Source organism: Heterocephalus glaber, unplaced genomic scaffold, assembly GCF_053883595.1.
Source record: "Heterocephalus glaber isolate CG9 unplaced genomic scaffold, H.glaber_assembly_v1.0 deba00001428, whole genome shotgun sequence".
NCBI classification, from domain to species: Eukaryota; Metazoa; Chordata; class Mammalia; order Rodentia; family Bathyergidae; genus Heterocephalus; species Heterocephalus glaber.
Window position 1 is genome coordinate 26,192,156 of NW_028258293.1, and position 237,770 is coordinate 26,429,925.

Below are 237,770 nucleotides of genomic sequence, written 5' to 3' on the forward strand. Positions count from 1 at the left end.
TTTGAAGTTTATCCTGATGGAAATAGGAGCCCTGTGAGATTTTTAAGCAGGGCCACGACCCATTTGCTTTTAGAGTTCATGGACAGTAGCAGAGTCAGGGTCAGCAATAAGAGAGATGTTGCCTTGTGAGAGTGAGATGGAGTTGGTGACTGGCCATGGATGGTAAGAAGCTGTAAGAGTCCTAATATACAAGGTTGACACAAACTGATCTTTGTGAAATCTTATCTGTGGCAGCCTTTCTCTAAATCCTGTCACAGTTTTTCACTGGTTCCTGCCTTCCAGATGCCGCCAAGCTCCCTGTGAAGTAACTGCAAGTTATTGGTCACAGATGACTACACCATCAAGATATCCCCAAAACAGGGCTATCAGATTTAGGAAATAAAACTGTGTCCCAAACATTGCATAAGACATAATTAATGTAAAAAGTTATTGTTTACATGAAATTCCAACTTAACTACCCATCCTGCATTTTATTAGGTAACTACCAGGATAACTTCTGGGTATGTGCATTAAACGTTTTGTTTTCCCTTGGAAGACGTAGAATAGTCTTCTTCTTCCTGTCTGTTAAACCACAGAGAACACAATGAAAGTCAAAGCCAGCAAAATTAAAATCTCCTACATGCTTTATTGGACTTCAAAGAGTCTTATGAAATAACACAGAAAACCCCATGTGAGGGTGTCCAGAGGGTACAAGGCAGTCTGCAGCCTAGCACCCTCCTAAGACCAACCCCTGGCCCAAGATAGGATCCCAGGGTAAAGGCATGGCAGAATGGAGCACTGGGAAAATACCTTTACAGCCATAGCAAAAACAGGTGAGAGAGAGAGTTGTGTAGAGGATGGGCGGGGGGGGGGGGGGGAGTGGTCACACAGCAGACTTCTCATATACCATCTTCCTTCACCACCCCCTTCCCCAAAACGATTCTGTCCTTTTTTAAGCCTTTGGCCCAGGCAATGCAGTAATATGAAAATGGAGTCCGACGCGGGAAATATGCTGTGCAGGCACTTGGGAAATTCAGGAGATTTCTTTTTTCACTTTTAAACTGCTTTGTCTTTTGGTTCAAATAAAACAACATTCTTACCCAACGACTCCAGGACTCCACAAGAGCCCTATATCACAACTACAGCTCCCTTAGCCAGGGGAGCCGACTGTCCTGAGCCCTAGGAGTACTGATACTTGGGAGCTTTGGGGCAGCACCTCTAAGAGACAGATACTCCTGCAGTATGGGGGAGCAAGGGTAAGAAGGAGGCAGATGTGGGCAGGACAAGAGAGAAAAGGGGACTGCCTTATAGCCTATGGCTCTGGCATCCACTCAATGTCCAACTAAGAGAGGTCTCTCCTGATCCATCCCAAGCGTGGCCTCTCTTCAGAACTCTGGTGGCTTGCTCTCTGGGAATTGGTTTCACTGTCTCGTGGGACTACGGAGGCCTGAGTGAGCTCTAGGATGAGGTTCTTTCCACCCCATCACACTCCCAAAGAACAAACCCCAAAGATTAGGCCTGTGGCCCCAGTCTGGGGCAAACAGAACCACTGTGGGTGGAGTGAAGAGAACCTGAGGCACAAGTGTCAGAAGTTATTCCTCCTATCTTCCCACAACTGCTAGGGGAAGCTGGAGAGTGTAGGAGGGAAGAGCCTGAAACCAGGAGACAGAGAGAAACAGAAAACCAAACTTCGAAACTGGGACAGCAGAGACAGAAGCTGGACCTCAGAGGTGGAGCTGGGAGCTGAGGGAACAGCAACTAGGACATGCACTGAAGTGGAGGCGGAGTGACAGCGGCAGCCCATGGTTGGGAGGAAAGCAGGGCAGGCAGGCCATGGTGATCAGTTAATAAATTAACAATGAAGGACCCAAGGATGAGGGGGGCAGGTATGTACAGTGCCCAGACCCTGGGCTAGCCCCTACATTCCCCCCTCTAGGGGCCAGATACCTTAAAGGTGGTAAGGGAAGGGGAGGCAAAAGACCCAAGGAAGGACAAGTTGTCTCACCACTGCCACTCCTGTTCTGCCTATTTCTTAAGAGGCTTTTTAAAGATTTTGAGGGGAAATTTCTTCCTGCCTGGGCTAGAGTCTGTCTCCTCACCAACAGAACCATTATCATCCTCAGCCATGACCTTCTTGCCAGCCAAGTGAGGAATGCGTGTGTTTCGGCTGGCCTGCAGGGCTCGGCTGTCCCCAACTGGAGATGGTGTGTCTGGGTCTGGGGGACTGGGGCTATGAGAACGGGAAGAATCCAAAGTTGGGGAGCCACCAGGTGGGGCTGAAGGGCTCAGCTCCACCAGGCTGTGGGCCTTGTCCAGCCCATGGTTCAGCGCCAGTAATGCCTTCTTGGCCAGGGCAGGGCTGTCAGGCAGTTTCTCCACCAGAGATCCTGGGTGGACCCCCTCAATCAGCCGGTGGCTGCCATTGGAAGGCATGGCATTGAGAGCCTCATCTGCAGCTCGGCCCATCTGAGGAGGCTTGGGGGCCATACGCTGACGGTCACTCGTATGGAGGGAAGAGTCCGAATCGGAATGGGTCAAATCCCTGCAAGACATAGGACAGAGAGGAAGAAAAGGACATATACAGGATAGGGAGATGGAAAAAGGTAAAGAGGAGAAAGGGACATAAGACAGTGAGAAAGGGTAAGAAAATGAGGACAGAGAGAGGCAGGAGAGAAATAGAATGAATAAGCAGGTGAGAAGGAGAAGAATGAGTAAGGAAGTTGAAAAGCCATCAGTACAGCATAAGAGAGGAGGCAGGAATAGGGAATGGGGAAAAATTGGAGAAGAGATGGGGAGTGGAGAGTAGAATTGTAGAAGAAAAACAAAAAGAGAAGAAGGACCAGGGAGAAAAGGAAAAGTGATGGAAATAGAAGAAATGGGCAAAAAGAAACAAAAACAAATGTCATTATACTATCATCTGTCAGGCAAAGGGCTCTGCAATGCCTGGACCCCATTCCTGCTGAACACAATGGCCTTAAATTGGTACAATCATAGGCTTAAATTCTATAGGCATCCTCCTCAATTAAAATTTCTGCCTTCCCATAGCTGGCCAGATTTCTTAGGACTCAATCCTAAGCTGACATAGAATTTATATGCTGCTTTGAGTCACCATTTTCCACATCTTCCTCCCCCACTTACTCCTGTCTCACCCTACGATACTTCTGGACTTGGCCAGGCCCCAAGGAACAGGGCACATGCAGTTGGTGGGCCTGACCCAGGCTGGGAGAAGGTTAGAACAGCCTTGCAAACAATCCCTCACCCACTCCCAGAAGGCCAAGATGCTGCCTCTTTCTACCCTCCTAAAGACTTAAAGACAGTCATAATAGAGAAGTGTTGCAGAGTTCAGACTGAAGTCTACCATGGCAGCAGAAAGGGTGGGATCTATTTCAGAACTCTGCTGACAGGGAGAATGTAGGGAGCCACAGAAAGACAAGCTATTTGCCTTTAAAGGAGGAGTCAGAAAACCTCTGGACTCTTCTATGTGATCTTGGACAAGTCACCTAATCTTGCTGGTCCTCAGTTTTGGCCCAATGAAGATAGTAACAGCTCAATTATCTGACAAGACTATATGGAGAATCAAAAATGTTGGCAAAGCAATCAGAAGTGTATAAAGTATGGTAATGATGACAAGGCCGGCCAAGCTAGGAGGCCCATGTGGGGGCCAGTCACAATAGGCTTTCTTTGCAAGGCTGAGTTATGGGGACATGCCACTGCACACCAGACATGCACACACGGAGGCTAGTCCAGGAATTTAAGACCCTTTCAGGGACTGGCTGTTCCTAAGACCTTGAACTAATTCCGATGCCACTGTTCTTGCCTCCACAGACAAACTGATACAGATATGATCCTCTACCAATCCTGAACCCTTCTTCTGCTTTCCCAAAGGCTTGAGAACCCACTGCACAGGAAAAGGAGATAGCTAAAGGAAATGTGTAAATATCTGAGATAGGAATCAAAAGAAACTCTCTCATGAGTGGCAGAGGAGAACATCACAGGACCCAGAAAGAAGGAGACCAAGGTCAGAAGTTATGGAGAGTACCATCCCCTTACAAAAGTATAGGCAGTTTAGCTCATAACTATCATAGGGTTGATTTTCAGAGAATAACTCACTAAGCAGCTACCTCATGAGCCAGTACCTTCCTGGGAAGCAAAAAACAATTCCAGCTTCCATGCTACAAAAACTGTTTCAGCCACAGAATCTAGTGTTTACAAATATTCAGTCTCACAGTTGGTTTCATATGTCTGACACTGGTCCTAACTTCTATTTAAATCTGTCCTTGTTTCTCTAAGCTCCATAATGACTCTTCATATCCTTTCTTCTCTATGTACATACAAACTACTGAGCAAGGTACCAAGGAAGTCCTGGGGAGCAAGCACACTGAGAAAAAGAGCCCTCTAAGCTGAGAAGGTAAGGATCCTAGGAGCCTACCTTTCTAACACCAAGGAAAAGAGGTCAAAAGGTTGGGGCCCTCCCAGCCTCACTTCTCCTGACCCACAGTCCCATTTGGTCTTCATTTCCATCTTTCTATGACTCTGTCATCAACCAACAACTGAGAATGCTAAAGAAAGGTAAGAATCTGGGAGGATATCTGGGTGGATTAAAGAAGAGAAAGGCCCACTGAGGCAGGCCCACCTCCCCTCCCAGAATCTCTGAAGCCCTACAAGCCAGAAGTGTCCCTCCCCAAAGGCTAGGCTGCCTTGGATTCCCATCCCAAGTTACTAACCTTACTAGAGAGCCTGTTTGCCTTTAGAGATGATCCTCTGGTGCGTGGGGCAAAAGAAAATTAAGTAGTGAACAGGCCAGGTGGATGCAGGTAGCTCCCCACCCTGCCTCCCCACTGCCCTCAGCTTAGGCCTTGAAGCACGAAATTCACATCATCCCTAGTTCCCCAATCCAATTCAGTCCTCTCCATCTGTACTGGGAGGAGGAGTTTCCCTAGGCATCCAGATGAAAATGAGGATGAGTGAAGATATGCAGCTCTGCTGAGTAACAATCCTAGCAAGGGCAGTCCCTTTGTGGAAGAGAAAGGAATGGCCCTCCAGGATAATTATTCAGAGGTTCAAGGGGCACAGCTAGAGAGATGAGCACCCAAAGTAAGGCAGGACCAAAGGAAAACTACAGGGTAAGTGTGCTGCAGCCCAGCAGCCAGGACTGGGTTATGGTCACAACTAAAAAGCTAAAAGGCAATTCTAGACTAGAGAGAGAGACTTTTTAAGAGTCTTCTAAATTTGTTCGAGGCAAGGTCAAGCTTTGACCTTAGCCTGTCATCTTGAGGTATTAGCAGGGAAAATCCCTACAGCTGCTAGACCAGGCTGGGGAATAAAGCCTTTCACTAATTGTTTTCCAATTCACTTATTGAGACCTTGTGGAAGGACAAAAAACATTCACCAGAGTGTCCTGAATGGAAAGCCAAGTTCTGGTCAGCATTCTGCTCCTAAGTAGCTGTGGGTCTTGGGGGAAATTACTTAACCTTTTAAAACCTTATCTTCCTACCTTCAAAATGAGTATTTTAATACATGCTCAACTTTTCTTATGCCAAATTCCCAAACTTATGTTCTCTCTTCTGTACTCTAATTCCATGAATGATACTATGCCCATTTAGTTACTCAAGCTAAAAACCAAGGTGTCATGCTAGATTCTTCTCTTTATTAAACATATCTTCGACCACCTAAGACCTCATCACTGCGTCTAGTGGTCTACTACAATGACTTCCAAATTCCTGGAGTCTTTGCTATCCTTACTGCATATAGGCCATTATAATGTTATTTCTAAAGTCCAAATCTGACCACTTCACTCTCTTTTAGAAACCTTTTTGCAATTCCCCACCTCCTAAAGGATAAAGGCCAGAGCTCTTAGCCTTTCCAAACCTTCCATCATTCTAGCCTCATATACTTCTTTCTAACAACAAATAACCAGTATTTTAATAACAAATAGATATCTTGCACTTCCATGTCTCTGATTATAATGTTTTCTTTGCCTAGAATACTTTCTCCTTTCCTTGCACACAAGGTGTTAGTAAAGGTCTCTTCTCTCTTGTGAAGCATTCCACCCAGGTACACACTATTAATCATTCCTCCTTTCTCAACATGCCCATAGCACTTAGCAGACTGTTCCACAATTACTTATTTACCTCTCCCAGACCACACTGTAGTTCATGATGACCAAAATTGTAACTTATCATCTGTGAATCCCCATGCCCAGTAGAATCTGGCACAGAGTAGATATCAATAAGTATTTTGTTGAAGGAGTAAAAGAAGTAGGGGCCCACTAAAACAATTGATGTAAAAGTGCATAGTTTAGGCAAAAGTGCTATAGGATCATGAAGAAAGAAGGTTGTTACTCATTTTTAGAGTCAGCAAATCCTAAACAGAGAAGGAAGGAAGGTGTGGGAAATTAGGCTGGCCTTAAAAAGGAGCCTCGAGACAGGAAAGGACAGGACAAAGGGGAAGATTCTCCACAGCACGCACCTCCAGAGTTGACCAAGCAGCAGCCAGCAGGCAGAGGCCAAAGTCAAAGCAACAGAAAGGGAAGGAGGAAAGAGAAGAAAGACAGCTAATACCCCAAGCTCTCTGAATGCCCAGGCATCACAGCGGAGCTGCCAGAAGGGGGCGGGTCAGGGTGGGGATCCGTCTGGAGGAAATAGGAAGTGCTGTGGTGGTAATAAACAGGGTAGACATGGACGGTGGTGGTGGTGGCGGTGGCGGTGGTGGTGGTGGTAGTGGTGGTGGTGGTGGTGGTGGAGGTGGTGGTGGTAGTGGAGGTGGTGGTGGAAGAAGAGCAGGAAGAAGCAGAGGCAGATGGAGGGCTGGTCCCGTGGCCTTCAGAACTGAAAGACTGTCCAGATGAAAGACTGCGCATTCGCCGCAGAGATACCCGGCTTGTCAAGAAGTGGCCAGCCTCGCCCTCTACCAACCTCTGAGATCCCAGGCCATGCTGTGGCTCCATCAGGCGCTGCCGGACACTGCTCTGCAGACTGGGGGCTGCAAGAATGAAGAAAGAATGAGGAAGGGTCAATCCACTTTGGGTGGCAGACAAGCAGGTGCCCATAGACAACTGTCTACTGGAAACCATTCTGAGCCTCTGATACTTAATCTGGTGAATGGAACACCACCTCCCAGAAACCTCCCACCAGGGGTCCTGAAAGGATGGGCAATTGAAGATGAGGTGCCCAGGTCAGTTTTAGTGACAACTCCAAAGGAAGGAGACCTAAGGCCAACGTCTCTATAAAGGGAAGTGGCAAGGCAGTTAGTGGGAGGACACAGGCAGGGCAGGGGGGGATAAGGACTTGGGGCAAGGTCCGGGAGAGCACTAAGAACCAGCCTTTTCAGAAAGCCAAACTCAGGAAATAATTCACAGTTTAGACAAGGAACTATATAAAAACCTGTTCATCAGGTCATTATTAATAATTGTGTGAAAGTAAATATAAAGGTGGAACAATGGTAATATACCCACTTGCTAGAAGACTATAGAGATGAAAAGCGATGCTTATAGAAAGATTTTAAGAACACAGAAAACCTACTGAAGTGCTCAGGGGAAAGATATAAATTATATTAATAATCCTTGAGCATCAGAATATAAAACACAAGTTTGAAAGTAGGCCTTTCACTTCTAGCTATGACCTTAAGCAACTTAAATCTTCATCTTAATTTATAATTAGTAGCCTTCAGGCTGTTCTGAGACTTCAAGATAATATCTTTAAAGTATCTGTCACAGGTCATGACACTCAATAAATGGTAGTAGTTTTCATTATCTTCACTACATTAAGGAGTTTGTCACAGACAAAAGATTGAAATAACAAGTGTTCAACTGTGGTAAGACTAGGGGTGCTTTTTTATGCTACTATTTACTCTTTTTTTACTTCCCAAATTTCCTCTAATAAGCATAGAAACAATAATGATCCAGTTCTTGGATGAGGCTCTTGGAAGACAATAACCACCAGGCCTGGTGAAGGGGTACCTGGGCCCCAGGTAACTCAGGAATGTATCACAGCATCCCCTTGGGCTCTATCTAGGCCCCAGCTGAAAAGAGGCACAGACCTTTGTCTCCTCCCTTCTACCATGATAGATGGACCATCCTCCTTTCCTCCTTAAAGATGCAAGAAAGAACCAGGTTATAAGGGAGGACAGAATCCTTATAAAGGCCACCAAGGAGAGAATACAGTTCCATAGTAATGAAGAGTTGGGAGGCAGGGCTTCTACAGTTGGTGAAGAGGAAGTCTATAATAGTTAGGGAAAGAGGGAGTAAGAAGGTAGAAACACTGAGGAAAGGGGAGAAACATGAAAAGAGAAAAGAAAGGGTTAGCCTTTCCTTTCCTTTCCTTTCCTTTCCTTCCCCTTTCCCTCTCAGCCCAGCTAGAAGGCCACCAGGACATTTGGGTAGCTGGGCTGAAGAGAGAAGCCTCCCATTGCTCTCAGCTGAGCAGGCTGATTCTTCTCACCCCCGAACCTCTCCCTGCAGTTAGTAGGGCCAGTGCTGAGGGTATAGAGGGAGTGTGAGGCAGGCAGGAGAAGGTGCCCATGGGGTAGCAGTGTTGGTTTAGTGCCGAAAGTTGGAAAAACAAAAGCCCCAAGGGGCTCCTCAAACCCGGATATTTCCAGAGGGACTGATCATCCGAGCCGGTGGATGCAGAGCAGAGAGAGCGGTCACTGAACCTACGCCCCATCAGCCAGGCAGCATCTAGGGTCAATAGCCAGGCCAAAAGGAGAAGAGAATCTGATTTATGGAGGGCTTCAGCCTGCCCCTCATTAGGATCTAGGAAGGGCAGAGGAGGGGCGGGCATCTCCACGCTAGTGAAGGTCCCTCCCAACCTGGAGAATACAGAAACTTTTAGATCAGTGAGTCAGGATCCAGCTCTACCTGTCACTGATCCAAACTTTATTAGGCCATGACTAATATATCCTAACAACATATCAGAGCAGGGAGATAAAGAGGCTTGGCCAGGGGTGAAGTATCATTGGAGAATTTATAAAATAAATTTTTTCTGGAGTGGGTGATGAAGGAATCTGGCCCTCTGAAAGTAAGCTACTAAACCAGCCCTAGCTTTCAGCCATCCCTTCTGCTCTGATGGGATATGGGCCTACGATAACACCTGACCATAAGGCCTATTCCATTTACCTAAAATAACCTCTCATCCATAGAAAAATTCAACTGTGGGCCAGTAAAGGGAAAATCCCCTCATTCACTAAAGAATTTCCACTTTGAGCCTAACCTGGGCAACTTGGTGAGAACTTGTCTCAAAACAAAAAATAAAAAATGAGAATTAGCTCAGGGATAGAGTGCCCCTGGATTTGATCCTCAGTATTGAAAAAGAAAAGAAAAAAATCCCACTCAATGTTGTCCTTTCAGCCCTGTTCTACTCTGCTCTCATCACTTGTAGGGGACAGAAGAAAGAGGAAAGACCCAGGATAGAGGATGGGGAGGTCCAAGAGCTCAGGTGGAGAGCCAGACATGCTTGTGCAGGAGCTCCCTCCTAGGCAAGGATGCCTTCCAGCTTGGAGCCTTTAGGGATGGAGCACTGGAAGGGACTGTTGCTACATGGGCCTCATACAAAAGAGAGAGAGAATGAGACATCAGTCCATTCATCCACCTTAGCAATTAAGAATAAAAACCATGAAATGAAAACAAATAAGTGCAATAAATAGTCAGAATGAATGCCATTTTTACATTGTGGATCAAAGTCTCTAAAGGAGATTATTTTTTATAAAGTAGACAGTAAGAGGGAAAGGGGAAAATAAACAAAGAAACAAGGAGTAAAGGGAGACACACTTAACACAGTGGACCTACAAGGACAGACAGAGCTTATAGCAAGGAAGATCCACCAAAAGGACAACTATAAAGAGATATCCTGATGCGATTGTGCTTTATTAACCAACGTCATGAGGTAAACCATTTTCCTGGTTTTCTGTCCCTTGCACTGTTTAAGCCAAGCAGAGGCCACAGACTTCTCAACTTTTGTATCAAAGTCTCCTTCCCTATCCACCCACCAAAAAGGCCACCTACACTGCATGGACAAGGGTGATACAATCTCCTCATCCATGTCATCCACATCGTCTGTCATGATGAAATGGGCAGGGTTGGGGCGCGTGCTGCCCATCCAACTGGGGTCTATGTTGAGAGCAGTCACCAGCGAGTGGATGCCAGGGTTGTTGACAATCTGGAAGCCACAGAGGATCTCAATCTGCTGCCAGCGGTGGAGGCGTTCCCTGAGTGCTGCTGTCACCTCACTTAGTGCTTGCCTGAAGACAGACGAAAGAGAACTGCAGGCATGGACTGTGTAGAAGACCAGTAACAATGAGGCTCCTTCCCCAAGGAAGAAGTTGGGAGATCAAGGTGGGAGTTGGATAAGGTCAGGCAGGAGATCAGAGCTTTTATTCCATTAGTAAGAAAATGGAATTGGGGTTAGAGGACCCATATACCTTCAAATTCTAAAGATGGTATGGACATTGTCAGAATTGATAACTGGTGCTACTTACTTGGCCGTTAGAATTTTATGATCCACATCATCCAGGGAAGAGCTGTGGGCCACATGGAAGGTACCAAAGAGTGTGTTTCTCTTCTTTTTTATTTTCTCAGCCTGCAAAAATGAGGCCCTCAGTTTAAAGAGGGCAGGGATTAGTGGGTGGAAGAAATGAAAAGGGCCTTCCTGTGGCTGGATGCCCCTCTCAAGCTGTACAAGGAAAAGGAAGAAAAATAGGGAAAGGGAAAAGGAATGGAAGGGGAAGAGAAGGAAAGAGAAAACAAGAGAAGCAAAAGGTTCCCCTGTCGTGCTTTAGCCCCAGGAGGACCTCTTTCCCCATGGCAGTGTGGGGCTGGCCGAGCTTCATCTTTCCCAGAAGTCAGGAGGGAGTAGCCCTACACCCTCATTCCCTCCTCCAGAGGTTTGAGGACATTATCAGGAGCTGTACATTAGGAAAAGAAACAGAACCCACCACCAGGACATCTTTTTGCCCAAAGAAAGGGATAGAATGAGGCTGAAAAGAGGAAGACGGGCAGGTAAAAGGGAGGAGGACAGGGAGGAGAAAAGAGGGAAAAAGGAGGGCCACAGGAGGGCAGGTCTCACCCCCTCTTTGGCCACCAGCAGCTGCTTCTCAGCATTTTGCTTCTTGATGTTGTAGTACTGCACCTCCACCTCATGTGTCAGCTGCAGCCACTTCTGCAGGGCCTCTGGAGCATACCACGAGCTGTGTGATTCCAGCTCCTTCTCTGCTTTCCTCAAGGCCTCCCGAACCTATGCAGCCAACAGGATGTGACTCTGTTTACTAATTCTAGGATCTTCTCCAACACTTCTGTGTAATGCTTCAGAATTCAGAGCTCTTAAATGCTTTAAAACTCTTGCAGGAGGGAGAAAGGCAAGGATTGTTCTCTGTATTTCATATACAAGGAAGCAAGCTCAGGGAAGGAGAGAAGCCCACTCAAGGTCAAGTGTCAGCTAGAACTCAAGTGAGAGGTTTATGCTCTAGGGCACTCTTTCTATCACTTTCTATCTCTTTCTATCCCCTGACTGTCCTGGTCATGCAGCCAGAAATCTTCCCTAATCTCTTCAGAAACAGACCAACTAATGAATCATCTTCCTGAGAGTTTGCTTGGACCTCAGAATATTAAAGAAAAGACATTTAGTTGTAAATCTGGTTCTGGTCCCTGAACTTGCTGTATGACTCTGTGCTTCCTATAGCAGATCTTAATTCAGTGTGGACTAGAACATCCTCCAGTGCAAATCCAAACTATCAGTAAAATGATATCAGTACATGGATATCTCAGGAGAGATATCCCTATCATGGAAAGTATGTGAAAAAAAAATCTTGTCAAAGAAGCCTTGAAAACAATGCCTACTCCAGAAAGCCATTGGCCTGAATGTTCTTCAAAGTATTCTCTAGCCCAGATACTGTGTCTATGATTCTCTCAGTGAAGAGAACAGGTAGGCTTTGGAAATTACTGTCTAAAGATGGAAGACAATGAGTATGTCCACACCTAACACAATCATTCCCAACAGAGACTGAGAAAGGAAAAAGGACCAATGCATAGGCAGAAATCTCCTCCTGACTTTCTCTGTGAGGAACACAGAGTAAAGGAGATAGTCGTGAAGCACTCAAGCATGAAAGTGCTGAAAGTACAGACACATTATATACCCTGGATTCCTTGCTATCTCATCCAGGCTACCAGATAAGTGTCCCAAACACCGTCATCTGAACAATGAACTTCAGCTGGTCAAAATCCCAGAGAACAAGGATTGAGAGCACTCTCATTATCCCCAGCTTCAGTCACTGAGGCATGTATCCCATGGTATGCCTGAGGCTCTGCACAGCTTAGGCTAGACCAGGAGGGCCTTAGCTAGAGACATAATACCTTTCTTCCTTTGAAAGCCAGTGAAAGTACCAATCTTCACCTGCTTTATGTTCCTTGAAAAAGAAACTATAAAATGGCCCACTCCTCATTTTATAGATTTAAAATAAAGACCAAATGCCTTAGAGATTAATATACCAAATCTGAAAATTTATGATCAACTTCTACATTAAAAGCAGTTAAAGCAATGAGATAAGCTTAGGAGGGAAGAATGAAAGAAGAGAAAGGGGGTAAATGGAAGTATGATAGTAGAGGACACACACAAAGGCTCACCAGGCTCAAAAACTAATGAGAAAAGAAATTACAAAACAGGGACTAGGGGAGATCAGAGGCAGAGCGAGAGAGAGAGACAGACATGGCTTGCCACACATACGTAACAAATGCCTGAAGGAAAAGAAGGAACTAGATGGGCAGGTCAGAGTTCACTAGTCCCATTCTTTTACTCTATGTGTGTAGTGCTGAAATCTTATCACATACTGGAATCACATGGGAGAATTTTTTTCCCTATATAAAACATTTTTTATTGGTAAAATGAAAATTATCACACATGTGAAAATTTTTAAATACTGATATCTGGACCTCAATTCAGAAATTCTGATTTCATTGATCTGGAATACTGACCTGGGCATCAAAAGTTTTTATTTTTATTTTTAGAAAAAAAAAATTTTTTTTTGGTACTGGGGATCGAACTCAGGTCCTTGTGCTTGCGAGGCAGGCGGCGGAACCACTGAGCTAAATCCCCAGCCCTGTTTTGTTTTATTTTTATTTTTTCACAAAAGCTTTTAAAAGCTCAAGTCACAGCCACATGTGGTGGCACATGCATGTAATCCTAGCATTCGGTAGGCTGAGGCAGGAGGATCACCAGGAGTTCAAGGCCAGCCTGGGCTACATAATGAGACCCTGTCTCAAAACAAAACAAAAACAAAAACAAAAATTCCACAAGTCATTCATTCTATTATGCAGCCAAAGTTCATAACCACTGATACATGTTTATAAATGTATGACTTCTACTTCCCAGTAGGAGGCTACTAGTACGTCATAGTATAGACATAATTCTGATCTAACACAACATGCACAAAAGCTCTGGAAATTATGCAAATTATGAAAATTGAGTTTTCAAATAATTAGAGAGTTGTAGACACAAGTAGGGCTAGGTTTGCAGTTCTCTAAGAGTGATCCAGGGCTTCCTAGGTATCTCCCAAGACTTTCCAGAGCATCTATGAGGTCAAAACTATTTTCGTAATAATACTAAGCCACTACCTTTCTCACCCCTTTTCTCTCACAACTAGACTGTGAAGTTCTCCAAAGGATACATGATATGTGAAATCACAACAGTTTGAATACAAACTCTAATATAAGAATCTAGCTGTCTACTAAGCTATATATATTGTAAAAAGATTTGCAAAGTTATAAAAAATTATTTTTTTCATTAAATTGTTTTTATTTTGAAAAACTTAATAGTTTTTAATAAAATATGCTATTTGTGTTAACAGATAAGGCATTTAATATAGTTCTTTTAAATTAAATTAACAAGGGCTGGGGATTTAGCTCAGTGGTTTCACCGCCTGCTGTGCAAGTGCAAGGACCCGAGTTCGATCCCTGGTACCAAAAAAAAAAAATTAAATTAATAAATATTTTTGCCATTCCCCATCCTTCGTGGAATAAATAATTTTTTTAAAAAACAGGGTCTAGAAAAATAAATATTTTAAATTTTCTCAGTTCTACTTCCTAATGATAAATATCAACAGCAATGCCTCTATTAAAAATGCTAAAAGTAAAAGGGTCCTAAGATCAAAACATTTGAGAACCACTAGACTAGATGAATAAAAACCAAGAGAAGGGGCCGGGAATTTAGTTCAGTGGTTTCACCGCCTGCTGCGCAAGCACAAGGACCAGAGTTTGATCCCCGGTACCAAAAAAAAAAAAAACCAAGAGAAGGAAAAGTCTTTCTAAGTTGAACTGATAATTGTCAGTCATCATTTCCTGGAGGAATCTTATGATTCTATGAGGAGTCTAGAATTGGACTTGGCCCATGCCCAAGAGACATACATATGCAGTAAGGTTCATAACAGTGTTATTCATAAAAGCCAAAAAATCATAAACAATCCAAAAGTCCACCAAAATCAGAATTAACAAATAAATTATAGTGTACTTACACAATGAATTATTACTCAGGATCAGAAATAAACCAGCTATCACTACATACATGAATGACTCTCACAGACATAATATTGAGGGAAAGAAACCAAACAAAAAAGATTATATATGTATAATTTTTTTTTTTTGAGACAGGGTCTTTCTGTGTAGTTCAGTCTGGCTTTGAACTCACTGTGCAGCTCAGGCTGGCCTCCAACTCATGGCAATCCTCTGGCCTCAGCCTCCCAAGTGCTGTGATTACAGATGAATGCCACCATTCCTAGCTAATGTCATTTTTGTGAAGTTCAAAATGAGAAAAAAACTAATCTGGTTTAGAGGTTGTGGCTGTCATTACATTTAGATGAAATATTGACTATAGGGGCAAAAGTGAGCTTTGTAGGATATGAAGAGTTTCTTTATCTTGATCTGGGTGGTGTTTACACAGGTACATGCAGATGCAAAAGTTTACCAGTTACATACTTATGATTTGTACACTTTATGTAAATACCTCTATAAAAAGAAAAAGCAATATAACTCCTACCTCTTGTTTTTTGGGGGATTTTTTTTGGTACTGGGGATCGAACTCAGGACCTTGCACTTGCAAGGCAGGCGACGGAACCACTGAGCTAAATCCCCGGCCCTAGCCCTTGTTGTTTAAAATCATGGCAACCATCTTTTGCAGCTTCCCCACTACTTTTATTGGGAAAAACCCAGTGACTCTAGAAGATAGACTTGGAGCCATATTTCTAAGTCCTCACACATGAAACTTTCCAGCCAGACCCTCAGCCCCTACCCTTTACCCACCACTTGGTGAGTCCAGGAATTTGTAGATTCTCCTACCTGCTCCAATTCTTCCTCAGCATATTTTTGGCGACTCCGCTCATTCTCAGTACCCTCCCGCAGTTCCTTCAATCGCTGAGCTTCCTGCTTAGCAACGTTGATCTCATCGCGCAGCTTCTTCTCCAAATGGACCTTCTCCACTTCCACTGTGCGGTGCTCCTCCTGGGCTTTGTGCAGCCTGGAGGTGGGGGGGGGGGGGTCGTAGGGAGCTGGAGAAGCCCAGGCAAGGATGTGGCAGCCAGTAGGCCATGAATCATGGCAGCGAGAAGGAAAACGAGACACCCTCTCTCAACATATACAGTATTCTCCCTACTCTGCTGACTGTCTAGCTCTGAGCTAGCTCAGGGCAAACAGAAACCACAGTCATTACTATAATTCTCATATTGGCCATCATTTTACTGCTAGTAATCAAGGTTGTAAAGCCAGTTTCCCAGGCATCTGAATCCCTCCTCTAAAATATACACATACTAAAATCCTAACAACTACCAGTTTATAAGAGATTTCACATTAGTCTTCCTGGCAGATAATGATATACAGTTAACATTATCAGCCCGGGACAGATGTGAATACAAAGACTTGAAAGAGGGACAATAACTTGCAGGAGGAACTGAGGATGGAATTAAAATCTTTGTAACTTCAAATTCCATAATTATTCCTCTTATATTTTGATATCTAGAAGGTTCCATAAATGTAGACTATCTTGCAAATAATGCAAAATCCAGGGAAAATGTACTGGATAAGACATGACTGAGGTGGTAACAGGAGGAAGGCTTAAGGAAGATGAGTAAGAAATTATTGAGCTATATCTCCTAGATTCCTGAATTCTTTTTTTTTTTTCTTTTTCTTTTTTTTTTTTGGTATTGGAGATCTCTTGCACTTGCGAGGCAGGCAGCAGGACCACTGAGCTAAATCCCCGGCAAATTCCTAAGTGTCAGTTCCCAGAGGAACAGAAAAATTAAATTCATGCCAAAGGCAGTGGGAGGGTGCTGAGAAAGCCCCTGCTCTCCTAAGATCTGAGTTCCTTTCCTAAGGATCTTACACAATGAGTAAGATCTCAAGGGTATCAGCTATAATAATCTACTCTTGCACCCACCCACACATCCTTCTGTTCACTGCCAAAAACCTTCCATCTAACCTTCTTCCTTCCTCTCTTCTTTTGTCCACATGACTATGTTAATTCATCTATCCATCTACCAGTCCATTCACTCACCAAATTCTATCCAGTTCCTACTAAATAGCAAGCCCTTGATAAACCTAAATATATGTAGATAAATCAGAAAACTTTCTTCAACTGAGCTCATGACCTAGTCTAACAAAGACAAGTAGATTGATAACTGTCTACAGTATGGTAAGTTCTGCAATAAAGAGATATTCCTGGTGTTGTGTGAGCCCAAAGGGTGGAGTAATTAACTCTACCTGAAAGGAGTCAGAGAAGGGAAGACCTGTTCTAGACCCATAAAAAAGAGTAAGAATTTATTAATCCCTTTGAAAAAGGAAAGGATTTGGCTACTGTCTGGTCTTACTACCTTAGTAGGAGCTACCAGGTTACTAAAGGACTAGGATAAAAGGGTAAAAGGATGACAAGGAAGAGAAGAGATATGAGTTAGAATTGAGGTATAGAAAAGTAAAGATATACTATATAACAAGAAGGACCCACAGAGAAAAGCCCTGACCATTGAGTTAATTAAGAATATGAATCAGAAGAGGCAAATCAACCTTTTAAAAATCACCAAGTCCACAGGTGTCAGTGGCTGAGGCCTCAAAACATGTAGTGGAATAAGAAAGCAGGGAAGAGGAAGAAATGTTGGCTACAAGCTTCCTGCTGACAACTGTACTCTTACCTACTTTGGCCCTGGAGTAAAGAGAGTTGAACCTCCTCAGATGTACACCAGATGGCACTATGTGCAAGCTAAAAAAAAAAAAAAAACCCCAGGTGGCACCTTTCCCCACCCCCAAATCTTTCCTGTTGAGTATCCTCCTTTATTGTACTCTTCCTCCTTTAATGTACTCTTCTGTGACCCAGTGACAAGAAATTACACCAAGATGGATTTGGTTCTTCACTGAAATATTGTCCTCTCTGAAAGCAGCCTCTTCAGAAAAGCCAATACTATATGATATGTCCTCTTTCCAACAGGACTCTTAAAGTAGAACTGAGCCTGACCCACTTTCATACTCCCAATAGGGTCTAGAGGAGAGAGATCAATAAATACCATTGGGTACAGAAATGATACAAATACGTGTACAATCAGACTCTGCCTCACTCCAAGGCAACAATCAATCAGCATTATGAAGCAGAAAATTAAGTAGCCTGATTACCTGGTTCTAAAGTCCTGGATCTAATAAGTTATATATCTGTGGACAAGTTTTCCTATTTCTTTGTAGCGAAATGGGAATCAAAATTCTTGCCTGCCTCAAAGAATTATTTTGAAACCCAGTAAAATCCTAACTGGAACGTACACATAGCATTACATTTACTCACAAAATATCCGGAACTCTGAAAAAAAAAAGAAAAAATAAAAAGAACTCTGCAAAATAAAGCTCTGTGGTGTCTGGCAGTACAGGTCTATTAAAGTAAGGAGTGACAAGGTCACACGTGGGCTTGGGGCGCTGTCAGAGGAAGGTATGTGTGCGCATGTGTGCAAGTGGGGATGGGGTGGGAGTGGGGGTGCCACAGTAGTCATTAAGATCAGGAGGCCTCAGGGAGCAGCCAGGGCTAGGAGTTTAGTTTTAGCGCCAAACTTGGAATGCCTCCTGCCTAGATTCTTTTGTCTTTGGAATGAAAACAGTACATATTTTTCAGACAAATGAAGTATGAGGATTGCTCAGAGTGCAACATTTATCCCTAGTTAGCAGAGAGGTCCTAGGCACAAGGGCCCCAGCAGAGTAACCAGGAATCAGGTTAGAGATCAGACCTTCTTGCCTCCCTAGAAACCCATGGAAACAAATCTGGTATCAAAATTCCCAGCCTACTACTACTGATATGTGACCCTCATCAAAGTATTTACTCTTTCTGAACCTTTATTTCCTCAACTCTAAAATAAGGATAATAAGGATAATAATACCTAACTTCAAAGGTCATAGTGACTAAAAAGCAACAGTGCATTTCATCACTTTAAAAATGTCTGGCTCATAAGAAATCCTTTCCCCATCCCTCCAAAGAAAATACTATCTGTCATTTAAAAATAACAGAAAGGATCGGATTTTATTTCCTTTCACAAAGATTTCTGCAAAGACTTCCCAACTGGAGTCTCTAGGCTACAAGAGTCATTTTCTAAGACAGTCCTGAAGTGGGCCTCTTTTTCTCTAAGACAAAACACCAAAAACCTGTATTGACTCTCTATTGCATCCTACAAAACCTCTTCATGTTCTTCATGTGTTCTCAAGGTCCCAGGGATCTGGCCCCACCTTAAACACAACCTGTACTCTAAGGACCTCCCTATCCATCTTTCAAGTCCACTTCCTTAGTCTCACATCCACTGAGCTCCTGAATCTGTCTTTCCAGTCCTTAGGGTTCTTTTCCTGTGAGCTGGCAATGAGTCTGCTTAAAGGGCACCCTCATTACTCCTTCTCATGTGTGGGCTTAGCTTTCGAAATGCCAGTGAATTCCTTACAATTTCCAGAACAGACTTGGTTTCTGGGTGTCAGTAAGTATAAGAATTGACTGAATGACTGGCTTTCTCTTTTTTCAGCTCAATCTTCTGACACAGTTTTTAACTGATGTTTTGTTCAACATAATCCCAGACTATTAGAGCTAGCAGTGTTCTCCTAGAAGATACTACAGTTCTCCTAGTTCAAGCCTTTTTTTTTTCTTTTTCTTTTTCAAGCCTTTCTTACTGATGAAGAAATATGCCAGAAGGGAAAGGATTTACCCAAAGATATACAGGTCATATTTATGAGATTTAGACTGTCCATAAAAAAGAACTAAGGGCAGAAGGAAAAGACGTCTGTGAGGTTTCCTTGGGGAGCAGTGAAGAACAGTTCATTTTATCTTCTTACATGGGATGAGAAGGGAAGCAACCCAAAGGCAGGAAGAAAGGTAGTATGACCTCTAAAAGACCATCCAACCAGAGAACTCAAAACCACTGACAGGTACACATTTCTCCCTCTGAATAAAGGGAGAATCAAGCTTTTCCCCAGGAGGAGTAATTGCCCAGGGAACTGGAAAGGCAGGAAGCTAGACTCCCAGTGCAGTTCTGGAAGGACAGCTCAGCCTGGATAGGCATGTCAGTATGGTCTCAGAGGCCAGGTATCACACACTCAGTTGGAAACAGGAAGCTCCCAAGATCTGGAAGCACCGGGGCTGTGGGAAAGGAGCAAGGCCTTACCTTTCCTGAAGGTCATGTAGACTCTGCTCAGCTCGGTGTAACCCTTCCAAATCCTTCATCATCTTCTTCATGTGCTCTTTGGAGTAACGGTTCTGGATATAGGCAAACCAGCAGCCACCCACACCAATAACAATAGACACCACCAGCATGAAGTCCTTGAGGTGATTGTGGCGGGTCACTGCCAGAGAGGGGAGGACACGGTGAGTCAGAGCATCAACAGTACACTTGGCCTTGCAAATTCCCTGCACCCCCTTCTCCCTGACACCTCCATTTTTCCATTACTCATCATTTTTCCTTTCCCTCTTTCCTTTCCCCTGCCCCTTCCACTACCTCTACCCCTTTGCTCCTTTTCTTCCTATTTCACATTATCTATTATACATTTTAGTACTTATTTACACTTTCACTTTCTCACACTAGAGAAACCATTTGGTATTTACATGTGTGTCCTATTTATTTCACTTAAGAGTATTGCCTCAATGTGCATCCACTTAGCTATAAATGTCTCTAATTTCTCATTTTTTATGGCTGAGTAGTACTCCATTTTATTTTTTAAAAACCACATTTTCTTTATCCAGTCTCCAGTTAAAGGGCATTTGGGCTGTTTCCAAGCTTTAGCTATTATAAATTGTGCTGCTATGAACATGGGTGCACATATATCACTGTGGTATGATTCTTTTAATTCTTTGGAGAAGATACCCAGCAAGGGAATAGCGGGGTCAAATGGGACTTCCAGTCCTAGTTCTTTGAGGTATCTCCATACTGATTTCCACAGTGCTTGCACCAGTCTACACTCCCACCAGCAGTGGACCAGGGTTCCTCTTTCCCCACAGCCCCACCAGCATTTGTTATTGGTTGATTTCATGATAGCAGCCATTCTTTCTGGAGTGAGGTGGAATCTCAGCGTTGTTTTCATTTGCATCTCTCGAATGACCAGTGATGTTGAACATTTTTTCATGTATTTATTTGCTATTTCTACTTCTTTGTGTGAGAAATGTCTGTTCATTTCAGATGCCCATTTTTGGGTTGGGTCTTTAAATTTGGGAGGTCTGATCTTTTTAAATTCTTTATAGATTTGAGATAGTAGACCTTTGTCTGAGGAAAAGCAGGTGAAGATTTTTTCCCACATTGTGGGTTGTCTCTTCACACTGCTGGTGGTTTCTCTTGCTGTGCAGAAGCTTTTCAATAAGAAGAGATCCCACTTGTTGATTGTTTGTGCTAGTTCACGGGCAACTGAGGTTTTGTTCATAAATCTTTTCCTACATCGCTGTCTTCAAGAGTTCTACCTAACCTCTGTTCCAACTGGTTCAGTGTTTCTATTTTAATATTTAGATCTTTAATCCATTTCGATTTTAGTTTAGTGCAGGGCGAGAGATATAGGTCTAGTTTTAATCTTTGGGAAGTTGAAACCCAATTTTTCCAGCACCACTTATTAAAGAGGCTATCTTGCCTCCAGTGAGGGTGTTTGGCTCCTTTACTGAAGGTAAGATGGCTGAGTGTGTCTGGCGTTGTTTCTGCATCTTCTAATCTGTTCCACTGGTCCTCAGGTCTGTTTCTTTGCCAGTACCATGCTGTTTTTATCACAGTAGCTTTGTAGTATAGTTGCAAGGTGGGGACTGTGATACCCCCTACCATGTTTCTGTTACCTAGAATTGCTTTTGCTATTCTGGGTCTCTTCTTGTTCCAAATGAATTTTTGGATTGTCTTCTCAAGGTCTGTGAAGTACGCTGCTGAGATCTCAATTGGAATTGCACTGAATCTATATGGCAGTTTTAGAAGTATGGCTATTTTCACTGTATTGATCCTTCCTACCCAGAAGCAGGGGATGTCTGTCCATTTTCTGATATCATCTTCAATCTCGCTTTTCAGAGTGCTATAGTTTTCAGAGAAGAGGTCTTTGATTTCTTTCCTTAGGTTGATTCCTAGGTATTTCAGTTTATTGGATGCTATTGTGAAAGGAATTATTCGCCCTATTTCTCTCTCAGTGAGTCTGTTGTTCATGTAGAGGAAAGCTATTGATTTTTGTGTGTTGACCTTGTATCCAGCTACTCTACTGAATTTGGTTATTAAGTCTAGAAGACTTCTGGTGGAGTTCTTGGGGTCTTCTATATAGAGTATCATGTCATCTGCAAATAATGACAATCTGACTTCTTCTTTTCCCATCTTTATTCCTTTTATTTCTTTCTCTTGTCTAATTGCCACGGCTAATGTTTCCAAAACTATACTGAACAAGAGTGGTGATAGTGGACATCCTTGTCTTGGTCCTGATTTTAGTGTGAAGAATTTCAGGTTTTGACCATTTAGTATGATATTGGCTGTTGGTTTTTCATAGATAGCTTTTATCAGTTTGAGGTAAAGACCATCTATTCCAATTTTTTGTAGGGTTTTTATCATAAATGCATGTTGGATTTTGTCAAATGTTTTTTCTGTGTCTATGGAGATAATCATATGGTTTTTGCCCTTGGCTCTATTGATATAGTGTATTACATTGATTGATTTGTGTATGTTGAACCATCCCTGCATCCCTGGGATGAATCCCACTTGATCAGGGTGTATGATCTTCTTGATGATCTTCTGCATTCTATTTGCCAGTATCTTATTAAGGATTTTTGCATCTGTGTTCATTAGTGAGAATGGCCTATAGTTCTCCTTTTCAGTTGGGTCTTTCTCTGTTTTGGGGATCAAGGTGATGCTTGCTTCCAGGAATGAATTTGGGAGGATTGCTTCCTTTTCAATTTCATTGAAGAGTTTAACCAGTAGTGGCAGTAGTTCCTCTCTAAATGTCTTGTAGAATTCAGCAGTGAAGCCATCAGGGCCTGGGCTTTTCTTAGTTGATAAGTTTTTAATTACATTTTCAATTTCATTGGTTGATATTGGGTTGTTTAGAATTTTTAGGTCATCTTTGTTCAACTTTGGTAATTCATTATGTATCTAGGAATCTGTCCATTTCTTCTGTGTTTTCCATCTTATTGGCGTATAGGTTCTGGAAGTAGGTATTGATGATCCTCTGGATTTCTTCTGGGTCTGTTGTAATTTCACCCTTTCCATTCCTAATTGCATGGATTTGGGCCTTTTCTTTCCTTTCTCTGATAAGGTTCGCTAAGGGTTTGTCAATTTTGTTGATTCTTTCGAAGAACCAACTCTTGGCTTCATTGATTTTTTGTATCATTCTTAGTCTCCATTGCATTGATTTCTCCTCTGGTCTTTATAATTTCCTCCCTTGTATGAGCTTTGGGGTTGTCCTGCTCTTCTTTTTCTAGAAGCTTGAGGTTCAGCATCAGGTTGTTTAATTGGGTTCATTCTGTTTTCCTAATATGCGTATTCACTGCTATGAATTTCCCTCGTAAGACTGCTTTCATTGTGTCCCATAGACTCTGATATGTTGTACTGTCATTGTCATTTAATTGAAGGAACTGATTTCTTCTTTAATTTCCTCTGTGACCCATTGGTTATTCAGAAGTGTGTTGTTCAATTTCCACATGTTTATGAAAGTTTTCCAGTTTCTTTTGCTATGGATCTACAATTTCATCGCAGTATTGTCTGATAATATACAGGGGATAACTTCAATTCCTTTGCACTTAAACATGTTCTATGCATGAGTATGTGGTCTATTTTGGAGAATGACCCATGTGCAGCTGAGAAGAATGTGTATTCTGATTTTGTGGGGTGGAAGACTCTGTAAACATCTGTTAAGTTCATTTATTCAAGAGTTCAATTGAGTTCTAGTATTTCATTACTTATTTTTTGTCTAGTTGATCTATCTATTTGTGATAGTGGGGTATTGAGGTCCCCCACTACAACTGTATTAGTGCATATATGACTTTTCATGTCTGTTAGTATTTGTTTTATGTAGTTGGGCACAGTAGTGTTTGGTGCATAGATATCTATGACTGCCATCTCTTCCTGTTGGATTGTTCCCTTTACAAGGATATATTGTCCTTCTTCGTCTCTCTTAATCAGTGTTGGTTTGGAATCTACTTGATCTGCCAAGAGGATAGCTACTCCTGCTTTTTTTCGGGTTCCTATCACATGGAGTATTGTTTTCTACCCTTTAAAACTTTCAGTCTATGAGTTTCCTTTTGAATTAAGTGTGTTTCTTGTATGCAGCATATTGTTGGATTTTGCTTCTTGACCCATTCTGCCAGTCTATTTCTTTTGATTGGTGAATTGAGACCATTAATATTGATGGTTATAACTGAAACGTATTGAATTATCATTGCCATGGCTTTTTCTTTTTGTTGGGTCCTCCCCCTTTATATTTAATTTTTGTCGCGCCAGATGGGTTCATTCTGCTTTGCTTCCTGGGGTTGTGATCCTCATTGTCTGTTCCTAGGATATTGTGTAAAATTTTTTGGAGCCATGGTTTGGTATTCATGAAGTTCCTAAGGTGCTCTTTGTCATGAAAGTATCTTATTTCTTCATCAATTTTGAAAGATAGTTTTGCAGGGTACATCAATCTGGGTTGGAGGCTGTTTTCTTTTAGGGCTTGGAATATGTCACTCCAAGCTCTTCTTGCCTTGATGGTTTGTGTTGAGAAGTCTGCTATGATTCTGATGGGCTTTCCTTTGTATGTGATTTGTTTCTTTTCTCTCACTGCTTGTAGAACTTTGTTCTTCTGTTGAGTTTCTGGAATCTTAATAATTGTATGCCCATGTGTAGATTTTTTTTTTATTAAGGCTATTTGGAGTCCTATATGCCTCACTTATCTGTATGTCAAGTTCTTTTCCCCTGCTTGGGAAGTTTTCTGCCATTACTTCTGTGAAGAGTTTTTTTATGTCATCTGCACTCTCTCCTGTTTCTTCTTTGACTTCAATCAGTCTTGTGTTATTCTTCTTTGCATTGTCTAGCAGCTGCTGGATTGATTTCTCATGTCCCCTTACAATTTTGAAGCAATTTTTCTTTTCCTGGTCACTAATTGCAATCTTATCTTCTATATCTGAAATTCTGTCCTCACATTGGCTCATTCTGCTGTGTAGACTTTCAGTGGAGTTTTTCATCTCCTGGAAATCTATTTGCATCTGTTTCATGGATTCCATTTGTTTCCTATGTTGGGATTCCATCATGTTCCTCAGCTCCTCTCTAGATTTATTAATCATGTCTTGCACTAGGAGCACAATCTCTGCTGTTATCTGAGAAATTATTTCTGATTTCATTTTTTCCAGATCCTCTTTTGTTGCCAATTCAAGGGGTCCAGGTGGTTGAGTATCAGAGTGTTCCATCTCATTTCCCTTTAGGGTTGCTGTAGGTGATCTGAAGTCTGGTTTTGAGACTTATTTGTCTTCTCATTTTGACATGGGGAGGTTGCTGTTGGCGCCTGCATGGCTCACCTCCTCTGAGCTGGGAGAGGTGGGACAGCAGCTCAGAAACCCCTTCCTCTGGGCCGGGAATGGCAGGATGGATGGCGCCCCAGAAGCCCCTTCCTCTTATCTGGGAGCAGTGGGACGGTGGCTCAGAAGCCCCTTCCTCTGGGCCGGGAGCAGTGGGAAGGCGGCTCAGAAGCCCCTTCCTCTGGCCCAGGAGCGGTGGGATGGATGGTGGCCCAGAAGCCCCTTCCTCTTATCCAGGAGCAGTGGGACGGTGGCTCAGAAGCCCCTTCCTCTGGGCCAGGAGCAGTGGGACAGCAGCTCAGAAGCCCCTTCCTCTGGGCCAGGAGCAGTGGGACAGCAGCTCAGAAGCCCCTACCTCTGGGCTGGGAGCAGTGGGACAGACAGCGGCCCGGACGCCCCTTCCTCTGGGCTGGAAGTGGTGGGACGGATGGTGGCCAGCAAGCCCCTTCCTCTAGGCCAGGAGTGGTGGGACAGTGGCTCAGAAGCCCCTGCCTCTGGGCCGGTAGCAGCGGGATGAATGGTGGCCCAGAAGACCCTTCCCTACTACCACTTGTTAAAGAGACTATCTTTCCTCCAGTGAAGGTGTTTGGTCTCAAAGGTGGACAACAGGCTGGGTGTCACAGGGAGGGGCCCATAAAGGACTAGAGCTTGCCCTAGGATAGCTGCAGGGGCCGGTGGATACATATACAGGGCATCCGTTGGAAGCTCTATGCCTCTTCTTTATATTCTTAACAAAAGTCCAAGGTTCCCTTTTTCAAACAAGATTCAATGAAATGACAACCTTCCTCCTATTATTCCCCAAACTACAAAATTCGCAAGGTGCCAGGCAGATTGGGCCTAGATATTTCATTCAGACTCTAATGCTATCTTATTCAGATTGATATGGAACCAAATTCTATTATTTTGACCAACTTTATATTCTCATCCAAGTCATGAAACTAGTGAATGACCAGGGCCAACAAAAAAATCTAACAGTCTCCTTCCAACCCCACTGCTTCTAAAGTAATACTGTTTGATCTTTCAGCATCCTCTGGATTCCTCCAATCAGCTCTGACTCCATTTAAATGTATAAGCACCTATTCTATCCACTCCCTGCCTTGTCAAATGCACAGCTGAAGCCCAGGTATACTGTCTTCCACATCCCATGAGCTACTAAGCTTGGCTGACTTACTCATGGTTCCTAGTGATCATCACTTGTATGTATGCCTGTGCCCAGCACATCAACCACCACACAGAAGGTGCTCAATAAATCTTTGTGAAATTGAATCTTTACTGATAAGCCTCAAGTGTGATACTATCTCACTCCTCTTAATCCACATTAGAAAAAGGAAGAGAATAGAGAAAAAATAAAATGCATCAGGCAATGATAGTCATATTTTCTAATCCTCACACCTACTCTATAAGAAAGGGTACTAGAACTCATAACCTATAAACTAGGAATCTGAATTTCCATAAGAGACACTGACTTGCTGGAGCTCACAAAAAAATGACAGCCGTATTTAAATCCATATTTACCTGGCTACATTGTCTTTCCTCTACACATTTTCTCACCGCAACTTTCATATTCATGAAGTGAGTTTTATTTCTGCTTAGTTACATGCAAACGTCTCTCACCATGGAATTATCTATGTTATCCTGATCTAACTTGAGTGAGTTGATAAGCACCAAGGGCTGACTTGCCATAAGCAACATCCTGGGAGATGACCATGTTACTGTATTAGAGCAGTGAAAATCCAAAGACCAAATGGCCAGTCCTTTAAATAAAAACAGCATGAAATACAGAAATTTTTATGACATTATACCAAGAATCCTGTACTAAGTGTTAGGAAGTCTGGGCTCTATGCTAGCCTCTGCCCCATTTTATTATGAAACTCACTTCTATCTGGAATTCAGCTCCCTCGACTACAAAAAGTATTATCATAGAATTATTGAAGAGACAGAATATATAAGTATATGCAAAGTGCTTTGAGGTGTCTTGGAAATATTCAGATGGACCTATCCAGGAAGTAGTAAAGAATGTGGATGTGGAGTTTAAAGAAGGTGAAGGAGCTGGAGAAGCAGATGTAGAAATTGTCAGGTCCCTTCATAGGAGCCTGAGCTGAACCCCAAGCTCCTAGGAAATACATGAATCCTGGTTTAGAAAAAGAGGAGAAAACAAGCAAATCAAGAGTCTGGTTGTATCTTATCCCATTATAATTCCTTTCCATTGTTCAATTCTTACACCTTTCTGCCCTACTAGTAGTCCACAGAGTACCTCCATTCCTGCTCCCCCAGTCTAGGATTCCCCAGGTAAACTTGGATGGTGTCTTGCTATCTCAGGGACTACCTTGAGTATTTTTCAACTTTTTTTCTGGGAAGTACAAGGGATTGAACCTAGGGCCTTCACAATGAGTTACATCCCTAGCTCTCCCCACCCCCTTTTTTTCCTTCCCTTTTTTCAGAGACAGGCCCTTGCTAAGTTACTAAATTACCCAGGCTAGGCTCAAACTTGCAATCCTCCTGCTTCAGCCTCCCAGAGTATTGAGATTACAGGTGTGTGTCACCATGCCTGGCTGTGTTTCATCTTTCATGTCAGTCATTTTCTGATAGTCTGTGAGTTCCTTATTTATCTCAATAACCCTATTCTTAGTATAGCATTTGACCAGGGCAGTTATTCAGCAAAGGTGAAAAGTAAACAAAAAGGGAAGAATGGAGGAAGGTCTTAGCAGAAAAGGGTAGTACAATACAAAGTACATATGGAGGAAAAAAATACCAGCTTCAGGCCGGGGATTTAGCTCAGTGGTGCTGCCGCCTGCCCCGCAAGTGCAAGGACCTGAATTAGATCCCCAGTACCAAAAAAAATACCAGCTTCTAAGGACAGAAGTGTATGTCCAGCTATAACCCACAGCCCCTACACAAACCCAGTTCTCAGAATCTACCTCACACTCACTCAACACCAGCAAGGCAGTGTGGCAGTGACCACATTTTGGAAAGCAGATGTAGCCTGCTAGGTGAAACAGGTTGGGACCTGGAGTATGTCAAGATGGCAGAATTACCAGTCTAAATGCTGCAAAACATTTTAGCAAAATGAGGTCAACTGTTAACACCACCAGACCTGAGGAGGAGATGAAGGGTGTAAATAAAAGAGATACGGACAACACATTAACAGAGTCGAAGGCAATGATGAGAATTTTCAGGGTACCAGTTAAGATTGAAAAAGTGGGCCTTCAAATATTATCACCTTCTAGAATCCTCTCTCCCAATCAATTCTCTCCACTCTCTCTACTCCCCACAGTACACTGAGAGATACAAATATGCATCCCGGCCTGCCTTCGGTCTGCCTAAATACATGCTACAAATGTCTTTTGTCATTTACACAGCCTTCTGTGTGGGGGTGGGGTGGGGGGGTGTCTGTTTAACTTGTAAGACCTACTCCTGGGCACTCCTCCCTTCCAGTTACAACCCAACAAATGCTTTAGCTGCCTTAACTATTCATAGGCACTCTATAAGTAGCAATTCTCCCCAAAACCAAACTGGGCCAGATTCCTCTCCCAAGTTCCCTCTTTTATGTAGTCTGGAGAGGTGTGGCCTCCTTCTGTATAACTTTTATACACATCTCCTGGTACCTACTATTCTTTGCTGAGTCTTAAGATGAAAGCTGAGGACAGATGAACAGCACTGTACCTATGCTCAAAGAGCCAGTAAAGGGTGAAAGCCAAGGAAACAGATTGTTTAAGAAACAAAAATAGCAGGTAAAGAGGGTTGTAGGTTTCCAGAGGAAAGGATGGAGCCTGAATAGAGAATAGAAAAACCATCTTGGATAACGTTTAAAAGGAGGGAGAGAGAGAGAGACAGAGAGAGAGAGAGAAATGCAGCAAGAGAGACCAACACAAACTCTGCCGTCACTCCTGCTCACTAGGAACTTTCTGCTATTATCTGAGTCACTGAAGAAGATAATTACTCCCCAGGTCTCTTGCTCTCTTGGTGCCTATCTGTCTTTTTTCTTCTCTCTTTTTTTCTCTCTTCTCCCTCTGTCCTCCCTTCTCAGTTTCCTGCTAAAAATAAAAAAGACATATTTGCCTCTACCCTAGGACAAAGTATACAGCAGGCATACCATAGAAATAGTAGCTAATATTTATTTAGGAGAAAATGAGGCACAATGAACCTTAGGAATGTGCCCCAAATCACAAAGCTACTTAGTGATAAAGTTTCAAGACTAGAATTCTCTTTTTTCTTTTCTTTTTTTTTTTTTTTTTTTGTTACCAGAGATTGAACTCTGGTCCTTGCACCTGCACAGTAGGTGGTGAAACCACTGAGCTAAATCCCTGGCTAGAATTCTTTATGTATTATTTCCTCCAACAGAAATAGAAGGTGGATAATACAATAGAAAAGAGCATTGAAATGTAAGTTAAAGGTGTGGGTTTGCTCATGGCTCTTACACTTAAAAGATGAATGGCCTCTAAAAACATACCCCATCTTCCTGAGCTTCAATTTTTCTGAGAAATTATCTACAGAAAGTATAAAGTCTCTTCAATGGATGATTTGCTACCACAGTGAGACGTCAGCTTAGGTCTCAAACTGGACACTGTCCTTCCATGAAGACTTTGTTTCTCTAAACACGCCTAACTCCTGACAGCTATCACTGTTCAGAGAGCCCCAATGGGGCTATGTGCTGCTCTGCGGTCACATGGGGAGGACTGAGTATGCCTTCGACTTTGAGATGAAGCCAGTCTGATCCCTCTTCCCCTTCCCAAGCTGAGGCTGCTGTATGCAGATGATGCCTGCTCCCTCAGCAGGCCCTCTACTGCATAACAAAAACTTTTTTTTTCCAGTACCTGGGGTCAAACTCGGACCTTGCGCTTGTGAGGCAGGCGACAGCACCAGACCCAAATCCCCAGGCCTGCATAACAAACTTTTGATCAGAGATTTCTCAAGCCTCAGAGCAATGACAGGATTTTCATCAAGGCTGAGCAAGGTGACCATGGGTGGCAGCCATAACTGGTCTAGTTTTTTAGGGGTGACTGCTACATGACTTATAGTAGGGCCTGAGTGTCTGTGGTCTCTCAGCTTAGGTTTAGAGCTCAGGTCAGCGCCAGTGCAGACCTCACTCTAAGTCCTGTATGGTGTTGAAACGAGAAAGAGGGGTGATAGTCTGTGCCCAGGAAGGAAAGCAGGGCCCAAGAGGCATGAATCCAAGGATTCTCTGCAGGCACCCATCAGGCAGAGGCCCACTCTTGCAGAAGTCTCCTGCCAAACAGTTTCCCTGTATTTTTCTCAGGCTCCAGCTGGCAATTTTCCTTTAACAAGTATAAGTAGGACATGTGGGCTGGGGATTTGGCTCAGTGGTTCTGGCGCCTGCCTCGCAAGCGCAAGGTTCCAAGTTCGATCCCCGGTACCAAAACAAACAAACAAACAAACAAACAAAAAGGACATGTAAAAACAATATTTGCCATCAGGACAGCTGTTAGCTTCCAAAATCCTAGCTTTCAAGAGTACATCCAACTCTCAGAATCCTTGAATGAGAGATCTAGTAAGAGCCTTTAAGTCCACTTCACACATGAAGAAACCTTAGTTAAGGCAGAATGAAAATGTCAGGTTACTTGATAAGGCAAGTTCTAAGTACAGTATAGAATTCCCAGAATTACAGGATGTAGACCCCCAAGAAGAAAGAGACCTCCTGTCTTTTCCACAGATCCTTATCAAGCAAGAGGTTTCTCCCCCAAATCATGGAATGTCATAGCTAATGGAACAATAAGGATCCTTTAGCCCAATTCCTCATGACTCAAATCATAAAATACACCCTGAGAAAAGTGACCTACCCAAGGTCAAACAGTGGCAATTTTCAAAAGAGTCTAAGGGCTCCTCACTGTCTGTTCAGGGTTCTTTCCTCAAGTCCCCAAACTCTGTACTGGAAATTGAACTCAAGACCTTGCGCTTGCCCACCAGGCCCAGCACCACAGAGCTACAGCCCAAGCCCTCCTAAAGTTTATAAAGAAGTTCTCAGGATGAAAGTCTAGGAATTACAAATTCAAACTGTATTATTTTACTATAGAGATATAGAGACTTTAAAATCCTAAAATTATCTCCTTTAAAATATACAAATCAGCCAGGAGGCTGAGATAGAAGGATTGCAAGTTGGAGCCCAGCTTGGGGAACTTAGTGAGGCCCTATCTCAAAATAAAAAATAAAAAAGGGTGGTGGCTGCAGCTCAGTGCAAAGGCCATGAAATCAGTACCCATTACCAAAAATGTTTTTTGTAAAATTTTAAAATAAAAAGGGCTGAGGATGTAGCAGAGTGCAAAGGACCAAGTTCAATCCCCAGTACCACAAAAATAAACAAACAATTCAATGGTTTTAGTATACTCACAAGGTTGTACATCATATGCTTGATTAATGTTAGAACATGATTAGCCCCCCAAAAAATCTCATATGCATTAGCAGTCATATTCCATTTCCCATGCTCCCTAACTCTGGAAAGCACTAATTTATTTTCTGTCTCCATGGATTTGACTATTCTGGATATGTGAAATCATAAAACCTTAGACTATGTGACCTGTTGTGATTAGCTTCATTCAGTTAGGACAAAGTTTTCAGATTCATCCATGTCTATAGCCTGTATAGTTCTCCATTCCTTTTTATGACCAATGATTATTATTCCACTGTATGCATATACCACATTTATTTTTCCATTTATCAGTTAATAGACATTTGGGGTGCTTCTACTTTTCTGACTATTATTCTAATTTCCACACATTCTTACAACACTTGTTATTATTATGTATCTTTTCTGGAGGGGGCAGTTTTTCTGTTTTTGTTCTATTATTGTGTATGGGGGGGGGCAGAGGATTGAACCCATGGCGTCACGCATTCTACACAAGTGCCCTACCACTGCAGAGCAGCTACATCCCTAGTCCCCTCTCTTTTCTTTCTTTCTTTCTTTTTTTTTTGGTACCAGGGATTGAACTCAGGACCTTGTGCTTGCAAGGCAGGCGATGGCACCACTGAACTAAATCCCTGGCCCTTCTAATTTTAATTTTTGAGAGAGGGTTTCACTAAGTTGCCCAGTCTGGCCCCAAATTGATGATCTTCCTGCCTTAGCCTTCCAAGTAGCTGAGGTTATAAGTTTATGCCACTGCACCTGGATATTACCTATTTTTTTATTACAGTCAACTTAGAAGGTGAGCTGTAAGACCCCATTCTGGTTGGGTTTGCACATTTGCATTTCCCTGAAGATGAATGATGTTGACCATCATGTAAGGTACATATTGGTTGTTATGGCTTGTGTCTAGATGTCCCCCTAAAGCCTCATGTGAATGAGATGGGGGGCTATTTTGGAGGTGTCTGAATCTAGATTGTGTTGATTCATGGTGCAATGCTAGGCCCAAGAGCACTAGAATTAAGGGTGTGAGTACTACCTGCCCTAAGTAGTCCGAATAAGATTAAAGGGGTAGGAAGACACTGTTAAGGTCTGTTGTTGTTTTTGATGTCTTCCGCCACTATGAACTGTTGCCCTTCTGCCTCCCTGCCAGCTGATTATGGACTGAAACCTCTACAAACTGAAAGCCAAATAAGCCTTTCCCCCTTTAACCTTGGGTGTCAGGTATTTTGACTCAGCAATGACAAAAAGTAACTAAGACATTGGTCATGGAGAAATATATGTTTAAATTCTTCATCCATTTTTTCACTGGGTTTTATTTTTATTGAGTTTTAGAAATCCTTTTAAATTCTGGACAGTAGAGATTTGTCAGAAAAATAATTGTAAATATTTTCTCCATTCTGTGGATTATCTTCACTTTCTTGATGTATTCTTTGTTTTTTCTTTTCTCTCTTTTTTTTTTTTCTGGGCTCAAATTCACAATGAGCCTCCTGCCTCAGCCTTCTTTGGTTTTTTTGATGTTTTCTTTGAAGCACAAAACTTTTTTAATTTTGATGAAGTGCAATTTATTTACTTTTTGTTTTGCTTAGATTCTTTTTTTCTTTTTTTTTTTTGGTACCGGAGATCGAACTCAGGACCTTGTGCTTTCGAGGCAGGTGGCAGAACCACTGAGCTAAATCCCTGGCCCTTGATTAGATTTTTTTAAAAAATAATTTATTGAGGCAAAAGTTCCATAACATAGAATTAACTATTTTAAAGTGAGGGAGGGGAGAGGAAGAAGGCATAAAAAGAATTAAGATGTATCATGTCTCTGGGTTTGGAGGCACATGCCTGTAACCCCAGCACTCAGGAGGCTGAGGCAGGAGAATCACAGGAAGTTCACGGCCAGCACATGCTACACAGTGAGTTCAAGCCTGTACTACATGGTGAGACCCTGTCTCAAAATAACAACAAAACAAACAAACAAAAGATATATCATGTAAATGTAGCAATTCCCCATGATGAATGTAATCAGTATGTACTAGTAAAAATAAAAATTAAAAAAATAAACAATTGGGGGCATACAGTACATTCACAATGTTATGCAATCACCACCTCTATCTAGTTCTAAAACATGTCTATTCCTCCAAAGTAAAATTTCTTACACATTAAGTAGCTTCTCCCCACTCCCTCCTTTCTCCAGCCTCTGTCAACCAGAAATCTGCATTTTGTCTTTATGGATTTATCTAATCTAGATGTTTTATAAAGTAGAAACATACAATATGTGGTCATCTGTGTCTTTCCATTGTCCCCCCATCCTTTGCAATACTAGGCATTTTTTATATTTCTTCTGTTTAAAGTTCGTTTTGTTTTGAGACAGGGTCTCATTATGTTGCCCAGGCTGAACTCAAACTCGTGATCCTCCTGGCTCAGCCTCCCGAGTAGCTGGGATTACAGACTGTGTCTGTCATTTACTTAGCATAATATTTTCCAAGTTTATCCACAGTTAGCACGTATCAGAACTTCATTCCATTTTATGGCTGAATAATACTCCATTACATCTATACTGTATAACAAAATCTACCCCTTTATCCATTAATTGACATTTGGGCTACTTCTACCTGTTGGTTCTTGTGATTGGTGCTGTGAACCTGTGTGTACATGTACTTGCTTGAGTACCTGTTTCAATTATCTGGATACACACCTAGGTGTACAATTGCTGGGTTATGTGGTGATGATTCTATGTTTACTCTTTGAGGCACCACCAGACTGTTTTTCACAGTAAGTGAATCATTTTGCATTCTCACCAGCCAAGGTAAAAGGGTTTAAATTTTTCATGTTCTCACCAACATTAGTTATTTTCCAATTTTTAAAAACTAGTATTATTTTTATCATTATAGCTATCCTAGCTTGTATGAAATATGTACTTAGCTTTTGGTGGAGATGTGGTTTGGTTTGTTTGGTTTGTTTTTTTGAGACAGGGTCTCGCTATATAGTTCAGGCTGGCCTTGAACTCACTATTAGCCTAGGTTTGCTTTGAATTTGCAGTGATCCTCCTGCCTCAGCCTCCTGAGTGCTGGGATTACAGGTGTGCACCACCATGGCTGACCATTATACTTAGCTTTAACATCTCTGTTCTGTCTATCTCAGGAACAGAGTAATCTTCTCATCTCTGATCTCCCTTTGTTTAGAGAATGCATAGTACACAGGCTGCATGAAATGGGCCTAAAAGAAAAATACCCATGACCTAGCATCAGTCTAATCTGCTCCACTAGGGCCCCCACCTCACAGACTCTGATCTCCTGGATCCAGTATCATGGAGACAGGATTTTGGTAAGCATGCTAGCTGACTTTTCCAGAAAGAATCCTGCCTTTTGACCAGAAGTATCTAAAGTACCCTTTCAGACTGTAAATCCCTGCTTTGACATAGAACACACATGACCTGATAATGTATCTTAGAAGACTTGCAGGCTGCTTGAGGCATCCCCTTGGTGGATGGCAGAGAAGAGCCTTTGCAAAAGTGGCCCAACTTTTACTGCTGGGTATAATTCTTCTGGAGTAAGTGTTTTTGGTGGTATAAAAAAAGAGGGGTGCATGCTGATAATGGTTAGTTTAATAAGGCTACTTCCCATCTTTCAAATCTCAGTTCAAGAATTACATTTTCCATAAAGCTTCCTGAACTCCAATAGGAAATCCCTCCCTATTTTGTACCCTCAACTAAACTCTGCAAAGACTTATACAATAGCTATAACATTTACTATATTTGTTGACCATTGACTGTATTGTTGACATGTACAGGTGCTCAACAAATGTTAATGAATGGAAGGCCATTGATCAGTACAGAGGGTAGGCCTCACATAAAAAGTACAGCCATTCATTGTGTCATTTACTCAACATCTGTCAATGACTGGTGAGGAAATGTATCCTAAAACTCCACTGAAAAAGGAACAAAGCAGGTGGAGGAACAGTCTTCTTCCAGGTTATTCTATCTATCTCACACTTTCAAAAAGCATAGACCCACCTGTATTGAGAGATCAGCTTGGGCACGTACCAAGTCACACCCATGGACAGGGAACTGTATTGCCTCTGATCTGCCTGCCAGTTACTTCTCTGGACTAGATCCTGTCTCTACAGCATTCTGGCACCCTCCACTAAAGCCAGCAGCTCCCAAAGGGCAGAGAGTGGGTCCTAAGAATCTGTGTGGTCAAGCTAATTTCCTAAGAAATCTTACCACTCTGTTCACTTAAAATAAGAAAAAGGATGGCAGGGATGTCCATTCCTACTATGTACATTGCAAGAGACTAAAAAATACTTAATGTTCTCAATTAGGACCTGGCTGAAGAGACTAACCTTTCTTAGGCCTGAGTATGTCTCTACTGCTCCAGGAAAGCCCATTAGTCTTCACTGGTCATTCAAGAACACAAAGATATCCAGCCATCAGCTTCTTTACTCTTCATGGGTATGGTAAGAACAGGTAAGAACTAAATGACATTCACCCTCTTATGGGTTACTTAACACCCCTGAGCAACTAAGCACACCTTTCCTTCCTTTCCTTTTTTTTTTTTTTTTTTTTTTTTGTACTCTTGTTCAGGTTGTTTCTTCCATCTAGAATGGCCTCTTCTGGTACATCCATGGAATAAAGCTCTGTCTGTCCTTAAAGACAGAGGTCATATACCACCTCTTTTATGGGATGCCTTCTCTATACTTCCTCTGGGCCTCAAAAACATTACCAGGGATGTAGCTCAGTGGTTTTGCTGCCTGCTGGGCAAGCGCAAGGACCCAAGTTCGATAACCGGCACCACCAAAAAAAAAAAAAAAAAGCATTGTCTGTGCACCTGTCTAGAAAACACTTTTTTTTTTGGTACTGGGGATCAAACTTGGGACCTTGCGCTTGCACAGCAGGGGACGAAACCACTGAGCTAAATCCCCAGTCCTAGAAAACACTTTTTTAATATGTGGTGCTGGGGACTGAACCTAGGATTTCACACTTACTAGGCAAGCACTCTATCACTGAGCTACCTCCTCAGCCCTAGAATGCTCATTTTATCCCTTAAAGAAGATTGTGATTCATCCAGGTCTTCCAAAAGCAGAAAGTAGGGGGTTTTTTTGTTTGTTTGTTTGGTTGGGTTTTGAGACAGAGTCTCCCTATGTAGTTTGGCCTGGCCTTGAACTCACTATGTAGCCCATGTTGGCCTTGAACTTAAGAACAGTCTTCCTGCCTCAGCTTCCCAAGTGCTGGGATTACTTGTATGCACCACCACACCCCACAGACACAGTATTTCCTTAAAGTATTTAAAGAACGGAAGTTGATATCTGGCTGGCCTAAAATAGAAGACTGCTTCATTATCTCATTGCCAGTGGAAATAGTGAAGGAGTTGCCTTGCAGGTGTGCTTAGGAGACCCAGGGTTTCAGCTCACATACTCCAGCAGTTTTGGGTTCCATAGCACAGCAGTACTTAACACAGGACTCACAGAGAGGAGGTCCAAAAAGCACTGTGTCCAAGGCCTTCAGCTGCAACTTCTGCCGATGGCTCCGGTCTGTCATCTTCAGCACAGTCCCTGTCATAGTGGTGTTGGTTACAGCTAGCCTGTTGGGGCAAAGAGCAGGGGTCAGTTCCTGACAGCAAAGGCAAGAAGTTTTTCAGTAGGATTTCCCATCTCATCCAGAACACTTTCAGCTCTTGCTGATTGCTCCCCTCTGAACTTCAGAACAGAGTCTCAACAGAAATACGGAAAGGCACACAACATTTACTAAGAATTTGTTCACTCTCCCCATATCCTAAGAACCCTACCCTCAAAGGATTGCCCATCTGTGATAATTCCTACATCCATCTATAAATTTTCTGTTGGACTTCTCCTTCCTGGGATTTTCCTATATATAATCTATGTCCACTTCCCAGTACTTATAAATGCACTTTCCTGTACAGCCCAGGTCAAAATGTCATGCCAGATGACCCAGTGATTCTGGGGACTTGTGAATAATTCTAATCTTAACCTAGTATCATTATATATATAAACCTGCTGATAATAAAAATTGAGTTAGTCCTGTTAGCATGTATTTGAGTCACTGCAATACAATTTACTTCCAGTAAGGTTACTGTAATTTGCTATGACCTTCGACTACACTGTCAATGATAACTTTAATGAGACAGAGTCTGTAAACAAGAAAAGGACCTAGGAAAAACTGGACATTATTTCTCTTGCTGGAACACAGTGAGTATAGAAGGAAGGGATATAAGATATGAAAGGCTAAAAAACCATTCATCTGGGTCTCATAAGTGAATAGTTAACCCTAAACCACACTGTAAGGTTGGTGCTCTTTTCTGATATATAGCTTTATTTCTCCAGGCAGAAGAAAAATTTGTGATATCACAATGTGTAGTTCACACTCCTATCTCAGCAAACCAGAGCAGCTACTTCCTCCTCTGGCCTTAAAAAGCCCACCTACAAGACAGGAAATGAGTCACTGTGATCAGGAGTTCAGGAAAGGCTTCAGTTCTACCAGTGACTCCCCTGTCTGATCATAAGCTGCTTGGTTTCTCCCTAGGAACTACCTCAGTTTCCTTCTTTGTAAAATCAGATGTTTGCTATAAACCTAGGAGTTTTTAGGGCTCTCTTTTAGATCACTTCTACTAGTTGTGCTAGACTTTGTCTGACTAATCAAAATAAACATTAGCATATTTTCTACTGTCTATTTACTGATGAGCAATCTACTTACACCTATGAACTGGAATGCCATCTACTTCTAAGCAATGAGTGAAAAGAGAAAGGAACTAGCATTTACTAAGGAACTGTGTACTGTTATCTGGTACTGTTCTGACATTTTACATACAATATCTCATTTAGTCCTCACAACAACCTTAAGAAATCATTGTATTACTAGCTCCCATCTGTATATAAGAAAACTGAGACAGAGTTGAGTAACTTGCCCAAAGTCATACGCAAGTGGAAAACCAAGAGAATGAATACAAATCTACTAGATTGTTCCTGTTATACATGCTAGCTAGTAATGGGCCTGGAACCACCCCTACTCTACCCTAGGGACTGAAAACTCCACGCTTCCTGCTGTAACTAAGGTGTCACAGCTTGCCATCTTCTTCTACTCCTGTGCCAAGCCTGGCTGAACCTGGTCTTGGCTCTAATCCTAGCCACAGGAGGATTAAGTGAATTCATGACCTGAGAACGTTTTATCCTATGTTTTATAGTTTTAATCCAAGTCATAGCTATTTCTTCTAAAGAAATGGTTCAGGGATACACAAGGCAATACTGCTACTTTTGGGAGTAGCAAGAAAGAAACCTACATCCTAGAGTTTTATGGTCAATCACCTATTCCTTTGTCTGACTCTTGTAATAAATATGGAGTCTCTCAAGTCAGGAGTCAGGTCTGGTACTTTTTGTTTTCAAGAACTAGCAGAAAGCATGGCAAGTATGTGTATCTTTGGCGAAGTTTTATCAACTAGAACTAAACTGAATATTGCAAGGAAGACTACCTTGAATCACAGGGCACAGGATGAAGATGCAGTGAAAAAAGCAGGGCGTTTAGAACCAGGAAGATCTGGGTTCAAATCCTAGCTCTGCCATTTACCAGCCTGGATAAATTATAAAATTCTAGAGTTCAATTTGCTCACCCAAAAGATGAAGTAATAGATTCCACCACTCCCAGGGCAGAGAAGGTGAGCCAATCCCAGTGCCCAGGAGGAGGCTCCCCAGTCACCATTCTACCACTCCCAAGGCAGAGGAGGTGAGCTGCACGAGTGATAGCAGCACCTCCCCACATTGAAATGAGAAGAAACGTAAACAAGCCTCAAAAAACGACTTCCAAATCACCTACAGCAACCCCAAAGGGAAATGAGATGGAACAATCTGATACTAAACCACCTGGACTCCCTGAACTGGCAAAAAAAGAGGATCTGGAAAAAATGAAATCAGAAATAATTTCTCAGATAACAGCAGAGATTGTGCCTATAGTGCCAGACATGATTAATAAATCTAAAGAGTACACAGATAAAAAAATAGAGGAGCTGAGGAACATAATGGAATCCCAACATAGGAAATAAATGGAATCCATAAAACAGATTCAACAGATTTCTGGGAGATTAAAAACTCCATTAAAAGTCTACACAGCAGAATGAACCAATGTGAGGACAGAATTTCAGATATAGAAGATAAGATTGCAATTAGTGACCAGGAAAAGAAAAATTGCTTTAAAATTATAAGGGATCACAAGAAATCAATCCAGCAGCTGCTAGACGATACAAGGAAGAATAACATAAGACTGATCGGAGTCAATGAAGAAACAGGAGAGAGTGTAGATGATATAAAAAAAACTGTTCACAGAAGTGATAGCAGAAAACTTCCCAAGGAGGGGAAAAGAACTTGACATACAGATAAGTGAGGCATATAGGACTCCAAATAGCCTTGATCAAAAAAAAATCTACACATAGGCATATAATAGTTAGGATTCCAGAAATCCAACAGAAGAACAAAATTCTACAAGCACTGAGAGGAAAGAAACAAATCACATACAAAGGAAAGCCCATCAGAATCACAGCAGACTTCTCAATGCAAACCCTCAAGGCAAGAAGAGCTTGGAGTGATATATTTCAAGCCCTAAAGGAAAACAGCCTCCAACCCAGACTGATGTATCCTGCAAAACTATCTTTCAAAATTGATGGAGAAATAAGATACTTTCATGATAAAGAGCACCTCAGGAACTTCACGAATACCAAACCGGCACTCCAAAAAATTTTAGACAATACGCTAGGAAAAGACAATGAGGACCACAACCCCAGGAAACCCAGCAGAATGAATCCATTGGGTGTGACCAATTAAACGCAAAGGGGGAGAATCCAACAAAAAGAAAAAGTCATGATGAGGCTTTTAAAACTTTGAACTTCATCTCCCTAATGAGTGTATAATTCAATCTTGTTATTGTACTGATTAGTATTTTTCTGATTCTAGAGTTGCAAACTTTTCCTTGTGCTGTACTGGCTATTTATCATCTTATGTCTATTTTTTAATTGGGTTGTCTATTAATGAGCTCTAAGAATTCTTCATATATTCTGGTCATAGGTTATATGCATTGTAAATATGGTCTGACTACTTTCCATTTTAATGATGTCATTTAAAGTTCTAAATTTTGATGGAATCTCATTTATCACTTTTTTTCTTTTATACAGCATTTCTTTTGTATACTAGGTAGTTCTTGCCTACCCTGACTTCATAAACATTTTCCCTTATAATTTCTTCTTAAAGTTTTATACTTTTAGACTTTCATATTTAGGTTCATAGATCCCTTCAAGTTATTTTCATGTATGGAAATAAAGGGTTGAGGTTAATTTTTTATATACGGATACCAGGTGTTCTAGTGCCATTTGCTGAAAACACTATCTCTTCCTTGGCTCTTGAATTAAGTTTATATTCTATAAAATGCTAATGTTAAATAATCTTTCAAAACTCAGTGGACCATATATGTGTGGTTCTATTTCTAGATTCTCTGTCTTATTCCAATGATCTGTATGTCTTTCCTTACACCAACACTGCCTTGATTACTGTAGCTTTAGAAGAAGTCTTAAAATTAGGTACTAAACGTCTTCCAACACTGTTTTTGTTTTTTGGGTTTTTTTAACTTTTCTAGGTCCTTTGTATTCCTACATAACTTTTAAATTTCAATATCCAATTCTTCATTTATAGCAAGTATGCATACACCTGAATTTTTATATATACCTTGTGTTTTCTAATCCTGCTAAATTCAAATAAAAGTTCTAGGGGCTCCTAGAGATTTCTTAGTATTTTCTCTGTAGATGATCATTTCATCTACATATAAAGATTTTCCTTCTGCCATGCCACCATGCCAATCCTATCCTAATTGTGTCATTTTATTGCCAGACTATTTTGGTGGGGACTAGGTTTCAAAGTTTAATGGACAGATAAAGAGTAAGCATATCTGCCTTTGTTCCCCACCTTAAGGAGAAAGCATTGTATCTTCTCCATTCATATAAAGCGTTCTCACTGGAAGTATGGAGTACATGTCTTTATAATCTGTTGAGAAGGTTCTGTTCTACTTCTAGTCTCCTGATAGCTTTTACCATGAACAGCTGTAGAATTTAGTCCAATACTTTTTCTCCAACTAGTGACAGGATCATATGGCTTTTTCCTTTCCTCTGTTTAAATGATGACTTTTGGGGGTGGATCTTCCAATGCTGAACCAACACTGCCATCCCTATAACAAAACCACTTTCTACATACTGCCAGATCTCACTTCTAATAGTTTGTTTTGTTAAACAAATTTCTATCTATGTTCATACCTTTTTCTTCTATTATCTTTATCCAGTTTTAGGATTAGCACAATGTTGAGTTCCTAAAATGAGGGGAGAAGTGTTCCTTTTTTCTGCTTTAATTGTTTGGTATAATTTATCAGTTAAAATGTATATGAGCCTGCTGTTGTCATATAGGTAGGTTTTCAAGCTAGGAATATACTTTCTTCAATAGGTGCTATTCAAATTTTATATTTCCTCTAGAGTTAGTTTCATTAATTTGTCTTCCAAGTTACTTCTTAGAAGTTGTCAAATTTATTTCAAAACAGATTTTTGTAATATGCTTTCTATATCCTTTTAAATTCTGTAAAATCTGTGGTAATGTTTCCTAGATCTTGATATTGTAATTTTAAAAATGTATAATTGATATTGTGTAACAGGAAGAAAAGATCTAAAGGTGCAGGGGAAGTGGGAGGGGTAGGGGAAAGGGAAAAAGGGAAAAGAAAAAATATGAGAAAAGGAAAAAAAATGGAAACAAAATCTTTGCAAATAGGGAAGGGTGGAGGGGGTGAAGGGAGGGCAGGGGAAGGGGAAAAAAATAAGAACCAAGATACTCATTTAAGGGTACAAGATCCTAATTATGAATGTAACTGTATTTTATACCTAAAATGTACCAATAAACTTAATGGGAAAAAAAGATGAAATAATAATTCCTTCCTCCCAGAATTGTGAAAATTGAAATAATAGGTAGGATAAGCATGTGATTATATTAAGGTGGTGGTAGAGGGAAGATAATCTTGATTCCACTGGGAATCTTAGGTTTTCGTAAATTTATTGGGAAAACAGTTTTTCCTGTACTGCTGAAGTTTCTTTTTGGTAAACAGTATCTTTCTAAAAGAAAAAACATGAAGGAGAAATTGAGGTGTATATACAGTATGTCCTCAAATGACCAGCATTGTATTCATGAATATTGTGTATCTTGCAATGAACAGTGTGGAAACTGTTCATTTTTCAATCTAAAGTAAAATACTTTCAAGAAAATAAAAAGAAATAGTAGGTAGGAAAGTACTCTACAAAGGAGGTACAAATATTAAGGTTATTACTCTCTCCAGAGTAGGGAAAATCTGTGAAGAGGTTGTCGGCAGCAGAGGAGAGAACAGCCAACTCAGCTAGGCCTGGACAACAGTGCCTGGTAGCTCTGTGGCTGAAGACTGCAATGAGTGGGCAATCCAACAGCTTCACCTTCCCCTTTCCCCTTTGATGAACCTCATAACCAGACATACCTACATAATAAGATGACAGATTATAATCAGCAATTACCAGACAGTAAGCCCTTTGAGGGCAAAGGCAGGTTGTTGTCAACTTTATCCCCAGCACCCAAGAGCCTGGCAGGTACCTGGTAAATATTCATTGAATGAATAAGTAGATGAATTAATGACTGAATGACATATGACACTACTTTGATATAAAAAGAAGTCCAAGCAGTACTCTATCCTTTCCCACTCCCAGCCCAAACCCTAGCATATTGTGCCTATAAAAGAGGCAAAGTTAAGAAACAACAGCTGTTGGAGAACTCATTCCAGAAATAAGAGGGACAATGACAGCCAGCCCTACTTCTGCACTATTTTTGTTAGAGCAGATAAATTGTGTGTCAATAACCCAGGGGAGGCTAAAAGGGCCCCAAAGCTCCTGGGTGATAAAAGAGCAGCTAGTGGGGGGACAGCAAAAGAAAACAGAAACACCACAGACTTTGAATCTAGATCTACCACAGATCTAAATTCAAATCACATTTTTGCCTCTAACTAGCCATGTTTGTGACCTTGGAAAAGTTACTTAACCAGTTTCATCATCTATATGCAATAATACCTACCTTACAGAATTAATATAAGAATTAAATGAGATACTGTATATAAAGTGTTGAGTAGAATGCCTGGCTTATACTAAGCACTCAATAAATGGCAGGTGTCATACTATTCCCAGGATCAATAAGAACGTTACATGAGAATGGATGCTAAGGCCCATCATGCTTAGCAAGCACACAACAGATGTGAGAAGATCTGTCTATAGACTCTGTCATCACAGGGATGAAGCCTCATTTAATTGACCAGAGCAACCTGAAGGGAGAGCCACCCTATCCATTCCTCACACCCTTAAGTGAGAAAAACCAAATCTTCTCCTGACCTTGGCATGGCATGGCCACTGAGCTGCAGCTTCCGGAAGGTCTCCTCATACTGTGGCAGCTCCACATACGTAATCAGCCACTGTACCACCTCATCCACAGTCCAGTTGTACACTATGGAAAGAGACAGGTAAAACCATTATTCCAAAATTGACAAGCACTGCTTGCACTTACTGTTATGGTCATGTTGACCTTAACATTTACCACATGTATTTGTGTGTTTAACATCTCTCTTGCTTATAACATCCTAAGTAGGAAAGAGAAGTACATGTTACATGGATCTGTCTTAGTTCCTTCTCTCATTGCTGGGACAAAATATCCAATACCTAAAGTTAAAGGAGGAAAGGTTATTTTGTCTCACAGTTTGTGGAGGTTTCAGTCCATAATCAGCTGTCTCCAAGGCAGGCTGGCATGGCAGAGGGGCATCACAGAGGAGGCAGGAGGCAGCAAAAGACAAGAAGCAGCAGCAGTAAGCAAAAACAGCAGCCCTCTATCTGTCCCTAATATTCTATCTAGGCTATATGCCCTTAGGGCAAGTAGCACTCACACCTAGGGTGGGCCTTCCCATTATCCACACCTAGACTTATGCCAAACCAATCAGTGGACTAATTTAGTAATCACACACTCTTAATCCCAGTATCACTTAGTCTAGATCCAGGCACCTCTGAAAAGCCCCACCTATGACAGCTTGAGGTTTGGGGGGACATCTAGACACAAGTCATAACATTGACACAAGCCATAACAGCATCTATTTGTGTGATACCCTAAAACAACAAATCTACAGCAACAGAAAGCAGATTAATAATTGGATGGAGCCAGAATTGACTGGGAAGGAGTACAAATATTTAGGGATAATGAAAATATTCTGTATCTTGAATGTGGTTGTAGTTACACAAATGATAACATCCATCAAAATTCATCAAACTGTATATTTAAAATACGTGTGTCTTGTGTAAGTTCTATATCAGTAACAGTGATTTTAAAATACTTAATCTTTTTAATTTAAAATTTTTTTTAAAGACTTTAATGGGCATTTCAAAGAACAAGCTATAAAAAATAGTTGATAAGCACATGAAAGGATGTTCAACATTATTAGTCATCAGAGAAATATTCTTATTACAATCACAGTGAAATTTCACATCTAAAAATTTTGATTTTGCAATTTTTTTTTTTTTGGTACCAGGGATCGAACTTGGAACCTTGTGCTTGCAAGGCAGGCGCCAGAACCACTGAGCTAAATCCCCAGCCCTGATTTTACAATATTTTTTAAATTGTAAATGTAACCAGGGTTGAGAACCATTCTTCCATCCATCCAACTACCTAATTAACCATTCATAAAAAGCCCACTTCGTGTTAAACCTGCAGGAAGTTAGTTCCTAACCCAGTGGAAGAGATAAAAAACTAAATAGCATCAGTTGAAGCATGGACTCTGACAAAAAAATATACAGCAAGCACAGAGAAGAAAGGGAATAACTGCCAGGGCTTCAGGGACAGCCTCAGAGAAGATTATGAATTACAACATAAAAGACAATAAGAGATCAGCTGAAGTACTTCATGGGTGTGTGGGAAAAGACACTTGTTATAGAATGAAGGCAGGTACAAAGAAAATATGTGAAATTTAATGTGTCTATAATATAAAATTGTGGAATGTAGTGGCAGAAGAAATTTGAAGCTATGTCAATGGTCTTGATGGCCATGCTTATTAGCATTGTCCTAGGATATACCGGTTGCTCTGGTCAGTTAAGTAAGGTTCCACCCTTTTCAGGCCAGAAAGTATAGATCCCTCCACTTCCCACATCTATTGTGTCCTTACTATGGAGCATGTTAGGCACTTTGCCTCTATTCTCTTAATTGATGTTGCTACCAGTAGCCACAAGTAGCTATTTAAATGTAAATTCATTAAAATTTGATTAAATTAAAATTCACTTTCTCAGTGCCACTAGCAACCCATCAAGGGCTCAATAGCTAAAAGTGACTAGTGCTACCATACTGGACAACACAAATTATGCATTTCCATATTACAGAATGTTCTGTTAGACAACACTGATCAGGATAATTTACTATGAGAAGGCTTCAATTTCATATTTTTATTTTGAAGGTAACCTAAAAGTAAAAAACAAAAATATAATTTGGATCATTTAGGGAGTGAAGGGAAAAGGAAAGAAAGAGGCAAAGGAAGGAAAAAAGTAAGAAAAGTGAGGGAAGGAGAGAGGGAGGTAAAGAAGGTAGAAGGAAGGGAAGAAAGACAAATCTAAATTCCAGGATTTTTGTTTGACCCATAGAGTACAGATTTCCTCTCCCATTATACTGGTGTCTGGATGAAATGCTCCTAAACTATAGTATTAATAATGTTATTATTTGAAGGAGCCATCACTTATATAGCATTCCCTATATGTTTTAAATATTTAAAATATATTATTCTAAGTACTTCAGATACATTAACTCACTAATCTTTACTACTACCATGTAAAGTAGACAAACCATTTTATTTTCATTTTAAAGATGATGAAACTGAGACATGGAAAGATTATATAAAGTTTTCAAAGCTACTCAACTAGGAACTAGTAAAGCCATTTTTGTCTCAGGCAGACTGGCTCCACAGCCTAGGTTCTAAGGCTAAAAACCTTTGTACAGAAGCAAAACTGAGGTGAGAGGCAAATCCAGATGACATCATTTAGGTCGTGGTCAGAACATGCATATAAATAGCCCTACTCATAGATATTTCAGCTTTGTGCAACAAGTAAATTTCTCTCTTTTGTTTACAGCAGATTGTGAGGATATTCTGTCATAACAGAAGCCAATTCTAACTGAAACAATTATTGAGTGATCATTTACAGCGTGGCAAATCACATCATTACCTTACCTGGAGCACTATAGGTAATCATCCTTCAATAATATACTGTGATTATTTAATGGATAACCATAAAATTATCCTTTAAAATAATTTTAGTAGAATATATAAAATAATTTAGTAGAATATATAAAATAATTTTATCTAGAATATATAAAGAACTGAAAAAAATCAGAACACCCCACATTCAAAGACCCAATTCAAAAACGGGCATCTGAAATGAGCAGACATTTCTCAGACAAAGAAGTAAAAGCAGCAAATAAACATATGAAAAAATGTTCAACATCACTGGTCATTCGAGAGACGCAGATGAAAACAACACTGAGATTCCACCTCACCCCAGAAAGAATGGCTGCTATCAAGAAATCAACCAATAACAAATGCTGGCAGGGGTGTGGGGAGAAAGGAACCCATCTCCATTGTTGGTAGGAGTGCAGACTGGTGCAACCACTGTGGAAATCAGTACGGAGATACCTCAAAGAACTATGGCTAAAAAAATAAAAAAAAAAAAAAGAACTAGGGCTAGAGGTCCCATTTGACCCAGCTATTCCCCTGCCGTTTATCTTCCCAAAAGAATTAAAAGAATCATACCACAGCAATATATGTGCACCCATGTTTATAGCGGCACAGTTTGTAATAGCTAAAGCTTGGAAACAGCCCAAGTGCTCATCAACTGGAAACTGGATAAAGAAGATGTGGTTTTTTTATAAAATGGAGTAGTACTCAGCCATAAAGAATGAGAAACTAAAGACATTTATAGCTAAATGGATGCAAATTGAGGCCATCTTCTTAAGTGAAATAAATAGGACACACGTGTAAATACCGAATAGTTTCTCTAGTGTGAGAAACTGAAAGTGTAATTAAGAATTAAAAGGTTTAAAATGAATAATTGATAATTTGAAATAGGAAGAAAAGGTCCAAAGGGGTAGGGGTGGCAGGAGGGGAAGGGGAAAGGAAAGAAGGGAAAGGAAAAATTATGAGAAAAGAAAAAAATGGAAACGAAGTCTTTGTAAATAGGGAAGGGTGGAGGGGGTGAAGGGTACACAGGTAATGGGGAAAAAATAAGAACCAAGATACATCATGTACAGGTACAAGCAACCAATGCTAAATGTAAATGTATTGTATACCTAAAATGTACCAATAAAAGAATTTAAGGGAAAAAAATAAAATAATTTTAGTATTTGTGTATTTTTATTTATTTTGGGTTTCTTTTACTTTTTTTTTTTAATTTTGGTTTTTTGAGACATGGTCTCACTATGTACTTCAGGCTGGTCTTGAACTCACTGTGTAGACCAGGCTGGCCTTGCACTAGAAGCAATTCTCCTGCCTCAGCCTCTGGAGACTAAGATTACAGGCATGTGCTACCACATCCAGCTATTTCTGTGTATTAAACATATGGAAAGCAAATTAATCTCTATACTTTGTCAAAAGTTAATTACTATGGGCCGGGGATTTAGCTCAGTGGTTCCACTGCCTGCCTTGCAAGTGCAAGGTCCCAAGTTCAATCCCCAGTACCAAAAAAAAGTTAATTACTGTATAAAAGAATAGCCACAGACTTAATACACAAGGAACACATTCAGACCAAGTGAAGGTCAAATGAAATCATAATGTATTATATAAGTCAAAATGTATAGTAGTTAAATAGCGAAAAATGGTGGGAGAAATGAGAAATGAGTCATCAGATTGCACCTAAGTATACAGACATATTGAATTTAAGAGAGCCTGGGGGCAACTGAGTTACAGCAAAAGACTGAATTTGAAGTTTATTTTTACTTGAAGTATAAATCTGTTTTTGTTTACATTTGTATACAAATTGCAGATAGCAACTTTAAACTTATCATGCTTGCATATATTTAAGTAACATAATAAAAATAAGTCAGCACTCCAGATTCAAGATAATTCATTTTTTTCCTAAAATGAGTCTGTGCATTCCTCAAGTTTGAAAACTACTGCTCTGAGCAGCAAGAAGCTAAGAAAGTTTTAAGGCAGAATGTTATGATGAGAGTCATCACCATCCTCTTAAAATCCATATCTTTACCAAAAACTACCTATCATTGAATGGTATCTAATTTCCCTTTAATAGTTAGGAAACACTGAAGGTACAGACTACATCCTATTCCTATTTGCCAACTACTGTTTCTAAAATAGAATTTACTCAAAGAATAACTGCCCTAAGTTATTGGAGTTGCAGAAATGTCCTGAATGTGGACCTCCAAACAACAACAAAACTGTCTTTAAAAATATTCAGATAACCTGGCCAAAGCTGTACATTCTTACAATCCTAGCTACTTGGGAGGCTGAGGCAGGAGGATCACAAGTTCAAACCCAGTCTGGGCAACTTAGCTATTCCTTGTCTCAAAAAAGAACTGGGATAGTGCTCACTTCGGCAGCACATACACTAAAAAAAAAAAAAGAAAGAAAGAAAGAATTGGGATATAGTTCAGTGTGAGGCCCTGAGTTTAATCCCCAGGACCCCCCACCCCCCAAAAAAGACTACTATCTCCTGTGGATACAACATAATTTCTGAAATGCTAATCAAAAAACAGCTATTCTTCTTATAGGCAAATCTCATATCTTAAGTTGTTTCTATCACTTTTGCATAAGCTACAGAAGTTTGAAAATTGGGACCTAACCTTTCATTTTCCTATTTCCATCACAGTGGAGTTCAGCACATAATGCAAAGCTGACAGCCAGAAAGACATATCAAATGAAACAAAGTTAAAGGCAAAAATGCTCCAATCCCAATGCCCTCAAGGACTGCTGCTGAGTGGCTTTGGAGGCAGATGTGCCTTTCTGCAGAGACATGGGAGCTGAGAAGGGAAAAGTGCTAGAAAGAGGAAATGAGCTGGGTATGCTCTGCTCAAAGATTACATCATAGAATACAAAAGACTAGAGGTTTAAGTAAATAACAATTAGTCACTGCTTGGTTAAATTTCTAGCTCCCTGACTAGAATATACGGGAAGGAAAAGAGAACTTAATTTCTAAGAGACACATTCAAATCATAGGGTTTGGAAAAAGAAGGATGACAGAGTTAGGGTTAAAGAAGTGTTGAGGAAAGTAGAATGCACTAACTCTTATTCCTGAAAATGAAAATATATCCTCACACATTACAAATATGATCATTAACTACAGTCTGGGGTGTCAGGTAATGAAGGCACAAGACAATGACACACACATATATGATGCAGACAGACAAGTGCTAGCCTGTAAAGTACAGAGAACAACACACTCCTGCCACAGATGCCAAGAGAGCTTGGCATCACCCAACACAAAGGGCCCTGTCTGCTTGGCACAGAGTGGAAAGAAAGACACTTTTTTTGTTGCTAGAAAGGCCCAAGGCCTTTTGTCTACTGGGAGGGCCTTTTGTCTACTGGGAGGATGTCTTAATACAAGCCTGAGCATAGACTCTTGGCATGTAAGAACTCTTCTGTCAGCACCCTACAGCACCCTGCAGTAGAGGCAGGAGACCCTCTCAACTTTGATTTCTCGGCCTCTGTACCAATGGCACTCTGAATGAGGTAATCATTGCCGTGTGGCTTTTCTATTCATCATAGCAAGGTATTTAACATCCCTGGCATGTGCCCACTAGATGCCAGTAACATACTGCCGGTCATAACAATAAAGAATGTCTCCAGATACTGCTGAATGTCCCCTGGAAGGCAAAATTGTCCCAAGCTGAAAACCACTGCTTAAGCACTGCACTGAAGCAGAGGGTTTCTAAGGGGATCCCTGTACTCCAACGAAAATGGATTCTGACTAATCAGGTCCTATATAGCCAAGTGCAGGAAAAGGGGATAATGGTTTCACTGTGTCAGGCCAAACCTCAAGGCAGTTTTTTGTTTGTTTTTAGCTCTGTATATCACTCTGTTACCTAGGCAGCAGCCTTATCTGGGTAGGGCTTGGCAGCATGTTGTCATCCACCCAGAGTCATTGCAATCTGAACAAAATAAGTCATGATGATCTGAATCCTGAATAACATCTGTATCTCAGACAGCAACTCTGAGTCCCAACATGATCGCACTCAGCAGTCCAGTTGAGATATCAGGTCCTCTTGTCTCTAAGATTCAAGTACCTAAAAGTTAAAATTCTGCTCTCTCACTCCAGCAGAGAAAATGGGAACAAATCCCTGAGCTGAAATGAAGAGCCAACAGCAAATTCAGAGAGCCCACTATCAATGAAAAGCTACAGAACAGATGGGAAGAACTTATGGGAGAGGACAGGTACAGACTCCTGATGACTCACATGTCCAATCCCAGGAGGAAAAGCAGGCAAGTGGCTGTGCCCCTAATTCATAAGTCTCCCTAAACCTATGCATGTGGCCCCTAGACAGTTCAAAGACTATAATTCTGGGCAAAATGGTGAACAATGCTACACAAAATCAGAGAAGGCTATCTAGAGTTTCAAACAAACAGAGAAATGTACAAGGTGACTAACCAGGCAGTCTCCAATCTTATTAATGATATAATCTATGTTTTAAAAAATTAAAAGTGCCAGGTATGGTGGCTGACACCTATAATCCTGGCACTCTGGGAGATGGAGGCAGGAGGATGGCAAACTCAAGCCCACCCCGAGCAATAAACATAGTTGACCTAACAAGACCCTGGCTCAAAACTGAATAAAAATAAATAAATAAAACTTTGAGCATATATTCCCAATACATGTATATCTGCTTGTACATTTCATTCACATACTAATATTAGATGCACTGTAAGATATATATATAAAAATTAAAGAATGAAATAATTTATTAAATATTGTCCAATCCCTGAGGACTTTAGAACATAGGATTTTTACTGTATTGTAGAAAAAGCTCTAAAATTAAAGCTAGAAGACTTTGATTTTTATCCTATCTGCCATGGACCAGCTTAAGCAAATCATTTAACCATTATAAACCTCAATTTCCCTTTCTGCAAAATATTGGTCCTGTCATCTATCAAACATTTTTTGTACTATTCCATGCCAGGCATGAGAAACAGAGAAGTGATCAAGAAAGAGGTCTCTACCTCCATGTAGCTTATAATCTATCAATAGCTATCTGCCAGAATTGTTGAATAAATGAATTCATAAAAATGAATTTGAAAATGCCTAGGATTTAATACAAATTCAGTAGTAGTTGTTTTTTTCATACACTCATTCATTCAAAAAAGGAGTAAATGTTAAAAACTGGACAAGATCTGGGTAGACAGAGATGTAGGTCTGCCAGAGGAAGGAACACAAGCTATAAAATGTAGAGCTATAAAGTGTCTGAAGCCCAAAGGTCATGTTTACGGACAAGGCCAAGGGGACATTTATTAAGCACCTACTAATTTCGAGGCAGCACTTTAAGAGCTAGAGATACAACAGCACACAAAACAAAGTCACAGATCCCATGGTGCTTACGTTCTCAGGGACAGAAAGAAAGAAAAATGCTATAAGCAAATAAGTATATATCATGTGGTGATAAGTATATTTAGAAAAATTAAGAAATAAGTGGGTAGACGTATAAAGAACAGTGCTTTTAGGGAAGGGAAGGCCTTTTTGATGAGGTGATATTTGAGCAGAAAATGAAAGTGTGAGCCATGTGGAAACTTGGGGTAATGGCATGCAGCAGTAGGAAGAGTAAGTATTACTCTCTAGCACTTGAGCTATACTGATACCTCAGGGATGTGCCAAGGCAGACACTGGGCCTTGGCCAATATTTTCTTTTGCCAAGGAGAGACTAGCCAATAAGGGCTCCTGAATCAGTATCTCTTTCCCATAATGGACCTGTGGCACCTCCAGATGAAAGCCTTTACCTATTTTTATGGTTTCAAATTCACATCCCAAGTGAACTATGTTTGGTAAGCAAGTCTCTAGTATCTTTTTGTGTCTCTTTCACACAGCTATTAGTCAATTAGTTGGTCACTTGGTCAGCTTTTGGTCAGCCATTTGGTCAGCTAGTCAAATATGCACAGCAGTTGAAAGCAGGCTTTGACACCAGGTGCCTTGGACTGAATCTGGGATCTGCCAATTACTAAATTTAAGATCAGGAGCAAGTTTTACTACACTTTTGTCTGCCTCATTTTTTTCACCAATAAAATGGTGATAATCAGAAATCTCATAAGACCAGTGATGATATAGGACAGTGATGGCAAACCTTTTAGAGCTTTCAATGATACCAGTCAGCTATGGCATGCATGCCATAGGTTTGCTACCACTGATATAGGAAGTTGCAAGGATATAGTAAGTGCTAAAGAATTAGCTATTTTTATTATTATCACCATTCATTTTTATTCTTTCATCTACCAAGTTTTTACTGGTTTCTGCTCTAGAAAGGTGAGTTACCAGCACAGAGACGAATCTGCATCATCTCCATTGCAAGGGCTCTCTTCTAGAGAGGGAGATATATGAGGAAATAAATGAGTATAATAGAGTGGAGTAAGTGCTTGGTTACATACAGATATAAGATGATGTGAGGGCACAGAGAAAGGAGCGACTGACTGAGTCAGAAAAGGCATCACAAAGCCTAGCTACTTACTTGGCCACTCTGGATAAGAACACTTCAAGGCAGCTATAGTACAATCCTCCCAAAGTGGCTCTTCCTAAAGATAGTGTATCACTTGGAACTGTGGTTTATCTCTGAGCAATTTGCTTCTGGCTCTCACTAGCAGCCTTTCATCTTGTTTTGTTTTGTGTTTTTTTTGTTTGTTTGTTTGTTTAAATACAATTTTAGTTTCAAGCCTTGACCCATCACTGTAAAACCAATCTGGGCCTTAGGCCTAGGCCTCATGTGATTGGCCAACTAGGTTACTGAACAAAAACTAAGGCTCTCAGGGCCTACCAAGACATACTATTAAAGACTATGGATCATTTCTTCTCGGCCTTTTGGCTAAGATCAACTGTAGTGTCTGTTCTTATCAGTTTAAAGACTATGGATAGAGCAACAAGAATCTAGGAGAAACCCAAATCAGAGAAAACTGACAGCATGGCAGAAGAGTAGAAAGAGAACCTAGGCACTTTGGAATCTTGAATGGCCCAAACAAGTTTAAAATCACATAATGGTAGAGCTAAGGACAAACTTTGTCTCCTGAATCCCTATTCTGAACTAGGCCCTACATTAAGTGTTAGGAAATGGAATCTATAAATGGCTACCCTCAAGTTGATAGAAAAACATGCAGGGGGACTGATCACTGCAATTAATGTGCTAAGTGCTATGACAAAATAAGCATAAAAGTCTGGAAGCACAGAAGACATCCAATTAGCCTGTGGCTTTCAGGAAAAATTTCCTTAAAAAAGAAAATATTTAAATTGAGTCTTAATTGTCATGTAGGGTTTAACCAGATCAACAAAAAGAAAGAAGAACAGAGGGAACAACAAATATGAAAACATCAAGAGATAAAATAGGATTATCCTAGGTCAAGGAACTGCCAGTAAGTCAGGTGGTAGAAAATAAGAAAATACATGGAGCCAGGTGTGGTGGTGCATCCTTGTAATTCCAGCACTCAGGAGGCTGAGGCAGGAGGATTCTTGCAAGTTTGAGGCCAGCCTGGACTACATAGTGAGTTCAAGGCTAATCTGAACTACAGACTCTGTCTCAAAAAAAAGAGAAAGAAATGGATAAAATAAAGAAGCACAGGCCTAATACGCTAAACTCATCTAACACAATGCCTGGTAATATAGACGGTACTCAGCTTCAAAAATATTAATACAGGAATGTTGGCACAAATTATAAGAGAGAAATAGAACCCTCTGGAGTCAATACTAGAGTGAGATAAGGACTGGCATAGAACTACAGCATTAGAATATAAAGAAATTCTCAGAACATAAAGCAAGATAGTCAGAATTTTGTTTCTATAGACATATTAATCTTTTTTCCCAAGTGAAGTAATTCATTTTGAGATTATGGGTAAGCATTTGATTTCAATGATTGGCTGACATCTTATAGATAAACACAAAAAAAATTGACATAGTCTAAAATAATTTAAGCACAATTACTGAGCTTTCAGTACCTTATTTTCTTGAGCCTCAAATGAGATCCAGTGGTGATCTAAGCTTATCACTACTTCTACACAAACTCAAGTGTTAACTCATCAATAAGACAACCAACATTTACTCCGCCAAAATAACATATAATTACTATATATGATTATATAGAAATTTACTTTTAACATTTTTAGCAGTATCTTTATTTCTTTAGGTTTTATTTAAGATATTATTTCCACCCAGAAATGTGGTGTTCTAGCATGTTTGTTTGATTATTAAAAGGGTTGGGGGGAAAGCCAGGTATAGTGACACACACCTTTAACCCCAGCACTCAGGAGGCTGAAGCAGAGAGGCAGGAGGATCACAAGTTTGAGACCAGCCTGAGCTATATAGTGAGTTCAAGGCTAGGCATAGACTAAATGGCAAAATGCTATCTCAAAAAACAAAGCAAAACAAAATGAAAAGAAAAGAACAAAGGGCTGGGGGTGTAACTCAGGGGCGAGTGTGTGTTTAGCATGCTCAAGGCCCTAGGCTCAATCCTCAGCACTACAACACACACACACACACACACACACACACACACACACACACACCAGATGTGGTGGCACCGGCTACATACCAATAGTGCCAGGGCCGGGGATTTAGCTCAGTGGTTCCGGTGCCTGCCTCGCAAGTGCAAGGTCCTGAGTTTGATCCCCGGTATCACAAAAAAAATAATAATAATAATAATTCCAGATTATTGGGAGGCTAAGGCAAGTAACTGGCGAGTTTAAGGCCAATCTGAGCAACTTAGACTGTCTCAAAATAAAAGCTAAAACAGATTGGGGGTGTAAGTTGGTCCTCCCTAGGTTAAATCACCAGTACTGCCACAAAAAAAGGGGAGCCACTGAAAAATGTAAGCAGAGACCGGGTGGTCAAAAAATGAGTTTAGAAAGATCTCTCTAGAACTACCTGAAGGCCATACTACAGTAGAGCTAGGCTGGATCCAGAAGAACAGTACAAAGTACAACACTCCAGGTAAAAGATAATTATACCAAGGCTTCTACTTCAGGTCAAGATGAAGTATTAGGGATGAACTTTATCCTCTCTATTGAAATTACTGTGTTATTCCTCATCAATGAAAAGGTAACATATGTGAAACATGTATAAAACAATAGTTTCTAAGATTTCAAGATAAAACAGAGTGATCCTTAAGAAACAGGAAACATCTGAGCCACAGGTGGCAGGAGCCTCTGGGGCCTGGGCACTCCTGGGGCTAAGCATCTGTGTTGCCTCCTCTTCCACGTGGCTCAGACTCAGGGGAGGTAGGTGGCAACTTCCTCGCCAGCTTTCTGGTCTTTCAGTTGAGTGATATTTTCAGATTTTTGTTTTCACATCTGAGGGTCCATTCAGTTGTGTAAGGAAGAATTGGGTGGCCTAATTCTGGGGGCTGGTGATACCAGTACCTAGGGGCAGACTGACCAAAAGTGGTCGTCCCTGTGCATCCTTTGATTACTCTCATGCTACACTTACTGCTTACATTTGTTTTATTGTACATAGGTTTGTAAACATTATTGCCTAAGATATTTGTACATAACTTGGGCTTTGTAGCTTTTATTCATTCAGAACTCATATGGCATGTTAATGACTTATGATGGTGTCCTACTCCGGGCAGCTGTATAGGATCATCATGTGGTTAAAAAAAATACTTCCCCTCCTCCCCCCAAAATCTTTTAATGTGGAAACAATAAATTTCAGCAAAAAAAGAAATAGGAAACAAATGAGGCAAGTCACAGAACTGCCCCAGCATGTGGCCTTAAGAGAGTTTCCAGGGCCGAGGATTTAGCTCAGTGGTTCTACCACCTGTCTCGAAAGCACAAGGACCCAAGTTCGATCCCCGGTACCAAAAAAAACAAAAAACAAGAGAGTTTCCAGACATGACACAGGGACTGGAATCTAAGGTTGAGAGACAGAAAGAAAGAGAGAGAGGAAAAGGAAGCACACCATTATAAGGTTCTTATATTATATGTGATAAGGCATACTATAATGATAAATTAAAGATGCATATCTTAGCTCCTAAAGCAACCAATAAAATAACAAAGCAAAGTTAGAGCTAATAGGCCAACAAAGAAAAAATAATCCAAAAGACGGCAGAAAAGACAGAAAAAAAAGAGGACAAACAGAAAACAAATAGTAAGATAATGGACTCAAACTTCACCACATTAACAATCACATTAAATACACATGGTCTAAACACTCCAAAAGGTAGAGATTATTAGATAACAAAATAATAATAACAATAATACCCAATTATATGCTCCCTATAAGAAATAGATTTTTGGCCAGTGGTTTATGCCTATAAATCCAGCTACTCAAGAGGCTGAGGAGAAAAAAAACCCAAGTTTGGGGTCAGCCTGGGCAACTTAGTAAGATCTTTGGGGGGGGGCAGTTTGAATGTAGTTCAGTGGTAGAGCAATTGTCTAGAATACATGAAATTCCTTAGTACCATTTTAAAAGTGCATTGTAGCCACGCATGGTGGTACATGCCTGTAATCCCAATACTTTAGGAGAATGAGGCAGGAGGATCACAAATTCAAGCCTAGCCTAACCAATTTAGTGACTTAGCAAGACCCTTTTCCAAAAATTTAAAGAGGGGGTCAGAGGACTGGTGTTGGGGATATAGTTTAGTGCAAATGCCCTGGTTTCAATCCCCAATACACACACACACACACACACACACACACACACAAAGCATTTTAAATATAAAAACAAAAAAATCAATGAAAAGAAATGGAAAAAGATGCCAAACTCACAATAGTCAAAAAAGAGCTATATTAACACCAAAACAAGACTTCAGAGCAAAGAACACTACTTGGAACAAAGAATGCCATTTTATAATGACACAGACCAGTTAATCAAGATGAAATAATCCTAAATCTTCATCTGCCTAAGAACACAGCCTCAAAATAACATGAAGCAAAAACTGCAAGGAGAAATAGACAAAGCTACACTTATAGCTGGATGTTTAAATAGTGCTCCTCTCTAAATAATTATTAAACCAAGTACCCAGAAAATCAATAAGGATATAGTAGACTTAAACACCACTATCAATCCACATGACCTGGTTGACATTTATAGAATATCCCAACCAACAGAATATTTACTCATATCCAAATGCAAAAATTTAAAAGAAAAATTTGCCAAATCTAATCCAGCACTAAAGTAAAAGGATAATATGTCATGACCAAATGGGCTTATCTCAAGAATGAAAGGTAGGTTTAACACTCAAAAATCAATTACTATACTGGGCCTGGTGACACATGACTGTAATCTCAGCACTCTAGGAGGCTAAGGCAGTAAGACCACAAATTCAGTTACAATCTGGGCAACTCAGCTTAGCAAAACCCTGTCTCAAAACAAAAATTTAAAAAAGGGCTGGGGACACAATTCAGTGTGAAGATCCTGGGTTCGATCCCTAGTTCAAAAATAAATTATTAACAAGGTGCAGTGGTGTATACCTATAATCCCAGCTACTCAGTAGCCAGAGGCAGGAGGATCACAAATTTGAGCCCAGCATGGGTAATTCTGCAAGATCCACCCCCGCTTTCTTTTGGTTTTGGTGTTTCATGACAGGGTCTCGCTATTCAGGCTGGCCTTGAACTTCAGTGATTGTCCTGCCTCAGCCTCCCAAGTGCTGGGATTATAGGTGTGCACCACCAGGCCTGGCTCAATCCTCAGTATTTAAAAAAAAAAATCAAATTAATGACTAGCAGGGTATGTGTGGTAGTACATGCCTGTAACCTCAACTACTCAGGAAGCTGAGGAGGATCATAAGTGTAAGGGCATCCTGGGGAGAAAGAGACAGAGAGAGAGAGAGAGAGAGAGAGAAGACAGAAGAGAGGAGAGAGAGAAGAAAGGAGAGAGAAAGATCAGTTACTATAATATACCATATTAATAAACTGAATCAAAAAATTATGTAATCATCTCAATAGACAAAATTCATTTGATACAGCGTTCATTCCTGGTAAGATCTCTTAGTAAACTGGGAATGGAAAGGAACTTCCTTAACCTGATAAAAAAACTTCTGCAAAATGTTAATAGCCAATATCACAGTGAAAGACTGAATTTTTCCCTGTAAAATCAGAAATAAGACGTGGATGCCTACTTTCTCCACTTCTCTTCACCCCTGAACTGGAGATACTATCCAGGGTAATCTGGCAAAAAAGAAAAAAAAAGGAAAAGGAAGGAAGGAAGGAAGGAAGGAAAGAAAGGAAAGGAAGAAGAGAGAGGAAAGAAAAGAAAAGAAAATCAGTTGGAAAAGAAGTAAGACTTTTTATTAGCCAACAACATGATTGAGGAGAAAAATGTGATGAACTCTACTAGAGAGTAAATTTAGCAAAGTTGCAGAATACAAGATTAATGTGTAAAAATTACTTTTATTTCTATATATATGCAACAAACAAAATTAATTTAACTACTTTGTTATATGTACTTTATCATAAATTTTAAAATACTATTTATAATAGCATCAAAAACTACAACATATTTAAGAATAAATCTAAGAAAAGATGTGAAAGACCTGTATACTGAAAACTATAAAATATTGTCAACAGCAAATCTATCTTTTAAATAGAGAGAGATGTACTTTGTTTATAAATTTAATGCAACCCCATTCAAAATCCCAGAAGGCTTTTTTTTTTTTTTTAAGAAATCAACAAGCTGGTTCAAGCATCTAAAATAGTGAAAACAACTTTGAAAAAGAACAAAATTAGAGGGCTAATGCTGTCTGATCAAAATAATTAATTATTATAAGACTACTGCAATCAAAATAGCATTGGTGCTCCCCCGTCCAAAAAAAATAGTATTGGTGTCATCATAAAGATAGACAAATAGGTCAGTGGATCAGAATACAGAATACAGAAATAAATCTACACTTAAATGGACAACTAATTTTTAACAAAAAATGAGATGTAAATGCAGTAGAGAAAGCATAACATTTTCAACAGATGGTTGTAGTACAATTGAGACATCTATAAGTACAAAAAAGAACTATGGTCAATACTTGAAATGATACACAAAAACAAAAGCACAAAACCAGTCATATACCTAAATTTAAAACTCTGTGGCATAATCAACCTCAGATTTGACATGCAGCTAAAGGGTCTAGAAAAATGGGAGAAAGCTGGGCATGGTGGTGCACACCTGTAATCCCAGCACTCAAGAGGCTAACACAGGAGGATTGCCTCAAGTTTGAGCCCAACCTGGACTACATAGTGAGTTCAAGACCAGCTGAACTACATAGTGAGACTCTTTAAAAAAAACCACAAAGAAATGGAATTAATATGACAAAATGAAAAAATGGAAACAAAGTCTTTGTAAATGGGGAAGGGTAGAGGGTTTGAAGGGAGGGCAGGGGATACAAATCTCCAATGATGAATGTCACTATATTGTATACCTAAAATGTACCAATTAAATTAATTTTTTAAGAAAAAGAAAAGAAAAATGGCAGAATAATCTGCTCTCCTCCTGTCAGTTGGTTTCACCGCACTGACAACCTGAGCTGGTATCATGGACCAAGAAGAATAAGATGAAAACACACAGGAGGGGAAATTCTGGGATTCTTTTTCTAGGGGTGTATTACATACATACAAATAAAATGCCTCAATGGAAAAATTTTTAAAATACATATTCTTTCTCACTCCAAAAACAAAATAAAACAATATAACTTAAAATAATAAAACCTCTAGAAGGAAACAGAGAACAAAATCTTTGTGTAATCTAGTATTAGGCAAACATTCCTAGATCCAACAGCAAAGCATGATGTATACATGAACAAATAAATTAGACTTCATCAGAATTAAAATGTTCTGTTCTTCAACAGCTATTGTTAAATTAATAATAAGAGAGTCATAGACTGGGAGAAAAATCTCTGCAAGCATATAGTTATCCCCAATATCAGAGGGAGATTAGTTCCAGGACCTCTTCTCCCACAAACTACCAAAATCTGCAGATACTCAAATTCTTCATACAAAATGGTGCAGTATTTACACACTTAAGGGCCAAGGATTTAGCTCAGTGGTTCTGCTGCCTGCCTCGAAAACACAAGGTCGTGAATTCAAGCCCTGGTACCAAAAAACAAATACAAAAAAAACCCATACTTAAACACATCCTCCTATCTACTTTAGACTATCTCTAGATTATTTACAATACCTAAGACAATGTAAGCACCACATAAATAGTAGTTGTACTGTATTGTTAAGGGGATACTCAATGACAAGAAAACATTCATACATGTTCAGTATAGATGCAACCTCTAGGTCTAACTACACAGTACATGAACAAGATACAAGGTGAAGAATGCTCAAATGAATACTGGTGAGAGATAGAGGATCTGTGAAATGGTTGGAGGCTACAGCAGGGAGTGTCTACATATCACTTCATTTGCATGGCTTTGGCATGGTGCTCAGTTAAAAACAAATCAAAGGTATTTGTTTTGGAATTTTCTGGGTTATTTTGAATATTTTCAGTCAAAGGTTGGTTGAATTGGGGATGTGGAGCCTGCAGATAATAGAAGGTGACTGTGGGCCCGGGATGTGGCTCAGTGGTTCTGCCGCCTCCCTCGCAAATGTAAGGTCCCGAGTTCGATCCCGGGTACCAAAAAAAAAAAAAAAAATAGAAGGTGACTGTATCACATAAAGAACTTATATCCAGAATACATAAATAACTCTCAAAACTCAATTTTAAAAAAACAATAAAATATAGACAAAAGATTTAACAGGCATTTTACCAAAGAAGATATATGAATGGCAACTTACATAGATGAAAAGATACCCAATATCATTAGGCAAATGCAAAATAAAACCATAATGATATACTATTACACTATGGCTAAAATTTAAAAGACTGACCATACCAAGTGTTGACAAAGACATGGAGGAACTCAAAGTCTCATCCACTGCTGGTGGAAACATAAAATGGTACAACTATGTACTTTGAAAAACAGTTTTGAGAGTTCTTAAAAATATACAAAGTTATACAGTATATACAAATATGCTGTATGGGTTAAATTTAACTGTATCAACTTGACTGACTTGGGAGCTGCTGGAGAGACTAGGAAGGCACACTTCTGGGTCTGTCTGGGTGGGTCATGGATGTATAACCCTGGGTACAATATCTGATCCCTCCTTTCTTCCTCTCTGGCACTGATCCCCTGCTCTTCTTCCCAACATCCATGAACTGAATATCTTTACTCTGTCACGCCCTCCCACCATGATGTTTCTGTCTTGGAGCCAGTTTACCAGGGACTGAATCCCCTAAAACTGTGAGTCTAAAGGGAGGGCTGGGCAAGGGTGAAAAATAAGAACCAAGAGAGATTATGTAAAAGTGCAAATTTCCAATGATGAATGTCATTATGTTGTATACCTAAAATGTACCAATGATTAGAATGAATAATCGATAGTGGAACATAGGAAGAAAAGGTCCAAAGGGGCAGGGGTAGTGGGAGGGGCAGGGGAAAGGAAAGAAGGAAAAGGAAAAATGATGAGAAATGAAAAAAATGGAAATAAAGTCTTTGTAAATAGGGAAGGGTGGAGGGGGTGAAGGGAGGGCTAGGAATGGGGAAAAAATAAGAACCAAGATGCATCATGTAAAGGTACAAGTTCCCAGTGAGAAATGTAAATGTGTTGTATACCTAAAATGTACCAATAAAAGAATTTAAGAAAAAAAAAAACCTGTGAGTCTAATTAAACTTCACTTCCTTTAAATTATAGGTATTGGGTATTGTGCTCCACTGAAAGGAAAGTTGACTAATACATGGACTATATGATCTAGTCATTCCACTCCTAAGTAATTACCTAAGAGAAAAGAAATTATGTCTATACACTTGTATGTGAATGTTCACAGCAGTTTCATTTGTAATAGCCAAAAATTGAAAGCAGCTCAAATGTCTACCAATAGATGAATAAATAAATAAATTGTGATGTATCACTATAAGGGAATAATATTCAGCAATAAAAAGCATATAAAATATAATGAATTTAAAATATGTGAAATACACTAGATATTTAAAAATATTTACTATATAATTCATTTATATACAACTCTAGAAAATGCATACTAATTTGTAGCAGAAGTAGGTCAGTGGTTATCTGGGGAGAAGGAAAGATTACGAACAGTTATGAGAAAAAATCATTTGTTTGTTTGAGACAAGGTCTTATTATATAGTTCGGGCTAGCCTTGAGCTCACCATGCATTCTAGGCTAGCCTCAAACTCACTGTGATCCTCCCACCTCAGCCTTCTAAGTGGTAAGATTGCAGGCAAATGCCACTACACCCAGCTTGAGTAAATCTTTAGGACGGATGAATATAGTCACTATCTTTACTGCAGTTATGGTTTCATAGTTGTATACATATGCTGAAACTTAGGAAATAATACACTTTAAATACTGACACTTTTTTGTATGTCAATTACAACTCAATAAATCTCATTAAAAGATAATGAAGTTGAAGCCAGACCTGGTAGTACACACCTATAATCCCAGCACTCTGAGAGGCTAAAACAGGAGACTCACAGGTTCAAATGCAGCCAGGGCAATTAAGTGACTTAGGAAGACCCTGTCTCAAAATTAAAAAATTAAAAGGGCTAGCTCAGTAAAATGGCACTGAGTTCAAAACACAGTCCCACCGGGGGGAAAAAAAAAAAAGATGAAGTTGAGCTAAGGCAGTATCACAAAAGGTACATGTAAGATAATTGTTTAAAATTTTTTAATTAAAATAAAAAAGGGGTGGAGATATAGGTTGGTGCAAAGGCCCTGAGCTCAATCCCCAGGACCAAAGATGCGGAGGAGCCATCTGATTAAGGCAGTATAATCCTCAAGACAGAAGTAGATGAGAGGCATTCCGTTTCCTTATATATTAAATGGGTATACAAGTAAGACCTTCATCCTCAAGTGTCTACTAAAAATAAACAGGAAATAACTGTGATAAATGTTAAATCACTGTATAGATGGCAGCTATCTTCATTATCAGAAAGAAAAATTATGTGGGGGGCTAGGAAGCACAGAGGAAGAGTATTTATAGCGTAGTATTCATGAAGTTCCATTCTCAGCACTAAAATAATTATCTGAAAATAATGTAAGGGAAAGAAAAGGTCAACTGTGTCTTTCTCCCAAAAAATTCAGCAACAACTAATGGCTGAGGTTGTTAACTAAGTGATTTGAAGATTCTCTTAGTAAATCAATTTTTAAACCCCTAAAAGAAAAGAATAAATGTATCTCTTGTTGAGTTTATGTAAATACAATAGGAGAATGCAATTCTTTCATACTGACCTGACTTTTGAAATGGATTAGATAGATCCCTGGTGCTACCTGGCCTTTCTGTGTTTTAGTGACAGAGAAATGCCAGTTCTGCTGAGCTTTCTCTCTAATAGCCATCTGATTCTCTATTATTGCTCCACTGCTTCCTGCAAAAAGATCCTTTCCTACAAAGAGTAGCACAGAAAGAAATGGTGATCTCTGTATAAGCTTATTTCATTGTTTCTAAAAGCCTAGTAGAAAATAAACAAATTTTCACAACAAAGTCCATACACACACTAGAATACCATATTCTTTTGCTTTTAGATAGAAGTATATTACTTAGTTAAAATCAAAGATTGCTAGTTAAGATGCTTTTGACTCATAAAAATGAGGAAAGAAATTATTACTTAAAAATATTCTTTGGCCAGGTATGGTGATGCATGCCTCTAATTCCAGTACTCAGCAGGCTGAGGCAAAAGGATCACCATGAGTTCGAGGCCAGCCTGGACTACTTAGCAAGTTCAAGGCCAGCCTGAACAACAATGAGACCCTGTCTCAAAAAAACCAAAACAAAAAAAAAAGACGGAGAAACTAATGAAGACTTCTTGAAGGATTATAAGAGTGGTTAAGTAGAAGAAATAATCCCAGCTGAAAGAAGTTCATTATGTATAAGTGAAGCAGGATGCAATAATAATATTTGTTTTAGAAAAAAGGAACTGGAAGTAGTTTGGAAGGATTAAAAGGTGAGAAAGAAACTGAAGAGGTGGGATTTTAAGAAATGGGATTGTTCTACAATGATACACGCTTCAGGATGAAGACCAAAAAGAAATTGGATGAGAATTACCAGGGCTATGGCAAATAAGAGACCTCCAGGAGTGCTTTGCTTATAGAATCACAAGTGATTTTCACTCATTTTCCCAATGTCAACACTCAGACTACCCACTTCTAAACAGGCTGCCGTGGTATATACCTCTCACTTCCAGGATGAGTTTCAATCATTCTTGGAGGGTGAGGCTGGAAGATCACAAGTTAAAGACCAGTCTGGGAAAACTAAAGATGTGGAGAAAATGTACCTTAACTGAAATTTTCACCATCCAGATTATACAAAGATCTGAGGACTACAAACAATGAGCAACTGAGTGGGAAAGCTGATCCTGAATCTCAGCTGGACCTCCTGTTGTTGGCAGATCTAAATGCAACCTGAATTAACCTCTGGAAAAAAAGCCTGAACCAGAATCACTCAGCTGGGCCACTCCAAGGTTTCAGAAGATGAGAAACCACATGACAGAATAAATATTTGCTGTTTTATTGCTTAAAAAAGAAAAAAACTATATTATATATATAATATATATTTATATATATATATTTATATATATATATTTATATTTATATATATATTTATATATATTTATATTTATATATATATATATATGCAGATATCATTACTTAAAATCTAGTCCCCAGGGAAGAAAAAGACAAAGAGTAATGGTACACTTTGTTTAGAAGAAATGAAAGCCATACTTTAAAGGAGAATTCTCTTAAGTCAGTGCCTCTCACTCCTTCTCATTGCAAAGGATACGGATGGTGTTTCTACTATCTTCAAACAACAATTTTATTTCTCAAATATTCTACAAAATCTACTTAGTATTTCTTCCTTTAAAGAACTTCCATGTCGCTCTACCTCACATGGTCCTAGAGGGACAGAAAATTTCAGTACTCCTCAAACCCCTTCCCACATCCCATTTTTCACCACCCATATAAACCTGTAATCCAGACTATGCCAGTCTGATTCATCTCCACTCCCACCCCCACCATACCTGATTCTTTAAAAAAAAAAATTCAAGATAGGGTATTGTTATGTATCCCAGGCTGACCTCAAACTTATGATCCTCCTGCCTCAGCCACCAGAGTGCTGAGATTACAGGTGTGCACCACCACCTCTGAACAAGAAGACACTTGGGGATAAAAAATGATGAGTTATCTGAGAGCAGCCACTTAGAAGAGGCCAATCCCTCAGTCTCTGCTGCTGGTATCCCAGGAATTCTACTTGTTTTCCGTTGTTTCTCAGGCCAACTTGTCCAGGTCTTCCTTACTTAATTTTTTAATGTTGTTGAACTAAGAATTTGGCTGATCTTTGTCCTACATTCCTGGGATGTAATAATTCTTAGAATTCCTTCAATGATAGGAGTATCTTTCTTATACGTGGTCAGCCCCTTGGATCAGAGTTGAATTCATGCTAATGAGATAGCTCAGGTTGGGAGACAGTCACCAGAAAGACCATGAGACTAGAGAGCTGGGGCTCTGGGCCAGTAATACCAGCCCAAACCTGTGGTTGAAAAGGAAGCTAGAGACTGGGTTCAGTCATGTGGCCAATAATGCAAGCCATCATGCCCATGTAATGAAACCTTAATAAAAATAGTAGACACCAAGTTAGCTTGAGCTTTCTGATTGGTAAACACATTGACGTGTTGGGAAGGTGATGTGCCCTGATTCCAGCAGGAGAGGACACAGAAGTACCACATTCAAGATCTTCCCAGATTTCAGCCTCTGGGTCTCTTTTTTTGGTTAGTCCTAATTTGTATCCTCTACAGCAGTGATGGAAAAACTTTTAGAGCTTTCAATGATAACAAACAGCTGGCTGCGGCATGCATGCCATAGGTTCACCACCACTGCTTTTGAGTAAGTAAGTAATCATAAGTGTAGGGCCTTCCTGACTTCCATGAATAGTTTAGGAAAATTATGGAACCTAAAAGGATTGTGGGAACTCCCATATTTGCAGTCAGTTGCAGCAGAAGTAGACGTAGCCTGGGAATTCCCAGAGCTTATGGTTGGTGTCTGAAGAAAGGGCAAACTTACTGGGGACTATCCCTTAATTGGGAAGTCTGAAGTAACTCTGGGTAGTTAATGACAAACACATTATTATTGTTTCAATTAATCTCTTTGTCTCATTTTCCTCATTTGTAAATGGAGATAATGAATCTATTGTTTGTAAGATTTTGTAAGAAACAAATGAGTTACCATATGTAAAACACTTACAATAGTGCCTAGCACATATTAAATATTATATAAATGTCAGGGTCATTTTTGAGTTGCTGTTTTTATTATTAAAGTCCAGAGTTGGTCGATACAGAGATCAGCAGCCTTTTCTGCTCAGATTAAAGTGACAGAGAGAAAAGATTGGCTTCCAATATTAGTCAGAAAATATTAACTGCATTAATCACAGAGATGAGACTGACATTAGCCAGCTAATGTTCTAAACACAAATGACCACTGCTGATATCTACACCATTTAGCTAAACTCAGGCCAGCCAGTTTGAGCTAGGGCCAGATTATGATGTGCTTTTTGCAGCTCTGGAAATTGTTGCCCTAGAGAGACTAGGGCCCTGCTCTGAATAATGAGGCAAATTATTGGTAAAAATAGAGACAAGAAGAATTTTACTTTCAGTTTGTCAAACCACTGAATATAACACATGGTTAGTCGATCCTTTAAAAATATATATACATATATATCTTCTCCTGTCTTAGCTATGAGCTACATTACTGTGAATTAAAATGCTTTTCTCTCCTCAAGACTAATGAGAACCCTCTCCTCCAAAAAACTCAATGCATTGTCTTCCATTTTTCTGTAATTCAGAATATACTGGAAGTGTTCCAAATAGTTGCTGAGTCCAAAAATAAAGTTCTTACCAGAAAACTGCCGGGAGCTGTTTTCTAGTATTATGATTTAATCCCTCTATTTCTGCCTTCTCTTGGTCACTTTCTCTTCCCAAATACTTCCTGTGAGCTTTTAGAAAAGGCTAGGAATGCTCACCCTGCATCTTTCATTCTAAGTTCCTACTTATAAAACCGACTCTTAAAAAGCAAGTGCCTTGTCCTTATGTTATTAGAGAAGAAACCCAGAATTAAATGGTACTGATGGTAGATTTTTTCCTGGAAATTCTGGTATAGTTCCAAAGTTCATGATAGTGCTTCATCTCTCATCAGTAGACAGTCTGAGTTGCTCAGGAGCTATTAAAACAACAACCAAAACCCCACAAAGAACTCAGCTTCTAAAGATTTCCAGTAAGCTCTCTCTTACAGCTTCCTTATTCTTATTCTAATCTGATAAAATATTTTAAAAGTTTAAAAAATTAAAAAAACAAATTGATAAAATAGAGTTAACAAGAAGCATCAGCTGATCCATCCCAGAACTAGGATCAGACTAAGGTCTTCCTGCATCAAATCCAATGCTCTCTATATCTACATTATAGATGATCCCTTCCAGATCTAAAATTCTAGTCTCCTCTAGCACCGTAACAGTGCTTTCAACCAAGATGGTAAGGAAAAGTACCAGCCTAGAGATCAGAGGCCTAAGTCTAAGTTCTGGCTCTATTAAATGCATAACAATGAACAAGTGGCTGATGGAAAAGGCCAGAAACGAACAGGAGCACATAGAGTGCCAGGAACTGTTGGACTGCCAGGTGGAGTTCGGGATCCCTGAGGAAGAGAAGGAGGAGGACACGGACCTGGTGGTGAAGGCGGAGGCAGGGGCTGCAGGGTGGATGCTGGATTTCCTCTGCCTCTCCCTCTGCTGGGCATTCTGTGACGGCCACTCCAAGGACTTCCACAGCATCCACAACAGTGCCGAGGCTATTACTCATGGACTACATAGTCTTACAACTGATCAGTTGAGAACTGTATACATATGTCAGTTTTTGACAAGAATTGCAGCAGGAAAATCTCTTGATGCACAGTTTGAAAGTGATGAGCGAATTACACCCTGGGAATCGGCCCTGATGATTTGGGCTTCAGTTGAAAAACAACATGGCAAACTTCATGAAGAAATACAGAATTTAATTAAAATTCAGACCTTGGAAAGGAAATTACTTACGATAATCTCTCAGAAAGATCCATATCACTCCTTTTTTTCAACACTTCAGCTACAATCACATGATGGAGAAAGTTAGAAATTACGTGAATTGTGTGCTAAGTGAAAAATCATCAACTTTCCTAATGAAGGCAGCAGCAAAAGTAGTGGAAAATGAGAAAACAAGAATAATAACTTCTCAAGATAAACCTAGTGGTAATGATGATGAAACAGAAACTGATATTAATTTGGATAAAGAAAAAAGGTGGAAGAAAGGAAAACAGAAGAGATACTAAAAGACCTGCTTCAACAAACCAACCAGTAACTCACAAAATACAGTGACACAGGAAAAACCAGCCATGGCTTTGGGAAGAGGACAAGAATTTGAAATCTGGTGTGAGAAAATATGGACAGGGAAACTGGATCAAAATACTGTTACGTTACAAATTCAACAACGGAACAAGTGTCATCTTAAAAGACAGATGGCGGACCATGAAGAAACTAAAGTTGATTTGCTCAGACAATGAAGACTGAATGTGTTTGTCAAAGTTTGATAAAAGCAAAGTTAAATAGTTTGATTACTACATTATATTTGAAACTTGCTGGTCATTGATGCATGTTAAAACTGTTGTTTAAAGCATTATTTTTGTCAGTTTAAATAATAAGGATGTGTACTGTAAAATTATATGCCATCAGCTTATTTCTCAAGAATCTGTTTGATAAAATATAAATACACCCTACCCGAATCCAATACCCAACTCCTAAATTCTGTTTCAATAAAAAATTTAAAACTTTATAAAGGGGAAAAAATGGTTCTGTTTACCCACTGTAGGCCAGCCTCAGCCTCATAAGACACAGCATAAAAATGATTTTCTAGATAATTGAGTAATAATAGTCCTTTGAGATGAGATGATGATTTATGGCTTTAATGTACTATTTAATTCCTAAGACATTTGTTAATAGAATGATAAATACACAGAGTAGTTATGAGTTTTGATAAGCTTAAGTTTTTCTTTCAAAGTTTTATTTTAAGGAAAAGAGTTGCAAACAATAATGACTATAGGACAGTATTTATACTCTTAGCAAGAATAGCTTTGTGTTTCAGTTAGGAATGATTTCACATATATTTCTTTGAGTATTAAAACTTTAGTAAAGATGGTTTTCAATAAAGCTTTATAACTTGATAATGTGTTCTCTGATATTTTGAGTTAATAAATCAGTATCGGGCATAAATAATATTCTGTAAAGGCTTAATTTTGTATTAATCATGATCATCTTGACATCTATAAGTAATACAAGGTCAGAGCTTACTAACAACTTTGAGTTTTCAGCAACAATTTATTCTTTAGAAGTTTTAGTCAAAGACTAACAATTATTTAGCATTTTGAGTTATAAGTACTTTATTTAGCAAGTGTTTGAAAAATATTAAAACATTCAAGTATCTGTATAAAAATCATATAGTGATATTATATTTTATAATCTCTTCCTTTTCTATTAGTTTTATACATTCCTTTCCCACTGTTCCTGAATTTTTGTTGTCTTGTGTATATAGTAAACAAAAACGTGAATGATTAAAAAAAAAAAAACAATGAACAAGTAACTTCATAAGCCAAGGTCTAAAGTTCCTCATCTAAAAACCAGGAATGCTGGTAATCACTTACGTTTAACCCTTCTTAGCATGAGGACATACACTAAGAGAAGAGATTGATTCCAATCTGGATAGTATCAAAGGAAGCTTTAGCCACAGATATGAATGGAAAGGAAGCTAAAGCCCTGTTTTCCCTTTTCCTGTCATAATCTCACATAATTAGGCATGCTCTTTTTTTTTTTTCTTAAATTCTTTTATTGGTACATTGTAGGTATACAACACATTTACATTTCTCATTGGGAACTTGTACCTTTACATGATGCATCTTCGTTCTTATTTTTTCCCCATTCCTAGCCCTCCCTTCACCCCCTCCACCCTTCCCTATTTACAAAGACTTTATTTCCATTTTTTCCATTTCTCAGCATTTTTCCTTTCCCTTCTTTCCTTTCCCCTGCCCCTCCCACTATCCCTACCCCTTTGGACCTTTTCTTCCTATTTTGCATTATCGATTATTCATTCTAATCATTGGTACATTTTAGGTATACAACATAATGACATTCATCATTGGAAATTTGCACTTTTACACAGTCTCTCTTGGTTCTTATTTTTTCACCCTTGCCCAGTCCTCCCTTCGACCCCTCCACTCCTCCCTGTTTACAAAGATTTTGTTCCTATTTTTCCATTTTCTCAATATATTAATTCCATTTTCTTTCCTTTCCACTACTCCTCCCACTTCCTTCCTCTTTGCCCCTTTTCTTCCTATTTCACATTATCTATTATACATTTTAGTACTTATTTACACTTTCACTTTCTCACACCAGAGAAACCATTTGGTATTTACATGTGTGTCCTATTTATTTCACTTAAGAGTATTGCCTCAATGTGCATCCACTTAGCTATAAATGTCTCTAATTTCTCATTTTTTATGGCTGAGTAGTACTCCATTTTATTTTTTAAAAACCACATTTTCTTTATCCAGTCTCCAGTTAAAGGGCATTTGGGCTGTTTCCAAGCTTTAGCTATTATAAATTGTGCTGCTATGAACATGGGTGCACATATATCACTGTGGTATGATTCTTTTAATTCTTTGGAGAAGATACCCAGCAAGGGAATAGCGGGGTCAAATGGGACTTCCAGTCCTAGTTCTTTGAGGTATCTCCATACTGATTTCCACAGTGCTTGCACCAGTCTACACTCCCACCAGCAGTGGACCAGGGTTCCTCTTTCCCCACAGCCCCACCAGCATTTGTTATTGGTTGATTTCATGATAGCAGCCATTCTTTCTGGAGTGAGGTGGAATCTCAGCGTTGTTTTCATTTGCATCTCTCGAATGACCAGTGATGTTGAACATTTTTTCATGTATTTATTTGCTATTTCTACTTCTTTGTGTGAGAAATGTCTGTTCATTTCAGATGCCCATTTTTGGGTTGGGTCTTTAAATTTGGGAGGTCTGATCTTTTTAAATTCTTTATAGATTTGAGATAGTAGACCTTTGTCTGAGGAAAAGCAGGTGAAGATTTTTTCCCACATTGTGGGTTGTCTCTTCACACTGCTGGTGGTTTCTCTTGCTGTGCAGAAGCTTTTCAATAAGAAGAGATCCCACTTGTTGATTGTTTGTGCTAGTTCACGGGCAACTGAGGTTTTGTTCATAAATCTTTTCCTACATCGCTGTCTTCAAGAGTTCTACCTAACCTCTGTTCCAACTGGTTCAGTGTTTCTATTTTAATATTAGATCTTTAATCCATTTCGATTTTAGTTTAGTGCAGGGCGAGAGATATAGGTCTAGTTTTAATCTTTGGGAAGTTGAAACCCAATTTTTCCAGCACCACTTATTAAAGAGGCTATCTTGCCTCCAGTGAGGGTGTTTGGCTCCTTTACTGAAGGTAAGATGGCTGAGTGTGTCTGGCGTTGTTTCTGCATCTTCTAATCTGTTCCACTGGTCCTCAGGTCTGTTTCTTTGCCAGTACCATGCTGTTTTTATCACAGTAGCTTTGTAGTATAATTGCAGGTTGGGGATTGTGATACCCCCTGCCATGTCTCTGTTACCTAGAATTGCTTTTGCTATTCTGGGTCTCTTCTTGTTCCAAATGAATTTTTGGATTGTTTTCTCAAGGTCCATGAAGTATGCTGCTGGGATCTCAATTGGAATTGCATTAAATCTATATAGCAGTTTTGGAAGTATGGCCATTTTCACTATATTGATCCTTCCTACCCAGGAGCAGGGGATGTCTGTCCATTTTCTGATATCATCTTCAATCTCGCTTTTCAGAGTGCTATAGTTTTCAGAGAAGAGGTCTTTGATTTCTTTCCTTAGGTTGATTCCTAGGTATTTCAGTTTATTGGATGCTATTGTGAAAGGAATTATTCGCCCTATTTCTCTCTCAGTGAGTCTGTCATTGGTGTAGAGGAAAGCTATTGATTTTTGTGTGTTGACCTTGTAACCAGCTACTTGACTGAATTTGGTTATTAAGTCTAGAAGACTTTTGGTGGAGTTCTTGGGGTCTTCTATATAGAGTATCATGTCATCTGCAAATAATGACAATTTGACTTCTTCTTTTCCTATCTTTATTCCTTTTATTTCTTTCTCTTGTCTAATTGCCACGGCTAATGTTTCCAAAACTATACTGAACAAGAGTGGTGATAGTGGACATCCTTGTCTTGGTCCTGATTTTAGTGTGAAGAATTTCAGGTTTTGACCATTTAGTATGATATTGGCTGTTGGTTTTTCATAGATAGCTTTTATCAGTTTGAGGTAAAGACCATCTATTCCAATTTTTTGTAGGGTTTTTATCATAAATGCATGTTGGATTTTGTCAAATGTTTTTTCTGTGTCTATGGAGATAATCATATGGTTTTTGTCCTTGGCTCTATTGATATAGTGTATTACATTGATTGATTTGTGTATGTTGAACCATCCCTGCATCCCTGGGATGAATCCCACTTGATCAGGGTGTATGATCTTCTTGATGATCTTCTGCATTCTATTTGCCAGTATCTTATTAAGGATTTTTGCATCTGTGTTCATTAGTGAGATTGGCCTATAGTTCTCCTTTTCAGTTGGGTCTTTCTCTGCTTTGGGGATCAAGGTGATGCTTGCTTCCAGGAGTGAATTTGGGAGGATTGCTTCCCTTTCAATTTCATTGAAGAGTTTAACCAGTAGTGGCAGTAGTTCCTCTCTAAATGTCTTGTAGAATTCAGCAGTGAAGCCATCAGGGCCCGGGCTTTTCTTAGTTGATAAGTTTTTAATTACATTTTCAATTTCATTGGTTGATATTGGGTTGTTTAGAATTTTTAGGTCTTTTTCGTTCAACTTTGGTAATTCATTATGTATCTAGGAATCTGTCCATTTCTTCTGTGTTGTCCATCTTATTGGCGTATAGGTTCTGGAAGTAGGTATTGATGATCCTCTGGATTTCTTCTGGGTCTGTTGTAGTTTCACCCTTTTCATTCCTAATTGCATGGATTTGGGCCTTTTCTTTCCTTTCTCTGATAAGGTTCGCTAAGGGTTTGTCAATTTTGTTGATTCTTTCGAAGAACCAACTCTTGGCTTCATTGATTTTTTGTACCATTCTTAGTCTCCATTGCATTGATTTCTCCTCTGGTCTTCATAATTTCCTCCTTTGTATGAGCTTTGGGGTTGTCCTGCTCTTCTTTTTCTAGAAGCTTGAGGTTCAGCATCAGGTTGTTTAATTGGGCTCGTTCTGTTTTCCTAATATGCGTATTCACTGCTATGAATTTCCCTCGTAAGACTGCTTTCATTGTGTCCCATAGACTCTGATATGTTGTACTGTCATTGTCATTTAATTGAAGGAACTGATTTCTTCTTTAATTTCCTCTGTGACCCATTGGTTATTCAGAAGTGTGTTGTTCAATTTCCACATGTTTATGAAAGTTTTCCAGTTTCTTTTGCTATGGATCTACAATTTCATCACAGTATTGTCTGATAATATACAGGGGATAACTTCAATTCCTTTGCACTTAAACATGTTCTATGCATGAGTATGTGGTCTATTTTGGAGAATGACCCATGTGCAGCTGAGAAGAATGTGTATTCTGATTTTGTGGGGTGGAAGACTCTGTAAACATCTGTTAAGTTCATTTATTCAAGAGTTCAATTGAGTTCTAGTATTTCATTACTTATTTTTTGTCTAGTTGATCTATCTATTTGTGATAGTGGGGTATTGAGGTCCCCCACTACAACTGTATTAGTGCATATATGACTTTTCATGTCTGTTAGTATTTGTTTTATGTAGTTGGGCACAGTAGTGTTTGGTGCATAGATATCTATGATTGCCATCTCTTCCTGTTGGATTGTTCCCTTTACAAGGATATATTGTCCTTCTTCGTCTCTCTTAATCAGTGTTGGTTTGGAATCTACTTGATCTGCCAAGAGGATAGCTACTCCTGCTTTTTTTCGGGTTCCCATCACATGGAGTATTGTTTTCTACCCTTTAACTTTCAGTCTATGAGTTTCCTTTTGAATTAAGTGTGTTTCTTGTACGCAGAATATTGTTGGATTTTGCTTCTTGACCCATTCTGCCAGTCTATTTCTTTTGATTGGTGAACTGAGACTATTAACATTGATGGTTATAACTGAAACATATTGACTTGTCATTGCCATGACTTTTTCTTTTTGTTGGGTCCTCCCCCTTTACATTTAATTTTTGTCGCGCCAGATGGGTTCATTCTGCTTTGCTTCCTGGGGTTGTGATCCTCATTGTCTGTTCCTAGGATATTGTGTAAAATTTTTTGGAGCCATGGTTTGGTATTCATGAAGTTCCTCAGGTGCTCTTTGTCATGAAAGTATCTTATTTCTCCATCAATTTTGAAAGATAGTTTGGCAGGGTACATCAATCTGGGTTGGAGGCTGTTTTCCTCTAGGGCTTGAAATACATCACTCCAAGCTCTTCTTGCCTTGATGGTTTGTGTTGAGAAGTCTGCTATGATTCTGATGGGCTTTCCTTTGTATGTGATTTGTTTCTTTTCTCTCACTGCTTGTAGAACTTTGTTCTTCTGTTGAGTTTCTGGAATCTTAATAATTATATGCCCATGTGTAGATTTTTTTTGATTAAGGCTATTTGGAGTCCTATATGCCTCACTTATCTGTATGTCAAGTTCTTTTCCCCTGCTTGGGAAGTTTTCTGCCATTACTTCTGTGAAGAGTTTTTTTATGTCATCTGCACTCTCTCCTGTTTCTTCATTGACTCCGATCAGTCTTATGTTATTCTTCTTTGCATCGTCTAGCAGCTGCTGGATTGATTTCTCGTGGTCCCTTATAATTTTGAAGCAATTTTTCTTTTCCTGGTCACTAATTGCAATCTTATCTTCTATATCTGAAATTCTGTCCTCACACTGGCTCATTCTGCTGTGTAGACTTTCAGTGGAGTTCTTCATCTCCTGGAAATCTATTGGCATCTGTTTTATGGATTCCATTTGTTTCCTATGTTGGGATTCCATCATGTTCCTCAGCTCCTCTCTAGATTTATTAATCATGTCTTGCACTAGGAGCACAATTTCTCCTGTTATCTGAGAAATTATTTCTGATTTCATTTTTTCCAGATCCCCTTTTGTTGCCAGTTCAGTGGATCCAGGGGGTTGAGTATCAGAGTGTTCCATCTCTTCCCTTTGGGGTTGCTGTAGATGATCTGAAAGTCTGGTTTTGAGGCTTATTTACATGTTTTCTCATTTCGACTGGGGGGGCAGGGGGGATGCTGTTGGGGCCCGCGTGGCTCACCTCCTCTGAGCTGGGAGAGGTGGGACAGGGGCTGGGAGCAGCGGTAGGGATGGTGGTCCAGCAGTCCCTTCCTCTGGGCTGGGAGTGGTGGGAGGGATGGTGACTGGGAAGCCCCTTCCTCTGGACCAGGAGCAGTGGGACTGCAGCTCAGAAGCTCCTACCTCTGGGCCGGGAGCAGCGGGATGGATGGCGGCCCGGAAGCCCCTTCCTCTGGGCCGGGAGTGGCAGGATGGACAGTGGTCCAAAAGCCCTTTCCTCTGGGCTGGGAGCGGCGGGAGGGATGGTAGCTGGGAAGCCCCTTCCTCTGTACCAGGAGCAGTGGGACAGTGGCTCAGAAGCCCCTACCACTGGACTGGGACCTGTGGAAAAGACGGAGGCCCAAAAACCCTTTCCTCTGGGCTGGGAGTGGCGGGATCAATTAGGCATGCTCTTTAACTTGAACTCTGAAGAAAATGCTCCAGGAAAAAAAAATGCTAGTCATGGTTTAGCAGTTTTATACTCACATATGAAAAAGATCTAAATTTTTCATTAATAAATCAATATGAGTCAGTAGAACAATATGACTACTGAAGACACCAGTATCTAAACAGGTTACATTAACAGATGCACAAGGTCCAGAACCAAGAAGTCACCTCTGTGAGGATAAAACTACATTTGGGAGTTTGTGTCCAATTCCAGAGATCTAAGAAACATTCTAATAAAAATGTTAGAAACCAAGATGTGGAGAAGGCTGAGAAAATGTTTTCTTCAAAGACTAGGGCTATTTAACTTGGGAAAGCAAAGGCTCAGGAGAGAGCTCATCTGTACTTCTATCCAATGTTTGAACCATCTGGGACTCAGCAGAACTGGGACTAAGTGGTGAGCTACAGAAGAAAAGGGCTGCCTCAAGAGACCAGTAAGCTCCTTATCTGTGGGGATGATGCAGCAGAAACTGATTCCTATGTCAGGGTGGTGTGAGAAGAGAAGTAGAGATAGGCTGCAATTCAAAAAACATTCTGAAAAAAGACAACACTAATTCTTGTTGGAGAATGTTCCCCTTTCCCAGCACAGTGACTATATTCAGTCTTATTCAGTGACTGTATACAGAATCATTTCAATAATTTGGTTTTTATGTTCATGTCCTTTTAAGGCCAAGATGCTATCCATCTTCTTTCTCCTCTAAACTTTCTAATAACGAGGACTCACAAGCAAGCTTGCCTATTACCTTCTGAGGATTTCCATGCCTTCCACAGGTCCTCCACACTGATAAGCTTATCCTCACCATGGAAGGTGCTGTGTTTCACTGTTGGATCATGGTAATTGAGGTCTTCCCTTAGGAACTGCAAGAGAAAAGCACACAAGTCACAAGACATGCCACAGAGCCAGTCCAACAAGATCTTCACAGAGGGTACTTCTAGCTATCCATAGCTTATTCCATTTACCCAATGCATAATTGTACCACATCACTCATGTATCATGTCCATATGTCTTAGTTGCCATTGAAACTACCTTTCTTTGTTCTGTTTCACTTGAAAAATAAATATGAATCAGAAATTATTTTCTTATACTTAAAAAAAAATTAAATTTCATTAGTACATATTTGCTGGCCTGGGATTTAGCTCAGTGGTTCCAGCGCCTGCCTCACAAGCACAAGGTCCCACATTCGATCCCCAGTACCAAAAAAAAAAAAAAAAAGAAAAGTACATATTTGCAGTGCATAATAATTACATTCAATATGGGAAGTTGGTCCACCTACTTAACACATCTTAATTCTTTTTACATCCCCTATACCGTTTTTTAAATTATGGAAATACAATAAATGACAATTAACTGGAATTCAATAAGCTAGAAAAGGGAAGAAAGAAAGCAAAGAAGAATTCGCAATTTTTGAATACTTCTTTATACACTAAGAAATATTCCAAGAACTTTCACAATGTTCTCTCACCTAATTTTCACAACCAATGAATTATCACACCTATTTTACAAATAAGAATAGTAATACTCTCAAAAGTGATGTAATTTGACCCAAATAAAATTAGATTTAGAGGTTAAATTACTTGCTGTTATGACTTTAAAACATGTCCACAAATTCTTTGACAATCTTCCCTTTAAAGATGAATTCCGTTCCCCTTGAATATAGGCTAGCATTTGCAATTCATTGCTATGGCTTAGATAAGTGTCCTCAAAAGGCCCATGTGTTAAAAGCTTGGTCCTCAGGGTGCCACTGCCAGGAGGTGGTGAAACTTGAGTGGTGGGGCCTTGTGAGAAGTCTTTGTGTCACTGGGGGCATGCCATAGAAGGGGACTGAACAACTCCAGCCTCTTTTTCTTTTCCTTTGCTTCCTGGCTCACCACATAAATTGTTTTCTCCATTATATACTTCCACCATGACGTACCACCCTCACTTGCCAAAGACTCCAAGAAATTAGGACACTGAATTTTGGTATAGAGACTCCAGTACTGTGAATCAAAATAAATCTTTTCTCTTTATAAGTTAATTGCCTCAGGTATTATATTATGGTGATGGAAAGCTGACAAATACACTCATCTTCTAACAAAGTGAATGTGGCAGCAGTGATGCTGTATGATTCCAAAGGCTAGTTTAGAAAAGGCAATATGGATTCCACCTGGTTCTCCTTCTTTTAAAACACATATTTGGGGACCCCTGAGCCAATATATAAGAAGCACCTGAAGGTTCCCCTGAAGTCACCATGCTGGAGAGATCATATGAAAAACTATAAAGAGGGATATCTGAGCAGTTTCAACTGTTTAAGTCTTCCAGCCTAGACGACAGACATATGATTGACACTTCAGGAGATTCCAGCCCCCAGCTTTTGAATCTGATACTTAGTGGACACAGATAACCTATCTCTACTGAGCCATGCCCAGAATGTAATACATGAGCAAAATAAATGCCATGATAAGCCACTGAGTTTGGGGAAGGTTTGTAATACAGCATTAGATAGCTAAAACACTTGTTCATGGTTATAGCTGATAAGTGATGGAATTAGTACTCTAACCCATGATGCCTGACTTTAAGGTCCAAATATTTCCCTGGCATTGCATATGTCATCTCTTAATTATCCAGAATTTTTTCCATAATATACTTTTATAAGAAAGGAGAAAAATGAAGGAAATCAACACTTTTAGAAATTGTATATTATCTGTGATTACACAGAATCATTCAGCTTGATCCTTAACTCTTTATATGCTAGGCAGTGATCACTGCTATATATATATATATATATATATATATATATATATATATATGCGCACACACATACATATACACACTATTTTGATTACTAGTCTACTAGTCTCAAAGGAACACATTATAGTAGGATTTTCAGGAAATCAGGAAATGTTTCTTATTCATTTTTCTTTATCCCTGGGGTCCAGTGTGTGTTTGTTTGTTTGTTTGTTTTTTAAGATGTCCAGGCTGGCCCCCAACTTCCTGGGCTCAAGCAGTTCTCCCACCTCAGCTCCTGGGGTAGGTAGGACTTCAATGTGTTCTTAATATTTCCAAAAAAATGAAAAATAAAATAAATAAAGATTTCCATGTCAGGTATAGTTTCAGGTATGAGAGATGTATGTGTAAAACAGAAAAAATCTTTGTCTTCACTGATCTATCAACAAGTATCACAGGCAGGTCTTAAGAACAGAAATGCTAAAATCTCCAAGGAAGGAGATTTTCTATTACTAGATAACTCCAGGAAACCATCTGATAAGAGATGCTAGCTGCTTATAGAGAACCAACATGAAGTAGACTGCTTTTTATAGGAAAGTCTGATCATGAGGTATGTGGACAGCAGAAAAGTTCATGGAAAGAAAGTGGAAAGTATCTGCTTGGGGATTCACAGACCCTATTGGTGCCACAAAAGCATGCAAAGGAGTGGAGTCAGAAAAGAAGGCCAGCACAAAGACAATGCCAAATGGTGAAAATGGCAGACAGATGCTCTATGTGAAGGAAGGGTCTGAATCTGAATGGAACCTCTTCCAGAGAACAACGAAGTGAGGCTGCAACAGTCAGGCCTTTAAATTCAGAAAGGCACTATACTATACAGTATACTTTAGAACCTGTACAAATAGGCCACTTATTTCCTGTGTGGCTCTAGGCAAGCTATTCAGCATCTCTTAGCTTATTATCCCCTCACATTGAGGGCTAATCATCCCTCTTATTTGAGTGTGATAAGAATTAAATGAGACATGTTTACAGAAGTCATAAACTGCCTTTGTATTATTGGCCTGCAAAGCATATTGTACAGTTGGACTTACGTCCAGCTTTTCAGCCTAGCTTTTAAAAAACAAAATAGTTAAGGGCTATAATTTGATTGGAAAGTTAGGGTAGTGGCTAAAGGACTTGTCATGAGATTGTGTTTGCACAGCAAACACACTACTTTTCTCCAGAGTGTTCACTGTAAATTAATTGTCAAATGCAACATTTTATGAATATGTTTTGCTTTGTGTTTTACCTAAAATTGAGAAAAATATCAATTGTTTGTATCAAAATGGGGGAGAGCAGCTTGGAGCTGGTGCTAAGGGAGATAATGAAGTTCTCGATTTTGTCTTCATTGAGCTATCAACAGGTATCACAAGCAGCTCTTTGACACCACTCCTGGATTCACATACCTATGTGGCAATAGTCTGCCAGAGCTGAGCAGCAGCTGCCTCCTTCTGAAGAAGCATGTGCTCTCTAGTTTGCCATTGCTCCTGCCATCACAGATTATACACTTAGTAGTTATGATACCCGCAGTCTTTGGAGGCATTGAATTTGACTTCTAGTATATACAAAATCACTCTGTAAGTTTAACAAAATGGGTTGTTTTATGCTTCCACAGCTCTTGCGCATACCTTTATCAGCCTCGTTCTGTGTCTACCCTGTAAAACCACATACTCCGACAGAAGCTTCCAGTTACTCGATAATAAATGTAGCATATCAAAATGTTATACTGAGCCAGGCGCAGTGGCACAAGCCTGTAGTAATCCCAAGGACTCTGTGAGGCAGAGGCAAGATCATAGATTGGAGACCAGCCTGGGCAATTTAGCAATTTAGCAAGACCCTCTCTCAAAAGTTAAAAAAATATATATATATTACAGGGGTTGGAGATGTAGCTCATTGTGAAGGCCCTGGGTTCAATCCCCAATACCACAAACTGAAGTTATATTGAACTACAACTCTGATGTTCAATATATTTGAGGTAAGCATTATCACATCTTACTCTAAATACTGGCCCCCCGTGCTGCTAAAAGTTAAAACCTGACTTAAGACAAAATTTACAGGCAACAACAAGCAAAGGCAGCTTTATAGGCAGCTTTTGCCTCTTGGCTCCCCCAACAAGGATTTACTGTTTTAGACTCAGAACAAGGAGCCCCTCCCTCAAGAAGGTCCAAAGAGGATCCCTAAAAGTCTTGCCTTACGATGAGGAAAGCAGTATTGGCTAAAACTGCAGCTCAATAGCTCGCCTAAGCACCAAGGCACCAGCTGTCACTAGGTATATTTAGCTCTGTGAGCTCAGAAAAGTGATCTCTCAAGAAGTAGCATAAGGCAAGCAACCCCATCCTAAGTGTGAGGAAGTAGTGAACCAGTGTAGGTGGGAGCAGCAAAGAGGTGAGACATCTCTCTAGAATTCCCACAATGCGGGCCCACTCAGCACTTCAGGCAACAGAATTCACTAACAAAAGGCCAAAGGAGGGCGGGAATTTAGCTCAGTGGTTCTGCCGCCTGCCTCCCTTGAAGGCACAAGGTCCCCAGTTCGATCCCCAGTTTTAAAAAAGAAAAAAAAGGCCAAAGGAAAACCAGCACAACTTTGGGTGCAGGAATCTGGGAAGTTCCCCTGGGTCCTACCTTAGAACCAATTACTCCCCTCCCTTATCTAACTTTGTGCCTCATTACTTTCCTTCCATGCCTCCCAAGCCAAACTGTACCTCTACTCCCACTTACCCTGCAACCCACCACCTCCTTAGTAAACAGCACGTCATGTGCTCCATACCTCCCAACTCTTTTTTTCATACTCTTCAACTCTTGTTCACCTCCTAAACATCCAGCAAGGACCCACATTTTAGCTACAGTAGCACTAAATGCCATTTACATGGAGTGCTAGGACATGAATGTTTCAGGGATGAAATACCTGTCCCAAATAACATCAGAAGCTATTTGTTGACGGTAGGGAGAAGTCAGACCGTTCTCTCTCATCTTTGTATATCTAAGTCTCCTCTTTATCAAATTAAACACTAGAATGGCCTTTATGAAGCACAAATTAGACCAACTCACCTACTTAAAATATCATGGCTCTTCATAACCTAAAAGAAAAGGTCCTAATTTCTCAGCCTGGCATTTGAGGCCTTTTACAATGTGGCTCACAGACTTACTTCCCAGTCACCCTCCTGGCCACTCTCCCTTCCTACTAGACCTAAAACTCCAGACCAGGGGTCAGGAAACTATGGCCAATGGCCAAATCCAGTTCGGTGCTTATTTTTGTAAATGAGATCTTACTGGAACACAGCCAAACACTTTCGCTGATGTATTGTCTAATTTTATGCTACAAAGGCAGAACTGAGTAGTTGTTACAGAGACTATGGCCAGCAAGGGCTAATATACTTACTGTCTGACTCTTTATAGAAAAAGTCACTAACCCTTGCTCTAGACATATCAAGCTACTTCATGCTCCTTGAACAAACCATGGTCTTTTAGATCCCAATTCTTTGCACAAGGCACTCTATATAATACATTTTCTTCCACTTTTTTCTTGTTACAGATAAAGTCACTGTAGGGCCAGGGATTTAGCTCAATGGTGCTGCACCTACCTTGCAAGTGCAAGGTCCTGAGTTCGATTCTCAGTACCAAAAAAAAAAAGATAAGGTCATTGTCTCTGTGAAGTTTCCCAGACTGCTCCCAGGTGAATTAGTTGCCCCTTAGTTATTTGTTTCCTTAGTTCTGAGAGTATACATCTATGGTAGTACTTACCCATTGTACTATAATTACTATTTAATTATCCCATTTTACTCTCCCTAAGCAACTCAAAACAGAGACCATATTTTATTTATCATTTATATCTTCCTACAGTATCATATAAATTCTTTGGTACACCTAAATGAATAGTTGATTTAGCTCCACAAAACCCACATCCAAACATAAGGCCTGGCACAGAGCAAGGCTTATGGTTGTTACATAAATGCATGAGTGCCCCTTCCTTGAGTTTGCCCCACAATATGTAGTACAATGCTTAGCTTAAAATAGTCAATGCATACTATGTAAACCAAATAGAAGAAAGAAAAAGGTCTCCAAATTGTCACCCAATCTAAAACAAAGGTATTTAGCCAGAGACCAGAAGGTTACACTAGCTTAAAGTCAATGTAGCATGACAATTTAGACTTGATTCTAAAGCCAGGCTACCTGGGTTTGAATCTTGGTTTTTACCACTTACTTTCAATGTATCATGCACATGATTTGTAAAATGGAGATAATAGTTGTATAAAACTTTCTATTCTTTCATTTGGAGGGCATTATAAGTGAGTTAATTCACATAAAGAGCTTAGAATACTGCCTGTTGTGTTCACACACACACACACACACACACACACATATCTCTGTGTAAAATATATTTTAAGGAGAATATGAAGATACTAAGAATGTACAATCCAGGGGCTCACTATCACAGTGATGAAGAACCCTCATATATAAGGGAGACCCAAAGAGGAGGTAGAAGATATATCTTTCCTAAGTGCTTATCTAAAGTCAATGTCGGGCTGGGGATTTAGCTCAGTGGTCCCGCCGCCTGCCTCAAAAGCGCAAGGTCCTAAGATCCCTAGTAAAGAAAGAAAGAAAAGAAAGAAAAGAAAAGACAATGTGCCAGGATATCCACAAAGGAGATAATTAAGATAAGGTGCTGTAGTCTACTGGTACTAACTTCAAAAGTCCTACTTTTCCTACTTTGAAAGTTTTAACTCCATCTAAAGTCAAAACTTTCTAGCCTTATACAAGACCCTCTATGGACTGGCCCTTATTTGCTGTTTTCATTGATCAAGTGCTACTTCCCACCATTCTCTATGGTAATTAATTCCTTAATATTCTCTAAAATTACAAGGTTTTTCACCAGACCAGTGTTTTTGCCATGCTATTCTCACACCTAAAACAGTGTCCTGTTGATCACACATAGTCATCTGTTCAAACCCAGAATACACGTCAGTGACTCTGGATGAGGGCAAGGTGACTGAGCTCCTCCCCTGCTGTGACTCTATCACAGTGTTCACTTAATATACTATAGCATCCTTAGCTGTTTTATGGCTATCTCTACCATCAGGAAACTTCCTCCAAAGCAGCAACTTTATCTTTCCTTTCACTGCTTCATTTCAACCACCTGGTACCAATGAAGATACAGAGAATCCCTCTCAGGTTGATGATGAAGTTCAGTCACTCTCATGGAATCTCAGAGGCTTTACCATGACACTAGTACATGACACAGGTCAAGTCCTAGAGGCAGCATCTAAGGTTAAAGCTTACCAGCTACCTGGCCAGAATGGCAAAGACTGAGATAATCAAACATCTCCAATCTTGGAACTACACACATAAGGACCGAAATATCTAAACCAGCTAAGTATTACTGGCTGGAAACTTTTGTCTTCTGGCAGCAGGACAGAAATAATCACTAATTTGAAAAGGTTTTTTGCAGAAAGAAGAGATGCCTTCTTAATTGACGTTAATAGTGCCACATTTACATGGGATGAATACATAGCATTGGATAGAATACATAAGAAAGGACATTTACAAAAGCTTGATGTGTTAGAGAAGACTTCTGATGTAACAGCATGAAAAACTCCATGTATTTGGTCTCCAGTGAAACTGGGGAAAATTATTTTTCAAAAACAACCATTAGAAGTCTCTATAAACGGTCTTGAGGGTATATAGCAAATAAAGAAACATATGCTCAATAAAATTTACTAAAGCTTGATTAGAGCAAGAATCTATAATATTTGAAAAAAGGCCTGCTCCAAAGCTTGATAAGAGCAAGAATCTATAATATTTGAAAGAAGACCTGCTCCAACCACACACCCTCCTCAATGAGACAGAAACTCTGCTCCAGAATGGTGCAGAACACCAAGCTCCCACTGGGAGGGTTAACTCCCTGGGAGGGATAGGATATCAACATTTCTCATCCTGCCCCTAGCTACTTGTTGCTAGAGTTTAATTCCAGGAGAGTATGACCAAGAGGTAGGCCTGCCTTTTTCTGCTCATCCCTCATTCATAGGACAGAAGCTTTACCATGGATACGGCACCAGTAGGGATACTGGGGCCCCAACTGTCATTGCCCTGGCTCACAAGATGACAATTATAATCTAGGAGAGGCAATCAAGAAGACCTGAAGCTACTACTACCCCTCCAGCAAATGCTCAGCTCCTAAAGTGAGGGTGTTATTCGGAGAGAAGGATGTCACTGTCCCTACTCACAGCTCTAGAACCATGACTCAAATACATTGCCTAGAGGACAAGACATCTTCAAATCTCTTCCAAAGGAAATGGCTACATCTTAGAAGTGTGAAGAAGTAAGGATGTTCTCAAAAAATAATGATAGTGAAAGGCATTTGGGAAAAGATTAGTAGATTCATTAGTGGTACAGTCATCCCCCTATTCATGGGAAGTGCCTACCCCCAGTGAATACCTGAAGCTGTGGATAGTACTGAACTGAACCCACTCTACTGCATTTTCTCCTATACACACATACATATCAATGATAAATGTAATGTCTTTTCCATCTTGAGTATTTACCATGCACTTGACCATAACTTTTACAATTTTAGGTGTGACACCAAAACTAACACAAATTTCTTTTTCCTTTTTTATAGTTTCACAGATAGAAGATTCATTTTACCATTTATCTTAGCAACTAAGCATACTTTTTTATTTTTGGACCGGGGATCAAATTCAGGACCTTGCAAGGCAGGCGGCGGAACCACTGAGCTAAATCCCTGGGCCCTAAGCATACATTTTTATCTTTTTCATTGAGTCAAAAATATTCACTTTTTCACTTGAAGGAATCATTACCTCATGACCTCTTTTCGGCATTTCCAAATCGCCAGCATTGCTACACTTGCACTTTGGAATCATTAATTTAAACATGCCCCTGCGATACCATGACAGTAGATCTTATAACTTAAATAGCTACTAAGTGAATGATAGGACAGATAGCATATACAATGAGCATACTCTGGATAAAGGGCTGATTCACATCTGGGATGGAATAGAGAGAGAAGGTGTGAGATTTCATGCTACTCAGATGAATGTACAATTTTAAATTAACAGGGGCTGGGGTTGTAGCTCAATGGTAGAATATTTGCATAGCATGTGTGAGTACCTAGACTCAAAGATATCACTGTTAATAACAAGAGAGCAATTAGATGGCAATTAATGGAACTTAAAAGCTACATGTGGCCAGAGCAAATGCCAAAGGGAGCCTTGCCAAAACCACTATCATCCAAGAGAGACTGCACACTCAAGAATGTACTCACTGACGAGCAACATCACACTGTGGAGAAAGGGGAGAGAAAGACCACTAAAATAATATAGTCAGTGATTAAGAAATAAACAAGTGGGCCAGGGACGTAGCTCAGTGGTGCTGCTGCCTGCCTCACAAGCGCAAGGTCCTGAGTTCAATCCCCAATACCAAAAAAAAAGAAAGAAAGAAAAAGAAATAAGCAAATAACCATAAGCCTTAGAGAGGTTGGAGTAGTACTCAAAATTGCTACAGTACATTATCAAAAATATCTAGTTTCAAGCCGGGGATTTAGCTCAGAGGTTTCGTCGCCTGCTGCACAAGCGCAAGGACTCAAGTTCGATCTCCAGTACCAAATAAATAAATACATATATACATAAATAAATAAAAATATCTAGTTTCAAAAAAAGATTACAAGACATACAATAAACAAGAAGTATGGTCTATACAACAGAAAGAAGGCAAGCATCAGAAACTCTGTAAGAGTGACCAGATGTCAGATTTAACAGAAAAGACCACAAAGTAGCCATGTATAAAATATGTCCATAAGGGCTAGAGATACAGCTCCAATGGTAGAGAAAGCACTTACCTAATCTGCTCTTTAAAAATAAAAAATAAAAAAAGCAAAGACTAGAGGAAACCATGACTAAAAAAGTAAAGGAATGAGTGATGACAATGTTGCATCAAGAATTTAATAAACATACAGAAATCATAAAATTTTTGAAAAACAGGCTAGAAATGTAGCTCTGTAGTAGAGTGCTTGCCTAGCATGGACCATAAAAAATTTTTAAAAAGGGGGGCTGGGGATTTAGCTCAGTGGTTCTGCCACCTGCCTCGCAAGCACAAGGACCCGAGTTTGATCCCCAGTACCCGCCCCCCCAAAAATGAAGAACTAAATGGATGTTCTGGAATCAAAAATTACAATAACAGAAATGAGAAATTTAGGAGAGGGGCTCCACAGTAGGATCTGAACCATCAGAATAAAGCATTAGTGAACCTGAACAGATATTGGTAGAGCGTACACAATCTTAAAATAAACAAAAATGAACAGTATCATAGAAATGTGCAGCACCATTTAGCACACCAATATATGTATAATGAGTGCAAGAAGGAAATGGTTAAGAGAAAGGAGAAGAAAAAATATTCAAAGAAATAATGACTGGAAACTTCCCAAGTGCTTTGTTTTGTTTGCAGTACTGAGGATTGAACTCACACAGCACTGAGCTACATCCTAGCCATTTTTTAAAATTTCTTTTATTCTGAGACAGGGTCTCTCTAATGATCAGGCTGACCCTGAACTTGTGATCTGCCTGCCTCAGCTTTCCAAGAAGCTGGGATTACAATCATGCACCACTTGCCAAACTTTTTCAAAAACATTAATATATCCATTAAGAAGTTCCAACAAACTACAAATAGTGTATATGCAAAGAATCTTATTTTGACAAGGGTCGGGGTGGGATGGGGTGGGGTGCAGAGACAGGGTTTCACTGGATTGCCTACGTTGGCCTCAAACTCACAATCATCTGCCTCAGCTGCCCAAGTAGATGGCACTACAGGCATGTGGCACCACACCCAAATGTCAATCAAGAATTTTATATTCAACAAAAGCCTCTTGGGAAAAAATGAAGGCAAAATACTTTTCTAGATAATAAACATGAAGAACATTTACCAGTAGTAGACATGTTCTGAGGTAAGTGACTCCAGATAGCAATCTGAATTCAGGTGAAAAAAACAAATCTTTTCCTTTCAAGATATTCATTCACTTGCTGAACAATATTTATTGAGTACCAATACTAAGCCATCGCAGTGAACAAAACAGAGCCTTTCCCCTTACAGAGATTATATTGTAGACAATAAATGATAAATGATTCAATGATAGAATCCAAAAGATGATAGGTTAAATTTTTTACATTTTTATTAGTACATGTTTACAGTCCATAATGATTATGTTCATCATGGAGAGTTGGTACATGTACACAATCCATCTTAATTCTTTTTATATCTTTGTTCCCTCCCCTTCCAGCCCAAGTTCTTGAAATTTTTATTAAAAATTTTAAACTTAAAAAAAAAGATGCACTGTGAGCCCCTGAGTGCCAGGAGTGGCAAAAGGTATGAATTCCATTATTGAACATGGTGCCCTGCGAAAGTTCTCATCAATAAGGTGAAGTATGAGAATTAACAAAGTACTTGTGATATGAGGGGCTTAGCAAATGAATCTAGGAGAAGAATATCCCAAGTTGGGGTAAGAAGTAGAACCAAGGCCCTAAAGCAAGAACAAGGAATACATGAAGAACAGCAAGGAGCATGGTTAGAGTCGCCAAGGGGGATACAAGTAAGAGAGAGGATCACAAGACCTTGTTGACTCTGTAGGGACTCAGGCTTTCACACTGAATAAAACATGAAGCTACTTCAGGGTTTTGAGCAGAGAAGTAAAAGGAAAGAAGGAGGGAAAGAGAGAGACAGAGGAAGGAAAGAAGGAAAGAAGGAAAGAAGGAAGGAAGGAAGGAAGGAAGGAAGGAAGGAAGGAAGGATTAGAGATAAATATATAGTTTTTTTTTAAGTTCTCTGGCCGCTACATTGAGAATAGAATATTGGTTGTGTTATCTATTAGGAGGCAAGGCTACTGAGCTTTGGTCCCTGCAATAAAGAAGTAAAAAATGATTACATTTTGGATTTATCTTGAAGATAAAACACACAGGATTTACCAATGGTTCTGGAGTATGAAAGCAATTACAGATAATTTTGGGCCTAGGCTGAAATTGAAACAATGAAGATAACTTCAACAGAGAAGACTGTGGGTAAAACATGTTTTGGGTGAAGTGGTAGTTAGAATTCAGTTTGATGCATGTTAAACTTCAGAAGCCTTTAAAATCTTGGAAGAAACACAGGAGTTTGTCATCATGCCCTTGGATTTGGCAATGAATTATTGGATTTGGCAATGGTTGTGGCAATGGTCTTATATATAACATCAAAAACATGAACAGCAACAACAGCAAAAATAAACTGGACTTCATTAAAACTACAAAATTTTTATGCTTCAAAGGAAATTACCATGAAAGCAAAAAAACAACCAATAGTATAAGAAAATATTTACAAATCATATATCTAATAAGATGTTTCCATTTAGAATATATAAAGAACTTTAACAACTCAATACTAAAAAGACAGTTAACCCAAATAAAAAATGAGCAAAGGAGCCAGGCATGGTAGTGTATGCCTGTAATCCTAGCACTGAGGAGGCTTAGGCAAGAGGAGCGCCACAAAATTGAGGCCAGCCTGTGCTACAAAGTGAGACCTTATCTCAAAAAAACAAACAAAAACTCTGAAAAAACATTTCTACAAAGAAGATATACAAATGATCAATAGCACTAGCACATGAAAATATGTTCAACAACATTGGACATTAGGGAAATATAACTCAAAACCATAATGAAATACTATTTCACAGACTTCTGGGAAGACGGTGGAGTGGTGAACAGCAGCAAAACAGCCTCTCCAAGATTTGGTGTTCAGACACTGGAATATAGCAAAATGAGGAAGAGAAGAAGGAAGAAAGTGGGTCCTGGGACACAGCAAGGATCTGAAGTGAGAACTGAAGCCTATCGGGAGAGTGAAGAGAGAGCTCTCAACACAGAAGAGGGAGGTGACAAGCGGTGCTTTCTCCTTGAGCCCTGGTTTGCTGCGTGGAGGGGGTGGCTCGAATCTGCAGACACATGGTGACTACTGGTAACCCAAAAGCCTCTGCAGAGAAACGCACCAGTGGAGCAGAGCAGTGGACGTGGCAGACTGTGGTCACTGGTGAGTTATTCCAATTTGGATATCCCCCAGGAGAGGGTTATTGGCCGGTAGCCATCTCGGAGAGAAGCCAACTAAGCTCAGAACTCAGAGAAGCTTTGGGTTGGCTCCATCTAGTAGCTTCCAGGGGTGAAGCAGAACCAAGTTCAAGTTGGCAGGAGGTCAAGAACCTGAGTTCAAACCAGCAGCAAGCCAAGTTTAGGCTGGCAGGAGGCACACAGAGTGCTGCAGGCTGAACAAACCGGGTTCCAACCTCACAGCCAGAAATGAGCCTAAACTTCAGTGAAACTAAAGGTGCAGACTTACTGGGATTATCTACTATTCTGCTGTAAAATCTACAACTGGCTTGCTGGGATTAATCAACACAGATCTGGGCTCCATCTGCCCTCTCTATCAACTACTGACAGCAGAGACACACCCTGAAATGGACATTTTTTTCATTCTTTTCTTCTTTTTTTCTTGACTGTTCTTATTTTTACATTAGTGTGAACATTATTACTAGTTTTTTTTGTTGTTGTTCTGTTCTGTTCTTGTTTTTATTTCTTCCTTCTCTCTTTCCCTCCTACCTTCTTCACCAATTTCCCAAAGTTTGCATAATCTTCCTTTGCCCTCCAGCCTTGCTTCTAATCTCTTCCTCTTCTGTTTCTCTATACTTTCCCCCAGCTCCTTTTAAATTTTCTCCCCTGAGGGTAAAATCACCATATTTTGGGCATATTTACTATAGACAATTTTCTGGTTTGTTTTAAATTTTGTTATATAATCTCAAATATAGTTCATATGTTAAAGGTGGCAAATTATAGTTACCACAGTCTGTCATGTTTTAGGCTGTGTTTGATGCTATTGTTATTGCTGATTCTACTACTTTAGCTAACATGATATAATTGTTCTAATCAGTTTTTCTTCCTAGTATGCCAAGACAGATTGTCTAAGGGTCACAAACAAACTATAGGCCAGTGCCAAAGAACCAGGGGCTAGGCCAAACAGGCAGCAACTTCTCATCCTCAATAAATTAAAGGACCTTGCAACATACTCAAAACCCAAAAAAAGAAGAAACCTACATCAAGAAGACGTCTGAGAAGTAGTCATTTCCTAAGGTTTCTAAATACTAGCAATAAAGCTACCTGCCATAAACAATTTATAAGCATCAACCCAAGAATTAAACCAAAAAAAAAAACAGAAAATAAGAAGATACTTAAGCAAGACACAACCCCAGACTTCCAGCTCACCAAAGGCAAACCCAGGGGACAATGAGGTGGTAAAATCCAAAAGCCACCCACCTGAACTCTCTGAAGTGGTAACACTGGAAGTAGCAAAGCAGATGAATGAGGCTCTAGAAAAAAATCAAATCGGAAATAATCTCTCTGATAACTACAGAGATGGTGACCATAATGAAAGACATGGTTAGGGACTCTAAAACAAATATAAATTTTTTTTAAAAATAGAGGAGCTTAGGAAAATGATGGAAATCATGAACGCCCAACATAGGAAAGTAATGGAATTCATGAAACAGATTCAAACAGATATCCAGGAAATTAAAAATTCCACTGAAAGTATACACAGCAGAATGAGCCAATGTGAGGACAAAATATCAGATATAGAAGACAGGACTGTGGTTAGTGCGCATGAAAAGAAAGATTTCTTAAAAATAGCAAGGGACCACAAAAAATCAATCCAACAGCTGCTGGATGATGCAAAGAAGAATAACACAAGATTGATCAGAGTCAATGAAAAAACAGGAGATAGTGCAAATGAAATTTTTTTTTTAAATAACCTGTTCACAGAAGTAATGGCAGAAAACTTCCCAAGCATGGAAAAAGAATTTGACATACGGGTAAGTGAGGCATATGAAGTACTATTTCACACCTACTAGAAGGTAATAAAAAGTCAGATGGTGAGGATAAAAAAAATCTTCTCTTAGGATATTACAGTACAATGAGAGAAGGCAGAAAGGAATAATACAGATATTAGGGGTCCAAGAAACTTTTACTAAGAACCATTTATTCATTCATTTGCCTAACCAGTATTTACAGAGAAATTACTCTGTAACTAGTTCTGTGCTAGGATCTGTGGATAGACAGATTAATCAGATACACTGGAAGAAACTACCTGAGACAAATATATACAGATATATGCAGGACAGGAACAGTGTGGGGAAAAAAATTCTACCATTGGGCCGGGGATTTAGCTCAGCGGTTTTGCTGTTTGCTGCGCAAGCACAAGGACCCAAGTTTGACCCCCGGTTCCCGCCCACCCCCCCAAAAAAATTCTATCATTAAATTCCAAAAAGAGCCCAGCAACTCTCTCCAACTCTTCCATCTCTATATTGTCTGAGATCTCATAGTTTTCTACTCTCAACTAATCAGGGAATTTGTTTGTCACTCGGAGATATTAGAAAACTTATGAAATGTCATTCAGGAAAAATAATCTCACAGATACAAATTCAAATCCCATCTCTGAAGCTGACCACTATGTTTTCTTGAGCATGCAAAATGCAGACTATGTCAGAGTTACAAAACAGATAAAATTAGATAATTTAAGGTACAGTCCTTCACAGTGCCTATATGCAGGTGATACTTTATAAATATTTGACTATGCTGAACCTGGGTCCCTGGACAAGAGGGCTCACACTCTCTATCTTGGCTTATTCTAGCCAAACCAACACTTAGCCTGAGTCCCAGGAAGGTCTCATTGTTGCTGTACCTCCATAACATGCCAAGTGGCACGATGAAACAGGGCATGGCTCTCACCCACTCAGTGGTGAATTTCTGTGGTGCATGTCTACAAGGACTTGCACATGGGAGGGCCTAACACTCTCGAGCACAGAAAGAAAATTAGAAAAAAATAGTTCACACTACTACTGAAATTTGTGCACAGCTCTGGGGTTTGCAAAGGATTTTTTACATCTTTTATCTTTTTTGACCTTCACACCACTTATTGAAGGTATATATTACGGATGTCTCTATATTATGGATGAGGAAACTATTCTCCCTGGATGTCCTATTTTTTTACCTCATAACTTTACTCATGAAGTTTCCTTTTTCTGGAATGCTCTGCTTCCTTTATTTATCTGGTAAACTTCAGCTCTTCTTTTAAAATGAAGCATAGTAAGTATATTTGGAGAAGAGAGAGAAGAAGGGAGGAGGTAGGGAAAGAACAACACAAGAACGTATACTAAGAGGTTCATTAATCCTCAAGTGAACCAGACACTGCATTGGAAACCAAGTCTTTCTAATGCCATGAAGTATACTGGATGTGATGTGAATACAGATACAAACTTGCACAGAAAGACAAATACACAGAGAAACCAACAGTTGGGCATCAGCTGTCAATTCCTCCTTAGACAGGAAGAGTCAGAATCTTAATGCCTGACACAGGGGTTTTCCCTTTCTGCTGGCTTCACTATTCCTGGCTACCAAATGACCTCTACACTCTGCCTCCAACTTTGTAGGGCTCTGATCTTGCCTAGACTAACAGCATCTTTGGGCTCCTGATTACATTTCTGGCTCTGCTTTCGTCTCTAGGTCCTGAATACTACACTGTAGGCCCAAGCCTTTGCCCATAACCTTTCCCTTTGATCCCTGACTTGGTGTATAGGATTTTACTCAGTCCCTACTTCCTTGGTTCAGTACTCCTCCCCTTCCTCCACTTTTTGTTATATATACAAACACATCTAACTAAGAAAGACACACACCCACACAAGCACAAAATGATGTATATATACACACAAAGAAACACAAACACAAAGGCACAGATAGCATAGATCTGCACATAAACAGAGAAGCCCTACAAATATAACTAGTCCTGTCATCAACAGAATTGCCATCCAGAATAGATAAAGCAGACTCTACAACAAAGAGAGGAGGAAAGAAAACAACAGCCTGCTTAGTGAGAAAGAATTTCCCTGTCTGTCAAAGCAAGCTACCGTCTGGGTTTTCCTGGAAACATGAGGAATACCATCTGGGGGAGCTGCTGCCTCATCCTGTATCTGGCTAAGGCACTGGGACAGATTGTAAACCATGCCTACTCTCCCTGATGTGTAGCTCAGCTTGTCTGGAACCTGGTCCCCTTGCCGGAGTGCTAGCTGACAATGTATCTCCTGCTATACAGCACATAGTAGATCAACACAACCTGACTCTTCTTCAAAGTTCCATGGTCCCCTGTGAATACTATAACCCTTTGAATGTGGTACTCTCATTGTTTATGTAACTGTCTTTCTCACTAGCCTGAAGACTTGCTGATAACAAAGAGTATCTTATTTTCCTCTCAGTTTTGAGGAGAATGAGGCTCCAAACTAGTTGGCCTTATAGCTAGTAAACTGCAAAGCTTAGATCTAAATTCACATCAGAATCCAAAGCTCATGCCTAGATGCTTCTCAAGCCACCCACCACCCACAGGTACTGAAATCCAGGGGCATTCTACCACTGCACTATCTCCCTAACCTTTTTTTTTTTTTGAGACAAGATCTTACTAAATTGCCCTAGTGGAACTGAATGCTGAGATCCTCCAGCCTCAATCTCCCTCAGAAGTGGGATTATGGGCATGTATCACCCACCATGCCCAGCTTCAAGCCTAGACATTTAAAAAGTCAAAGTCCAGGGCCAGGAATGTAGCTCAGTGGCACCAGCTTGTCTGGCAAGCTCAAGGTCCTGAGTTCAATTTCCAGTACCAGAAAAAAAAAAGTCAATGTCCAAGATGGGCTTGGTGGTTCATCCCTGTCAGTTCTAGGTACCCAAAATGCTAAGGCAGAAGACCACTGAAGCCCAGTTCAGGGCCAGTCTGAACAACATAGCAAGAATCCTCTATTAAAATATAAATAAATAAATAAATAAATAAATAAATAAATAAATAAAAAGTCAGGCAGGCATGGTAGTACAAGCCTGCAGTCCCAGCTACTTATGAGGCTGAGGCAGGAGGACAGCAACTTCAGGTAGAGCCTGGACCACTCAGCAGACCCTGTCTCAAATTATAGAAAAAGCTGGAGATGTAGCTTAGTGGTAGAGTGCCCATGAGTTTCATTCACAGTATAAACAGTCAGTGTCCAAACAGTTTATTCTAAGAAACACAAAAATTTAGCTGAATGAACTAGCAGGACTATAGAACGTGAACTCAATGGAAATTGAAGCCTATAAACTTGACTAGGAACCATTCCTGGTAGGTGAATCCTACAGCTCCCCTATAATTAAATATTTAAAAGAAAGAATGGGGATAGAAGACACTTCTTTAGCATAAAGGGCAGGTTTCACCTGAAGGATGATGTCATTATACTATTGGCCATTGCTGTTCTATCCAAGACCTGAATAAACTTTACTCTATTCTTCACCTGGATTAAGAGCAGGCTGGAAGACAAGATGGTGATTTCATCAGGATACAAGCAGGAAGCTGGAAAGCAAAAAATAAGAGAGATGCCTCTAAACTAAGCCCAAAGAAAAATTACTGCAGCATCAGAAACTATGATGAGGTTAATTTCCAAACAGTAAAATTTTAAAAGAAGGCTGAAAGTTATATACAGGGGAAACCAAAAAAAAAAAAAATCTATGTTCAGAATCAAGTCTAGGGACAAAAGGGACAGTTCTGCTTCCCAGGGGCTAGTGCACAGCCCCTGGGAGTGATTTTGCAGCAGTGCAAATCAGAGGGAGACCCTGAGCACAAAGGAGAATCCAGGAAAAATAAAACCAAGGCTACTTGGCCAGCTGGCTTTAACAACTCTCCACATGGTATTCCACAAGGTAAGGGCCAAGAAATTGATTCAGGGCTCTGGTATGTGGGTAAGAAGGAACTACCACAAGGATTCTCACAGCTTCTTTGACATCTTAGTTTCTCCAGAAGCAATGCCAACTAGAAAAAGCAGGGAAGGAGGGAGGGAGGAAGGAAGGGAGGGAGGGAGGGAGGGAGGGAGGGAGGGAGGGAGGAAGGAAGGAAATTCTTTCAAAGTCTGGTGTCCTCAAAAGCCACAGATACCCTCCCCAAAACAGAGGCAGCCTCACTATCAACTAAGGATCTCTGACTCAAGGAATCGAGGTACTTCAGACTTGGAAGCACCATGAGATCTCTGTCCAAATTTGGAGTAAGAGACATGGAAATAGAAATCACCATGACTTCAAAATGTTCCTGGCCCTATTGATTCTTACATTGGGCTCCAGAAAGGCAAGTGAGGGGTGACTACCATGTCAATCAAAGCAGTGACATGTTTATTTTTAAACATTTTTATGAGATATAAATCACATAACAATTACAAAATACAACTCAGTGATTTTTAGGATATTCACAGAGGTACACAACCACCACTAGAATCCTAGTTTAGAACACTGTCATCAGCCAGATGTAGATCTGAATTTCAGTAACTCAAAAAATGGATAACCAAGAGCTAATTCAGTCTGTTTCTTTATTAGTTATATAAAAATATTAATAACTGCCTCACAAGTTTCTTGTAAACATTGCATGAGAGAGTAGAGGATATAACAGCACTACAAAAAAAAAAAAAAAACTTTTGCAGAGCAGAGTGGCACATGCCTACAATCCCTGCTACTTGGATGGCTAAGGCAGTTTAAGGAGACCCTGTCTTAAAATGTACAAGGCCCTGGGTTCAATCCCCAGCATCAGAAGGGAGGAAGGCAAGAAGGGAAGGAGGGAGGAAGAAATGGAAGAAGAGAAAAGGAAAAGGAAAACGACTGCATGAGAAAAATGTGTATAATAGTACCCAGCATAGAACTATCAAATTACAGCATTGATAATAGGAATAGGAATAGAAATAGTAGTAATACTGCAACTATAAACTAGATCACAAGCTGTTCACTTTATATACATAATTTCATTTCATCTTCGCCATAATCCTTTCAGGTAGAAATTACTGTCCCCATTTACTGTGAGAAATGAAAGCTCACAGAGTTTCAGAAATTTTCCAAGGCCATATAACCAATAATTGAGGAAAGTACACCTATGTGTTTCTTGCTCCAAAAGTGTACATTTTTGCTCTTCTACACAGAGTTTCAGCTTTCTTTCTTTTCCCCTTCCTTTTCTTCTCTTTACCTGTGCCTCTCTAGTATGTGTTTTTCTCTAAATCTTTCCTATTATTTCAACTTAAGCAATTTAGCTTCCGTCCAGATTCTACACACAAGTCATACTGTTAGGTAGAGGGGTAGTGAAAAGCAGACCTGTAAGCCACATATTAATGTGTATGGAGTCCAAACGAGCAACTCCAGAGAAACCCAACACTGATTTAGCCTCTATCCTTGGGAAGAAATCAGAAGTCCAAATCTCACAAGCCCTATCCCCACCCCAATGACCAACCAACTATATATTTTCTTGATCTGCCCTTGGGAAACAATTTAACAGATTTTTGCTTTCAAATTTAAAATTCAAAAAATCTTAACTGATAATTTTTTGTGTAAGTCCCTGCACCAAGCACAGTGGAAGAAACTGGGATGAGTAAGACCCGGTTCCTGCCCCCTAGAGGAACTCAAGCCAGTAGAAGAGATAAGGATGGACCCAACTAATCACTGAGCAGAGTAAAATGCCAAATGTGAGGTTCATTCCAAGTACAGTGGACCCTCAATTTATGACCAGCCTGACATTCAAACAACTTTGGTTAATTAGGTTAATGGAAGATTCATCTGCCTCTTGTTATCTATAGCATGTACCCAGGTAAACATCCAGATCTCAGCTGCACTGACTTAGTTACAACCAACCCTCGGGAACCAATCAAGTTCATAAATCAAGGGTGCACTGTACTTGGAGCATGCAAGAGGAAGTATTACTTTCCAGTACAGGTAAACAAACAAGATTTCTTCAAGGAAACCTTTAATCTAGACCAATAGTTCTCTACTGGGGGCAATTTTGTTCTCCAGGGAAACTGACTTTTGTAACTGACAATATTTCTGGTTGTCACAAATGGAGTTAAGAGGGAGGTTTTCTACCAGCACACAATGTGTAAAGGCTAAGATGCTACTAACCATGCTACAATGCATAGAATAGGTCCCCACAACAAAGAATTACCTGGCCCAAAATACCAATAATGCTGAGGTTGAGAAACCTGATTGGGGCCTTGGTGGACAAGAGAAATTTTTGTGGGCAAAACTGAGGCAAAGAGATGTCAGGATAAATATTTATGTGGAGCAATGGCACAGTGGTGGGACATGAAAAGCATGTTTGGGATGGCTGTAGCAGAAAGTAAGGGAATAAATGCAGCATAACTTGAGCTAAGGCCAGATTATGAGAGCATTAAAGGGCAGGTTAGAATTCAGATTAACTAAATAAACAAAGGCAAACTACTCAGAGTTTCATCGCCTCTAAAATGGATATATCATCAGCTGGTACAAGACTTGGTGCATGGTAAGGATGTTCCCACTCCTCTTATAAGGTAGGAGTAATCTAATGAGTTGTGCTTTATTGATTCCAGTATTAGTACAGAAAAACAAACTTAAAACAACACAATCCAAATCATTAAGGCACAAAGCAAGACAATTTCTAATTAAGTGCGAAATTGAATGATACAAATTATGTGCTGTAGGTATTCGTACTACTTCCTGGCTGCCATGGAGTGAACAACTGTCCTTTACCGCACACGTCTACCATGACATTTCTGCCTTGCAGCTGGCCAACCATGGATTAAACCCACTAAAACTGTGAGCCAAATAAACCTTTCCTCCAATAAGTTGCAGGAGTCAGGGATTTTGTCCCAGTGATGGGAAAGCTAACTAATACAGGTGGGTAGGGGAAAATTAGGTCATGCCTAGATCTTTTTTAAAAAGCCATACCTTTTTTAAAGTACACAAGCAAAGGTAGGAAGCTGAGTGTGCTTCCAGAGAAGGTATAATCCTGTAAATTTGCAACCTTACTCTACCATGCCCCCTTCTTAACATCAGCTACTCAAGCTAGGACAGAAAAAACATCATGCAGTATCTTGGCTCCAGTCAAGTCAGCCACACTGCTGTTGTAGATTCCATGGCTGACTGCTGCGGTGCCATGGGCTAATGAGAGAGCTAACTGGGAATTCTTGCTATACAGGGCAGCCCTCACTAACTGCACTATCACACTATGAAAAGAGAGAAAAAAACATGGATTTAGCACCTGTCCTGTGCAAGGCACTGTGCTTGAGACTCTGCATATATTAAATTCTCACAACAATCCTGTGAATAACAATTCTCAAATAGCTAAAAATAAAATCAAGGCCCAGAAAGGTGAAGTTACTTCCCTAAGGTTATATGGCCAGTAAATAACAAAGTCAAGCTTTGAACACAGGCCTGTCAGCATCAAAACAATAATAATAACTATAAACACTAATTTTATTGAGCCTCTTCAATGTGCCAGGCATTATATTAAGTACTTTATATGCATTACACATTTAATCTTCATAAAAACTTTACATGATACCTACAATTATCACTCCAATTGTGTTGGTCAGGGTTCTTTAAAGGAACAGAATCAAAAAAAAAATATATATATATATATATATAATTATTAAAGGGGATTTATTTATTAGGTTGGCTTACAGGCTCAGCAGCTGGATACTCCCACAGTGCTTGCCTGCATATTACAGAATCACAGAAACCAGTAGTTGTTCACCTCATGGCAGACAGGAAGCACAGAAAGAAAGGAAAAGCCAGCAAAGGGACCAGGGACAAAATACACCCTTCAAAGCCACACCTCTAGTCCTAATAAGCCCATTGAGCTATAAACTCATCCACTAATGAGGTTAGCATCCTCATGATCTCACCATTTCCCAAAACCCTATCAGCTGGCCTTTGGGAAACATTTCTTTTTAAGAAGAGGATTTTTATTTTGGCTCACATGAGTGATACTCTAGAATCAGGCCATAACAAATCGCTAATAAAAAAAGCTGCTAGTGAAAAAACAGGCTGATAAAGACCTGTAATTTCTCCAAGTTTCCACAACTAGTACAAGGCAGACTCGGGTCTATGTGGCTCCAGAGCACAAGGTCTTAACCCTGTGCTATATCCCTCTACATTAGACATCACAGATAACACAATCATAAATAGATCTGGCAGCTTCCTGGGCTCATACTAATACCTACCCATACCCACCTTCAAAATGTATAAATACAGGCTTGCTCAGAACTCCCATCTCAGCTTGATATCATGTTACTATAGTAACATTGGTAGTCATTCAACACATTTATTAAGTACATATTCTGTTACAGGCTCTTCTACCCACTGGGGGAAAGAGACAAATCAGATAAGTCAGTTTCTGCTCTGAAGAAGCTCATAACTTGGTCAAACACATCAATCAGATAATTATTAAAAAGACAACTGTCAGATCCAAGTCACTTTCCTAGAAATATAGAGGAAAACGGAAAGTAACTTGTATCCACTGAGCTTGAATGCTGGGAACTTATTTTTTTAGTTAGCATGTGATGAAATTAGTTTTTGTGTGTATAGTTCTAGGAGTTTTAATACATATGTAGATTCACGTAATGGTCTCACAATCTGCATAGACACTGAACAACTCTATTACTCAGAAAAACTCCCTCATGCTGACCCTCTGCAGCCAAACCTTCCCCACATTCCTAACCCCTGTTAACCAAGGATCTAGCTCCCATCCCTATAGTTCTGCCTTTTTCAGAATGTCATATATAGAATCATATAGTATATAATTTTTTGGGACAGGTTTATTTCACTCAGCATAATATCTCTGTCGTTCATCTATGTTGTGTGCAACAATAGTTCATTCCTTTTTACTACTAAATGATTTTCCATAGGTTGTTTACTCTTTGACAGACTGAAGGACAATTGGGCTGTACCACTTTTTGGAGATTGTAAATAAAGTTGCTTTAACAGTCACATACAGATTTTGTGTGAATATAAATTTCAACTTATCTATAGGGGTAAATACATAGAAGAAGAATTTCTGGGACATACAGTACATTATGTTTAACTTTATAAGAAACTGTCAAATGTTTCCAGAATGATTCTATCATCTTGCATTCCCATCAGCAAGAGTTCTAGTGCCTCTTATTCTTCATCTTGCTCTTTTTTTTTGAGGATTTTTTTGGTACTGGGGATTGAACTCAAGATCTTCCACTTACAAGGCAGGCACAGCGCCACTGAGCTAAATCCCCGGCCTTCACCTTACTCTTGGTATTGTCCACTGAAAATTTTTTAAATTTTAGCCTAACAAACAGTGGAATCTCACTGTGATCTTAATTTGCATTTCCCTAATGGCTGATAATATTGAGCATCTTTTTATATGTTTATCTGCCATCCATATATCTTTCTTGGAAAAATCTCTGTTCAAATTTTTTCCTATTTTTTTTTAATTGAGCTGCTTGTTTTCTATTGCTGATTTTCAGAATTCTTTATTTGTACTGGATTTTTTTTTTTAGACAGGGTCTTGCTAAAGTCACCGAGTTGCCCAGGCTGGACTCAAACTTTCAATCCTCCTGCTTCACCCCCTCAAAAGTGCTAGGATTACAAGTATGCACTACCCTGCCCAGCTATGCTGGGAACATTTAACAGTACTTTCTCATTTAATCCTGATAATGCTCCAAGGGCACGAATCATTACCACTATTTTATCCTGAGAAAACAAAAAGGGAAGTCACTAAATTACTATAATCTGATCATTCTCTAATTTCAGTTTTGTTATTTAATCACTGTGACATACAGATCACAGACTCCATAAAACTAAACACTATAACTGTTTTCTTCATTGCAGAATCCTCAGCTCTTAATCGGTGCCTAGCATATAATAGATATTCAATAAGAATTTGTGGGTTTTTTTAAAGATTTGTTTAATGGTCAATAAATGCCTTAATTTCCATGTATGCTGCACAACAGAAAATAGCACTGACTTCAAATACTTGGGTCATCTAGCCAAAGGACAGTATTCTTAGGCAGGCCCCTGTCCGCCCATCTCATACTATCAAGTCGACCTGACAGTACCATCCTGCCACACCAAAACTTTTGCCCATAGGCCGTGCAATGTCCCCATTAGAGGTACGAATAGAACACAGGTCATGAATCCCCACACTCCCAGCTTGGCAAAACTTCTTATTAGCTTTGCAAAAATGGCACCATCACCAATAGTGTATCTTGTTTATGTGAAAGGCTTATATATACAGCCTCTGCTATCTAGAACAGACACAAGCAAAAAAAAAAAAAATGCATTTTAGCAGCAAATGAGCTGCCCCACACAAATGATTACATGTTTTCTATAAAATGCCTGCTGAGTCTCAGTTTACTGTAAGCCTAATTTTTTTTTACTGTAAGCCTAATTTCATAGCAGAGTAGATGTAGCATTTAGCCAATGACAATGAATCAAAGATAAGACAGAAAACTATAAGGAGCAAGCACAACAATATAGGAGTGTATTGGGGAATGTATTGTACTGTGCAAGAGGCCTGAAGACATGCTTTGATTCATGCAAAGAAAGTTAACACTCTGGTCACAATCTGTTACAAAGATTTACTTAAAAATGGCTAAAGGGGAATGGAAAAAAAGTATTGAGATATATTATGTACAGGTACAAATTCCCATGATGAATGTGATCGTTATGTGTGGCAAACATGTACTAATAAAAAATAAATTGGGGCTGGGGATTTAGCTCAGTGGTTCCAGCGCCTGCCTTGCAAGCGCAAGGTCCTGAGATCAATCCCCAGTACCAAAACTTAATTAATTAATTAATTTTTAAAAATTTTTAATTTAAAAAATAACATAAATAAAGATAAAAAAAATCATTAAACTATGATACATATCATAGAATATGCCCATACTATGCAGCAATCAAAGAATAAAATGGAAAAAAATCTTTAAGACAAATTATTAAATAAAACAGCAACCTATAGGAAAATAAAGTATAAACTAGTGGCATAAAAAAATGGCTAAATTTTTTTAAAGATTTAGCACTGATGTAGATATTTCAGTTCACTTTAGTTATCAGAAAAACTTAGCAATTGGAGGCAGAATAAATGAAGTATTAATAGAGCTTCCCTTCAGACATCTATTAAGGTTCTTAGTTAATGAGTAATGTTTTTGGATGGGTCATAAAAATCTCAGGTCCTTGACTGCCACCACAAGCAGAGTTAATCCATGGTGCCTCATCTTCCATCATCCAATATTCAATTTCTTTTTTTTTTTTGAGACAGGATCTCGCTATGTAGTTCAGCCTCGCCCTGAACTCACTATGTAGCCCACGCTGGCCTCAAACTCACTGCAATCCTCCTGCCTCAGCCTCCTGAGTGTTGGGATTACAACCATATGTTACCATACCCAGCCCCATCACCCAGTATTCTAAGCCCTGATCTATCTGCCCAATTTTCTGGTTAGACCTAAATCCCAAGCTTGTCTCCTATATGTTTAAACTGCCTTAAGCACACACATTTACTACTCTCTTTTAAGGACAGTAGCTTATAATTGTGAACACTCAAGCTAGCAGGCCTCTTCTAAGTACAAGAGGCCTGAAGTTGCAGTGAGAACAGAGGAAGCCAAGGCAAGGCAGAAGCTATGCTGAAAAAGAACAGCTCACTACTGGTGCAGAGAAGAGCAGGGTGATAGCTTTTGTGTAATTTTGGAACAGTTTGTGCTGTTGAGCTTTTTGTTGTGGTAACATTCCTCTAAAAACATTTTCTCCCTTCCCTCATTGACAAAGCAGTTCAGCAGAATGGAAAAAAAGGAGGAGCACATGACAAAAATAATCAGGAATTTGTAGATCTTGGATTGTATCACCTTGTAAATTGTCCATTCCCCAGTCCCGAGGCAATGTCCTAGGACAATGATCAGGATACTTCATTCACTACCAGGAACATGCCCCTATCCTTGGCAGAGAGAAATAAAATTTTGGTCCTGTGACACTTCTGGATATGCCAAAAATTCAGATACTTTGATCACAGTTGTAATCCTTGCTCAATAACGACAATTGCCTGGTTCAACAAATATACATAACTCAGCCTGGTACCTAGGCACCCCTCTCCTTTTCAATTTTTTGTTTAGTGATTTTCTACCACAGTCCTTCTGTCTAACCAAACCAACCCATCATCTTCTTACTGCCTTCACACCTTTGCTCACACTGGTTTTCCACTAATCAGGTAACCCTAACCTATCCATTCTATCCAAATTCTACATTTCCTCTAGGAGGTCTATTTTTCTCTTCCTTGAATTCAGTGGACATTACCTATTTCTTCCTAACAGAAAAATCCCCTCTGCTGACTAGTTAGTGGAGTGCTGTGTTCCCTATATTCAGCAACAAGGGGTTCACTACTTAACAAGGAAAACTGCTGGGCATGGTGACACACTCCCTTAATTCCAGCTACTTGAGAGGCTGAGGAAGGAGAGCTACAAGTTCAAGGCCAGCCTAGGCAATTTAGCAATAATCTGCCTCAAAACAAAGGGGGTTGGTGGAGCTGGGCATGTAGCTCAATAGTAGAAAGCTTGTCTAGCATGCAAAAAGTCCTGGTTTCGGGCCAGGGATTTAGCTCAGTGGTGCTGCCGCCTGCCTCCCAAGCGCAAGGTCCTGAGTTCAATCCCTGATACCAAAAAAAAAAGTCCTGGGTTCAACCCCCAGTACAAGAGGGAGAAGGAGGAGGAAGAGAGGGGGAGAGGGAAAGACAGGCAATTCTTTTATGCTAAAGGATATATCTATTTTTTATTTTCCCCACGTTGGTCGTGGCTCACCCCTTAGAATAAGGGAAACAATATAGCAGAACTTAAGAGCATGGATTTTGAAATCAGATCTGAGTTCATATCCAGTATGTCCTTAAACAAAACGCTAACCTCTCTAAGGTTCTGGCCCATGTTAATAACACCAATTTTAAAAAGCTGTTAAGAAAATTTAAAAAGTGTCAGGCAGGATGACACATGCCTGTAATCCCAGCACTCAGGAGACTGAGGCAGGAGGATTGCTGTGAGTTTAAAGCCAGTCTGAATCGCAGAGTGAGACCCTGTCTCAAAAAAAAAAAAAAAAAGAGAAAAGAAAGAAAATTAAACAAGTAACTGCAAAGAGCTCAACAGTGCCTTCCATAGAAGAGAAGTTCAATAAATGACAGCTAGTACTGTGGTACTCATTGTTACTGTTGTTTTTAAAATCTGACTTTTCCACTTCTTACATATTTGAAGACAGAAATTATATTACATGAATCTCCTCTTTTCCATGCTAAAGCATCTTCACTAGACTATACATTATTTGAAGAGAGAATATATCTGCCTCATTGCCTCATTTATAATCCCATCTCTATACCTAGCACAATGAAGGGCATATACTTAACTCTTATTCTTCATTTTTGTTTTTTATTGTTGTTGTTTTTCTTTTTTCATTATGGGGGAAAGGTTTATTTGGCTTATAGTTTGTTGAGGTTTCAGTCCATAATCAGCTGGCTCCAAGGCTGGCAGAAGGACAACAGGTCACGGCAGACAGACAGTAGAGGAGCAACAAGAGGAGTTGTTGTTTTTCAGTACTGAGAATTGAACCTAGGGGATGCTAAACTACATCCCCAGCCTTTTTTATTGTTTACATTGAGACAAGGTCTTACTAATTTTCTCAGGCTGGCCTTGAACTTGTTATCTTACTGCCTCAGCCTCCACAATAGCAGGTATTACAGACTGTGTTGAATGCTCTTGATTTCATACTTTCCATACTCTTCATCATTCTTGTCATTTTTGTCTGTATAGTTTCTTTCTGTTCTAAGTCCTCTGATGTTGTGAGATCCAAAATTAAATTCAAAACTTAAAGGCAGACTAACTAGCAGGGAAGAGAGACTAGGCTTATCTGCTCTCTTAAAGTGTACAGACATGGGGCTGGGGATGTAACTCAGTGGTGCCACGCCTGCCTGGCAAATGCAAGGTCATGAGTTCAATTCCCCATTCTGCAAAAAAAAAAAAAAAAAAATCAAAAAAATATACAGACACTCCTTGTTTAAAAACTGAATTACATTCCTGTGACTAGATCATTAAATGAACTGGTCACTAAACGAGGAATTGTATACAGTATGTACAAGATTCAAAACAAACAAATGGTCAAAGAAAATTCCAATTTGTTGACTTTGCTTTTATTTACACAACTCTTACATGCAGTACTGTAATGTATAACAAAACATAAAAGTGCAGTATAGTACTGTACAATATATCAGCAAAATTTACAGTACTGTATAAACAAGGTGTACCAAAAAAAGACATTGAGGATCTATAAACAAGATATACAGAACTGTACAAAAACAAAAAACAAAAACGATGGGTCATAAGTCTGAACAGTCATTAAACAGAGAGGTCATTAAATGAGGAATATCAGTATACTACATCACTACTGAAGATCTGGCATGATTTGGTAGTTTCACCAAACTATCAAACTATTTCATGTTGAGCTTAAAATCAAGAAACTTTAAATCTTTTCATACATGATAACCTTAAACTTTGAGCTCTACTGAGTTGGAATTGTAGTGATGCTAAAAGATAAAAACAACAACAAAAACAGAAAAAAAATTGGGAAAACATTTAGAATTTTCTCTAGTTCATACTATCTGAACCACTCAACTGGCTCCCAACAATTGCAGCTTAGAATTTAGGATGATTTTCTAGGACTTGTTTCTTCCTCCCAAATAGAGTATAAACTCCCACAAGGCAGGATCTGACTATTTTGGTTTCTCTCCCACATTCCAAATAGGTAGAGCTGAGTACAGATTGATGCCCTTTATCTATGAAAGGATTACATTAAAGATCCAGAGAAACTGTAGAGATAAGATCAGGAATCCCTTTCCTCCCAAACAGCACATCTTAGTCAGTGTTAGGCTACTGGCCAGTGGGCAGGTGCCTACCACTCAGGCAGATGAAGGCATAAAGCCTGCACAAAGCCAGGCTGGTTCCTAGAGGACTCTTCTGCCGAGAGCCACCTCCCCTGATGTGGCTCAGTTCCTAGAGAACAAAAAGTCACCAAAGAACCCATTTTAAAAAAAAAAGTCACCAAAGAACATCTCTTCCTAGTGAACAGTTTGCCTAGGCAGATTTTGAGCACTGTTTCACATCAGAAAAGAAGAGAGGTGAGGCAGCGTGAGAAAGCTCACCTCATCACTTTCTTCTACATCCACATCACCATTGGCATCATCATCCATCAGCTTGTGGATGTTGCGGACTGCCTCAAAGCTGAGCTTCTCATCCTCACTGTGGCACAGGGGCTTGTCAATCCGGCAAAACTCTGTACAAGAAAAGCAAGAGATGTTACTCAGAACTGCTGCTCCGCCTCTATCACCCACCTATGTCAGCATCCTTAGCTTCTAGCATCTGACTCACATAGGCACTTAAACATCTATGCAGTGATATAAACCTACCACCTAGCCTTTTAAGTCCTGGAGAACATGCTGAGCTCTCCCATATAGGAGTAATGCTTTACCATCCTAATAGTTCCCTGGTAGTAAAGGTTAGTATAAGACGAGGAATGCACTTGGAACTAGACAAGAACAAGAAAAGGTCACAAGTGACAGAAAATACAAATAGCCAATTACTATGGTTTAGATATGGAATGTCTCCCAGAAGTTCATGTGTTAAAGGCCTAGTCTCCAGCAGATGGCCCTCCTAGGAGGGAGGTGGTAAGACTTTCAGGAGATGGGACCTAAGTGGAGGGTGAAGGTCATGGTGGGTGTGGCCTTACTGGGACACTAGTGTGTGTGTGTGTGTGTGTGTGTGTCTTCCTCTCCCTCTCCCTCTCTTTCTTTCTCCTCCCTCTCTCCTTCCTTTCATGTATGTCTCTCTGATTCCTGGCTGCCACGAGGTAAGCAGCTTTGCTCTGCCACATGTTCCCACCTCCACACAGTAATGGAACCAGCCAACTACGGACTGACACCTAGGAAACTATGAACAAAGATAAATCTTTCCTCCTTTAAATTGTTTTTCTCAGGTCACAGCAACAGAAAGCTAACTAACACATCAATGAGCACAAGAAAAAAGCTTAGACTTATTAGTAATTTTAAAAATACATTCAAGGGCCGGGGATTTAGCTCAGTGGTTCTGCCACCTGCCTCGAAAGCGCAAGGACCCGAGTTTGATCCCTGGTACCAAATAAATAAATAAATAAATAAATACATTCAAATGAGATACCACTTTTTGTCAAATAAACAAATGTAAATCAATACAATATTTCTGGAAATAGAACAACCAACAATTAATCCCAGTGTCTAAATAATGTATAGTTTTCCTTTTTGTTTACTTTATCTCTGCTGGTATATACAATGCCAGATACAGGCTGACTGGGGAAACTGCTCACATCTTTAGCCTTCCCATGGGCAGATCCAGCAAAGTATCTATTAGATATCTAAAGGTCCTGAGCTCAACTGATAAAACAGGCCCAGAGATCTGGAATGAAGTTTCCGATGCTCACCATCATACCACAAACCAGCACAAGTGCTTAGACCCACATTAGCTCTTTCCATGACAACTAATAATCCCTCATAAACCTGGAAAACATCTATCCTAAAGAATACACACAGAGGGCCGGGGATTTAGCTCAGTGGTTTTGCCACCTACTGCGCAAGCACAAGGACCCAAGTTTGAGCCCCGCTACTAATAAAAAAAAATTTTTTTAAAGAATATACACAGAACAAAGAGCCTGGAATCTAGGCTTAGCTCTACTATGTAACAAGAAAGATCAGCTCTCTTCCCCAAGCCTCTAGGTCATTTGAAAAAGGCATTTTGACTAAATTTCTAGTATATTTCTTCTAATTCCTAGGTTCTAAAATTCCTCTTTCCTTTTGATTTGGATCTTTTTCCCCCCAGTACTGGGGACTGAAGCCAGGGCCTTGTGCATGCTAGGTAACACCAGCACTGAAGTACATCCCCAGCACTTTTTCTTTGATTTTAATACAGGGTCTTGTTAAATTGCCCAGGCAAGGCTCAAATTCAGATCTGCCTACCTCAGCCACTAGAGTGCTGGGATTCCAGGCATGTGCTACCATACACAGCTAAAAGCAATGCTCTATAAAAGAAAAGAAAAAATATAAGATGAATAGCATGCATACAAAAGATATATCTGTATGGAACTGTTAGTTTCTCTACATGTGTTCTGCCCAATTGGATTGGGAGTAGCATGGAGAGATGGTAGGTTCTGAGAGATAGGGTAAAATACAGACAAAGACTGTTTCTCAGTTTCCTCACCAACAAGAAGTCCTGGCATGACTGTTTCATTCTTGGAACCCATTTCCAGAAAAACCATTCCCTCAAATTGCATGACTAATTCATAAATAAAGCACAGAGAGCTTAAATTACCTTAATCAATATTAACTTCTTCCCCTCAGTGTCATTTTTATAGAGCTCGGGGGGGGGGGGGCGCGGGAATTGAGCCAAGGGAGCATTGAGGTATATCCCCAATCCTTTTTTTTTTTTTTTGGTACCAGGGATCGAACTCGGGTCCTTGCGCTTTCGAGGCAGGCAGTGGAACCACTGAGCTAAATCCCCGGCCCCTCAATCCTTTTTATTTGTGACAGTGGCTTGCTAATTTGCCTAGGCTGTCCTTGAATTTGTGATCCTCCTGCCTTAGCCTCTCATGTAGCTGGGATTACAGGCCTGTGCAACCACGCCTGGCTGCCATCAGAGCTTTTCAGCTAGCACCTAATACACCCATTTAAACAACATTTATTGGGCACTGTTCATATTTAAAGCCCTATGATCAGCACCTGGCATAAAGGTATGAATCACATCTTATTTTTGTTCCCAGGAGCTCAATTACTAAAGTATGAGCAACAGACAAAACACTATGTGCTAAGAGTCACAACAGAGAAAAAGGGGGGTCAACAAACTTCTTCTGTAAAGGGCCACCTAGTAAACAATTAAAGATTTAGTTCCTGCTGCAATCTTTTTTTTTTTTTTGATACCAGGGATCAAACTCAGGACCTTGAGCTTGCAAGGCAGGCACGGTGCCACTGAGCTAAACCCCCAGCCTCTCTGCTGCAATTCTTTTTTTTTTTGGTACCGGAGATCGAACTTGGGTCCTTGCGCTTGTGCAGCAGGCAACAAAACCACTGAGCTAAATCCCCGGCCCTCTGCTGCAATTCTTAATTGCCATTGCAGGGCTAAAACATCCACAGACAAAATATAGATAAATGAGTTTGTGTTAAAAAAAAAAAAAAACTTTTTCACAAAAACAGGTGGTGCATTGAATTTAACTCACAGGCTATGTATGTTCTAGAAGATTACAGGTAACATACATAAATCACATTAGATTGACAACATTCTAACCCAAAGAATCCAGTCTTTTTATTAGCCTGCATCTATACGAGGCTTACCTAAGTACAGCACAGTTCCTAGCAGGTTTTTAAAATAATGGAAATAGTTTACCAAGCTCTAGGGAATAGGGGCCTCCAGGTTGGATTCTAGTGGCCTAAGGTCAGCCAGGACCTTTCCCAAAGTCTTATGGCAGGTCCAAGAAGTTTGTGCTTCAAACACCAAACTCTGCTTTGTAATCTGATCAGACAGGTGACCTCTGCTGCTGGCATCATCTGGCACACAGAAGGATTAGAAGAACTGAAGATAAAGAAGTACAAAAGCTTAAAGCACCATATGGCTAAAGAATCATGTCAGCCAAACTCACAAATAACTCCTTCAAGTAAGCATTTCCTAAGCTGTTTCCTCATCCCTCTGGAGACTTCTTCTATCTTTCCATCCAGGCAAGGTTTCCCTTGGTCATGTGGAAGTATCTTTGAAAAGCCACCCATTTAGCAGTGCATTAGTACTACAATGAGAGTCCTGAACTTATGGTCAGAACACATATATTAAAATCCCCCCTTCACCAGTTATAAATTGTACAATACTGAACAAATTGTTTAACTTCTTTGAGCCTCCAATTTCCCATTTGCAAAATGAGGGTAGTAATCTCCTACATAGGATTTTTGTGAGAATTAAGTAAAACTGCATTTGTTAAAACATCCAGAATAGGGCATGGCATAAAGCTGACATTCAATACATTTGCAGCACCCTTCTTTCCTCCCAGAGCAGCAAATGAACAGTTCTCATCTTCTGCTAATTTTACCCACTTTCCCTGTCATGCTATGAAGAATCAAATATAGGAGGTTCAGTCCAATCAAACTGACCAGTCATATGTCCTAGGTGAGTGGATAAATGGCTATAGCAAGACATTCACAATAGCCCGGATTCCCACAATAACTATGTGCTGTCGCTGGTAACATTTTTCATGCAGTCTTACAATTATCTGTTTAATATGTCATCTCCACCAGACTGTTATTTCCACAAAATAGGATAAGAACCATGAAGCCAGCAGCGTGCAAAGAGCCAGGTTCTCATTAAAATGTTCTGTAATTTTAAAAAATTAATACATAAATATTAACTCCACAATTATAAGTATGATTTCCTAGGGAGAAAAGAAAAGAATTCTGGACAAAAAGAAGAGCATAGGCTCAGGTTTTTAGTGTCAGGACCCCTTTATACACTTAAAAATTTTAAATCCTAGAGAAATGTTTGATATTTACCACACTAGAAATTAAACAAAGCCAGGCATGGTGGTACACGCCTGTAATCCCAGCACTTGGAGGCTGAAGTAGGGGGATCACCATGAGTTCAAGGCCAGCCTGAGCTACATAGTGAGTTCAAGGCCAGCCTGAACTAATACAGAGACCCTGCCTCAAAATAAATTTTAAAATTTTATATTTTGTTATTCATTTTAAAACAATAATAAATCTCTAACAAATTAATATAAAATAGTATTTTATGAAAAATAATTGTTTTCTGAACAAATTCATGAGAAGGGTGGGACTGTTTCAAATTTTTGCAAATCCTTTTGTTGCTGTTTTGAGACAGGTTTCCCTGTGTAGCCCAGGCTGGCTTCAGACTTACTTGGTGACCCTCCTGCCTCAGCCTCCTGAGTGCTGGGATTACAGGTGTATGCCACCATGCCCAGCTCTGCAAATCTTTTTAATATCTGGCTTAACTTAAATTGTAGCCTTATATCCACTTTCACATTCATTCTGTTGTGATGTATTGTTTTGACTAATACTAAAACGTAGATCAAGGGCCAGGGATTTAGCTCAGTGGCGCAGTTGCCCACTTCACAACTGCAAGGTCCTGAGTTTGATCACCAGTACCAAAAACAAAAAACAAAAAACAAAAAAACATAGATACACAGTTGGAGAAGGTAGGCACATTTCAACAGTCTTTTCAGGTACTTATGGTTATTCTTCTCTGATACTACACTCAAAACTGACAGCGGTCAAAGGTTACATTAACAAGAGGTTACTTGAAGTGTGAAATCTGAAACTATATAGATGAACTTTCTGTGCTCTGTAACATTAAAATCCATTGTTCTATCTTTTTAGAATATGTGCTGCCGAAGCAAGCACTGTTCTTTTTATACTTTGAATGGATCTTCTTACATACATGATTTTATAACATGATGCACCCATCATTTGGAAACTATGGCTTCACTGAATTATGCAGAGCTTCCAAATGTATACACATTTTTAGACAATATCAAAATAATCACAATTATTAATTCACCAGATTTCACCAGAAAAGTTTTAATACAGGGAAGCTGTCAAACTCACAGCAACAGAAATTTTCCAAAATCTAATTTTCACTTACAAGTTGGAATTGGCAACAAATACTATCAGTTGTTTTCTCAAAAGTGAACCATTTGTCTTATTCACTTTCAAGAAAATGTCTGCCAAATATCTAAGTCTGAATAACCACAGTTTGTCAGTTGTTCTTTCAAGTAAAAATAGTGTTTCCAGGAAAAAGGAGGTAGTTCAGTTTACAATTCAATCACACAAGTGCTTTTTCTTGAGATAACCATCAAACTTCCACATGAGCAATGTTTTAGGTGTACTTCCTATTTCATCACACAGACTACTAAAAGGCATGTATTAATAAGGTATAATTTAATAAAATGAATAATTTTTATTTGTAATATTAGAAAATATACATATGGTCTTTATTCTCATTACCTGGCATACCGCTCCTGAAATCCACAGAATCTTCAAAATGACAAGTCTCTCTTTGTATATTAATGTACTGGCTGATGGCTGGCAGCCCTTAGGTAGCTTAGGATGAAGGCTGGTCTCCAGAAAGACCAAGGCAAGATTAGAGGGTTGAAGCTTTCAGCCCCATCCCTCAACATTCAGGGTGGCTAAAGGTTAAGCTGACCAATCCATCATGTCTATGTAATAAAGCCTCCATAAAAATGCAAAAGGACAGCAGGATCTGGAGAACTTCCAGAAAGCTGAACATGTAGAGTTACTGGAGAGGGGTGTACCTGGAGAAGACACATAAGCTCCAGGCCATTCTCCCATACCTCTTCCTATGCATCTCTTCATCTGTATGCTTTGTAATAGCCAGCAAATGTAAATAAGTGTCTCCCTGCATTCTGTGATGTAATCAAGATGTAGCTCAGAAGATACAGACTTACAGCTGGTAGGTCAGACGCACAGAAAACACAACCCAGGGCTTGCAACTGGCAACTGAGCTGAGGTGGGAAAGCTGGGCCAATAGTGGCAACGGAGCCCTCAGCCTGAGGGATCTGACATCATCTCTATGTCGTCTCCAGGCAGATGGTGTTTGAATACAGTTGAATTAGAGGACATCCAGGTTAGTGTATGGAGAAAACTCTCAATCTGGTGTCAGAAGCAGGTTCTTGAGTGTTGAAGAATGACTGAGTTTTTAGTTTTTCTCTGTACCATTAGATTATTTTTGTATCAACAACTTTTTTAAATGAGAATGTGTGGAGGTGAAGAATACAGTGATTATTAGTACTATTTGGTCCTTTTCTTTAATTTGTGCTAAGGTACAAGCAGTTTTACCACTGCTTATGCAGTATCAGCACAAAGGTATACACAATGAAACACAACAAATAACATCTTAGCATTATTATTTTGATAGACAAACCACAAAACCCTTTATTTTCCTAGTGTCCAAATCTTTCTACCTCCCCAGAAGAGCCAGTCACTCACTGTTCACTCGTCTGTTTCAAAGCAGACAAAAAAAATTTTCGAGACAGTGTTTCACTATGTAGCTCAGGCCGGCCTTGAACTCACCATGTAGCCAAGGTGGCCTCAAACTCATGGCACTCCTCCTCCCTCAGCCTCCCAAGTGCTGGGATTACAGGTGTGCCCCATCACACCCAGAAACAAGGGTAAAAACAATTGTTGCATGAGACCTAGAATGAGGATGGGGCAGAGGAGGAGAAGCAGATAGTCCCTCTAAACCAGTGATAATGAATCTTTTAGAGCTTTCAGTGATACAAACAATCCACGTGCCATAGGTTCACCACCACTGCTTTAGACAAAAATGTAACGATGGAGAAGGGGAACTGGTTCAGGACTTGGTATTGGCAGTAAAGGTGCCCAGTGAAATACCTCAACTCAGCTATGCCACATACCAGGATTATCCAGGAGGGAAAAGTCATATCTGGGCTGGGTAAACCCAGCAGATCTGAAAGATGTCTTTGTGTCTGCTACAATGTCATGTCCTTGGATCCAAGAGAAGGCCCAGCTCTTCTCAGCAGGGACAAGGATTCAGAAGAGCTCTACTGCAGGACAAACCTGGTTTCTGCTGCCCAAGCAGCACTGACACAGTGACCTAACATATGAAGCTCTGACTTCTGACTTACTTCTCCCCTCAGGGTCATTCATCAAAAAGTAATCCACAGAGCTGGGCATGATCTTGTGAGGCTGAGGCAGGACCACTAGTTCCAGGATAAAAAAATCAAAATTAAAAATCCTGAAGGAAAGAGCCTCTTTCAAATATTACTGGGAAAACTGCAGAAGATTGAGGCCCATATCTCTCACCATGTACTCAACTAAAATCAAAATGAATCAAAGAGCTAAATATTAAAACAGAAATAATCTTCTAGAAGATAAATTAGGTAAAATTCATGGAAAAAATGGGTGTAGGCAAGGACTTTCTGAACAGAACTTCAGTTACACAAGAAATAACATTAATAATCAACAAGTAGGCTGCCTGGAAGGCCACCGCCACGGTTATTTTCCTTCAAGGATTGAGAGACACTGGGCATGGATGGGCAGAAGCATTTGCAGGTATCAGAAGTTCACATCTCAAATATATCTGCCCACATGTGCCAGTTATGCCTGTAACGTTAAATATGAACATGGCTATGCCTTCTTGGTTTGATATCATTGGACTTTCACAAGATTCTCAAGAGGATGAACCTGGAATGAAACGGGCAGCAGAAAATGTAAAAGCTTTAACAGAGCAAGAGGTGAAGAATGGCATTCCTTCTAACAGAATTATTTTGGGAGGATTTTCTCAGGGAGGAGCTTTATCTTTATACATTGCTCTAACCACACAGCAGAAACTGGCGGGTGTCACTGCACTTAGTTGCTGGCTTCCACCTCAGCCTTCATTTCCATGACTGATGACACTAAGAGGCTTTGTGTAGAAGTACACCGGCAGCACTGTAGTAGAGTATAAACTTTTTCCCATGCCCAATCTTAAAACTTCTAATGTTTGCAGTGTTGAAATGTTTTGCAGGGCTGGGGATTTAGCTCAGTGGTTTCGCCGCCTGCTGCACAAGCACAAGGACCCGAGTTCAATCCCTGGTACCAAAAACAAAACAAAAAAATGTTTTGCAAATACACATCAATGATATATAATAAATAATGTTTCCTTGTGGAAAATTTATGATCTTTTAAATTTCTATACATGTATTTGTAATAATGTGATCCAGAATATACCAGTATTAAAATAGGTGAGGCAGCTAGGTTCTTTTTCTCAAATATAATTCAGCAAAATAATAAAATACTGCAATAAGATTTTTTTATTACATCATTTGAAAATTACCAGTATGCTAATGATAATTTGTTCAGGTAAAATGAACAGTTTAGGTATAAATGATTTATACATGCTGTGATTTAGTCTATGGATTTATTCCTAAATTGCTTAGTCATCATGCATAGGTCTGTATTTTTCTATATGTTCATTATACATAATGATTATGATACATAAGAATTAGATGTTATTATATTATTCTTGATAATAGGGATAATGCTTTTGTCAGTAAAGAGTAACATGGCTCTCTTCATTTAATGGCCCCTTTATTTGGGGGATCAGTTTTTTTTTCCCTTGATGGTATTTCTTTTTAATATTTTCTTTTCTCAAGAAAAAAAGGTTTTCTTTTGTGATTATCCTTTATAACAGAACAAATACATTGCCTCCCTGCCATAAACATCTACTGTCAATACAGTCTATAATTTAACATTCTGAATTACAGACACGTGGTATTTGAAATCTATATAACTTTAAAAGAAACCAAACATTACTTAAACTTCTTATATTATATATTTCAAATAATTATACGTTAGTTCAAATTTAGACTTATTTAGTTATTTAGAATTCAGATAATAAAATCTTATTTTTTCTGTAAGCAGTTGAATGATTAGATCATATTCTGGCTGTACAGAAATATTTAAGACTGATTTTAAAAGCTAATTTCTTACTGAGTCCCCTTGCCGCATTACTTTTCTGTACATATGTTTGAAACCAACTACTGTAGAAAACAATCCATTAGAAAAAATTGCTAGAGGGCCGGGGATTTAGCTCAGTGGTTCTGCCACCTGCCTCACAAGTGCAAGGACCCGAGTTCGATCCCTGGTACCAAAGAAAAAATTGCTAGGGGCTGGGAATTTAGCTTAGTAGTTCCACCACCTGTCTCAAAAGTGCAAGGGCCCGAGTTTGATCCCTGGTACCAAAAAAAAAAAAAAAAAAAAAAAAAAATTGCTTTATTTTTATCTTCCAATGGTCTTACTTGAAATTTTCACTTCAAATTATTTTTAAAAATTAGTGTTTTGTGCAAACATAAAAACAAATCATTTGATTTTAAATAGTCAAAATTTCCAGATTAATAGTAAAAATTATTTGAAAGCAAATTTTGGGGTAATAAAGGTTAATCAGAACCCTATAAATGTGGAAGTTACCATACAGTTTAAAATGTAGCAAAAATATATACTTAATATTTCTGAACTATGTTAATTTTCTGCTGTATTTCAACTTACCAAAACAATGTTAAGAATGCATCTTTATGGTGCTAATCATTGAAATAATCTGGTAATGGACTACATAGGATGTTTATAATGAAGCCATATGTTTATTTGGATTTAAAATTTTTAAACAATCATTTACTATGTAATTCTGCTTTACCTTGAAGAACTCTAGACTTATTTCAGTTATACAAATCAGTAAGAACTTATTTATAGCAAGAAATATCCCATTGAAATGTTGTGCTATAATGTGGGACAATGTAAATGTTTTTCCTGCTTTCTATCAATGTGAAATAAAATATAATTCTGAAAAAAATAATTAACAAATAGGATCATATCAAATTAAAAAGCTTCTGCACAGCAATGGAAACAACCAACAGAGTGAAAAGACAATCTACAGAATGAGAAAATTTTTTTTCCAGCTATTCCTTAGAGGATTAATATCTAGAATATATAAAAATGGAAAAAATTAGATCCCCAAAATAAAAGACCCAATAAAAAATGGACAACTGAAATGAGTTGACATTTCTCAGAAAAAGAAGTACAAATGGCCAATAAATACATAAAAAGATGTTCAACATCTCTGGCCACTAGAGAAAAATGCAAATTAAGATAACATTGAGATTCCATCTTACTCGAGAAAAAATGGCTCTCATCAAGAAATCCAATTATAACAAATGCTGGTGAGGCTGCAGGGAAAAAGAAAAACTTCTACACTGTTGGTGGGAATGTAAATTATTAGTACAACCTCTAAGGAAACCTTGAGTATGAAGATTCCTCAAAAAACTAAAACTAGGGCCAGGGATTTAGTTCAGTGGCACCGCCCCTGCCTCACAAGTGCAAGGTCCTGAGTTTGATTCCCCATAGCCCAAAAAAGAAAAACCAAAAAAACTAAAACTAGCAATTCCATTTGACCCAGCTATTCCCCTTCTAAGTATCTTCCCAAAAGAGTTAAAGACACCCTGGTCCCCCCCCCCAAATAAAAGAGTTAAAGACATCATGTTACAGTGACACATGCATACCCATGTTTATAGCAGCACAATTCATAATAGCTAAATCTTGGAAACAGCCTATATGTCTATCAACAGATGTATTGATAAAGAAAATGTGGTATTACACACAATGGAGTACTACTCTGCCATAAAGTTAAACGAGCCATTCGTAGGAAAATGAATGTACCTTAAGATCATAATGTTAAGTGAAATAAATCAGACACACAAGCTTAAATATCACATGGTTTCTCTTATATGAGAAACCCAAATTATAAATAAAGAGCAAAATAAAAGATAATAATTGGAAATAAGGAGACAGATCTTTTACAAAAGGGAAGAGATTAAAAGATGGAGGGGGGAGGGAAGGAAGGGAGAGAAGGGGATGAAAAAATAATTAAAATGTGTTATGTATACGTACCAGTTCTCCATGAGGATATAATATTATGCACAGCAAACATATACTAATAAAAAATAAAAATTAAGAAAAAACAAGTTCCAGGCCACCCTGAGCTACGTAGTAAGTATAGACCACCCTAGAATATATAGAAAGACTCTCCCCCCGCTCAAAAAAAGGTAATCCACAGCTGGGCATAGTAGTGCACATCTATAATCTCAGCTACTCAGGAAGCTGAGGCAAAAGGATCACAAGTAAATGCCAGTCTAGGAAACTTAGTAAGATCGTGTCTCAAAATTTAAAAAATAACATGAAGGGCTGGGTATATAGCTCAGTGGCACAGAGCCACTGGGTCCAACCCTTAGTACCAGAACAAAAAAGTAATTCATGTCAACTATATACATATAAAGCTCCATAGCCAGACCCGGTGTTACAAACCTGAATCCTAGCACTCCAACAGACTGAGGCAAGAGGATCACAATGAGCCCAGCCTGAGTAGCTCAGTGATTAGCAGATCTAAATAGAGGAGAGAGGAGGGGCTGAGGATGTAGCTTAGTGTGAAGGCCCTTGGTTCAATCCTCAGCACTAAATAAAGTTCCATGTTATATAACATAATGTTAGTTCCACCAGCATTTCTTATTTTGTACCTTTTATGGCTTTACCTCAGTGGACTGGGCATTATACTAATTTGAGGATATCTGAAGGCAGAGTTTATGTCTTCTGAATTTTTCTCATGTACTACCTAGACCATGATATATTTACTCCTTGACTTGTTTAATATCTGCCTCTCTCCACCAGAAATAAGTTCCACAAGAGCCAGTATTTTTTATTACTCCATTATCCTCAGGGACTTGTACAATGTCTAAAACATAGTGAGTCTTCAATTAAGGATGTGCTGAATAAATGAATACATCTTTCCCTGACGTACAAAGCAGATTTCTCCTCTACTTGACTTCACCTCCCCCACACCTGCCCTGCCTTAATACTGAGGATTGAATCTAGAGCCTCACATATGCAAAAAAAAAAAAAAGTGCTCTACCACTAAACTATATCCCCAGCCCTTTGTATTTTTATTTTGAATCAGGGTCTCACTAGGTTACCCAGAGTGGTCTCAAAATCTAAGCTTCAGCTTTCCTCAGTGCTGGGATTACAGGTGTGTACCACTGTACTTTGCTTTAAATTTCACTTCTGACCCCAGCGAATTCAACTACCTGTCAGACATCTATCTCTACATGGATGTCTCTCAGGCACCTGAACTCAAGATCTCTGAATCTCAACTCATTTTCTCTCAACTCATTTTTTCTCCTTCTTCTCCAGTTAGTTGCCTATGTCAGAAACCTTGACATCTCACTGTCTTCTATCCCTCAAATTTAATCAATTACCATTCTAGATCAGTACTCCTTCACTATTTGAAATCTTATTCTTCACATAGCACTTGTCACTCCTAAATACTTAGTAGCCAATCTACAGAAATGCTAGCCATACACAGTGCTAGCGCACACCAGCTGAATATTCATCCTAGTCACTCCCTCTTAAAACTCTTCAAAAAGCATCTCGTTATTCTTAAAAGCTCAAATTTCTTAATTTGGCCAGCAAGACCCACAAAGATCTAACACCTGCTACTGGTTCTGGTCTTATCTCCAGCAAGTTCTACTTGCTATGATCCTTCTTTACACAAAGTTTCTTCCTTCATCTGTCCTTCCACATTGATGGTTCTCTCATCTAGCTGCATATGAGAATCACCTAGGTATCTCTTAAATTCTGATGCTCAGGCCCCACCCCATACCAATTAATTCAGTGTCACTGAATGGGAATAGTCATAGGTTTGTTTTTTTCATTTGAGATACACATATGGTAAAGAACATAAACACCTAGATGAATTAATTTGTATGTATGTATATGTCTATGTAACTACCATCAAAATCAAGATACAGAACATTTCCAATGCTCAGGAAGACTCCCTCCCTTTTCTCCCTTTCCAATCAATATTATCATGAGCTCCCCCCACTACCAAATGGAAACCACTATTCTGACTTTTATCCACAGTCAAGTTTTACCTTCTTTTAAACCCTCATAAAAACAAAGCATGGGTATTTTTGAGAATACAGATGCACATAGTAAGATGCTGTCACTAATATCAACGTGTTTCACAGACATAGGAACTTCTGTAACCACCACTCTCATTAAGATCCAGAATGGACTGGGATTTAGCTCAGTGGTTCCACTGCCTGCCTCACAAGCACAAGGACCTGAATTCTATCCCTAGTACCAAAAAAAAAGTTATTGAAAAGAAATACCAAGTGTTAATAAAATTTGGGCTGGAGATTTAGCTCAGTGGTTCCAGCACCTGCCTCAAAAGCACAAGGTCCTGAATTCGATCCCCGGTACCAAAAAAAAAAAGATGAAGAATATTTCCTTTAACTTAAACTATTCCTACTTGACCCTTCACTGCCAACTTCATCTCCCTTCTAATAAAACCAATTATCTGATTTCTGTCACTACAAATCCTTGGTCTCCCACAGGGCCAGAACTTCAAATAAATGGAATCATCAGTGCATACTCTGTGTCTGGCTTCCTTTACTCAGAGTGATTTGAGATTCAACCATGTTCTCACATGAATCAGTGGATTGTTCTGTTTATGTTTGAGTAGGTATACCACAGTTTGTTTATCCACTCAACAATTTTTTGTTAATACAAATAAAGCTACTATGAACATTCATATACAAGGCTTTATGTAAACATATGTTTTCATTTTCCTTGAGTAAATATTTAGGAGCCAACTTGCTGAGTTATATGATAGGAGTACGTTTAACTTTTTAAGAAATTGTCAAACTGTTTTCTAAATTACTATACTATCACTTTACACTCCCAGTAACATATGGCATGTCCAGTACCTCCACACTATTTTTTATACTTGGTGAAGCTAATGTGCAGCTCAGGTTGAGAACTACCATTTTTCTAAATTTAAGACTCTTCATTCTTTCTTTTTTTAAGGTATTTGAATTGCATTTAGTAAGCAGGAGCATAATGCCTACTAAAATCATAACTGTGATGTATAATCTGTATAGTTTTTTCTAAAATAATTGAATGTTAAGAAGATGAATACTTAGATTATACTTCCTAGGATTTAAGGATGAATACTTTTTGCCATCATTTTGTTTGAACCCTTTAAGAGACAGACATTAGGATTTAGTCATAAATTCAAATGCTAATACCTTTTTGGTTTTTTTTTTGGTGCCAGGAATCAAACTCAGAACCTTGTGGTTGCCAGGCAGGCATGATGCCACTGAGCTAGATCCCAGGCCTAGTCATGAATTCAAATGAATGGTTTTTTTTGTTTGTTTTTTTTTTGTATTAAATTCTTTTATTGGTACATTGTAGGTATACAACACAATTACATTGCTCATTGGGAATTGTACCTTTATATAATGCATCTTGGTTCTTATTTTTGTCCCATTCCTAGCCCTCCCTTCACCCTCTCCACCCTTCCTTATTTACAAAGACTTTATTTCCATTTTTTCCATTTCTCAGCATTTTTTCCTTTCCCTTCTTTCCTTTCCCCTGCCCCTCCCACTACCCCTAACCCTTTGGACCTTTTCTTCCTATTTTACATTATCGATTATTCATTCTAATCATTGGTACATTTTAGGTATACAATATAATGACATTCATCATTGGAAATTTGCACCTTTACATAATCTCTCTTGGTTCTTATTTTTCACCCTTGCCCAGCCCTCCCTTCAACCCCTCCAGTCCTCCCTATTTACAAAGATTTTGTTCCTATTTTTCCATTTTCTCATATTAATCCCATTCCCTTCTATCCTTTCCCCTAGCCCTCCCACTTCCTTCCCCTTTGCCCCTTTTCTTCCTATTTCACATTACCTATTATACATTTAGTCCTTATTTACACTTTCAGTTTCTCACACCAGAGAAACTATTCGGTATTTACACATGTGTGTCTTATTTAATTCACTTAAGAGTATTGCCTCAATGTGCATCCACTTAGCTATAAATGTCTCTAATTTCTCATTCAAATGAATGTTTGATTACTTAAAATGAACCAGTTTGGTCAGTATACAAGTTAGATAAAGTAATTACAGCCACAATTTGATGATAGGAAAATTCAGACTGATCAAAATAAAGGTGGTGCTTTAAATGGAACAACTTGTATGGAATAAGAGAAAGCCTTCAAATGTGTCAAGAAGACACTTCCGAATCAACTCCTAGTCAAATTCTAACTCACACTCCTGGTCTCAGGTTAAATACTTTTTCCTCAAAGAACCTTCCCTGACCCACTCTCCCTCCCAAAATGACTTAGGTGAACATTATACATTCTTGAAACCAATTCATGCTTTTCATTTACACTACTTTTTACAACTGTAATTATTTACATGATAATTTGAATAATATCTGTCTTCTTTACTAAACTAAACTCCATAGTAGCAGGAACCATGACTTGTTTATGGCTGATTCCTACCTCTGGCCAACACCTAGCACCTAGCATACTCCCTATTTGTCAACTGAACAAATGAATGCCCACAAGAACTTGCTGAATGAATTCAAATAGTCCTTGCTGATAAAAAAGTAGTAGAAGAATGAACACAGTACATGGACTACAAAGACAGAAAGTAAAATATGGCAAGGGAGGAAATAAGAGCACCAAGAGATATCACAGTTTAAAAAACAGAAGATAATGAGGGCGGAAAGGAGGGTAACCCAAGCAAAGAAACTCCCAGGTCATGGACCACAGCATTTTACTCAATGTAGCATATTAAAAAACTAGAAAGTCGGGCCAGGGATTTAGCTCAGTGGTTCTGCTGCCTGCTTTGCAAGCGCAAGGAACCGAGTTCGATCTCCGATACCAAAAAAAAAAAAAAAAAAAAATATATATATATATATATATATATATATATATATGTGAAAAAACTAGAAAGTCAAAGTTCTTTTACCACAGCATGTGTGATGTTGCATGCCTGCAATCCCAGCTGAGGGAGGATTGCCACAAAATTCAAGGCCAGCCTGAACTATATAGTGAGTTTAAGATCTGCCTGGACTATGCAGCAAAACCCTGTCTCAAAATGACTTTTTTTCTTAAAGTGTTTTTACCACTCTTAAAAAAGCTCCTGTTACAAGAAGATTCCTTCCAGAAGAAAATGGCTAATCCCTAAAGCGAGTCCCCACCAAGCAAGTCCTGACCTCAGTAACTTGGGCTTCTTGTGCAGGAGCCTTTTACCTGTTCCTTGGTCTCCCACAGGGCCGCAGTCTATTTACCCTTTTATTTCTATAAACTTCCTGACTGAATTAAAAGTAGCTGGTGCCCAGTTCAGTGTTCACATGCTAAAACACCCATTTCAACACTCAACACTTTCCACCAGCTATTTGCTGAACATTCAACTAGCTAACCTAGCCAATGGCAATGGAAAATCAAAAAAATATGACATACTTCTCTGGCCTCTATAATTCTGTCTCCACCTCTCAATTTGTTAAATATATACTAAATTGCAGAAGTGGAAGGTGTGAATCTTTGAATTCAACCTTCCTACACACTTCTCCTAAGGATTAATTTGTTCCCCTATGTCTAGCCCAATACTGAGCAGCATAATACCTGGTCTAGAGACAACTGAAAAGCTGTACACAGACTTTGGGTTTTTTTTTTTATATGTCTGTTTGGTTGGTTTTTTGAAGACTTTGAAGAGTTGCTTTCCCATCTTTGGGGTCCCTCATGCCACAGGTCTTTACATTCTAAAACTGCCTGTGTCAAGAAACAAGACAGCTCCAAGGGAATTAAATCACACAATTGTTCAGAAGGCACCCCAAGTTCCCTGACCTGGCGCCTGACCCAAACATTCTTGTGTCCTAGCCAGCACTCGTCAGGATCTGATATGGCAAAAAAAAATAATTACAAACAATGAAAGACAGCATTCTTCTTTTTTTTTTTTTTTGGTACCAGAGATCGAACTCGGGTCCTTGCACTTGCACAGCAGGCGGCAAAACCACTGAGCTAAATCCCCGGCCCTGAAAGACAGCTTTCTGCTGAGAAAAGTTTTCTAAAAGTGTTAAGTTAGGTACCAATGACTAGTCCAGATGGGGGCTTTACACAGCGCTCAGAAGAGATGTCCAACCCATCAGGGACCCTCTTAAGATTCAGAAGTAAAACTGGCTCCCAATAACCTGTCCCAATCACAGCAGACCCAAAAGTGAATAATAAGTGCCTTGAAGATATAAACACCAAGGAACCAGGCACACTACTGAATGGGGTAAAAAACAATGTAGATTCCAGTTTCCATAGCAAAAAGAAGACAACCTCAAACCTCCTAGGCTAGGGCCTGTTGCTGGCTAGCTTACCAGAGAACACATTCTTGGGCTCTAAAAGCAACTGGAACTAGGAGAGAGCTTCTTAGTATCTTTCTCCCCCACATAAGCTTCCACTCAAACAATAAAAGATAACTGGTCCCTCTTCTGCTCTTGGGAGAAGATAACCAAGAACGTCTGAACAAACTGCAATCAGGATGATCATCCTAAGAAGCAGCTGAGCTTAAGAGTAGCTCTTCTTGGGCCAGGGATTTAGCTCAGTGGTTCTGCTGCCTGTCTCGCAAGTGCAAGGTCCCAGGTTCGATCCCTGGTACCAAAAAATAAAAAAAAGAGTAACTCTTCTTTACTGAGTCCACAGAACTTAGCTCAAGCCTTAGCATCATTGGATCAGGTTAGCGCAACAGTTTCTTCACTAATCTCCCTGTCTCTGTTCTAGTTTCTTTCATACTCATTCTCTATCAAGCAGTCATAATTTTTCAAAATTCAAATCTAGGTAGATAACTCTCCTGAATAAAATCCTTTGCAGAGTCACAGAAAAACCAATACACAAATGTTCATAACATCTTCATTTGTAATAGCCAAAAACTAGAATCAGTCCATATGATTAGATTAAAATCTGGTACTTACGCACAATGCAACACTACTCAGCAATGAAAACAAAATGAATTACTGATAGAACAATGTGAATGGCTTTCCAGGGAATTATGTTAAACAAAACAAGCAAGGTTCACTTTTTGGCTTTGTACACAAGATCCTTGCTCCAGTCTACACCTGACCAATTCCTACTCAAATTTCAAGATTCTACTCAGGCTTGCGCGCTTGCTTGCTTTTTTTCCTTCCTTCCTTTTTCTTTTTTTTCTTCTTTTCAATTAGCAATAATTATGTCTTGAAAAAAAATCATTGGCTAATGATACTCCCACTGTGCAAAGCTACTCAGATGTTTTCTAATTCCTCTAAGTGCTTTCTCTATACTGACCCCTAGGGTTTGATCTGTGCTCTCTTAGTCCCTATACTTTCCTCTTATCACAATCTGGACCAAGTATTTAAACTTTATGCTCCTATCTTTAAAATACAGCAAAAAACAGTACCTACCTCATAGGTTGTAAGAATTAAGTGAGTTAACGCACATAAAGTACTTCAAATATAGCACGACACATAGTAAATATTCAATTATTACCAATTGCTGTAATTGTTCATATAACCACCACACTGAAAGTTCAAAACACAAACTGGTATTTACATTCATCCCTAGTCTGACATAAAGTAGATTATTGGTAAATATTTTAGAAAAGAATTAGGGATTTATGATTGGGACAGGAAAGTAGAGTCTAAGTCAATAGTAAAACTAAGGATTTAGAGAACTGAGAACTGCTGCTAAAAACAGGAGTTAAGTATAGGTTGGAGCTAGGAATAAGATAAACATTTTTAGAAGATAAGCCTAAAAAGACTGACAATTACAGACTGAGAACTTGGATGAATAAGCACAACTGAGAATTGCTAAATTAAACCTATCATCTAAAACGGCTCAGGCCATACTAAATTATTATGTAGGGCTCCTTTGAGCTGACATTATAACTTGTTAATATTGAGCTGGAATAGTTGCTTAGCATTTTGAAGGCACTATTTCTTCATCTGTAAAATGTAGTATAATAAATATAATTTTCTAAGTATTTAAGATTATGCAAGCAAACTACATAGTCCATTGACAAAAGTAAACCTAGTTAGTTCTTAATAAATGTTAGGTTCTCTAAAACCCAGACCACACGAGAAATACTACAAAGAATCAACAACTGGGACCTCATCTTATTAAAAAGCTTTTGCACAGCAAGAGAAACTACCAACAGAATGAAGAGACAACCCACAGAGTGGGAAAAAAATTTACCAGCTATTCAGATAAAGGACTAATAACTAGAATATATAAAGAACTCAAAAAAAATCAGACCCCTCCCCCAATTTAAAGACTCAATGCAAAAATGGGCATCTGAAATAAAAAGACACTTCTCAGATGAAGAATTAAAAACAGCAAATAAATATATGAAAAAATGTTGAACATCACTGATCATTTGAGAGATGCAAATTAAAACAATGCTGAGATTTCATCCCACTCCAGAAAGAATGGCTGCTATCAAAAAAATCAACCAAAGTAGGGTGTGGTGGCACACACCTGTAATCCCAGCACTTGGGAGGCTGAGGCAGGAGGATCACTGCAAGTTCGAGGCCGGCCTGGGCTACATAGTGAGTTCAGGGCCAGCCTGGGCTACATAGTGAGTTCAGGACCAGCCTGAACTACAAAGAGAGATCCTGACCCCCCCAAAAAAGAAAGAAATCAACCAATAGCAAATGCTGGAGGGGCTGTGGGGAAAAAGGAACCCTTCTCCACTGCTGGTGGAAGTGTAGACTGGTGCAACAACTGAAAATCAGTGTGGAGATTTCTCAAAAAACTAAAACTAGAGGTTCCATTTGACTCAGCTATACCTCTTCTTGGTGTCTTCCTAAAAGAATTAAAAGCATCATACCACAGCAATATATGCACATCCATGTTTATAGCAGCACAGTTTGTAATAGCTAAATCTTGGAAACAGTCCAAATGCCTATCAACTGACAAGTGGATAAAGAAGACATGGTTTTCTTATGCAATGGAGTACTATTCTGTCATAAAAAGGATGAGTTTCAGACATTTATAGTTAATGGATGGACCTTAAGACCATACTCTTTTTTTTGAGACCTTACTCTTAAGTGAAATAAATCGGACACACATGTTTAAATACTGCATTGTTTCTCTGGTATGAGAAACTGAAAGTGGAAATAAGGATTGAAATGTATAATGGATGTTAGGAAATGGGAAGAAAGTATTCCAATGGGAAGGGGAACAAGGGAGGAGGGAGGGAGAAAGGAAGGAAGGAAGAGATGTGAAAATAGAAGGAAAAAATGGAAACAAAGCTTTTGTACATAGGGAGGAGAGGGGGCTGGGGGGGATGGGATAAAATAAAATATATTTTAAAAAAAGAAAAATAAATAAGTAAATGTTAGGTTCTTCCTTTCTCTTACGATTTTTTTTCTCTTAAAAATGAAAAGACAGCTGGTTGTGGTGGTACACGTCTGTAATCCTAGCACTGGGAAGCTGAGGCAGGAGGATCACTTTGAGTTCAAGGCCAGCCTGAATTAGACCTAGACCTTATTTCAAAAAAAAGAAAAAAAACTAAAATAAGAGAAAAAGAAAGAAAAAAGGAAAGAAGGAAGGAAGGAAGGAAGGGAGGAAAGCAAAGCAAAGCAAAGGAAAGCAAAGCAAAGCAAAGCAAAGCAAGCCCGCCCTTGATGGCAACTGCCTACATGAAGAAGGCCAGGCCAGGCACCACCTCCTAGAGGTTTTTCTAACCATAACCGAATTCTGTCCCCAGGTAGCCTGATAGCTCCTGAGGAATGAGACGTGGGTGTCTTTTTCCTTTTTTCACAAGAACAGTATCAAATACAATGTAACTGTCTAAGGAAGCAAGAATGAACATGTCAGTGATTATATTGAGCACTTCTACATGTTATCTCTCTAACAACCTTGTGAAGTTTGTGCTTTTATTAACTCCTATATGAGGAAACTGAGGCCCGGATATGGTATTCCTGCCCAAGACACACAGATGTTGAAAGCAGGGCTAGATACTCTGTCTCCAGAGTCCTGAAAAGAAGAAGGTTACCATGCATATCTGATTACCAATCACACAGCTAATTTGTTAGGCAATTCAATGATAGCAGCTCCCAGGGCTGGTTTGGCTCAGTGGAGCTGTGCCTGCCTTGCAAGTGCAAGGTCCTAAGTTCGATCCCCGGTTTCGAAAAAAGAAAATTGGAACATCAATTGTGAATAAATTAACCGATTATTTCTGAAAACTCATTCTACTCAAACAAAATATTTGGTAGCAAAGAAGCCTTTCCTAAAATACACTGTAGATAATAGATAAAACTGACTATCATATCATGTTACACTGATATATTCATATGCATGTTTATAGCAGCACAATTCATAATAGCTAAATTTTGGAACCAGCCTATATGTCCATTAACAAATGAATGGACAGAGAGAATGTAGTATTTAAACATAATGGAGTACTACTCTGCCATAAAGAAAGATAAATGAGTCACCTTGAGACCATAATGTTAAGTGAAATAAATCACACAGGGTTAAATATTCCATCATTTCTCTTATATGAGAAACCCAAATTGTAAAGAAAGAGCAAAATAAAAGATAGTTCAGCACCTGCCTCACAAGTGCAAGGACCAGAGTTTGATCCCCGGTACAAAAAAAACAAAACAAACAAACAAACAAACAAAAGATAGTTAATAGGAAGTAGAGAGATAGATCTTTCTCATAGGGGAAGGGGATCAAGAGATAGAGGGAGCGGAGGGAAAAGGATGAAGAAAGGAATGCAGATGTGTTATGTACATGTACCAACTCCACACAAGGAGTGTAAATATCATGTATTGCAAACATGTACTAATAAAAAAATTTTAAATTGAATATCAAAAAAAAAAAAAAAGGATAGCAGCTCCCCATCTCAACCCTTCTTTGCTGCCAGTCCAGGCCTTTGAAGGCTATTTGGCTTCTTTTTTGCTTTATTTTGTCCCACAGAAGAAATGCAGCCAGGTATGGTGGCACACACCCATGATCCCAGCACTCGGGAGGCTGGAACAGGAGGATCACTGAGTTCACGGCCAGCCTGGGCTACATAGTGAGACCTTGTCAAAAAAAAAGAAAAAGTGCCAGGGATTTAGCTCAGTGGTTCCACCGCCTGCCTCGCAAACTAAGGACCTGAGTTCGATCCCCGGTACCCAAAAAAAAAAAAAAGAAAAAGTGCAAAGAAAGTTCCCCAGAAATCCTTCCTAAGTGGAATATGTAGAAGAAACAGGCTGAAGAGAGGGCCCTTCAAGGGGAATAAAAGGGATGCAAATATGCATATCCTTCATCATCAGAACCATGAAAACTTACTAGTTAAACCTTCTGGCTTTTCAGATGAGGAAACTGAACCCTGAAAGGAGAGTCACTTGCCTAAGGTCACACTGCTGAGTAAAAACTGCAACCCTGCCTCTAGACTCCCAAATTGGTGCTCATCTCCATCTACCCTGTCATCAGGCTGTAGAGAAAGAACTAGAGCATGACCTGTCAGGCCTGTCACTAAGTGCAAAACCCAAACTCTGTAAACACAGGAAATGGGCTGGGATGAGGTTCAGAGGGAGCAGCAACCTTTGGCAAGTTAGAAGTGTTCAAAGGTTTCCTGTCCGCAGCTGTTAACTGTCACAGAAATCTCCCAAAAGCAATACAAGACAGAAAAGAAGAAAAATAATTAAGAATAAGGAGAAAATATTCAGGCCTAGATGTGGCTTTATAAATTGTTCAGACCAATCAACCTATTTATTTTACAATGAAGAAACTAAGACCACTTTAAGAGAGGTAATTGTCCAATCTGAAACACAAAATTTAAAGACTCTTAGAAACCGCTTACTTGATTCAAATCCTTCATTTTAATGATGAAAAGCTTGAGACACAGATAGGGCAAGACCCTTGTCCACAGTCACACAGACGGCAGAGCCAGCACTATAACTCAAGTCTTCAACCTCACAAGCCAGTATGCTTTCCACTGAGGAGAGAGAACCAGATAAAGTGATTTACCTGAAACGATATGGGTGCCATTTTAGCCCTAGAAAAAGTACAGCAGGTCAGGAAACTGAATATAAGCAGGATATGCTAATAGCTAATGAAGAATGACAAAGGCCAAATAGAACCAGCTTTAAAGGAGCCAAAATAAAACTGCCTCTGGTTGCTTAAGACACTTGGAAAACTAAGAAGCAGAGAAATATTCTGGCTATTTTAGGAACTTAGACTGCAAGGAAGAAGAAACAAAGCAGGCAGATAGAAAAAGGCTAGAAATGCTAACAATAATCCCAAGGTACTGTTTCCTTCTTCTTTCCCAGTCCAAAAATCCAGAAAACATCACCTCTCAAGTACCTCTGGGTTCACAGTCCACTACCTTGGTATACAGTAACCAGCAGATTACTGGGCCCCACATGTCACACAGCTAGCAAGTATGGAAGGAAATGACATTTATTCATTGCCTGGCATTTTATATTACTTAATTCTCACAATAGCCTTATAAGGCAATGATTATAATTCCCATTTAAGAGATAAACTAAGACTTTAGGAATACAAGCCTCTTTCTCATAATCACAAAATTAGTACTGTATATGGGAGACCTAGTAATCAAATGTATACTCTTTTTTTTGTTTTGTTTTGTTTCTTTTTTGTGTTTTGTTTTTGGTACTGGGGATCGAACTCGGGTGCCTGCGCTTGAGCAGCAGGTGGCGGAAACCACTGAGCTAAATCCCTGGCCCTCAAATGTATACTCTTATTGAAGAAATTCTTATGAAGTGCCTGCTACAGACTGTGCTATGGACAAGAAATATAATGACAAGAAATATAATGAAATAAACTTGGTCCCTATCTAAAAGAAGAGACAGTTGAATACTTATGATTATTTTGATCATAAATAATGTTTTTGAATGCTGACTATATGCCAGGCACTATTCTAAATTCTTCATATATATTGCCCCATTTGATTCTCACAATAACCCCGTGGACCAATTACTATTGGCCCTCTCATTATATAGATAGGAAACTACAGAGAGATTAAGTAACATGTTCAAGAGTACACAGCCAGTAAATTATAAAAGTAATAATTCAAACAAAGACAGACTGACTCCAGAGCCTATATTCTTTTCTTCCTTTTCTTTTATTTTTTTTTGAGACGAGGTTTCACTAAGTTGCCCAGGCTGAGCTTGAACTTGCAACTCCACTGCCTCCCAGAGTGCTGGAAGTACAGGTATGCACCACCATGCCCAGCAGAGCCTACATTTTTAATAGCTACCTTCACACTGATAATGGTGAGACAGCCTGGGGAGAGCTCTGACAAAGGAAAGTCAGAGGTGATAGGGGGTTTGCAGGGACAACTAATTTTTCTGGGTCAGCCATATTATAAAATGAGAAGTGACAGGGTAGAGGCTAGAAAACCAGAAAGGTTGGAGCATCTAGGGCCAGACTATAACTTATTATTCCTCCAGAGACAAGAAGACAATGTAATAAAGATGTGATGGTAGAGTCACTACATTCCTCTCGTGCTGACCAGGATACCATCATCTCTGTTCTGCAGAGTTTTCTTACCTAATATCTCACCAATCCCAACTACAGTCCAGGAAGTCAAGCAAGGCAGAGATTCCTGACCCCATTTGACAAATTAAGAAAGTGAGACCCATCAAGCAATGGAGGTTTGTCCTAAGTAGTGCAGTAGTAAGTTAGCAGCAGAAGACAGTCTCGTGGCTTCTGCCCCTTTCTACTAGGTCACAGTAAAGAAAATTCAAAATATTGTAAAACAGGATATTGAGGAAGAGTTTAAAACTCTTGATTTTATGACCATTCTCTTTTCATTTTACCATCACACTGATCCCCACTCCTCCCTCCACTCTCTCCATAAATGCATACAGAGTTCTGGCAGTTTAAAAATACCCATGTTCCCTCTCTTGGGGTCTCCAGAGGTCAGTGATTCAATCAGTGAGTTAATCAGGCACAAAGCCTTGGCTGCCATTATAAGCCATGTCCTCAGGGAAACATTCCCCTGCATCAGCTCATTCACTGAATACAGATCTTTAAATGGCAATTAAAGAAAAGAGAGGAATACTAAAAAAGACAAGGCCAAGGTTAACACCTTGTGAGGAAAACACATTTTATATTATCTTAAATCTGAATATAAGACATAGAATTTGACCCCAGCCTGAGATCCACCCACCAAATCAACTTAGTTGAGATCTTAAACTCCTAACAAGAAAAAAGTACTGAAAATCCATCATTAACCCATTCATTTAGAATATTCTGTATGTAAGCTAGGTTTCTAGAGCTATAGATTAGGTTCTAGAGCTATGTAATTAAAATAAATCTCCGACTTCAAAAAGCTTACCTTCTGGTAAGCTTTTTGGTATTTCATTATAGATGAACCCATCTTTTGATTAATTCATTGGCTTCTATCATCTATGTGAATTTTGTGTATAAAAGTGATAATTTGGCCAAGTGCAACTGTGCATGCCTATGATCCCAGCACTCTGAGAGCCTGAGGTAGTAGGATAGCAAGTTTGAGCTCAGCCTGCACAATTTAGTAAAATTGTGTCTCAAAATAAAAAGGATGCCTGCAATCCTAGCACTCACAAGGCTGAGGCAGAAGGATTGCCGTGAGTTTGAGACCAGCCTGGGCTATAAAGTAAGTTTGTTTAAGGCCAGCCTGAACTACATAGTGAGACCTTGTCTGCAAAAAAAAAAAAAAAAAACAGGACTGAGGCCCTATATTAATGTCACCAAATGTCACCAAAAAAAAGTGACAAATTGTTTTCTTCAAATCTTAGTGATATAACTGTATGAGACATATGGAGAGGAGGAATGAATGGGAAGTTATATTTTATTTGTTCCTTGGTATATTTTTCCATGTATTCTAGTTTTTTGTTGTTGTTGTTTTTGGGGGTTTTTTTGAGACACTATATAGTCCAGGCTGGCCTCAAACTTAACTGCAATCCTTTCTCAGCCTCCCGAGTGCTGGGATTACAGGCATGTGCCACCATGCCCAACTCTAGATTTTTTACAGTAAAAATCTGAATTGGCCTATGGCTCTTTTGAAAAAAGCCACATTGAGTAATAACTAATCTTTTCAAAAATTAAATCACAATAGCTTTTGCAGAAAAAAATCATGCTTATCAGCTTACTGCCTTTAGCATTTAGTGCGGAACATAAACAATCAGAATATTTAAAAGAGCTAGAATTAAGGAACATATCAGTTCTTATGGAATTAAGATTATTAATTTTCCATAAGGAGTCAAAGGAAAGGCTTCCCAAAGGAGATGTTCTTGGAGCCTGATTAGAGGAACATGGAACATTTAGATGCTAGAGTGCTAAGTCTGCACAGATAGGGCTAAAGAGGCCTGAAGAGCAGAAGAATTGCCTTGGGGTGAAAGAAATATGCTATAGGTGGGCTGGGCGTATAGTTCAATGATAGAGTGCTTGTCTAGTGTGCATTGGGCCCTGGGTTCACTCCTCAGTACTGCAAAAAGAAAAAAAGAAAGAAATATGCAAGGGCCGGGGATTTAGCTCAGTGGCACCGTGCCTTCCTGGCAAGTGCAAGGTCCTGAGTTTGATCACTGGTACCAAAAAAAAGAAATATGCTATAAGCTTAAGGTATAGCTCAGTGATACAGTCCTTCCTAGAGTACTATGTGTGCGACAGCAAAGCTCTGGATTCAATCCCTGTCTTAGTTACTTTTCTCATTGCTGAGACAGAATACCTGACAACCAAAGTTAAAGGAGGAAAGGTTTCTTCAGCTGTCAGTTTGAAGTGGTCTCAGTTGATAATCAGCTGGCTCCAAGGCAGAGCGGATGGCAGACAGGCATCACAAAGGAGGAACACCTCCTGGCGTGCAGAAAGTAGCAAAGCAACAAGGGTCTACCACAGCTCTTTCCATCCCTTATCTTATCCAAGCTACTTTAGGGCAGGTAGCACTCACACCCCTAATCCTAGTGCCCTTGATCCTAGCATTACACCAAGAATCAATTCCAGTGTCACACACTCTAGATCCAGCCACCTCTGAAAAGCAGCATCTATGACTGCATGAGGCTTTGGGGAGACATCTAAACACAAGCCATAGCAATTTCTAACACGGTCAAAAAAAAAAGCGGGGGGGGGGGGGCGTCAGGGAGAATATACTGTTGCTTTAGTACTCATATCCTTCTGGGATATCTGCTCCCTATAAAATCCATCAAATTCTGTAATGGTGCTTGTACCACCTTGTAATCAAAAGATGCCAAACTCTGGGCATAAGCTTGAGACTCTACAAGAGCTTCTTTATCTTTTCCTCAAATACTTTTGCTTCCTGCCTTGCAAACTGGATTCCACAGCTGCTAGGGCAATCTTATCTCACAAAGACCTCTGCTGGTATATACAACTACTAATGGCTTAAAACTTGAGGCTTGAAGCAAGCCAAAGTGAGAACAATCCAGTTCAAATGCAGCCTTTAGGGGTTTCAACCCTGAGCCAGCCAAAGATAAAAAGTCCTATAATACTGAACAAATACAGAGCAAAGCAAACAGCTCACACTAAACCACAGTCCATTCAGCAGATCCCCCAAATCCCCAGACCCTGCCACCCTACTCACCCATCACCAAACTCATGTTCTGGTAAGATCTATCCTAGGCATAGAGCACAGGCAACAATGGAAATGGGCTGGAGAGCAAGTTTTCAGGCCTTCTCTTGAACCAATATCCAAAGGGAAGTAGGTAGCTGCCTATGTTCTGTAGTACCTCCCCATCCCCAATCCAGCCTCTGCAGAATGCCAGCTCAGCCTGGCCTTTCTGGGACCTAGAATTTGCGAAGAAGCCAGAAATGTGCCACCCAGCCACCACAGACCACTCTTCCAAGAAACTGGGGGCTACTTATGCCACTTTAATGATAAGATTGCCACCTGTGTTCTAAATACTACACAGCCATTTAAGGCATGCTTCTGTACAGAGCTCACTAAAACAGAGAAACCAGGTCCAAGTACTGGTTTGGCACTAACTTGTTCACATACCATACCTATTCTTACCTCCATGCAGTGACCCCTGCTGATCAAAACCTACCCTACAGGATCGGGGATTTAGCTCAGCGGTTCAGCTGCCTGCCTAGCAAGTGCAAGGTCCAGAGTTCGATGCCCGGTACCAAAAAAAAAACAAAAACCTACCCTACATTCAAGCCCAATCCAAGCAGTGCCCCTCCAGGGGATCTTCCTGCCTCTGCAATCCTCAGTGATCACTCTATTTGTCTTTATATTTTATATTTTATTCACTCAAAAGTATACATAGATGCTTTTCTTGTGGCAACACAGTTTGCTACCCTCTTGCTGTATTTCATTCACTAGAATGCAAGGTCTTGATAAGGCTCCCCAGGCCCTATACTTCTACTGACTAACTTTGTCAAGAATTACCTTCGGGGCCCGGGATTTAGCTCAGTGGTTCTGCCACCTGCCTTGCAAGCATAAGGTTCCGAGTTTGATGCCCGGGACCAAAAAAAAAAAAGAATTACCTTCAAATACAAGAATGTTTATAATTCTATATGATTTAACATGGACACACTCTCTCAAAAACCCATTTCCAACTCTCTTCCTTCTAATTCTTCCTGCTCCTCCTGATCAGATGTTTTATTTAATCCCACTCTCTGCAGGCCACACCTTCCTCACCACTTTGGTGGCTCTCCATTACCTATTGCCAAAGTATTCAAACTGCAGATGTCAATCCCTCAGTCAGTGGTTCATTCTTGTTTTGAATTATCAGAATTCACTAGGAAGGAAATGTACTGTTTTATAAAAGTTTTGTTTCATTTAAATAGTAATGGTAATCTCAGCACCTTACATTTAAGTAGCATTATGTGTGGAGGCTATTCTAAGCACTTTATATTTGTTACTTAATTTATCCTCATGACAACCCTTTTAGGTATCATTACTATCAGCTCCATTCTTCAGGTCAAGAAACTAGGGCAGGAGAAGAAAACTAAGTGGGGGCAATATACACAGCAGTCTTGCTCTATGGTTCAAACACTATAGTATAGAACACAAGAAGGAGTTTTATACAAAATACATACAAACATGTGCATGGCTTAAAAACACTTGCATAAAATACTTTGATACAAAGTCCATATTTCTGTCTCTTTAATTTTATTTCCACTGCTTCTCCTATGTACCCACAACTCCAACCAAGTTGACTAACCTGTAGGACCTGCCTCTTCAGTTATAGCCTGCCATCCTTTATCTTCATCCCCTCTCCCTAAGCAGCACTCCCCAGCCACTTCTCAGGTTAGTCTAGAAGGGCTCCCTCCTGTGTACTCTCTCTCTCTCTCTCTCACACACACACACACACACACACACTCACGCACAATGAAGCATGGGCCCTGCTAAAATAAAGACTCACTTTGGTGTTCCTGTAAAAAAACAAAACAAAATAAAACAAACAAGTAACAACAAAAGATACAAATCAACCTTCCAAATCTAGCTCCTCCACAGACTCCTTGAAAAAGAGTCTGCCTTCCATGCATCAGGCACTGTATTGGTACTTTACTCACATTACTCATTTAGTCTTCACAGCCCTGTGATGCTACTGTTATCACCATTTTATAGGTAAGGAAAAAGTGGTTAGAGGAGTTTTGTTAGCTTGCCAATGGCCCACAGTTCTAAAGCACATGCCCTAAGCCCTTTATCACTTATTCTCCACATTTAAATATTTATAAGTATACAATTTGATTTTGCATTTTATTCAAAACTGTCTCAAATTATTTTACTATTTATGTATGACTTATCTACCCAGATAGATTCTGAGTCCCTCTCCCCTCACCCCAAAGGCTTCCCCTAGAACACTGACTACATAGCCAGGCCTAACATGGCAGCAGAGTTTTACCAAGCCAAATTGTTAGGTCTGGGCTCAACTAGAAGAGAGAATTATCGTGTTCTGGGTAAAGCTGCTAAACAGCTGTGTCTCAACCATACATAACAATTAACGAATTTCTTTTAGAACTAAGGAAAAAGCTCTCTTAACCCAGAATATCACATAGTGAAGTCTATGAGTCATTCTTGTCAGCAACGATATGAAGATCCCAGAAAACAAGCAACAAAAGAAGAATTACAGTGGGTGAGATGTTTCTTTCCCTTCCCACTCAGTAGGGAACACAATTGGGATGATGATCTCTAACGAGTGCATACAGCTTCAGCTACAGAATGAGGGAAATCCAAAGAGAAGGTCAATTTTTTTAAAAAAGCCAACCTGAAAGGTATCCATGGAAAGCTTTGAGTGTTAGGAATAACATAAGAGAAAAAATACTAAGTAAACACATAATCTGGACTCTAGTTCTTGCTGAGAGGACTAAAGATACTAATCTAGTATGTAATCTGGGCAAATAAATTATTTAACTTCTCTGGACCTCAATTTCTTCATCCCTAAAACCACCTTAACAAATACTTTTCTTGCTCATATCACAAGGTGTTGAGTCAAATGAGAAATGACAGACTAACATCATTGCAAAGAATATAGCTGTTTTTTTCAAACTGTAGTAAAATATACATATCATAATAGAGGCTGTATTTTATATCTGTATTTCTCTGGCCTAGGGGAGAAATGCAGAAATGAGAAAACTGGTAACCTCAACTAGGTAAGAGTCACCCACTTTTTTGACCTCACTGTTGGGCCTAGAAGATTTCCAGGAATCACAGTACAAAGTCAGTTCTAGAATTACCAGATTAGAAATGCCTAGAACAGTGAAGGTGAACCTTTTAGAGCTTTCAGTGATACAAACAGCCTGCTGAGGCACACCTGCCATACGTTCACCACCACTGGCATAGAAGAATCATAGAATGTCAAAGCTAGACAGGTTTCTGGAGTCCAATTCATCCTAATTCATAGCCCTCTCATCTCTTTTCCAGCATACAGCCTCATGATCATGATGACTCTGCCTATGTGTACACAAAGTGCTATCTTATAAACTAGATTATCTAGTTTCAATAACTATGTTTATTTTCCTGCTGATTTCCTTTATTTTTTAGAAAATTCTTATCTAAACATTCTAATAGGGCATTGTTACATGGTAATACAGAGAAGTTCCTATACCCAACTTGGGATCAAACATAATGAGAGATCAGTGCATTGCTAAAACTAGTAAGGTAGTAATGAAAATAATTAGGAAGAGTCCTTTTGGGGAGAAAGGAATTTTAAGATCCAAGTTTAGACTACATGGTCCAGTTGTCCCTTCTCACATCTTCTAATGCTAACCTTGCTTATTCTGGAAGGAAGACCATCCAGTGAGTGGGTTGGGGTTAATTCAGTGGGTTGGTGATGTAGCTCCTGCCTAGCATGCACAACGCCCTGGGTTCAATCCCTTGGAACATAAAAGAAAGTAAATTCCGATAAATTTTTTAAAATCTACCTTGTATAACAAGGAACCAAACTAAACAAAAATTAAAACTACCTTAGTTAGAGAAACCGCCATTTTAAAGTGTCATCCTTCTCTTAGAAGTATCAAATCATCTGGGGGCAGACTCTTGTCCGTGAGAACTCCTCTTTTAACCATAAAATATAAGTCAAATGGGCACATACTGCCATTGGGAATAGCATACCATGAGATTTTTTTGTGACTTGGCAAAGACTTCCCAATACCCCTTGGAATGCAAAGCTGAAGAAAATGAATATAAAAACGTACAGGACCCAAAGCCCTCCTGGGGAGAGATATTGAAACACTGACCCCCTCACTTTTGAAGTCTGATGCTATTAGAATTTCTCTAACAGACTGAGATCCTAAGTAAGGTTAAAGGGACACTAAATGCCAACAGGAAGTGCTCACACTGAGGTAAGAGAAAGTCTGAATAGGTGTTCTAAGCTCAATAGGTAAGCAAAATCATCCCGGGAGAAGGCTAGTTCTGGAATTAATTTGTTATTGTTGTTTTGTTTCATTTGTTGTTGTTGTTTTCATGTGTGGTACTGGGGATCAAATTCAGGGGAGCTCTATCACTGAGATACATTTGCAGACCTTTTTACTTTATTATTTTGACACAAGATCTCACTAAATAGGCCAAACAAGTCTTAAACTTGCAATCCTTCTGGCTCAGCCTCATGAATAGCTAGGATTGCAGGCAGGCACCAGCGTGCTCAGCTTGGTTCTGGAATTAGAATGTGGTTGAAGTTTTAAACACTTCTAGACTCAGTCAATAGGGTACTATGGGGGTTCCCTCCTCTAATAGATGAGTTTATATACCTATAAACTTGTACTTTTACCTTGCAAGCTCAAGCACAGTAGATCCTAGGCCAAGGATGACATTAAAGAAGTATGATTATCCTCCCTCATAGAATCACTGTGACTTATGCAGAACCTAGTTCTCATGGTTGCACTAAATGAGGAAAATGCACACTGTGAATGATCCATTTTTAAAAGTCATACTATGTAGCACCAACAGAAGCTAAAAATGGAGTCCATTAGCAAACTAGTAAGATTCCTTAGTTTTCTATTTGGAACTAAATCTGACTCCCTTGGACTTAATACTCCCTTACAGTTCTTGAATACTACAGAAAGAGAAAGAGGGAAGAAAGTCTTCAAGGAAGACACACTAAATTTCTAGATATACTCATTCCAGAGATTAATTTTAATACTGAAATGAGATCTGGCCTTATTTGTATACCAAGCTGATGAAGTCTCTTAGTAGCAGCTTCATCATGTCTGGACATGGCAAGGGAGGCAAGGGCCTTGGTAAAGGTGGTACCAAGCACCATCACAAGGTGCTACACGACAACAACCAGGGCACTGCAGCCACATCAGGCACAACTCCGGCCTCATCTACGAGGAGACACATGAGGTGCTGAAGGTGTTCCTGGAGAGCATGATACACAAGGTGTCACCTACACAGAGGATGCCAAGCACAAGATAGTCACAGCCATGGCCGTGGTCTACGCACTCAAGCACCAGGGACGCATGCTCTACAGCTCTGGCAGCTAAACCTCCTCTCAAAACCTTTTAACAATGTCATATCCATTGTACTTCAATTTTTCCAAAATCTACTATACTGTCACTCCTACTGGGCTCTAATCATGTCTTCTGAAGCCACAAAGAAAAATAAGTTAGTTATCTTTTCCTAAGAGTAGCTTTTCAAGAATATGAAGACACTGATTACATTTTTTCTTCACAGTATCCAATCCTGGCTCCTTCAACCCCTCCTCAATCTGATTTCAAGGTTCCCTCAATCTTGGCTGCCCAATTTACACATGCTTTAGTCTTCCCACATTGCCTTTATAACACTATGTCCAGAACTGGTGGAGGCCTGCTACCCAGATCACTATGAACATGAGACTATGATCTGTGCTTATCCTCCATACCTACATACATCAGTTATGTTTGCTTAGGAGCCAACCCCTTTTTCAGATATATCACACTGATAACCTTGTTATAAGGCACTCTAGTCCACTCCATTCTTCACAGGCCTAAAGAGACAAAACCTGGGCAAAAAGCAAGCAGCTCTGACTGATTTTGGACCTGAAATTGTAGAGGTACTTAGATAACTGCTTCATGCCTCCCCACTGTCTATCTCTGGACTTCTTGCTCCCTAAGGATCCCCTTTAGTGGATAGACTTTAAGCCTATGTCCTCTTACTTATTGATATACTCATCCATGAAGGTAAGAAGGGCAATAGTTGGATCACAGATGAGACAAAAGGTAACACAGCACGTTAGTTAAGAATATGGGCTCGTGGGCTTGGGATTTAGCTCAGTGGTTTCGCCGCCTGCTATGCGAACACAAGGACCCGAGTTCGATCCCTGGTACCAAAAAAAAAAAAAGAATATGGGCTTGTACTCAGGTGCAGTGGTGCATGTCTACAGTCCCAGATAATCGAAACACTGAGGTAGGGAGGATCACTTGACCCTAGGAGTGAAAGTCTTTTAAAAAAATAATTCGGGCTCAAGAATAGGGGCTTTGGAGCCACACAGTCATTTAAATCCTGGCTCTATTACTACCTATGGGATCTTGGACAAGTCACTAAACTTTTCTATGCTTCAGGTTTCCCCTCTGGGGAATGAGGTCAATAATAGTACCTACTGGGTTGGGAATTTAGCTCATTGGTGCTATGCCTGCCTCACAAGCACAGGAATTCAATCCCTAGTACCAAAAAAAAAAAAAAAAAGTACCTACTGATACAAATATCTGTATCTTGTTTGCAGAAGAGAGGTTACACAGGAGTATACTCAAACTGAGCATATAAAATGAAAGCATTTTATTACATGTAAATTATATCTCAATTAAGTCAATTTGAAAAGTTAACAAAAAATTATAGTAACTACTCAGGGAGGAAAGTGTAGATTAAAAGAATTCTAAAATAGTTCCAGAAAACATAGTAACCATTTAACAAATGTTACTTATTTATAATATTGCACATAGTCCCTATGTCCTGTGACTTTTCTTGGTGAATAAGAAAAAGGCCTAAAGGTCCAAAGACATCCTCAGCTACCACAGGTGCGGCACTTTCCCAGAAATTTTATTATGGAGCTAGCTCACCAGATAAAACACCAGTGTTACAAAGCAAATTCCTTCCATGTTCCAGCAAAGGCTGCATTTAATACCAGGAAAGCCAAACCACAAGAATAATCACCAGAGCCAAGGATGTTCCCATCAAACTGGAAAAGATCTGCTTTTCTTAGTCTTCTTGTGGCTTAAACAGTGACTTCTTCCTGGCTCAAATTTGTTTTTCATTCAGTCCTTCACTAAGTCTTCCCTCAATGCCCCTCTATCCAGATGTATAGATACCAAAGAGTAACAAGGAAAAGATAACAGGTTTCCTTGTTAATTCACCCTTACCAACTTCAAAAATCTACAGGAATCACAAACAGAAAAAAGAAATGTTATCAAAAGCATAATGGAATAGTGAAGAGAGCACCTTGTAGAGAGTTGAACAACTAATGTCTAGCCTCAGCTGACACAAATCACATGACCATGAGTTAGTCCCGTGCCTCACTTTCCCCATCTAAAATGAAGAGATGACAGCAATCTCACAGTATGTTGCCTGACAATGGTAGAAAAACAAGTTTAAGATAACTTGTTCAGTGTCAGCCTTTTAAAAAATCTCAGGACAAGCCATGTGAGCCAATTCAGAAAAACAGATTCTGCCTTAGATCCAGAATGCAACAGGGAGTGCCTCACTGCAGCAGCTGAAACATGACTGCATTAACAATCTGGAGGCACTCCCTTTCAGCTACTATTATAGAGAACAGGTTCATTTCCATTTTCTCACCTTTTGCTGCCCCACAGGGCCAAACCTGTGAACCAAGGAGTCAGGATGCCAAGAGAGGCTCATTCTTGGCATTTCCTCCCTTCCCATTCCGTGGGTCAGGTCCAGGAGCTTAGAAGAGCACCATGAGGTAAAGGGCAAGCTAAGGCAAAGACAACATCTGTGCTCTGTTCTCCCTGGGAGTTAGACTGTCATGCATATTGAAAGGGCTATGGGGCCTTCAAGATACATAGTACAGTGAATTGGTGAAAAGAATCATTTTAGTTTACAGAGGTAAATAAAATAGTTGTGCACAATAAACTTCCAGTTTAGGCATCAGTACACTGATACGCTGATGTTCTGTGGTGAATTGAATTGTTCAGTGCTTATACTCTAGTCTCCCTCAGACCCTATGCTTGTGCGAGATAGATGAAATTAACTCAATCTCCTGTACTTTCTCCTCATATGTACCTCTGCCAACCCCAGTACTGGAGATTGAACACATGGGAATGCTGAGCTATATCCAAACTTTTTTTTTTTTATTTTTAAATTTTGAGACAGGGTCTTATTAAGTCACCCTGGCTGCCCTCAAACTTGCAATCCTCCTGCCCTAACCTCCCCAGTAGCTGGGATTATAGACATGTGCCACTGTGTCCAGCAGCTTCTTGCTCTTAAGAGGTTCAAGATGTGGAGAGGAAGACAGATGGCTAAATGTAACAAAAGGCCTTTATAAAGTGCTACAAAGGCACAAAAGTGAATGTGACTTCCTCCATAGAAAGAAGAGATCAAAGGTGGTATCACTGAAAAGATGACATGTAAAATGGATCATGAAAGAGGGACACATGGGATTAAGAAGACGGGTAGGCTATTCTGACAGAGGGAACAGAAAGTACAGAGACTTCAGATATGAAAAGGCCTGTCATACTTCAAGAACAGCAAGCAGTCTGGTAGAGCTGGAACACAGGATGGATGAGTGTGGCATCCTCGTGTTACTTAGGACTTTACCTCTTAAATGGGACTACAAAACTTCCAAGAGAAGAAAAGAAGAAAAAAGCTCAAAAGCAGGTAAAGGGACACATAACACCTCCCACATCCTCTCCCATCTTTTTCCCCAAACTCTGCCTTACATATATACATGCCTCGGGCCGGGGATTTAGCTCAGTGGTTCCGCCGCCTGCCTCACAAGCACAAGGACCCAAGTTCGATCCCTAGTACCAAAAAAAAAAAAAAAAACCATATATACATGCCTCTTCCACCACACACACACACACACACACACACACACACACACACACAGCAACTCTGGGAAGGGGAAAAAAAATATCTGAGGTCAATAGATCCAGTATCTCTAGCTGAAAGAATAACATTAGGACCTTAGAAAATAGGCATTCTGTACTAATTTACAAATACCTAATCAACCACAGCAGCCTTGCCATTTAGAACAATTGAGGGAATCTCAAGTTCAATTCCAAGGACTTAATTCCAAGGCTTTTTTCCACTCAAACTCATTTCTAGTGAGCCATCTCCAGTGTCTATCCCCTGAGAATACCATGAGAGCTGAAGTAAGAAAGACAGCCCAACAAATCCAGAGCTAACTTGCTCTTTAAAAATGATTCCAGTCATAGCTATATAGTTGCATCATGCTAAACACAAAAATAAATTTTAGATGGAAAAAAGACTCGTTTATCTCCCAAGCAGGACACACTCCTGAGCTTCAGCCATGCTGAAAATCCTTAGGTTACTGACACAGAAAGGCCAAGCAGATCTTGGTAACAAGGCCAAAAAAGCCATGGAAACAAGACACACAAGACCTGAAGTCTGCAACTACATTGGGAAATGTTGGAGCAGAAGAAAAGCATGGACTTTAGAGTTAGATCTGAGCTCTAATATTAAGCCATCACAAGCTGACTTAGTTCACTAAACTTTACTCTCCTCCTTTGTAAATGAAAATAATAACAGCATTTAACCGAAAGGCATTGCTGGATGTACTAAATGAAGAATACAAACCACCTCACCTGATACACAGTCAGTATTTAACTTTACTTCCTTTCTCTTTAACCATGACCACAATGTTGCACTGTTGCTTCCTTAGGGGAGGGTGGCCCAAATTGTAACAGTCTATCTGAAGGATATACTCTGGAATTATGCAATGCATAGTCCAAGATAAGTAACCACCAAGAATTCTATCAGAACTCAGAAAAACAGAGCTAAAATACCACTTGAAATATATTTAAAACAATGGATAAGGCTGAGACCAATCATCAATTATAATAACAAATATGAGCCTGTTTTCATCCATTCAGTCTGCTAAAACAAAAATACCATAGTCAGGGTAGCTTAAACATTCATTTCTCACAGCAGTGGAAGCTAGGAAGCCCATGATCAAGGAACCATCAGACAGAGTACCTGATGAGGGCCCTTTGAACTGAGCTACATTTCCAGTTTGGTTTTTTGGTTTTTGGTTTTCTTGAGACAGGGTCTTACTATGTCATTGAGTTGCCCAAGCTGGGCTAGAACTTGTGATCCTCCTGCCTTAGCCTCCCAGAGTGTTGGGATTACAGGCATATGCCACCATGCCCTGCTCTCAAATGGCCATATTTGCACTGTCTTCCAATGACAAAAGGAGCAAGGGAGGTCTCTGAGGGTCTCTTCTATAAGAGCACTAATCCCATTCAGGAGTGCTTGGTCCTCATGATCCTTGGTCCTCCTACTGACCCACCAAAGGCCCCCACCATCACATACAATAATGTTGGGAGTTAGGATTTCAACATTTGAATTTTGGGGTGACACAAACATTCAGTTTATAGCATTCTGTCTCTGCCTCTCCCCTCCCAATCATGTTCTTCTCTCATGCAAAATACATTTACTATATCCCAGAGCTGCAAAAGCTTTTTTAAATTCTCATTTCTTTTTCCAAAAGTATTAACTTGCTCCAGCGTCAACTCTAAAGCCTGAAAACTAAAGTCTCATGTAAATGTCATCTAAATCAGATATGGATGAAACTCAAGGTAAGATTCATACTGAAGCAAATTGTTCTTCAGTTGTGAACCTGTAAATCCAAGAAGTGATGCACTTTAAAATATAATGGTGGGATAGGCATAGAACATGCATTTCTATTCCAAACAAAGAAACAGGAAAGAAGAAATATATAATGAGTTCCAAGTAAGTCCATATAAAAGGCAAACTCCATGAGAGTTTTAAAGCCAAAAATTATCCTCTTTGGCTCAGCGGTCCACCCTGGAGGCCTTATGGGGCAGGGATTCCACTTTCAAGAATTTCATTCCACTACGGTAGTGGTCCTGTCCTAACAGTTTTGATAGAAAGGGTCTGGGCCCACAAGGCTACAGACAGTCCTGCCCCCAGAGATCTGGATCACACTGTCCTGATAACTTCAGGAAGAGGCCATGTGGCCTGTTGAAAGCTAGGTGATAGTTTCCCCTTTTGAAGCCAAGGAGTCAGCTCTGGTGATCTCTGAATCACCTCCCACTTCATTCTCTTACCTTGAAGGATAGTGCTTAGCTTCTGTTGAGATGGCTGATTGGAGAGCTGGTCCACAACTATATTAATCTTATCAAATAGTCACTTGGCCACATCGTTAGTGCTCTCTTCCAAACATGTTTTCTCATTTTTTTGCAATACAGATAGGCTGAGAAGTTTGCAAATCTTTAACTTCTAGTTCCTTTTCTGCTTAACAATTCCTTAAGTCATTTCTTTCCTATTGCATTTTTCTCTAAATAGGCAGGAGGAGCCAAGCTGCACCTTCAACAACTTTGCTTAGAAATTGCTCCAACTAAATATCATTTCAGGCCAGGGATTTAGCTCAGTGGTACTATTCCTGCCCTGCAAGCGCAAGGTTCTGAGTTCGATCCCCAGTACCAAAAAAAAAACTATTTCACTAGGTGCAAGTTCTACCTTCCTCAGAACATAGAACATGAACACACATGCATGTGTAAGCATATATACAAACACATACATAAGAACAGGAAACCTATTCAACCAAGTAATTTGCCACTTTATAACAAAGGATCATCTTTCCTCCCATATCTAATAACATGTTCTTCATTTCTGCCCTTTGCCATCCATATTTCTAACAACACCTTGTCCAGGATTAATTTGATATTCTTTAAAAAGATTGAGGCTTTCTCTACTGCTCTCCTCTTTCTAAGCTCTCATCAGAAATCACCTTTACAGACCCGGAAGGAAGCTCCCCCGCCGCCATCCCAAGCTCCTGGGGCAGAGAAGCTGAGCTGGTCCCAGCACCCTGAGGAAAGCTCCTCCACTGCCATCCCAGGCTCCTAGGGCAGAGAAGCTGAGCTGGTCCCAGAACCCGGAAGGAAGCTCCCCCACCGCCATCCCAAGCTCCTAGGGCAGAGAAGCTGAGTCGGTCCCAGCACCCAGAAGGAAGCTCCCCCACTGCCATCCCAAGCTCCTGGGGCAGAGAAGGTGAGCCACATGGGTGCCAGAAGCACCCCCACCCCACCCCACCCCACCCCCATGGAAATGAGAAGACACATAAACAAGTCTCAAAAAAAGACTTCTGGATCACCTACAGCAACCCCAAAGGAAAACGAGAGGGAACACTCTGATACTCAACCACCTGGACTCTCTGAACTGGCAACAAAAGAGGATCTGGGAAAAATGAAATCAGAAATAATTACTCAGATAACAGCAAAGATTTTGCTCATGGTGCAAGACATGATTAATAAATCTAAAGAGGACACAGATTAAAAAAAATAGAGGATCTGAGGAATATGATGGAATCCCAACACAGGAAACAAATGGAATCCATAAAACAGATGCAAACAGATTTCCAGGAGATCAAAAACTCCATCGAAAGTCTGCGCAGCAGAATGAACCAATGTGAGGATAGAATTTCAGATATAGAAGAAAAGATTGCAATCAGTGACCAGGAAAAGAAAAATTCCTTTAAAATTGTAAAGGAACATGAGAAATCAATCCAGCAGCTGCTAGACGACGCAAAGAAGAATAACATAAGACTGATTGGAGTCAATGAAGAAAGAGGAGAGTGTGCAGATGACATTAAAAAACTGTTCACAGAAGTGATGGCAGAAAACTTCCCAAGGAGGGGAAAAGAACTTGACATACAGATAAGTGAGGCATATAGGACTCCAGCTAGCCTTGATCAAAAAACATCTACACATAGGCATATAATAGTTAGGATTCCAGAAATCCAACAGAAGAACAAAATTCTACAAGCAGTGAGAGAAAAGAAACAAATCACATACAAAGGAAAGCCCATCAGAATCACAGCAGACTTCTCAATGCAAACCCTCAAGGCAAGAAGAGCTTGGAGGGATGTATTTCAAGCCCTAAAGGAAAACAACCTCCAACCCAGATTGATATACCCTGCAAAACTATTTTTCAAAATTGATGGAGAAATAAGATACTTTCGTGATAAAGAGCACCTCAGGAACTTCACGAATATCAAACCGGCACTCCAAAATATTTTAGACAATACCCTAGGAAAAGACATTGAGGATCACAACCCCAGGAAACACAGCAGAATGAATCTATTGGGCATGACAAATTAAACACAAAGGGGGAGAATCCAACAAAAAGAAAAAGTCATGACAAGGCTTTTAAAACTTTGAACTTCATCTCCCTAATGAGTGTATAATTCAATCTTGTTATTGTACTGATTAGCATTTTTCTGATTCTAGAATTGCACACCTCTCCTTGTGCTGTACTGGCTATTTATCATCTTCTTATGTCTACTTTTTAATTAGGTTGTCTATTAATGAGCTCTAAGAATTCTTTATATATTCTGGTCATAGGTTATATGCATTGTAAATATGGTCTGGCTACTTTTCATTTTAATGATGTCATTTAAAGTTCTAAATTTTGATGGAATCTCATTTATCAATTTTTTTCTTTTATACATCATGTTTTTTGTACCTAGGTAGTTCTTGCCTACCCTGAATTCATAAATATTTTCCCTTATAATTTCTTAAAGTTGTATACTTTCAGGCTTTCATATTTTGGTTCATGGATCCCTTCAAGTTATTTTCATGTATGGAAATAAAGGGTTGAGGTTAATTTTTATATATGGATACTAGGTGTTCTAGTGCCATTTGCTGAAGACACTATCTCTTCCTCGGCTCTTGAATTGAGTTTATATTCTATAAAATGCTAATGTTAAATAATCTTTCAAAACTCAGTGGACCATATATGTGTGGTTCTATTTCTAGATTCTCTGTTTTATTCCAATGATCTATATGTCTTTCCTTACACCAACACTGCCTTGATTACTGTAGCTTTAGAAGAAGTCTTAAAATTAGGTACTAAACATCTTCCAACACTGTTTTTGTTTTTAACTTTTCTAGGTCCTTTGTACTCCTACATAACTTTAAAATTTCAATATCCAATTCTTCATTTATAGCAAGTATACACAGACCTGAATTTTTATATATACCTTGTGTTTTCTAATCCTGCTAAATTCAAATACAAGTTCTAGGGGCTCCTAGAGATTTCTTAGTATTTTCTCTGTAGATGATCATTTCATCTACATATAAAGATTTTCCTTCTGCCATGCCACCATGCCAATCCTATCCTAATTGTGTCATTTTATTGCCAGACTATTTTGGTGGGGACTAGGTTTCAAAGTTTAATGGACAGATAAAGAGTAAGCATATCTGCCTTTGTTCCCCACCTTAAGGAGAAAGCATTGTATATTCTCCATTCATATAAGGTGTTCTCGCTGGAAGTATGGAGTACATGTCTTTAATCTGTTGAGAAGTCTCTGTTCTACTTCTAGTCTCCTGATAGCTTTTACCATGAACAGCTGTAGAATTTAGTCCAATACTTTTTCTCCAACTAGTGACAGGATCATATGGCTTTTTCCTTTCTTCTGTTAAAATGATGACTTTTGGGGGTGGATCTTCCAATGCTGAACCAACACTGCCATCCCTGTAACAAAACCACTTTCTACGCACTGCCAGATCTGACTTCTAATAGTTTGTTTTGTTAAACAAATTTCTATCTATGTTCATACCTTTTTCTTCTATTATCGTTATCCAGTTTTAGGATTAGCACAATGTTGAGTTCCTAAAATGAGGGGAGAAGCGTTCCTTCTTTTTTCTGCTTTAATTATTTGATATAATTTATCAGTTAAAATGTATATGAGCCTGCTGTTGTCATATAGGTAGGTTTTCAAGCTAGGACTATACTTTCTTTAATAGGTGCTATTCAAATTTTATATTTCCTCTAGAGTTAGTTTCATTAATTTGTCTTCCAAGGTACTTCTTAGAAGTTGTCAAATTTATTTTTAAAAAGATTTTTGTAATATGCTTTCTATATCCTTTTAAATTCTGTAAAATCTGTGGTAATGTCTCCTAGATCTTGATATTGTAATTTTAAAATGTATAATTGATATTTTGTAACAGGAAGAAAATGTTTAAAGGTGCAGGGGAAGTGGGAGGGGTAGGGGAAAGGAAAAAAGGGAAAAGAAAAAATACGAGAAAAGGAAAAAAATGGAAACAAAATCTTTGCAAATAGGGAAGGGTGGAGGGGCTGAAGGGAGGGCAAGGGAAGGGGGGAAAAAAAAGAATCAAGATATTCATGTAATGGCACAAGATCCCAATGATGAATGTAACTGTATTTTATACAGAAAATGTACCAATAAACTTAATGGGAAAAAAAAAAAAAAGAAATCACCTTTACAGGTCTGTTCATGACAATATAGGCTTTTTGTAGCATGTACCTCCAAACTCTTCCAGCATCTCATTATCCAGTTACAAAGCCACTACCACATTTTTAGATATTTGTTATAGTAGCACCCTCCCCACACTTCTTGGTAACAGTTTGCCTTAGTCCATTCAGGCTGCTATTATAACAATAATATGGACTCAGTGGTTTAAAGAACAAATATTTCTCATAGATGCTGGGAAATCACCAAATCAGGGCACTTCCCAAATCAGGGCACCAACAGATTCAGTGTCTAGGGAGAGCCCATTTCCTGCTTCATGGATGACTTCTCACTGACCTCCCATGGCAAATGGGGCAAGGGAGCTCTCTGAGGGTCTCTTACATGGGCACTAACCCTATTCATGAGGGCTCTGTCCTCATGACCTAATCTACCAAAGGTTCAACCTCCCTAATACCATCTCATTGGGGGTTAGGATTTCAACATATGAATATGAGGGGACACAAATATTTAGTCTATAGCTGAGTCCCATCAATCAAAGATCAAGTGAGTATGAATCCAGAGTTAAGAGAAAATGGTACACATTCCAGCTGAGGTCTGTGTCCTCTTTGCTTGACAGGTGGGCAAACATTCAAGGGCAGACAGTTTTTCTCAAGGTATTAAGTCTTGTCACATGAGACCCAGGAGACTGAGTCCAAGATTTAGGGTGACCTTACCACCATGGTTACCAAGAAGTGACATCACTACTCGTTACTGAGTTTCACTGGGACAGATAGAGACTATGCCTATTTTTTTATGTCTCCAGAACCTTCCACATTGCATTATAACCAGTTGTAAATAGTTGCTGAATAAATGAACTGACATGGACATGGCTTTACCCCTATTGCCTGGACTTTAGGCATTTGCATATATTCTTCCTGACACCTAGAATTAAATTTCTTAACCCCATTTACTTAGCTAATACTTCTCAGTTTTCAGGTCTCAATTTAAATGTCATCTCCTCAGATAATGTCAGGTTTTTCTAAATAATATTAAGAAGCATTAAGCACTATCACTCTAAACAATATTAAGTTTGCCTGCTATATGTACCCTCTCATCATAATAAGGACTTTATTGCAATTTTTGATTCATTTTTGCCTTCTCTACGACACCAGGAGACCAGGAACAATATCTTTCCTGTTCATCATACTGATTCCCACGGCCTAGTACAGTACCTGGCACAGAAGTAGTACCCAATATTAAAGTAATGAATGAACATACAAATGAATAAATGAATGACAGAACTCCAGTCCCAAGTAATTCTGGGACACTGGGATTCAAAATTTTTCATCTCTAAATTGACAATACTTATTTTTTTTACTAGAATCTTAATAGTGCCTATAAATGCGCATGAATGAAAGATGACAGCAGAATTAGTGAACAATAGGAAAAAAAAAAACTGTATGATAGGGCCAGGGATTTAGCTCAGTGGTGCTGGTTCCTGCCTCGCAAGCACAAGGTCCTGAGTTCGATCCCTTGTACCAAAAAAGAAAAAACTGTATGATAGAAAGTGAGAAGAAATAAGGTTATGAAGCAGGAAAGACTTGCCCTGTTCTGTATATGCCATACTAAAGAATATGGTTTATTAACCTGCAGGACAGCCCGTTATCCAACTTGGGCTCACTAAGTTCACATGAATTTATGGTAAAATAATCCTGCTACATCCATTAAGCAAATTTTGTAGCCAATAGACTGATAAGCCTTCTTCTCCTCCCTTTAGGTTTGCCCTATTTTCCTAAGCTGTATGGGATAATTCAGTAATACAAGTGTCCCCAATGATAGCTGTCAAAATAAACTTTTTCACTATAGAAAGTTATAAACAGGGAACTATGATTTAGGAAAGATAGAATCAGGATTCCAAAAAGCCCTAGATTCTAGTCTAGCTAGCCGTGTGACATTGGGTTACTTAGTCAATCTCTCTGAGTTTTAGTACTCTTCTCTGTAAAATGGCAGTAACCTACCTCATAAGGTTGTAGGAAAGATTGCAGCAACACGTGCAAAGCATCTAATATAATACCTTGGGTCCAACACATTTTTATTTTTTTTAATCCCACCCAGGTCATAAGGGTACTATTTCCTCAAAACACTAAGCACTTTCACTTGACCCAATACAGCCCAGAGATCCATGAGGCCCAGAAGCTACTCATATAGACATGGACCTGCACTGCCTCCTAAAAGGGGATGGGAGGATTGCCCTGTTTCCATTCTCTGTCACTGCTGTCTGAGCACTGAAGAAATTACCAGCAGTGAGGCTGAGGGGGGGTTGACTAAGGCTCTCCCAGAACTTCAGATCTATTATTAGCCTGCTCAAGTGTCCAGAGAGGCTCAGGATTGTTGTCTGAAAACTTGGTTAACCTATAGCTCAAGACAGGCAATTTAGGATTGGGGTGTGTTTCAGACCAAAGATTACATAATGGCATCCAACCTAAATAGTGAAATGTGGGAGCAAACCACAGCACCAGATGTAAAAATTAACCAGAGGAGCTGAACCTTTCCAAGATGCAGGGAAGGAAACAACAGAATAAATCACACACCCTCCTTAATCTGCTAGCTTTATGTTACAGTAAGCCTCACATGGAGCTTAGCCTTTTTGGGATTTCAATTTGCCTTTAGAAATATCTTCAGATACCCACTTACTTGCCAGGGATTTAGCTCAGTGGTTCCACCCCCTGCCCCACAAGCGCAAAGACCCAAGTTCGATACCTGGTACCAAAAAAACCAAAAAACAAAATGAAGGAAAAAACAGATACCCACTAACTCAAGATTAAACACTGGACAAGTCACTGCTCTCTAGGCTCATCTATACATCTGAAACTAAAGAAGCTAGGTCAGATAATCCTTGTATCTTGATTAACTTGTTCACAGAGCTTCCTCTTAAAATCCACATCCCTGATTTATAAGAAGCCAAACTAAAACACTGTTCTAGAGACAATGAGACAGAGATCTCAGATGTACTACCTCTGCCATTGGCCTTAGTCAATCCACCAGGAAGAGGGGTGAGGAACATAATGAACTGGGAACAAGCCATTGCAACCTCTCCAAGTCCCAACATCTCCAGCCTAGGGATGCCATTATCTCATAGCACCCAGCAAGGGGCTCAGTAAATGCAAGCAAATGATTTCATGGAATAAACATGTGGGATGCTAACTGCCAGTTCCTGTACAGTCCCTTAAAGGACAAATCTGGAGCCTCTGCTCTGAATGCCTTAAAATGAAAATAGGAAAAAAAGGAAATGGCCCTATGCTTCCTGCCTTTCCCAATTTTAGCACTACTATCAGGGGGAAAAGCTAAGCAGGACATCTGTAGGAAACTTATCAAGAATCACAAAGTTGGGGCCGGGGATTTAGATCAGTGGTTTCACTGCCTGCTTCGTAAGCACAAGGACCCAAGTTCAAGCCCCAGTACCAAAAAAAAAAGAATCACAAAGTTATTAGGTAGCAGATATGAAATTTAAATACAATTCTATATTTGTGTGTGTATGCAACTGTCTGTGTGCTTTTTTGTTTTTTCTATTGTTTACTCCACCAACAAGCTCCATGAGGAACATTCAAGAATAGATTTGCTTCCAGAAAGTCAGGAAAGCCTTGTGACAGCTTCAGGTTCTTATTGGCTCATTGGGCCCTATGAGGTGTAGTCCCTCACACACGCGTACACACACATAAACACATACACATCCCATGGCTAAACTAAAATATTCATAGCATACAGAAAAGCCAAGCGAGTTTTTAAAACAACAGCTTCCAAGCCAGTAAAATTTCACTGTTTTATGGGCTCACATTCATATTAAGGTATCTAATGAAAATAAGTGTTCTTAATTAGGGAGGTTAGTCAGCCATGAAGCTGAGAAAAAGCAGAGTCCCAGGTACATACTGGCAGTAGCCATCAGTCAGTCATTCCACAAAGGCTTACTTAACACCTACTGTATGCCAGGCACAATTCTAGGCCCAAGGAAAGAAGAATCCTAAAACCCTCAAGGGGAGAGGGAGCCAACAAAGTTCAAACATTTTAGTTGCTTTCCCATAACCTTTCTTTTTTTTTTTTCTTTTGGTACCGGGGATCGAATATAGGTCCTTGCACTTGCAAGGCAGGCTGCAGAACCACTGAGCTAAATCCCCCGCCCTCCCATGACCTTTCTATCCTACCATGAAACAAACACATCAGGCTATTGTAGCTGTCCTATCAGCAGGGCTCATAGTTGCAAGTTCAAGGTTTGCTAGTTCAACAACCAAAACTGATTCTGGCTAAACAAAAAAAGAACCTATCAGAAGTGTAACTCGACCCGTGGCTGAAATGTGAGAAACCAGGGATGAATGCAGGTAGCAGAACTAGTCTGATTAGGATACCTCTGCTTCCATTGTCAACCTCCACTATCCTAGGCAGTTTAACACCACTGCTACTGCTGCTCTGGGAACTCAGTCTTTATACATGGACCACACCACTCCGCCTTGCTTCTCTGCATCACAAGCTCTTCAGAGTCAGTCTGGTGAGTGGGTCAAACCAAAACAACCTAGGGTAAGCTGCAAAAGCAGTTGAAAGTAAGTATCTGGTATTTTAGGTGAAGAAAGTCTGAACACAGGAAAAGGTAATAAATATTCATTTTAATCACTCTGCATATACACAAAACAACAGGTTCGTCTAACTAATGCCCCTAATTCAGATATGTTCTCCATAACCTCTGTGATAAGGATGTGGTGCTCCACATTGACATCTGAAGGTAGAAAATGTACTGGTCTCTCAATGGGGTTTTAAAAGGGCTATAGTCCTCTGACGGCTTGACTGGGGCTGGCGGACTTGTTACCATAGTAGCCCACTCGTACTCCTAGCAAGTCTGTGTGGAATTTTGTCAGGAAGCCTCAGTTCTCCACCTGGGCTTTTCCATAGGCTGCTGGAGTGTCCTAACAATATACTGATGGAATTCTCCCACAGTGAGCAATCCAAGAAACAGAGAGAGAACAAGGAGGAAACCATAGTCCTTTTATGATCTAGTCTCTGAAGTCATACACCATCATTTTCACTTTATTTTATTTGGAGATATATTTTAAAACCAAGTACATCCACTTTAGCAAAGAATGTGACAGTGCCCACTCTGGAGCACATGTATCTTACCAAGACTTCCAGTGTGCTAACCCCTTCCTGCTCATGCTGATCAGCAATGTGATAGAGCAAAGTGATAGTCTATGAGATGGCCAGACGGTCCAGGTCTCTTCTGATTATGTTTTGACAAAGAGTAAAGGGATACAATTGTTTACATAGCCCTGGTCAAAATTATAAAGGTTATCTGTTCTACATGAACGCAAAGTGCTTTTCCTGAGACAGAAAAGAATGTATTCATGAAATCAACGTCCCCATGCTGTATTATAACCTGCTCTAGCAAAGACACCACTTTTATCACAGCTGCCACCATCAGGACTACTAAATTAAATTTTCTGAAGTCTACCACTATTCTCCTGAATCATCCAGTTTTGTAAGTGGAAAACTAATGAATTAAATGTAGATATAAGAACCACTATCCTGCACACTTTAAGAATATTTAGTAACACTAATCTCTATCATCTGTCCCAGATAGTTCTTTTTTCTTTTTTCTTTTTTTTTTTTTTTGGTATTGGGGATCGAACTCAGGTCCTTGAGCTTGCGCAGCAGGTGGCGAAACCACTGAGCTAAATCCCCAGCCCCCCAGATAGTTTTATTCATTCACTGTTTTGGCCAAGGGAGCAGGAGGAATTTCAAAGGGTTTCATTAGGGCTCCTCTACTATAATAGTTCTTACTCAGTAGGCCAAGGATCTGATGTGGGTGCTGCTCTAACTGCTAAGTTTGTCAATCCCAATTATATATTTGAGGATATGGAAAATGACCACTCGGTAGGTCTGGGGAATAATGTTACTTCTAAATAATACACAAAAAAGTAAAAAGATAAATATATATTAACATATTACATAAAAGAAACCAGACATGATTCCATTTATATAAAATGTGAAGAATAGGCAAATTCACAAAGGTGAAAAGTAGACTAACGGTTTCAAGGGCTAGAGAATGGGGAGTGGCTGCTTTAATGAGTATAGGGTTTCTTTTTGGAGTGATAAAAATGTTCTGGAATTAGACAGTGGTAATGGTTTCACAAAATTATTTTTTAAACCACAGAATTACACACTTTAAAACAGTAAATTTTACTGAGTTCAATCCCTGGTAGCAAAAAAAAAATAGTAAATTTTATGTTATTATTAATTTTACCTCAATTTAAAAATAAGAATGATTGCTGATTGCCTGGTGAACTGGCTGTTGTGTGAGGCAGCATTCATCCTCACTCAATTTACCATACTTACAACTTTATATACTCTAGCATATACAGCCCAGGTCAGATGCTTAGAATACAAATACATTTAATCATTCACATTAGCCAATACATAGTAAAGCAATATCTTCTGGTTTTTTGAGTCCCTACTTAAATTAGAAACACTAGGGCCGGAGATTTAGCTCAGTGGCACCACACCTGCCTTGCAAACACAAGGTCCTGAGTTTGATCCCCAGTACCAAAAAAGAAAAAAAAAATAGAAACACTAGCTAGGCACAGTAACAGATGCCTATAATTCCAGAAACAGAAGGCTGAAGCAAGAGGATGGCTATGAGTTCAAGGGCAGCCTGGGCTACACAGTAAGTTAAGGCCAGCCTGGGCTACATAGTGAAAGCCTGTTTCAAAACAAAGCAAAACAAAATATTAGAAACAAGTATGGTTTCTTTAAAACAAAAAAAAAGTACAGTTTGGTTTCAGGACTAAAAAAAATGTCTTTGTAGAGGCCTGGTGTGGCAACACACACCTGTAATTCCAGCACTTGGGAGGCTGAGGTAGGAGGATGACTGAGAGTTTGAACCCAGCCTGGGCTACCTAATGAGTTCAAGGCCACACTGGACTACATAGCAAACCCCTGTCCCCAAAAAACTGGCTCTGCTGCTTACCTCCTTCTTCCAGATTGAAAAGAAAACAAAATCTCTATTTCTTTACTTGTACGCACCCCCCAGGTTCCTCAGCAATATCTACTTTTTCAAGTAAACAACTTCGACTTTTCCTGACTTTTTAAATATCAGAAACATACTTTTAAAAATAAAAATGGCCCAATTATACAGTGAACATCTATGAATTTTGTTGATTTAAATCATTCCCACCTTCCAAACCCTTCTTTCTTGAACATTTTCCCTTAGAGAACCATCCCTTCCCAGCTCTCCATCCACATGGTTCCAAGGCAGCTGACCCTGATCCCTGGGCTACATGAGTAGAATATAATTCTGTTGGCCAATGAAGGACCAGCATTCTCCCAGCCACAGTGATTACTTTAGGATGTGTACACAACTCAAGCCAAATCATACTCAGGATTACCTGGAAAGAAATATTAGCCTTCAACAGTGATAGAATTATCACCAACAGTGGTAAAATTATGTCTTTAAGTAAGCTAGTAGAATTCATATTCAAATCTGATATCTTTAACACTACATAGGAAGATCTTAAGAATGACACCAAAACCTATGCATGGTGGCACGTCTGTAATCCTAGAACTTGGGAGGCTGAGGCAGGGGGACTGGGAATTTGAGGCCAGACTGGGCTACACAGCAAGTTCAAGGCCAGCCTGAGCTACAGGTTCAAGACTTTGTTTCAAAAAAAAAAAAAAGGAGGGGGCATCAAAACAAAGAAAAGCAGGGCTGGGGATTTAGCTCAGGGGTTTCGATGCCTGCTGTGCAAGTGCAAGGACCACAGTTTGATCCCTGGTACCAAAAGGAAAGCAGAGGCGAGAAGAGAAAGAATGGATCCTAATAACATTTTCTTTAACTCTCTATATCTAGCTGTATCTTAAAGGAGGTCTACTTCTAGGGTACTATATTAACTTCAGTCAATAAAGGCCCTCTATTACTTAGGTCAGACTGAGACTTGGAAGAGTCGCAACAAATGTAAAATTACTTGAGAAAAATTGAAAACCATCTAATGAATAAACCTCAAACCTTTTCTATGAAAACTTAAATCTCCTCCTTGATTTTACATTACATGCATAAAATGTGTAGCATTTTATAGTTTCCAAATCACTTATCCATTGATAACCTCACCTGATCTTCAAAAACAAAATAACTTGACAAAGTCAGTTCTTTCACATTTCATCAATAAAAATATTCAAACTCAGAGATGTGTCTAGACTTAAGTCATCCAACTTGAAATCAAGGCTTCTGTCCCCAAGAAGTAAATAACTTTTCAGTACTCATTACTACTTTGCACAGTTCTCAGCAAACCACATGCAGAGCTGGGAATTGGCTCGGTTCAATAGAGACTTGGTACCTGACCACGTGGGTCCCCTACCCCTGGTAGCTTTGCCTTGTTTCAATCAGACTTCACCCCACTTCTTTTCCTCACAGGCTGAGACACAAGCCCATGGCATGCATCCGACCACAGGCACATAAGGGTGTGTCACTCAACTGACTAGCAGCCCTGAAAGTCAATGGTTTGACCCTTTACACAGACTCTAAACCTGTCAAATGCGTATCAATGGGATTTGAGGAAGAAATGTCTTCTAAAATGTATAAATGGTAAAGAGCTGCATAATAGCTAACAGCACCTAAAATAATGCAAACTATCCTTTCATACCAGGGTCTTAAGATTTAAAAATCATTACTGGAGAGAAGCTGAGCCAGTCCCAGCATACGGAAGGAAGCTCCCCCGCTGCCATTCCACACTCCTAGGGCAGAGAAGCTGAGCCTCACGGGTGGCAGAAGCACACACACACCCCCGCCGTGGAAATGAGAAGACATGTAAACAAACCTCAAAAACAGACTTCCGGATCACCTATAGCAACCCCAAAGGGAAACGAGATGGAACAATCTGATACTCAACCACCTGGACTCTCTGAACTGGCAACAAAAGAGGATCTGGGAAAAATGAAATCAGAAATAATTACTCAGATAACAGCAAAGATTGTGCTTATAGTGCAAGACATGATTAATAAATCTAGAGAGGACACAGATAAAAAAATAGAGGATCTGAGGAACATGATGGAATCCCAAGGTAGGAAACAAATGGAATCCATAAAACAGATGCAAACAGATTTCCAGGAATCGGGAAGGGTGGAGGAGGTGAAGGGAGGGCATGGGAAGGGGAAAAAAATAAGAACCAAGATACTCATGTAATGGTACAAGATCCCAATGATGAATGTAACTGTATTTTATACCTAAAATGTACCAATAAACTTAATGGAGAAAATAAATAAATAAATAAATAAATAAATAAATAAATAAATATCATTACTGACTGAGAAAATTCCAACAAGATATCATCAGGGTTTAAAAGTACATGAGACTCATGCTACTTATAAAAATTATCTCAAGATGGATCAATGACCTAAATATAACAGCTAAAACATAAAACTCTTAGAGGAAAGCACAGGCATAAATTCTTATGATCTTGACTTTGACAGCAGAGTCTTAGCTATCACATCAAAAGTACAAGCAACAAAAGAATAGACAAATTAGATGCTATCAAAATTATGAGCTGAGGATGTAGCTTGGTGGTAAAGCACTTCCTACCATGCACAAGGCCCTTAATTTGTACTGCAAATAAATAAATAAATAAAAACTTCTGTGCATCAAAGGACATTACTATGAAAGTGAAAAATCAATGTACAGAAAAAAGAGCCAAGCATGGTGGTGCATACCTGTAATCCTAGCACTTGGAGAGGCTGAGGTAGGAGGATCACTACCAGATCAAGGCCAGCCTGGGCTAAATAGTGAGTTCAAGGCTAGCCTGAACTACATAGCAAGACTCTGTCTCAAAAAATAATAATAATAAGAGGGAATAGTTGCAAATTATATATATGAAAAGAGTCTAGTACCTAGAATATACAAAGGATTTTAACAACTCAACAAAAATACAAACAACCTAATTATTTTTAACTTAGTGGACTGGGGATTGAACCCAGGGCCTCACACTAAACTATATTCCCAGGGTTTTTTTAAAAAAAAATACTTTGAGACAGGATCTCACTAAATTGCCTAGGCTGGCCTCAAACTGTCAATCCTCCTGCCTCAGTTTCCTAAGTGGGTGGTATTACAGGTGGGTGCCACCAAGGCCAGCAAATAACCTAATTTTAAATGAAGAGAGAATCTAAAAAGGGCTGGGGATTTAGCTCAGTGGTTCTGCCACCTGCCTTGCAAGTCCAAGGTCCCGAGTTCAATCCCCAGTACCAAAAAAAAAAAAAAAAAAAAAAGTGAGAATCTAAAAAGACATTTCTCCAAAGAAAATAAACAAATGGACAACAAGAACTTCAAAAGAAAATAAACATCATTACTCACTAGGGAAATACAAATGAAAGCACAATGAGATATCACTTCATACCCCCTAGGATAGATGTAATTTTAAAAAAAAGAAGAAGAAGAAAGACATGTTGGCAAAGAATGTGAAGAAACTAGAACACTGTTACATTGCTGATGATGATGTAAATGGCATACCCACTATGGAAAAAGAGTTTGCTGGTTCCTCAAAAACTTAAACATAGTTACCATATGACCTCATAATTCTCAAAAGAATTGAAAACAGTTACTCAAACAAGAACATATACAAGTATGTCCATAGCACCACTGTTTATAATAGTCAAAAGGTAGAAACACCCCAAGTGTTCATCAATAGATGAATGGGTGGGCCAGGGATTTAGCTCAGTGGTTCCACCGCCTGCCTCGAAAGCGCAAGGACCTGAGTTCGATCCCCGGTACCAAAAAAAAAAAAAATAGATGAATGGGTAAAAAAATTATGATCTATAGAGATATACACAAACACACACACACACACACACACACACACACACACACAATTCAGCCATAAAAAGGTATGAAGTTAAGCCAGGCATGGTGATGCATGCCTGTAATTCCAGTACTTGGGAGGGAGGAGGATTGCTTCAAGTTTGAGGCCAGCTATATACAGTGAGACTCATCTCAAAAGGAGGGGAGGTAAAGTTTTCTGATGGCTGCTACAATGTGCATGAAACTTGAAAACATTATGCTAAGTGAAATAAAATAGACATAAAAGGACAAATATTACGTGATTCCACTTATATGAGTATCTAGAATAGGCAAATTCTTGGAAACAGAAAGTGAATTAGTGGTTAGCAGGGGCTGAGAGGGACAAAAAAATGGGAATTACTGGTTAATGGGTACAAAGTTTCTGTTTGGAATTATGAAAACATTTTGTAAATAGTGATAGTTGCATAACACTGCTAATGTAATTACTATCATTGGGTGCTCGCTTCGGCAGCACATATACTAATTACTATCATTGGATTGTACATTATAAATTATTAAAATAGAAAATTTTATGCTCTATATATTTTACCACCCCAAAAAAAACTTTTAAAAGGAATGCTAATACATGCTACATGCTAGATGAGTCTCCAAAATATGCTAAATTAAGGAAGCCAGATATAAAAATCACATATATTCTATTTATATAAAATATCCAAAATAGGAAAATCCTATTTCTATTTATATAAAATATCCAAAGTAGGAAAATCCTATTGATAGTTGCCAGGGGGAGTAAAAAATAGGGGGAAACTGCTTAATAGGTAAAGGGTATTCCTTTGGAATGTCAGAAATATTTTAGAACTAGACAGAGATCTTGGTCATACAACAATGTATAGGTACTAAATGCCACTGAATTGTTCAATTTTAAATGGCTAGGTTTTAGGTTATGTGAATTTCACCTCAGAAATTTTTTTTAATATATGAGAGAATTCAGGGAATTATCTGGGCATCAGTGTGTCAGTTATTCTTAGATGTCAATCTGACTGTATTACGAAGTTCCTGCAGAGATGATTGAATCATGGGGATGCTAGCTCACCAGTGGATTAATCCACTGATTTTCATAGACATTAGGGGGTGAGACCCAGTTAGAGAAGGTGGGTCACTGGGGCATGCCTTGGAGGGTATATTTCTCACTGATGCTCTTCTGTGCTGTACTTCCCAGCCTCCACAAAGCAAGCAGCTATTCTCCATTATGCCCTTCTGCCATTCTGTTCCTGCCTTGGAGCCTGTCCACCATGGACTAAATCTCTGAAACCATGAGCTACCTCGTCCAAGAAGTTTAGGTAGGCATCAGTTGCCCAGTTGGGTGACCAGAGCATGCAGACCCATCCCTTCCCAGAAATGCCTTTGTTCTTTCCATGTTCCCTTGCTACCTGACCGACTTCCCTATTGGATCAATATTAGGTAGGCAGCTATACTTGTAATCCTATAGGTTGATTATAATTTGGCCCATGTTGTACTCACATTGTGACTTTGCTGTATAAATTACTCTGACAAAGGGCTTTGCTGACAACTCACTGCAGGGACCCCTCCTGTCTCTCAGGACCGGTCTCTCAATAAACCTTTCCTCCTCTTAACCTCCTTTGTCCTTTAGAATTCATTCTTTGATCTCAGGAGACACAAACTCAGCACATCTAGCAGGTTGGGAGTTATATTTCTCTTATATCAGGCCCACTTCTAAAAAGATTCAGGCAAGATAAGGATCTTTATTTTGTTGTTGTTTTTTTTTGAGACAGGGTTTCACTCTGTAGTCCAGGCTGGCCTCGAATTCACTACGTAGCCCAAACTAGCCTTAGACTCATGGTAATCCTCTTGCCTCAGCCTCTCAAGTGCTGAGATTACAGGCATGCAGCACCATGCTCGGCTTTTTTTTATCGAGGTGAAACTCATGTAATATAAAATTAACCATTTTAAAGTGAACAATCCAGTGACATTTAGTACATTCACAATACTGTGCACCCACCAAGGTTCTTAGTTTTTGGGTTTGGGCAATTCTTGAGACAAGGTCTCACTATGTTGCCCAGGCTGGTCTTAAACTCCTGGGCTCAACTGATCCTCCTGCCTCAGCCTCCCAAGTAGCTGTGACTACAGGAATGCTACCACACAGGACTAGAGGTTCTTGGTTTTCAGAAAGAACCCAGGAAAACCCCTTTGCTTTCAATGAAGTCAGCCTTCATCTAGTCCCTAGGCATCTCTGCTCAGGACAATATGCCAGATTCCTCTGGCTTTTAGCAAGCATAGGCTTAGACCCTTCTTTGATTGCCACACTCTTCCCTAACCTTTCCTAACTCAGCTTCCTTGGAACAAGGTCATTGTGACTAGAAGCAAATTACTATGTCTGTTCCTTATTTAACACTTTTCAGTGGTTCCACATTGCCCAAAGAATAAAGTTGCAAATCCTCAATGAGACATATAAGGTCTATCATCTGGCAAGTGCTTATTTCCCTGGCCTCTTCTCTCACAAACACCAGCCTAAAATTGTTTCCTTTCATTATGCTTCCCTTCCTCCTCAAAAGCTGACCAAACATCGCTCTCTCTCTCTCTCTCTCTCTCTCTCTCATCTTAGTAATGTCACCTCAAATACATTTCTTTCCTTTTTTTTGCATTACTGAAAATTAAAACTACTGTCTTCATAATGAGCTACACCCCAGGTTTTTTTTTTTTTTTTTTTTTTGGTTTTTGGTTTTTGGTGTTTTGTTTGCTGAGACAAGGTCTCACCAAGTCACTAAATTGCCTAGGCTGGAATCAGACTTTCAAACTTTCAAGCCTCCTGCCTCAGTCTCCTAGAGTGCTGGAATTACAAACATGCCCAACTATGCTCAGCTCCAAAATCACTTCTTGCAGGCTTAAAATGGGAAGTTTTAATCCTCTTTTCATTATTCCCTGGGAATATTTCTGATCCCAGTTTCATTTCACCATGTGGACCACTCTGATCCACCTTGCACTGTTCTCTAAATATATTACTACCAAATAATATCACAAGATGACTTTTTCCTACCTCTTGTTCTTCTACTTGCCATGTTACTGAGAACAGCCTTACCCAACATATCCGTATCTGCTTTCTCTGTCTAGGTCTTTTGTAAGCATAGGGCTTTGCTAGAACTCTCATCCCAAAGTTTTTGGTACCTGGGACTTAAGAGGGAGTATACTACATCCATGCCCCAGTTTTCTAGCAGGTTAGAAACTGATTCTATTCTCCCTCATCGCCTTTCTGGCAGAGTGTCTGGAACAACATACCTATAATGAACAGGGTGGTATTTGAGCCCAGCCTCATATTACCCTAGACTTATAGCTGTTTTATCTTTGAGAACAACTCTGGCTGTAGCCTCCTCAAGAGAAAGTCATACCCTAGGACTCCTTAGGTATGGTTTATACTCTGGCCTTGGCTGACACTAAACCCAGCAAAGAAAAGTGACATGAAGCAATTGGCCCAAAGTAACTCTAATACTGTCCCAAACTAGGGAAAGGTCTCTCTCAGAGAGGGGAGAAAATTTTCCAAATCATCATAAATCTCCACTGACTTTCTGTTTATACAAGCCTATGTGTGTTATATAGTACAAGCAAGGTCTCACATAAAATTCTTTTTCCAGGTGTGTCTAAAGTGTCTAAATAAATAAATAAAGTATCTAAATGCAGCAGAATCACAGATTCCAGTGTATTCCCAAGTGAATAAATGATCAGACTCCAATTTGGGGCATTCATACTTCAGGATTGTAGGCATGTGGTCTATAGGTTTATACACTCCATTCAGCAGCAAAGTAGTAATAATAGTTAGACCTCGTCCCGCAGTAACATTTTGTTTTAACTTAGGAATGTAGTAAGCAGAACAATCCTGGGCTTTACAACTTTCTTTTCTTTCTTTCTTTCTTTCTTTCTTTCTTTCTTTCTTTCTTTCTTTCTTTTTTGAGACAGAGTCTTGCTATGTTGTTTGGGCTGGCCTTTAACTAACTATGTAGCTCATGCTGTCCTTGAACTCACAGCAATCCTCCTGCCTCTGCCTCTTGAGTGTTGGGTTTACAGACATCCACCACAATACCCCACTTACAACTTTCTGGCCATGACATTGGCCTTCCTAATAGTGGTATTCTGCAGGTTTGTTGTGAAGAAAAAAATATATATATAAAGCATCTACAAATATACCTGGTCCAAAATAAGTTTTCATTCATTCAACAAATATTTAACAAAGGATATCCTACGTACTAGTCACTATTCTAGGCACTGAGGACTTAGCAACAAACAAAAATCCTTGCTCTTAAGGAACTAATGGGCAGGAGGGTGAAAAATAAATATATGTCAGATGGTGATAAATGCTGTGAAGAATGAGAAAGAGGTTACAGTGTGCTATAAGGGAGGGGCAGATATTTTTAAATAGGATTGGAGAAAGCCTCACTGAGAAGATGACATTTGAACAAAAGATCTTAAGGAAATAAGGGGACGAACCATCCAGAAAGTTAAGGTAAGAAGGAAGAACAAACCCAAAGGCCCTAAAGCAAGAGTACATTTGTCTTGTTCAAACAATACTGAGAAAGCCAATGGGGCAGGGCAAGTAGAAGGAGAAGAGCTGAGCATAAGACAGGTAAGTGGGAACAAAATCATGCAAAGGACCTTCTCTGAGAGATATATGAGGCCACTGAATGATTCTGAACAGAAACCTGTCTGACTTGGATTTACTTCTGAAATGATCACTCTGCCTATTCAGCTTAGAACAAATTGTAAAAACAAGAAAACCAGGCAGGAGACTATTTTCTCAACAGCCAAGAGACCTTGGGAGCTCAGATCAGGGTAGGAAAGGAAGAGGTAATGAAAAGGAACTGAATTTTTTGTTTTAAAGACAGAACCAACAAGGTTTGCTGACAGATTCAATGTAAGTTAAACTTGTTAAGTTTAAAAGGCCTTTCAAACATCTAAAATGTCAATTAAGAAGTTAGATATACAGTGGTACCTCAGTTCATCAGTGCTTCTGTTTGTGAACAATTTGGTTTGCAAACAAAAGCCTTTGGCTAATGTGAAATAGGAAAAAAAGGACCAAAGGGGAAGGCCAAGTAGGAGGGTTAGTGAAAAGAAAGAAGGGAATGGAATTAATATGAGAAAAGGAAAAAATGGAAACAAAGTCTTTGTAAAAAGGGAGGTGTGGAGGGGTTGAAGGGAGGGCAGGGGAATGGGAAAAAAACAAGAACCAAGATATATTATGTAAAGGTACAAATTTCCAATGATGAATGTCATTATATTATATACCTAAGATATACCAATAAAATTCATTTTTTAAAAGCCTTTGGCAAAATTTTGTTTTCATTTCCTAACTCTACATCAAGTGACAAATACAAATGTGGCCATCTTTCCAAAATCATGAAACAAATTAAGTTCATAAACCAAGGTACCACTGTGTAATTCTAAAATTCAGGAGAGAAGTCTAAGAAACACAAATTGAGAGCTGTCAATAAACATGACGATTTAAACTATGAAAGTGAACTTTTTTTTTTCCATCAAGTTTATTGATACATTTTAGGCATACAATACAGTTACATTCATCATTGGGAACTTGTACCCTTACATGACGTATCTTGGTTCTTATTTTTTTTCCCCATTCCCCTGAAAGTGAACTTTTTTGTTTTGTTTTGTTTTGTTTGAATTTTTTTTTAATTGGTATGAAAGTGAACTTTTTAAAAAATGGACTTTGAATGCTGTAGACAGTAACTAGTAGTACAACCACGTTGTTATTATTGTTGTGTTAAGTTATTAGAGATAATTACTACTCTTAAACTACAGTGCCCAAACTCTAACCCCATCCCCAGGCCACAGGAAAATTTAACTTTTTTGAGGCAGGAGGACTGCTGTTGAATTCAAGACCAGCCTCAGCTACATAGTGAATTAAAGGCCAATCTAGACTACATAGCAACACCCCGTTTCAACAAAAAAAAGAAAGAGAGAGAGAAAGAAAAAATTGACTTTCTATTCTTGCATTCTTACTCTCTTCCTTTCAGTTTTTCAATTAAAATATCAGATGTAATATGAAGGCACTGTGGTGTTATGGGCCACTTAGGTTCATAACATCCAGGTTTGTTTACTCACCCATGACCATTTATTTGGCCATCACCAAAAAGTCAAATAATGACAAATGCTGGCGAGGTTGGGGAGAGGTTGCATCGTTGGTGGGAATGTAAATTAGTACACCACTATGGAAATCAGTATGAAGATTCCTCAAAAAACTAAAACTAGAAACTCCATTTGATCTAGCTATTCTCCTTCTAGGTATCTTCTCAAAAGAGTTAAAGACATTCTATTACTGTGATACCCATGTTTATAGCAGCAGAATTCATAATAGCTAAAACTTGGAAATGTCCAAGTCTACATGTCCATCAACAGATGGATTGGGCCAGGGATTTAGCTCAGTGGTTCCACCGCCTGCCTAGCAAGTGCAACGACCCAAGTTCGATCCCTGATACAAAAAAATAAATAAATAAAATGAAATTTTTTAAAAAACGGATGAAGAAAATGTGGTATTACATACAATGGAGTACTACTCTGTCATAAAGAAAGATAAAATTGAGTCATTTGTAGGAAAATGGATGCACTTTGAGACCACAATGTTAAGTGAAATAAATCAGACACACAAGCTTATATATCACATGGTTTCTCTTATATAAGAAACCCAAAGTATAAATAAAGTACAAAATAAAATATAATAGGAACATGCCAGGGATTCAGCTCAGTGGTTCCGCCACTTGCCTTGCAAGCGCAAGGACCCAAGTTCGATCCCCGGTAGTCCCCCCCACCCCCCAAAAAAAAGAAAAAAAAAAAAATATATATATATAAAATAGGAACTAGGAAGATAGGCTTTTCTCAAATGGGAAGGGGATCAAGAAATACAGGGAGGGGAAATGGAGGGGAGGGAAGAGAATGGAAAAAGGAATAAGATATATTATGTACGTATCAACTCCACACAGGAATGTATTGTGTACTACAAACACGTATAAATAAATAAATACATATTTTTAATTTAAAAAAAAAGAAATAGAAGACTTATACAAAGCTCACTCCAAGGAGATGGAGCAGTCCATTTGCCTCAAATCACCATCTCCCATGTACAGGTGTGTAAGGGTCTTTTACAGTAAGGAATGGAGGGATGGAAGAGCACAGAGAGATAATATAGATCTCCACACCTCCCTTATCACTTCCAGCCACTTTCCCTGTGGAAAGGAAACTGGGCTCTGGCTTCTTGGCCCCAGCATCTGCATCTTCTGTCATTTCTTTGAAGCTGAGGAAAGAAGCATATTAGTTATGTGCTCAGCAAGAGAAAGTTTAGAGAAGTTGCTTAGCTCTAAAAGAAAACAATCTTTTAAAGTCCCATTTTGCAGTGCCATTTACAGTGTTAGTGGTAAAAGCAACAATTTTAGAGTTAGACAAAGTTGAGTTTGAATCCTCTATTATCCATTTACTACTTCTATAATTTTTTTGGTCTTTTGAGAAAGGGTCTTGCTTTGTAGCCCAGGCTGGCCTTGAACTCCTGCCTCTAGTGATCGTCCTGCCTCTGCCCCCAGAGTGCTGGGATGACAGGCATGCACCACCACACCCAGCTAGTTCCATAACTTTTAAACCTCAAATTTTTTATCTGCAGGAAGGGGCTAACAGTACCTATCTCATAGAATTGTTATTTGATGGATGACAAGGCATCCATTCAATTGTTCAACAAATTTTTATTGAGTATCTATTACATGCCCAGCACTGTGTTCAGCACCAGGGCAATAGCAGTGAACAGGAAAAGATACTGTCCTTATAGAGCTTACAGCCTAAGGGACAATAATATTTCTAAAGGTCTCAGACAAAAAAAATTTTTTTTTGGTACCAGGGATTGAACTCGGGACCTTGTGCTTGCGAAGCAGGCACCGGAACCACTGAGCTAAATCCCCGGCCCTCAGACAAAAATTTTTAAAATTTTAAAATCATCTAAACAGGGCATGGTGCCACGTGCCTGTAATCCCAGCTCTCAGGAGACAGAAGCAGGAGGACTGAAAGTTCAAGCCAGCTAGGGAAATTTAGCAAGACCCTCTCTCAAAATAAAAAGTAAAACAGGCTAAGGATTGTAGCATAATGGTAGAATGCTTGCCTGGCATGCACATGGCCCTGGGCTCATCTAAATAAAATTAAAATTAAAAACCTCACACAGTAATATAAATAGAAGGTTTTAAATAAGTGACAATGCTTATTATTTTATAAGTAAAACATAACCCCTCACAGAACAATACACTTTAGAACTGAAAAGATCTTCAGAAATCAAAATGTCCAATTCATTTATTTAACATATGAGCAGATTAACTAACTCTACAGTAAGTTTATTCAGGACATTTATTCAGTCAGGTCATGTGCCAAGTGCTGGGGACAGAGAGATGAGTAAAACATAGTCCCTTATCTTATATTGAATAAATATGCAGAGGAAGAGTTTCAGTGTTTTGCTCTTTCTACTGATCCAAAATTATTCAATTTAAATGTGAATACTTATCAGTAAGAAGCCTACCATGTGCCTTGTGCCAAAGAGAGAGTGTCATCCTATAGTTTAACAATTTATCAGAAGTAGCTTCTTAAAAAGAAGATTCTCTGGGTTTGGAAGTTGATTCTTTTTTCCCCCCCTCTCCGTAAACAATCCACAACATGTAGCAGTAACTGGGGCCTTAGTAAGAAGTTACAAAAAGATGGAGAAAAATAAAATGAAATTGTGAGCTGCCAGCTAAGCAAAGAGAAGGCAGAGCAACAGCAGATCAAGACCTTCCTCCCTCATCTCAGAGATGGAGTCATGTTTCCTCTAGGCCAGCACCAGCTCCAGAGCTCTGTCCCCTAGGACCATCTATCCTGGCTCTTGCAAGGGTACTCTTTAGTCTTACCATTGAGCTCCTAATGGAAAAATAACACTATGAAGCAGAAGGAGCACACACACACCTTGGAGTTCCATAGACCTACATGAAACTTTGGCTCTACCCCTAACTAGCAGTATGCTTCCTAACTAATCTGCTTCTCAATCTGGGAAAAATGGTGACAATGCTTACTTATGAAATTTGTGATGAGCACTAGAGGTATGTTTAATGTATCTAGATGTACCTAGAAAAATGCCTGGTATGCAGAGATTACCCAACAAATGGTGCGGTTCACATATTATTAAGACAAAGTCTCCTTTGTTTGCCTTACACCTCAGTAACTGCAGGATTCAGCAGATTAGCACAGTTCAGGGATCCCACAATAATACAGAGTATTCCAAGAACTGTGGGCCTTCACTAGTTACATTTCTCAGTCTCTCCTCCCTTCAACCTTCATCAGCTCAGGTCTTCCTTTCACTCCCCCCAGCTTTGAAAAAATAAACTCTGAATCTACCTCTCCTGCCTTCTCTTCAAAATACTACCCTCTTTCTTTCCTTCCCTTACCATTCTATTTCTCAAACAAGAAGTTTTTTGTTGCTCTACAATTCTCACCTCAGACTCACTCTTAAACCACAGCAAGCTAGCTTCTGTCCACACTCCTACACTGAAGCTGTTATCACCAAGGTCGCCAATGACTCAGTAGCCCCATTTCAGGGCTCATCCTACTTGTTCTCTGCCACAGCAGACAGTATGGCTCTCTTTTAGAAACTCTCTCCATTCCTGGCTTCCCAGGCAATAGTTTTTCCTACTTCTCAGATCACTCCTTCTTAGGTTTCCCTAACTTTTCTGTCTGAACATATCAGAGATCCTTGGGCTCAATGCTCAACCCCACTCCTTTCCCCATTTTATAAATTTTACTCAGGTGATCTCATCTACTTCTACAGCTTATCACTTATGTATCATCATTCCCACATCTATTTTCTTCCTTCCCTCCAGAGCTCCAAAACTCATCTTCTCCCTCCAAATACCAGATATTTTCTCTTGGGTTTCACCCATAAGCACCTCAAAAATAACATTAACTTTCCTATCTCTCTCCTTCATATTCCAGGTTTTAATAGCATCACAGTAATCCCCAGTCACCCAATACTACCTCTTCATTCATCAGTCACACAATTTAAATCAGTCATCATGGCTGGTGCCCTTGTTCCACCTTATCGTCTGCCACCGTCACAGTGTTCTAGCTGATTTTCCTGCCTCTAGTTTGTTGTTTATTGTTTTTTACTTTGGCTTTGTTTTGCTTGTTTGGGTTCTGGGAATTGAACCCAGAGCCTCTGCCCTGAGCTACATTATGAGCCCTTTTTATTATTTTTTATTTTGAGACAAGATTTCCCTAAATTGATAAATTGCCTAGATTGCACAGGAAATCAACATGGAGATTCCTCAAAAAACTAAAACTAGAAATTCCATTAGACCCAGCCATTCCCCTTCCAGATAGCTTCTCAAAAGAGTTAAAGATGTCATATTACAGCGATACATGTATACCCATGTTTATAACAGCACAGTTCATAATAGCTAAATCTTGGAAACAGCCTATAGGTCCATCAACAAATGGATGTACAAAAAAAATGTGGTATTACACATAATGGAGTACTACTCTGCCATAAAGAAAGATAAACTTGAGTCATCTGTAGGAAAATGGATGCACCTTGAGACTATAATCTTAAGTGAAATAAATCAGACACATAAGCTTAAATATACATAGTTTCTCTTATATGAGAAACCCAAGGTATAAATAAAAAGCAAAATAAAATATAATAGGAAGTAGAGAGATAGAGCTTTTTCAAAGGGGAAGGGGATCAAGAGATGGAGGAAGAGGAAAAGGAGGGGTAGAAAAAGGAATTAAGATGTGTTATGTACATGTATCAACTCCACACAGGAATCTAAGCATTGTGTACTACAAACATGTACTAATAAAAAGAAGGAATTAAGCATTTTTCTATGAAATAAACACAAGTCCATCCAGGATGTGGGCCTCCCTACATATCCAGCTTCATCTTGCACCACTCCCTCCAAGCATACCAACATTCTAGCTAAAGGAACAACTCACTGTTCCCTGAATATGCCACGTGCTTCTACACTCACTCTGCCCAGAATTCTTTCCAGGGCCCTCTGCCTGGCACACTGCTAGTCATTCTTGCTGATCCAACTTAAATACCTTTGACACCTTTCCTGACTCTCCCTTGCTAAACATTTAGACCAGCCTTCCCTTCTCTCCCAGAACATGTTCTATGTTCCTCTGTTGTAGCATCTGTGATACTGTAATGAGTATACTTATTTATGTGCTTATCTTCTTAGTAATCTCTGGGTTGCTTATGGACAGAGACTATGTCTTTCACAACTCTATACCCCAGCCCACTTGGCAAGTCTCAAAATGAGCAACCAAACTGACTAATGATCCTAACAAGAAATATTCTGCCTGCATCATAAGAGCAAACGCCAAAGGCAACCAGAAGGCTCAATAGGTCCAACTTCCTCCCTTGCAAAAGCTTCCAGATGTTGCTTGGACTCTGACCCCAGAGGAGCTACTGCTAGTTCCTAGGGTCACTCTGCCTGGAACAGCCTGCTCAATAGAGAAGAAAGTTTCCTTGATTAAAATTCTTTGAAAAATGATTTCTAAAATAGGCTGAAACTACAGGAGGGACTGGCAACTGCCAGATATATCTCAGGAAGGAATTTGTGAAATAATTCTAAGACCTTTATACAACTTGAAAAGCCACTAGGGTGATTTCTACAACAGCCTGTGGCTGACCTTCCCGCCTTCAATTTGTCCCTTGGGAAACTGCCTCACACCATACTACAACAAGTTGCTACACTAGGCAGAAATCTATAACGGCTTTTCACTGCCTAAAACTGTAAAACATAGTGATTAAAAGCAAAGATTCTGAGGGCTGGGGATGTAGCTCAGCAGTACGGTACCTGCCTGGCAAGCGTGAGGCCCTGAGTTCGAATCCCAGTACTGAAAAAAAAAAGGCAAAAACTCTGAGAACAGTTGAATGCCAACTCTACCATTTACTACCATGTAAGTTTGAGTAAGTTATATAAGGCCTCAGTTTTCTTCTCTGTAAAATACCTTTGTAGGGTTAGTATAAAGAGTAAATAAGCTAATATTTTAAAACCTAATAAAAATGGTAAAAATAATGCTTGCCACATGATAGGAACATAGTAAATTATACAAACTTGTTCAGGCTTAAAGACCTTCTGTCATTCATACCCTGGGAGAAGAACTGCTGCCTTGTGTCATTTCACATTCCACAATCCACCAGCTCCCAATCCTTTTTAACTTCTGACTTCATTTATGATCCTTTGCCTGTACCCACAATATCAACCACTATCTACCCAACTCTCCCCTTGGTCCTTAGTTGGACATTCTCCCGGGCAATATTACCTTCAACTGCCCAGGGAATAACCCCTTCACCACTGGTACTATGCCTAAGCACAGTACAACAGGATATCATCTTCTCTTGAGTATTCTGGTCTCTGTGCTCAGGTCATTTTCACAATCCAAATGCCTCTCTGAACTTGGACAGTATGTAAACATTAAACAAAGTTTTAGGGATTATTTAAATCACACCATTTCCAGGAAACCTACTAACCCTACTAACTATGTGATTCATATAACTATGCCTGCCTTCCCTCAACTACTACAGTCTTACTCTGTAACATACACTTCCACACTCTTATCATCTAATCATCTCTATCAGATTTAATTTCATGAGGCAGTATCTGGTTTCCCATCACTACATTCCCATTACCCTAGAACAGTGACTGGATCCATAGTAAATGTTTAATAAGTATTTACTGAATGCAATCCATCTAACCCAACCTCTTCATCTTCAAATGAGAAAACCAAGGTTAAAAAAAATAGAAATATTAAACTCAAAGCCATATACCTGGTAAAAAAGCAGATTAAGGACTGGAACCCAAAACTATCTAAGACTAAAATAACAACTGCAACCCCTCATTAATACCTGCTTCTATACCAGCTGCAGTTACCAAAGGACCAGACAGTTGCCTGACTTCCCTCTCCAAGCAGAAGAGTTAGGCCAACTATAGAAACTTAAATTAAACTCCTACCATTGAGTCTAGAACATAACTAGAGATTAACCAAGAGCTCCAGCTTTCTGCAGCAACATAAGACTGAACAGAAAAGGACCCTAAATAATGTGCCCCTCAAAGGACAGCTTGTTATACTACTTCTCCAAGCCTCAACAGCAAAGCAGGGGGCTACACTGTGCTCATTTACCAAATAGTGTTCCATGGAACATTTGTGTCTTATAAAATTTCAATAGATGTTTTTTTTAAGATTAAAAAAGATTCTACTATGAGAAAAATGTTGAAAACTCTGCATATCTTTTATTATCATATTAAAAGTTCCCAGCTAGCCAGGCATGGTGGTGCACGCCTGTAATCTCAGCACTCAGGAGGCTGAGGGAGGAGAATTGCCACGTTTGAGGCCAGCCCAGACTACAAAGTGAGTTCAAAGCCAGCCTGGACTACATAGCAAGACCCTGTCTTTAAAAAAAAAAAAACACACAGCTTTTCCTAACTCCTAACTTGATCTCAAAGGTCTCTCACTGAGTAATACCTACTGTCATTTCATGTAATACTAATATTCTGAAAAACACTTATTTTAAAACAGTGCACTGTACAAATATATAAAGGCACTGTTATTCCACAATTACCTACAATAGTATAGAATACATGGAGTACTAAAATTCCAATACTTCTTCATAATAGGCTTGGAGGGAGGGGAGAAGAGTATTAGTTATTATCAAAAATATGGTGAATGTTTAAATTTTACAAATGTATTACAGTAAAAGACACTGCCATTAATCCCCTCAAAATACTCCAAGCTTATCCTATAGTTCTTGTCATTTCTGAAGTTGTTCTGGAAATCCTCTTTCATAAGTGTCTTTTGTTGTGCTGTTAAGAAATCTTCATGTCCTGAATTGATTGAAAACATTTACCTTTCATGGTCATTTTAGGGAAATGGGCTTTGGGGAAGAGCTGGAAGTCACATGGTACCAGATCCAGTGAATAAGGTGGATGAGGACACACCATAATGGTTTTATGAGCCTGCTTCTCTGTTGAGTGGCACTTGGCAGCAACATTCACTGCATTTTTTATCATATCTCATAAAGACACAAAACAACTTCCAGAACTGCTTCAGAAAGCAGTAAGAATGATGAGATGTGTATTGGAAGTGAGAGAAACTATTTTTGAGGGGGATTAAATGGCAGTGAGTCTTTTACTGTAATAAGTTTTTTTAATTTAAACATCCACCATATATTTTGATCACCACTTATGGGTTAGTGTTACAGGAAGACAGCTTCCAGCCTATCCAATGAAGAGCTGGCAGAGGAAAGACGGGTCATTATCAGATATAGCATTTCTATAGCTGCCTAGGGATAGCTTTAGGAAGTTCAAGCCAGACTGAGTTATTACTAGATACAAAGTAACTTGACAGCTGCCTCCTGGAAGCAATTAACTTAGTAGTTTTTACTTTGACACAATCTTAGGCCTGAAAGGAATATTTTTAAATAATTTAGAGTAAACACCCACCTAATGGACAATAAGGAGGCCTAAGAGAGCCTAGCCTCATTTGTCCACACTTGAGCAGGACATAGAAGAATCACAAGTTAGCCAATAATAATTCTATGTTTAACACTTAAGAATAGTCTATTAAGTGTCAAGCAATCTGCTAAATATTCAACAAAGATTATTTCATCTTAATCTTCACAACAGCCCTATGAGGTTGATAACAGGATTATCTCTATATTAGGAGGCTCAGAGAGGTTAAGTAATTTGCCCATAAAGTATACCCAGAAAGTGATGAAACCCAGGCAGTATGATGCCAGGGCCCATGTTCCTTTATCACTAGACTGGCTGAGGTATAACTTCTCTGGGAAGCCTTCCTTGACAACTTCACCACCAGTGATTAGGGGACCCCCTAAGATCCCATTATCCCCTCTATCTATACCCTCTGTTTCTATTTTATCATAGCAGTGAGCATAACCAAATTATGAGTTCCATGAGGGCAAATATTACTAAATCTTATGTTTCCTTGTGTTCCTTGTAACTAGTGTTGCATATATAGCACTATCAAGACTATTTAGAATAGACAGTTATCAAAGAATGTAGTATAATGAAGTAAACACAGAGGCTTGCTTGCCTTATTTATTGATTGATTGATTGATGCAGACATTCAGAATTAAGAACTGAACCTAGAGCCTTCACCCTGAGTTACATCTCCAGCCCTTTTCTTTATATTTTATTTTGAGACAGACAGGGTCCCCCTAAGTCACTAAGTTCCTCAGGCTGAACTCAAACTTTCAATTATCCTGCCTCAGCTTTCCACAATGCTAGAGTTTCAGGCATGTGCAAGATACAGCAAGATACAGATTTTAAAGTTAAAGGACCTTAGGGCCAGGGATTTAGCTCAGTGGTTCCACTACCTGCCTCGCAAGCACAAGGTCCCAAGTTCGATTCCCAGTACCAAAAAAAAAAAAAAAACAAACTTAAAGGACCTTAGATCTGAATCTAAGCTTAGCCACTTCATAGCTTTGCATGCTGGGAAAGTCACTTAGCTGAGTTGGAGGCTCAGCTTCCCTATCAGTAAAACAGGGATTAAGCCAGGCATGACAGTGCATGTCTATAATCCCAGCACTTGGAAGGCTGAGGCAGGAGAATTACAATTTTTTTTGGTACTGGGGATCAAACTCAGGACCTTGCCCTTTTGAGGCAGGCGGCGAAACCACTGAGCTAAATCCCCGGCCCAGAATTACAAATTTAAGGCCAGCCTGGACTACACAGCAAGACCCTGTCTCAAAATAATTAATTTTAAAAATACATAAAATAGTGATGAGCAAGGCACTAATGCACATGCATGTAATTTCAGATACTCAGGAGGCTGATGCAGTAGAATCATAAATGTGAGGATAGCCTGCCAACTTAGTGAGATCCTGTCTCAAAATAAAAAATAAAAATGCCTAGGGTTGTAGATCAGAGGTAGAGCATTCCCAAGTTCAATCTCTTATAATAAAAACATTCAAAAAACAATCAAAAATTTGACTACAGAATGTAAAATGCTAAGGTAGTACCATGTACCTTATACAGTGCCTGATAAATAAAAATTACTCCTTTTTTAACCACTTTTCTCCTTTCCTCTTTTCTTACATTATACTGATAGAAAGCACTAGGAGCCTAACTAGCTATAACCTTAGTTAAGTACTTCTTTCTGAGCTTCAATTTCCTCATCTACAATTCACAGAACTGTTGGTTTAGAACAAAATTAAATCGTTTCAGTGGCTAAACAGTACCACACAGATGGAAGACATTTTTGTCACTCCATCTCTCTGACTTATAAAATCACTCCTGACTTGAGCATGGTGACACATGCCTGTTATCCCAGCACTCAGGAGGCTCAAGCAGGAGGATCATCACAAGTTCGAGGCCAGCCTGGATTACATAATAGAGTTCGAGGCCAGCCTGGACTACACAGCAAGGCCTTGTCTCAAAAAACATAAAAACAAAACAAAACAAAACTGTCCCTGAACCACACATTTTGAATCTCTCAGAGGTCTAAAAGCTATAAAGAGAGGGAATGTTTGCACTGTCACAAGAGAAGGAGCCAGTCCTAGCTGAGAGAAGATGCTGCCAAGTGGCTGTGCTGCAGGAGTTCCTACCTAATTAAGGCCTTGCCGTCCTGCCCTGCCTGCCTATGACCTCTGCAAAGGCTAGAGAACACCAGGTGCTCCACATCGCTTCTCTTGGCCAGAATGACAAGGTTTTGCTGACAAGGTTCAGTCAAAGCTATTGCTAAGAGGTTCCTGCCCTTGGGTCCTCCTTAGAGAACAGGGTGAAAAACAAAAAGCCCTTCACTCCTTGTCCTGAGATTATCAGCTCAGAATTGCTCTAAACACAGCTACCAAGAACATAGGCCTGGAACAAATCAGATAAGACAACGAAAGCCTGATGACCAGGCCCTTTAGACAGAGGAAGGAGTCCTCTTGGGCTGTGGAGTAAGACATAAAAAAAAGGAACTGGTCCTCTCCTGCTCAGCTAAGAATATCTAATCTTAGATGTTCCCAAGGCCACTTTTCAGGCTCTTCTTCAGGTTGCTAAAGCCTTGAGGACTTAACCATTTCCTTGACTCATTAAAGTACAACTATACTCTACTCCTTGGGGTTTTCTCCCCCAAGCTTGGAGATATAGTGAGAAAGTCCATCCATCTCCCTCTTTTTGTTATAAAGGTTTAACTGTTAGGATGTGGGGAAATGTGGCCAAGAAAAACAACTATGAGGAAGTAAAAATATGTTAAAAGTCTTACAAGTTAATTACAGTCACTGTCCCCACTTCACAGTTTCTGGTTCCTGTTATAACTGGTGCTGTTAGAGAACAGCTAAAACCGAACAGTTTTCAAAACTTATTTTTAAACAATGGTACCCTCTTTTTCAAATACACTAACATTAAATCCAATTAGGAACCTCATTACCAAATTAAGTCTCTAATGAAACAATAGATATAGGTTAATGAACATCAACAGCTCCTAAAACCATTAGGCAAAAAGCTGATAAAAATATCTTAAGGAACAGATCAAGTTAACAACCTCTCTGAGCCTAACCATCAATATTACTGAATTTTCTTTTTTAAAAGACAGAAAAAAATTAAACCTAATCAAGCCTCAAGATCAAAGTAACAATTTACAGAAAACACAGAAGACATAGGAATGTCTTAACACCATAAGGAGATAATCAATAAAATCCAGAAACTGGGAAATTCTTCAAGAGAAATGATTCTCTTCAATATAAAATTGTACAGGAGAGCTGAGGGCATGACTTTAGTACTGGAGCACTTGCCTAGCAAGCACAAAGCTCTGGGTTTGATCCCCAGGATCCAAAAAATAAAATTTCAAAGAAATAGAAGACAGGAAGAAAACTATGGATTAGAAGAGACTCAAGATTTGGATCAGGTCATAAAACCACTGAAGAGATTAGGTATAAAAAGACCTTATCTATTAAAAAAAAAGGACCTTATCTCAATCTAATAAAAGCCATTTATAACAAACCTACTGCCGACATCATATTAAATGGGGAAAAACTGAAAGCTTTTCCTCCAAAATCAGAAATAAGACCAAGATATCCACTATCACCACTCCTATTCAACAGAACACTTGAAAAGTTAACAAGAGTAATTGGGCAAGAAAAAGGAATAAAAAGGGATACAGGAAAGGAAGAAGTCAAATTATCATTATTTGCAGATGACATGATATTCTACACAGAAGATCCAAAAAAATTCACCAAAAAAACTCCTAGAATTAATAACCTAATTCAGTAATGTAACAAGACACAAAATCAACAGCACTCCTGTACACCAATAACGAACTCATTGAGAAAGAAATTAGAAAAAAGTAGCATTCACAATAGCACCAAGAAAAATTAAATACTTAGAAATTAACCTAAGGAAGTGAAAGCCTTCTACAATGAAAACTACAGTACCCTGAAAAAGATCAGAGAAGACATCAGAAAATGGAAAGATATCCCCTGTGCCTGGATAGGCAGAATAAATACAGTCAAAATGACCATACTTCCAAAACTGATAGGCAGATTTAATGCAATCCCAATAAAAGTACCAACAGCATTCTTCATAGAACTAGAGAAAGCAATTTTAAAATTCAAATTACAAAGCTACAGTGATAAAAAAAAAAAGCATGACTGGCTCAAAAACAGATATGTGGATCAATGAAACAGAATAGAGGGTGCAGAAAAAACCCCAAGCACACAAAGGGACCAAAACCAAACACTAGAGGAAAGATAGCCTCTTTAACAAATGGGGCTGGGAAAACTGGCTATCCATGTCCAGAAGATTGAACCTAGACCCATATATCTAACCATATACTAAACTAAAAACCAAAATGGATCAAAGATCTAAATGTTAAAACAGAAACAATCTCCTGCAAGATAAAATAGATAAAACTCTTGAAATCAAAGGCACAGGCAAGGTCTTTCTGAACAGAACCTGGGTTGCACAGGAAATACTATCAAGAATCAATAAATGGGATCATATCAAATTAAAAAGTTTCTGCACAGCAATAGAAACAACCAAGAAAGTGAAGGGACAACCTTTAGAATGGGGAAAAAATGTTGCCAGCTATTCCTCCAACAGAGGGCTAATATCTAGGATATATAGAAAAGTCAAAAAATTAGATCCCTCAAAATGAAAGACCCAATTTAAAAAATGGGCAAATGAAATGAACAGACACTTCTCAGAAGAATGTTCAACATCGCTGGCCAGTAGAAACACACAAATTTAAATGACACTGAGATCCCATCTTACCCCAGAAAGAATGCCCATCACCAAGAAATCAAATAATAACAAATGCTGGCAAGGCTACAGGGAAAAGAAACCTTTGCACATTGTTGATGGGAATATAAACTAGTACAACCACTATGGAAATCAGTATGGAGATTCCTCAAAAAATTAAAACTAGAAATTCCATTCAACCTAGCTATTCTCCTTCTAGGTAGCTTTCCAAAATCTTTTAAGAAATCATATTACAGTAGCACATGCATACCGATGTTTATAGCAACACAATTCAAAATAGCTAAATCTTAGAAACAGTCTATATGCCCATCAACAGATGAATGAATAAAGAAATTGTAATATTTACACACAATGGAGTATTACTGTCCCATAAAAAAGTATATAAACTTGAGTCATTTGTAGGAAAATACATGCACTTTCAGACCATAATGTTAAGTGAAATAAATCAGACACACAAACTTAAATATCACATGATTTCTCTTCTATGAAAAACCCAAATATAAATAAAGAGCAAAATGAAACATAGGTAATAGGAAAGAGATAGATCTTTTGTTAAAGGGAAGGGAAACAAGAGATGAAGGGAGTGGGGGAGAGAGGTGAGGGGATGATGAAAAAAGAATTAAGATGGGTTATATTTATGTATCAACTCCCCACAAGGAATTTAAACATTATATATTGCAAACATGTACTAATTTTTTTTTTTAAAAAAGGGATTTGGATCAATCCAGGCACACACTTGTAATCCCAGCACTCCAGGAGGCTGAGACAGGAGAATCACAAGTTTGAGCCCAATCTGGGCAACAGACCAAGGCTCTGTCTCAAGATAAAAAGTAAAGGGATATATATAGCTCAGTGTGAAGGACCTAGATTTAATCCCCAGTACCAGGGAGAAAAAAGTCATTATGGAAAATATAAACACTAAATGATTGATAATACTAGCAACTTGGTTTTTAGGAATGATATTGATATTTGGTTATCTTTTGGAGATATATAGTATCTAAAATGTTTACAAATCAAATGATACTTATGTTTGGAATTTGCTTCAAAATGACCCAAGATGGGAGAGAAAAGATGAAATGAGATTGACTAGACATGAGTGCATAATTGTAGAGGATGAGTAATGTGCACATGGAGGATCATTATGTGTATTATATAATATTTATATATTATATCACCCCAGCTTTAATTTTTCTTAAATTTTCGCTTAATAATAAGTTTTTTGTTTTTGTGTGTTTTTGTTTTGTTTGTAGAACCAGGGATCAAACTCAGGACCTTGCACTTGTGAGGCAGGCACAGTGCCACTGAACTAAATCTCCAGCCCTGGTTTTGTTTTTTGAGATGGGGTCTCACTATGCAATTTATGTTGGCCTTGAACTTACCATGTAGCCCAGGCTGCCCTCAAACCTGAAGTGATCCTCCTGCCTCAGTCTCTTGGGTGCTGCAATTACAGACACAGGCCACCATGCCTAGCTAGTAATAAGTTTTTTTAAGTGATAAAATTGGGGGTTGAGGATGTATCTCAGTGGTAGAGCCTCTGCCTACATGCACAAAGCCCTGAGTTCCATTCTCAGCATCAAAAAAAGTAAATAAATTCTTTAAAATTTTATTTTTATTTTTATTTATTTATTTTTCTGGTACTGAGGATTGAACTTGGGACCTTGCGCTTGCAAGGCAGACACCAGAACCACTGAGCTAAATCCCCGGCCCCTAAAAATTTTAAATGTATTAGCTAGCGACTCCTGAGGCATCTCTGGGAAGTCCTGGGACACCTAGGAACAGTTTAAAAGCTACTGCTAGGGCCGGGGATTTAGCTCAGTGGTTCTCCCACCTGCCTTGCAGGCACAAGGTCACGAGTTCGATCCCCAGTACCAAAAAAAAAAAAAGAATTACAAATCCTGAGTAAGAGAACCTGGCTTCAAATCTTGGCTCTGCTGCCTTAACAGCAGTATGACACCTTACAGAAATTACTCTCAGAGCTTCATCTTACTCTTGTGAAAATAGGACTACTCCCAGAATAGTAATGAGGATCAAATAAGAGATTGAAAGTGTTTTTTATACCCTAAAAGTATATGTGATCTTTATTAGAACCACTTAGAAGATCTGCCTTTTATTCCTAACAGTAACACTGGTCAACACTCAGCCTGCTCCCACCTTTCATGCCAATCCCTTCCCATCTTCATCAAACACACATAAATATTTTAGGAAGACATGAGAGGCAAAATAAATTAAGATTCACTCAGGTTAGGTATTGTGGCACACACTTATAATCCCAGCACATGGCAGACTGAGGCAGGAGAATTGCAAGTTCTAAGGCAGCCTGGGCTACATAGCAAATTCAAGGCCATCCTGGACCATATAGCAAGGCCCTTTCTCAAAAAAAAAAAAAAAAAATCACTCATTGGAAAATCCTTGTATGCCTGGCCAGCCTAGGGGGAACATCTCTAAACTACTAGTTCCGAATGATGAAAAGAAATAAGCAAGTAAAATGCATTTGTGATGAAGGCCAACCACTGGGGAGGAAAGGGCTTAATGTTAGTGACAGAGACAGAGTTTAACCTCCTATTCCAGACCCAGAGATAGCAAAACCTATCCTTTTATCAACACTTAGACTGTCTTCCTTCACAGCCCCTCATGTCTTGAAGGATTCTGTCTATAAACAAAGTACAACTCTTCAGAAATAACTCAACCTTTTCCAGCTATGTTTATTACCACCATTGATTCTTTTCAAAATGTTGGTCCAGATTTTAACCAACCATATACAATCAGCAAAGCTTCATAACATGTTGTGAGATAATATTCATAATGAGCAGAAAAGTGAAAGTAAACATTCAAGCATTGGGCCCTGCTACCAGTTGCCTACTTTGGCTCTATACTTGTGTCTAAGGTCATTCACTCACTGGACAGGTTTATGTCCTATGATGCCATTCACTGTCAGAGAACCAATCAACATGAGAAAGCTAATATACACATAGAAATGGCATAATTGAAACCAAAAACAAAGACACTTTCATTGCAGGTAAATGTACAATTTCCATTATGTTTGTTAAAATACTGAAAGCAACTTAAATTCATTTATTCATTCAAAAACAAATGTTATGTATCCTTGTCAGCCAATGTACGCTAGGCCCTAGGGACAAAATGAATAAGTCATTAACAGTCTGTGACCTCAGAAGATTCACAAAAACATACTCTTTTACTCCTTTCATGGATCCCTAAGCTCCCAGAAACCACAGACCAACAAAATTAGGAAAGTGCTGCAACAGATGATATTTTTATTTCCTAGTGAACACAAGGGTATCCCTCAAAGCACAACTTTACTCTGGAGATTCAAGCTGCTCTATTGCTGAAAAATTAGGAAAAGAGTTTCTGAGATCAAGGTCTTTGTCTACAACTCAACAATTATTTACTGAATTTCTATTTTGTCCCTGGAGACTGGACTAGACAAGGAGTCAGCAAACTGTCCATCAGGCCAAATCCAACATACCACCTGCTCTTGGAAATGAAGTTTTATTGGAACACAGCCATGCATATTCATTTATATATTATCCACAGCTGCTTTCCTGCTATAACTTGCAGTATAGCCCTATCAAGCTTAAAATATTTAGTATCTGGGCTTTTGCAGAAAATGTTTGTTGATCTCTCTGCTAGACTCTAGAGATATATATCTATATTTGTGTGTGTGTGTGTGTGTGTGTGTGTGTGTGTGTGTGCTGGCAACTGAATCCATGTTAGGCAAGCACTTTACCACTGAGTACATCTCTGACCTTTTTAAAAAAAAATTTTTTTTGGAACAGGAGATCAAACTGAGGACCTTGCACTCATGAGGCAGGCACCATGCCACTGAGTTAAATCCCCAACCTCCAATTTTTTTTTCCTTTTGAGACAGGATCTTGCTAAGTTGCCCAGGCTGGCCTGGACTTACAATCCTTCCGCCACAGGTAGGCCTATATACCACCAGCTTTTATCTTGATTTTGGTGTTCATTACATGGATATACACACTGGTAAACATTCACTAAGCATTTGATTAGTTTTATTGTATGTATGCCATAACTCAATACTTTTTTTTTTTGTACTGGGGATCAAACTCGGGACCTTGTGCTTGCAAGGTAGGTGGCAGAACCACTGAGCTAAATCCCCGGCTCATACCATAACTCAATACTTTTGTAATGAAACAAATACAGATATTCCTCATTTAACAATCTACCTGTTTGACTGTTCAGACTAACAACCCGCTTGGACTTATAAGCTGTCCTTTTTTTTTTTTTTTTTTTTGTATAGTTTGGTACATCTTGTTTATAGAGCTTCAGTGTCTTTTATTGTACAGTACACATTATGTTTTTGGATTTTTGTTTGTTTTGTTTTGGTTTTATTTTTTAGACAGGGTCTCACTATGTAATTCAGGCTGGCCTTGGACTCACTATGTAGCACAGCTTGGCCTCAAACTCCCAGCAATCCTCCCGCTTCTCATATAGGGGAAATATAACTCTCAACCTGCTAGATGTTAGATGTGCATGTCCCCTGAAAGCAAAGAATAAATTCAAAAAAACAAAGGGTATTAACCGTAGGAAAGGTTTATTGAGAGATAGCTTCTGAGAGACAGTGGAAGTCCCGGGAGTGTGTTGCAACTGAAGCCACTTCTCTAAGAACATTTTATAGAGCAAAATCACAAGGTGGGTACAAAATCACGAGGTGAGCAAGCAGGTCAAACTATAATCAACCAGGGCCAGGGATTTAGCTCAGTGGTTCTGCTGCCTACCTCACAAGCGAAAGGTCCTGAGTTTGATCCCTGGTATAAAACAAAACAAAAACTATAATCAACCAATAAGATTACATATAGCTACTTAGCTAATATCGATCCAATAGAGAAGTGGGTCATGTAGCAAGGGTACCTAGAAAAAACAAAGATATTTTCGGGAAGGGATGGGTCCAGAGGTCCTGGTCATCCACCTGGGTGACTGATGCCTATTTGGACTTTACTGGACCAAGTGATACCAATTATGGTATAATTCCAAGTTATTGCTTATCCCTTATGAGAGGCATGCAGGCCTGGCCATTGCATCTTTATCTTGAGGCCTAGGCTTCAGATGTACCCCCAGTGACAATTCTGATGTCCTTATTTTTTCTGCTAGATTTTCTTGACAGCCTAGTCCCTTTCTGACTGTATATTAATTTCTAATTTAGCTGCCTGTAATATCTCAGCCTCCCAAGAGCTGGGATTATAGGCATGCACTACCATGCGTGGCCAGTATACTTTATTTATATAATATTATAATTTCTGCTAATTGTACTGTACTGTACATTTTATGTTATACATATCATTCTTTCTTTTTTTCCAGTAGCAGGGATCGAACTCAAGCACAGCATCACTGAGCTAAATTCCCAGCCCTTATGTTATACATTTCAGTACTGCATGTAAGAGTTACACAAATAAAAGCTAAGTCACCAAGTTGGAGTTTCCTTTGAGCCTTTCTTTGTTCTGAATATTATGTATGTACTACATACAATTCTTCATTTAGTGATCAATTCATGTAATGATCTAGTCACAGGAACAGAATTCTGTCCTTAAATGAGGCATGTCTGTAATCAAGCCAGGCATGGTGTCATTCACTTTTAATCCCAGCCACTGAGAGGCTGAGGCAGGACAATCGAAAGTTTAAAATCAAACTGGGCAACTTAGTGAGAGCCTGTCTGAAAACAAAAAATAAAAAGGGATGGGACTATTGCTCAGTGGTAGAGCACCTCTGGGTTCAATCCTCAGTACTTCAAAAACTAGTAATAGGGCCAGGGATTTAGCTCAGTGGTTCTGCCACCTGCCTTGCAAGTGCAAGGTCCTAAACTCAATCCCCAGTACCAAAAAAAATAAAACTTAAAATTAAATGACCCTTTCAAGTTCTGAAGAAGAGAAAGCCAGTAACCACATCTACCTCCTCCCAATGAAGCAGCCTAGCCCACTTAAACATATGCATATATCCAAACCACTAGAGAGGCAACAGAGTGCAGTGGTTAAAAACATAAGCTTTGGGGGAAAAAAAATAAAAACATAAGCTTTGGGCTGGGGATGGTGGTTCATGTCTGTAATCCCAGCACTCTGGGAGGCTGAGGGAGGAAGATTACAAATTTGAGCCGAGCCTGGGCAACTTAGTGACTTATTGAGACCTTAGCATAAAATAAATTTTTTTTAAAAAAATTAAAAAGGGCTTTGATGTAGCTCAGAATTTTAAAAAAATAGGCTTTGGGAAGGGAAAGGAAAAATTATGAGAAAAGAAAAAAACGGAAATGAAATCTATGTAAACAGGGAAGGGTGGAGGGGGTGAAGTGTGCACAGGTAATGGGGAAAAAATAAGAACTAAGATACATCACGTACAGGTACAAGCATCCAATGATAAATGTAAACGTATTGTATACCTAAAATGTACCAATAAAAGAATTTTTTTAAAAAAATAGGCTTTGGGATTAGAACATGAAATTTCTAAGTATATTTGAGTCCTACTTCCACCAATTATTAGACATGTAACTTTAGTTTCCTCATCCATAAAATGAGGATAACAATGTTAATATCATTGCCAATTGTAAAAATTAAAAACATAATTGTTCTGACACATAAGTACTCCATAAACATTTGATTTTTATCATAAAAATTAACATTATTAGCTGTCTGATTGATGGTAGCAGCAGCTCAAAGTTCCTGTGACTTCCTGGAAAGTCCCATGGGATTCTAGGTTTTTCCAAAATTGATTATTTTGCAAGTTTCAGGTTCAAGTTGGTATAGTACATATTCAGTGTGTGTCACATTGAGCTTTAGACATCTGGTCCAATGTCCAGAAAAGTAAAAATCCTAAGAGCAGGTCCAACCCCACTATTCAAACAGTGCATTCCAGAAGCAAAATCAGGAAATCACTACTTCTAGCTGAGCTACCTGATAATGAAAGAAACCAGGCTAGAAAAATACATTTAAATACAATATCCTCTTGAGCTTAAAATCCTCACTATCAGTCTAGGAAGTCTGGCCAGAAGAAGGCCAGAGTCTCAGTGTTGCTGGGTATGCAGCCCCAACAGGGGTGACGGAGAAAATTCTAGAGGTGTGTAGAAATTATAAGGTGTGTAAAACACCCTCAGCAATCTTCATGAAAAACTTAAAAGCCTCTTGGGTGGCCAGCCCTCTATTAGGACTAGAAAGGGATGATCACAGAAATCATAGATGTGGGAGACCAGGCAGACCTTCAGAGATCAACACTTGGTCTGGCCCTGCTCTCAGACTATAAAATACCTGTCTATCATTTAGCTTAACTTTACAGGTGACACAGTGGAGGTCCAGAGAGGTCCAGTGAAATGGTCCAGATATTATGAGGCAGCAAGAAGAAAAGAATACCTAGCTCCAGGAGTAACAAGCTTAACAAAAAGATAAAACTGCCAAAACACACCATCAGGTGGTAAGGGAGATTCCAATAAGGACCTACAGGTAATGAAAGGAAGAACAGAGCCAGGGATTTAGCTCAGTGGTTTCGTCACCTGCTGCACAAGCGCAAGGACCCGAGTTTGATCCCCAGTACCAAAAAAAAAAAGCTATTGTTTAAATAAATAAAATAAAATAAAATAAGAAGAAAGGAAGAACAAGAGCTGAATGATGCCTTAGAGTAAAAGTCCCTGCCTAACACCTCTCACAAAGTGAACGGCCCCTCCTTGATTTTATGGCTCCTTTAATACCTACTACCCTATAATACCTGTTTACATATCTCCCCACTCAACAGTAGCTCTTCAAGGTTATGCAGCTTATGTTGCCCTTATCTATATAATCAGCACCCTGCCTAGATAATTATACTTCCCATTAACTTTGAAAAGACTCAGACTAGCCTCACTCACACCCACAATACAAAAAACAAGGTACTTGTACCCTGTGAAGTGTCTGGCAGGCCAAGAGACCAAACCTTTAAGAAAGAGTCTAGGTAAGTCTACTATAAAGTGACTTTCACCAAGTAATTTAGTCTCTTATTTTGTTCATCTGTTAAAATACTGATAGCATTAATCATCTCAGAAGACTGTATTAAAATGTCTGTGAAACTACTTAACACAGTGTGTAGCACATAGTATACATTCAATGACAGCAATTTTCCTTCTCACACCACCTCTGGGTTACTGCAAAAAAAAGTTTACTCCTTGTACCAGTATTTACTAGACCATAAGTATTTATTTATGTGTTGAGCATTAGTGTTTAGTGTTAAGACAATGATCTCATTGTCTCTGATAGATCCTCAGCACTTTGTATGGTGCACCCAGACCTCACAGCTGCCTGGCACACAGTAAGCACTCACTAAATAGGGAACTCCTGAGAATACTCCTGGATATGGACCACTGATGGGTCACTTCACAGTACAACAAAGTCACTATATTTGGCATCCAGGCACAGAAGGATGAAGTCCCTGGCCAGCAGCAGGTCCACATATTTACAAGGCCCCTATCCCCATACACACACCAAATAATAGAGCCTCACCACTGAGACAACAACAAAAAACAAGGTCTCAGATGAGTTCCTCAAAACTGCTTTAAAGACGGTATGCCAGTATTCCAAACTATACAGCATCTCTATTTAGAACCTGGATTACAACAGTAAACTGAATACCCACTCTCACATTTCCTATACTGCCTATTGAGGGGAAAGGAAGTGTTCCTTCCTTTTAACATTATTTGTTTGGAAAAGCTGATCCCCTGAGAAATGACTGGACACATATCCTGGCAAATAGGATCTAGCAAGAGCTTGAACCCTACAAAAGCATCTTAATCATTCCACCTTGCTGGGCTTCAGAGCTGAAAATAGCCCCAAATGAAAAACAAACTGTGTGGACTACTTATCCTGTTTCATAGCAAAGGCAGGCCTTAAGCTGGCTGAACAGGACAAACCCCTCTCTCCTCAACTCAAGAAGGGCTAAAAGTCTCACCTGTTTCCGGCCCCTTAGCAACTGGCATGCCTTTGGCATCTCTCAGGCTTCATCTTTCCAAAACAGCAATGGAACAAGTATAGAACAGGAAGGGCCTTCTACAGTCTGCCCAGCACTGCCTAGGGGGTGATGGGGAGGAAATATTCCTCTCCACAGACCATCAAATCTGAAGGTAAAATGAAAGGCTCCAAAGCAGCCCCAGAAGCATTCTGTACCTCTGCTTTATCTTCCGGCAATGACATTAACAGGTCCTTTCCTAATGCCTATTCAAGGTGCTTACCTAATCCCAAATTAGAATCAGTCAGTCTTCAGTCTCACATAGCAAGTCCGTCTCTTGTCTCACATGCCTTGATCCATGCCATTAGAGTCTTGTTTCCAAAACTATCTTCCCCAATATACTGAGCACTTCTAGAAACAGGGCCCAGGTTTCATAATGCCCATGTATCCAGTTTTGCTTAGTACAGGGCCAGTCGCCAAAAAGATGTTCAAAAGCCTGTTTATTGTAGAACAATAGCCCCCAACCTTTTTTGCATCAGGGACTGGTTTCATGGAAGACAATTTTTCCGCAGCCTGGGGATGGTTTCAGGATGATTCAGGCACATTACATTTATTGTGTACTTTATTTCTATTATAATTACACTGTAGTATATACTGAAATTATTATAAACTCACCATAATGCAGAATCAGTGGAAGCCCTGACCTTGTTTTTCTGCAACTAGATGGTCCCATCTAGGGGTGACAGTGACATCTGAAGTGTGTTGTTTTTTATCCAAATTACTCTATAATCTCATTTTGGTTAATGTCACTGCAGAAAATCCTACTTTACAAAAATAGGATGTCAGAAATAGAAGCAGGATTTTCAGTGCTTTTATGGCAATCTCAGGATATTCCATCTTGACTATACTCAAGAATGTATAGGGCTGGGGATTTAGCTCAGTAGTTCCACCGCCTGCCTTGCAAGCACAAGGACCCAAGTTGGATCCCTGGTACTAAAAAAACAAACAAACAAAGAATGTATACAGATTTGAAGTTGTCTAAACATATTTATAAAGCCATCATCATTTGTGATCTCAGGCAGTGATCCACTTCTAGCACAAAGTCAATTCACTTGGCTTATTCACAAATGGATGGTGGATCCATTCCTTCCCAATTCAAGGGTCTTTTGTGGTTGGGAAGTACAGTGGTACCTCAGTTCACAAACTCAATTCTCTCTATGATTCTGGTTGCAAGCCAAACTGGACAAGAACTGAATCAAATTTCCCCATAAGGTCAACATTGAACCTAACCACTGAATTTGATTTGGTTCTTATCTCAGTTTGTAACCAGAATAGTAGAAAGAATCAAGTTTGTGAATCAAGGTACAACTGTAATCCTCAAACACTTCTAAAAGCTAAGATAGGTGGTCATGCACTAGCTAAGACAGAGAAAGCCCTGACACAGTCTCTTTCAAACTTTCTGCTAATGTTTGAAACATGTCAAAAATTTCAATGTTCATTCATCACCCTCATAATTCCAGTTTGGATTTGAATGCAGCTACTTTATCTGCTGATTTGAACACAGATGTCATTCTCCTCTGAAGTGACAGATTGTATTCACTGAGAAGTTGAGTATGTCACACAAGTAAGCAAATCTTGCAATCAATCCATTCTGTGTCACTGAAATGTACTACCAGTGGTAAATCTCTGGAGCAGCTCTTATAACTCAAAAACTCTGACAGTGATCTACCTTTAGAAAACCGTCTCATTTCTGTGTATAAAAAAAGATGTATGGGGCTGGGGATTTAGCTCAGTGGTTTCGCCGCCTGCTGCGCAAGCGCAAGGACCCGAGTTCAATGGCCCGTACCAAAAAAAAAAAAGATGTACGTACTCTGTGTCCATCTTCTCACAGAGCTGTGCAAACAGACATGGATTAAGAGAATGTACTTTAATGTGGCTGATAACTTTAATCACATCCTGCAAAGTGTTGTTAAGTGGAGGTGACATTTTTTCAGCTCACCAGTATTTCTCTATGGATGACAGTATGTAGACTCGCATTCAGAAGAAACTCCTACGACCCAAGTAGTAAATCCAGAAAGCCATCAACCAGTCATGGAGGCCACTCCATTGATATAATGACACAAAATTACCAATTAGGATTTCCTGATATATAACCACTCAATGATTTCAATAGTTCTGCCGCTATGGTGTTGACTGACAACAAAAGTGCACATTATATATCCTCATGCACATTCTCCTAAAATACATAGCATAATGACAAGCATTGCTGCTTTGTTTTCAGTCTCAGGAGACTTCCCAACTTGGACTGCATTTTGCAGTGACTCATTAATCCTCTCTAACAATTGTGCCTCAGTATCCTCTGCTATTTCATCAGTTCATCTAGTAATGGTGCTAGCCAAAAGGGAAACATGTGCAACCTTTTGAACTAATGCCTTTCCTAAATTAAGTTCATGACAAATGTTCTTTGTAGCAAACAGGACCAACTCTAAACCAATAGTAAAGGGCTTCTTAGCTTTAGCAATGTGGTTTGCCATTAAGAATGATGCTCTCAATGCAGACACATTTGATAAAATGATGGCCTTGAATACTGCTTCTGTTCTTCATGTTCACATTTTTTTCTTTTTGAAAAACTCCAAAGCCTTGCCTCATAATGCAGGGTGTTCAGTCTCCATGTGGCAAAGCAATTTTGAAGGCTTCATGGCTTCACTGGATAGCCAGCCACCATATATCATACAAAGCAGGTCTGGAGAATGGGAATCACACGTTGCAATGAACCCGCAATTTAAGAAGGCCTCTTGCTATTTTCTTTTAAATGCAGCTTTCTTTCTTCATTGGCAGTCTTAGAGTCTTTTACTGTCTTGTCATGGGGTCTTTCCCCCCTTTTCAAATAAGCTCTCCAGTGACATTCATTGTTTTACTCATTTTGACTAGGGTTAACTTGTGGGCTTACCAAAACTGTGAATGAAACAAGTGAACAATGTGGAAAAAAGGAGTGGATAGAAGTGGTGAATAAAATAGTGAGTGGCCTATGCACAGACTAAAATAAGTTTGAATTCTAACTTAAAGCCTGCCACCAGATGCAACTATACAATTGAAGTACATAAATTCACTTGCCAGAATAAAGCATCCCATCAGATGCAGCTTAATCCACTTGTCACTCACTGATATGTTAGTTTTTCTTAGTCACAGTCTCACTGTAGTTCAAGCTGGCCTTGAACTCACTATGGAACTCACTATGGAGCCCAAACTGGCCTCAAACTCACTGTGATCCTCCTGCCGTGGCCTCCTGAGTGCTGGGATTACAGGTGTGCACCACACACTTGGCTACTGATAGGGTTTTAGGGTTTTGTTTTTTTGGTACCGGGGATCGAACTCAGGTCCTTGTGCTTGCACAGCAGGTGGCAAAACCACTGAGCTAAATCCCCCGGCCCGTGATAGGGTTTTGATACGAGTCTACAAGCAATTTATTTATTTTGGTCTCTGTGCAGTCAAACCTCTCTGCTAATGTTAATCTGTATTTGCAGCTGCTCCCCAGTGCTAGCATCACCACCTCAGCTTGACTTGAGATCATCAGGCACTAGCTTCTCATAAGGAACACGCAACCTAGAGCCCTCACATGTGCAATTCACAGTAGGATAAACACTCCTATGAGAATCTAATGCTGTCACTGATCTGACAGGAGGCAGAGCTTGGCAGCAATGTGACCACTGCAGAGAGCCTGTAAATACAGATGAAGCTTTGCTTGCTGGCCCACCACTCACTTCTGCTGCGTAGCCCAGTTCCTAACAGGCCACAGATTAGCACCAATCCATGGTTCAAAGATTGAGGACCCCTGTTGTAGAGCAGAAAGCAAATAGATATAGAAACAGGACAAGAAGCATAAGGTCAAGAATATATCCTGCCTTTTCTCCCTGGAGGCCTTCACCCAGTGCATGTTACTCTCCAGCCCTGCAGTGAGGCTAGATTTCCCAGGCTTCCTCTCTTATTACCAAACAGCCATCTCTCCTTCCTGCAACTGTGCATAATCCTATCTGAACCAGTCCCTGCACTACTAACACTGTAAAATTTTGTTTCTTCTCCTGGGTGTGTTTGGGAACTTCTTAAGTATATAGCCCAACTCTTTTTTCTTGTATCATAAAACACAATACTAGCCACAATAGAGTCCACCAAAAGTTGATGAAATAGTGGGGAAAAAATCAATTTCCCTCAAGCCTTTAATTGCTCAACCATGAAAAGGTGAAAAAAACATCTATCAACCAGGCACAGTAGTGCATACCTGTATTCCCAGCTACTTGGGAGGCTGAGGCAGGAAGATCATTGCAGTCCAGGAGTTTGAGACCAGCCTGGGCAACATAGTGAGATCCCATCTCAAAAGAACAAACAAACAAAAAGAACATTTGTCACTTGTACCTTACCCTGATTGCTCCCATAAACCCTGTCTTCAGCTGGTTCCCAGGCAATTCTCCATAAAGAATTCAGGGCAAAAAAAGGAAAAAAAAGAATTCAGGCCAAGCTGGGCACGGTGGCACACACCTGTAATCCTGGTACTTTGGAGGTTGAGACAAGAGGATCATAAGTTCAAGGCCAGCCTGTACTGCACAGTGAGGCCCTCTCTCACAAATTTAAAAAAAAAAAAATCAGGCCAAATGGTTTGGCAACTGTATTTGATCTGTAACTATCTGATACTCAAGATATCACCAAAACTGAGTTTACCCATTCTTCACATCCCATATCCCTCAGACTAGTGGAGTATTCAAACATGCCAGTCCTTAGCAAAAGGCAGAAAACATTCTCATGAGCCAAAGCAATAGCATCTTCCACCCACCCACTGGTGGGCCCACACCTAAGAATATGTTTAGGCTCACATCTAAAATGGGAATATGGCCCATACATTTTCACCTTTGCAGGTTGAAGTCCTTAGGGGAAGATTTCCAATCAGAAAAGAAAATGGGGTGGAAGGGGTTAAAAAAATTTAAGATGTGTTACATACATGTACCATGTACTAACTCCCCATGATGAATGTAATCATTATGTAGTGCAAACATGTACTAATGGGGCTAGGGATTTAGCTCAGTGGATTTAGCTCTGTGCCTGCCTTGCAAGCGCAAGGTTGTGAGTTCAATCCCTGGTATAAAAAAAAAAAACACCACATACTAATAAAAAAATTTTTTTTTAAATTATAATTTTCTACAACTGTGTTAAAACCAATAGGTCTCGGCAGATCCAAATTTGTGTGTGTGTTTGTTTGTTTGTTTGTTTTTCCAGTACTGGAATCCAACTCAGGACCTTGCACTTGCCAGGCAGTTGTGGTGCCACTGAGTTACATCCCTGGCCCAAATTTGTGTTTATTAAGCTATAATTCACATACAGTTCTGGCTTAGATATGGTTCACCCCCTAACACCAAAGATTTATGTGCTGGTAGAGGAAAGGAGGAAGAGGAAACTTTAAGAGAAGGGGTCTAGTAGGAAAAATTAGGTTAGAGGGGGCCACATCCTCATGGTCTCAGGAAGTAAGTTGGATCTCACAGGAATGAATTAGTTCTCATGACAGTTGGTTGTTATAAAGTGAGGCCAGCACATGTGCTTGGTCTCTCTTCTGCACACAGCCATTCCCTCTCTGCTTCTCTGCCATGTTGTGATATGGCCAGGGAGCACCTACCAGGACACTTGTGTCATACTGTTTACATCTTCCCCTCACCTGAATCCTGAGCCAAATCTTTATTTCTAAAATACCTAACCTTGAGTATTTGTTATAGCAATACAAATCAGACTAGTATACAACTTTACAATTCATCTTTTTAAATTGTACAACTCATTGTTTGCCTTGGTTACTTTTCTCATTACTGAGACAAAATACCTGACACTCAAAGTTTAAAAAGGAAAGATTTATTTCAGCTCACAGTTGTAGAGGTTCCAGTCCATGGTTGGCTGGCTCCAAGGCAGGGTGGCATGGCAGAGGGGCATCAGAGAAACAATTCGTGGCAGGCAGAAGGCAGCAAAAGCAAGCAACAAACAATGACCCTCTTTCTGTCCCTTATATCTTATCCAGGATACTCACCCTTAGGACTGGTAGCACTTGCACCCAGGGTAGGGCAGCCTTAATCCTAGTATCACACCAAGAATCAATCCCAGCGTCACATCCTTGGTTCCAGCACCACACACCCTAGATTCACTCACTTTTGAAAAGCCCCACCTATGACCGCATGAGGCTTTGAGGGGACATCTAGACACAAGCCATAACAGTGATTTTTAGTATATTCACAACCATCACTACAATCTAATTTCTGAACATTTTTATCACTCCAAAAGCAGTTATCTCCCATTATTCCCTTGCCCCAGACCCTGACAACCACTAATCTATTTTTTGTTATTATACATTTGCCTATTCTAGACATTTCATATAAATGGAATGATACAATATATGGCCTTTTCACTTAACATGTTTCCAACTGCCATCCATGTTATAGGACTTGTCAGTATTCCATTCCATTTTAGGGCTAAATAATATTCCATTATATGACTGTACATTTTTTGTTTATTCATCAGGTGACAGACATTTGGGTTGTTTGCACTATTTGGCTATTATGAAAATTACTATTATGAACATTTGTTTACAAGATTTTATGTGAACTTGTTTTCAATTATGAACAATATACCTATGAAGGAAATAGGTAGATCACATGGATGATCTATGTGCATTTTTTGAAAACACATTACCTTTAAAAACACTTTAACTCACTCTTTTGCCTTCTTTACTATCAATATCTTCCATAACCAGTCCCAGTCTCCAATACACCTGTAGAAGTCCAGCTGCTAACATCTCAGCATAGATATAGAATACAGTGGGCCCTTGACTTACAAACTCAATTCAATAACAAGGCTGGTTGTAACTCAAGTTGGTCAACTGAAGGCTAAGGCTCCTCTACGCAGCCCTCAAAGTTTCTCGCCTGTACATAGGCAGATCTCAGTGTCCTTAGACATTGGTTCAGGATTTCTAAATTAACCCCAACAGGAAAGGATGTTGTAATGTGCCTTCCAGAACTCTTTGAGGGTTAAATCTGTATCTGAGACCATCTAGAAGCATAAGTGGCCAGCGTTCAGGTCATAACTCAAGACTTTGGTCATAAGTTAAAACTAAAATACTGGTGGTAACCCAAGTTGTCCATATGTCAGGCCCATTATAACTTAAGAGTATTCCCATCACCACAGAAAGTTCCACTGGACAGCATCAGTCTAGAAGGATGAGATGATTAGAATAATTATAGCTAACTTTTTTTTGAGTGCTGGGGATTGAATCCAGGGTCTTCTGCCTGCTAGGCAAGTATTCTAACACTGAGCAACATCCCCAGACTTTTACTTTAATTTTGAAACAGGATCCTATAAAGTTTCCCAGGTCTCCAATTTGTGATCCTCCTGTCTCAGCCTCCTTAGTAACTAGGATTACAAGAGGATTATCTCTTTTTAATCATTATAACTCTATTTTACCATTCTAAAATTGAAGCTTTTAGAATTTAAATACCTTTCCTAAGGTCATAGCTAGTCAGTAGAGCCAAGATTTAAACTTAGAAAATCTGATTCCAAACTGGGCATAGTTGTGCAGTTGTAATCCCGGCACTTGGGAGGCTGAGACAGGAGGATTACCACCACTTCAAGGTCACTCTGGGCTACATAGTGAGTTCAAGACCAGCCTGAACTACATAGGCAGACCCTGTCTCAAACAAAAACAAGAAAATCTCCGGGCTGGCAATTTAGCTCAGTGGTTCCAGCACCTGCCTCCAAAGCACAAGGTCCCGAGTTCGATCTTTGGTACCCACCCCCCCCAAAAAAAGAAAAGAAAAGAAAATCTCCAAACTTTACCTTCATAATTACCATACAACACACGGATGACTGTAATGAAAGGAAAATGTCCTGATGGCCACAAATGAGCTCCAAATAAAGAGCTAAAGGACTTCAAAAGCTATTATAACTGGATGTAGGGAAAAAATAGACTTCATTAAAGAGGCACGAAAAAGAACAACTAATATAAATCCATCCTGTACACAGAGCCTACTCAAGTACACCTCCTGCAGCAAGTCCTCCTCGATGACTCTGGTACACACTAATCTCTTTCTCTTGCTTTAACACATCATTTTATATTTAGCTGTTCTTTAAGCAGGTAAGACATTATCTGATTTGTAAGTCTCCCAAGGCAAGAACAGGGACCAACAAGGTCCTGAATTTGATCCCTGGTACCACAAAAAAAAAAAAAAAAAAAGTATACAGACCATGTTTTAGCCTCTTCAGAACTTAATGCAAGCCAGTTCAATCTAAACTGTTTCTGGGGGATTGCTGCTTATTTACTCAGGTTAAGTTCAGACATAGCAAAAGTAAAATAATTCACATGAAACACCATATGAAGTTTCACTTTCAGCCCCTGAATCCAGTGCTGCACCCATCAGTGTCACAGGCAAGGCAGCATGCCAGTTTTTAGTAGAAGGCAGATAGTTTCTTTGCCTTCAAGGTGATGAAAACATCTGGCTGGCTCCCTGTCTTACTTTTTTCATTGCTAAGACAAACTACCCAACATCCAAGTTAAAGGAGGAAAGGTTTTTTTATATTCACAGTTTGTAGACGATTCAGTCCATAGTCACTGGCTCCAAGGCAGGGTGGCATGGCAAAGGAACATGGCAGAGAAGAAATAGTCCATGGCAAAGCAGGGCAAGCAGAAGGCAGCCAGCAGTGAAGTTACCAGTAGCAAGTGACCACAGTACCCCTCTTTCTGTCCCTTATATTTTATCCCTAGGGTGGGGCACCCTTAATCCCACCCAGAACTATGCCAAACCAATCTGTGGACTGCCACTGTCCCCCACCAAAGACTCATGCACATCCCTTTATGCAAAAAGCATTTAGTCCATTTCCATGAGTTGCCAAAATCCTAAGAGTTTCAGCATTGCTGAAAAGTCCAAGTCTAAAGTCTCCTCTGAAATGTAAGGCAAATTCTTAGCTGTAAGCCCCTGTACAAATGAAAGAAATGTGAACATTTCCAAAATACAATGGCACAGGATAGACATTTCCATTCCAAAAGGTACAAAGAAGGGGATAGAAAGGAAAGGGAACAAAGCAAGACCAAAATCCAGCAAACACTAAACATTAAATCCTGTAGTTCCATGTCCAGCATCCCCAGCAATCTGTGGTAAATTATTAACTCCAAAGGGCTTGGGAGGCTCTGCTCCTATGGCACTTTTGGTGGTTTTAGCTCCCATGGTTTCTCTCTTTAGCTGGATTTGCTCGCTCCTTGCAGCTTTCTTTTTTTTTTTTTTCTTGCAGCTTTCTTCAGATGATCCACACTCCTGGCTTCTCCAAACTTCTGGGGTCTCCTCTGCACTTTCAGCTTCACACTTACAGCTTCAAACACTGCCCTCTCAAAAGACACACAGACTGGCCTCCCAGGCCTTCTTCTGAATTCTGGTTGGAAGTCTTCCTGACCCCACAACTCTTTCATTCTGCATGCACCTAAAATCAGCACCACGTGGATGACACCAATGTCTGCCACCAGCTGGAGCAGTAGCCAAACTTCCTTCTCTCTTTGCTGTAGGGGTTGAGAGCCTGGATTGAGGAGCATCTGAACCCAATCCGAAGAACAAATTCTCTAGGCTGCTGCCATTCTGGAATATGATGCTCTGGGGCTCTCTTTCCAAAGCAAATTCTTTCAACTTTGTAACCAACTTTTATTCTGCAAAGGCTGGATTCGCTCGCTGTTTCTATGTCCTCCAGGCCATATTTTTCCATTGTCCTCTTCCTTCTCAGCAGCCAAGTTCTCTTCTACTCTATCTTTTCAGTCCATAGCTTTACTAGAGCCTCCTTTCTGGCCAAACTCAAAATGTTTTAAATCATTCTCCTGGGCTTTTTGCTCTCAATTTTTTTTTTTTTTTTTTTTGTACCGAAGATTGAACTCAGGACCTTGTGCTTGCGAGACAGGCACAGCGCCACTGAGTTAAATCTCTGGCCCTTTTGCTCTTGATTCTTCACATAGATCTGGCTGAAAGCTCCCAACAGTAACCATGTCATTATCTCAACATTAGACTGTCTTGAAATTTCTTCTGCCAGATTAATTAGTCTGCCGTCCTTAATCTCAGGCTCAGGCAAAGTCTCTGGACATGAGCAAAATCCAGACAAACCTTCTGCAAAGCATGACACACATTGCCTAGAATCCAACAGCCAATGCAGTCCTTCTTCCCAGCAGAAATCTCCTGAACTTAAGTCTTCACTGGCAGCATTTCTATCAGCATTCTGGTCTTCTGAGCTCTGACCAAAATCTCCAATCAAGTACAGCTTAAGGTACTTCCAGGGATGCTTCTTCAACCAGCATCTCCAAACCTTTCTAAACTCTTCCCACAAGCCAGGTCCAAAGGCTCCTGAACCACATGATCAGATACAGTCAGAGCAATGGCCCCACTCCTAGTACCAAATTCTGTATTAATCAGTGCTTACTAGAAAAACAGATTTAATACAAGATATACAAATATATAAGAATTTACAAGATTGGCTTACAATAGCCCTGGTACTGGAATAAATAATAAAAAGATAAATGTCTAGTATCCAGAATATATAAAGAACTCTTTCAACTCAACAATAAAAAGACAAATCTAATTTTAAAATGGACAAAAAGCTTGGTAGACATTTCTCCAAAGAGGCTATACAAATGGCCAGGAAGCACAAGACAAGAGAAATGCATATTAAAATCACAATTAAGCCCTAAAAGTACAAGAAACAAAAGCAAAAATAAACAAATGGGATATGGGATGACATCAAACTAAAAAGCTTCTGCATAGCAAAGGAAACAAAAGAATGAAAATACAGCCTATGGTATGGGAGAAAATATTTTCAACCTATACTTCTGACAAGGGATTAATATCAGACTAAGAAATTCAAATCAAGAACAAAATAGGACAAAACAAATCATTTGATTAGAAAATGGGTAACAGACCTAAATAGACACTTCTCAAAAAATATCCAATTGGAAAATATATATATATATATACAATTGGCTATATAGTACTATATATGAAAGTACTATATATGAAAAAAGTGTTCAACATCACTAATCATCGGGAAATGCAAATCAAAATCACAGAGATATCATTTAATTCCAGCAAGAATGACTGTTACCAAAAAGATAAAAGATAACATGTGCTGAGGTAGATGTAGGAGAAAAGGGAATCAAATGATCCAGTAATATCATTACCGGTAGTATATCCAAAGGAAATTAAATCAGTATGTCAAAGAGACACCTACACTCTCATGTTTATTGCAGCACTATTCACAATAGCCAAGAAATGGAAATCATCTAGGTGTTCATCAAATGATAAATGAAAAAAGAAAATGTGGACCACATATACAATGGAATACTATTTGGCTATTAAAATCATAAAATACTGTTACTGCAGCAACAAAGATAGAACTAGAGGTCATTACATTAAGTAAAGTAAGTCAGACTTAGACATATGCTGCATATCATCAGTCATATTAAAAAGTTGATCTCACAGAGATTGAGAGTAGAATACCGGTTACTAGAGGCTGGGGAGAGAGTAGAGAGTAGGAAGAGATGCGGAGACTGGTCAATGGGTATCAAGTTATAGTTAGATAAGAAAAATAAGCTCTGGTGTTCTATTGTATAGTGCAATGACTACAGATAACAATAAAGTACTATATATTTTTTTAAACTAAGAAACATTTTTAATGTTTTTCACTACAAGGAAACAATAAATGTTGGAGGAGACAGGCTTACTGGGATTTGAACATGATACAATATACACATGTATTGAAACATCACATGGCAACTTGTAACTATATACAATTTTATGCACTGATTTTAAAAAAATAAATCCCTAGTGCTGATTTTTTAAAAACAGAGTTGGGGATACACTTCAGTGGTAGAGTGCTTGCCTAGCATGTATAAGGCCCTGAGTTCAATCCTCAGCATTGGGGGGGGGGGTGAAGTATACCACTCCATGTTCACTAGGATGGCTACAACCAAAAACATGGAAAATAATAAATGTTGGTGAAGATGCATAGAAACTGGAACTTTTGTACATTGTTGGCGAGAGTATAAAATGATCCAGTCATTATAGAAAATAGTTTGGCAATTCCTCAAAAACTAAAAATTGAATTACCATACAACCCAGCAATTCCACTCCTAGATATATACACAAAAAAATTGAAAATAGATTCAAATAAATACATGTGCACACATGTTCTTAGCAGCACTATTTATAATAGCAAAACCGTGAAAACACCTAAATGGATAAACAAATTATAGTACATACATAAAATATTACCCAGTTACAAAAAAAGAATGAAGTACTGACACAAGGTACAACCCATACGAACCTGCAAAACACTATGCTAAGTGAAAGAAGCCAGATACAAAAGGTCATTAACTTATAATCTTCCTGCCTCAGCCTCCCAAGTACCTAGGTTTACCCAGGTGCATGCCACCACACCCAGCTTAAAAGATCATATATTACAAGATTCCATTTATATGAAATATCCAGAACAAGTAAATCTATAAAGACAGAACAAAGATTGGTATCTGCCAAGGGAAAGGGAGAGAAAGAAGGGAAAGTAATTGCTCAACAGCTGTGCTTCTCCTGGATAGAGGTGATGGTTGTACAATATTATGAACATACTCAATGCCAGTGAATGCCATGGACTTTCAACTCAACTTTTGTTTGTTTTTTAACAAATGACCCATGGTGCCATACTATATGTAAGTTTTGTTTTTATTTTTTGGTTTTTTGTTTTGTTTTGTTTTGGTACCTGGGATTGAACTCAGGACCTTGCACTTGTGAGGCAGGCGGCAGACCCCTGGTGCCATACTATAAAAGGAAAAGCTCAAAAGTCACTTAATTCTTCCCCATCTAAGTGTCCTTCCTGTCTCTGCAGGGAGCTTGCCCTCTTTCTGCTGCCATCCAAAACTGCCATTTTAGTAAGGAGTTGTTTCCTTGGTCAGATTTTCTAGCATTTCCTATGTGTCAGGCAGTCTAAAATCCCCAATAAGAAAGGAAGGATTCTTTTAAATAGGATCCAAGTAGCCCATGTGTCTCATCCTGTTTCCCCTACAGCACAAACCAGGCCATGGTTGGAAAGCACAGGAAAGGGGCTGACTGGCCTATCTGGAAGCAGTAATTCCAATGGTGCTAATAGAGAACTGGACACCAAAGATATCACCACTGCACAATGGTCTGAATGTGATTATAGTATTTTTCTTTGGGGGCAGAGTGTGGATTCAGGAAAAATAGAGAAGTATTTTAAAAACAGGTTTGGAGCCATATCTAGTTTCAGAAATAACTAAAATCTCTCTATAACAACTAGGTTTTTGAATTTCCAGAAGTAACAATCCTAAAGACAAAATCCTTCAGAAAAACAAGGTGTGGTGGCACATGCCTGTAATTCTAGCACTCAAGAGACTGAGGCAGGAGGATCGCTGCCAGTTCGAGGCCAGACCACCCTAAGCTAAATAGTGAGTTCAAGGCTGGCTTGAACTACATAGTAAAACTGTTTTCTTAAAAAAAAAAAAACAATTTTATTCCCAAAGTTTGACACCAAAACTATGCCCCAGCTCTCTACATGCTGTTTTCGTTGCCCCGTCAGGCAATGGAAATCTGGAAACCAGAGAATTTGGGTAGGCATTCAACCTTTGTCTCTATCAGCCAAAGGGCTCCAAGGCAGTATGTTGTCACTGATGTTTGGAAGTGAAAACTGAAAGAGTAACATGCAAAGATCAGTGGCACAGCAGCTCCTCATGCCCTTCAGGAACCCTATACTTAAAGCAATACTGATTCCCACAATGAATGTGATCATTATATACTGCAAACATGTACTAATAAAAATTTAAAAGATTTAAAATAATATTAAAGTAATACTGATAATAAAAAACCACCAACAAATACTTCGTTAAAAGTCATTGTGTGGCTTTTAAATATTTCTCACAATAGCCCTAAGGCTCAGAAAATTAATGATTTACCTAGGGTCTTAAAGCTAATGAACAACAGAAAAGCCAGATTTCAAACTCTGGTCTCATGGCTTTCCAGCTCAGCCCATCGCCACAACATGAAACTGTCCAGCACCACACATCCTGTCCTAGTTCTTGGATCTCCCTGACATAATTCCCTGATCATTTAGAATACGCCAATGTTTCTTAGTTCAACATTAATCCTAGTAGGCATGGGGACAAGAACCTCTTGTAGCTAATAGTAATGCAGAACAATGACACCACTGAGAGGTGCCTGAGTTTGCTATCTGGGCCACTCTGCCATTCCCTGGGTCACCAATCAAACCTCCTGAAACCTGCAAGGTAGATGTTCTGCCCTGAATGGCCCTTAAAGACAAGAGGGGAGGGCTGTGGATTTAGCTCAGTGGTTCCGGTGCCTGCCTTCCGAGCGCAAAGACCTGAGTTCAATCCCCAGTACCAAAAAAAAAAAAAAAAAAAAAAAAAGGCAAGAGGGGAAATCGCCAAGAGAAAAACAAATGTGGAAGGACTACAGACAAAACAGTAAAGCAGAAGTCAGAAGATCTGAGATTTAGTTTCAGTTCTGCCCCTAATTAGATATATAACCTTGGGAAGACACCTGTCTTCTTTGCATTTGTTTTCTCTGCTGTAATATGGAGATAACAATCCCCTCCTGTCATACATCATTGAGTTGTTATGGGTGTGGTGAGCAAAAAGACAGGTCTTGAACAGAAGAGTGCTTTGTAAAGTGCACAGCAGGACTGGGGATTTAGCTCGATGGTTCCGCCTCCTGCCTCCCTGCCTCGCAAGCGCAAGGACCCAAGTTCAATCCCTGGTACCAAAAAAAAAAAAATAAAGTGCACAGCACAAACCCACCTGAGGAGGGGGTCATTAAGCTATGACTACCATTAGCTGGCTAGGGAGAAGATTAATGTCCATGTAACCAATAGAAAGTGAAACAGTAAACAGGTACCAAATTACATGGTACAGACTGAGAAGCTTATAGTATGGAAAAGGAAGTTTCCATGACTAGTCAGAGAAAAGAATGGACAGGACTGGAGAGTGATGATGAGCAATAGCAGGAGCAAAAGAATGCAGTGAGGGGATAGAGGGATTAAGAAGCAGGATAGTAACAGTGCTGGATAGATCCTGTGTATTGGGTGACAAGGGAAGTCACAAAGAATAGGTAGGGTAAGGCTAAACTGTAGAAAGAAGATAGGCAGGTGCCAGGGATTTAGCTCAGTGGTTCCACTGCCTTGAAAGTACAAGGACCTGAGTTCGATCCCCGGTACCAAAAAAAAAAAAAGAAGAAAGACAGGCATCTGAAAATCTGGAACAGGAGGCAGTTGGCAATAGGGAACTACTACAGATAACATGAGCTATGAGGACAGCAAAGGCGAATTTCACACCAAACATTAATTGAGCACTAACAATGTGGTGGGCACTGTCTTAAGGTAGGGGATACAGAGAAAAAAACACCTGCTCTACTTCCATGACTCTATTTGAATTCACTTTCAGAATGACAAGAACAACAAGAAAACAAGCTTTACAATCAGATAGGCCTAGTTTCAAATCCCTGCACTGACACTGCTAAAGAAATGACCTTCTACAAGCAACCAAAGCTCACCAATTCCAATGCAAAAGCAATAATAATCTTTCATGTGATTAAAACGTTTGTGTGCCTTCCATATACCTCATAAGTAATAGTAATTGTTATTATTATTATCATTCACTAGCTTTGAGAGCTTGAAAAAGTTGCTTAACCTCTCTGGGTTTCAGTTTTATTACCTATAAAATAATACTAATGATAACTACCTCACAAAGTTTTTGAGAACATCAAAGGAAATAAATTATGTAATGTACATAAAGTATCAACTCAAGCAAAGTCCCTTTGTCTTCCTCTGTCCCTTCTCTCCTTAACCTTTCTCATCCCTTCTCTCTGGCCCACATTTGAGCTCTCTCTCATGGCAATGCTCATCTCCCAAAGGAGGGCACTGAGGACATAGTAAAAACACTTGACTCCATTCTTAGGGAGCACCAGGCCCACTTAACCCCCAACAACTCTAATTTACCCAGTGCTTGACCACTTCCATCCAGGGACGTGTCATTTACACACTTCTTGCCAAGTATCTTCAGTTCACAGGCAAGTAGCCCTTTCTGCTTACTAACCAAATAATTCCTCCCTTTTTATTCACTTTCCCAAGAAAGTAAACCAGAAAAGAAAGCTCCAAAGTCTAAAATGCCAATCAATGAAAGGACAGTGGTCTTCCCAGTGCTTTAAAACTACAGGATAAAAGGAAAAAGTTCTACAAATCACTACAAAAAATGTGATTATCATGTACTACAAACATGTATCGGTAAAAATAATTCTTTTTTTTTTTTTTTTTTGGACCGAGGATCGTATTCATTTCTTTTTTTAAAAGAAGAGGTTCTAGATACCCTTGCTGAGGAGCAGATAAGTCCCACTGGACTCTACTGATCTGACAAGGACAGGCAAACTTGTCATAACTTCCAACAGTTCCAGGAGTCCCCGAGAACAGGGCCCTCGGCCTGTAAAGTTACTCAGGCATGAGAGGAAAATTAGGTTTTCACTCCGAAAGGTCAACTCATAAATACCTGATTAACTTCAAGTGAACAAGTTCTGCTCCACCTCTTAGGAGAATTTACAACTGATCCGGAACAGGAGTCAAACTGAGTGCATGTTTTCAAAGCCATAACTAAAAATTATTGAAGGGTTGAGGGAAGGGGTGGGGAAATGAGGACTGGCTGTAAAAGCCCAAACCAAATCAGCTAAGTCCAGATTTTTCAGTGGAAGCTTTCTCTTCTGGAATAACTTCTATACAAACCTGCAGTGTAAACGTGAGCTTGTCTGGAAAGACAAGAGCCAGCCCTCCGACCAAGATCATGGGAAATGTTAAGAGGCAGACAGTATCAATTTCAAAACTCTTATTTAATCCCAGAGTGCTCCTTTTTGTGAGGAAATATTTTCAATTGTTCTGATCTTATACATTAGAAAGACACTGTCATATCAAACCTATAAAACCGTTGTCTAATCTCCCCTAGCAGCCCTGCTTCTTCTGGTTCCCACTGTACTCTGCAAACCAAAACAGGAATTTTTTTTTTTTTTTTGAGACGGTCTTGCTATGTACAGCAGCTGAGGCTGGCCTTGAACTCACTATGCAGCCCAGGCTGGCCTAGAATTTAAAGCAACCTTCCTGCCTCAGTCTGCCAAATGCTGGAATTAAAGGCATGCGCCACCACGCCCAGCTCAAAAAGGGAAAATGAAAGGAACTGTTAAATACCACAAGCCAGGTCTTAAGCAAAGGCTTTTAACATTTTTTTTTTTTGTAAAGCCCCAATAAACCTGTGTGATAGCTAATCCTTGTTTCATTACATAAACAAGAATTTTTCAACTGAGTTGAGGCACTACTCCTGAGTAAATTCTTTTTCCTCCACTACGCAGCGTTCAATAAATATGTATGGAGGAATGAATGTGTTTCTTCCTCTCACCTCACAGGATTCCTCTCAGCTTCTGCCCAAACAGAATTCAACTATGTATCCATTAGTTCTGCACACTTCCTCCTTCCAACTCAAGCCATATCTTAAACTAAAAGCTTCTTTTCAGTGCTAGCAAATTGGTTCCCGCCACCCAGTAAGTATGAAAGTAACAGTACTCCGGGGTTTCCAAAACACTTTCTCATACATAACCTTATTTAACCCTCATCAAATTAAACAAGGCAAGCAGTATTCCCATTTAACAGACAGGAAAACAGACACCCAGAAAGCTTAGTAACTAGCCAAGGACACAACTGAGTAGAAAAACTGAGTTTCTGCACAGTTTTCCGTAGTCTCAGAATGTATTCTTCTCTCCTCTCCTAAGAATATAATCTATTCTCCTAACAAAGAAACCAAAAGGAGTGTTGTGCCACTAACTAGTTCATTCTATTTGACAAAGCTATTTCAGATTTCCTATATAAAAACAAAACAAATAACAACAATCAAAAAACCCACACTATGATCCATCCTATGGTGGGATATACTTTATTAACATTTTATCACTCTTCCCATTAAAAATTTTTCTTTTTGTTGTTTTGTTTGTGATACTAGGGATTAAACCAAAGGCCTTACACATTCAAGGCATGCACTCTACCATGAACTACATCCCTGGCCTTCCATTAAAGATGTTCCAACTATATTTCACTATGTTCCCATTTGCCATTTATTCCCAAAGGAACAAATATTTTATGTTAAAACTAAGCAAATATTCTGTATGGATAGTAAAAGGCCTAAAAATATTTTTATAATTCTTTTCAAGTCATTGAGAAAGATAATTGAACTTATAAAAACACCTTTACATGTGTTTGCTTTCCCCAGGAAAGCCTTTTTACCCTGTGAAACAATAAGTATCAGTTTTATCAGAGATTTCAGAAAGTATAGGCCCAAGTGCTAGGTTAATAATTCTTGCAAAGTATGTGTTTTACAAAATAAAACAAGCAAGCACTGTGGTCAACAGGAACAATCCAGCACAACGCTGGGGGCTGGGCTTTGTCACATCACTCCAGACAGCACTGAACCTAGCTCCACTGGTTACAAGATTACAGGAAGAAACAAACTCTAAAGCCAAAAGTCAAGAAAAATAACCTAAAGGAAGTCATGTCTGCTCCTGGGAAACCAAAAGGCACCTTGCCTAGAAGACCCACTGCCTCTAGTATAAACAGCTCACCCTGGGCAGATCATGAAAATGCAGGCCTGGCTATTCTCAGGGAGCCAGCCAAGACTCTGCCTAAACCCTACCTTTATCAGTCTGTTATGACACAAGAAATTCCAACACTACAACTTCATTCAGTTCTTTAACAAATTCTCCCTAAGTATTTGTTACCACACCTTGCAGGAACAGGAATAGCCAGATGAAGAAGGCAGAGGAATCAGCCTTCTGCTGAAGGAACTGGAGAAGACTTTCTGGAGGTGGGAACTTACCTAGGCCAAGAAGGATAAAAGGACATGAAGTCATTTGTGCTACCTTAGGAAAGTAACCAGAAGCTTGAGAGAGACCTGGATTTGAACTCTGATTCAGCTGCTTACAAGCTACATTCACCATCAGACAAGTTATTTTCCTTCTCTGAATCTATGTCCTTAGCTGTTAAATAGATATTATGAGACATATATCAAAAGACACCTGTGTAAAACACAAGTCCTGACCTGACACCTGGCCAGACTTAATAAATATCCTTTCCTTAACCCTCTTTCTGGTTAGAAGAGGACACACACCAGAGAATACCTTTGGACAATAGAAATGATTAGCCAGCTAACACAGCAAGGCCTTTTCAGGCTAATGGAAGAAGGAATCAATCTGAAGGGTAACAGGGGTCGAGGATTTAGCTCAGTGGCAACGTGCCTGCCTCACAAGATCAAGGTCCTAAGTTCGATGCCCAGTACTGCAAAAAAAAAAAAATAACAAAATGCAGGTCATATCCAGGTCTCAGATAATATTTCTCCCCACCAAGAGATGTCTTACAGCCCTTTGTGGACAAGTATCAATCATCATGCATTCAGTAGATGAGGAAATGGAAATCCACTCTCCCCACCTCCCATCCCCAGGAAAGACAACCTTGTGCCAACTTCTGGTACTCCAGGAAGCTGGAGCAGGACCTAGTGCAAGAAAAGTACTGAGTCCAGCTGCCAGCACATTTTAATTAGTCCAACTTTAAATGTCTATAATCATAGGAGATTAAAGGAGCCCCCAGGGAAAGCTTTTGCCCTTTACACAGTTCAGCCAATTAGATCTGCCCAAGCGCCCCAATTTTCATCACTGAATTCTTTGGGGGAATCAAGCTTACCAAGTTCTGACTTCTGGCTGAGAGTACAAGCACATGTTCAGCTCAGGAAGAGCAGCTGGGTGTCAGCTACAAAAGAGGCAGCAGCAAGTATACCCTGAGGCCCTGACACCCTTCCTACACAGGTAAACTGAATGAACAGAACTGCCCTCTTGCCAGGCTCCATACCCCAACCCAACAACCTGCTCTGACCCATTCTACCACCCAATATACTCTAACCTAATTCATGTTACAAAGCTAGCAAAGACAAGTTTTGATCCTCAGTTCAAAGGTAACCTCAACACAGCAATACTTGCATTTTAAAGAGACATTCTCAGGAATGGAAATGTCTTCAAGACTCAAAAAAACAGGGCCAGGGATTTAGCTCAGTGGTGCCACTGCCTGCCTCACAAGCCCAAGGTCCTGATTCGATCCCCAGTACCCGCCCCCCAAAAAAGACTCAAAAAAACAGAACTTTAATGGCTACCTAGTCATGGTGGCACATACCTATAATTCCAGCTAACTGGGAGGCTGAAGCAGAAGGATCACAAGTTTGAGGCCAGCCTAAGCAACTTAGCAAGACTCCATCTCAAAATAATTTTTTTAAGGCTGGGGATATAGATCAATGGCAAGCTCAAGGATCTGAGTTCAATCCTTGGTAGCATGAGGAAGAAGAAAGAAAAGGAAGAAGAAAGAACTATAATAGTAAATCAGGTGGCAGACATGAAAATTGAGGCACAAAGAGGTAAAAAGATTTGTTCAAGTTGGCCAGGGATTTAGCTCAGTGGTTCTGGCACCTGCCGTGCAAGTGCAAGGTCCCGAGTTCGATCTCCAGTACCAAAAAAAAACCAACAAGATTTGCTCAAGTTAACAAGACATTGCTCTCCAACTTTACATTTCCCTAAAGGCTCAAACCCTCTCCTTCACAAGTGGGCCAATTGTAATGTCAGTGTAGCCACATTTTTCCTGTTGTCCATTAAGAATTAAAAAGCAACCAGGCAGGGCCGGGGATTTAGCTCAGTGGTTCAGCCACCTGCTTCGCAAGCACAAGGTCCCGAGTTCGATCCCCAGTACCAAAAAAAAAAAAAGCAACCAGGCATGGTGACACACACTTGTAATCCCAGCCCTTGGGAGGCTAAGGCAAGAGGATTGCTGTGAGTTCAAGACCAGCCTGGACTGCATAACAAGACCCTGTCTCAAGAAACAACAAAAAAAGGCACCCAAGCATGGTGGTGCAGCCTGTAATCCCAGAACTCAGGAGGTTGAGGCAGCAGGATTGGTCACTGCAAGTTCAAGGTCAGCCTGGGCTACATAAAGAGTTCAGGGGCCAGGGATTTAGCTCAGTGGTTCTGCCGCCTGCCCTGCAAGTGCAAGGACCTGAGTTCAATCCCAGGTACCAAAAAAAAAAAAAAAAAAAAAAAGTTTCAGGGACCAGTTAAACTACATTGTGATACCTCATCTCAAAATAGTAATAACAACAAAAAGCAAGTTTACAAGAAAGAGAGAAAATCTAGGAGACATAGAATAATAAAGAAAAAAAAACTGAAGAAATGCAATGAATAATTTTGAAATTATCTCTAAACTCAGTTCAAACAAGGAAAGCTACTAATAATGAGTTACATTTGTATGAGACTAAATGCTTGTTACATTATTTCATATGTGCTGCATTGTTTCTTTTGTGTGAGAAACCCAAAGAGTAAATAAGGACCAATAAGGATACTGGGAAGTAGGAAGAACATGTTCAAATGGAAAACAGAAAAAGGGAGGGGGGAAGGGGAGGGAAGGAAAGGAAAGGAAAAGGAAAACAAGAAAATAGAAGGAAAAAATGGAAACAAAGCTTTTGTAAATGGGGAGGGGAAAAGGGTTGAAGGGAGGGGAGGGAGATGGGGGAAAAAAGAAGAATCAAGATATATTATGTACAGGTACAAATTATTCCCTATGATGAATGTGATCAATATGTATGACAAGTATGTACTAATAAAAAATAAAAATTACAATAAAATAAGTGCTTCACACATTGACCTTGTAAGATAGGTTCTGCTATCCCTACCACACTTGTCATGGGGAAACTGAGCCCAGAAAGGTCAGGTGTATAAGAACCCAAGCTAAATTATGTTCACCTAACTCTTAGTCTAGTGTTTCCTTGTTTAAGCTAGATAGTCTATAAAGAAAGCTGTAACTCAAGAGAACCAAGATAGGAAGAGGGAAAAAGAAGTTTCAAAGGAAATAAATGGAAAGAAAGTGCTTTAAGACAAAAGCTACAAAACAGTAAGCAGCTCTTTTATTAATTATAAATCTTCTTGTATTCCTCCTGTACTCACTCATAGGGTATGTGATCAGACATTAGACAAGACAGCCATTTCAGGCCTGTTTCCATGACAGAGCTGATAACCACAACTCTGGTACTTAACAATACACTTATTTGAGCAGCTTACTCCTTCTCTCAAGAGGACTCAGGAATATATGTACCAAATCAAAGAGATGACCACAGAAGGACTCCAAGCACTGGCTTTGACCAGTAGTAGCTCCATTCTTTGTTCCTCTGTTCCAAACCAGGGCTTACTTAGTGTAGAAGGAAGTTTCTTTCCTCCAAGCATAGCCCAAATTCAGCTATCAGTCTGCCCCACACCTTGAAACCAAATAAAGGCTAGCAGAAGATTTCTAGAGGAAAAGAATATTAATCATATTCTACCACGAGTAGCTGACAGGATATGGTCACTCAGTATTCTCTCAGCAAATCCACATTCCACTAAAACATTAGAGTTGTGTGACTACAGAAAACTTGGGCATGTCCCCAGACCAGAAGGCTCCATCTGAAAGGGAGTAGGTACTAGTAAAGTAGTAGGCTCAAAACTGCCTACAAAGTGAAGGAAGGCTTCCATGAAAAACTGAGTTTATATCCACTATTTTATGGCAAAATATTCATTACATGTATTGGCTCCCACCCAAGCCATATTCTTGGAATAATACCTTTACACTGGCACAACACTTAAGAGTTTCACAAGGTACCTTTTCTTCCTTTGCCTCTCTGGGGTAGACATTAATATTCCCTTTTCTGAAAATGTGGAAACAGGTTCAAAGAGTTTTCCTAGCCAGGCATGATGGCACACGCCTGTAATGCCAGCCCTCAGGAGACTGAGGCAGGAGGCTTGCCACGAGTTTGCAGCCAGTCTGGGCTGCATAGTGAGTTCAAGGCCAGGGTGTACTACATTAACAAGACCCTGTCTCAAAAAAAAAAAAAAAAGTTTTCCTTTTCAAGACTTTAGGATTAGCACAATGTTGAGTTCCTAAAATGAGAGGAAGAGCATTTCTTCTTTTTTCTGCTTTAATTGTTTGATATAATTTATGAGTTAAAATGTTTATGAGCCTGCTGTTGTCATATAGGTAGGTTTTCAAGCTAGGAACATACTTTCTTTAATAGGTGCTATTCAAATTTTATATTTCCTTCAGAGTTAGTTTCATTTATTTGTCTTCCAAGGTACTTCTTAGAAGTTGTCAAATTTATTTAAAAAAAGATTTTTTTAATATGCTTTCTATATCCTTTTAAATTCTGTAAAACCTGTGGTAATGTCTCCTAGATCTTGATATTGTCATTTTAAAAATGTATAACTGACATTGTGTAACAGGAAGAAAAGGTCTAAAAGAGCAGGGGAATTGGGAGGGGTAGGGGAAGGGAAAAAAGGGAAAGGAAAAAATATGAGAAGAGGAAAAAAAATGGAAACAAGGTCTTTGCAAATAGGGAAGGGTGGAGGGGGTGAAGGGAGGGCAAGGGAAGGGAAAAAAAAATAAGAACCAAGAGACTCATGTAATGGTGCAAGATCCCAATGATGAATGTAACTGTATTTTATACCAAAAATGTACCAATAAACTTAATGGGGAAATAAATAAATAAATAAATAGAAAAAAGCATAGCAAAACAAAGGTAAATTTAATAATGTCACATAGCAGTATTCAAAATAAATTTTCAATTATATAGACTATGGCATTATACAATTTTATTGAAAACCATTTAATTACAAGCACAGTGATTAAAAATAAAATACTTTACAAATGGAAAATGGCAATATATGGAGCTGAACTCAGGTTTGTCTATCTCCAAGACTCACTCTGATATTTCTAGAGCAGTGATGGTGAACCTTGTAGAGCTTTCAATAATACAAACAGCCCCCTTGCAGCACATGTGGCATAGGTTTGCCACCACTGTTCTAGAGTAAAGTCTCAGCTTGTTTAGGAAGCTTAACAGTGAAAAATCAGATTTGGATTCTCAGGTTTAGATTCCAATGTAGTAGAACTACATGACTTTAGGCAAATCACCTCATTTGTTTGGGCCCCAGAAAACTCATGTTTAAAACAAAGCAATGTGAAACAAGCATAGAAAGAACCCTTTGATTCCTGGATTACTATGGAGTGTCACCCCTTGCCCAGCACTTCAAATAAGGTCAACTACCCCACCACTTATTACTCCTTAACACTGACCCTCCTCTGACTGCCATATATTGTCTACAATAGCACTGCCACCCTCATTACCACCATCAAAATACTGGTATGCTTTTGACACTTGCCTTTCTTTCCTTCCCTACACTTAAATTCTAGCTTCTTTTGATTCTACCTCTACAAAGTAGACTCTTTCCAAAGTCTCCTGTCTAGACTCCCTGCCTCCAATCTCACTCCCAATGTATTATGCATATTCTGTGAAATTAATCTTCCTAAGCCAAAACTTTCAAGAGTACTCAGAAACATGTGTTCTAAATTAAAGAGATGACCACAGTGGGACTCTCCTGCTCATAACCTGCCAGGAGTACTTACTGCCTACAGAGTAATCAATCTAAACTCTTTAGCCAGATTTTTGAGGCTGTCCATGATCTTTCTTCCATTCATCTTTCTGACCAATTTTATAGTACTCTCCTGCACAAAAAGATACTATTTTCCAGCCAGTGAGGAATAAGGAATGCCTCCCACATATTCAACTTTTTCCCACTTCATACCTTTACTCATGATATCTGTTCTCACCCAAATGCTTCCCCCAACCTCCCTTATATTGCTCCCTGAAGTACCTGAAACTCATTAAGTTGATATTCCTCCACTGAGTTTCTCTGATCTCTTTAGGCAGAGGTTTCTTATCCCAATAGGACTAACAGTATCAATCATAGCACATTAATCCTTGATAAAATGACTTGCACAATAAGCTATAAAACAAGAGACCTGCTATGAGGATTAAATGAAATCACATTCAAGTGCCTGACAGGACCCCCAAGGCAGAGAGCACAGCATGAACCGGGTTGCCACCTGTCTTCAGGAGGCCTTGAGGGTCTTTCTCAGACACTACCACCCTGAGTCTGGCTTGACCATGGTGTCCCTGGGTGTGGCCTCCATTCATTCAACACACATTTCTGAGCTTCCCAAGGCGTATTCACATATATCTCGGGCCCCCTGTTGTGAGGTGCACTCAGTTGATTTGATTGCAGCAGTTACTAGCGCTGCTAGGACAGCTGCAACTGGTTACCTAGCTTACAAAAGATTCTATGTTAAAGATCATTGCAATAAAATCTATGGTAAACCTTCACATCCAGAAAGACAACCCCAAGATAGTTCATAGAAGGATCTGGGAGCTAAAGCTGTGTACTGTCGTGGGTAGAGGTCCAGAAAGTTCCCATTCTGTGATGGGTCTCACAAAAACACAATGAAGAGACTGGAGACAATGTAGGACCTCTGATCATAAAGAAAAAAGAAACTTTACTTTTAAAGAAAAAACAAACTTAAATGGACAGTTCTGATGCTACAAATCCACTTGTCATGATGTTACCTGATTGTTTAATGAGAATGACTACTATTTCTGTCTAATTCACCTCCCCTGGATTCTAGATGTAGTATATTGCAAACTTCAGCTTTCACATTCACATTTGCCTTACTTATTGAAACATTGTGGTGCATATGTGTTTAAAGAGAAAACAAAAAAACAAAGAAAAGAAAAAGGAAAAACCAACTTCATGGCCTGTGTATTATTTTAGTCTTGTAAGGATCCATTTCTTTATATTTAAAATAATAGTATTATAATATAGTTAAATAGAGGCTGGGAAGGTAGCTCAGTGGCAAAACACTTGCCTAGCACATAACAGCCCTGGGTTCAATCCCAGCACCACCACAAAAAAAGAATATAAACATATTAAATTATTCTCAAAGTCACGTATATGCAGATCGTACTTATAAGTTTCAAAGTTTCAAATTATTCCTTTTTCATAGTATTTAGTTAACCTAGAACATAAATAGGGTATAATCAAACTACATTAATTTCTAGGAAAAACCTGTTATGACCTTGATTTTCTTCTTGGCAGTGATAATGACACTAAGGTTTCTGTGTTTTCAAAGTTTTCAGTCAAAATGAACTTTGAATGTTATTCTACTTAATTATAAATCATCCTGGTCAATAATAAAAGGACAACAACTTTTTAAAAAGATCATATATATATATATATATATATATATATATATATATATATATAAGTACCTAACCCAGTACTGATATAGAACAAGTGCTCAATAAAAAGAAGTTTTTTTGTTTTTGAGACAGGGTCTCGCTTTGTAGTTTAGGCTGGCAATGAACTCACTATGTAGGCCAGGCTGGCCTCAAACTTGAAGCAATCCTGCCTTGGCCTCCTGAGTGCTGGGATTACAGGCGTGCGCCACCACACCCAGCTAAGGAGTGGTGATATGATTCTTAATATGACATAAAATATAGATACACATCTTAACTCTCATACTGAGTCCTTCTGTTAGACAGGGATTGTCATATAACATACAACAAACATGTCAAACACTGACTGAAGAGATACAGAACACTACATAGATACAGCCCCTGTCCCAAGGTTTACATCCAGAACAACTAAACCTGAGTGCTATTTGTGGAAGATACACACTGAATATACACCAATTTAGAACTAGACACTTCACCAATGTGATACAACCTACTCAGCATTCATAAGTAAAACATAGCCTTTTTTTCCCCTCTCTCCAATTCCCCAATTCTTAATCCTACTTTCTTCCAGGTCACTTGGGTGATAGAATAAACCAATGTTACTAACATTATAATTTTTATAATTTATAATTTCTAATTTTATAATTTCTAATCAAAATGCACATTTCTACCTTAATTTAGATATGTTTCTTTCCCTTCCCATTAGTTATTAAACAAATATAGAAACAGTTTTGGTCTTAGGATCAAATTAAAGTCAATTCAAATCCTTGCTCAGCCAACTTGGGAAAATTACCTTAGGTCCTTAGAGCAACAGTTTCCTAGAGAACAATATCCATCTATAAGGGTTGTTGTATGGTTGTAAAACATCTACCCAGGTGCTCAATGAATAGTAGTTATCATTGTCATTCTTATCATTGAAGTTGAGTTGTCTTAATTATATATTTATCTCTTCAGAGACACAAAGTGTAAATGTGAGTGTTCTTTGCCTTTGTCAGCAAAAATTTCTTTAAACAAGACTTCCACAAATTTAACCACTCAGCAATATACACACAAACACAATGGCACATGCTGCTTTCTAACTGTGTGTATACACTGTACCTGACAGGAATCCATCTTCCTTGGCCACTAGATTTTAGAAACTGGCTCAGGGAACTTGGCAAGCATAGACACATTTGTTTTAACATACACTGTAGTGATGAGAGTTCTGAGAGCTTCCTAAGCGGCGAAAGATAATCCAAAGAGGCCAGACAGGAGCAGACTACTGAATCACACTTTCAAAACTGGTAGCACATGAGATTTGGAAGCCTGCCTGCCTGCCTGCCTGCCAGTGAGATAGCTGGTCATTACCTAGGCCAGAGCTCAATACAAGGCAGCCAAGAGCTCTATAAATATGGCTAAGGGGAAAGGGAAAGGTTTGTCCTAGCTGGGCTGTGCTGACAGCACAATTGACTCTTTTACTATTTCGCCTCCTCCATCAAATCTCCAGAGGGGCCCCTCCCTAATACCTTGAAGGAAAGCGAGTGAGATGTCTGTGCAGGCTGGAGTTCTCAGAGGCCCAGGGAGTTCTTAGAATTACAGATAATATTTTAAAAGCCAACAATTATCACAGGACTATCCTACCTCCCTGCTACACATCAAGTCAGCAGTGGGAACCATAAAAGGTTTCCTCCTCCATCCCACAAGCCAGGCTAAGAAAAGCAGTTAAAGTGCACTCTGTTCATTTGGCTGCCTTGAGTCTGACATGAGATAAACCTATGTGGGCCGTGACAGGAAGCAACAGAACAAGGAACCCCTGCCCACAGGTCTCATGTCCTCTTCAAGAGCTGCCTTACTCCATTCCTACTCCATCCACCTGCTCAAAGTAGCCTTTGCTGTGGCAAACAAAAAACTGCAGCCACAGTCAATGGCCAAATCATTCCACAGTGTGACTGGTAACTGTCACTTAGCACAGCTTCAGTATGTGCCTAACAAATAAGGATGACACAGAAGGTCCTGAGATAATCATTCCCACAAAACTCCTCAGAAAACCTACCATGCAAGTTCTACCTCTAATCCCAGGGCACATTTGTTTCAGCTTTTCATAGGAGCTGATGTCAATTTACTCAGCATTCTCTTCATTCAATCAGAGAGTCAATTTAGCGTTGCACGTGACCAGCACAATAATAGATACTGAAGATAGGTAATACGGTTGACAAAGCAGAGATGACTCTCACTCTGAAGGAAGAGGAAAACATGCAAATAAAAAAGCTTTAAAATCTATACAACCCTTCTATATATAGAACTCCCTCATTTAACAATTGAGCTACATTCCTTGGCTAAGTGGTTAATTAAATTGGTCGCTAAATGAGGAACTGTACATAGTATGTACAAGATTCAGAGCAAAGAAATGGTCAAAGAAAACTACAACTTGATGATTTTGCTTTTATTTTCATAACTCTTACATGCAGTATTGTAACACATAACAGAACATAAAACTATAGTACTGTACTGTAATAATCACCAAAATTACAGCACTGTATAAACAAGGTGTACTGTAAAAAAAAAAAACATTGAGGCTCTATAACAAGTGTACAAAACTGTACCCTGCAAAAAGACTGGTCATATGTCCAAGCAGCAAGTCATACATCCAAACAGCATGCCTCAGTCTTAAGTCTGAACAGATGTTAAACAGGTAGGTCATTAAATGATGAATAGCTGTATAATAGCTCTCCTTTAATCCATTTTCCAAGTAAGGAAAGTATAGTGTTTTTGTTTGGGAAGGGGGGTGCTTGAGTTTTGGGTTTTAGTTTTCTTAAGGCAGGGTCTCACTATGTAGTTCAGGCTATCCTTGAGCTCACTGTGCAGCCCAGGCTGACCTCAAACTCATGGTGATCCACCTGTTTCAAGTGCTGGGATTACAATTATGCACCACTACACACCACTGGAAAGTATAATTTGAGTTAGACTATCAGCAAAGATCAAGCCAACGTCCAGTACTTCTGATACTACATCAAGCTATCTTTTGCTATAAGAGACACAAGCAGGGTATGAAGTACATGAAAAATACTGCAGATAGTAAGTGATAGCAGAGTCTGGAGATGGAAGGTGTACAATGGCTAGAATTAGAGTCAGAAAAGACTTCACAGAGGACTGAGAAATCAGGTAAAAGTAAAAGAAGAGAATATCCTGGGAGAAAAGTAAAAGACAAGATAAAGTAAAAGATAAACAGTATAAATAATGGTGTGTTCCACAGACAAGATAAAGAAAAGACCTAGCTATGCTAAGAATACAAAGAGGGGAACAGAGAGTAATGAGTAATGAGGTGAGTAAAGTAGTCTGGGGCTAGAACCCTGAGTCAGGAAAGCAATCACTACACATAGAAAGATTTTAGGGGCCATGCCTGCCTGGCAATTTCAAGGTCCTGAGTTTGATTCCTACTACCAAAAAATAAAAATAAGAAAGAAAAAAAAAAGATTTTAGAACTATATCTTCTCTATTCCAAGCACCTCAGCAGAAAACAATGTTATAATTCCCTTGCTCATTTCAAGGTTTTCCTTGCATGGCCTTTTTTTTTCTTTTTTTTTTTTTTGATCAAAGTCTCTGCTATGTAGTCCAAGTTGGCCCTGAACTCACTATGTAGCCCAGGCTGGTCTCGAACTCAAAGCAATCCTCATGAATCAGCCTCCCAAGTGCTGGGATTATAGGCTTGCACCACTATGTCCAGCCCTTGCATGGCCTCTTACAGAAAATAAATCTGCTTCACGCTGATAAACATGACACAAACATAGCTATCCCTATTTAAGTCCCACCTGCCAACACAGCAAGGTTTTGTCAAATTCTCAGTGCTCAGAAAGTGACCCCTTGGCACTTTCCAGGTGGCCAAGATTAATCCTACACAGCTTTAGATACATGTACCCTGCCTGTGGAGGCTTCAATTCCAGAATACAACCAGCCAAGCCAAACAAAGGTGAGACGTATGGCAGAAGGCTCTGATTGACCTCCTTCAGAAGCCTACTCTGCACATCCCAACAAAGAGAGCTCTGTTGTTCCTCTGAATAGATATTGCCAAGAGAGTGAGAGAGTAAGATAGTAGTCACTATATACAGCAGATATTAATGGGCACCTTTTTTGTGCCTTATATAAATGCTTCCCAACTAGGTGGGTCCCTTAGAAGTAGCACTTGACATGACTTTGTATACTCCTAATTCTGCCCAGCCCAATTTCTATGGACGTAATACAATATTGTGAACTGCTTTCTGGTTCTTCTCTATGTAAGTCCCAGACCCCTAATAATGCAGAGTGACTACATTAGGTTAGATAGGCTACACAACAGAGAAAAAACAACATCTGAGTCAGAATCAAAGAAAACAGATTCTAGCCCTGGTTGAACAAAACCCTGGGAAAATTTAGGCTTCTCATGTAAAATGAGAAGTTTGGGAGAGATGGTTCCTAAATGCCCTTCCAGCTGCAGTCATGCTAGGATGATAAGTCCTAGCACCTAATACCAATGGCCTAAAAAGAGTATTTTATCTGTCAAAGTGTGAGCCCCAATTCAATGTCAATTATGAGTCTAGCTATCTGAGGCCAAGCTGTGGTAGGAAAGCCTCCCTTACCAATTCCTCTACAATGAACTCTGAATCATCAGTACCAAACAAGGAGTTGAGGGCAGGACTAGATCCTAGGAAAAAATGCTCCTTTAATAAAGGATGGGGCTTTAGTTCAGTGGCACCATGTCTGCCTCGAAAGCACAAGGTCCTGAATTCGATCCTAGGAACCAAAAAAAAAGAAGGCCTCTTATGGTCAGCAGTTACAAAAAAATTCTCCTTTAGAACCAAGCCTGAAGAAAGCCCAAGAGTCAGAGGAGCAGAGGGAGAAGGACTATATCAAAGCAATGAATTCAAGAGGCATAGTACAAAAGGGAATACAAAAAACTCCACAAGACTCTAGGACAGTGGTAGCAAACCTATGGCAGTGGGCTGTTTGTATCATTGAAAGCTCTGAGTCTAAAAGGTTCACCATCACTGCTCTAGAACGTAAGCAAAGGAATTCAAGGAAAAGCTAAAAGACTACATCACCTAGGAGCCATTTTTCCCAAGAACAGGGCTCTGTGGATGATGTCAGAGGCATCCTTTAAGACAGTCCCAGTGGCCAGGCAACATGGTACATGCCTCTAATCACAGCACTAGGGAGCAAGCTGAGGCAGGAGGATCATCCTGAGTCCAAGGCCATCCTGGGCTACACAGTGAGGTAAAAGGCCAGCCTAAACTACAGAAGGGGGGGGGGAGAAGGGGGGAGGGGGGAGGGGGGAGGGGGAGGGAGGAGGGGGAGGGAGGAGGGGGAGGGGGAGGGGGAGAGGGGGAGGGGGAGGGGGGAGGGGGAGAGGGGGAGAGGGACAGGGGGACAGGGGGAGAGGGGGAGAGGGGGACAGGGAGAGGGAGAAGAGGGAGGAGGAGGCAGCAGCAGCAGCAGCCACAGCCCCAGTAATACCCGCTTCCTCATGTTCATGACCTTGTGTAATCCCCTCACCTTGAGTATTGGCTGGATTTACTGATTTGCTTCTAACAAACAATATGGAAGAAGTGACAGCATCTCAATTCTAACATTAGACAATAACAAGACTGAAGCATCCATTTGTACACTCACTCTTACCCTTGCCTGGATCCCTTGTTCTAAAGGAAGGAAGCCAGCTGTCAAGTCCTAAGGCAGCCCAGTAGAGAGGCCCACGTGGCAAGGGACCAAGCCAGCCAACAACCATGTAAACTAGCCTGGAAGCACATATCCTCTCCCCAGTTGAGCCTTCAGCCCAAATCAACTGCTTGACTGCAAGCAGACCTGAACCAGAAGCATCTAGGTAGGTTAGGTGCACCCCTATTCCTAACCACTGAAACCAAGAGATAATACATGTTTATTATTTTATACTTCTAAGTCTTGGTATAATTTGTTATGCACCAATAAATAACCAACACAAGTGGGGACCAGGCCCATCTCCTCAGCTATTTAAAGACTGCAGATGGGGCTAGGGGAAGTGGTTATATCCAGAAAAAGGAAAGGAGGGCAACTCAGAAATAAGGTCAAATACTAGCACCCAGACTCTATTAACAGTTTTCCCATTGCCTAGAGCAGGCTTGAATAAAAGCTGGTTTGGCCACACCCAGTCTACACATATCAAGCACACACACCTGAAGAAAGACAATGGTAGAATAGCAGAGTCAGAGATGCCACTAACCTTAGAGGTGTGCTGCCATCAGCAGACACTCAGGTCTGCTCAAGTTAATCACAACCACAAAAACAGTGGCCTAGAAGATTCCAACTACCCTAAATGCACATCATTTTATAACTGATAACGCACTGTTGTGAAAGTTATTTTATCCTCACCATAATATTCATTAAAATTAGTACTTTTCTACAAATAAAAAAACGGAGAGGCTGCTGGCCGCTACGTTCCACCCTCGACCCTGTCTGAGTCTCTGCGTTGCTCATTGGCTCATCGAGCATCGGGTGCGGTGGCTGCCAGACGGCGCCAACCGGTGGTGAACACGTGAGACCAGGAGACACCTGCGGCGCCACGGACCCCTGTGCTGGGTGCCCTGCCCCATATCCTCGTCCTCCAGGTTCCCAGTAAAGTGCAGATCTCAGAAAAAAAAAAAAAAAACTAAGGCTGAGAGAGATGAGGTGAGTTACCCTCCAATAGGTGCACGGTTTGTAAGCAAAGGGACTGGAACTCTTAAAGCTCCCCTAAATCCAGATATTTAAGTCTCATGGCTGTGGCCAACTCAGGCTCCTGCAAACCAAAGCCAATCGTGACATTTTATGGCTCGGCTTCTATCCAACCCCTTCGCTCATTTCTCAACTCTTTTCTCTTCCCCACTATGCACAGGTCTTTCATGGAATTAACCTCTTTCCTAGCTACCTTTAACTGCTTTCTCTTACAGAATTACAATGATAAAGAATCTGACCTCTTTAAAATCCTACAAGCCGGGTTTGTTGGTACACGCTTCTAATCCTGGCATCTGGGAGGCTGAGGCAGGAAGATTGCTATGAGTTTGAGGCCAACTTGGGCTACATAGAGTTCAAAGCCAGTTTGGAATAGCAAGACAAGACTCTGTCTCAAAAAAAAAAAGAGGGCTGGGAATTTAGCTCAGTGGTTCCACCACCTGCCTCGAAGGCACAAGGTCCTGAGTTCAATCCCCAGTACCAAAAAAAAAAAGAAAGAAAGAAAAAAGAAAAGTAAAAGAAAAAGCTGGAAGAATAAACTTTCTAAACAAATAAAGCTTATTTTTTAAACCTCTTTCCAAGGAAAATATTCTTCAGCTTCAATCAGGTGCTGATTTAGTTACTTTTCTCGTTGCTAAGACAAAATACCCAACACCCACAAGTTAAGAGAGGAAAGGTTTATTTAGCTCACAGTTTGTAGAGGTTTCAGTTCATAATTAACTGGCTCCATGGCAGGGTGGCACATGGCAGAGGGGCATCACAGAGGAGAAACAGTTTACGGCAGCCAGAAGGTAGGAAAGCAAGCAACCAAGCATTGACAAGACAAGCCTCTTTCTGTCCCTTATATTGTATCCAAACTACTGGGATTAGGGTGGTACCAAACCAATCAGTAGACTGATGTAGTAATCACTCACCTTAAGCCTAGTACCCTTAATCCTAGCATTGCACCATGAATCAATCACACACTCTAGATTCATCCACCTCTGTGACTACATGAGGCTTTGGAGGGACATCTAAACACAAGCCATAACAGGTGCCTAGTAAACTACATTAGAATTAGACAATAAATCCAGTTCAACTTGGTTCTACAAACTCTATAGTATAAAAAGTATGTTACAGAGCCGGGGATTTAGCTCAGTGGTTCTGCTGCCTGCCTCGAAAGTGCAAGGACCTGAGCTCAATCCCCGGCACCAAAAAAAAAAAGTATGCCACATGCCAAGCCTTGTGCTAGGAACAGGAGTAAAAAGTTGAACATCATCGCTTCTCAGCCTTTTGGCTAAGATCAAGTGTAAAAAGTTGAACATCTGCTGCCCTAATCTTTTAGGAGCTTCTGGTATAGTAAAAAAGGCAAGCCCATACACAGAAAACTCCCATAGCATGGCTGTTAACAAGCTAGATTCCACTACCTTCCAGAGCAGCACAGCTTTTTAACAGGCAGCTATACTATTCAAACACCTTGTTGATACAGCAATGGCCAGACAATGGAGGCATTGAGTCTGAGCACCCTATCAGCCAGGCATCCCCCCTCTTTGGAATCTACAAACAGGTAATGTGTTTTTTAACAAATTTTATTTTGTTTTATCCCATTCTCCCCCCTCAAGCCCCCTCCCCTCCCTATGTACAAAAGCTTTGTTTCCATTTTTGCCTTCTATTTTCACTTTTTTCTTGTCCCTTCCTTCCTTTCTCCCCGCCTCCTCCCTTGCTCCCCTTCCCATTTGAACACTTTCTTCCCATTTCCCAACATCCATTATACACCTCAGTCCTTATGGCCGCATTCAGTTTCTCACACCAGAGAAACAATGTGGTATTTAAACGTGAGACAGGTAATGTGTTTTGATTAAAAACTGCATGAGCTTAGTACACAGCTCTCAAGAGTTATAATTGTGATTTGGTCAATTTTTTAGCCATGCGACCTTGAACAAAAATTCTCGTTTATAAGCACTTCATCTTTAAAATGGGCAAAAGTAGGACCAGGGATTTAGCTCTCAGTGGCATCTCAGCTGGCTTGCTAACGCAAGGTCCTGAGTTTGATCCCCAGCACCAAAAAAAAAAAAAAAAAAAAAAAGGCAAAAGTGAAGTTAAATAAAAGATTGAAATGGGATTAAAAAAAGACCTAATGCTGCGTGAGGAAAGCGACGCGGACCCTGCCTGCTCTTGGCCCTGCAGTTCTTTCTGCCTGGAGTCCAGGACACCCTCCCTACAGTGCACTGAACCGGCCGGGTGGCTGCAGGGTGGGGGGGGCTTCAGTCCCTGGGATGAACGATCCTTCCCTGCCCCTCCCCCACCTTTGTCTTAATAAAGCATTTTGGGGAAACCTCAAAAAGAATAAAAAATAAAAAAAATTTTTTTAAATTTAAAAAGACCTAAATTTGAGTTAAGTATAATACATAGTGCCATGGGTGAGTAGGTAATACCTCCAAAGGTTGAGGAAAGGCCTGGAATGTATACCAAAGCACATAAGAAAGCTCAAAAGAAAGAGAGAAAATAGAATCTATTCGAAGAGGCCCTGGCTCCAGCTTTTATAACAAACTTTAACAGAGGTTAGGCTGGGCACAATAAAAACCAAGATAAACTACAACCGCTCCTCCCCTCCTCCACAAAGGTCTTATACTTGTGAGAGAGCAAATATATAAATGTACTATGTGTTATGCTAGAAATATATACAAAGTTTCCTTGGGGTAATAAAGAAAGCTCCGTATTGTTATTATTTCATTTCTTCAACCATGCTGTGGGTACATGGGTACTCAATGTATTATTCTTATACTTTGTTACATATCTTAATATTTCATGATTTTTTTTAATCAGCATTTTTTAAAACTCTATTGTGGGCCTAATTCGATATCTTTTTCTCTCCCTAAAAGCCTGACAGACAACAGCTGGGTTTCTGCTTCCCACAGAGGAAAGTGTACTATCAGCATACCCACAAAGCCACTCAGCAATGTATCTCAAAGGCCACCCAGGAGGAAACCAAAAGGACCCCTTGGGGCTGGAACCCAAGTCCTATGGAGACCTAGGAAACCAGTTTCCTCAAGAAGACCTCAATCCTTTCTTGCCAAAAACAAAGTATTTTTGGTTATTGTTTTGTTTTGTTTGTATGTAAGTTTGCTTTTGAGACACGGTCTTGCTGTGTAATTTGGGTTGGCCCTGAATTTACTGTGTAGCCTAGGCTAGCCTTGAACTCATGGCAATCCTCCTGCCTCAGCCTCCTGAATGCTGGCATAACAGGCGTGTGCCACCACACTCAACTTAAAAAAAAAAAAAAAAAAAGGTGCTTTTTGGTTTGCTTTGGTTTAGTTTGTTTGTTTGTTTGGGTACTGGGATCAAACTCAGGACCTTGCACTTTCGAGACAGGCACCAGAACCACTGAGCTAAATCCCTGGCCCTGGTTTAGTTTTTTGAGACAGGGTCTTACTATACAGTTCAGGCTCACCTTGAACTCACTATGTAGCCCAGGCTGGCCTCGAACTCAAGGCAATCTGCCTGCCTCAGCCTCCAGAGTACAGGCCTGTGTCACCAAGTCCAGCTGTTCCAAGAACATTCCAAGATGTTCTCAACATGAAGGCCTAGGTCCCTAAGCAGCCCATGAGTACAATTCAGAGGCCTGTGAATTTGGGGGGAAAAATTCTATCTTCATTTTTAATATTCTCTTATTGAAAATTATGCAGCCAACCACAACACTGTATCATTAGCTGTATCTGTGATTTTTGTCAAGTTCAAGCCTCACCTGCACAATTTAGCAGCTTAGACCCTATCTCAAAATTTAAAAATTAAAAAGGGCTGGGGATGTAGGTAAGTGCAAAGGCCCTAGCTATAATCTGGGGGAAAAAATCATGGGTGTTTTGGGGTTGAGGGTATAGCTCACTGGTAGAGCACTTGTTTAATACAGGTGAGCCCCTGGGTTCAATCACCAGTAAGGGGCGGGGGATGTTACAAATATTTATCATACCACACTACATTGTTATTGACATCTCAAAATATTATTTACATTTGTCACTTCTTCAAAATTATAGTAATTATTAGAACCACCACTAGATCAGACATGACAGTAGTCTTCCTATCTACGGGTACTCAGGTGAGGTGACTGGCCAACGAAAAAGCAACTCTGCCTAGTTATCTTCCTGCCACCAAATACTGAGGGCCCATGTGTTCACACTGGTAACCATACATCTACAATATCCCCTTTCCTCCAACCTCCCCAAAGTCAGATACTGTCTCCTGATTCTCATCTCCGTCCATCCAATCCTTTTTCCAGGGAGGGCTCCTTGGCCTAGCTACCCCATACAGATTTCTCTCCACCTATACTATCTGACTCAAATATTCTAGTCTAGTTTTCTGCTAATAATCTACTATGAAACTTCTATTTAATGTATCTTTGGGTATCAGTTTCCTTATATGTAAAAATCAATGGGTTAATCTAACTAACAGCTGTTTCCATTTCTTAACTTTCAAATTAGCAGGCACTTTCATCTCCCCAAGCTCTGAGAACAATTATGGGGGAAAATGTAAAGCCTCCCCCAGGTCTCCCAGGCAAGGTTAGTCACTTGTTCCCCTGGGCTTCCTACAGCTTTCTGTAAATATACACAATACCTTTATTTTTTTTTCTTTTGGTACCAAGAATACAATACCTTCATTACAGCATTTATCACAAAGTTTTGAGAAAGTGTATACCTTAGTGGCTGAGGTAGAGGTAAGGAAAAGAATCAGACTGACTGAATTCAAACTCTGGTTCTCCTTAATGACTGTAAGAATTAAATGAATAAAATGTTTATAATAGTGCCTGCCACTATTAACAAAATTATTGTTAATATTATTGTATTAATCTGCCCTATTAAACACTGAGCTCCAACTTTAACTAGATCTCTGTTCCCTTTTCATTTCCCTGAGCCTTCTGTTTATGTTTCCTTCCAGGCCATTTACCACAAAATAATATTATTTACTTTCATATTCATTTTCTGATTTTCTAACAAGACTATAACTTTTCTGAAGGAGGGAAAATGTCTATTTTGTTCATCCTTAAATCCTCACAGAAAACATACATGGTACCTGGCCCAGAGCAGTCACTCAAATACTTGTTGGATAAACAGCACATGAGCTGGCACGGTTTGATATTTACTGAATCAATTAACCTAGCTAAAGGTGATTGTCAAAGCTGAGGCCTGGAAGCAGATGATGGCCCAGGATTCCTGTGTCCCTCTCCCCAACCCCCCAGTATTGGCTTCAGCCAAGCCCCACCCACCTGTTCTTGGCCTCAGTGTGGGGAGCCACCCTCAGCTAAAATTAGCATAGCTACCAAGATGGCCAGGCCATTTATAGACTTGGAGGCAGCAACAACTAGCTGAGTGGGCAGGCAGGGCTCTGGCTTGCCACTCCATCAAGGCTTGATTGAGAAGCTAGCCTGCACTCTACACAGTGTTTAGATACCTATCCTCCAAGGCCCTATTCTTGTGATACTGAACCAAACCACAGTTCCTGATTAGAGATCCTTAATACTTCCAACAGTGACAGCCACTGAGGTCATTCACACATACTCTACAGAAAACACTTCTGAGTTTCTGGAAGCAATGAGCCTACAGACTAAGGGAGATTCCAAGTATTGTTTCAACCCATCTTCAGAAATGCAGGAGTGGTGGCATAACCCTTAGTCCCAGCACTCAGGAGGCTGAGGCAAGAGGATTGCCGACAGTTCAAGGCCAGCCTGGGCTACATAATGAGTTCAAGGCCAGTCTGAACTACATAGTGAGACCCTGTCTCAAAAAAAAAGTTAGAAATGCAGACCCCAGAGCAGTACATCCAGGCAGACCTTTACTGAGAAAGTGACTTAGCATGACTGGTGCACAAGTATTAAAAAACCCAAAGCAACAAGGATGGGCTCCCCACTGCCCAAAAAGAAAACCTTCTAATAGAACACCTGCCTTCATTGCAGGGTCAGGATTTTAATAGTGTTTAGTGTATGCATGGGAAAGGCATAAGCATTTTAACTAAAACTTCAAAATCAAATCTTATAACTGTCTAAAAAGAGACATATGAGTGCATACACTCTAAATTAAATTATCTGGGCCCCTTCAATATACTCTCCAGAAGAGATATAAGTAGCTTTTTGGATCTCAGCTACAGAGTCACCAGAGCCTGCTTAAATGCCAGAAGGAGAGCAACATTCTCTGGCCCCACCAGGCACTCCTTTAACAGGATAGGACCTGAGAAAAATGGAATAAGTCTAGGACTTAAGCATCAGAAGACCTGTTAATAAGACCAAACACAGGACCCAGTTTCTTCACCCATAACAACAGGATGTAGTATCCTGCCCTGCATTCTAGGAGGATTATTGTGAGACTTTATAGGAAAAACAGCTGTGTGATTGTAATATATAAATTGTCAAGAACACACAGATTCATTAGATATGTTGAATCTGACTTAGAAAAGTGGTAGTTTTAAAAGCAAGTCAGACAGCGATATATGTGCACCCATGTTTATAGCGGCACAGTTCATAACAGCTAAAGCTTGGAAACAGCCCAAGTTCCCATCAACTGGAAACTGGATAAAGAAGATGTGGGGTTTTTTTATAAAATGGAGTACTACTCAGCCATAAAGAATGAGAAACTAGAGACATTTATAGCTAAATGGATGCATATTGAGGCTGTACTCTTAAGTGAAATAAATAGGACACACGTGTAAATACTGAATAGTTTCTCTAGTGTGAGAAACTGAAATTGTAAATAAGAATTAAAATGATTACAATGAATAATTTATAATTTGAAATAGGAAGAAAAGGTCCAAAGGGGTAGGGGAAATGGAAGGGAAGGGGAAAGGAAAGAAGGGAAAAGAAAAATTATGAGAAAAGGAAAAAAGGGAAACAAAGTCTTTGTAAATAGGGAAGGGAGCACAGGGAATGGGGAAAAAATAAGAACCAAGATACATCATGTGCAGGTACAAGTACCCAAAGATAAATGTAAACATATTGTATACCTAAAATGTACCAATAAAAGAATTTAAGCAAAAAAATAAATAAATAAAAATAAAAGCAAGTCAGAGCCGAGTATGGTGATGCATGCCTGTAACCTCAGCACTCAGGAGGCTGAAGCAAGAGGATCACTACAAGTTCAAGGCCAGCCTGAACTACATAGTGAGACTATGGCTCATAAAACAACAATAAAAAAAGCAGGTAAAATTCCCTGTTTTCTGGGGATTCAGAGGGGCTGGAAAGGCAGGGTTCCTGGTTACAGACAAAGTTTCTCACCCAACTCTGGCAGAGCCCCACCTATAAGCTACCTCTTTGCAAAAATAAGTCACTGAGTCAGAGATAAAGTCTCAGACAAATCTAAGGAGAGAAACTAAGAGAACAATGGTGCTGGAACACTCACATTCCTAAAAACCATAGTCATTCACAGTATCTAGGATCTCTCTCTCTCTCTCTCTCTGTTTTGTTTTTGTTTTTTGTTTTTTTTGGTACCGGGGATCGAACTTGGGTCCTTGTGCTTGCAAGGTAGGCGACAGAACCACTGAGCTAAATCCCTGGCCCTCTCTCTTTCTTTTTGAGGCTTTTATTCCTAGATGCACTATTATTATGAGAACAGAAAACAATTTCTGATGTGAAGAGAAGAAAAGGCCAAAACAGAGGCTTTGGGGGTATAGTCATAACTATGTCTCTGAAATACATTATGTGGATAGCTCTCCATAAGCTCACATCACGAGGTGGTCCTATAAGAGGCTAGAATACCTCAGTGGGACAAAACCCCACAAAAACAAAAACATCTTGAGAGCTAGCTAATGCCTAAAACTCAAAACTTTATCCCTTCACCTTGTGTCTAAAATATAGAACATTCTCTCTCAAAAAACTCATTTCACCAGGCATGGTAGCACATGCCTGTAATCCTAGCACTCAGGAGACTGAGGCAAGAGGATCACTGTGAGTTCGAGGGCAGCCTGAACTACATAGCGAGACCCTGTCTCAAACTACTCATAAAAGTACTTCAGGGCCAGCGATTTAGCTCAGTGGTTCCAGCACCTGCCGCACAAGTGCCAAGTCCCGAGTTCGACCCCCAGTACCAAAAAAAAAATACTCACTTCACAACAGGCACTTATATTTTAACCCTGGGGCCAAGGAGGAAGACATTATCAATTATAAACAGGGATGTCACTGGGACATCAAAGATGCACCTTAGGTCTACTTTATAGTTCAACCAGACTTTCCTTTCACAGTCCAATGAAAGCCAATCTTTTTTTTTTAATTTTTTATTTTTACTAGATGTTTGCAGTACATAATTATTATATTCAGTATGAGGAATTGGTACATGAACATACACGTGTTAATTCTTTTTACATCCCCAGGAGCCAGGGAAATTTCCTATGGAGAATCAGGATTAATTTGCAAGAAGACCTTTTTTTGGGGGGAGGGGATACTGGAGATTGAACCCAGGGCCTTTATACTAAGCTATATCTCTACACTATTTTTTATTTTTTATTTTGAGACAGGGTCTTGCTAAACCACTAAGTTGACATGGCTGGGCTCAGACTTAGATCCTCCTGCCTCAGGCTCCCAGAGTGGTAGGTTTATAGACTGTGCCATTATACCAGGCTAAGAAGGACCTATCTTTAAAGCAAAAACCAGGCTACCATACTTCTATAAATGGCAGCACTAGCCTAATTTACAGCTAGTTTAGGGCATCTGAAATAACACTCAGGCAAGTGAAGAAAGGGGGTTGCCCAAGAAAAGATCTACTACTAATACCAGCCTCTGGATCTAACCATGAAACTCTCAACCACCATGACCTATATTTCCTTTTCCAATTTGCGTCAATAAGTGCCCAATAAACCATCCTCTCATTTGAGCTTATTTATCCTCAGAACAAGTCAACTATAAACGTTCCCCTTCTTCAGACCACAGCTTTGGGTAGATCAAAATGACAAAACGAGAAAAATGGGAAACGAAAACTGATCTCCTCCTAAGCTTTATGTAAAAAAGGTGTTCCTTTCTACTGCAATAGTACACTGGGACTCCTGCTACCTGACAAGACTCCACAAGTGCATAGGAAAAACCAAGACAGAATTTAAAAAAAAAAAAAAAAATATATATATATATATATATATGAATGACATGGAATCCCTACCCTCATCAGTCAGAAGAAACAGAATAAGTCAACAAGTGCTCCCAGGAATTATATCACATCAGTGTCAAGAAGAGGCCACTTAGCTCCCTACTGGCAAACAAGAGTCCATCTACAGGCTTGCCTTCATACTTCAAATAGGTACAGCTAGGAGACAGCAAATTACCTAAAGGAAGGGAGGGACTAGGGTTCTCACGGTGGTTGGAATAGAAAGGCACACCTGAACGCCAGGCTATCAGGCCATAGAGCTAGCCCAGCCCTGATTTTCCCTGCCCAGTCCAAGTGGCCTCAACTCCCTCTTTGCTGCCAAGCCCTGAACCTGGCAAAAAGCAATGGACTTATCTGCGCAAGCCTTCTTCCAGAGAAGTTCTGAGATGGGGTACTGCCTTGCTGATCTGAAAGGTCAAGGTGCCCCAAGAAAAGACATCCTAAGGAGGGATGAGGACAGTTGTTCAGGAGAGCTAGAAATAATAACCATGACTCCAAAACAGAAAGAACTTGGACACCTGGGACTAGACAGTACCACGTGTGGATTCTCCACCAACCTCATGTGTACAAACCTAGATTGATTTGCCCACTTCAAGCCGCTCAGTTCTGAGTCAAAAGGCCCCTCCCCGCTCAATCTAGCCCCCAGCAAGACCATACCTGCCGCAGTGGACTCCTCCGAAGTAGCCCCGGAGCCGGCTCCTGTCGCCTTCTCGCTATGACTGTGGCTAAGACTCTGGCCCTGATGCAGGAGGAACCCCCAGAGGAGCCACAGAACAAGACGGGCACACACATCCATGACTCTAGGTCTCAGTCAACATGCGCCTGAGGTGGGCACCTTGGGATCCCAGAGGCAAAGCCGGGAGCACGAAGGTCCTCAGGCAAGATGCCCTCCGGGCGCCGCAGCTGTCCAGCCACCTGCGGGCTTGCCTCCTCCGGCAGCCAAAGGTCAAGTACTCCAAGTTTGGGCGCGGGAAGATGCCCAGCCCCTCCGGTGCAAAGTGGGTCCTCCCGGGCTGCAGCGGCCTGAGCTCGGGCCGCTTCCGGAGAGTTTGGCCAGGGTGGCTGCGGGGCCGCTGTCAGCTCCGCAGCCGGCTACACCCCTGCAGGAGGAGGCGGGCAGGATCTCCCGCGGGCAGAGGTGGGGGAGGGAGCGAAGGGAGGAGAGAAGGAGGGCACCTGACCTCGCCCCGCCGAGGAGGAGGAGGAGGGCAAGCAGAAGCCCGGCGAGAGCGAGCAACTCGCAGGCCCCAACGGGTCCCGGCGTCTCCGCGATCCTAAGCCTCCCGGGCAGAGGCCAGCGCCCTCGTCCAGTCTCGTGCCCAGGAGGCCGGCAGTGCCCTAGTCCAGCAGGCGTCCGCTCGCGGGCCAGGCCCGGGACAGCAGCTGGCGAGCGCGCGGGGCGGGCCGGGGCGGGCGGGGCGACGGGGCGTGCTCTCCTCCCGCGGGCCCGCCCAGCGCCCGGCCCCCCGCGCTGCCCGGGCCAGCCCCGGCGACCGCGCGGCTCCCGGAATAACCTGTTGGGGACCGCTGGCCGGGACCCTCCACCCCGGCGGGGTCTTCTGGCCCCCAGGCCCGCGCTCGTCCTCGCCGGACCCCGTCCCGCACCGAGGATCAAGTTCCAGCCTCCCCTTTCCCACAGAATCTCCCCCGCTAAGGGCCCGCCCGCTGGCTGGCGCCTGACACACAGTTGCTCAGGTAACCCAGGCCTGCGGCGGCGTTGGTAACAGCGACAGCAGCTACCCAGCCTGAGTCTCCGGGCCACGTGCTGCTCTACTCTGCCCTGCTCTGTTCTGGTGTCAGCCTGGACAAAGGCCCCAGCACCGCGATAGCCTCCCGGAAGCCACCTCAGGCGTCAGCGGCCTGGCCAGGTTTGGCCTGGGGGCGCGAGCCCAGCCCCCTACTCCCAACTAGTCTCCCAGGCTCCGCCCTCCCTCCGTGCCTCACAGCCAATCGGCTTCCGCCTCTCTGCGGCTTGGGAATCCGCGCGCTCCGTCGCCCGTGCGCAGCGGCCCCTGGTGAGCAAACCCGGGTACTGCAGCAGCGACGATCTCCTGCGAGGCCCTGCCCCTTTGCAGAGGGTTGGGGAGTGAAACCCGGGCCCGCCCCGGAGGAGGTCCATTAGGGCTGAAAATGTTTTCAGAGGAAATTATGCCAGAAAGTAAAATAAACTGTCCAGACCACTTTAGACTAAATTGTCCTACACATACCTTGAGTCTGGACTAAAAGTCCATCTCCCTTCTGACCCCATCCTCCCCTTTCCTCCAGGCTATCGGAGGCCCTCGCTTAGCTCTCACAGCCCGTTGTGTTACCTGCCCCTCAACCCCCCACCTCCTGGAGGTTTCTGCGGTCAGGGTGCATGGGGTCCCTCCCTGCATCTAACTCTTCCAGCTCTGTGAGTCGGTTGGAGGAGGTGACAGCGACGTGAGAATGAGTGTCCCCGTGAAGAAAGAGCCGCGCCTGGCCCTCCTTCAACAAAGCCTGCACTTCCTGTTCTCTTCTCGTGCATACCGTCAGCGACTCTTTACTGAAACCTCTGTGCCCTACCCTGTCCTTGGCACCAAAGGCAGGAGAAAGGATTAGGCCCAGTCGCTCCTCTGACTGACAGTGCTAAACCAGCTCCTGTTCTGAGCAAGCTCTTTGAAGACCAGAATGCGGATTTGCCCAACAGCTGCTTGGCTTAAGGGTTAGGCTGTTGATATAAAAATATACATCTAACGTCATCTACTACCACTCTCCCCATTCTATTAAGCTCCTATCACACTGGCCTTCTGTCTCTTGCTTGCATTGCTGAACCCAGGGCCTCGGGCAAGCTAGGCAAGCACTCATCACTGACCTACACTCCCAGCCCATGGTCTTCCCTAAATTCCCCAAACATAACCAAACTTTCAGCAACCTTTGTATCTGCTATTGCTTCTGCCTCAAAAGCTTTTCCCTGCACCTGGCTGTTTATGGACCTGGCCTTTCCTTCCTCCAGACATGGTTCAATGACTCCTCAGAAACTCCTACCCAAGCCAGGTACGGTGGCACATGCCTGTGATCCCAGCACTCTGGAGGCTGAGGCAGGAAGATCGCCTCAAGTTCAAGGTCAGCTTGGGCTGCATAGTGAGTTCAGTTCAGGGCCAGTCTGAACTACAAAGCAAGATCTTGCCTCAAAAGAAAAAAAAAGAAACTCCTACCCAAACCACCTCATCAGAATCAGTCTGTGGCTAGAGTTGTATCATAGTATGTCTGTCCCTCCCCAAATTTGTGATTGTCAGCTTTCAGAGTTCATTTGTCTCTATGACCCTACACAGAGAGGGGGCTCAGAAAAAGCTGGTTGACAAGAGATAGTTCACTTGATCAACCAAATACTTATTAACTGCTATGTGCTGGAAAATTTCCCAGAACAGAAGTCAGACCTCTCCGTGACCTAAGACCCAGGAGACCTATCCTCTGAGCCAGCAGCTATTAAACCCAAATGGCAAAGCCAGTAAGCAGGTGATATGATTGAGAGAAGTAGGTAGATGAGTGATAGGGAGTGGTGGCAACTTTGGACTGGAAAGCAGCCAGGGTGGGCCAATACTGACAGTCGTTAGAAAACAGACATCTAGACACTTATTTATTTTGGTTTTTTGAGACAGGTGCCTGCTATGTAGTTCAGCTTCACTATGTAGCCCAGGTTGACCTCAAACTTACAGTGATTCCCCTGCCACAGCCTCTGAGAGCTTGCATTATGTGCACCACCATGCCCAGCTCAGAAATCTGGACTTTTACATAACATGACTTTTTATTTTTGGTATTGGAAATTGAACCTAGAGCCTTTGCATTGAGCTACATCCCTACCCCACTCCCTTTTCAAGACAGTGTCTCACTGAATTGCCAAGGTAGGGTTCAGAATATGCCCAGTGACATATTCCTTTTTTACAATTGTGCAATTAACTTTAAAAGTATAAGACCCAAACCAGCACGGTGATGCATGCCTGTAATTCTACTTGGGAGGCTGAGGCAAGAGGATGATGAGTTCAAGGGCAACCTGAGCAACACAGCAAGAAAAACTAAATTAAATTAAAGTTAAAAATAAAAGTATAAAACCCATGGCTGGGGATATAGCTCAGTGGTAGACCTCATGCTTTGCATTCATCAAGGCCTGGGTTTGCTCTCCAGCACCACAAAAATAAATACAATTTAAAACCCTGTATATTGGGGCATGGTGCCACATACCTATAATCCTAGCACTCAAGAGGATGAGGCAGGAGGATCACCAAGAAATTGAGGCCAGACTGGGCTACATAATAAATTCAAGACCAGCCTGAACTACATACCGAGACACTGTCTCAAAAAATCAGAAATTAATTAATTAAGAAATAAAATTAAGCCCTGTATAGACCACATGAAACACATCTGCAGCCCAGATTAATCACTCGCTACCACTTTGTCATTTCTGCCTAATCCACCTAACCTGTGCACTCATTCAGTTAAGAGAAATCACAAGCACCAGGAATTTAGCTCAGTGGTTCTGCCACCTGCCTTGCAAGTCCAAGGTCCCAAGTTCGAACCCCAGTATCAAAAAAAAGAAAAGAAAATCAGAGAAATCGCAAGCAAAGAGCAAAATAAAGCATGGTTAACACAACTTCCTTTCAATTTAAATACATCTTGCTCTTAACCACCACATGATTTATTTCGGGTATGAGTGCATAACCTGTTTGGTACAAAAAGCCTGGGTCCTAGAGGCAAGAAACCATGATTGGTTAACAATTCATACCAAGAGCTTCAACTTCTCAGAGGCTGTTGCATTTCCTGTGATGTTAAAATGGTGTCTAGGAACCAAAAATAGAACTACCAAATGATCCAGCAATTCTACCTCTGGGTATATTAAAAAGAAATGAGAGCAGGGCCTCAAATATTTGTACACCCATGCTCATAATGCCATGAACCAATGATGACAACATGTTATGAACCAGAGGTTATGTTTTAGGGGGAAAAAAGAAAACCTCAAAGTCACCCTTGCCTTTGGTACTTTCCTGACTTGTCATCCCTCTAGTCTTCTGCTATACCTTAGAGCATTCATATAGCAGAGTTTGATCATCTAATAAATATTTCTCTTCACCATTAGCCTCTGAGCTCATCAAGGATTGCCTTTCATTCATCTTTATATTCTCACAGGTCAGGTTCGCCAGTACATAATATTTTGCTAAGCAAATGAATAAATGATATATGTTCTGTACAGCAGCCTAACTCTCCTTCCTCTACACTCAGGGCTTCTGGTCACCAGTAGCTTTCATTTAGAAAGTAAAAGAAACTTTGGAAGAAGTGCAATCAAGAGTCAGATCTGCTCCAAAAAGTTTAGAAATTCCTGAGTTTGGGCTATGTTATTAATGGCGCTCCCTGGTGTCCAAAAATAGAAAATACAGCTATCACTGAGAAACTGGCCAAGAGGTGGCTGAGTAGGAAGGAAATGAGAGCTTGGCTTCTACAACAGAGGATCATCTCCAAATCCAGGATCAATTCTAGAATCTTACTGCCAATGTTCATTTATTTGTTTAACAGCTACTGAGCATCTATGTATGACAACCTAGTTCCTACCTCCAAGAGCTCAGTTTTTAGGAAAATACACAAGTATATGAAGAGATGATTAGTACTTGATGATGTCTTGAGAGGGATTGATACAAGGATAGGTGAGGGAGCACAGCGAAGGGACAAGTAACTCTCTAAAATAGCTAAAGAGACTTTGCAGATGCACACAGATGGGGGAGGCAAAAGGTAGAAAAGTTCTGGAATCATGCTTGGAGGCCACCCTGGGCTACATAGTGAGTTCAAAGCCAGCCTGAACTACTTAGTGAGTATTCAGTCTCAAGGGGGAAAAAAAAAAGTGTTGTGGAAATGTCCAAGCTCTGCTGCGTGAATCTGGGAAAGTTATTCAACCTCTCTGGACTCAATTTCTCCATCTGAAAGAAAAAGGAGGCAGGGCCGAGGATTTAGCTCAGTGGTGCTGCATCCACCTCCCAAGTGCAAGGTCCTGAGTTCGATCCCCGGTACCAGAAAAAAAAAGAAAGAAAAAGGAGAATTCTTTAAAGCTTAGATGAGTTAATATGTGTAAAACAATTAGAACAGTGCCTACCATAATGTGTTAAATAAACATTGGCTCTTATTGTTCTGCAAGGAATTTCAGAACCATTAAGGAATTACATCAAGATCAAGTGTGTGTAATTTGCAGAAATCATTCTGGTGATAATGTTGAAAACAGATTGTAGAGGTAAAAGCTGGAGACAAATGAGGTAATTTGAAAACCCAGCTCACCTTCTTATTAGATGCACAACCTTAGGCAGGACCTGAGGAGTAATTATGAAGTCTGATTGAACAAAAGTGGTAGGAATAGAAAAGGATCCAG

At 39.9% G+C, this 237,770-nt stretch overlaps 1 protein-coding gene and 3 pseudogenes across 3 annotated transcripts; 3 read left to right on the forward strand and 1 right to left on the reverse strand.

The window, feature by feature from the left end:
- Nucleotides 1–605: 605 nt before the first annotated feature.
- Nucleotides 606–232,844, reverse strand: Stim1 (stromal interaction molecule 1). Of its 3 annotated transcripts, none has more exons than XM_004863333.4 (13): nt 232,061–232,844; nt 107,207–107,337; nt 77,151–77,265; nt 43,716–43,827; nt 36,751–36,866; nt 19,621–19,798; nt 15,296–15,473; nt 11,040–11,207; nt 10,453–10,553; nt 9,980–10,215; nt 6,894–6,960; nt 4,704–4,740; nt 606–2,521 (listed from the first exon to the last, which is right to left on the reverse strand). In XM_004863333.4, exons 1-13 carry the CDS (start codon nt 232,197–232,199, stop codon nt 2,477–2,479), a joined length of 1,623 nt encoding a protein of 540 aa, XP_004863390.1. In that variant the 5' UTR covers nt 232,200–232,844; the 3' UTR covers nt 606–2,476. The 3 variants fall into 3 exon arrangements, with proteins under 3 accessions (XP_004863390.1, XP_012920442.1, XP_004863389.1); XM_013064988.3 differs by lacking the exon at nt 4,704–4,740 and adding an exon at nt 8,564–8,656; XM_004863332.4 differs by lacking the exon at nt 4,704–4,740.
- LOC147828030 (U2 spliceosomal RNA) lies at nt 53,393–53,490 on the forward strand (annotated as a pseudogene).
- LOC106007642 (telomeric repeat-binding factor 1 pseudogene) lies at nt 67,856–68,988 on the forward strand (annotated as a pseudogene).
- On the forward strand, nt 140,123–140,502 carry LOC110345563 (histone H4-like; annotated as a pseudogene).
- Nucleotides 232,845–237,770: the final 4,926 nt, after the last annotated feature.

Coding starts and splice junctions, on each gene's coding strand:
- Stim1 (XM_013064988.3), bottom strand. CDS start 232,199: ATGGATGTGTGTGCCCGTCTTGTTCTGTGGCTCCTCTGGGGGTTCCTC. Junction 43,828..77,150: donor GGCATGGAAATCCTCAGAAG/GTAATAGGCAAG, acceptor CTCTTTCCATAG/TGTACAACTGGACTGTGGAT. Junction 19,799..36,750: donor GCTTTTTGGACCTCCTCTCT/GTGAGTCCTGTG, acceptor CCTCTCTGGCAG/TGACCCGCCACAATCACCTC.